General features: G+C 40.6%; 5 protein-coding genes and 1 long non-coding RNA gene across 8 annotated transcripts; 2 read left to right on the top strand and 4 right to left on the bottom strand.

The window, feature by feature from the left end:
* Window positions 1–15,504: 15,504 nt before the first annotated feature.
* camk1da (calcium/calmodulin-dependent protein kinase 1Da) lies at window positions 15,505–126,775 on the bottom strand. The gene is made up of 11 exons (XM_047389235.1): window positions 126,469–126,775; window positions 82,480–82,611; window positions 60,274–60,348; window positions 38,940–39,078; window positions 37,728–37,854; window positions 33,239–33,314; window positions 25,920–26,032; window positions 23,986–24,064; window positions 23,786–23,873; window positions 23,177–23,432; window positions 15,505–21,535 (listed from the first exon to the last, which is right to left on the bottom strand). The coding sequence occupies exons 1-11, from the start codon at window positions 126,564–126,566 to the stop codon at window positions 21,411–21,413; spliced, it is 1,308 nt and encodes a 435-aa protein (XP_047245191.1). The 5' UTR covers window positions 126,567–126,775; the 3' UTR covers window positions 15,505–21,410.
* LOC124882723 lies at window positions 51,159–51,866 on the bottom strand. Its single transcript, XR_007041975.1, has 3 exons — window positions 51,731–51,866; window positions 51,500–51,565; window positions 51,159–51,299 (listed from the first exon to the last, which is right to left on the bottom strand). It is a non-coding gene; the product is annotated as an uncharacterized LOC124882723 (long non-coding RNA).
* A 5,792-nt stretch (window positions 126,776–132,567) lies between the features above and the next one.
* On the bottom strand, window positions 132,568–144,806 carry cdc123 (cell division cycle 123 homolog (S. cerevisiae)). Its single transcript, XM_047390323.1, has 13 exons — window positions 144,648–144,806; window positions 144,351–144,422; window positions 141,237–141,288; window positions 140,553–140,585; window positions 139,294–139,389; window positions 139,064–139,170; window positions 138,699–138,750; window positions 137,253–137,328; window positions 136,840–136,962; window positions 136,542–136,570; window positions 135,623–135,730; window positions 135,402–135,539; window positions 132,568–134,097 (listed from the first exon to the last, which is right to left on the bottom strand). Exons 1-13 carry the CDS (start codon window positions 144,719–144,721, stop codon window positions 134,047–134,049), a joined length of 1,011 nt encoding a protein of 336 aa, XP_047246279.1. The 5' UTR covers window positions 144,722–144,806; the 3' UTR covers window positions 132,568–134,046.
* A 1,538-nt stretch (window positions 144,807–146,344) lies between these two features.
* Window positions 146,345–154,618, top strand: nudt5 (nudix (nucleoside diphosphate linked moiety X)-type motif 5). Its single transcript, XM_047389186.1, has 10 exons — window positions 146,345–146,417; window positions 146,718–146,819; window positions 151,671–151,738; window positions 151,826–151,878; window positions 151,946–152,053; window positions 152,232–152,327; window positions 152,489–152,590; window positions 153,110–153,118; window positions 153,206–153,259; window positions 153,849–154,618. Exons 2-10 carry the CDS (start codon window positions 146,763–146,765, stop codon window positions 153,956–153,958), a joined length of 657 nt encoding a protein of 218 aa, XP_047245142.1. The 5' UTR covers window positions 146,345–146,417; window positions 146,718–146,762; the 3' UTR covers window positions 153,959–154,618.
* Window positions 154,619–167,376: 12,758 nt separating this feature from the next.
* On the bottom strand, window positions 167,377–181,965 carry il15ra (interleukin 15 receptor subunit alpha). The gene is made up of 8 exons (XM_047389667.1): window positions 181,737–181,965; window positions 178,871–179,062; window positions 177,578–177,616; window positions 174,175–174,204; window positions 172,039–172,119; window positions 170,302–170,406; window positions 167,848–167,935; window positions 167,377–167,753 (listed from the first exon to the last, which is right to left on the bottom strand). The coding sequence occupies exons 1-8, from the start codon at window positions 181,816–181,818 to the stop codon at window positions 167,690–167,692; spliced, it is 681 nt and encodes a 226-aa protein (XP_047245623.1). The 5' UTR covers window positions 181,819–181,965; the 3' UTR covers window positions 167,377–167,689.
* An 857-nt stretch (window positions 181,966–182,822) lies between these two features.
* rbm17 (RNA binding motif protein 17) lies at window positions 182,823–195,794 on the top strand. 3 transcript variants are annotated; one of them, XM_047389665.1, is made up of 13 exons: window positions 182,823–182,914; window positions 183,294–183,440; window positions 185,726–185,842; window positions 185,991–186,157; window positions 186,331–186,443; window positions 187,887–187,937; window positions 189,019–189,166; window positions 189,257–189,408; window positions 189,723–189,773; window positions 191,821–191,897; window positions 192,015–192,113; window positions 192,191–192,263; window positions 195,581–195,794. In XM_047389665.1, exons 2-13 carry the CDS (start codon window positions 183,318–183,320, stop codon window positions 195,682–195,684), a joined length of 1,275 nt encoding a protein of 424 aa, XP_047245621.1. In that variant the 5' UTR covers window positions 182,823–182,914; window positions 183,294–183,317; the 3' UTR covers window positions 195,685–195,794. The 3 variants fall into 3 exon arrangements, with proteins under 3 accessions (XP_047245621.1, XP_047245620.1, XP_047245622.1); XM_047389664.1 differs by having other exon boundaries at window positions 187,887–187,961; XM_047389666.1 differs by lacking the exon at window positions 189,723–189,773 and having other exon boundaries at window positions 187,887–187,961.
* The last annotated feature ends 16,763 nt before the right edge of the window (window positions 195,795–212,557 follow it).

Here is a 212,557-nt window from a genome sequence, read left to right as displayed (position 1 = left end):
AAAAACAAGGAAATTACATATTCCTACAAAAGAGAATAATTCTCCAGGAGCTTTCAGGGACAGTAAGCGCATTGAAACTGATATCTAAAGGGGAACATGTCATTTTTTGTACCCTAAAATATGGAGAAAAGACACATCTCCAGCCATATTTAGATGTTGGCATTCTGATCTGCCAGTTCAGCTGACAAAGTTCATCTCTGAACACACCAAACTCCAAAACATGTCACAATCCTTCTGACTGCTGCAAGGCTGCGTGTTATCTCACCGCTTCAGATATCTGCTTGTAATTAGTGTTTTTCTGGAGCTGCAGTAGATGTGTTACTTTGGAACGAATAAAAGAAAACCCGAGGAGGGCCTGCAGCGACAGGACGGCTGAAATCGAAAAGGATGGGTTTCAGATAAGTAGGACAAAATTGGCTGAACTACTCAATTAAAAATGCGGATTGAAAAAAAAAATAGCTTAACAAGTAGAGCGATCACTGGCTTCCAACATTCACAGCAATTACAGAGCTGTAAGCTTGACATCAGCATTGAAAAGCAGTGCTGTATATGTGTGTGGATGGGATTCAGCAAATATTTAGCTCTGCTGGTTTGCCTTGTCTTCAACATTATCTATTTTTTTTATAAATAAAAATGCATAAACGCCTTTGAAGCACTTTGCTTTACTAATCTCATTTTTCTCTGGTTTTAATCTCATTGCTTTATTGTGTTTGTTTGTGTGTTCATTCCTCTGGTTTCTGAGATGAGATGGTGCGATAGCAGGGAGAATAATCTCCAGCTGAGACAGAGGAAGCAGCAGAGGCGTAGAGAGTCGAACTGCAGGAAGCTCAAACAGGCCAAATTGATCTAATGAAGGGCCCCTATTAATGGAGCCTATCTGGAATGAACAAAGGCAGGCCCTCAGGCAAACACAGCTTGGTGAGAAAAAGTCAAATTTAACTAAACTCTCTGTGATTTCTCTTAAATAAAAAAAGTTTTCCAAAATAAATATGCATTTAACATTAGTGTTAAATCTTAACTATACACTAACTGAGATTGTATATTTCAGTGTTTCAGTTCATAGCTGACATGTATGTTTGTTGTCGACATTTGTGACAGGTCTCTCTTGTAAATGAGACCATGATTCTCAAGAGACTTTCCTGTATAAATAAATAAAAAATGTTCCCTTTACCTATTGTTCTTTTCTTATGCCGTGCTTTCTAATACACTATAGTGCATAGTTGTGAATACAAAGTGTTGATTGCAGTTTGCCACAAGCCTTGTAGGAGATACATCAAGAAGGATGTGGAAGAAGGTGCTCTGGTCAGATCAGGCCAAAGTTGAACTTTTTGGTCTGCATGCAAAATGCTACAGTGCCTTGTAACCACCACCTGTTATGAAGCCCATAAAACTTTCTGGTGCATGCAATTAACTTCAAAAGTCACATAATTAGTGAAATGAAAGCCCCCTGTGTGCTATGATGTGCCACGTCATCTGTCATTATAAAACACACCTTTTCTGAAATGCCTTAGAGGCTGCAACACCACTAAGCAAGAGACATCACACCATGAAGGCCAAGGAGCTCTCCAAACAAGTCAGGGATGAGTTGTTGAGAAGCACAAGTTAGGATAGGGTTATAAAAAATATCCAAATCTGTGTTCCACCAGAGCACCATCAGATCCATTATTTTCCAATGGAAAGCACATGGTACCACTACAAACCTGCCAAGAGAGGTCCGCCCACCAAAACTGACAGACCGGGCAAGGAGGGCATTCGTCAGAGAGGCAGCAGAGAGACCAAAGGTAACCCTAAAGGGGTCCAGACTTCCACAGAAGAGACTGGAGGATCTGTACATAGGACCACAATAAGCCATACACTCCATGGAGCTGGGCTTTATGGAAGGGTGGCCAGAAAAAATCAATAACTTAGCGTTAAGAATAGAAAGGCATGTTTTGAGTTTGTCAAAAGGCATGTGGGTGACTCCCCAAATGTATGGAGACTAAAATGTTACCTTTTAGCCATAAAGGAAAACGCTGTGCTGGTGCAAACCCAACAAATCCCATCACCCCAAGATCACCATTCCCACAGTGAAACATGGTCTTGGCAGCATTATGCTGTGGGGATGTTTTTCAGCAGCAGGGACTGGGAAACTTGTTCGAGTTGAGGTAAAGATGGATGTTGCTAAATACAGGGATATTCTTGAACAAAACCTTTGTCAGTGTGCCTGTGATTTGAGACTGGGACAGGTGTTCACCTTCCAGCAGGATAGTGACCAGAGATATACTGGTAAAGCAACACTCGAGTGATTTAAGGGGAAACATTTATATGTGTTGGAATGACCCAAGCATGTTCTGTAAATAATATGACGCAATTCTCAATCCATCTTGTTTAATTCCAGGTAACAAAACATGACAAATGCAAAGGAGAGGGTGAAGACCTTTGCAAGACACTATATTTGTCACATGATGTGTGAGCTGGGTGATTTTAGGCAGTTCTTACTCCTTTCCTTCTAATTCTACTGCTAAATGGCAGCCGGCTGAGGACTTAACTCTATTGTGCTTTTTTTTTTTTTTTACCATTTTCCAATAAATACCTAATCAAATAAATCAGTTCTGGTGGTGTGATGCTGTGAAATGTCAGAGACATTTGTGAAAGGATGACATAAAGCATGAAAGCACAGATAATGGGAGAAAGAAAACCTGAAGATACCCAGCCCAAGTCAAACGTTCTTTTTTACAAGCAAGCAACATCTGTCTGCAGAATGTTTTGAACAATTTTAACGCTACAAATTATTTTCACTATGGGGTAGTGTGGAGAAGGTAACGTGGACCTGAAGTTTTTGCAACATCTGTCTTGTGTCTGTCAAATATTTGCGATATGGCTAAACATTGGTGAGTATAGTCTGCAGGATTCTTTAGAATAACAGTGGATCAGGGAGTTTTCAAGTGTTGAAGTGGTCAGAACCAACACACAGGAGACTTAGAAATGCACAGTGTCTTGCAAAAGTATTCATTCCCCCTTGACCTTTTCCACATTATGTCAAGTTACAGAGGTCAATGTGTCATATTGGATTTTTATGTGACAAATTACAACAATGTAGCAAGACATACAAGGGAAATCCAACATGGTATTTAACCTAACTAAAAGGTAAGGCCTATGTTTTATTTAGTTTTTCTTCTTAAATTAAGATCATACATTTAAAAAAATAGCTGGACATTTTAGGTTTGATTTTACTATAAACACCTTTATCATGCTTTATTAACCTGTCTTTTTAGATTTTAGACTATTTGGAGTTCACACATTTAGTTACTTTTATTTGTCAGCTATACTTTATTTAAGGAGCGATATGCAACAAAAGAATATGCCTTTTTTTGGGTTAACAGTTACCTTGGAGTTGCTGTTGGAGTGACACATCAGTGAAAGAAAACATTCCCAGCTGCATCCGCTCTCCTGAAATAGCAGAACAACTTAAATGGGTCATACCACTGTCTCATTGTAGGCGGAGGGGAAATTTGGTGTTTGTTACTTGTTCGGTTTTTCTTCTACTTTGGGCAGATAGTCTTGACCAATATTGTTTTTTATAGGTTACTAATTAGTACTATACTGACCATTTTTTGTCAGATTAGGTAGTTAGTTGGTATTTCCCCTTTGTGTCAGCAGCGGTCTGATCAGCCACTATTTAAGTTTCCCTCATGTTTTGCTTGTGAGGTCAGTTTGTGCTCGAGTTCCCTGTATTACTACCTGAGTTGAAGTCTGTTATGCTGCTCTGTTTTGGACCCAACTAGAGACGTCATTTTCTGCCCCTTCTTTGTAAAAGAACTCAAGCTCAGTCAGAATGAATGAAGAGAGTCTGTGAACTTCAACTTTAAAGTTATGCCACTAGATTTAGATCTGTGTGACAAAGGTCATGTGGTGTAATTACCCCTGCATGAATGTAAGAATATAAAACACATTGTTGGACTGAGCAGCACTAAAAAAACTAAACATCGAGTATCAATTTGTATGTATTTACCCGATTTGAAATCTGTATGATTCAGTTGAATTGATTTTGTAACGTTCCTTGAGACGACGTGTTGTGAATTGGCACTATATAAATTGTGGAGATATATTCTGTGTGTGCATCATTATCATTACTATGTTCATAACCAGTGTGGGAAATAAAATGTGTAACATGTGTTAGTATAAAGACATTGTGTATTGTGTGGTCTGCAAAAGTATTTCTCACAGGAGAGGTGAAGTGGAAAATTACTGAAGAACTGCAGGAGTGTGAAAAGTAGAGATAGTACAACTGACTGACTTACTCCCTTCTCATATCAGTAGAAAACAGGGTGCAGGTGCAGGACAATAACTGTCTCAATATGGTAAGCCGGAAAAGTGTGTACGTGACTACATGTGTAGAGAAATATTGTAAACAAGGGCGCTGCCCATTTTTCGTGTGTGTTTTAATAAAAGAAATGAGCCCAGTGAGAGAGCCTCAGAAGAAGTCTCAGTGTGAGCTCTTCCCCTGGTCCAGGTATTTTTGAATAACATACAGCTGTCTCCGTGTCATTTATTCTAATGTGTTGTGAATTCCTCCAGGTTACGGTGAATAAACGAACGCGCAGAAGGCCTCTTTAAAAAGGTTCTTCAAAAATGTGGTGACCCCGACGTGGACGAAAAGAGTGTGACAGACTGAACCTTCTAACACCAGGGCGCCCATTAATCTTCTAAAAGGTGAGGCAGAGCCTATTTTATTAAAATCTCCGATTGAATTTATATATAAGCTAAATTAACCAGGTGTCAGTTGGTTCTGAATGTCATTTTACTCTGCAAAACTGTGAGGAATGTGCGTTAACTGGACGTGTTCAAATGGAGTCAGATAAGAATTAAGCTTCTGAAGGTTAGAGGCCTCATTTCAAGCTGAAAAAAAGGTGATATTGCTGGGTGTGGCGTCCCAACTTATTGATTGACGAATCAATAACATACAGCTGGGTTTAAGTCCCGTGTTTTGGCAAAACACAAAGGATTAAAAGAGAACTTCATCTGAATTTTTTAAACAGGTGACTGATTCATTCAGAAATGTTACGAAGGGTTAGAGTCCCATCTAGTGGACACACGGAGGAATTACACAAGTGACTGGTAATGTAGTCCATGATAAATTATTGAACACTCATTCTGAATTAAAAATGCGGTTGGATTTTTGATTATTTGAGGGAAAATAAAATGCATTTATTGAATATAGGGTGAAGTGGCTTGTAGTGGATTATTTCTGCATATTTGTGCATATTTCCTGTGTGCGAGTGTCTGTCACAGACAGTTGTGTTGAATTGAGGAAGAACGAGCTGGAATGTGTTTGTGCAAAAGACCTGGATGATTATTTGGGGTAAATTAAAAGACTAAGTACTAGATATAAGTATCTGTGGTGCGGAATGTAGAAGAAATGTGAATGTTAAGTGTTTTTGCTGATATTAAACGGGAGCGACTGTCACAAGCGCTGACTGTGTGTGTGTGTGTGTGAGACTGGGTGAAGCAGCAGAGAGCGCCACACCATAGCTGTTTATTAAATACACTGTATTGTCTGGTCAACCTTGCAGTGTTAACAAAGGACAATACAGTGATAAGCGGATTTTATATGCATATTGTGAAACGTTGATTGAACATTAATTTCACAGGATTTTAAACAACATGGAATGAGAATTTCCAGAGGCCACAGTATGGGTAGATTTAGAAACACAACTAAATAACATGCAAGCACTGGTTCTCCAAACAAGAGGTAAGGAGGAAGGTCAAAAAATTAAAAAGAAGATAAAAAAAAAGGTAAGACAAACAATGAAGGTGGATGGCATTAATTTGACGGACAAGTGGAATTTAGGTGATTGGTTTAGAAAGAAACTGAACACAGCGAAGAAAAACAAACAGGAAGCACAAAGTAAGTTGAATGAAGCTACTGTTTGGTCCAAAGGTAAGTATAAGACAAACAAAGATAAATTTGAAAAGGAAGAACGCTTCAGGGGAGACATGATTTTGATATTCCAAAGAGGACTTCACACAATGACGCGGAAAAAACTCAGAGGAGGAGACAAGAAGGAGGGGTCAAAATCAGCTCAGGGGACGACCCCAGAGGAACAGCCCCCATATAGACCCTCCTCCCCATGCAGCTACCTCACTGGTGCACCCACACCGCCCCCGGGTGGATTGTACCCCATATTGGAAGTACAGAATGGAACACTTGTACTGCATGGCTTAGAGATTCCAGTAGGGGGGACTGGATCTGTCAATGGAACATCCGGATTATGTATGTCAGCATCTGATGGATCATTTCTGGATATGGAAAAAGCAGCCTTTCAGGACAGAGAGGTAAGAGAAAGACAAGAACAACATCAAAGAAGCCTGAGCAAAACAAATCCCTTTCGCTCACCCCCACAACAATCCTCCCAACCTGCTTCTCTAATTTCAGAGGCTGGGGCACGGGGGCCACCCGGGACACCCGGCCCAGGCCCTGGCTTACAAGTAGCAGGGACTGATCCGGTGGGATCAGTGGGTTTACTGTTAAGTGGATCCTGGAGGCCAGATAGACGTTTGTGTCCCAATCCTTTTCTCACACCCACACCTTGTTACACCTCTACCCCAGCTGTAGAGCTGCAGAAAAACAGCCACAGCATACCACAGGAAGATGGAGAAGACACAGCTGATCCGCAGCACAACCATCCTGAGGACAGATCCCCAATACGCAGTCATACAGTTGGACAGTTAAGGGAACATTTAACCCGCAAAGCTGCAGCTAAACCAGAAGGCTTTAGTTATGCCCCAAAAACCAATTATCCCCTTTTAGAGCAACACGGCTCTGGAGCCCCCTGTAGGTATAAACCTTTCTCTCTGGGCGACATTACGGCTCTCTGTGACAAGTTGCCCCCCATAACTGAAGGAGCAGCAGTGTGGCTCCAGACTTTAGACACCCTGACGACAGGCACCACGCTAGCATTGGGAGATTATAGAGCAGTGGCAGGACGGTGCATGCCACGCCACACATGTAGAGAGATTGAGACTGCTGCTTACACCTCAGGAGCCCCGGATTCTGACCTCTTCACCCAGCATGTCCACTGTCTAGGTGATGCATTGAGAACAGCATACCCTGTAACCAGGGGACGCACCATTCCTAACACATTACAGTGTTACCTTTAGCTTTGATGTCAGTAAGAAGCTCAGTGAGCCAGAGACATGGGTTGATGCCCCATGAACTGCAGACTGGAAGACCTTTTCCAGGCCCAAAAACAAGGTTACCTTTTCTAACTGAATGTGAACAATCTATGTCTCACCGTGATTACTATAGATCTCTCCACAGCTTGGTTGCAGCATTCTCAAAACCGGTGGCCGCCCAACCATCCGAGACTCGAGCCACCACCTCAGACGCGGAGTGGATCCTTCTGAAAGTCATCAAACGGAAGTGGTCAGAGCCCAGGTGGACGGGTCCATTCCAGGTCACAGAGAGAACCTCACATGCGGTGAGGGTCAAGGGCAAAGGAGACACGTGGTATCTTTGGAGCCAGTGTGCAGCAGCAGAGGCACCACAGAGATTGCTGTCAGAGGTCCAGCAGAACCTGAGGGACAACACCAGCACACCAGAAGATCTTTCTCACCCAATTCAAGGGGCAGAATAATCCCCTAGGGTGAGAAAGCGTTCATTTACACCTAAAGGTTAGTCTACACCTTAGGTGCACCGTCAGATCAGTGGTCCTACCAATAGGGGCAGAATAATCCCCTGGTGAGACCACTTAGCTCCAGGTCAGTCTACACCTGTGAGTGAAGACCAGGACATCACACAGAAGAGGCGGATGTGATTGAGCTTTCCTCTCTCTCACTGGTGGTTGTAGCTGCTCTCCCACCGAAGAACTGAACTGAACACTCTGAACTTTTCAAAAAAAAAAAAAAGGTCTTTTGTGTTTCACCATATTGTTAATCCTTATCTTTCTTTGCAGGTACTTTTAAGAGTATGGGAGGTCAAAATAGAGGATCCAGTCCCCTTAAGGGTTGGATCATGGTAGCTATAGGTGTGTTATCATTTTTTATTGTTACATTAATACTAGGGTTGTATTGTGAACTACCTTTCCAAACATGTGCCAGCCATCCAGACAATAAAGTATCAAAACACAGCGTTCCACCCGCTCCAACTGATCCATGTCTCAAGTTTTATGGAGGACTTGAATTAAATTACACTCTGGGCGCAACCACAACCTTCCAATTTGACCTTTGTGATGTAATACCGTGTGGGACCCATCAAGTTGCCTGGAGAGGATATGACGTCTATTTATGCGGTGACGGGGGTTTCTCCTCGCATTGTGCAGAGGGTGACCCTCGGAGGGCGTTTGGCGGTGTGCCATTATGCGCGAATTGGTTTTATGCCATCAGTTGCACAGGAAGGTGGGTCCCCTCCCTACCAAAAAAGGAGCCATATAAGAGCAGAGTCCGAAAAATCAGCCTGGTACGGAATGCCTTGACCCAAGACAACAGAGGAGGGGTGAACCCTCTGTTACTGTCTATAAAAGCACTTCAGGAAGGCCTGTTTATACACTTACACAGAGACAAACAGGGAAATAAGAAATCTTTCTTTCTAGTAGTGGGGGCAGAAGTGACAGGTGCCGATACCATGGGCTTAATTAAAGTTAACCTTTTGAAACACGTCCATCAAAAGAAGGTCACCAGCAGCAGCTTTCTTGCGACTCCCCAACCGCCACTTGATTTCTCATCTGATAACCCTGCAGTACTTAAAATCGACTATTCAGCCCTTAAACCTTTAGACATTATTCACATGGCCACCGGATATTCTGATGATAACTTATGGCTTAACTGGCTAGCTCAAACAGCTAAAGAACAATCTCAATCTGACTGTCTGGCCTGTGCATCAGCCAGACCACATTTGACAACTGATCCTGCTCCTCTGTATCCAGAGGACCAGTGGGGTTATAACTGTATGCTACAGCTGACTAAAGTGGCTACTCCCACAAACTGTACCACTTTGGCCAGTTTGTTCCCACAATAACACCAGAGCAGGCCTTTTCACCCCTCAACGAAGAAATGGCACCTACACTTGCTTTAACTTCACTTCCACAACACCACAGGCAAATGTAGGACAAATTCCTCGTGATTGGTGTAACATCACGGTGCCAGGCTTAGTGATAGGTCCCTGGGCAAGATCAGGACTCTACTATTATTGTGGAGGACATCGGCTATTAACTAGGATTCAAAATAATACTATTGGAATGTGTGCCATGGTTAGGTTGCAGGCACCTCTCCTTCTGTTAGGGAAAGACTTTAAGTATCTTCCTTCGAAACATGCACAAAGCACGGCTCTCACTAGGCGACGGCGTAGACATGTCATAAAGCGGAGCACAAAGGCATTTGACCTGACCGAAGGCTCGCCCACCTATATTGACGCAATTGGAGTCCCCCGAGGCGTACCCAATGAATATAAATTGGCGGACGAAGTCTCAGCAGGCTTTGAAAACATTCCCATTATAGCAGCTTTGTTCCCAGTAACTCCCAATAAAAATGTGCACCGCATTAATTACATGCATTACAATGTTCTTCGAATGGCCAACCTCACTAGAGATGCTGTGGAGGGCCAAGCTGAACAAACTGGCCCCACATCCCTTATGGCAGTACAAAATAGGATGGCCCTGGACATGGTCCTAGCGGAAAAAGGGGGTGTATGTGCTATGTTTGGAGACATGTGCTGCACATTCATACCCAATAACACAGCACCTGATGGATCAGTTTCCAAAGCTTTGGAAGGGCTTAAAACATTGTCAGCAACCATGCATGAGCACTCAGAAATAGACAATCCGTTAGAAGACTGGATGACGGGCATGTTTGGACACTGGAAAGGGTTGATTATGTCATTGTCTATATCCATTGCTGTTTTTGTAGCTATTATGGTTACCTGTGGATGTTGCTGTGTACCATGTATAAGATCTTTGATTGTTCGCTTTATTACTACAACCATTGAAGGGAAAACTGCACCTCCTCCTCCTTCACATATGATGCCTTTGCTTGCGGTGGATGCTAACGAGGAGGAGGACGAAGATTAATCCGTAAGACTAATTGACAGGGCATCTGATATGTATTACTGTCCAGGGAACAGAAGGATGGTAGAATATTACATTGGCATATTTGGACAGACTATGGAATAAAGCACGGATGGACACCCTCCAGTTAGAGGGATCAATACTCCCTGTCAAGACTTAGAAGGTTGTAAGCATCCTTGGGACTACAAAGGCCGGACAGGCAATAGTCCCTGGGCACATGGCATGGCATTAGAGGCAGGGTCAAAGGCATTAGAGGCAGGGTCAAAAAGCATGATGACAAACATTTCCTTCTGCTCCACAGGTTGTAATGACTGTTCAAATCTTTTATGAAGCATCTTCAAGTAGTGGTGAAGTCTTAGGAGACTTCAAAAGGGGGAAATTGTGGAGATATATTCTGTGTGTGCATCATTATTATTATTATGTTCATAACCAGTGTGGGAAATAAAATGTGTAACATGTGTTAGTATAAAGACATTGTGTATTGTGTGGTCTGCAAAAGTATTTCTCACAGGAGAGGTGAAGTGGAAAATTACTGAAGAACTGCAGGGGTGTGTGAAAAGTAGAGATAGTACAACTGACTGACTTACTCCCTTCTCATATCAGTAGAAAACAGGGTGCAGGTGCAGGACAATAACTGTCTCAATATGGTAAGCCGGAAAAGTGTGTACGTGACTACATGTGTAGAGAAATATTGTAAACAAGGGCGCTGCCCATTTTTCATGTGTGTTTTAATAAAAGAAATGAGCCCAGTGAGAGAGCCTCAGAAGAAGTCTCGGTGTGAGCTCTTCCCCTGGTCCAGGTATTTTTGAATAACATACAGCTGTCTCCGTGTCATTTATTCTAATGTGTTGTGAATTCCTCCAGGTTACGGTGAATAAACGAACGCGCAGAAGGCCCCTTGAAAGGGGTACTTCAACAAAATAAAACTGAATTGAAATGAATTGGATTTATTTGCTCTTACATGCATTCATACAAATACAGACAAGAGTCAGGATACGGTCATTCAGGTTTTATTCCAGAAAAACAAACAGAATCAGTCGCTCCAGCCTGTGTCATCATAGTAGGTCTGATATGTGAACATGATTGTCGAAGGCATCTCATGTACAAGCCCCATCAACAGAAAATCATCATCATCACCGTTGTCATTATCACACCACAATAAATGCGGCAAGCAGTTCCCGCTCTGAGACACGAGGGTGTCATCAACGCGACAATGGTGCACAGGATGGGAGTTTGTTGTGGTCACATGCAGAGAGTAAATACAGCCATCTAGCTTAGCTGGCTTTGAACGAGGACACCAACAGAGGGACACAGGGTCCCAGCAAACAGCACAGAGAAAGTTTCAGCCCTAACAACAGTTCAGTTCTCAAAGACAGAGCTTCTATAGTCTGGAGAGGTCTCATCACATTTTGTACGACAAAATGACAGAAAAAAGCAAACTATTTTAGCTAAAGCTAACGGCTAATGGTTTATGCTAACACTATTTTCTGAACCTTTCAATAGTTCTGATGTTTGCATTAGACAGTTACTTCCACAGAAGCCGATCCGATGATTATTTACATGGGAAATGGAAGTAAAAGACAACAGTGACCTTCCTGTGTGAAACAAAAACTAAGAGCAGAACATTTGTGTCCAGTCAGAGTAAGTGCCAGGTACAAACATCAGGTAGTGAAAAAATCCACCAGATAGAGGTCCCTCAAGCTGCTCTCATTTCGTGTTTCATACGGGAAAATTATTGAATACGCACCACTTCCAATATCCATTTCCACTGTAAATCAGAACAGCAGCTTCTGTGTAACCACCCGATGTAAACAGCAAGGCAGATTAAACCCTTGGGTTTTTTTTAGAAAGGGAGCTGTTTTAAGCTTGTTGGTTTTGGTTCCTTACAGACTAGACGTCAGCTTTAGCTTCATGGACCAACTATTCTGGATATACAGTACTGTAAATAAGGACACCAAGAGAGAGCAGGGAACATGCTAACTACTTACAACCTTTAAACAGCATCTCTTTTTAGAAATTCTGAACTATCTCTTTCAACAGTAATAGTTCAAAGTAGGGAACAAGGTTAGTCCTACTGTTTTTTTACATCTCCTTTGGCATACACCCAGTGTGTTTTGACTTCTGAACATTTTGTTCAACTATCTTGACGAGAATATCAGTAACTTCAGTGTATGCTAATTAGTATGCTAATTAGGGACTCAAATACAATAACACGGCAAATATATTTGAAATTCTGTCTTGCACCCTTTCAATGCCTAGTACGCTTGTAAACTACTAAGATGTGCTAAGAAGTTCCAATGTTAGCCTACTAAGTTAGCTGAATGACTGAAAACATGTGTTTTTTAGCCATCTCTGACAAACAAAAGGTTGGTGGAAATGAAACATTTAGGGTGTCTGTCGGGTGAGAGACCCTCTTAGGCCTGAATACAAGAGCTGACATTGGAGTAGGGGAAGAATAGAGCTATCTGTCGATGGGTGGTCAGGGTTTTGTCTTAGTAGGGGTACCACATAGAGGCACAGATTGTCACAGATATATTTCATGGTGTTCTTTAATGCTAGGCACACAATATGAATTTGTCTTGGGTAACAGGAACATGTGGTACTGCAACATCTGTCTGTTGACTCATGGTTTTCACTGACTGTTGGATGCTTGAGTAACTGCCTGATAACACCATAATTTTGCTAGCGAAGCTACCACTTCTTCCCTCTGGTCCCCATTCTAGACATCTTAGCATGTTTCAATGAATCATTTACAGTGGCTTACAAAAGTACCACCTTGACCATTTACAGATTACAACCAGTTTTCATTGTATGTTATCGGGATTTTATGTAACTGAACACAAAACCCTGCAGAATTCTGAAGCGGAAGAAAAATCATACATAAACAAATTTATTACATGGGCATATTTACTAATTGGGTGTCAAGTGAGAGAATACAATTGCATACCATTATTTTCAAGTTTTTAAAACACTGAAAGCCATGCCTCATTTTCTTTCCACTTCATAGTCATGCACTACTTTCTGTTAGCCTATGACATAAAACCCCAATAAGATTTATGGAATTTATGGAAATTGTAATGCAACAAAATATGGAAAAGTTCAAGGGGTATGAATATTTTTGCAGTTGCGAATAGTCGTTGGTCTGTTGGTAGACCAAAGTGAGTCCAAATCAAACCAGTGCTTCCAAGCACCTAACCTTTTCTTAAAATTAATTTTTAATTTCCAATGTTTTAGTGGAATTGCTATTTACACAGACTACCTGATATACTATCTTGTCAGTTAATAAGTGAAAAAGTGAACACTGCCTGTTTATAGGACTGAAACTCTTCTCACACTGCTATTCGAAGGCTCATGCATATCAAACATAATACAGAGATAGTAACACTGTACACAGGCATATAAGATAATGCAAACACTCAATGAGAAATTGAATTCTAGAAGCACTTTTCCAACATGCTTGTGGTTTTTGTTGTGTTTTGTTTTTTGTCGTGGTGCACTTCTGCGGCATCTACGTAAAAAAAAAAACAAAGTCAAAGGAGAGTGAGCTCAAAGTGAAAACATCTTAACATCCCTAACAATGTGTCTCTGAGTCAAACACAGTTTTGGATTTCTTCTCTTAGAATGGCAAAAAAAAAAAAACCCATTAGCCTGAGTTTGGTAAATGGTGCTGTTTCCATTCGGTTGCATGGACACCGATTGTGTTAACCTTCTCTGCAGCAGTGAGGAAGTAAAGGGGAGTTTAGCTTTTTTTTCTCCTTATTTTGTTTTTACATTAAGCATTCCATAGATAATACAATCAACTTCCCTCAGCACATACTGACTCATCAATTCGCACATTCCTGAATGACAAAAACCATAAATATCTTGAAAAAGACCATTCATATTCACAATATATTTACAGTAGCATGATTATTATGAAAAAGACTCATTCAGATGTTCCCCAAAACAAAAACAGCAGACATAAAACCGCCGAGGAGCATAAGATGGATCCCCTTGCCTACCTCGCAGCACAGGCCACTGACACAGTCTATGGCCTAGACTGAGGTGAAAAACATCACATCTAATGCCAAATAAACACAAAACATGAAATGATGGCTTCATGAACATCCCCATGTGAGGGAAATACCTTTTATACTATACAAAACCTACCTTATTCAGCAATAAGTATGATTAGTAGGTAAGTGTTTTGAATGATCGAAAATGTAACAGGGAATCTATTTTTTACGTTCTACTAGAGCAGCTAATCTGTTCTTTATCTGGTCCTGCATTTAAGAAAAAGTAATCAAAATGTATTAGAGTAAAAAAAATGCATAGCAATCAACTGCAACTTATATGGTCACAGCAGTTAATCAGATTAAGATGTTAATTTGACGAAAGCCCTTATATGTCTAAGGTTCCCCTCAGTTGTATTTATTTAAAAGAAGCAGATTTTGGGTTTCTCTTTAGAAAAATGTAACACAAAACATCACTGGAGAAAAAAGCATAAATAATTTTGGGGCTTTTTGTTTCAGAACACACCCAGCTCCACTATGTTTAATTACCTTATACGTTTTAGAGTAAGGATTTGTTGTATTGGAAACAGATCCACCAGTGTGTTAAAACATTAACGGCCTGATCTTGCTATCTTCAACTTCTCCTGTAAGTTATGTAAACATGACGCTCTGCTCCCTCCCTTCCCTGAGGACATCTGTGGACCTGCTCAGAACTTTGTGGCCGGTTGATGAACATTCCAACGAACCATCAAGGACAATGGCCTCTGGGACAGTGCTTCATGGACTCACTTGCACACACACACATGCTCAAGATAAACATATGCACCCCTCACACCACCTTCACCGATCCCAGCATGATGTTGTTTTGTCAACTTGTTGCTTCTTTGTTCTGAGGTTTTTTACAATCTCAAACTGTATCCTGCTAAGGATAAAGTGCGAAATATGATTTTTTCCCTCTACTTATCTAATGTGGCCTCTTTTCTCATCTAGCAAGGGCAGCGCCTGTGAGTGGGCAGCAAAGTCTCGGTGACCCGTCCCCCCCTTGTCTTGTGTCATGATGTATGTTTGGATGGGTTGCACTGGAATTCTAATTTCCCCTCGGGGATCAATAAAGTATCTTTGAATTGAATTGAATTGAATCTTCAAATGGTTTGCGTGTACAAAACCGCACGCAAACCTCTTTGCGTCAAGATCTTTGTGTTAAAAGATCAAGGGAGACAAATTAATTAACAGACATATTTGTCTTTTATATTGTTAATATTGATTGGTCAATTTGTTGCGAGTTACGTTGAGCAAGATAAGAGAAATAATCTCGTTAGGGCAGATGACAAACCTGCTGTGAGTAGCACAACAAAAGTTAACTATCTGTAACAGTCCAGAAAAGCAAGGGCCAAATGGAACAGAAAGAAAAAATCAGCAACTGCAGCGTAACAATCCCTGCATATTTCTAGCAACACAGCAGAGGAGCTGTTTGCTCTTCCTCTTGTTCCAGCCAGTAGCACATGCAATTTCCTCATTTAAATAGGGCTGTCGGCATCTGTTTTGCACCTGTTATTCATTGCACTTGCAATCTTTGAAAATTGCTCACAACACCATTAGCACCCGCTAATTGGGATCTTTGAAGATCAGGGCCTAAGTCTTATATTATTGAAGGTATGTTATAAAATTGTTATAATTACACAGTATTGAGCATGAGGTATATTTTAAATGTCATAGGCCAATTTGGTGTAAAGTAAAAGGAAAGTAATCAATATTTATAATAACATTATTTTTACAGCCTCTTAAATATCATTGGGAATTGCTCCAGAATTACTTTAATATAATTGTGGGCGCTTAAAGGGATAGTTCAGGATTTTTTTGAAGTGAGGTCTGGTGAAAATGTTATAAGTAGTTAATATTTTAAGTGCAAAAGAAAACTTTCTTAGGGTCTTTGTGTTGTATACCAGTGGTACGTGAGCACATTGCAGGGTGTACGTAGAAACATTTAATATTTTATTTCCAAGATGAGGGGTAAATATCATCAGTTAGTAAGGATAATGTGTAATGTTTTATTAGGACCCAGGTGCAAAATACATCAAGCTCTTATCAACCAAAAGAGCAAAAAAGGCACAATTAAACAACTACAGGTAGGAAAGACTAGAGCAGGGGTGTCATTGTTGTTCATCTGTATGACGCTCCGCTACCGGGAGTGGGAAAGAGAAAAGTAACAGCTGTTTGCACTCTGCCTCCAGATCTATCAAAGCTTATTGAAGATAATCAAGCTCAGGTGTCTCAATACAGCTCAGTTAAATGATGAAAACAAAGTAGAACTTATATAGTGAGCCTAAATATTATTTTTTTATAGGTGTTCTGTTTCTTTTTTTTTTTTTAGTTTAAATGTTGGTTTTTTTGGGGTCTTATTCAAAAGAGCTCCAGTTTTTGTTACAATTTGAGCTAAAAAGAATAAAAAACCTAAGAACTAAATGTTCAAGTTATGAGATGAAATAAGAAGATTTCGATTTAATAATCAGTTGTTGTGCATTCTACTTTTGCTAACACATTTGACTGACGGGGTACCTGTGGTATAACTAAATGGCTCAGGGGGTACACAAGTCAAAAAGTTGGTTGGGAACCACTGTAGTATACAACAAAGCTAACTACTCTGAGATGGGCAATGACCAAAGCATAGTTCAACCATCATAAAACGATTCCAATGTCAAAAACCTAAAAGCGAATTATGAAAATAATATTTCATGAAATTTTAAACTGTTCTTGTCTGTGCATTGGGCAGTTATTTAGAAGCCAATGAATATTTAAAAAGGAAATGAAGGTAGGAGGAACTGCGCCACCAATGATCTTCCTGCATAAAACATGTACTGAGAGCAGAACATGTAAAGTGTTTCCCGTCCAAGTATCTGTTTGATTTAAAAGTACAGTGATATATAACAACAGTTTAAATAAAACAGTTTTTTTTTTTTATTTGTAGATGGCCTTATGTTTCTATCAGACACATATATTTCAGGGAGATATGTTTCACACAGAACAATCATTGGTGACGTACCACTTCCTACTACTATTTCCTGTGTAAATAATTATTGGCTTTTATGTAAGTAACCATCTGAGGCAAACATAAGAGTTTAAATATTCATAAAATATCGTTTTTCAGATTAAAGTTGTTTTAAGATGGCAGGAGTCCGCTTTGGCCCCCCTGGGACTAGTAGTGAGCTTTAGCTTCCAGGACCAACTAATCAAGATTTATACTAAATAAAGATCCCAACAGAGTTATCTATCGCAGGTAAAATATTAGCTGCTCGCAACCCTTAAACAGAATTTCACATCAAAAATCCTGAACTGTTCCTTTTAATTAGCATGAAATGAGATGTTAAAGCAGGACAGATTATGCATACTAATGTATGCAGATTCACCACTTTGCTGCTTAATGGGAAATTATTCAGCTTTTCTAGCAATACTATTCCTGATTACATGCAGCTCTACTTAAGATATTGATGAAACAGAGATTAGCTTTCTAGCTAACAGCTAATCATCGCAAGGTCAAAACAAATGCAAACTTCTGGCATGTTAAAATAATTCGAAAATGTCACCTCAATTCATATAAACACATTTTTAGGAACCTTTAAGTCACAATCATGTTAGCATTAGATTTATTATTAACACAGAAGTCAGTGGTTAGGAAGTTGGTGGTAGGCTCTTGTCCAGAGCAAAGACCATCCCAACTGAAACAAAATTAAATGTTAACTGTGTCCAGCCAAACAAACAGGTGTAAATATTATAATGTTTTACAGTGAACTCTAGCATTACAAGTTGTATTTTAAGAGTAGTGAGTAAATATATTTTTTCATATGCAAAAGGGGCAGGAAATGTTGTTTATGGACTGTTTCTGTGAAGAAAATTGGCAAAGGTCTTTCCTTTGAAAAGATCTGCAAAAAGGGTTTGAATGTGGCTTCTTGAAAGTGGTGTGACAAATTAATGAATATTAATTTGTTCTTTATGGTCCTTCAGCTATATAGATCTGACAGGCCAGTAGTAGGTGTTTCAAATAGGATGGTCACTGTCATGTGCCGTGACAACCAGCTTCTCTGAAAATAATAGTCTACATCAAACCCGATGATGGCTTAAAGGTTCCTACTTCTAAGATGGGAGTCCTAATCACACAGCAGAACATTACGTTTGTCTTGGCCTCAACTTTGACTAACCTTAAGTTGGAAAATAAATGAAAGTAAAGCAAATAAAAAATTAAAGGTCGTAACCTCTTAACAAAACCTTTCTAAAAATAAACATAACTGTGCATTTAAAGATTGGTTTTTACACTTAGGGGTAATGATTCATATTTGCAAAATAACCACTACAAGTCTGCTGACCATCACCTTTTTCTTATTTGGAAATAAAACAATTGTTTTATTTCCCTTCAGCCAATATTCTCTGTGAACTCACAACCAAACAATAATTCTCTGTTTTGAAGAATGCAGCATAAAAACTAGCAAAACACGAATTACCAACCTGACAAAAGGGACCATAAGCTTTGGTCAACAGAGAATTACGATGAAGAATCTTAAATATTCCAGAATAAAACATTTAAACGAGAAAAGAGTTTTGGCAGTTATAAAAAACCTTAACAGAGCAGTAAAAATAAAAAAATGCTGACTTCTGTAACCAAAGTTATATTTGGACTGAGAAATGTCTCATTGTTGTCCGTTTAAATCAATTTCAGGGTGTGGCAGGTGATTCCTAACACACAGAACAATGCGGTGGGCTTACTGTCAACCCTGCTTCAACTGAGACCCCCTTTTTCTCTCTTCGTTTAGCAGTACAACTGTGTAGATAATAACAAAGGTATATGGCAAAAGGAGGGATCAAAGGCCCATGCGTTCCTAGATTAGTTTTCAGATGGAGTTCAGCCCTTAGTTTTAGCTTGTGTTCTGAACTATTTCACCCCAGAATAACTTTGCTGTAACTAGTCAACCACTTTAACATGAATCAGTTTGTCTCAAAAGCAAACACAAGTCTTTGGCTACAATTCACAATAAAGGGATCATAACATTTACATCTAATAAGGATGTGACAATCTGATATGTGTGTGAGATTGAGCACCCGGCAGTGAACAGTTCGGTTTTTGAATTATGTCTGAAAAATTAATACTACCAGTTGGGTTGTTTAAATCAGGACCATTCAAAACAAGAAGAAAAGGTGGAAAAAACAATTAAACAGAACTTACAGGAAAAGAAGCTAAGCTAATAAATCCATTGGAAAAAATCAGACAAGCTAATAAACTGATTTCAAAACCTAGCCTGTATCTAATCAAGTAATAGTTTCAAGAAGTCCACAACTGAAAAGGACTACTTTTGTCTTTTTCAAATCCTCAAAGTTCATGTGACACATCACTAATACAATGGGATAGGAGCTGAGCTCAGATCTTGACCCTTGGATCATTAACAGTAACCTCTCCCAGAACTTCTTTACTGTGATCGACCGTGAATACAACAAAACAAAAACCCAACAGGAAACTGGTGTTCACAGTGCAGCCACAGATTTCCCTGAGGACTTCTGAACTGGGTGCAGCTTAAAGTAGAAGAAGGTGAGATCATGGCTTCATTAGAGGGGGAAGGAACGGCAGCTAAAACAGCTTCCTGATACTCTGAGATGGTTTCCTACCCATCCTGCATTTATTCGCCTTCTTGGGACCACAGTACATCCAACAAGCATTCACAGCCCTTGATCTTTTTCACACTTTGCTATATTAACACCATAAACTTCACTGTAAATTGGGGTTAGTATATTTGATAGACCAACCCAAAGTAGACTATAATTGAGAATTGGAATGTAAAGGGTACATGTATTTCCTTATTTTCTTTACAAGCCGAAATGTGAAAAGTATGCTCACATTCAGCATCCTTTACTCTCATACAACAAAATGTCCAGTACAACTAGTTGCTTCCAGATGTCACCTACTAAGTAACTACAGTCCAGCCATGTGCACTGAATATCTGGAGACTGAATGAATAGGCATGCCACACTTCTCAGATGGATGTTTGTGAAAACTTTGTTAAAATGCGTTGTAAATGCGGCAAAATGTGAAAAAGCTCAAGGGGTATGAGTACTTTGCACTGCTTATGGGTCACTCTAATCCAATGGGAAACTCAAATGGTCATTTATATTGATTACCATTCTGATGTGGAGGCAGTTTTCTCATAAACACAGATCTATGTCATTTCTCTTCCATTTGCTGCATGGTTCATAGTAACCTGTATGCTTCTCTCTTAAAGGGTGATTGTTACAAAAAAATAATTAAACAAATTAGATGACTTTACACAGTTAACAACCTTTACAAGACATCCATTTGTTTTCATAGGTGTACAATCTCTTTTTTTCTGTCTGATAAATCCATGTGCATGGCAGCTAATTTGTCAGAGGCAACCGGTCTGACCTTCCTTGTGCACAAAAGATAAAGCGTATATTCATGCCGTCCACATCTCAACAGTTACATGGTACCTTTAAAGCACTTCTGCAAGCATGAACATTGAAAACAAGCCTGTAAGGACACATACAAAGATGTTAAGTGTAGGATTCTCACCTAACTGTGTCGTCGCCAAATCACTCTGTGTCTTTAGTCAAATCCGGGTATACGCAGAGAGCTCATTGTACAGAAGACAGTCTGCCTGTTTTTTGCATTAATACTCAAAACACAGAATGTAGTGATGGTGAAATGAGACAATAGAATTCTGGGAAACGAGCAATTATTTAGAGAAATACCTACTTACAATGAAGTAACTGACTCCTTGTCAATTATCTCACCTATGGCTTATTTACAGTAATTATACCAAAATGGCAATATTCATTTGACAATGCTCTGTCTACTGAAAGTTGCACATGCCACCTTTTAAATTAACCGGAAGAATAAAGAATGAAACAATCCAGTTGCCAACAGTCAAAGTTGAAACAAGCTGAATAAACTGAAACAGAAAAGCCCAGATTCCAGAGGGTAGTTGACTGAATATTAATGATGCTATCAGATGCACCATGAGTCCCCAGTTGCTGCGTAAGCACAGAGCAGCCGACCATGCAGACCTCCTTTAGTGAGAGTCTGTGGATGCTTTGTTGCTACAAGAAGAATCCTGTAAGCTATCCTGGTCGGGCATAAAGTATGGCAATGTTGGCTTGAATCGTAGGGGTTGGGCGTTATAAAGTCCTCTGCTCTCCTTTGAGCAGGGCAGGGAACTAGTTGGGTGCCACATCCAAGAGAAAATGCATCCAAGAGTGGGAAGGACAACGAAGAGTATGATCGCCCTCTTCTCTGGTCGTCCAATTTTTTTATTTTTTATTTTGGACTCTCTTGGTCTCACAGCGCTGTGGCCTCCCAGCTGGTGCCCCGCGGTACCTGGCGTCACTTGGTCTCCGTCATCATCGGGGCGGGCACCGCTGAGGGGTGGGTCCGGGTCAGCTCCGTCCCTGCAGCGGGAGACGAGGCTGCGGATGCCAGGCTGCAGGGGGTGACGGGTGCAGGGACACCTAACAAACAGGAGACAAAGCAAGCAACGACTTCTTCACATTTGGCTGTCAGACATGCATTTTATGTGAATACGAACAGATTTACGGCTCAATAATCACTGAAGCTCAGATCTGACCAGTTTTAGTCACTTAGCTCATTAGGCAGGCAATAACTAAACCTCGCATGACTATTTTCAGCCGTTGTGCTGTAGATTTGATGCTGGGTTTTAGATCATTGTTCTGATAGAGGACCAGGCCAGTCCATGCTTCAGGTGTCAGACAGATGGCCCCAAATTTGACTCCTTGGCAGAAAGAGCTCTTCATGGATGACTCAATGGGCTGTTTCACAAATCAAATATGCAAAGATAATCCCTACTCTGAGCTGTCTCTGGCTCTTTGTAAATCCCTAATCAGCCTGGAGATACCCTGCAGAAATGTGAGCTTTAACAAATCAAGCTGGCATTGAAGAACCAAAGTAGGCATGGAGTGGAACTCAGCAGGTTCAATACACAAAAACATCTACTGTTATAACAAGTTAAACCCATCGGTGGCGTGAAGCAGTTTAATTTAATTTTCTATCCTAAAAGCTACTGTACATATTTCCCTTCACTGGAGTTCAAGGACCTAACCCTGATCCGTCTCGAGGCACTTCAGCCCGACCTTTAACAGATGCGTGAAGCACTGATCTGGTCCGATTTTGTTGTAACTGGCAGTCAGCCGGTAGCACAAGTCCTCTATAATTGGTTCATCACAACCTTGATCATGCTGATAGCTGATAGCCATCTGTGACTAACTTCCTTGGTGATTTAGAAGCACTGACAGTTCCCGGTGCCGTCTTGGTCCGTTCAGGCAACACACAGACACTTAAACAGGTGTCTTAATCCCAGATTAAAGTTTTCTGGGAAGGAAGCTGTGGACTGCAAGATACTTAATGACTTTTACAAAATAGGCCCAAATCATCACACCCCCACCACTGTGTTTGAGCGTTGGCATAACATCTTTCTGCTTATATACTGTGCTTGGTTTTCTAAAAACCATGATGCTGTGTGTTGTGACCAAACAACACAAATTGGAGTCATTTGTCCAAAAGATAATGTTCCAAAAGTCTTCTGGTTGAATCTGAAAAAGCTTTACAGAAGTTATATCGCTTTAAAGGGAAGAGGCTTTCTCTGAGCAACTCTCCCAAATAAGCCACACCGATCTTCTTTCTAACTGATAACTGAGGCTTGTGCAGAAATGAAGCTATTTTGTAATATTTCTAAACAGTGCACACTCTGACCTTGGGGTGAACTCTTGAGAGGTTTTTTAACCATCTTAAATCGTTTCCACTTGTAAATAATAATTTTCACTTTAGAAATTACACTTCAGATTATTTAGAACTTCCCCTATAATCCTCATAAGGTCATTGCTGATGTCTATCTTGTCATTGTTCTCCAAATCAGAAAATTGAAAGAAATCCTGCTTTTATAGAGGCTTGATGATAATTTGATTACCAGTACTTCTGTATGATTTACCCTCCTAAATCTTATGGAAGGAGCAAGGGTGGATGTTAAAGTGAACATCTTGTAGCCAATATATGTATCAGTTTTAGTTTAAAGTTCTTTTTCACCCGTCACATAAACAGTTTTAAATGTTTTAGTTCGACTGGCATGCCTGACTCACATTCTTTGCGCGGAGCGGCTACGTTGTTATCTGCGGAGGAGTTCTTGCTGGCGTTGCTGCTGGTGCCTTGGCTTTGTGCTGCCTGGCCGCTGTTTTGGCCCTGAGCGGTTTGGTTCTGCCCCGCTTGGCTCTGGCTTTGGACCGGCCTCTGCGTCTGGCTCGGCCTGGGGTTGGAGGCGTCCATGCTGCTGCCCATGCTGCTGCCAAGTTGTAGTCGCCTCATATGCCGCACCACAGCGGTGGCGTTGAACGCTTGCTGGGGAGAAGAATGATAGAAAGAAGACGGAACTAACGCTGAAATTGTAACATTCATACATTATCATATCATGCATCATGTTCATGGGGCAGTTTAAATGTACTGGAAAGCATTATAGAAGGGGGTATAACGGAGCACAGCTTTTAAAAAGGTGATTGATTTTGTTGCTTGATAGCTTTACATCTAACTGATGGTTTGGTATGATGAAGAAAGACTGTTTTTTTACATGTCAATGAAAATACCACAGAGCAGCTTTCTAACTGGTGCTAGATGACCATCTAAAAACTGCAGACAATCATTTTGCAGGATGGAGATAGAATAACAGATAATAAACAGCAGTGAACAAAACGTACCCTCCATTTGCTCTTGGCAAAGTTCTTTCTGATCTGCCGGCTGACTGATTCATGGATGTTCTTGCAGAGCGCCGTGTCCCCAGCAATCCTGAAACATACATTTATATTTTCACTCAAACATGCAGTTGTTGCCTGTAAGCATCCCGATGGTCCATCCGTATCTACATTGATCCGATGCCCTTTTGGTGTGCTTCCCTCACCAGGGATGTCTGAGGGCCTGTTCGCAGGTGAATCTCTTGGCCGGATCTTTCTCCATCAGACAGCTGATAAAGTCCTTGGCTGGGAAAAGGCAATAAAAATTTTAAATAAAGAAAAAATAAAATATGTCGAAATAATTTGCATTTACTGCAGTTTTATAATACAAAGTATACTAAACATAGAGAATATTAATTTAAGCACCCTTAACCATCATAGAGATCCCTGGCAAGCCTGTGTAACAAGCCAAGAAATAATAAGAAAAAAATCTGTCATTATAAAATGACTGTTTTGAATAGAATTACTGGAGAAATAATTATTGGAAACCTCTTCGATTTTCTGTTTGTAACCTGCAAAGGTATACATAAACCTTAAGACTGAGCTTCTCCATAGCTTCCTTGGACCAAAGCAAAGGATTAATAGGCCCGCTGTTAAGTACGGTAGAAGATCTGTGATGTTGTGGGCCTGTTTTTTCTCTAAAGGTGCTGGGAACCTTGTTAAAGGATAAAGCATCATAAACTGTTTGAAATACTAGGATATTTTAAATCAAAATCTGGTGGGGCCTATTAGAAAATTGATGTAAGTAATTACTGGGTCTTTCAGCAGGATAAATGATCAAAAACAGATCAAATCAACACAGAAAGGATTCACCAGACACAAAATCAACCTTGTTCCATAGCTATCTCAGTCCAAAGAACTTAAATTCTGTAGAAAACCTTCGAGGAAGCTGACGAGAAGAGAGCATAAGACATTTTGGATGATCTATAGAAGATTGTATGAAGCATTATCAGAATGAGTACCCATTATTGTGGTACATATGATTTCATGTAAAACTATATCTCTTGGTCTTGTTCACGGGTGAGGGAAGAATGGAGCGGGAGATCGACAGACAGATCGGTGCGGCTGCCGCCGTAATGGGGGCGCTGTGCCGGTCCGTTGTGGTGAAGAGAGAGCTGAGCCGAAAAGCGAAGCTCTCAATTTACCGGTCGGTCTACGTTCCTACCCTCACCTATGGCCATGAACTTTGAGTCATGACCAAAAGAACGAGATCCCGGATGCAAGAGGCTGAAATGAGCTTCCTCCGTAGGGTGGCCGGGCAATCCCTTAGAGATAGGGTGAGGAGCTCGGCCATCTGGGAGGGGCTCTTAGTAGAGCCGCTGCTCCTCCACATCGAGAGGAGCCAGTTGAGGTGGCTCGGGCATTTTTACCGGATGCCTCCTGGACGCCTTCCTTGGGAGGTGTTCCAGGCACGTCCGACAGGGAGGAGGCCCAGGGGACGGCCCAGGACACGCTGGAGGGACTATGTCTCTCGGCTGGCCTGGGAACGCCTTGGGCTCCCCCTGGAGGAACTGGAGGAGGTGTCTGGAGAGAGGGACGTCTGGGCGTCTCTGCTGAGTCTGCTGCCCCCGCGACCCGGTCCCAGATAAAGCGGAAGACGACGAGTACGAGTATGAGTACTATATTTCTTATCGTTAAATTTATGTTTTTAAATTAAAGGCCAGATTTCTTCCAATTTTTCAGGGTCAGTTTATGTTACGGCAACAAAACATGAATTTATTTTAAGCCTTTTTACACAGAAGGCCGTGCAACAGAGCAAATTAAGGTTTGGCTAAGAGCTCTAAGAGGTGAATGGTTGGCTTTAAATTGAGCTAAATGTAGCTATTTCTTTAACTGCTCTAAGCAGACAATGCTACTTAATCATCAAGAGATGCAGACACCAACACAGTCCATGGGTTTCCAGCCAATACATAGCTGGCGCTGATGCCAGGCTTTCCATGTAACCATAGCAGTGACCTATGACCCAAGACACAAACATTTTCATTCCTGGAAAATGAGCTCAGGCACCGTGATGCAGCTGTGGTGCGTGGCCAGTGGCCAGTGGCAGAAAGGAAAAGGTCGGGTAAACTGTCAAGGAAGGAAGTGGAAGAGGGAGGCTCACCTGAATCCGATATGTCATCCCAGTATGGTGCGTCAAACTCGTAGTCGGCTTTAAGGATCTGCTCGAACAGCTTGGAGTCGTTTTCATCATAAAATGGAGGATAACCACACAGCCTGCGGGAAACCAGCCATTTATTCAATCAAAAAAACAATAGGATGCATGTTAAACTATTTAATATTCACTGTTATTGATAACATGATTCATATCAACGTAGGACAGGAGACAAACAGAACCTTGAATTCAAACTCAGAAACCTTTCCACATTTTCTCAGGTGGAAACAATGTGTTCATTTATTTTTTTATTTTTTGCATAATTGTGAAGTGACTGTGATGAGCCGCTTTACTCAGATACCCCTAAAGAAAATCCACCTGTGTGGAACGTGATCTCACTATAAATGCGGCTGTTCTGTGAAGACCTCAGAGGTCTGCTGGAGTTGTGGTGCAGCATCAAGTTGTGGACAAACAGCATGATGTATGTATGTCATCAGCATACATCATGCTAGTTAACCTTCTGCAAGGTTAACTATTAGAAGTGCACTTTACAAATCTGGCCAATGGGCAAGAATACAGCCATTGTTGAAAGAGAGCTTGGAGAAGTTTAGTTTAAACTTTGACACAGCAAACATGTTAAAGAAGGTGCTCTGGTCAATTTAGACCAAAGTTGAACTTTTTGGCCTTTTTAACTTTTAAAGCCTGCGTGTGGTGGAAAAAAAAACCCTGCACATCCAGCCTAACCCGTCCCCACAGTGAAACAGGGAGGTGGCGGCATAATGCTGTGGAGATGCTTTTCTAAAGCAGGGACAGGTAAGGTGGTCATAGCTGATGGGAAGATGGATGGAGGTAAATACAGGTCAATCCTGGAAGAAGACCTATTAGAGGCTGCAAAAGACTTGAGACTGAGACAGAGGTTCACCTTTTAGCAGAACAACAAGCCTAAACTTGCAGCCAGAGCTACAATGGAACGGATTAGATCGAAGTATATTCATATGCTAGAATGGCCTAGTCAGAGTCCAGACATAAATCCAATTAATAATCTGGGGAATTACTTTAAAGTTGATGTTCACAGACTCTCAATCCAATCTGACTGAGTCTGAGCTAGTTTGCAAAAAGAAACAGGCAAAAATGTCAGTCTCTAAATGTTTAAAGCTGGTGAGAGACTTACCCCAAAAGACCTGCAGCTGGAACTCCAGCACATGGTGGTTCTACAAAGTACCGACTCAGAGAAGCTACATACAAATGCATGCCATACCTTTCAGATGTTCAATTTGAAAATACATTAAAGTTTGTGTTTATAGCATGACCAAATATGGAAATGTTTCTCAAGCTCTGTATATATTTACTTTTACTCTGAATCTGAGGTAGCAGAATGAATCACCTCAATCCCAATAACAACACATTACTGGTTTCCAGACTAGATTAACACAGTTTATCAGATATTCCAGTCTGGTTGTTCAAAATAAGCCAAATAAACACAACAGCAGAGCTGCTGTTCAACAAAAAACATCATCTGCTCTTCAGGACGCACTGAGAGAGTTTCATAAAAACTCATTAAAATACCGTTCTCCATCGATACACATCGATAAACAGGAATAAACACACCAGGAAGAAAGAGACCAGTATTGTCCCTGCAGCGAGGACAGAAAACCCTTCTGTCATGTTCCTGTTTCTCATTTGAAAAAAGACGTACCTGTCACTCTGCTGACTCTCCACTCCATCTGGCACACATGCTAACATGAACACACACACACCAGGAAGAAAGAGAGTCCAAATTCATCTCCTGAACACATGTGTCCATGAACACGCACTGAGAATCCTGGCTGATTATCATGGTTGATTACTTGATGTGATCTTTCCACCTGAGCAGCAGCAAAAAGCTAACAAGGTCCCAGGACTAATTGTGCTAATTACCAGCAGGGAGCTGCTTGTTCTCTGCATTCACTTACACACACACACACACATCCGTGTTTTACTATCTTTATGAGGACTTTTCAGTTACTTCCATTGACTTCCATTCATTTTCCTTGATTTTTAGTGCCTAACCCTGACCCTAACACTAAACCTAACCCTAACCAGTTAATACCTAACCCTAACCCTAACAATAACTCAATTCATACCCTAGTCCTAAACCTAACCCCTGTCCCAAGAACAGAATTTGAAAAAGTGAGGACCAGGAAAATGTCCTCACTTTGTCAAAATGTCCTCACTTTGCGATAAAAATACAAAAATTGGTTCTCACTCAGCAACAAGTACAAGTACACACACACACACACACACACAGTCAGTGACTTGATGTAATTGGCATGGCTTCCTTGTATTGATTATTTTGAACCAGTTTGCATTATGAACTGAATTAGACCATCTTGTATTACGTTTAGAATCAGACTGGACTTTTGTCAGTAAATTTGTTCTGTATAACTAAAGGGATGGAATAGGTATACATTTGATTTATTGTGTATTTGTGTAAAGTTAATAATGATTTGGATCTGTATTTATTGTAAACTGCTATCAGATGATATTTGTTGTCAACTAGCAATATATAAATAAACTGAATGTCATATCCACGGTGGTTGTGTGCAGGCTGGTTGCAGTCTGTGTTTCTCTCCTCCTACTCAGGGTGTGACTTGCAGGTGCTTCTGCGCAGCTGTACTCATCAGGGAGCAATCAACCTGGGCTTTAAGATGAGTGGAGAACCAGAGGGAGGCGTCAGCTCGTTGTCTCACATAGTGTGGTAAACAGCTAGACCTCTGCTGCGCTGCATTTATTTCAACTGATCACTGACTTTTTGTGGTTTCTCCTCTGCCTCTTAGGAAGATGTTTTTGCCGGAGATTCTGTGGATCTTTTGTGCCTCTGGTTATTCTTGCCATGTTCTAAGGATCAAGGTAATTCAAGCCTCAATGTCTCAGCTGTGAGCCTCCACTCTGCCTCCTTCCTGCACCCAGGTTTCTAGAGCTTTGATTCATCTGCTTCTGAGAACCAGCCACCTGCCTGTCCACCCTCCCACAGAAATACCCCCTTTTATGGAAAGGATCAAAAACAAAGAAACACTGAGTGTGTGTGCGTGTGTGTGTGTGTGTGTGTGTGTGTGTGTTGGCCATCTTATGCAGGACTTCTCTAAGCCTCTCTTCTCGCCCTCAGTGAGATCCCAATCCTGCCACTGATGCAGTCCTGGTTCCAGATTACATTTATTCCTGTAAAACCTAATAAATTGTTTAAACGTTGCTGTGGTTCACTCGTGGTTGTATTATTCAGAGTCTGGTAGAGCCCATTATGACACTGAACTGACCTGAAATTAATATTTGACTGCCCTTTTCAGGCATTTAATACTGTCAATCATGCAAGTTTTTTTTTTTTTAATTAAAAAAGCATAACTGAAAAAACCAAGTTGGTTGAATTAATCCCCCTCCTTGAACCGCCACCTTAACGTGGTGGAGGGGTTTGAGTGCTCAAATGATCCTAGAGGCTATGTTGTCTGGGGCCTAAATGCCCCTGGTAGGGTCTCCCATGGCAAACAGGCTCTAGGTGATGGGTCAGACAAAGAATGGTTCAAGAACCCCTCATGAAGAACAAAATATCGAGGCACGTGACGTCGCCCGGTACGGCGGAGCCGGGGTCCCACCCTGGAGCCAGGCCTGCGGTCGGGACTCGTCGGAGAGCGCCTGGTGGCCGGGTTGCTCCTCGCGGGACCTGGCCGGCCCAAGCCCGAACGAGAGACGCGAGGCCATCCCCCAGTGGGCCCACCGCCTGCAGGGGGAACCGTGAGGGACCGGTGCAAAGAGGATTGGGTGGCGGACGAAGGTGGAGACCTCAGCGGCCCGATCCCCGGATGCTTAGGCTGGCTCTAGGGACGTGGAATGTCACCTCACTGGGGGGGAAGGAGCCTGAGATTGTGCGGGAGGTCGAGAGATATCGACTAGAAATAGTCGGGCTCGCCTCCACGCACAGCGTGGGCTCTGGAACCCATCTCCTTGAGAGGGGTTGGACTCTGTTCTACTCTGGAGTGGCTCACGGGGAGAGGCGGCGGGCTGGTGTGGGTTTGCCTGTTGCCCCCCAGCTCAGCCGTCTTGTGTTGGGGTTTACCCCAGTGGATGAGAGGGTCGTATCCCTGCGCCTTCGGGTTGGGGAGAGGTCTCTGACTATCATTTCACCCTACGGGCCGAGTGGCAGTGGAGAGTACCCGGCCTTCTTGGCGTCCCTGTCGGGGGTGCTGGATAGTGCCCCTCCCGGGGACTCCATTATTCTGCTGGGGGACTTCAACGCCCACGTGGGGAACGACAGAGACACCTGGAGAGGCATGATCGGGAGGAATCGCCTCCCCGATTTGAATCCGAGCGGTGTTTTGTTATTGGACTTCTGTGCTAGTCACGGATTGTCCATAACGAACACCATGTTCAAACATAAGGGCGTCCATCAGTGGACTTGGCACCAGGACACCCTAGGCAGGAGGTCGATGATCGACTTTGTTGTCGTATCATCTGGTCTGACCTTCGGCCGCATGTTTTGGACACTCGGGTGAAGAGAGGGGCTGAGCTGTACACTGATCATCACCTGGTGGTGAGTTGGATCCGCTGGAGGAGGAGAAAGCCGGACAGACTTGGCAGGCCCAAGCGCATAGTGAGGGTCTGCTGGGAACGCCTGGCAGAGCCCTCGGCCAGGGATGTATTCAACTCCCACCTCCGGGAGAGCTTCGACCAGATCCCAGGGGATGTTGGAGACATAGAGTCTGAGTGGACCATGTTCTCCGCATCTATTGTCGATGGTGCTGCCCGTAGCTGTGGTCGTAAGGTCTGCGGTGCCTGTCGCGGCGGCAATCCCAGAACCCGCTGGTGGACACCGGCAGTAAGGGATGCTGTTAAGCTGAAGGAGTAGTCCTATCGGCTGTGGTTGGCTTGTGGGACTCCTGAGGCAGCTGACGGGTACCGTGAGGCCAAGCGTGCTGCGGCCCGGGCTCTGGCAGAGGCAAAAACTCGGGCCTGGGAGGAGTTCGGTGAGGTCATGGAGAAGGACTACCGGTTGGCCTCGAAGCGATTCTGGCAAACCGTCCGGCGCCTCAGGAGGGTGAAGCAGTGCTTCGCCAACACTGTTTATAGTGGGGGTGGGAGGCTGCTGACCTCGACTGAGGACATTATTGGGCGGTGGAAGGAGTACTTCGAGGATCTCCTCAATCCTGCCATCACGCATTCCCTGGTGGAAACAGAGGCTGGGGACTCGGTGTTGGACTCTTTCATCACCCAGGCTGAAGTCACCGAGGTGGTTAAAAAGCTCCGCGGTGGCAAGGCTTCAGGGGTGGATGAGATCCGCCCTGAGTACCTCAAATCTCTGGATGTTGTGGGGCTGTCATGGTTGACACGCCTCTTCAACAATGCGTGGCGGTCGGGGACAGTGCCTCTGGACTGGCAGACTGCAGTGGTGGTCCCCCTTCATAAGAAGGGGGACCGGAGGGTGTGTTCCAACTACAGGGGGATCACACTCCTGAGCCTCCCTGGTAAGGCCTACACCAGGGTATTAGAAAGGAGAGTCCGGCCGATAGTCAAACCTCGGCTTCAGGAGGAGCAGTGTGGTTTTCGTCCCGGCCGTGGAACACTGGACCAGCTCTATACCCTCTACAGGGTACTCGAGGGTTCCTGGGAGTTTGCCCAACCGGTTCACATGTGTTTTGTGGACCTGGAGAAGGCATTCGACTGGGTTGCTCCGGGAGTATGGAATCGGGGGCACTTTATTAGGGGCCATCCGGTCCCTGTACGAGCGGAGCAGGAGTTTGGTCCGCATTGCCGGCACTAAGTCGGACCTGTTCCCAGTGCATATTGGACTCTGGCAGGGCTGCCCTTTGTCACCGGTCCTGTTCATAACTTTTATGGACAGGATTTCTAGACGCAGCCAAGGGCCGGAGGGGGTCGGGTTTGGGGACCAGTGGATTTCGTCTCTTCTTTTTGCAGATGACGTGGTCCTGCTGGCCCCCTCTAGCCAAGACCTACAGCATGCACTGTGGCGGTTCGCAGCCGAGTGTGAAGCGGCTGGGATGAGGATCAGCTCCTCCAAGTCCGAGGCCATGGTACTCGACCGGAAAAGGGTGTCTTGTCCTCTTCAGGTTGGAGGGGAGTTCCTGCCTCAAGTGGAGGAGTTTAAGTATCTCGGGGTCTTGTTCACGAGTGAGGGAAGAATGGAGCGGGAGATCGACAGACGGATCGGTGCGGCTGCCACAGTAATGGGGGCGCTGTGCCGGTCCGTTGTGGTGAAGAGAAAGCTGAGCCGAAAAGCAAAGCTCTCAATTTACTGGTCGGTCTACGTTCCTACCCTCACCTATGGCCATGAACTTTGGGTCATGACCGAAACAACGAGATCCCGGATACAAGCGGCTGAAATGAGCTTCCTCCGTAGGGTGGCCGGGCACTCCCTTAGAGATAGGGTGAGGAGCTCGGCCATCCGGGAGGGGCTCGGAGTAGAGCCACTGCTCCTCCACATCGAGAGGAGCCAGTTGAGGTGGCTCGGGCATCTATGCCGGATGCCTCCTGGACGTCTTCCTCGGGAGGTGTTCCAGGCACGTCCCACCAGGAGGAGGCCCAGGGGACGGCCCAGGACATGCTGGAGGGACTATGTCTCTCGGCTGGCCTGGGAACGCCTTGGGCTCCCCTTGGAGGAACTGGAGGAGGTGTCTGGAGAGAGGGACGTCTGGGTTTCTCTGCTGAGTCTGTTGCCCCCGCGACCCGGTCACGGATAAGCGAAAGACGACGAGTACGAGTACGAGGTTAAATTAATCCTTAAACATTTAGATAACAGTATAGGGAATAAAGTTCATATAAATCATTTCTATACTCATATATATATATATATATATATATATATAAAAAATTTTTTCATGTCTAGAGCCAGACAAACTTAAAAGTTCATTCTTTTTCTGGTAATCTTGGAACCCTGTGACTTTATTAACTGGGATTTATAGTATAATTAGCCTCCTTCACTTTGAGTAGTACATCAACAGACATTTCAATGGCTTGTCCGTAGAATGCAGAACAAGCATGAGTCCTTCTCTGCTGCTTACACCAAAATGGCTGTAAATGAGTTTGCTAAGAACTGTCAAGCAGCTCAAGTTTACTGTTGGTTGGCCAATAAGGGTTATATTAGGACAAATGTACCACAATAGCAAGAGGTCAAACTTTAACCACAAACCAAATCAAATTAAGTAGGAGAACTTAAAGGGCAGTCTGAGGAACAGTCCGTCACCACAAGCGGTCTAATCAGCCTTACTGAAACAAACTATAAGCATATATCGGCAGTATGGATATGTATACAACTTGGACTTTAAGTTAGACCTGGTACTTACAGAATGTAGGCAATCACTCCAATGGACCAGCAGTCTACTGCCTTGCTGTACGGCTTCTGTGCAAGAACCTCTGGAGCTGGGAAAGATAATTAATCAGGCAAAAATTCAGTAATGGACCTCATCTACTTACTGTGGCATGTGACTTTTACATAAAACCCTAGCAGTTTAATGAGCTTGGCACACGGGGAAACATGCAGACACAACATGCCTATCCAAATTAAAATCACATGGCATTTGGTTTTATGGTGGGAAAGTTGCTGCTTGAGCTACAGGTTCTCACGGCTTCAGAAGGTTCTACCTGACAGGAAAAAAGCAAGTTGTTAGTCCAGTTTAGTTCTAGGCCTGCGCATTCCTTGCAGGTGATCAAAATACGAGCTCATCTCATACAGACACAAACACACCTGCATGAAAATAAACGAGGCACGCTTGCTTACATGCAAGACATGAAGGGAAAGCAAAAATATGTGGGGTGAAATCTAAACTTTGGATACTCCTGCTAATTTACTGGTCTAGTCTGACTCACTGTGTAGGCTGAGGTCACTTTTCCTGGTGGGATCTCTGCTAAAACTGACTTCTGCATCAACTACAGTATGTTGCTTAGTGCTGGTGTAGAACAATGCAATACAATATGATGATGAGGTCACATATTTCTTTAACATTAGAACATGAAAATTCACTGTATTTTGTTTGGATTCTATGGGATAGAACAATACTAAGCAGCACATAACTGTGAAATGTAGGGGAAAGGAAAGGATACCCCTAAATAAAATCCAGTGCAACCTTCAGAAGTTACCTGATTAGTAAACAGAGTCCATCTGATTGCATTTCGATTTCCCTATGGATTTAGCTGTTCTGTGATGGCCGAAGATGTATTATATTTGTGGTTGCAGCATCATGCTGTGGGATTAGCATGAACAGGGAAGCTAAACAAATACTACACTACAAAATGTGGAGAACGAGATTAGCAGTATTTAGCTCAACGTCTAGTCACGAGGTTATGTCTTCTGTGCTCACATAGTGCACCTAGATTATAATTATTATCAAACCATTGAATTAAGTATATTTCACAGTTCATTACCTTAGATCTATGGGTAGCCATGTTAAGGTTCCAAAGGAGTTTAGACCTCTTGTAAAGAGGCCAAATCCTGATGACTAAATAATAAGCAACTACAGGCTCATATCTACCCAAGGATTTTGGTAAAGATCATAGAAAAAGCAGTTTACAATCACATTTACTCCTTTCTGGTAAAATAAAAAAACTATCTTTTTAATTGTTTTTCCAGGCCACAACACAGCACTAAATACTTTGGTAAAAGATGAATGACATAATGTATTTGCCTTTTTCCATTAGTACCTACTCTACTCGACTTGGCTCGGGTCGGTTCTACTCTGGCCATTTCCAGGTGGGCGGAATTGTAACGTTATGTGATTTCTAGTGACACAAACACAACAACAATGGAGGACCTGCTGCTCAATCTATGGCTGTTGTCAGACCGAGAGTGAAAGATGAGAGCCAGAGAAGGCAGCGGGTGGCAAGAAGAAGCAGTCTGGATAAGTACAGGAGAGAGAGGGAAGCCATGGAGCAGCATTGAACTGAAGGGTACGAGCTAGAGGATTTGTAGACTAAGTTAATGCTACGTAATGCTAGCTTGCTATAGTTGTCATATACACAATATTCCCATCATACAATGATTTAACGGTTGAAGATAGTAGTTATTAAAATATGCTGTGACTAGTGACGCTGCCCCCTACCCAATCAGTGACCGACAGTCTTCTGATGTTACGTTTTCTCTGCATGGTTGGAACTGCATCCAACCAGGTACTGAAAATAGTAACGGTGTCATGTAACAGTTACTAATGGAAAAGCCTAAAAAGCAACTAGAGCCGAGCTGAGTAAGGACTAGTAGAATAAGGGCCACACATCTCAATAACAATGCATCTTGGTTTTACTGGATTGCAGGGCAACGTTCAACCTGGTAATAATAACGTCCTGATTGACAGACTGGAGAAGTGGTTGGCATTGTCTAGGACTGTGCTAAAATGGTTCAGATCTTTTTTGTGTCATTTAGCAAATCTGATCCATCCCACACATAGGGTTCCTCAAGGCTCCATTCTCTGGTCACTTTCTTTTGAGATCTACTTGATCCCCTAGCTTTAAGCACATTGATTTGTTAGAATGGCACAATCAAAGACCAGGCCTAGTTCCAACTGAGAGCCTATAGCAGGACATATACAACAATGTCCAAAAACACTATTCGGCCAATCTGACTGAGCTTGAGCTATTTTGCAAAGAAAAATAGGTTTAAGGGTTAATACCTTTGCAAGGAGTTGGAGTACATGCAATGTTTGTGTGTTGTTGCTGGTACTGACAAATCAGGGATAACAAATCCCCAATTTTGAGTTTTTATTCCTTTTGCAGCAACACTTTTACAGCCACTATATTTTACTTCTGCTGGAGACTGCTACAAGCTGACCAAAGCAAATTGTGAATGAAAGTTTTGTGGAAATATGGTAAAACAAAGAAGGAGGTAGTTGCAGTCATCATTCAGATCTGGTTTTCATTTGGTGCCTCCTCTGGTTATTTATACCTTATTTATAAATAGACACAAAATGTCTGCAGTAAAAATGGCCCTCAGCCCAACAACACTCTGCAGGAGACCGAGAAAAGGTAGGGGTCAGGGGTGAAGCAGTGAAGGGGTTGGCTGAGAGAGTTGAACGCAGACATATGTAGACAGAGAAAAGGTAGAAAAAGCGATTGACAGATAAGAGGATGAAGCCATTTAAAGGGAAACTGTGTAAGATGTGATGATTTTTTGAGAGAATATGTTGGTCTGTGTGTGCGTATTTAAATGATTAGAACAATAACAATTGTATTTGTAAGAAAATGGGTCAGATGGTGATGAATCTATAAACATTTTGTGCTTGTAAACAAGTGAAGCCATGCTGGGTTCCAGTAAATTTGGCCTGATGGTCTGCTACAAAAATCAGTTTCAACATCACTGTGGCCGTATTTTTGTCACATACCTGTTTATGTTTTTTCTGTAAAATCTTTATGTAAAACAGAGAGCTATTTTTTGGGGGTTCCAACAACTTCAGTGTGGTATGCGGGCCTTAATTGAACCCGTTTCTCCTTTCTGAAGTGTATAAATAGAAGGCAACTGGACTTATTCTTTTGTTTCTGGAAGATGCTTCATCTTGCATCTTAAGGAGTTCTTCAGTTCTGAACATGAGAGATTGTATCAGGGTTATCAGTTGTAGTCAGGACAATCACAGTAACAGGGCCTTTAAGGTCACTGACCTTACCCAACATCAGGTTCAGTGTTTGGGTTGTTGTCATTTAGTGACCCAAACATATCACCAAACGATGGCAACTTGTAAGTTGCTTCACTCACATGTCTCAAGGTGTGAATGGCAGAAACCGCCTGGGGAGGCGAGTCAAGGCTGCACTGTTGCTGTTAGAAAGATGGAGGCGGAGGCCACCTTCTCTGCTTAATTTCTGCTTCTCATGCTTAGTGTGAACAGGTTGGTATCATATCTGTTTGGGTTGTTCACTGACAATGGCCCAAACATTGAACCGGATGGAGGGTAAAGTCAGTAGCTGATCTGACCTTAACAGCCCTATGAGAGAAGCCTTTTGGATAAGAAGTGAAATGCCTTCAAGAAACAAAAGATGAAGTCCAGTTGCCTTCTTTTCAAGCATTTAGGATTAAAATGTCTGGGATGACTAAGAATCTACTTGAATGCATAATCTCTTCTTCAGCAACACATGCACACAAACACAGATATGAATGGGCGGGTAAATGAAGACATTTAACGCCACATTAACATGGGAAGAAAACCATGCTACAATGACATAAATCAGAACAAAAAACTGTGAAAATATGTCTATGCTGGATCTTGGTGAGCTATTCTGGTGCGCACAGTGGGCTCTAAAAAGAGTTCCACAACTGTTTTGAACTTCCTATAGGGTATTATGGTGGTTTATTAACCTTGTAGCATTAACTCGAGCACCCGGTAGGAGCATGAACTGGCCACGATGACCTCATGTCTGGTCTTTGACCCATCACTCTCACACAATGCTGGTAGTGCTAAGTCATTACAACTGTCTTATAGCATGGATGCTACCGTATTTGTTCCCCATTTTGGCTGTAGCCACAACTAGAAATATTTCCTCAGTGTTCACACAATAAAGCTGCAATAAGCGGTCCTTTATCTCCATTAGGCGACAATCTCAGTCAAGCTAGCACAGTACTTGCTGTGGGAGTAGGGCTTGGATTCATTGAAAAGGCCTAAAAACCTCCAATCTACTGTATGGAGAGGTAGTTAGATCATGGAAACTAAGTACTGCAGATGTGATACTGTGACCTTAATATCTTTTCTCTTTGTGAGTGTGAACAGGAATACTGATTAAGTAGAGAACAAAGGGGTGAAAATAAAAATGGGGGATAAGAACAGACTGTTACAAATGTGGAAAGTCCGACTGACTTACCCACGTATCCTGGCGTCCCACAGGCTGTGGACATGACATCACCACTGCCCTCCATCTTTGACAGACCGAAGTCACTTATCATGATCTTGGATTCGTCTTGTGGATTAAAATACAACAAGTTCTCAGGCTGAAAGAAAGAAAGAAAGAAAGAAAGAAAGAAAGACAGAAAGAAAGAAAGAAAGACAGAAACAAAGACAGAAAGAAAGAAAGAAAGAGAGAGAATTGTTTTACATTTTTTATATTCATTGTTTTTTAATGAGTGTTTTTTTTTTGCCAGTACAGGAAATAGAGGCTAATTATTTTCCTTAAACCTGTACGTTATTTTCCTCGGATCTACAGTATAAAAGCCTCAGAGGTCTGATAGATTCGTGGTGGCAGCATTATGCAGTGGGGATGCCTTTTCTCTGTGCAAATGAAAGGAAAGGTAAAAAAATTCTTGCAAATACAAATCTGAAGTGTGGTGTGCATTCTGAATTAAGTTGCCGTACACAGCTCAACTCTTAACATAAATTCTGACCTGCTTCCTTGTCCTTGCTGAAGAAAATATTCCCAACAGCATGATGCTGGCACCACCTGTTTTACTGTGGAAGTGGTGTATTGAAGGTGTTGTGCACTATTAGTTTTCTCCCACACAAAGTGTTTTGCAATTTGGCCAAAATATTCAATTTTGATCCTATCTGACCAGAGCACCTTCTAGCACATGTAATCTGAGTCCACTATATGGCTTGTGGCAAACTTCAAATGTCACTTCTCATGGCATACTTTTAGGAATGGCTTGTTTCTTGCCACAAGCATACCATAATCCTTCCAATTCATCAATTTGCTACTTTATGGTAAAGATCCAATGAAACACATTGAAGTTTATGGTTGTAGTGTGAAGAAAATATGGGGAAGTTCAAGGGATATGAATAGTTTTGTGGGGCACTGTAGTTTATTGTTAATTTGGCATATATTTATCAAAGTGAAACAAAAAGACAAGCTGCATAGAATAAACTCTTTTTCTCAAATTGAACTGTTTTGTTATACTGGCAGTTGCTTTCAACAGCTGGCAGATTACATGTTGACCCCTAATTTGCTGCTTGTGTCAAAGTGCTATTAGTCACTAGCTGTCAAGTGAGATCAAACCACTCTAATAGATATCTAGCATAGGAGGTGAATGCATGTGTGTGTGTGTATATGTGTGTTTGTGTGTGTACACTGTACGTGTCTGACCTTCAGGTCTCGGTGCACGATCCCCATCTTGTGCAGGTAGTTCACAGCATCCAGGACTTGTCGGATCAGTGTGCTCGCATCCTTTTCTGTGTAAAATCCTTTTTCAACAATTCGGTCAAACAGCTCTCCGCCAGACACCCTGCAGCAAGGGAGATGATATGTGAGTGTAAACAACAGTAAAAAAAATGGAAAGCAAAGGAAGGCATGTATGACTGTTCTTTTAACAAGAAAATATAAGGTGAGAAGCCGGGGGGTTTATGGGTTAAGACTTCCGGTGATTCATGAGGTGTAAAGGTTTCCAGTCAGAAGTGTGTGGAGCCTGTGAGTCATGTGCAACATGCACACACACACTCACACTAACAGAGCTGAAGCATGCACCTTATTTCCAAACATATCGATACTCTTTTCAAAAATGTGATAAAAAGCTGCTAACCCACTACGTGGCGCAGAGGACTGAGAACACACTTGGTTTCATTTGTTATTTTAGCACAAGCAGCAACAAACCAAATGCTTGCAGCGCAGGTTTGCGTCTGTAGACAGAACAAAACTGAGAAATCTCACATCTGATCCAAGAAAAACAGACGTTAATTTGAAAATTCCTCCCCTCTGGCAGATTTTTTGTAAAAGCTACTTTTATGTTTTATGACTCTTTGCCGCATGAAATTACTTGTCCAGGTATACATGACACAGTTTATACAGGTGAGCAGTGGTTCATCTCATAATAGACAAACATATGGCTCCCCCTGGTGGAGGACAACCTCTCCATCAGTCTGTGTATTAAACTACAACAGTGTTTGGCCACCTTTTATTTCTTTACATCTCTTATTCTGTTAAAGTGGTTTAAATTAATAAGTTTCAAGCTTTTTAGCATTTAGTCTAACCGGCAAATAAATTCAGCTTTAAAGGATTCTTAAACTGAATGTATGACCACATGTACAAGCAGTCTGTTGCAAAGATGGCAGTTTCAACTTGTTTTACCTCCACAATTTTGCAAAGGTATTTAAAAATGGTTCCAAAAATACAAATCTGAAAAGTGTGGCAGGCATTTATGTTCAGTCCACCTCTACTCAAATCAACTCTCCACAAATCAACTCTGACAAATTTCTTGTCGCTGTAAAAGAAATGGATCTCTACAGCGTAATGCGGCCACCACCATGTTTTACCATGGGAATGTTGCGTTCAAGGTGACAGTATTAATCAGAGAAGCAACCAAGAGTTCTAGGGTAACTCTGCACAGATCCACAAATCAGGCAGAAAAACTTAAATGTTGTGCACTCCATCAATCCAGCCTTTAAGGAAGTATGGCAAGAAGAAAGTCATTGTTTGCAGTTTGCCACAAGTCATGTAGGGGAAACACCAAACATGAAAAAAGGTGCCCTGGACAGATGAGATCAAAATGAACCTTTTTGCCCTACATGCTAAATGCTATGTGTGGCAGAAAACGTAGATCTCATGTCACCCTCAGCACACTAACCCCAAGGTGAAACATGGTGTGGCAGTATCATGCTGAGGGGAGGTTTTTCTTCAGCAGGGACAGGGAAGCTGGTCAAAGTTGTGAGAAGAATACCTGTTAGAGGCTGCAAAAGACATAAAACTGGGGCAGATTTTCACCTTCCAGCAGGACAACAGCCCTAAACACGTAGCCAGAGCTACTATTGTCAGGGTGGCCCAGTTAAAGTCCAGACCTAAATGCAATCGACAATCAGTGGCAAGATCTGTGGCAAAACATATCTTTACAGAGGTTCTTAATCCAATCCAACTAAGCGATTTTGGAAAGAAAACATTTTTCAGTCTCTAGGTAAACAGCTTTAGCAGAGAAACCATAAAGAACCTGCTGCTGTAATTATAGTAAAAAGGTGGTTCTATAAAATATTGACTCCTGATGGCTTAATGCAAATCACACTTTTCAGATTTTTATTAGTAAAAATAATTGACAATGATAAATTATTTTACTTCCATTTTGCAATTTTGCTAAACATTGTCCTGGTCTGTCACATGAAATCCCAATAAAACGTGGAAAGGTTCAAGGGGTATACATACTTTTCCAATGCACTGCACATCAACATAAAAATACAAAGATCATTTACAAGAAAAAAAACAGTAATACTGCAACAGGGACAGTCTTAAGAAATAATTTTTTAAGCACTGCCTCTACAGGTCCTTCTCAAAATATTAGCATATTGTGATAAAGTTCGTTATTTTCCATAATGTAATGATGAAAATTTAACATATATTTTAGATTCATTGCACACTAACTGAAATATTTCAGGTCTTTTATTGTCTTAATGCGGATGATTTTGGCATACAGCTCATGAAAACCCAAAATTCCTATCTCACAAAATTAGCATATTATTAAAAGGGTCTCTAAACGAGCTATGAACCTAATCATCTGAATCAACGAGTTAACTCTAAACACCTGCAAAAGATTCCTGAGGCCTTTAAAACTCCCAGCCTGGTTCATCACTCAAAACCCCAATCATGGGTAAGACTGCCGACCTGACTGCTGTCCAGAAGGCCACTATTGAAGCCCTCAATCAAGAGGGTAAGACACAGAAAGAAATTTCTGAACGAATAGGCTGTTCCCAGAGTGCTGTATCAAGGCACCTCAGTGGGAAGTCTGTGGGAAGGAAAAAGTGTGGCAGAAAACGCTGCACAACGAGAAGAGGTGACCGGACCTTGAGGAAGATTGTGGAGAAGGGCCGATTCCAGACCTTGGGGGACCTGCGGAAGCAGTGGACTGAGTCTGGAGTAGAAACATCCAGAGCCACCGTGCAGGAAATGGGCTACCGGTGCCGCATTCCCCAGGTCAAGCCACTTTTGAACCAGAAACAGCGGCAGAAGCGCCTGACCTGGGCTACAGAGAAGCAGCACTGGACTGTTGCTCAGTGGTCCAAAGTACTTTTTTCGGATGAAAGCAAATTCTGCATGTCATTCGGAAATCAAGGTGCCAGAGTCTGGAGGAAGACTGGGGAGACGGAAATGCCAAAATGTCAGAAGTCCAGTGTCAAGTACCCACAGTCAGTGATGGTCTGGGGTGCCGTGTCAGCTGCTGGTGTTGGTCCACTGTGTTTTATCAAGGGCAGGGTCAATGCAGCTAGCTATCAGGAGATTTTGGAGCACTTCATGCTTCCATCTGCTGAAAAGCTTTATGGAGATGAAGATTTCATTTTTCAGCACGACCTGGCACCTGCTCACAGTGCCAAAACCACTGGTAAATGGTTTACTGACCATGGTATCACTGTGCTCAATTGGCCTGCCAACTCTCCTGACCTGAACCCCATAGAGAATCTGTTGGATATTGTGAAGAGAACGTTGAGAGACTCAAGACCCAACACTCTGGATGAGCTAAAGGCCGCTATCGAAGCATCCTGGGCCTCCATAAGACCTCAGCAGTGCCACAGGCTGATTGCCTCCATGCCACGCCGCATTGAAGCAGTCATTTCTGCCAAAGGATTCCCGACCAAGTATTGAGTGCATAACTGTACATGATTATTTGAAGGTTGACGTTTTTTGTATTAAAAACACTTTTCTTTTATTGGTCGGATGAAATATGCTAATTTTGTGAGATAGGAATTTTGGGTTTTCATGAGCTGTATGCCAAAATCATCTGTATTAAGACAATAAAAGACCTGAAATATTTCAGTTAGTGTGCAATGAATCTAAAATATATGAATGTTAAATTTTCATCATTACATTATGGAAAATAATGAACTTTATCACAATATGCTAATATTTTGAGAAGGACCTGTATATTCAGCATGCTTTAAAATTAAGCCACAAACACAAATAAGTGCATGTAAACACAGAAGAAAGCATTAGCAAGGGCAAACCCAGTCGCTTTACTCATCCGTCGGGCGTTGTCACAGCGACAGATCAGATTAGAGCTTATTGAAGTCAAACTAATGAAGTTTCTGGAAAAGGGGAGATCAGAATTAACTGCTAATCCTCTCTGCCTCTCTTCAAAGAGGACAGCGACTAGGTCGTTTTCACAAGAAGTCTTGTCTGGAGATGACAGGAAACAGACACACACACATGTACACACAAACCGTGAAGGGGAGATCAGCCAGCAGGCTGCATGGTTGCATAAGCGTTTGCGTAAGGAGACCATGGCAATAAGACAGGAACTCCCACACAAGCCCACACACACACACACACACAAAGACAAAACCATATTATTGAAGCTAACACGTATGACAAAAGACAATGATGAAAACTAACAGAGCCACACTCACAGAAAAATACACATCAAAGAAAAAATGATCCAGAACAAATTCAACACACTGTTACAATGGTTTGCCATTAATGTCTCTATTGTCAGTATTCAAAATGTATCAATAATATATTGGGCAGTCAGTTTAAAATGTAAACTTTGTTCCAATCCACTCCACCCCTCACCATTGTTAGATCATCCTGATCTGATTAACGGTCCAATATTAAGGTTGACAGATTGGCATTGTCGTTAGATGTGCATCAGTACTTTTAGCCAAGGATAACTGTAGGTGATGAGGAGGAAACTTTGGAGCCAATGACGTGGGAGCGATCCACCGCTGAACCATAGTCTTCTTGGTAGCAGTAAGGCCTGTTTACCATGAATTGTAAGATTAAGATTGGAGTCAATACTCAGATGATGGTTTAGATGAATTTAAATAACAATCATAAATCCATGGACAGTCCCATACAACATGGATAAATAAACCCATGGTCCTTGGATGCTAAATGAGCAGAATGGGTCTGGAACTAGACCAGCGAGATGCGTAATTCTTGGTGCAAGATAATTTTTATAAGCAAATTTTAAGTTTATAAGTTGGTGATTTGGATTTTCTGACCAACCATTACTGTCGGATTACCGTTATTCATTTAAAAGTTGGAAGGAGTACAGTTGGGCTCAAGACATGTTTTTAGGTTTTTTTTGTCAGCAACTATTAAGCTGCTGCAAAGTTATGACATAGACATGGCTTTTTGCTGTTCTCTTAGATTAAATGTTGGAACTGTCCTTCCTCCTTCCTCTTCACTGACCCTCCATTTCCCCTCTTCTAGCTGATTTGGTAACAGGCACATGGTCTTAATGCTCTCATGAGAAGATGGTTGTGCATCACGGCTGACAGCGAGCCCTCATTTGTGTGTCAGTGCATGTGTGTGTGTGAGCAGTGTTGGTGGCAAAGATGGGCCATAATCACACCAGCAGAGCCATGTCTCTGGCTGGATCTATTGAGCTGCAGCAGTTCAGAGGGAAAAATAAGCCACTGCTGCACTTACATCGTTCCCCTTTGCTTTCCTTGATCAAGGTTAGAGCAGTACAATGGAAGCTGTTATTTACACACATTAGTTGTTTTAACAGTATTACACTTATAATCTACACAAATATAACCTAATAAATCAGCTAGAGGGATATTAAGCAAAGCTTTCAATAACTTGGCTTCATTTAGGCTTTTACTGCTTGGACTTTGGATAACTGAGCTAACAGATGGGAATAAAATATTTTCCAGTAAGCGATTATGATGTTTTGAAAGATTAGAATAGAAAAGAATAGTGTTTTACATGGCCATTATTCAGTCTGTCTTGTATTCGTCCATCACTGTGTGGCTTGACTCGGCCACAAAACATGACAGGGTCAAACTGCTACGAACAATCGGGTCTACAGAGAAGACTGAAAGACTGACCTTCCCTCCATCCAGGGCCTGTACATGTCTAGGGTTAGGAAAAGGACACCTAACATTTCTACAGACCCCACACATCTACAGAGCACTATTCCCAGAAACCAGCTGCCACAGAGACAGTTTCTTCCTCCAGACTACCTCTCCGATGGACAAAATGAACACCTTACAGCGTGAGAAGTCACTTACTCTACAGTAAAACTAAATAAGCATATTTGCACAGTCACAACCTGCCTGAATGGATCAGAATCAGAATCAGAATCAGCTTTATTGCCAAGTTCGTGCTTACAAACAAGGAATTTGACTCCGGTACACTTTATTCTTTTGTTCTGTTTTTGCATTACAGAATATACAAATTTACAATGTACAATATACACATATCTAATAAAAAGGTGCATTTGCAACATCTGTATGCTGTTGTTCTGTACTCTATTGAATGTTCATCAGAGAAACAGCCTGGGGGAAGAAACTGTCTTTGTGGTGGCTGGTTTTAGTGAACAGTGCTCTGTAGCGCCACCTGAAGGTAAAACTCTAAACAGTTTATGTGCAGGGTGTGTGGGGTCTACAGAGATTTTGGCAGCTCTTTTCTTGACCCTAGACCTGTATAAGTCCTGGATGGAGGGAAGGTCAGCCCTGATTATTCTCTCTGTAGTCCTGATTATTCGTTGCAGTCTGGACCTGTCCTGTTTGGTGGATGAGCCAAACCACACTGAGATGGATGAAGACAGGACAGATTGAATGATGGCAGTGTAGAAGATGACCAGCAGCTCTTGTGGAAGGTTGAACTTCTTGAGTTGCCTCAGGAAGTACAGTCTCTGCTGGGCCTTCTTTCAAACAGTGTCTATGTGTGAAGACCATCTCAGGTCCTCAGAGATGGTGGTTCCTAAGAACCTGAAGTGGTCCACGGCCGATACAGTGTTGTTGAGGATGGTGAGGGGGGTGTATAGGGGTGGTGTTCTCCGAAAGTCCACCACCATTTCCACAGTCTTGAATGGGTTCAGTTCAAGGTAGTTCTGATCGCACCAGTGTACCAGCCGATCCATCTGCTGTCTGTATGCAGACTCATCACCGTCCTGGATCAGTCCAATGACAGTGGTGTCATCTGCAAACTTAAGGAGTTTCACGGACGAGTTCGATGAGGTGCAGTCATTTGTGTACAGAGAGAAGAAGAGTGGGGATAGAACACACCCCTGGGGGGCACCAGTACTTATTGATCTGGATCGGGAGAAGATGCTCCCCAGTCTCACCTGCTGCTGTCGGTCTGTCAGGAAGCTGTTGATCCACTGACAGGTGGAGGCTGGGACGTTGAGCTGTGTGAGCTTCTGGTGGAGGATGTCTGGTATGATGGTGTTGAAGGCCGAGCTGAAGTCTACAAACAGGATCCTGGCGTACGTCCCTGGGTGGTCGAGGTGTCACAGGATGAAGTGTAGACCTAAGTTAACAGCATCATCTGCCGACCTGTTTGCTCGGTAAGCAAATTGCAGGAGGTCCAGCAGGGGGCCTGTGATGTCTTTCAGGTGCTTCAACACCAGCCGCTCAAAGGACTTCATGACCACAGACGTCAGGGCTACAAGCCTGTAGTCATTTAATCCTACAATGGTGGGTTTCTTGGGAACCGGGATGATGGTGGATCGTTTGAGGATGTACATTCACATATATGTGATATTGTTTAATATATTTTTTTCCCTTTAAAATCTGTATATTTATATTTAATGTCTGTATGCTGTGAGCGTGTATATCCAAGTCAAATTTTCTTCTTTGTGCAAACAATTCTGGCCAACAAAGCTGAATCTGATACTGGCACGTAACGTTCATCTAAATACAGTACTTTTTTTCTATGTCACAAAATCTTGGACCTATAGTTTAATCTATTGAAAATCATTATATTTATATTGTAACATAATTTACAAAGAATGGGCAATGATTAATAGTAGAATAGGGGAATTTCATTCCTTTCACTTATGCCAAAATTAGCAAAGAAAAGATGGGGGGGCAGGAGGGGGCTTTCTATTAGTTGGCAATAAGAAATATGACATATTGATAACTAATTTGTTATTGACCAAATCTAGTTGTTCTTTGAGATTTTCCCTCTTTAAGTTATCTTTAAGTTATCTTTAAGTTAGCTTTAAATGAAACGATCTGTCTCTGAAGGAATGACTTTATAGCTTAAGCTATACTTACAGCTTAGTTTTGCAACAAACATGCAAATGAATAATTTCTTATACCCAAACAGCAGACAAAGATGCTGTGTAACTAGAAAAACTTTTTTTCTGGATTTTTTTGAAAGCCAGACTCCCCCTCTCCCCATTAATTTAAAGTCTGAGTTGCAACGGGTTGCATTGATTTCCATAGGAGCACGGACTGATTGCCTCCCTGAGCTCAGGGTTACATAAGACAGGCCGTGTTGAAGGCCGGCAGAGGAAAGTCTGCATTGATCTGCCGTCCTGCAATTACACAGAACACATTCGACAATCCTTGTTTCTAAATGAGATTTCTGGAGGTTGAAAATAGACAGTCTGACATTTCTGCAAATGCACATAATTATAACAAATGAGGATACTTATTACTTAGAGATCAGAACCGATGCAGTAATTACAGAAGCTTAGGGACACGGTTTTGCTGCCATCTTTTATTAGAGAAGATAGACAATGCCTCATGATTGAACTGCTGTATAGCAATGAAACTACAATACAGTGTAATGATTAAAGTAAAAGCCCACTGCAGCACTGACACCAGCTGAATCCTGCTACTTTCCTCTGATTCTTTCACTCTGTCTTCTACATTTCAGCATATCTGTCTATGCATACAGCATGAGGGTGCTTGAACATGACTGGAGTAAAATAAAATGAACATGTAATGGAATAAAATAAGCTGTGCAACTCTTTCTGCATGGAGTTTGCATGTTCTCCCTGTGCATGCGTGGGTTCTCACCGGGTACTCCTGTTTCCTCCCACAGTCCAAAGACATGCCTGTTAGGTTAATTGGTCTCTAAATTGCCCTTATGTTTATGAATGAGTGTGTGCATGGTTGTTTGTGTGTTGCCCTGCGATGGACTGGTGACCTGTCCAGGGTGAACCCTGCCTCCTGCCCATAGACTGCTGGAGATAGGCACCAGCTTCCCCGCGACCCACTATGGAATAAGCGGTAGAAAATGACTGACTACAAGAATTAATCAACAAGTCAAGATGCACAAAGAGTCTCTCAGATGATGCTCCATAAAGAGAGAAAACTTCACTGTGCCGAACGTTCTTTGGTATCTTATTAAGGGAACTTTTAACCATGGGAACAATGACAGAAAATTGTTGTGAGTTTGAAATCATAACCCTTTGAGACCTGTATCCAGCCCATGCTTACTAACTTTCATACTTGCACTCCAGACAAATTGTTATCGTCTTCAATTTTTCACCCAAATAATACTACAGACTCAGTACTCTAGTGAATTTATTGCTCCACTGTTTGATATTACAAAATGCAGAGAAATTCATGGATTAGCTGGTATTGCTAACGGCACCCTGGTCACTGAGCATCTCAATTGGCAAATCCCAGATAAGTACCCTGCAGAAATTCCTTCACTTTTTTGAGTGCCCTGAAGATTTCTTCACAACAGCTGAACATCTCTCCTGGAAGTTCTTGATGATTTGATAAAAGGTTGCTTTTGGTGAAATCCTATGAAAGGATCCTAAGAGGTGATGACAGCACATGCTTCGTTAAAGGTAACCATGGTTGACAAAAGAAGAATGATTTTACCAACTATTTTAAAGCAATCATTCTGCCCTTTTAACTTCATCAGAATGACAGAGCGATACGAGATGCCTGGTCTTCATTAACAGTTCCCCATTAGTTTACTGTCAATTAGTGGCGGGACTTAAACACAGTTACAAAAAAGTTTTCATGATTAAAGTATTTTTCATTTCATTTTATTACCGTTGCAGTTAATTGCATTTTAGTTAAGGACTCTTCATAGCAATCTGTACTTTATACAAATTGCCACCATAAAAACTGAAGCAACAAAGTTAGCCAACAACAAGATTCTCAGTCTCAAAAATTTTAGTTACAACTGGAAGAATAAAGAATAGTGATACATATACCAATTCGTGATACTAATTAGTGGATTACTAATAAAACAAGATTCAAAGCTAAATCATTTTGTCTTTGCTTAAATAAAATAGGAAAATTCTATCTGTCTAACTGCCACAGTAACTACTCTAAGTTAAACAGGTGGGTAACATTGCCTCTGTTAATGGTATATATAATTAATGATTGATTACATCAAGAAGGCTCCTTAAATTAAAATGTGTAGCTAGAACGAAATAAATAATTTAACCATCTAACACATGTGACAGAAAATTTAGAGCTTTTTCATTAAAAAATATTGAATTACACAAAGCTTTAATTAATTTAAGAAAAGTCTGAAAAGAAAGAAACTCTTGTGACATGGTGCATTTTTATCTTTTGAGATGTCCAAAAAGAGATAAAAACACTGTCACACTGTTTCTTTTCATGCCGGGCATGTTGCCTATCTAAACTCCAGTTTTATGTTGGTCTCAACATTAAGGATCTAGGCATATTTCATGAAACATCAAGTGCTGTAAGGTCTATAAAATATATGTCACGTATGATGAGGCACCATCGATTACAGTTTGTGTAATGGGATGAATGGGGTAAAATGTTCAATGTGCTACAGCAGCAGGTCAGACATAGTAAGTTATTTTTGCTGTAATGTCTAAGTCCCATTTTGTTTTTTTTTTATATTTCGCTATACTTAATGGTTGCCTGACCATCTGGGGCTATGATCTATAAGCAGTCTATAGGTGCCCCCTAGTGGTTTCATAATGAAACCGGAAGTAGGTTTTGCCAACCTTCTGTTGGATATCAAGCATTCAGAATCCCGTGCTGAATCTTCATCAGTGTAGAGAGAGCATATGCATAGGATAGCATTATATTAAGCAATGATATCATTGGGTCATTGCTGTGACATTTCAGGAGCACTTCCATCAACATCACTCCAGTGGCATCGTTGTGCAGTATATATGGTGTCTCGGAGTTGCAACTTCCATTCTATGGAATGTTTGTCCAAAACAAAATGGAACAGCCACGTTTAGCTACAGGTTATAATTTATATGCTACAGCATCTGGTGCAATGAAATGCTGGAGAGCTGTTTAGTTAAAGCCATTTAAACGCAAAGCAGGGATGCAACAGAGTGACAGTTTCAGGATCTATGCTAGTTTACAAAGGTGAGTGTTTTTCAGTTGGATATTTTGAGTACAAATACCCTTTAAGTAGCTTTTGAGGGCATGTTATAAATGTTTAATTATTAAGAGTGCAATTTTTTATTTTTAGTCAGCAGTTAAAAAAGAAATAAATGCCTTTTTTACTTAATGTTAATTGTAGGTCTTAAAAAGAAACCACAAGAGGCCAGATGTGGTACTGCCAGGTCAGGTCGTTACAAAATAATGGAATTGGCTTAGAAAATGTGTAAGGGATGGATCTCAAATTTGCATATTGACCGTAAACTAATATATCAATTTAATCGTCTGGCAGCAGCACCAACACAAGCCCATCACAATAAAAATATTACATTATAGAATTTATATGAAGAGTTTTTTAACAGGTCAACATAAAATATGTATTTAGAGGGAATTAACTCTTAACTTCACATTTCTGTGAAACACCCTCTGTAAAAACATCTGAGAAAAATGTGCCTTAATTTCAAAAGGGGCTATAAGAGTCACATCTTTGAATTTGCTCATATTGTCATATTTAATTTCATTGCATTGCTGCAGTGTAAATTTCATTCATATCTGGAGAGTACAAAACATCTTTGCAGCATTCATCCATTTCCCTGTTTCCCCCTTGTGGCCTGAAATGGTGCCTGTTCACATTTAAAGCAAAAAATAAAATTCCAGCAGATGCAGGTTTCAAAGCTATTCTGCAGCGTCAATAAGCACTGCTTACCTTTGGCCCTGTAACTATGGAAACTAACCTGTGTTCCATTAACAGATGGTAACTGGGGACAAAAATGAACATGGAAAGTAATAAAGAAATGGAAGTGAGCCAGAGGAAAGAAAGAGTTGATAGCAATGGAAATAAGGTGTGAGAAAAAAAGGAAAGAGAGAAGCAATGAAGTGAAAGAAGCAGATGGTGGGAGAGGAGAGAGGAAAGAAGATGCAGAAATGGAGAAGAGTGTGAGGGGCAAATGAGCAAGCAGGAAGGGGTCTTCACAGATCCGCTCTCTGTCTCCAACTGTCAAACTACAGTACTTTAAAACTTGTTAGCAGAAGCATCCGGATCAGAACATGTACCACCCTGATTCTCTCTCTGATACTGGGATGTGTTTCCTGTTAGTGCTATGTGACAAACATTTATTGATGTCTCAGGTTTCAATGCAGCAACATCAGCACAAATATGTGATCCACCTTTTTGGATGATGGTTTTCAGCAGCGTTTGTGGAAATAAGTAGTCCTGTTGTTAAATCTGCACCCATTTAGAAGAATTGTTAAGAAGAATGCTTCAGTCAACGCTAGTTATTAAAAAAAGACGGAGTAGGGATTGACCCAAGAGAATCAGTCATTCATTAACAGCTGACAGAGAAACAATAATGATCAACTAACAATCCAGAATGTCCTGTTGTCCAGCCATACGTCACTTGATGTTCTGATGGAAACTGCATGGGCCCCGTTGCGCTCTATCACAAGCCAAGAGGTGCTGGAAAGAGGAACAGGTGGAAGTCCCCGCATTAGAAACGGAAATACTCAGTTAACTGGTTTTAACATTGAAGCTAAACAGCTTAACTAAAGTCACAACCTTTGGAGACTCGTCAAGTGAAGGATTTCAGGTGATGTAACAGTATGCTGCAGGAGCTCTACAAAACGCTTGATTTGCACCTTAATCTAAGTCTCACAAACCTCTGTCATCCTTAGTCTTTGTTTGAAAGACGCAGCTGGTATTTTAGCGGAAATTATCCGATGAAACTGTGAGGGAAAAATTTTGAATTTAATCAGCAGCAAACCAATCTCAAAAAAGCCACACTTGAGGTTATTTGAAAAGAGAGAAAATAGATGCTGTCTTCTATCTAAGCAACAGGAAACTGTTGTGAAAAGTGAAATGGCATCTCTGTAAACCATGTTTATTCATACAAAACTCAAGCTGTGTCCAAATTCAGGAGATGTATCCACTCCAGTCAATGTAGACCGGGTCCTTCGGAGGCCATGAATACCGTGAAAGCCAGAAGTTAGCGGCTGTGAAATTGGACTAGCCTTCATCAGGTGTTCCCACCCTTACCTCAACGTTAACTTCTGTCACTTAGCAACCATGGCAGTGTGAGGAGCAGAGCCGTGAAGCTGTAAAAATGGATCTAGAATATTTGTTCTGTTTTGTTTTGTGTGTTTAATGTTTTGTTTCTTTGATCCTTGAGGAACTCCTACAGTTATACCAGTTTATAATTTTGTTTTGTTAAAAATGTTCTTGTTTTATTAACTTTCATTTTAATCTAGTTCCTTAATCAGCCATTAAAAATGTTAAAAATAACTGTGTTCATTATGTTCATAGATATAAAACATATAACACTGAAAATAAAATACACTGATATGAAATACCATAGAAGGATGCGGCCCCTGAATTTGGACACCGTATTGGTCACTATCTACAAAGGAAAATCGGGTTAGGAAGTGGTGCATCACTAATAATGTTCTTGTGAGAACCCCAAAATGAATTAAGAGTAAGCTCCTTAATTTACTTTAACATCAGAGAAACTCTGACTGGAAACACTTAACATGTTTTTACTTCTGTGTGTTATATAGGAAGAGCACTCCATTTGCTGTGTAAACGATCGGTTCACATAGAATACTAAGATTTGGGGATTTTTGAGAATGGGGTTCTAGACAATAACCATCATCGTTGGTCTCAGCTTCTCTCAAGCTTTTACTTTAAGCTCCAGCATTCACAATCTGGATTTTTTAAAGGAATGAAAGATATTTTTAAACAACCTGAATACTCCTAAGCAACACCCTCAAAACAATGAGCATCTTTTTTAAATTTTTTTTTAAGGTTGGCCAGTCCGTGTTACCGTATTACAATAGGTTCAGCCTTCCTATTATCTCCTTAAGTTTTACTCTTTCCTATGTTGTATTCTCCGATATCTAGCTAATACTGGACATAGCTACCTTTTAGTCTTTTTTCCATTGTAACAAGTTCCCCACTGAAGGGGAGCTTGGGGTAAAAGTCAAAGCTGTCCTCTCCAAAGCTGTATCTTAACCACATCCTAACCACAGTGACTTCTGACCTGCAAATGTCTTAGTTGCCTACTGGGCTTTGAGTTGCACACATTATCAGGGTTGCCGTAGGTGTCATGCATTCTAACCTACACCAAGCTGGACAAAACACTGTCTGTTAGTGAAATAAATTACAACTGATTATTAATGTAAGTTAAACCTTAAAACATTTGTTAAACATCTATGTGTACTTTGGATCCTAATGTTGACAATGTGATATGATTTTATCCTGAAGAAGAGCTACCAAATCCACCTATTCGGTGGCAAATAGATGCACCAATCAGACATTTCTGAGAAAATATTGATTTCTGGTTTTCTGATCTGATGATTCCAATTTTGATCAGTTCTGTGTTTTGTTTTCTAAGGACTACAACACCTCAAAAAGAAACAAGTGCTGCAGGTTCCTTTATTGAAGTAGAAGTTTTGATCCAATAGCAAATAAAGGAATTACAATTTATTTCCATTTATGCATTACAGAATATGTTACTAACCTTCATCTGATTTTTTACTAAAGTCAAAAGAGTGCCTCACAGTACATGCCATTGGTTGATTTATTTATAGAAAGAAAAATGGTGACAGTTCATTATATAAATGAAATTATTAGTAACAAATTCAGACTTTGTTTTTGTGTTCGATCAGCTGATTACAGATCAGAGCTGTTAAAGGGGGGAAATGAGGGATTCCCTTCTGTGGCCAATTAAAGGAGCAAGTTTTAAATCAAAGATCATTTGAACGATGTAAGAAATAAAAAATGTTCATTTATAGTGTTAGCTAATAAAAATTCACTTATGGTCACACCTATTACATGCAATAACCTGTCACTCACTCTGAGATGATTTAAGACACACTGGGCCTAATCTTCAAAGATCCCAAATGGCGGTTGGTAATTTGCCTGTACTATAAATACATTTCATGTGCAATAAGTGGGTGTGTTGTGTGCGATTTTCAAAGATTGTGCATGCAATGTATAGCATAACAGGTGCATACCGCCCTATTAAAATGAGGAAATTGTGCGTGCCATAGGCTGGAACTAAAGGAAAAGCAAAGAAATCCTCTGCTGTGTTGCTAGAAATATGCAGGGATTGTTACGCTGCATAAATGATCCAGTCGCTGATTTTTTCCTTCCATACTGTTTGGCCCTTGCATTTCTGGACTATTAAAGTTAGTTAACTTTTGTTTTGCTACTCACAACAGGTTTGTCATCTGCAATGACAAGATTACTTCTCTTATCTTGCTCAATGTAACTCACAACAAATTGGCAAATCAATATTAATAATATAAAAGATAAAAATGTCTGTTAATTAATTTGTCTCCCTTGATATTTTATTTCTTTTCAGAGACTCACCGGGTTCAGTTGTTTATTTGAGACAATATTTAAGCCTGAACATAATATTAGCAACATAAATATAGATTGTTGTGGCAGTTGGCAATCTGTATGTTATAGCTTTGCTAATTTTAAAACATAGCGTCACATAACTGTTCTGCAAAAAATCGAATATTTATGTACATAAAAATAAATTATTTTTCAATGATTTTACTAATTTACTTTTTTTTGTTTTGCCAATATTTTAACGATATACAACGTGTTTGACTGTTTAAATAGTTTTTTGGTGACACAAAATCATTTTTTACTGCATAAACAAAACCCTCGCCTGGCATATTTTAACACTTAAACAATGTAATCAAACTGATCCAGCTCCGATTGCCCTGCAAGGACATGAGATTACTGTCAATAATGCAATGTCTTTCTCACCACATGGAAAGGCTGCCTTAAAATGATAATTTTTCACCTGCTAAGAAGTGATATTACCATCCAGTTTGCAAATGAAGACTTTAATCTGCCTTATAATGTCTTTAGTTCTTTCCTATTAATTATATTATCAACATCAAAGCACAGTGGGTCTTTTGCATGATATGCAATTACAGGCTGTGCGCGCTTGATCAGTTATGTGCGCATTTTGCCATGATCAGGTTTTTGCTCGTTCAGCAGATGATCACTGACAGCGATGTTACGCTGGAATGATGTTGAATGAAGTGTTGCAAGGAGTTTTACCGTGGGAGAAATACCATGGATTTTGTTTGGGATTGGCTCTAAATCAGAGCATAGATAGTCCTACATAAAACCCTTTATTCTCATACTCGTCATCTTCCGCTTCATCCAGGACCGGGTCACAGGGGCGGCAGACACTTTCTCCAGCTCGTCCGGGGGGAGCCCAAGGCGTTCCCAGGCCAGCCGAGAGACATAGTCCCTCCAGCTCGCCTGGGTCGTCCCCTGGGCCTCCTCCCGGTGGGACGTGCCTGGAACACCTCCCGAGGAAGGCATCCAGATGGCATCTGGTATAGATGCCCGAGCCACCTTAACTGGCTCCTCTCGATGCGGAGGAGCAGCGGCTCTACTCCGAGCCCCTCCCGGATGGCCAAGCTCCTAACCCTATCTCTAAGGGAGTGCCCGGCAACCCTACGGAGGAAGCTCACCTCAGCCGCTTATATTCGGGATCTCGTTCTATCGGTCATGACTCAAAGTTCATGGCCATAGGTGAGGGTAGGAACGTAGACCGACTGGTAAGTGGAGAGCTTTGCTTTTCGGCTCAGCTCTCTCTTCACCACAACGGACCGGCACAGTGCCCCCATTACTGCAGCAGCCGCACTGATCCATCAGTCGATCTCCCACTCCATTCTCCCCTCATTTATGAACAAGACCCCAAGACACTTGAACTCCTCCACTTGAGGCAGGAACTCCTCTCCAACCTGAAGAGGACAAGCCACCCTTTCCCGGTCGAGTACCATGGCCTCGGACTTGGAGGAGCTGATTTTCATCGCAGCTGCTTCACACTCAGCTGCGAACCGCCCCAGCGCATGCTGTAGGTCTTGGCTAGAGGGGGCCAGCAGTACCACATCATCTGCAAAAAGAAGAGACGAAATCCACTGGTCCCCAAACCAGACCACCTCCGGCACCTGGCTGCGCCTAAAAATCATAAAAGTTATGGACAGGACCGGTGACAAAGGACAGGCCTGCCGGAGTCCAACATGCACCGGGAACAGATCCGACAGTGCCGGCAATGCAGACCAAACTCCTGCTCTGCTTGTACACAGACCGGATAGCCCCTAACAAAGGGCCCCTGACTCCATACTCCTGGAGCACCCCCCATAGGGCACCACGAGGGACACAGTCGAATGCCTTCTCCAGGTCTACAAAACACATGTGGACTGGTTGGGCAATCTGCCATTACCCCCGAGTACCCTGCAGAAGGTATAGAGCTGGTCCAGTGTTCCACGGCCGGTACGAAAACCACACTGCTCCTCCTGAAGTCGAGGTTTGACTATCTCCTCTCCAATACCCTGGCGTAGGCCTTACCAGGGAGGCTGAGGAGTGTGATCCCCTTATAGTTGGAACACACCCTCCGGTCACCCTTCTTATGAATGGGGACCACCACCCCAGTCTGCCAGTCCAGAGGCACTGTCCCCGACCATGCAATGTTGAAGAGGCGCGTCAACCATGACAGCCCCACAACATCCAAAAACATGAGGTACTCAGGGAGGATCTCATCCACCCCTGAACCCCTGCCACCATGGAGCTTTTTAACCACCTCTGTGACTTCAGCCTGGGTGATGAAAGAGTCCAACCCTGAGTCCCCACCTCTGCTTCCACCATGGAATGCGTGACGATAGGATTGAGGAGATCCTCGAAGTACTCCTGACTGTCGTTTTGGCGTATATGCCGAGCGGTAGTGCGGAGTACCCGGCCTTCTTGGCATCCCTGTCGAGGATGCTGGATAGTGCCCCTCCGGGGACTCCATTGTTCTGCTGGGGGACTTCAACGCCCACTTGGGAAACGACAGTGACACCTGGAGAGGCGTGATCGGGAGGAATGCCCTCCCCGACATATATCCAAAGTGATGTTTTGTTATTGCACTTCTGTGCTAGTCACAGATTGTCCATAACGAACACCATGTTCAAGCATAAGGGTGTTCATCAGTGCACTTGACCCTCTATTCTCATCTATTTTTAATATTTTTATTTTTGACAACCCATATCTGTTGACACATGTACAGAAGATTCTCTCTCCCTGTCTTCTGTCATTCTATCTATGCCTCCTTCTGGCCAAAATGACAACAGACAGTTTTGTGGCTCAGTTAGCACCTGCATTTCAACCTCGCTAAATCCACATGCAAAAATTGGACCTGCAAACAGTTTCAGGCTTTGAAAATCGCGTTGCAGTTGGTAAGCGATCACATTTGCATAGCCTTCTCCCATGAAGGTTGGATCATTATAATATGTTTTGCATATTAATGAAGGCAGACACGCTAAAAAGATTGCGCCCGCAGTTCCACTGATTTTGCACATGCAATCCGATTACCACCTTGTTTGTAGATCAACTTTGCTGACGCAAACAGTCTTACAGGCGTACGGTTTTGAAGATCAGGCCCAATGTATTTCACAATACAGATTATGATGTCTTTTTCTGAGTAAACACTTTACAGTCACTCACTCGTCACTCGTCGTCTTCCGCTTTATCTGGGACCGGGTCGCAGGGGCAGCAGACTCAGCAGAGATGCCCAGACGTCCCTCTCCCCAGACACCTCCTCCAGCGGGAGCCCAAGGCGTTCCCACAGCCGAGAGACATAGTCCCTCCAGCGTGTCCTGGGCAGTCCCCTGGGCCTCCTCCCGGTGGGACGTGCCAGTAACACCTCCCGAGGAAGGCGTCTGGTATAGATGCCCGAGCCACCTCAACTGGCTCCTCTCGAGTGCCCGGCCACCTTGTGGAGGAAGCTCATTTCAGCCGCTTGTATCCGGGATCTCGTTCTTTTGGTCATGACCCAAAGTTTATGGCCATAGGTGAGGTTAGGAACGTAGACCACAATGGACTGGCACATCGCCCCCATTACTGTGGCAGCCTTACTGCTGGTGTCCACCACCGGGTTCGGGGAATGCCGCCGTGACAGGCATCGTAGACCTTATGGCCGCAGCTACGGACGGCAGCATCGACAATAGATGCGGAGAACATGGTCCACTCGGACTCTATGTCTCCAACATTCCTCAGAATCTGGTCAAAGCTCTCCCGGAGGTGAGAGTTGAACACATCCCTGGCCAAGGGGTCCGCCAAATGTTCCCAGCAGACCCTCACTATGCGCTTGGGCCTGCCAAGTCTGTCTGGCTTTCCCCTCCCCCAGCGGATCCAACTCACCACCAGGTGGTGATCAGTGGATAGCTCAGCCCCTCTCTTCACCCGAGTGTCCAAAACATGTGGCCGAAGGTCTGATGATACGACAACAAAGCCGATCATTGACCTCCTGCCTAGGGTGTCCTGGTGCCAAGTGCACTGATGGACACCCTTATGTTTGAACATGGTGTTCATTATGGACAATCCGTGACTAGCACAGAAGTCCAATAACAAAACATCGTTCGGATTCAGATCGGGGAGGCCATTCCTCCCGATCACCCCTCTCCAGGTGTCACTATCGTTTCCCACGTGGGCGTTGAAGTCCCCCAGCAGAATAATGGAGTCCCCGGGAGGGGCACTATCTAGCTACCCCGACAGGGACGCCAAGAAGGCTGGGTACTCCGCACTACCACTCGGCCTGTAGGGTGAAATGATAGTCAGAGACCTCTCCCCAACCCGAAGGCGCAGCGACCCTCTCATCCACTGGGGTAAACCCCAACACTAGACGGCTGAGCTGGGGGGCGACAAGCAAACCCACCCCAGCCCGCCACCTCTCCCTGTGGGCCACTCCAGAGTAGAAGAGAGTCCAGCCCCTCTCGAGGAGATTGGTCCCAGAGCCCACGCAGTGCGTGGAGGCAAGCCCGACTATTTCTATTTGATATCTCTTGTCCTCCCGCACAAGCTCAGGCTCCTTCCCCCCCCAGCGAAGTGACATTCCACGTCCCTAGAGCCAGCCTAAGCATCAAGGGATCGGGCCGCCAAGGTTTCCACCTTTGTCCGCCGCCGAATCCTCTTTGCACCGGTCTCTCACGGTTCCCCCTGCAGGTGGTGGGCCCACTGGGGGATGGTCTCGCGTCTCTCGTTCGGGCTTGGCCCGGCCGGTGCCGCGAGGAGCAACACAGCCACCAGGCACTCTCCAACGAGTCCCGACCCAAGGCCTGGCTCCAGGGTGGGACCCCGGCTCTGCCATACCGGGCGACGTCACGTGCCTCGATTTCGTAGTTCTCATGAGGGGTTCTTGAACCGCTTTTTGTCTGACTCGTCACCTAGAGCCTGTTTGCCATGGGAGACCCTACCAGAGGCATTTAAGCCCCAGACAACAAAGCCTCTAGAATCATTCGAGCACTCAAACCCCTCCACCACGTTATGGTGGCGGTTCAAGTATGCTACAGTATTGAAGCGTGGTATGATCGGTGTCCATTATTGTAAGTACGGACTTCTCAGTTTTCTGTAGTTTGATCAAAGATGGAGTAAGCATAACACAACCCAAAAATGTTGTGGCAGTACAGATAATCCGCTGACAATGACTGTTGCATAATCCACAGCTGTGACTTTCACCTAAACTCAACGGGACTGTTCCCAGCATCAATGCCAAACCTCCAAAGTAATTCCTACTTTTAAGTAAGCAGCTCAAACCTTGCAAAGAAGGGTGGGAGAGCTTACCAGAACCAAATTTGATCTTCTAGTGTTGATGAGCGTCAAAGCAGGCCTTGTGGTTAAAATAACACATTTCTAAATATCTAACATTCACAGTACATCACAACTGGGACAAGCTTGCAACCAAAATGATGTTCCTCATCATAAATGCAAAAGGAAAAAAGCATGGAAGGCTAAGAAGCTTCAATCATGACAGAAACAACAAGACTGTCAGAGACTGCCTACCTCCACTGTCTAACGTAAGGTCACTGACACAATAGAAAAAAAAAATCTTCCTTGGGCCACACACACACACACACACTCTTGTTTTGCTATATGTAGTGAGGACCATCTGTTGACTCCCATTGACTTCCATTGATTTTCAGTCATTTTCAACCCTTCCTATGCCCTAACCCTGACAATAACCCTAAACCTAACCATTACCAGTTCATGCCTCACCCTAACCTTAACCTAAACTCAATTCACACCTTAGTCCTAAACCTAACTGTTAGCAAAATAGGTCGTGAGGACCAGCAAAATGTCCTCACTTTGGTACAAACGGTCCTCAATTTGATGGTGAAATCAGGAAAATGGTTCTCAATGTGATGCCAAGACAGGAACACACACACACACACACACACACACACACACACACACACACACACACACACACACAAACAGACAGACTCAACTGAAAACATAACCTCCTTGGCGGAGGGAATAATGAATAGTGGTGGAATAACCCTTTAGTAGAGTTCCACCACTACAGATCAACTGATTACATGGTCTCCCATGAATACACACACCAAAATAAGGATGAAGATTAACTCACAGCTGCATGATCAGGTAGAGGTGGTCCGGACTCTCATGGATGTCCTCCAAAGCCACGATGTTTTCATGCTTGATTCTGCAAAGCAAAGACAACCCAATAGTAAAGCTTTTCATTTCTTATGTTTCATTCCTTGACTTGTACTCCTTATGGTTGTTGCTGAGCAGTTTAAATGTTGCTTTCGAATTAAGTCACGTTTTAGGTCATCTCAAAAAGAAAAACACAACCTCTTTCCATTCTAAAGTTTTACAAACATAAGCATCATAAAAATGATTGGGTCTTTACCAGGTTTATAAAACTAAGTGTACAAAAAAAACTAAAACAACGGAGACTGATGGAATGTACACCCATGCCAAACCCCCCACCCTCCTTTCCCCCCAAAATTAAACCCCCTATTCTGTTGGTTGAGAGGAATAAAGAACGTGTAGATCATTAAACTAAATGATGAACTGAAAGCCTTGATGAGATAGTGGTAACTCAAGTAGAACCAATCTCACCAATGTTTTTTTTATTTTAGAAAAGCAGACTTAAAAGGTAAATAATCTTGTATCAAGCTGAAATCATTTTTCACCTGCTTTCACGTACTTTCAAATTTGAATAAAAAATCTTTTCATCCCAGATTAATTCCCTTAAACCTCCCTGTTTTCTCCCATCACTCCTTCCATTCATCTCTTTTGCTTCTCCTCTTACCTCTCCATGGTTACAGCAGCATGATGAGGGTGTTTCAAACAACTGTGTATGTGTGGTGTGTGTTTGTGTGTGCGTGTAGGTGCACGCTCACTACCCTTACAGCTTAAGGCTTGTAAAATCAGAATTGAATTGATGTGGGCGTGCAGTTGATCATCTTCTGCATTGTAAATAGAGGTAATTCCCCCAGGTATGACACGCAAACACAGAAATACAGAGCAGATGCTCAGGTGAGGTATCTAATACTCATTACAGGGTGTATGATCTCTGTGACGGCAACCGAGCGATGAGCCACGGCGCTAAAACATGACTCACACACAAACACACACACACACGCATGCACACACACGGACACGAGTGCAAGTTGAAAAGGGATAATGTGGGTTTAAGCCCTGCCTGGGATAATGAGGAGCTGGCAGACAACAGTCTGGGTGTAATGGCAGACCCAGAGTCAGGGTGCATTCACAAAAAGCATCTCGTACATTTCAGGGTTTGCGCTGCAGTGAGCTGCTCTCATTCATGGATTTCTGCAACAGCTATGGCAGCACATCGAGGGGTTTTTACCTGGTTTCTATTTCTACTGAGTTAAGAAAGTTAAGAAGTTTGCATGGAAAGACTTCCAAAAATAGCTTCTACAAATGTTTAACTATTTTGTTCCAATTGGGTAGTTGCAGCCTTTTAAGGCTTTTCACTTCCTTTCTTCTCAGGATATCTCAGATGGGTGTGGAAATCCCACATCCTGATTCTAGCTTAACAAGAAACCCACTGACAATTGAATCAGACCAACACACGACCATGAAATCTCCTTAGAAATCCACTTAAACTCTACCTCTAAACGATTTGTTTGATTCCAGTAACCTCGCTCTATTTCCCTCATTAGGATGGATCATTTAGGCTGTTCTGAGATCTCATTCTCTACATCCTCAGCACAAATGACTAAAGTGCATCATGACCTCTGAATGATTACCACATCCAAATGCACAGGGATCGTCTTAGTTTGAATGAACTCAAACTCATAATTTTGGATCAACTAAACCCCTGGTATTCATCCAATAAAGGACTCATTGGTTTCAAAGTCCAATCCCCTGGCGGCAAATCTCTGACAGATATTTTGGGAAATTTCCCACCAGGAATTAGATACTATAACATGTGTCATTTTGGTACATGCTGGACAAATGTAGATAACACATTTTCCTCACACAATACATCCATCCATTGTCCTCCACTTAGCTACAATCAAGTCCTGGAGGTAATAATAATAATAATAATACATTTTATTTAAAAGGCACCTTTCTGGCACTCAGGGTCACCTTACAATGAATACAAATCAACATTAAAAAAAAGAACAAATAAAAATAAAATAAAAACACAGCAATTAGGCATTTAAAATGTAACAGTGCGAAATAATCAAATGCAGAAGGCAGTCCTAAGCAAGTGAGTCTTTAGTGAAAATTAGAATTGTGAAAGTGAATTTATGTTCCAGAACCGAGGAGCAGAGTGGCTGAAAGCTCTACCCCCCATGGTGGCGAGACGGGCAGAGGGAGCAATCAGGTGAATAGAGGAGGACGATCTGAGAGTGCGAGAGGGAGTAGCAACGTTGAGAAGATGGGAGGATAGATAAGGTGGAGCGGGATTATGGACAACCTTGAAAGTGAGAAGAATGATTTCAAAGTCTATACGGAACTTGATGGGGAGCCAGTGGAGCTCTGACAGAACAGGAGTGATATGATGGAAGGAAGGGGTTCTGGAGATGATACGGGCAGCTGAGTTTGGAACTACAGGTCCTTCTCAAAATATTAGCATATTGTGATAAAGTTAATTATTTTCCATAATGTAATGATGAAAATTTAACATTCATATATTTTAGATTCATTGCACACTAACTGAAATATTTCAGGTCTTTTATTGTCTTAATACGGATGATTGTGGCATACAGCTCATGAAAACCCATATCATAGCATATCATTAAAAGGGTCTCTAAACGAGCTATGAACCTAATCATCTGAATCAACGAGTTAACTCTAAACACCTGCAAATGATTCCTGAGGCCTTTAAAACTCCCAGCCTGGTTCATCACTCAAAACCCCAATCATGGGTAAGACTGCCGACCTGACTGCTGTCCAGAAGACCACTATTGACACCCTCAAGCAAGAGGGTAAGACACAGAAAGACATTTCTGAACAAATAGGCTGTTCCCAGAGTGCTGTATCAAGGCACCTCAGTGGGAAGTCTGTGGGAAGGAAAAAGTGTGGCAGAAAACGCTGCACAACGAGAAGAGGTGACCGGACCCTGAGGAAGATTGTGGAGAAGGGCCGATTCCAGACCTTGGGGGACCTGCGGAAGCAGTGGACTGAGTCTGGAGTAGAAACATCCAGAGCCACCGTGCACAGGCGTGTGCAGGAAATGGGCTACAGGTGCCGCATTCCCCAGGTCAAGCCACTTTTGAACCAGAAACAGCGGCAGAAGCGCCTGACCTGGGCTACAGAGAAGCAGCACTGGACTGTTGCTCAGTGGTCCAAAGTACTTTTTTCGGATGAAAGCAAATTCTGCATGTCATTCGGAAATCAAGGTGCCAGAGTCTGGAGGAAGACTGGGGAGAAGGAAATGCCAAAATGCCAGAAGTCCAGTGTCAAGTACCCACAGTCAGTGATGGTCTGGGGTGCCGTGTCAGCTGCTGGTGTTGGTCCACTGTGTTTTATCAAGGGCAGGGTCAATGCAGCTAGCTATCAGGAGATTTTGGAGCACTTCATGCTTCCATCTGCTGAAAAGCTTTATGGAGATGAAGATTTCCTTTTTCAGCACGACCTGGCACCTGCTCACAGTGCCAAAACCACTGGTAAATGGTTTACTGACCATGGTATCACTGTGCTCAATTGGCCTGCCAACTCTCCTGACCTGAACCCCATAGAGAATCTGTGGGATATTGTGAAGAGAACGTTGAGAGACTCAAGACCCAACACTCTGGATGAGCTAAAGGCCGCTATCGAAGCATCCTGGGCCTCCATAAGACCTCAGCAGTGCCACAGGCTGATTGCCTCCATGCCACGCCGCATTGAAGCAGTCATGTCTGCAAAAGGATTCCTGACCAAGTATTGAGTGCATAACTGTACATGATTATTTGAAGGTTGACGTTTTTTGTATTAAAAACACTTTTCTTTTATTGGTCGGATGAAATATGCTAATTTTGTGAGATAGGAATTTTGGGTTTTCATGAGCTGTATGCCAAAATCATCCGTATTAAGACAATAAAAGACCTGAAATATTTCAGTTAGTGTGCAATGAATCTAAAATATAGGAATGTTAAATTTTCATCATGACATTATGGAAAATAATGAACTTTATCACAATATGCTAATATTTTGAGAAGGACCTGTAGTTGAAGCTTATGACGAGATTTGTGTGGAAGACCGAAAAGGAGGGAATTGCAGTAATCAGAATCAGAATCAGAAACGCAGGCTCAGCAGAGGAATGGAGGTCTCTACTGAGCCGAAGTCAACTAACTGCCTCCTCCTTCTTGTTTCCTGCTCGTTTTCAAACCTCTTCCATGTCTCTCCCGGGGCCCGAGTTTATTGATTCAGGAGCAGATACTGAATTCATGGACGAAACATTCGCAAATAAGAACGGCATAAACCTTATTCCGTCAGCTGACACAAGAAACGTGCTAGCTTTGGATGGTCACAGCATGAACAATTCACACCTCAGGACGGAGGAGATTACCTTAACAGTTGGAGGTAATCATCAAGAGAATGTAACCTTCATGATCATAAATTCACCTGAACTTCCTGTAGTCCTAGGGGCCTCCTGGTTGCAGAAACACAACCCTCACATTGACTGGAAGAAAAAAGAAGTTCTGGGTTGGTCTGAGTCATGTTCCGTTGACTGTCTTTTGTCCGCTGCTACGGAGGTCAGTGTGGAGAATGAGGTTGATGAGACCTATCCAGATTTATCCAAGGTACCGCAAGAATACCATGATTTAAAGGAAGTATTTAATAAAATTAAGAGTTATGAAGAGTTATGTTGATGAGGCATTAAAGGCAGGGCACATTCCACCCTCTTCCTCTCCTGCATGTGCTGGTTTCTTTTTTGTTGGGAAGAAGGATGGTTCATTGAGACCATGCATTGATTATAGAGGCCTTAATGAGATAACAGTTAAAAATAGATACCCCTTACCACTCATGAACACAGCTTTTGATCAGATCCAGGGAGCCAAGATGTTTTCTAAGCTGGATCTAAGGAATGCTTATCATCTGGTCCGAATCAGAGAAGGAGATGAGTGGAAAACGGCTTTCAACACGCCTACGGGCCATTATGAATACAAGGTCATGCCATTTGGACTTACTAATGCTCCTGCAGTTTTTCAGTCATTGGTCAATGATGTTCTAAGAGACATGGTGGGTCAATTCGTATTTGTTTATCTTGATGACATACTGATTTATTCTCAAGATCTGGAAACCCACAGAAAACATGCCAGAGCTGTTTTCCTGCGTCTTCTCCAAAACCAGTTGTTCGTCAAGGCAGAGAAATGTGAGTTTCACATCACTACCACTTCCTTTTTAGGCTTCATCATTTCCCCAGATCAAGTGATTGTCGATCCCTCTAAAGTAGAGGCCGTTTTGGAATGGCCTGTTCCAACTGATTGCAAGATTTCTGGGCTTCGCAAACTTCTATAGAAGGTTTATTAGAAATTACAGTCTGGTTGCTACTCCCTTAAACGCTCTTACCTCTTCCAAGGTGAAATTTGTGTGGAATAAGGATGCAGAGAAGGCCTTCAATAAGTTGAAGGAGCTCTTCACGTCAGCTCCAGTGTTACAGTCTCCTGACCCAGAGAGACAGTTTATCGTGGAGGTGGATGCCTCAAGCACTGGGGTCGGAGCCGTATTAAGCCAAAGAGGTGAGGATGATCGTGTTCACCCATGTGCCTTTTTCTCAAGGACTCTGTCTCAGGCTGAGCGGAATTACGACGTGGGAAACAGAGAGTTACTAGCCGTCAAGTTGGCATTGACAGAGTGGAGACATTGGCTGGAAGGGACTAAGGAGCCGTTTATGGTGTGGACTGACCATAAAAACTTGGAGTACCTGAAATCAGCAAAACGGCTGAACCCCAGGCAGGCAAGATGGGCTCTATTTTTTGGTTGTTTTAATTTCTCCCTGTCTTACAGGCCAGGGAGTAAAAATGACAAACCTGACGCCCTATCCCAGATTCAAGAGCCTGCAGAATCTCAGTCTGCGGGTGAAGAGGAGTTTATCCTTCCTGAAACCGTCAGGTTGTCTGTATCCCGAGTTGAGGTGGAAAGAGAGGTCCATGAGGCCATTAGGGATCTGCCTATCCCACCATCATGTACACCGGACCGCTTTTTTGTTCCTGAACGCCTTGTACCAAAGGTATTGGAGTTTTGTCATTGCTCTCGCCTCGTTTGTCATCCTGGAATTAGCAGAACGATTCAGACAGTTCAGTCTCAGTTTTGGTGGCCATCGCTGGTCAAGGATGTCAAAGACTTTGTTTCTGAATGCACTCAATGTTGTCAAGCCAAGCCTTTTTGTCGCCCCCCTGCGGGGTTGTTGCACCCATTGCCCATTCGCCCTCGCCCATGGTCGCACATTGCGATGGATTTTGTGAAAGGTCTACCGGTTTCTAATGGTCACTCTGTACTGCTAACCATAATTGACAGATTTTCAAAAATGGTTCATCTGGTGCCCTTGGAGAAGCTTCCATCTGCAAAGAAGATGGGTGAGATATTGACCCGAGACGTTTTCAGGCTCCATAGAATCCCTAATGACATTGTTTCCGATAGAGGACCCCAGTTTGTGTCACGTTTTTGGAAGGAGTTTTGTTCTTTGTTGGGAATTTCTGTTAGTCTCTCTTCAGGGTTTCATCCTCAGTCTGATGGCCAAACTGAGAGAGCCAACCAAGAAGTAGAAACCAAACTTCGTATCTTATGTGAGTCTGACCCGACCAAGTGGTCACAAAATTTGCCCTGGGTTGAATACGCCATGAACTCTATGCAATCAAGTGCCACTGGTTTGTCCCCTTTTCATGTTGTGTTTGGTTTCCAGCCACCCGTGTTTTCGGTTCAGGAGAGAGAGGCTAATGTTCCGTCCGCCCAAGCGGCTGCTGTAAGGTGCCAAAGAATATGGAGAAAGGCCAGGAGATCGATGATCAGAATGTCACTGGTTCAGTCAAGAACGGCCAACCGGAGACGGATCCCTGCCCTTAAGTACCAGGTGGGGCAGAAAGTTTGGCTCTCCGCCAAAAACCTTCCATTAAGGGTAGAATCCCGGAAATTGGCACCCCGATTTGTTGGACCTTTCCCAATCTCCAAGATCATCAACCTTGTTGCTGTACGGTTGAGATTACCCAACTCTATGAGGATTTACCCCACGTTCCATGTTTCCCAGGTCAAGCCCTTCGTGGAGCACCGACTTGGCAGGTTGAATTTCTTCATCTGCTGCAGGAAGAACATCCTCTGCTGGGCTTTCTTGATGAGGGAGCTGATGTTTGGCTCCCACTTGAGATCCTGGGAGATGATGGTTCCCAGGAAGCGGAAAGATTCCACAGTGTCAATTGTGGAGTCACAGAGGGTAATGGGGGCAGGTGGGGCTGGGTTCTGCCTGAAGTTCACAACCATCTCCACTGTCTTTAGAGCGTTGAGCACAAGGTTGTTCTGGCTGCACCAGTCCAACAGATGGTCCACCTCCCATCTGTACGCGGACTCGTCACCATCAGAGATGAGTCCGATCAGAGTGGTGTTGTCCGCAAACTTCAGAAGCTTGACAGACTGGTGACTGGAGGTGCAGCTGTTGGTGTACAGGGAGAAGAGCAGAGGAGAGAGAACACAACCTTGGGGGGAACCGGTGCTGATGGTCAGGGAGTCAGAGACGTGCTTCCCCAGCCTCACGCGCTGCTTCCTGTCAGACAGGAAGTCAGTGATCCACCTGCAGGTGGAGTCGGGCACACTCATTTGGGAGAGCTTCTCCTGGAGCAGAGCTGGGACGATGGTGTTGAAGGCAGAGCTGAAATCCACAAACAGGATCCTGGCGTAGGTTCCTGTGGAGTCCAGGTTCCGGAGGATGAAGTGAAGGGCTATGTTGACTGCATCATCTACAGACCTGTTGGCTCTGTAGGCAAACTGCAGGGGGTCCAGAAGGGGGTCGGTGATGTCTTTTAGGTGTGAGAGCACAAGGCGCTCAAAGGACTTCATCACCACAGAGGTCAGGGCAACGGGTCTGAAGTCATTAAGCCCTGTGGTCCTCGGCTTCTTGGGAACAGGGACGATGGTGGAGGACTTGAAGCAGGCTGGCACATGACATGTCTTCAGTGAGGTGTTAAAAATGTCTGTGAAGTCCTGAACACATCCCAGTCTGTACAGCCTAAACATGCCTGGAGATTCTCCACAGCCTCACTGCTCCACTTCCTTGTCGTCCTCACAACAGGTTTGCAGAGCTTTAGTTTCTGCCTGTATGCAGGAATCAGGTGGACCATGATGTGGTCGGGTTGGCCCAGTGCAGCACGTGGGACGGCGTGATAAGCGTCTCTGATGGTGGTGTAACAGTGACCCAGAATGTTGTCCTCTCTGGTCAGACATTTTATAAACTGTCTATATTTGGGGAATTCGTGGGTGAGATTACCTTTGTTAAAGTCACCAACGACAATAACTAAAGAGTCCGGGTTGGTCCGCTCCACACTCAGTATCTGGTCGGCGAGCATGCGCTGTGCGACCTGCACGTTAGCTTGCAGCGGGATGTAAACACCGACCAGGATGAACGAAGCGAACTCACGGGGGGAATAGAAAGGCTTAGAGTTTATGATTAAGGATTCCAGGTCTGGAGAGCAGTGCTGCTGAATCACTGTCACGTCGTTGCACCAACCACTGTTGAGGTAGAAACAGATTCCTCCACCTTTTGCTTTGCCGGAGAGTTCCGTGTCTCTGTCCGCTCTGTAGAGCTTGAATCCTGCCAGCTGCAGTGCAGAGTCCGGTATTAATCCACACAGCCACGTCTTCGTGAAGCACAAAACTGCCGATGAATAAAAGTCCCTGTTTTTCCCCAACAGCAGTTGTAGTTCCTCAATTTTGTTGGGAAGTGAGCGCACATTAGAGAGAAATATTCCAGGTAACGGTGTTTGTAGTCCATGCTGGTGAAGACGTACCAGCACCCCAGCCCGTTTCCCTCTCTTCCAGTGTTTCACCGCGTGAGCAAAGGTGAGCGCACCTTTGACCGGAATGCCCAAAAATTCCAGAGCAGTAGGCAGAAAAGTGGGAAATAACTCCTCTGGTGTAGTAGCCCTGATGTTCATGAGTTCTTCTCTGGTGAGAGAGCTCCAGGTACCATCACAGAAGACTGTTTTAAAGCAAAAAACAAAACAAAACAGTGTGCACCAACACGCCGAGGCGACCCTCTGCGGCGCCATCTTAACCTAACCGGTTTTGACGAGGCTATGAACAAGGATGGCAGTAGTATGTGAAGTGAGGGAGGGGTGAAGACGACTGATATTTCGGAGATGAAAATAGCCGGACCAGGTCATGTTATCAATGTGAGATTGGAAAGAGAGAGTACTGTCGAGGATGACACCCAAACTCTTTACCTGAGGCGAAGGGGAAACAGAGCAGTTGTCAATATCAATGGAGAAACTGTTTGTTTTGGATAATGTGGTTTTTGTGCCAATTTGGAGAATCTCAGTTTTTTCACTGTTTAATTTGAGTAGATTGGTGGAAAACCATGATTTTATTTCAGCCATACAGTCAGTAAGGGAGGTAGACGGAACGTTGGGAATGGGTTTGCAGGGAAAAATAGAGCTGGGTATCATCCGCGTAACAATGGAAACTAATATAGTGTTTCCGAAAGATATGGCCAAGGGGGAGGAGGTAGATTATGAAAAGAAGGGGCCCCAGGACAGTGCCTTGGGGCACACCGGAAATGACAGAAGAAGACAGAAGAAAATGTTTTTAGCTGAATAAATTGAGAGCGATGGGAGATATATGATTTAAACCAATTTAGAGGGGTCTGAGTAATACCAATGGAGGAAAGTCTATTGAGGAGGGTGGCATGACAAATGGTGTCAAATGCTGCACTTAGGTCAAGGAGGATAAGGATGGAAAGTAAGCCTGAATCATCTGCCATGAGGAGATCATTGGTGACTTTTATGAGAGCAGTTTCTGTACTATGGAGAGGGTGGAAACCAGATTGGAACTGTTCATACAGGTTGTTATGAGATAAGTATGTGTGAAGTTGAGTTACTACTACTTTTTCTAGAATTTTGGAGATGAAGGGTAAATTAGAAATTGGTCGAAGATTATTGAAGTTAGTGGGATCTGCACCAGGTTTTTTCAGAATAGGACTGATCACTGCAGTTTTGAATGAAGCAGGAACAGTTCCAGTGGAAAGAGAGGAATTTATAATAGTAGAAATGATAGAAAACAATGAAGGAAGACAGGCTTTAACTAGCACTGAGGGGAGAGGGTCTAACTGACAGGTGGATGGTTTAAGCTTCTGGATGATATCTGAGATTTCTGGGATGGAAGGGAGATGAAAGAAAGAAAATAAATAAGCGGGAGGAGAGAGTTCAGAGGGAACATTGGAAGTCGGTTGTAAACTAAGATGATGGTGAATTTTCTGAAATTTTTCATTAAAGAAAGACATGAGTGAGTTACAAAAGTTAGTTGAGTACAGATGAGGAGGAAAAAAGTCCGGGTCTTGAGTAATATTGTTATATAATAAGAATAGTGACTTTGAATTTCCTTCATTAGAGCAGATTATATCAGTGTAGTAATTGGATTTTGTTTGAGTAATACAGTCCTTGTAGTGCAGCATGTGGTTTTTGTACATGTCTTTATGAACAGAAAGTTGCCGTCCTTTGGCCTTCATGAGTCGAAGTTCAGACGTAAACCAGGGGGCAGAACGGGAGAATGAGACAGATTTAGTTTTTAGTGGAGCCAGGGAATCGAGTACAGAACGAAGACCAATATTGTAGTGTGATACCAGTTTGTCAAGGGTGGTTACATTATGAATGTCCATTTTGGAGTTGATATTAGCGGAGAGGGAATCCAAGTTGATGTCCTTAATTTTGCGGCAGGAAATGATACGGGGAAGTTTAGTGATGGACAAAGAGAGTCTGACATTAAATGAGAGGAGAAAATGGTCTGTTATAGGTAGTTCATCAGCAGTACGATCAAAAGGGAAGACACCAGAGCAGCAGATTAAATCCAAAATGTGACCCTTAGAGTGAGTGGGAATGTCAGTGTAATGCTGGGGTCCAAAGCCTTCAAGACAACACATGAGGTCTCTGGTGAGAGGGTTATTAATATTGTCCATATGAATATCAAAATCACCCAGCATAATGTTATTTGAAGAAATAGTGGACAAGTGAGTGAGCAGAGTAGCAAAATCATTAAAAAATTCGCTGTTTGGTTTTGGAGGGTGATAGATAACTGTAATGATGGTGGGAGAAGGTAGGAACAGTCAATGACAAGACTTTCCACTTCTCGTTATGAATTATGGCAAGACCTCCTCCCCAGCTGGTAACCCATGGTTGGCAGATGTAAACAAACCCAGGAGGGGTAGAATCATTGAGTTGAGAGAAGTCACTGGGTTGTTGCCAGGTTTCAGTTAAGCAGAAAAAGTCAAACTTACGGTCCGCGATGAGCTCCTAAATGAGCTGTCCCTTATTTGTGAGTGAACGGATGTTGAGCAGACCGAAGTTGACGGTGGAGTTGTCGCAGGTGTTAGCCAACCTAGCTAAGCCGGCAAGAAGTGGACCAGATGGATTTTATTGCCTTCGAGGAGTCTTCCTGGACATCCCGACGAGACCCACGATGAATATATCTCCGGCGTGGCAGAAATGTTGTATCCGATTGATGTAGTAGTGAAGCCGGCGGAGGTGCAGACAGGTGGAAACGCAACCGAAGGAGCTCAGCAGCAGAGTACTGGAGCAGACCCATCACAGGTTGGTGAATGAATGCCAGAGAAGCCCAGAGAAACACCGACCAGGTATGTATCTTTCCGGTGAGCATTGTAGATAAAAACCACATGGCAGTTTGGACAGGTAAGCAGAGGTTGACGCTGTGAAATCCATGAGGCTAACACGCCAGTCTTGACAGTACAGATTAAGTATTTCTTTGTCCAGATGAAAGCAATTGCTTAGACCAAAGTCTAAGAATGCTTTAAAGCTTCAAAAAGTTGAGTTTAATCGAAGGTTATCGGCGTCAAAAATGTATTTGATTTACCGGCGAGCAGCAAGGAGCGGCAGCCAGTCACGCCAGCGTTCACCCGCTTTGCTTTTTCTAACAGGTCTAGGAGGGAAATGTAAACACCCCGAACCCCCTCCAGTCTCTCCAGCGAGTTTTGGGTTTAGCCTGGAGTCTCTTCCTCTTTGGACATACACAGAAGACATCATGATCACATGCCCAAACCACCTCTGCTGATTTATTACGATGTGTGGCTCTAATCATAGTCTAGCCTCCCCACAGAGGAATCTCATTGCCGTTCAGGATCTCATTCTTTTGGTCTTGATCCATATTTCATGATCATGGATTATGGTTAGAATACAGACAGATTGGTAAATCAAGAGCTTTGCACGTTGGCTCAGCTCTTACTTAGTCACGTCTGTCAGTGCAGCACCCACATATTGGCAGCCAAGGCCCAAATCTGTCTATCAATCTTCCACTCCATCATACTATCACCTGTGAGCAAAAGACTAAGATACATGAACTCAGAGGTGGGATCAAGTCATTTAATGCAAGTCACAACTAAGTCTTTCCACCAAAGTCTTTAGTCAGGTCCCAAGCAAAGACATTTGACCAAATATTTAATTTAATCAGAGTAAAAGTTTGTAATTACAAGATTTATTAATCATTTTAAAAAGGTGTTTTTCTTTGCCAGAACAGTCAGCAAGATGAACTGGACTTCAGACAAACATTAGATCAGTGCTGATGTTACTTTTTACAGGAAATATAAACTAGAACAGACAAAACAGCCAGTAAATTGAGAAAAGAATGAGCAAGCTGATCCTTAGTACATATAAATGATCTCAATGTTAATTAACTTCAACAGCACAAGTCAGCTTTTACAATAAGTTAAATACTTGCAATGTTACCTAGTGCTATTAGTATTCTAAGGTTAGTGGATCACAGCGCAGAGGGGGAAATATTGGCACATTTCTCTATGGTTATAAATTGATTACATTAACCATACGATCAGATACTTTTGCTTTGTAATAATGGAGTTATAAAATATGGAAATAGAATTTGTAAAAAAATAAAATTTAAATAATTTAAATAATACAACTTTTATATATAGGTTAAGGAACCCAATTGAAGGTAGACAGTGTCATTTTCCACACTGAACTACTCCTTCATATCTGTAGGTTTTGCCTCAGTTATTTCGATGTTATGGTGTCTAACTGCACTTTAAGTTCACTTCACGTGTTGTATATTTTTCTGCGTAAAGTAAGGTAACTGTATTTGTTGAAGCATGACAAGTAATGAAGTTGGTGAAGTTTAAGTTCAAATGTCTTATAGAGTGCCCATTGCATTTTAATATCAGAAATCAGAGCAGCTTTGAGTCCCAGTTAAATGGTTCTAGGCATAAAGCGGCATTTGATTTGCTTGTAAATTTTAAGAAATGAGATTTGCATGTATATCTTTGTTCCAGGCCTTCAAATATAACCAGAAATCAGACCATTAAATATAAAGTTCAAGAACCCCTGCTATGGAGAACTACCCTAGAAGGCTTGAGGCTGTGTTTGCCACCTAAAGTTCTTCAAGAAAATATTAAGCCATTACTGTGAATACTGATATTATTTTTAAATGTTTACATGTTTAATAAATTACCAAAAATGCCTAAAAGCCTGTTGTCACTTTGTCAATACGGGCTATTTTGTGTAGATTTTTAAAAAAAGAGAATTTTAGTCAGGTCAGTTTTAGAATAAGTTTGTAACATAACGAAATGTGGAAAAAGTGAAGGGGTGTAAATACCCTCTGGATGCATTGTGTGACAGAACATTTTAGTGAAAGGGGCAACCCTCAATATAGGTCTCCCTTGTTAGGTTTGTACCTCTACCTATAATTTAATTTTGGTTGTGTTTGACCCACAGGTAGTTAGTGTGTCCCAACAAGATGCTCACAAAACTCTGAGCTACCAAAACGGAGACACGGAAAACATTTAATGATAGATGTAAATGATTAAATCTACCTTACAGAGCAGGATTGTTGATCCAAAAACTATACAGTATTCATGTTTGTCTGGTCTGTTTCCATTGTTTAAAATTAGCCTTTAATCCAGAAGTACAATCCACTTGTAGACTCATAAATCCGCTTTGTGTTCCTTAGGGAAATTTAATAATGGGAAACAAGAATAAAAAGGCCAACAACCAACAAGATGTCACTAGGCTTCATATCATGATATACATTCTGGAACAAATTTACAGTAATTTCAACAATCTGCGACCACAACCCTTTGAAATACAGCATACACAAGTTGGGTGGGCTCATTATTATTCATATAACTTTATAGTGTATAATCATGTGATTTTGTGCTGCTCTATAATAAGGACACTGTAATTTACACTGTATGTAAAATGGAAATAAATGTGTCTATGATTGGATTGTATGAGAATTAAAAGGATTCATCTGAACTGAAATTGGACCATCTTGTATTCTTTATAATTAGACATTTGGATCTGTTTGTCTTGTATAATTGTTTTGAGATGACATCAATGCTATATAAATGCACTGAATTTAATTCAATTTAAAAAGCCAAGCTTTGTCTTTTGCAGAATAAAAATTATATCTGCCTGTTTGAGCTGTAAGAAATCCATTAGGTTAGTAAACCCAGTGTCTTAGACTGCATATAGACTGTTAGGGATGCTTTAAACTGTTTGCAGTAATAATATCCATTTATCGAAATGAATGTCAGAATCGCTCTCTCTCTCTCTTATTACTGGTGGCATTTACAATTTTCTCTAATGTTCCACTGTAGAGACAAATTAGTAAACTCATCTCATGTAATTGCATCATACGTCTCTATTGTCGCACCATACACAAGTGCATCACTTTAATACTTATCTGTTATTGTATGTTAACAGGCTTGTGTGCTTTCTATCTATATTTTTCATTCACTTTGTATTTCAGCTGGACTAATAAGGAACATGTTGCAACACTTAACCTTCATTACCGTCTTTATCTTCTTAGAGTGTATCTTCTGAGCAACATTTTACTGCACATTAATGTCTGTTTTCACATCTCAAGAGGGATCTTTAATCTTTACTTTCCTCCATAGATTTTCCAAGTCAAGATAGAGTTAGGATGCTGTATAAAAAGTGATACATGATTAAAATATTTCTTTTTTTTGTGTTGTCAGTGAGGGGCAAGACACATGGTTTACTGGGATTGGTGTGACCATGTTGCGGGCTTGAACTGGTGGAGTAATGAACAGGTGTTGGGTAGAAAGAAGCACTCATTTAGCTCCAGTAACACCAGGTGCCAATAACGGTTTTGCAATAAATCCGTTTTACAAATGGACTGGACACATAACTAGAGAAAAGAGAGACCGCACTGATGATGATTGGCCTCTTTTCTCATCTAGCAAGGGCAGCGCCTGTGAGTGGGCAGCAAAGCCTCGGTGACCCGTCCCCCCCTTGTCTTGTGTCATGATGTATGTTTGGATGGGTTTTACTGGAATTCTAATTGCCCCTCTGGGATCAATAAAGTATCTTTGAATTGAATTGAATTAAATTGAATGGAACGATGTCTGAGCAGAAAATAGAGTGTTGGATCATCCTTTTAAAGCCAGTCCCCGTGGTCACTACCTGACATGTGCCCTGTCATCGCAGGCATGACTACCATTTAAAAAAAAGATTGCTACTTGTATCAGGGAAGATTTAATTTACAAAAAGAGGATTTCGAGATAGTCCCCATGTTTACATAATTAACATTATAAAATATACCCCAGGTAGAAGGACTGCAGGCACACCCACAGGATAGGCCCGACACAAAGAGGCCCCCAAGGCAATGCAGAGGAACAGCAGCCACCAGAGGTGCAGGACGCAGGTCATCTAGCCCCCCAACCCGGCACTGCAGCCACTCTCCAGTGCAGGTAAAGCCTGGTGCCAGGTGACCTCACCAAACAGAGGCAGTGGCAATAGCAGTGGATGTGCACAGTACAGTACCCCTCACTATGCCTGCAAGGCCCATCATCCCACCCCCAAGACTCCAGTGTTGTTTAATATTGCCTGTGTTAGGGAGGAGGGGATATCCATCCCTCCAGGGGGGAGCAGTTGAGGAGAGTCTAGATCAGCTGAATGTGGCGTGCAGCCCGCCAATGGCCCAGGACCCAGAAATTCACCAGGCACACATAGATTCTGAGAACCAGCGGACCAGGTAGGTGCACCAAATCCCCCTGCCGTCCATACAGAGGCAGGATAGACCCACTTCCATTTCAATCTGTAACAGCACTGTAAAACCTCCACAGATGGATGTTAGCTGTGCCCACTGCTGGATTCATAGATTGTACGATTGGATTGAATAAAATTTTTTGTAAAGTGCCTGGAGACGACATTTGTTGTGAATTGGCGCTATATAAATAAACTGAATTGAACTGAATAGACATTGCTAGGAAGCCAGTCAAAAACAAAAACACAGCACTCTCAGAACTGCAAGTACACATGCTGAATGTATAGTTCCAGCTGCAAATAATCTATTCTGCTACCCAGGGGGAGGAATATTAGCATGACAACGCAGTGCTGTAGTTGTTTTAGTCAGGTCAATTCTAAGTTATTCTTGGCTAATGGCTCTGTTGCCTCGGTTTAAGAGGGTCATTGGTGTTTATGTCATAGATGAGGGTTTATGTGGACCAAAATGCAGAGACAGGGGAGGAGACGGCATGGCGAGCATAACGATGATTTATTTAATAATCCAAACTTTGGCAAAACAGAAGGCAGGTGGGCAGGCAGGTTGTAACGAGAGCATACAGGTGTCCAGGTCTGACAGAGTATGGAAAAACAAAGGGAACTAGACGCAGGGAAGGTGATGCAACAAACCAGCGAGGAACAAGGAAAACACACCAACTAATATACAGAGGGAAATCAATGAGGAACAATAGACAGGTCATCAACAGAACTAGGGACACAAGTTACATGGAAAGCAGGGAGGCTGAAGGACAGGTGAAACTAATACAAAACTAAATCATGGGAGAAGGGACTAATTAACAAACTCAGAGAAACAGATCCTAAGAAAACTATAACAACCTAAGATATAAGAACCTTGTAAATAAGAATGAACAAAAGAAACCATAAAGGAAACCCTAACTAAAAAGTAAACAAACCCAAACAAACACTGACTGAAACTAACTGGGAAGGGAGCAGAGAAAAACGGAGACTAGAATAAATGTAAACAATAAGTGGAACAAAGTATAGTGGCAAACAATAACTACAAGCTAACCTATAGAAGGAACTAAAACAATAGAAACCAACACAGGGAACTAAACTAGGGATAAGGCTGAGAAGAACTACAAACATAAAGGGAAAGGAACACTGAGTAAATAATAACTGAAGGGGAATTAATGACAAGAGGAGGAACAGGGAAAAGAAGCTAATAAACTAGAAGAGTGCAGCAAGAACAAATAACCAGCAATAAACAAACACAGAGACACTAAACGGGAACTAGACTAGAGAACCCAAGGAAGCAAGAGAACTGTAACAATAATAATAATAATAATGAGAAAACCATCCTAAGTAATAAATAAATGAGAAAGCAACCACCAAGGGAACTATGAGCAAGGGGAGAGAACAAAACTATCAGGAAACAGAAGGAAATAAACAAACATGACTACAAAACCCAAAGAAATAGAAACATCTAGCTGAAAAGTAAACAAACACAAAACCACGACAAAGTCCAAAATGGCAGATCCTAACAGCTTAAGGTTTTGTCCTATCGTTGCTCTGAATTTTTCACTTTCACATTCAGAGTACAGGCCAAACTTATATTTGTGTTGCTCCCATAAGGCTCAGTGGCTTCATAAGGCTCAAACCAGAGAAACCAAAGTCCTGCGACACGGCAGGAACTAAACGAGGATAAGCAACACCAGACCATTGGGAATTTCAAGCAGGACCATGCTGAACCAAGCACCTCGTTACAGCAAGGTAGTAGCTGAATGTGGTATCCAAGACTTTAACTAGTGGTGGAGTGAATTGCTTTTCCATCCCTGCATATTGCAAAGGGTTGCAGTATTTATCAAAGACAAAACCATTTCAAGGCGACTAGTCACACCACAACCCAGGTGTTACACCCTTCAGTTCATAACAAAGCAAACCGAATTTCTTGCGTCTTCACTAGGTCAGCTCTGTCAGGTGGCTGACTAAGAAACAGTTGGTCATGCAACCTCTCCTCTATAACAAGCTATATGTCATATGTTGAGGTTTTTGTTGCGGACCAAAGTGGCAATGCCGGCGAGGAGACGGCATGCTGAGCAAAACGATGATTTATTTAAGTCCTAACTCTGGCAAAACAGAAGGCAGGCAGGCAGGGTGTATCAGAGAGTTAACAGAAGTCCAGGTCTAACTGAGCACGAGAAACGAAGGGAACTTGGTGCAGGGATGGTGACACAACAAACCATCACTGAACAAAGGAACTAAACTAACTAATATACAGAGGGTAACAAAGGGCAAGTAATCAAAAGAACTAAGAACAGGTGTGACACGGGGGCAGGGAGGCTGAAGGAACAGGTGAAACTAATACAGAGACTGAAGCATGAGGAAAGGAACTAATTAACACGACAGTAAGCAGAACCAAACAAAACCACAGATCAAGATAAAATAACCAAAGAAGCATAAGAAATCCAGAATAACCATGAACAGAGAAACTAGAGGAAACATGGAAACATTACCAAGCAAAACTATAAACAAGATAAATAATCACATGAAGCACAAGGAAACTAGAATAATCATGAACTAAAGTAAACAGAGAAACTAGAGGGAACATAGGAACTACAATGATAACCTAAGAACAAACAAAGAACCCATAAAGAAAACCTGAATACAAAAGTAAACCAACCTAACCACACTGACTGAATACACTAGAAAGGAAACTAGTAAACAAGAAGAGTGCAAAGCAACAATTGCCAAGATATAAATAAATACGAAGATACTAAAAGAGAAATTAAACTAGAGAATACAAGGAAGACAATGAATTATAATAATTACAATAACAATACTAATAATAAACCATACTAAGTAATAAGAGAACACCCATAAGAAAAACAGGGCTGCACGGTGGCGCAGTTGGTAGCAGCAAGAAGGTCTTGGGTTCAATTCCCGGCCGGGGGTCTTTCTGCATGGAGTTTGCATGTTCTCCCTGTGCATGCGTGGGTTTTCACCGGGTACTCCGGCTTCCTCCCACAGTCCAAAGACATGCCTGTTAGGTTATTGGTCAGTCTAAATTTCCCTTAGGTGTATGAATGAGTGTGTGCATGGTTGTTTGTGTGTTGCCCTGCGATGGATTAGCGACCTGTCCAGGGTGTACCCCGCCTCTCGCCCATAGACTGCTGGAGATAGGCACCAGCTCCCCCGCGACCCACTATGGAATAAGCGGTAGAAAATGACTGACTGACCATAAGGAAACCTAAGAGGGAAAACACTAGGAGGTGGTAGAGGGAGCAAAGGAACTAGAGGACATGATACCAAAACCCAAAATAGAAACAACTAAGCAAAGAGTAAACAACTAAGTCCAAAAATGTCACACTCTGACACTATCAACTATCTTCTAGACATCTCTGAGTGTTATATTAATCTCCATCAGAAAACTTCATGGTAGCATATGAAGCCAAAAATAACATATTAGTGGAACAAGAGAGGAGGCTGTGAACTTGTGTGCAGTCATTCTCAAAGGACCAATGTGGTAAGCGGGGTTGACTGTCCAAGCAAGGAAGTCACAGCCCTGGCTCAGCTGACTTTTGTAAGTGCAAGTCGGCTTCAGAAGTGGAAGGAGGGTTTGTGTGAGCAGCCAGTTCTAAGATTTAAAGCAGAAACAGGTCTAAGAAATCATTTTTAATAAGTAGAGTGAGAAGGCGAGATATATAATTCAAAGTTGAAGCATTTGCTCAGAAGACAACAGTACCACAACAGGGAGTTCTTCCACTATTATTGCTTTAAAAAGAATAGTATGAGGAGAACTCTGACAAATTTTAGTTTAGCACTGACGTTAATGCTGCACCGCCTCTCCCGTCACCCCACACTGCCGGCTTAATTTCTAAATGCTCATAGCTGTGTGGGATATCACCCTCTCAGTTTGCAATATATAAACAGTAAGAGGCAGCTCAGAGGCAGCCTGTCTTTGTTGGTTTTTGATGGAAATGGTTTGTAAAAGAGGTTAGATTGTAGTGCCTTCAGATCTGTAACAAGCTCCTCTTGTCTAGTTGTGGGCTGATCCCCTTACCTTTGGTCATGATCATCCTCTCCCCATAAGGCAACAACTTGCATGACGCTCAAGGCCAAAAGGGATTGATGCTAATTTTATATTTCTTCTATTTTTGTACAGCAGCACCAACAGTCACCTTTTTACCAAGCTTCAGGATGATAGTCGTATAGCCCATCCCAGCTTCATTCAGTTTTACTATCCTTTCACTGCAGTCCTATAACAGTTCATTGCTCTATCTATGGTGTTTGTGAGCTTGGAATGAAAGAAATATATTCCTATGGAAAGATGTATTTTTAATACACATACTGAGGTTGTTCAGGAGTACCAGCAATTGACTGACTGATTGATCTGTGTGCCACATGGAGAGATAATCAATCTGTGGGAGCCAGAACTCTGGCTCATTTCCCCTCAGTGACACGCACATTAACTTAACTTTTATATGATGCATTTTTAGTTGATATGCTGTCTCTCAACATTAAAATAAAACTACAATAAAATTAGACACATCTCATTTCTTTAGTCCATCACAAGACAACACAGAGACACAAAGGAAAAAAAATAAATGAATGTACGCACACACTCACACCTAAGGGCAAATTAGAGGGACCACTTAACCGAACCGTCATGATTTTGGTCTGTGGGAAGAAGGGCAGAGTACTCGGAGAGAACCCAGTCATGCAGGGGTAGAACATGCAAACTCCATGCAGAAAGACCCTGGGATTCGAACCCAGGAAGTCCTTGCTGCAAGGCAACAGCCCTACCAACCGTGCACAGTGCAACCTTTTACAAAATCAGCAAGGAATCAAATAAAAACTTCCCCCGATGTTATCAGGTAAATCAGCGTAATGCAGACTAACAAACTCATGCACACGCGGGAGAGAGGTTTGTTTGGTTCCCTGTAAATGCAGTTGATTCAATTTGTTTTTTTTTATATATCACTAAATTATAAAAAATATGATCTAAAATCATTTTACAAGGCAAACAGGTCAAATTCATGTGCAGTTATATATGTTCAACTGAAACTCAAATCAATCCAATTAATTTCAATCCAATCCAATCATATGCGACCTATGAGATTGTTAATTTTATTCCTCTGAAGTTTTCTTCAGGCAATATTTGTTACTCTTAATAAATGTTACTGATCCCAGTAAAATAAATTTTTCATCGACTCTTCTCACCTGAAAAAAATAAAGCATAAAAAACATTTTTTCTCACAGACTAGAATCTTAAAACAAGGGTTTTAATGACTTTTTTTTTCAATTTATATTTGATGCTTGGGGCTATGAGTGAAAAATAAACTGCACAGCTGAAGGCCAACATACACTGGCAGCATATGATATGTGTCAAAACATAAGCCCCTCTGTATGGTTTTATATGTAAACACACACGCACACACTGCATTCAGACATGCATGATCACCGTGGGATTTGTGTTGCTGCTTCACTTTACCGTCCGCAGCTTCTTCGTTTCCCATCATCAGCCCCATAAGCTGAAATTACACATCGCATTGGTGTTGCCTTCGGGACCACTTTCTGATGCTAAACATAGACATCATCTGTCATTACGGTGCCTCCAGGATGTGCAACAGGCAGCGGCTGATGTGACACTATGCACGGTAGGACTGGTGGGGAGAGTCTGCAAAATGCTCAGAGCAGTAAACAGGGAAGTCTGCAGCTGGCTTTGTCTGTAACGCTCACAGTGTTCAGATCCACCATTGTTCTCACAGCTGGATCATGAGAAATGTGGCCCTAATTGGACGTTAGACAGGCGCTGATGTTCTGTCCATTCACAACTAAACGCTGATTTTTGACAATCAGGCATTAATTATTCCCAGAGCTATTTAGGGTTATTGTGCAAAAATATATCTTACAAAAAATACAATAAAAAAAATATGGTCCTGTTATGCAGCTGCTCAGCCATTATGTGTGCGTGATGTATATTTGTACACATCCCTGCGTGCTGTAAGTGGGCTGTGGATCGTGACCTGGGGGTGGGGGTTGACAGGGGGAGGGATGGATAGATGGGGGTATTTTGCGTAGAAGTAACAGAGAAAATGCACAGTTGCCCCGGTAACCAGGAATTAGTTGGGCTGTGTGTGTGGTTGTGTGACTGCACTCACTTCCTCAGCACAGCAATCTCGTTCTCAATGCTGCTCTCCTTCCCCTTCAGAGCCTTCTTGGGGATGCATTTCACGGCAAACATGCGGCCGGTCAGCTTCTCTTGGGCCAGAACCACCTCTGAAAACGCCCCACTAAAGGAACAACGGAAATAGAATGACAGAGAATATAGTCAGTCTCTAAAACTTTTAATTTTATGCTTCGTGATTTCAATAATGTTCTCTTAAAGATGCATTTTGCAACAAGTATGAGAATGTGGAAAGTATATCATTACAAAGCTGAAATCACTTTCAAATTTCCTTTCTTATAACATAATACATTAGCATGAGGACAAATCTCTGGTTGTGTTTTTCATCTCCTGAATCCGTGTGTGTGTGTGTGTTTTTGAATGTGTGTATGTGTGCCATGTAGACAAGCAGGGTGATGAATGAAGATGAGCCCATTGCAAGTTAATCTGCCTGAAGCGAGTGCTGGCTCCTTTGTTGATCTACCCTCAGACTCACTGGCATATTAGAGTAAACATGATGCATGTGCCCTTATCTCTGCTCAGCCGTCATTGTTCTTACGTCTGTTCGGCATATTGGCAACCCACAGCGGGGGCAGATCCAGACTGTATGAATTCTGCTAAGAATCTAACTGTGGCCCCTGCCTTTCACTCCTTTTTTGACTAAATTTGTGTTTACAAAGTCTGTGGGATTCCGACAAAACATGCTGTTATACCGATGTCATGCCAATAGGTAACGAAAGTGAGGAAGAAGATTATTGTCATGGCTAACGCTGTGTTTGAGTCATCCTGACAGTCAAAATGACAACACACCCGAGTAAGGCACAATCTTGGGAGGTCAGAAAACAGCGGGATTTTAGCTAATACAAGCTGATGAAAATATAGCTCTTTCTTTGTTATATGTTAAAAAAAAAACTTGTTCTTAAGTACCGTATATATTTGACATCACTATCTGTGCGACTGGTTTAATACACTATAAACCATCAGAAGTGCTTAGTTTACAGTTTAAACCTGCAAAATGTTCTACGTGTGGCCATATTGAATTCTGAACTCAGGGTTCCTCTGCAAGCTCAAACATTCCCAGTCTTAATTCCAACTTCAGGGGGCATTTTTGGAAACTTGGAAAATCGGACAAGTACAAAGTGAACACATCATAAAACAATACTAGACTAAAGGTTTTCCAGAAACAACTGTAGCCTGAGTTTTCTTAGACAATGCTCAATCTCTCAGTCATTAACTTCCTTGGCTTACATTTGTTTACCTGAAACAAGCAAGGACAAAGCAGGACAGATGAAGTGAAAAATAAATATAAACAGCTCAAGTATTAATGTGGCTTGCAGATGACATTGTGGTAGCGGGAAATTATATTCAGCTTTGTCACTCTGATCCTTCTAAATAAAATCTAGAGCAACACACTGTCTTCAGAAGTCCCCTAATTAGTGAATGGACCCCACCTGTGTGTAATTTAATCTGACCATGAATCCAGCTGTTCAATGAGGTTTGTTACAGAACGTTGGTGAAGAAACACCATCTCAACAGTGAAAAATAGTGGTGGCAACATCATACACCATCCATCCATCCATCCATCCATCCATCCTCTACATCTTTACAGTACCGTGTCCTGGGGGTGATTGAGACACTGCCCATAATTTAGAGAGATAAATTAATTAACCTATTATGCATATTTTTGAACTGTAAGCTGGAGTACCCAGAGATAACGCATGCACCCACAAAGAGAACATAGAAAAACCACAGGCTGGGGTTTGAACCTAAGACCTTCTTACTGCCAAGGTAACAGTCCCAACAAGTGTACCACCATACAGCCCACGGGTTAAACACAATATCAGTTGTGATACACCCACATTTTCCTCCAGTCCTCTCTTTTCATCACTCTCTGAACCTTTATCTTTATCTTGTGGACTGTAAGCTACATCAGGTATTGGCATCTACTGCAAGAGAACGTGTAAACTCATGACTTTTATATCCATTAGCCTGCAGTTACTGCATTTCAATCAGTCTTTTGCTCTATTAATACTGCACACACTAAAACTGTACTCGTACTCGTCCTCTTCCGCTTCATCCGGGACTGGACTCAGCAGAGACACCCAGACGTCCCTCTCCTTAGACACCTCCTCCAGCTCCTCCGGGGGGAGGAGGTGTCTAGGGCATTCCCAGGCCAGCCAAGAGACATAGTCCCTCCAGCGTGTCCTGGGCCGTCCCCTGGGCCTCCTCCCGGTGAGACGTGCCTGGAACACCTCCCGAGAAAGGCGTCCAGGAGGCATTCGGTATAGATGCCTGAGCCACCTCCACTGAAACTCCTCCACCTGAGGCAGGAACTCCCCTCCAACCTGAAGAGGACAAGCCACCCTTTTCCGGTCGAGAACCATGGGCTCGGACTTGGAGGAGCTGATCTTCATACTAAAACTGCAATGATGATATATTTGAATATACAGTATATTGTGCGGTCTTACGAATGGTATAACCAAAATCACAATGAATTAGATGAAAGCAACTCATGTTTTAAAATGGCCCAGTCAAAGTAAAAGCAGGGGGAAAGAATTTAATTCACACATGTTCTTCATGCGTAAAAGTTCCACAGATAGAAATACTGCACGCCACTGTTCTTGGAAAATAAGTTTAACTTGTGCTTGCCGTCGTTAGGCACTAAAATCCGCAGTGAGTGTGCCTGTGCTGCGAGTTTGTTTTAGGCTTTTCCTTCAAGGGGTGTGAAAGAGCTCTGTATTGCATCAATATGTGAGAGCTGCCTCGCAGAAAGCCCTGGAGCCACTCAGAGCGAAGCACATTTTACGAGCCGTCCATCAGCCTGGAGGCAAAGCTGTCTTCATAACACCAGCATGCCAACACAGACGCGTACACACACAGACTCCCTGTCTGTCTCTGCCCCTGCTGCAGTCATTGCATTTTCATTTTTTTAAGCAATGACTCTAAGCAAGAATCTTGTTTCCCCTTTCTTCCCGCCTCCACTTCCTCTCCTGCCAATCTCTCCTACTCTCTCACAAATCTTTCAGAGTGACAAGTGATTATACTGCCTGTTGCCCCGGGTGATTGAGGTGGACTGTCTGCTAACCGATAAGATTACCTCAATTGACTCATGCACACCAACATTTGCCTCCACTGATAAAGGCTGTTGGGGTTCTGGTGACGTCAAAGACCGACAAAACAAGTGGTCCGTTCAGTTTGTATTGTTGACTTATTCAGGCTCATGTGCAAAGGTGCACACACTCAGAAAAACACACAAAGCTCGGAGCATTTCATTCATCAGCACCAGACTGTAAGATGCATGAATAGGTGCCCTTGGTGACACGGAGGCATTCAAGCTGTGGCATTAATTATCACAAGAGGCAACATTGCAACCTGTTTACCTTTGTGCTATGTGGTGAGATCATTATTATCTTTCTACGATATTTGTGTCCTACGTTAAAGGAGACACTTATGTGTGATGACAAAGTAGAATTACAACAAAGCTCTGCATAGATTTCTGTTTTGGTTCTGGAAGCTGGAATTTCCCAGTCTTATTTTTGACATCAGAAATGTTTTTGAGGTGAAACAACCTTATTGAACATAAAGTGTGATCACCTCTATAAAAACAGGAGTCTTGGCAGCTTACTGGTCTGGAGCATACAGGTGTGTGTTAACAAAATGCCAAGCAGGAAAGGCAACAGCAATGGCTTTATATGAGCAATTGTTGCTGCCCATTAATCAGTAAAGGGTTATAAGGCCATTTTCAAACAATGTGAATTTCATTGTGCCACAGTGGGAACAATTAACTATCCCTTGGAAGTGGAAAACATTAAACAGAGATGCCACTCATCCCAGAAATCCAAGAAAATACAGCCTGAGTTCAACTATGCTCAGAAAAATTGCAAAAAGTCAGGAGCTCCAACTCAGACTCTACAGGCCTCAGTTTGCATGTTAAAGTACATGAGAGTATAATTAGGGACACACTGAATAAGTGTTTCTTATTAGGAAGAATAGGCAAGAGAAAGCATCTTCTCTCTGAAAACAAAATAGATATACACAGTACTGTGCAAACATTTTAGGCGTGAAAAAATGCTGTAAACAAAGAATGCTTTCAGAAATAGAAATAATTGTTTATTTTTATCAATTTACAAAATGCTAAGCGAGCAAAAACAAATATACAGACAAAGTCCTTAGGAACTATCTTCAGGGTAAAGAAGAACAAGACTTACTGGAGGTGATGGTATGGTCCTACAGAGCCCTGATTTCAACATCATCAGTGTGTCTGGGATTACATGAAGAGACAGAAGGATGTGAGGAAGCCTCCATCCACAGAAGATCTGTGGTTAGTTCTTCAAGATATCTGGAACAACCTACCAGCCGAGTTCCTTCAAAAACTGTGTGCAAGTGTACCTAGAAGAATTGATGCTGTTTTGAAGGCAAACGGTCACACCAAATATTGATTTAATTTAGATTTCTCTTTTGTTCATTCACTGCATTTTGTTGATTGATGAAAATAAATTAACACTTTCACCTTTTAAAGGATTCTTTGTGTACAGCATTTTTTCACACCTGCCTAAAACTTTTGCACAGTACTGTATATATATCTAAGACAGCATTGAACATTGATTTCACAAATTTGTATCTGAACAAACCTCAAAAGAATAGATACAGTCTATTTCATAAGGCAGGTCCCTGCAAAGTAAATGCACCATGTCTGGGTGGACACTGCTACTGAGTAAGGAAAACTCAAAATTAGCTATTTGGTATCACGGCTGTATTTTAAAAATAAACTCAGAAAAAAACAGGAGTGTAAGATGTTATTTAAGAGGATATTTTATTTTCTATCAGACTGCAAAAGCGCGAGAAAGAGTGACACTTTTTAATCTGATAACATGAAGGCTGAATGGAGTATAGCATAGCTGCTCAACGTTATCCGTTACAACTTTTAACATCAGCCTTTCATGGAACAAGCTGGATTAGTAAATGTTAGCAGCCATAAGCAAACTGAGTTAAGCATTTACATTCTTTACAGAAGTTATGTATTGTTTAAGCAAAGGACAACCCTTTTTACAGCAACTGCACTCAGTCACACATTGTAAAACTGCCTCTGTTCCTAACATAAGTAATTAATAACAGCTAAAATTGGTTTTGGCAGATCAAAGTTTGACAAAACAAATGCAGAAATTGGCCAGAAAATCTGATCGTTGCATCTCTGCTAAAAAACTCCTGAAAATTAAAAAAATGACTTGAGTTTAGACTTCAATCTGAAAGAAATGCTGTGGAGGTATACACATGTCCATTGATATCATTTTGAATATGATACTTGCAAGGATTATGATTATTTCTTAATTAATATTAATCAATATATATCAAAAATCATAATAATTCAGAAAAATAATTTCTTAACCAAAAACATAATTACTTAGGAATAGAAATCATAGTCTCTGGTGTTGTGATTATGGGCTCAAAGCTCTTAATAATTACTATTAGTCATTTATCATTAATAATTGATAATGTCACTGTTTATTCAACGGCTTCACCGAAGGTAAGGTAAGTTTATTTATATAGCGCTTTTCAGCAACGAGACACTCAAAGCACTGTACATACAATTACAATATAATTACAAAGCAAATAAACACAGATACAGACACAGAAAAACAAATCAAATGATAAAATCAAGCAACAGAGGTAATTTGAAAAAGTAAAATAAAATAAAATAAAGAGAATAGAATGATGGACAAGAAAATGAAAGGAAAATTAGACTGAAAACGCAACTAATCATGCCTAGATGGCCCAGTCAAAGGCCACTCTAAACAAATAAGTTTTTAATCTTGATTTAAAGCAACTTAGGCTTTCGGCGCTTTTACAGATTTCTGGGAGTTTATTCCAGATTAGTGGAGCATAAGAACTAAAAGCTGCTTCTCCATGTTTGGTTCTGGTTCTTGGTTCTGCAGAGTAGATTTGAGCCAGAAGACCTGAGAGGTCTGGGTGGTTGTTACAATGACAACAAGTCTGTAATGTATTTTGGTGCTAAGCCATTCAGTGATTTATAGACTAACAGAAGTATTTTAAAATCTATTCTCTGAGCTACAGGGAACCAGTGTAGGGACTTTAGAACCGGGCCGATGTGCTCCACTTTCTTAGTTCTAGTGAGGACGCGGGCAGCAGCGTTCTGGATCAACTGCAGCTGTCTGATCCACTTTTTGGCAGACCTGTGAAGACATCGTTGCAGTAATCAGTTCTACTAAAGATGAACACATGAATTAGTTTTTCAAGGTCCTGCTGAGACATTAGTCCTTTAATCCTGGAGATGTTCTTTAGGTGATAGAAGGCCGACCTTGTTACTGTCTTTATGTTCCTCTGAAGGTTCAGGTCTGAGTCCATCACTACATCCAGGTTTCCAGCCTGACTGGTGGTTTCTAGCTGTATTAACTGAAGCTGTGTGCTAACTGTTAAACGCTCGTCCTTTGGTCCAAAGATTATTACTTCAGTTTTGTTTTAATTCAGCTGAAGCAAATTTAGGCCCATCCATGCATTGATTTCTTCTAAGCATTTACCCAGCGCTTGAATGGGTTCATAGTCACCTGGTGACATCGTAATGTATAGCTGTGTGTCGTCTGCATAGTTATGATAACTTACGTTGTTGTTTATTAAAATCTGAGTTAGGGGGAGCATGTAGATATTGAATAGAAGGGGCCCTAAGATGGATCCTTGGGGAACACCACATGTGATTTTTGTGTCTCTGATGTAAAGTTACCTACTGACACAAAGAAGTCCCTGTCCTTCAAGTAGGATTTAAACCAGTTGAGTGCTGTACCAGAAAGGCCGACCCAGTTTTCCAGGCGCTCTAATAAAATGATCAACAGTGTCGAATGCTGCACTAAGGTCCAATAATACCAGTACTGTGGTTCTTCCACAGTCTGCATTTATACGGATGTCATTGAACACCTTGACAAGAGCAGTCTCTGTACTCTGGTGAGCAGGAAGCCTGACTGGAAGACATCGAAGCGGTTGGTCGTTGTTAGGAAGTTGTTTAACTGTTGAAACACAGCTTTTTCAATAATCTTACTGATGAAGGGGAGGTTTGATATAGGCCTGTAGTTCTGTAGTAGCAGCTTGTCCAAGTTGCTCTTTTTCAATAGAGGTTTGATAATTGCTGTTTTTAGGGCCTGGAGGAAAACACCTGACAAAAGGGACGTGTTTATTATTTGAGTTAAATCAGATGTTATTACAGGCAAAGCTTTCTTAAGGAAAGATGTGGGTAAAAGATCGAGACAGCTGGAAGAAGAGCTTAGTTGCTGTACGATTTCTTCTAAGATTTTGCAGTTTATTTGGTGAAATTGGGAAATTTTGTCAAAATCAGTTCTAGTTGGAGACAACATTGGTACTGGAGTTGATGTGGATGTGCTGACTGCCTCTCTGATCTTATGGGTTTTTTCAGTGAAGAATTTAGCAAATTCATTGCAGGTCCTGGTAGAGAGGAGTTCAGATGCTACAGTTACAGGAGGGTTTGTTAACCTGTCAACCGTGGCAAATAATGCACCAGCATTGTTAATGTTTTTACTGATGATCTCAGAAAAGAAAGATTCTCTTGCATTTTTCAGTTGTAGGTTATATCTGTATAGTCTCTCTTTATAAATAATATAGTGAACCTGGAGTCCAGTCTTTCTCCACCTGCGTTCAGCTTTTCGACACTCCTTTTTTTCACTTCTGACTGGTGGAGCATTCTCCATGGAGACATTTTCTTCCCAGAAACGACTTTCACTTTAATTGGAGCAATTGAATCAATTATGTCTGAGATTTTAGAATTAAAGTTATCTACCAGCTCATCTACAGTGTTATAGGGCAAAGTGGAGGTAGAAGAGTAAATCTGGTTAAAGGTTTCAGCAGCACCGTCCTTAAAGATGTGTTTTCTTATCATGTCTCTTTGACAAACTGAGTCATTGCAGATGATGCTTTCAAAAATAACAGAAAAGTGGTCAGATAGAGCAACATCAGTTACAGACACCTTGGAAATGTTTAGACCCTTAGTGATGATCAAGTCCAAAATATGTACCTGTTTGTGCGTTTGCTGTTTAACATGTTGAGTCAAACCAACATTTCTAAGAGTGTCACATAAATCTATTGGACTTCTGTCTTCAGGATTGTCCATGTGAATGTTGAAGTCTCCCACAATAATTAAACAGTCATAATCAACACATATCACAGATAAAAGCTCATTAAAATCACTGATAAAGTTTGTTTTGGACTTAGGAGGCCTGTAAATATTCAAGAACATGGTTCGGACCGGGCTCTTTACCTGGAGAGCCAAATATTCAAAAGATTCAAATTTGCCCCAGAAATACTTTTTTACACTCTAATAAATCTTTAAACAAAATGGCCACCCCTCCACCTAGGGGAACTTTGACCTTATTTTGACAGATAAATCACTCTTGCATGAAATAAACACAAACGCTTCTCTTAATTATGTATGTGAAGATTTATTGAAGCCATATAATTCTTATATACCACCGTTCTGGTCAAAAAACGTTCACCAAACTAACAAACACTATTCTACACAAAGGGGGTAAAACAACTACTTAACAATAATAATAAAAGAAAATATATACGCATGGAGTGTCTATGAAGATCAAACCAGCAGTTTTATGGACAAAATGTGCAATTTGGGTTATTTTGGAAAGAGAAGCCCTCCTGGTGTGCTGATGTCTTGATTGCAGCAATCAGCTGGTAGAACGGTGGGCTGCACCCTTAGCCACTAGCAGCTGATTGCCCCAAATCTCGAACAAAGGGTCATAAAACTCTGAGGTGGGAACTCAGTGGAAAAAACTCCAGTAATAAAACTGGGACAAAGAAGTGGTCAGACCATGAGGCCCAGACCTCAGCTGCTTTGAATGAAAACTTTAACGTCCAACTTCTAACTCCAGGCTGATTTGGGATCATCCGGACAAAACACACACACCTTGCTGATTGCATCCGCACTCCGCGATTCAGCACACTTGCACAGCAAATCAAACACTCAGCATAAAACATTTCAATCAGTATTACATGCAACAAGTTGATACCTTGGATTAACTACTGGTGATTCTAAATCACCTTAACTGTGCCTCATCCTGCCCAGACGCGTCCGTGATCAACTCAAAAAAAATGTTTAACTTCTCATCCGTCCAAAACGGGAAAAAATTAACAACCCCTTGTGACTGAATCACAAGGGGCAACTCATCCCCTTGGAAATAAAACCTCTGTGGGTTTTCACCTGCTCCAGGTGTCGGCGTAGTCTTAGATCGGTCTATAAATCTTCTGACCTTCTTGTATCAGACAGATTTTTAGCTTGCAAGCTCTTCTGGGAATGGCCATGTGGCGGAATGGTCCGCCTGCAAGCTTTTGTCGCTCCAGATGTGCCTCCGTTGCGTCATCCTGTGAGACACGCTGGAAATGGCAAAGAAAGTTTATTTTACGCGAATTTTACAATCCCAGGTGACATCAGAGCTGTGACGTCTGTTGAGCTGCGCATTTTGAACTGTGCAGCCTGGTCGGTCTGTCCGACCAAAATGGATGACCCCAACATACTTAAAAACGTCAGCCTTTCTGTGTATGGGGTTGGGCGGTTACTGGTACCAAAGTCCACCAAGCTTGGAAAAAGTTACAGTTTAAAACAACTACAATTTTCCACCATTCTATTCCCTCGATTAGAAGTACTTACAATGGGATGCCAGAGAAAGTAACGGACTGAGCTTAACGTTCTCCCGGTAGAGCATAGAGTAATGCAGAGTTCCACCTCCCCCACCTGCTGCTGTGCACTGCCGTTTAGCTGGCCGAAAGCAAGTTGCTACACTTGCTCTCTTAATTACAAGAAAGATAAATTTATGGTCCAAACTAAAGAAAATCCACCCACAACTTTTATTAGGGTAACTATGCTTCAAAACTACACCTAACAAGAGGTCAGGCTGCCAGAGCAGATAGCCTGACTAATTAACCAGCTAATACCAGCTTGTCAGACTTCTGTTACTCCATAATGTGCAGAAAGTCAAAAAGTTACAAAATGTTGCCCAATAAACATGTGAAAACAACAGAATTTAGCAGATGTTTATATTTTTGCTTAAATGTATATATCAATATCAAAACAACCATAAATGCACGAGATACTTATCTGAGGAAGACTTAAAGGATTTTGTAAAAGGACCCACTGCTGGGTCATTTTGGTCAGTGGTGTCCAAACGTTTCGCTATGTGGGCCAACATCACCAAGGTGAAAATACATGTGAGCCACATAAAATCATTCCTAGGGCCAGAAACAGCCCGCGGACCAAACTTTGGACGTCCCTGCTTTTGGTAATTTACCCAGGCCAAACAGAGCTGGCTCTGTGGTGCATCAGTGTGTGCATACAAATAACAACAGTCTCATAGAATAAGTGGAGGAAAAACAATGCCAGTAGTCACTGTTGTTTGATGCATGCACTGCACTCACTTTAAACATATGTGCCAAGTCAGCATTTTTGCCGGAAGAGTTCAGTCAACACTGTATCACCTAACACATGTCAGCGTTCACACATCATGCAGATGAAGTTGCTTCAGCTCTTTTCTGATGTAGCTTCTATCTTTTGGCTTATTTTATTAATTAATAAAAGCAGCCATAAATTATGACACCACTGAATGCAACTTATTTCCTTACATGATATAAAATAGAATATTTGTTTAATTATGTCCTGCAAACCTTGAATTTTAGAAAGTTTTTGTATAGTAGAAATTTGTATATAGAAATTTTACTTCTTGGTAAAACTCTATGTTCAGATTGAAAAAGTGCACAGGGTGCATTATCTCAATCTTATCAAAATAAAAAAAAGTATAAAATATTTGGGTTCAAAACAACAACTGCAGAAGTATATTGTGCTTAAGCTGAGCTGTGACGGGCACAATTTCTAAAGTGAGTTAATGAAAACTATATCCCGTTCCAGGCCAAAATCGCAGCTAATTATGGGGAAAGCAATAGTATTCAGTGAACAATAAGCACTGATGTGGTAGAGAACAAAGTGCAAACAAGAACTAAGAGTTATACATAAAAGAACACACCCCAGGCAAAGCCTGATTAGTCTGAGACAAGCATCAAATGCACAATAACTAACCTTCTCTTCTGACTTATTATTAACTTCATCACATCCAGCTTAACATAAGCAAAAATATGAATGAAGGGAAAACTGCACATAGCAACACACCAGAAACACAACCAGAACAGAGGGCCAGCGCAGCATGGTCCAATTTACTTAATTTCAACCCGAAAGTCATTTGCTTGCAACTCAAACGCACCGGCTGAAGGACCAGCAGGGTTCAACTGATTGGAAGAAAGAATCTGTGTGCTACATCTGGCAGCCGATTTTAACACTTGTATGTTTTGACTGGCTGGAAGTCCTGCCTTTGCTGCTGTTACCCACAGCAAGGATGATTGAATTTTCTCTTCTATGAACCTGTGTAATTGTGTCCAGCTCTGCTGCCTTGAAAAAAAACCCAGTATTGGCAGCGACAGCGTGTGCTAGAATGTTTCACGATGGAGCACATATCCAACAGGGAAACAGTCTGTCTCCAAAAGTGTACACATGCTCGCACAGGCAGCAGAGGACAGATGGAGGGAGAGAGAGACTAGAATAGGCTGACAAGGTGGAAGTGACACATTTAAAGTGGAGGACTGACAGCAGCCATCAGCATCAAGCTGGAAATCCATTCACCCAAAAAAGTTTTGAAATCATCTAATTCTTAGGATCTGTTTGATTTCCTACATTTTTATGATGTGTCCTGTGTTTGTGACTCAATAGAGGGAGCTATTCCTTGTCTAGATCAGTGGGGGACATCAGGTCTCGGTGTTAATGAGGTGTTCTTCCGAGGAGCCACAGTGAAATGATAATCCAGTCATAAATCCATGGTAGGTTGAAAAGGGCGCAGATCAAAACGCACCAACCTAACATCTGGTGTCACATCAAGTGTTTTCAGACAGATTATTATGGTACAGTTCACATGCAAAGCCTTTCCATGTTCATCTCTATAGTTAGTTAGAGATAATGCCATTTGTTTAACATACATACAAACAGCAGCATTGCAAGGAAAAGGTCAGAGTCAGTAGAGCTGTTTTAACTTTTCAACTTAATAATATATATAATTTATATGAAGACATCAATAGCAATTGGATTTGTCAGCAAACCAGGAACTTATATAGGCACTGTATAGTTAGTACAGTGCTGGGAAAAGTGTTTGCCCCCTAACAGATTTCTTTTTTTTTTTCTTCAACCTTAAATATTACAAAACAAGAAAACAATTTTTAAAGTCTGAGAAAGATGACCTGAACAATTACAGAAAGCAATTATTAGATGATGATTTCATTTATTAAGGAAAAAAGCTATCCAAACTAGACCTGGCCTCATGTGAAAAACTAACAGTCCCCTAAACCTCATAATAGGTTGTGACACACATGGAGGCAACTGCCATCCTGCGTTAATAACTGGCAATAGGTCTTTTACACTTCTATGGAGGAATTCTGGCCTACTATTCTTAGCAGAATTGTTTTAATTTAACAGCTTTGAAAGTTTTTGAAGCATAAAGGGCTTGTTTACAGATCATTCATAGGAGAACCTGCTGATATGCTTTGGATCAATGTCCTGTGCATAACCCAAGTGTACTTGGGGTTAAGGTCACAAACTGATGGCCAGACATTCTCCTTTAGTATTTTCTGGCAGAGAGCATAATTCATGGTTCCATCAATTACACCATGTTTTCCAGGTCCAGAAACAGCAAAGCAGTCCCAGACCATCACCATCACTACCACCACCTTGTTAGACTGTTAGTGTGAGGTTCTTTTCTGATATGCTGAACTAATTTAGTTCCAGATGTAACCGGATACACAGCTTCAAAAAGTTCCTTTGGTTTCTTTTGGGTCAGCAATGGTTTTGGCCTTGGAACTCTTCCATGGATGCCATTTTTGCCCAGTCTCTCTTTTATATTGTTAAATCATGAACACTGACCTTAACTGAAGCAGATCTGCATAGTGCTCTGGCTTCTTTTGTGACCTCCTGGACGTCCTCAGAATCAGCTTTATTGCCAAGTTCGTACATACAAACAAGGAATTTGACTCCGGTACACTTTGCTCTTTGGTTTTGTTTTTGTATTACAGATTATACATATTTACAATTTACAATGTACACATATATAATAAAAAGGTGCATTTGCAACATCTGTATGCTGTTGTTTTGTACTCTATTGAATGTTCAACAGAGAAACAGCCTGGGGGAAGAAGCTGTCTCTGTGGCGGCTGGTCCTGGATGGCTTGTTGATTTGTTCTGGGAGTAATTTTGTTAGGCCGGCTACTTCTGGGAAGGTTCCCTACTGTTCCTTGTTTTCATAATTTGTGAATAATGGTTCTCTCTTACCACTTTTCCGCCAATGTGCTTCGGAGTCGGTTTTGCTTCCCAAACGTGATTTCAAACCGGTATTGCCTATTTCCACTGAAAGACAGAAGTCCCAGGGCACGAACTATGGTTCAGGCATCACAGAATACTTGGTTTATCTGCACAAACCATGATGTCACCTGTGGGAAGGTCAAAGCTGAAGACAATTGAAACAAGTATGGCGGCGAAGACGAAGAATGTACCATGCTAGTACACTTTCCTTTTGCCTTGTGTAACGCCCACTGTTGATGAACAAAACTGGTGAAAACCTGTATCGGTTCTCAACAGGTTGGTTTGATTAACTTTTCCACTTAATGAATGAAATTACCATAAAACTGCTATTTGTATACTTTTTTACATCACTGTATATAACTTGCCTGTAATTTCTATATTATATTATATTATTTGTAATTCTATCTCTTAAAGTCTAAACACAACTTTAAACCTTCCCAGAAAAAAACTTCTTGTACAAATATTAAGGCCTGAAGGACAGAAGGTGTTACCCAAAGACAACTGTGAAAGAATCTGTTAATGTGGCTCGCTCGCGCACATGCATGCGTAGGGAGGCCGCTCAGCAGGTCTGCTCCTGCCCCATCAATAATTAGCAGTTTAATCAAAGTAGAAGTGGGAGCCACTGAATAGACTCATGCACGCACACATCCCCACAGCAAAAGGCTCGATAATGACAGAGTGAGGACAAGGACAATTATACAGCTCATGGGTAACGTCATCAGCGGGCAGACTCCGTATTCACCATTAAAACACACGCATTGTGATCTTCTTGTGCTCGGAATACTAAATGATCTGGTGGAATTGTGCCATTGTTGTGGCAATAAGGTACAGATTTACTGTTTTCAAAGATGTGCATGAAAGAGGGAAAAGTAAGCGGGAAAACCCAAGGCGGATTAGAAAAAGGAGTTACAGAGAACAATTTAAGTTTTGTGCAGTAGACCAGGGAGAAAATGTGACTATGACAGATTAAATACTTCAGCTGGCGCCAACTGGAGGAGGTAGGCTAGTTAAGACAGATGAGTAGAAGTCCTGGGAAGTAACAGAAATATTAAAATGTAACAAAACACAAAAATGAACTGAGAACCTAATCTACAATGAATGAACTATAATGGCAGCAGCTGGTGAACATAAACAACAGGGAAATGAAGAGGAACAGACAAGAAGGACTCTAAAAAAAGCTCAATCTTAGTATCGTCTGAACAATGCACTAAGTTCAGTCTCTGAAGAACTATGCATTGGTAATAGCAAGAGAGAAAAGCATTTTTTTCTGGCATTGTCCCCCAAACAACTGGTTGGCATATTGAATGGTTGCTATGAAGACTTTTTGACCTCAAGATGCCACTGTTCGCTTCAGTTAGCTTTGGATATTTGTTTTATCTCCCTTCGTATCCAGCTAACTGTGTGTTGGGGCAAAATAAATGTGGGTTTTCATTCAGCCTGGTGGGTAAAAGGAATGTGTCTCTGTGCCATCTCATATTTTGACCTCAGGGAAACTAGTACTGTTGAGGATGCTATAAATGTTAGTGGACATGAGATAAAATACAAGTATAAAAAACACACAAGAAAGAAACACACTTTTTGTACATAGAAACTGTAAATCATTGGTTTTAAGACTCTGTCATTGCATTTAGCAACTATAAATATTTTTAATCTCATTACATACTTAGAAAAAACATAAATGAAGATGGAGGCTCCAACATATAGTTTATATGTCAGATGATCAGAGGTACTGATGTTATTTAAAGATGAAGACTCTTGGACTATCCATGCTATTAGTCTGGCTGTGTGCTCGAAACATCACGCTTGCTGAAGTATTGCTATGGGAGCTCTATTTAGTGTGTGGATCTACTTTTATGATTTCTATGTTCAAGACTGAAGTTCTTCTTACAACATTTTCAAATTATACCAACATTGTAAAAGCATGTTTCACCACCCCACACCCTGAGCTCATTTAGTGGAAGGGGAATTCAGTGCATGGCTTTGACACTATTCGAACCCAGGCAAACACAAATTAATCATGAGCAAGAGAACCAAGAAGGTGTGAGAACTAGGTGTGACACCTGGTCTTTGACAGAGTGGCAACGCTACCCTCACTGCATTTTCTGTGAAATATTAAATGTTACTGTGACTGTACAGCTAAACCTTGGAAAAGAAATCTGTTTTTATTTAGATTTATTTAAAAAATGGCATATCAAAAGTATTTATTCCCTTCTCAACAATCAGAGGACAAATCTTTTTTGGTATTACAGGAATCAAGCCCTTCTTAAAATGCCTGAGCAGCTTTTTGCAGGTTTCCACTGGAATGCTGATGATTTATCTTTTGTGAAGAGGCTTTACCATCACCCAACTCTTTAGCTCCTTCCACTGATTCTCTATCAGAATCAAATTAGGACTCTGGCTGGGCTTCTCTAAAATGTTAATATTACATCCAGTAAGAAGAAACATGTTGGTAAACTTAAAAGATTACTCTGCCAGGGGTATGAATGATTTTGGGCTTGTACCACATATGTCTTTCTAGCTTTCCTGCCATGCCTTAATTAAAACAGAGGTGATGTCACATGGTGTTGACATGTTTGGAGCAATTAGCCATTTATTGATTGTGGTAAAACTTCAAGATTAATGGGGCTGTTTAATGAAATTTGAACTTAACACAATGACTCATAAAACCTACATCTAGGCACATTTTATTTCTACATAGAACTTCTAATGGTTCCTAAACTATTAATATCTGCTCTACTGGTTAGAAAAGAGATAGTCTTTTATAATAGGGGGAATATTGAAAATGCGACTTAGCTTTTAAATTTATTGGACTTTAAATGTTTTAAAATGACTTTCAGATAATTATTAGTGTTCCAAACTGCAGGTAGGAAGCTGCTGATCTGAATCACTATGGCAACAGGAGGTAAGGCGTGATAGATGAGGATTTATTACGGCTGGTGTGTAAAAGCACTGGAGCAGAAAAAATGGGTCGGGCAAAATACAAACACATATGTCACAGGCAGAAAGGAGTGTGAGCGCACACAAAATGACGTGATTAGGAGGAAAACTTTCCCACCGTAACTATTTTCCCAGCATCAAATACATAAGCCGGGTGAAATGAGGGATGGAAAATATGTGTGCGCTATATTCGTTTTGTTGCAGAGCTTGTAGGCTCAAAAAACAATGTTGCCACGGCAGCAATTAAGCGGCAATTATAGTCTGTATTTAAACTGGGGCTCCGATAGCACAAAATGAAGACAAGATTGAGCAAGCAATGAAATAAAAGGTCTAAGGAGTCTTTTCCACCATTAAGATGACAAACCTCAGAACAGACACTTGAAAAAGAATTTGCTCTGAAATTCCTGACAGTGTAATCCATCCCACAGTACACAGAGGAGTTAAGAATGAGCTCTGCTGCACCGCTGCTACCACAACAGATTCAACATACAGTCAGAGCTCAAATTGAACAGAATACAAATCAGTGAACAATGCCTCTACCAACTGGAAATTAGCTAAACAAATAAAATTGTCTCCAATTTGTAGACAAAGCAAATCTCTACCTGGTTTATGAGATATCAGATGCCAGTGTTTAGTGTTGTACCTACACTTCTGCGTTAAAAATGATGTACTCTCTTACAGATTTATTCTGTTTTTGCTTTTTTGTTACACTTAAATTTTTCAGATGATCAAACAAGTTTTAATACACAACCTGAGTCAATACAAAAAGCTGTTTTTAAATAATTATTTCATTCTTAAAGGAAATCATTATTGTCTTGGGCTGGAGGACATGATGACCATATTTCCACACTCTGCTACATTCTCTTACTACTCTCCAATTTTGCATTGGTTGCTGTTATTTCAACTTTTAACTTTATGTACTCCCTCTGTTTTTTATCTTAATAGAAGCTACATCTGGCCAGGTGTGCTGTTTAGCTGTGTTATTTTTCTGGAGGGTGGATCAGGCTGGACTACTGTTGCCAATGATGTCATCCGAAATCCGTCTGAGGGATAGGGTTGAATTGACTTTTTTTAAAGTGCATTGAGACAACATGTGTTGAGAATTGGAGCTATATGAATAAATTAATTTGAATTTAACAGTTTTCTCTACTTGTTGATGATGGCTCTCACTAAGGTTCACTGGAGTCCCAAAATCTCAGAAATTACTTTGATAGATGTCAATGACTGTTTCTCAACTGTTCTTGAATTTATTTAGACTGGTACATAATGTGTTGCTTTTTGATATATATTAGCCTACTTCATCATGTCAAACAGGTTTTAGTTTAGTTATTTGTTGATTCCACAGGTCTTGCAGTAATCAAATCTGGGTGTGTCAAGTGAAACTAAACAAAAATGAAACAGTAGAATCAGCCTGCCTTGGACAGTTTTTCCCTTAATAACTGAAATCGTCATTTGTAAACTGCTTTTCATATCCACTCACTTTGATATTAAAATAAATATGTAAAGGATGTGTCAGAGTCTGGGAGGATTACTTGGCCTGCTGCTGCCTTTTAACACCACTAGGTGCCGCTGGAACTGCAGGGCCGAGAGCGTGACAGGTGTGATTCGTTCCATCATCAGCAGGAGACCTATAAGAGGGTGGATTGCCAGCACTTCTACGCCTGAGTGTTTTGCCTACTTAATATTTTGGAACCAAGCCACGTTACTTACAAGAGGATCCCAGACAACCCCTTTGACATAACCAATTCCGGATCAGTTGTCAGCTGGCAGTCCGCTCTCTTGCGCTCTGGAGAACTGAGCAAACCCCCAGTCACGCAGCACCTTCCTCACAGCCGTGACGTCACTTCCCCGTGTCCTGAAACATTTTCCGGGGAAGTAAGGAGCTGTCTGGGTTTTTTGTTAAAATGCACCTTAGTTTTCAATGGGTCACCACAGTCATTTCCCCATGACAATGCCAAGATATCTTATGTGTTGGGCTTGTTCACTGGCAGGGTTCTCCGTTAAGTCGAAGCAAAATTCACAAATTATAACCGCTGTGGGTGCTCATATGAGGAGTTCCTTAAGGATTTTAGATTAACCTTTGATATTGATATGGACCAGTCAACCCACTCAAGACTGTGGAGATGATGGTGGACTTTCGGAGAATACCACCCCAACACACCCCTCTCACCATCCTCAAAAACACTAAGTCTGCTGTGGACCACTTCCAGTCCCTAGGAACCACCATTTCTCGAAACCTGAGATGGTCCTCAAACATAGACAATGTGCGGAAGAAGGCCCAGCAGAGACTGTACTTCCTGAGGCAACTGAAGAAGTACAACTTTCTACAGGAGCTACACTGCCATAATTCAGTGTGTCCTGTCTTCATTCATCTCAGTGTGGTTTGGCTCATCAAGAAAACAGGACAGGTCCAGACTGCAACAAACAATCAGGTCTGCAGAGAGAATTATCAGGGCTGACCTTCCCTCTATGCAGGATTTATACAGGTATAGGGTCAGAAAAAGAGCTGCAAAAATCTCTGCAGACCCCACACACCCTGCACACAAACTGTTTAGAATTTTATCTTCTGGTCAGCACTACAGATCGCTGCCTGCTAAAACCAGCAGCCACAGAGACAGTTTCTTCCCCAAAGGCTGTTTCTCTGATGAACACTTGACAGTCAGAGTTCCAGAACAACACCGTGCATACTTGGACTGATCTCACATTATACTCTATTGTAAAGTCAACTGTGTGTACAGTTAAAAAGAGATTCTTTATTATTGAGAGCGTAAGTGTACCGGAGCCAAAATCCTTGTTTGTCTGAACAAACTTGGCGATAAAGCTGATTCTGATTCTTCTCTTTTTCTTGTGGTTATTTAAGGTTTTTTGGTTCTTTCCGATGTTTACTAATCTCCACTAACAAACCACTGAGGACTTTATGGAAGAGCAGGATTTAGACTTAGATTAAATTTGTGTCAGCCTGACGCATACTGTTAAAGCCCTGCTTCTTGTACTTGTTTCTAGCTCACCTGTTTTATTCACCTACTAGACACAAACCCTGATGAAATATACTCCCTGAGCGCAGTAAAACCTGAGAGCTGCACAAGATGAGGCGTCGCCTCTGCTTTTTTATGTTGACTTAGATCAACACAACACAGATTTACCAGTACATGCCAACTGAGCTACTTAGGGATTGGTTCTGCCATGGCAACAATGCAAACTACTACTGGGATTTCATGAAACTTTCCATTTTTACATTCGTCACCATGGAATCACATCTTTATTGTTTTAGAGGACTGACATCAATTATGATCAATAAAAGAAAAATAAAATCAAATAAATAAAAAAGAGGTTAAATTTTCTTCCAAGAGCCAGAAATATTTGCTCATCTTCAGCAATTTGATTCCAGTTGTGATTTTTTAATATGGTTACACGTATACTGTTTTTTTTCTCTGTGCTTAGAACCATAACTTTGGTTTTTGAGTTTGCCCTTTTTAAATGTATGTAAATTGATCATTTTGATCTGGTTGCAAGACTGCATCCACAAATGCAAAGGCATAAATGCAGCAAAAGATAACAGGCAGTGCAGGTTCAGACCCTCAAAGTCATGCTGAGAGAGAGCCATATGGAGCAACTGAAAGAGAGGTAGGGGGTGCGGTGAGAAAGGAAGGATAGCATTGGGTTGGAAGCAGAAGAAGAAAGAGGCAGCTAGTGGCTGAAAACAAAATGATTTGACCTGACATATTACAGGGCACGTTGGAGGTTGTCTGGTCTAATAGCTGGAGCTAAGATGATGACGGTGATATGAAATTAAATATTCCTTACATGCTATCAGAGCTAATAGGAGAAACAGAGGTGTAAAACCTGGCTAGTTTGGCTTTAAATATCCTCAAAGACCCCTGGGCATGCCACTCTAGGGCTCCTAGTCAATGACAAACCCAGTTTTATTTAAATAAACATAAAATGCCATTATGCAAAGCCATTACAAATGAAAACTAGAAAAATTAGCATTTCCTGCGAAAATGCAGTGTGAATGCTGTAAGCTGAATTTTTTTAGCTGAAAGCTGGCAGAAACAAGCTGAAATTGACTGCTGAAATCTGATAAATTAGTAGAAATAGCAGAAACAGCAAAGACAAACTGTCATCTGATCTCTTTGAGCAGGAAGACTATTAGCTATAAAACAGCTTAACAATGTAAAGTTACCTCAAAACTACTTGTTGAAAGAGTTGTTGAAATGCAAGAACTGACAAAAACTTTAAAAAAGCAGGAAAGAGCTGCCATAGATGAGCTGAAAAAGCATAGACTGAAGCAAAAATATAGCCTAAGAAGTTGAAGTCAGTGGTAAAAAACATGAAAAATTGCAGAAATTTCAGAAAAAAAGGATCTAACAACAAATACTCTGAAGAAACACAAAAACAAACAAGAAATTGCCTAAAAAACACAAGTGTTCTTCAGCTAAGAGACAAGAGAGGAGAAAGAGAAGCTAAAATGATAACATTAGCATATTGGCTATTACTAGCATGGAGGCTGATATTAATTTAAACCACCTACCATGCAAAAAGCAATGTATAAGCTAAAATGAGCTAAAATGCTAATACTTACTACAGCATATATTCAAAAGTCTATGAAATTGCCGTTTAAAATTATTCACTGCATTGCTTCGGCAGTCGCCTATAAATAAAGAGTCCAGTTTAGAGATGTGTAGTAATAGGTGCCACCAGGCAATGGCATGGGAGTCAGGCTACTCACTGTTCTCTCTTCATTGCTATGGCAGGCCCCAACTAAGGAATGTTGAGACTTTTATTTTGGAAATATCAGTGAGTTTATTTTGAAAGGATAAAGTAGATCCATTTCCATCACAGAGTCCCAGCAATAGTGTTAAGACCAATGCTGCAATTATCGCTGTGTGAAATATGAAGACGTTTATTTTGTAGGGTATGTCTAGGTGTTGTTTTGAAAGTCCAGTATAGTTGTCCTTTTAGGTCTGGCGTACTTCCACTAGATATAAAGAATCTGCTTGCTATTCTAAAATCGTTGTGTATGCTATCATCAGCTTAAAAAATCAATACAAACTATGGAACGCTGAGGCTTTTATTTTGAAAGTGTCAGTAAGACTTATTTCAAAGGACTAGCATAGTCCCATTTCCAACAGTGGGGGAACTCCAACAGTAGTGTAATGCCCAATCATGCAATGATATATAGTTTAAAACGTAAAGGCTTTTATTTTGTAGAACATGTTTTGTCTTATTTTGAAAATCCAGCATGGTTGTCCTTTCAGGTCTGGGTTACTTTCATTAGTTACATAGAACCTGCTTTCTATTCTAAAATCATTAAGTATGCTATTATCAGCTTTAATAATCACTAGTAACTATTAAAGATTGAGGCTTTTATTTTGAAAATTTCAGTAATCCTTATTTCAAAGGGCTCATCTGGTCCTATTTCCTACACTGGATGAGCTCCAACATTGGTCTGAAGCCTAATGCTGCAATTTTCTATATTTTAAAATGTAAAGGCTTTTATTTTGTAGAGCATTTTTGTCTTATTTTGAAAATCTAGCAGGGTTGTACTTTCAAGTCTGGGTTATTTCCATCAGTCATATACAACCTACTTGCTCGGCTGAAATCATTGTGTATGCTATTATCAGCTTTAAAAAATCATTTGTACATATGGAAGGTTGATGTTCAGTGTAAAAAAAGGCTTTTATTTTGTAAACTATGTGTAGGTCTTATTTTGAAAATCTATTGTGGTTGTCAGCTATGACTGACTTCTTGTGATCACTTATGGAAGCTTCTGCCCTGAGCTCAGCCTCAGAGCCAGTCTCTGTCAGAGGTTACTTAAGTTCACTGGCAGCTATGTTCTGTTGCTATGGTAACTAATGAGTGCCCAACAACTGCTGTTGCTATGGTAATTAATGAGCGCCCAACAGCTGCTGTTTCTCACTCACGCAGCACCTCACTTTGTGTCTCATCATGGCCTGGCTTTATAACATGGTGGGACATGCTCCCGAACTACTGCCCATAACTCGGAAACCGTAAGGGCTATCAACGTCATTCTTGGACCGTTTTTCTCGGAACGGAGAGGGGAACAAGAATATTAACACATTTTTATTGAAAATATAATAATAAAGGCAAAACACTAGGTGAAAAAAAGGGAAAAATGGAGAAAAACACAAAAATGCCTGAACATGCTCTCGAACAACGTCTAATACCTCGGAAACTATAAGGGCTATCAATGTGATTCATGCACTGTATTAATCAGCAGGCCCTGGTGAAAAATCATGGAGCTTCTCAATTTTCTACAAAAATCTGGCTGGGAGGTGTGACCCTGTGAAAAAGTGGATAATTTTGACCATTTTTAACCAGAGTGAAGGTGAATTTTTCTCTCTCAAACAAACCTACTTCACGAGAAAATGATAAAAGGTATCTAAATAATTTGTGGACCATAGGTATCAGCAGGGACGGGTGAACAATCCTGGATATTTTAATGTGTCTACATAAATCAGTGTAGGAGATGTGACAGTGTAGAAAAGTGGATCATTTTGATATTTTGAAATTTCATGCGATTTTGGGAAGGACAGTTTTGGTACTCCTAAACAAACCTTTTTTATGACAAAATGATAAAATGTATCAAAATAATTCACTGTGAGTGCCAGCAAGGTCTGAAGATTAATTGGTGCAAAGCTCATGTCTCTAACTTGAACGGTTTAGGAGCGGCGACGATTCAAAAACATGTGAGTTTAAGGATTTTTTGCTCAGATTTTTTCTGAAATTCCTATAGGTTTTCCATTCAGGCTGTGTTGACTTTGCGTTGCTCCCGGGCGTCGTGCATGAAATCTGTTAGTCCCACATTAATGAGGGTGACATTTTCTGAATCGCAAAAGAGCATCCTACATGTTGATACCTAATTTGTGCCAGTAGAGTGAAAATTGAGCGAGTGAGGAGAGTTTGTTTGTTCTTTTTCAGGTTATTCAAAAACCTAGAGCGTGTACACTACCAACTGACGAATTCCGCCATAGGATTACATTATAAAATGAAAAACGGCAAAAATCTTGCCTAAAATTTGAATCGCAATTGTAGAAGAACCGTAATAGATATCAAAAAGCTGAATCATTTGAAGATAGCTTAATGTCTTGTGAACATTTTAAAAGTTGAATGGTGTTTCTAGCTGAAAGTATGCAGAAGTAGTAAGCTGTGAAAAAGCACAACGTTTTAGCTGAATTTTGCGGAATGTTTATGATTTTTCATTCATTTCAATGGGCCACAAATTGGCACAAAAAGCTGAATATTTTAAAAAGTATAAAAAGTATTAATACCAAAAGTCATAGCCGTAATGTCCTAAATGAGCTGAACATTTTAAAAGTTTAATGGCTGAAATAGCACACAGTATGAAGGAGGAGATAGGTGCCAAAAAAAGTGTCAGATATAGATAATAATAAAGAGAAACAGGATCTCTATACTGTGAATGCCTTCAGCATTCACACAACTAACAGATGATAAATACTAGTGTTGTGACAATACAACAAGCCCTCGTGACAAGATCATACAAGATACTGGGTTCACTAGACAATAGAATACTAGATATTGGATTCACAAAAATGTGACGTTATTGCGTACTAGGGAATGAGATGAGATGATGCACAATCCTGGGGTCACACGATTTAGACGATTGTGTTATGTTCATGAGACTAAGACAATGCATGATATTAAGTTCACAAAACAAGACAAAACACAATATTAAGTGCATGAAAATAAGAAAAAACAACATGATTTTGGATTCATAAGACAAGATGAAACATTGGGTTATCAAGAAAGAAACGATATAGGGACTGGGTCCAAGAAAGCAAAAATAAATGATTCTAGGTACAGGAGAACAAGACCAGTATGATACTGGGTTCACAAGATGAGAGGGTTCAAGATATTCGTTTCACAAGAACGAGATTAGATGAGATTTCAGCAATATCTTTAAGAAAACTAAGATTCATAGCAACGTTTTCACAAATAAACAGTGTATTAAAGAATTTATGTATAAATATGTAATCCCTGTTTGATGTAGTGTTTTTACGCAAAAATCTTTGCTGTGTGGAATTATCCAGTCCAGGTTTGATCAGTCTACAGTAAGTATTTCAGATTTTTTACTGAGATGTTTAAATGCAGTCCAGACTTATCAGAAAACAGTGATGCTACAGTTAGCATTCAAGTTAGGGGATACATAACGTTGCCACAGAAATAACTTAAAACTGCTGGGGTCTTCTTGATGCTTATGTCATGTTTTCAGCTAGCCAGACATGTAGTTTGTAAGCAGATGCTGTCAACACAACATAGCGAGTGATGAGCAACTTCCTTTCTTACTTCAAAATAAAAGTCACAAACATTGGCTACATTTTCCTTCCTCTTCTGTCCTCTTTTCATCCTCCTCATTACATTCAACCCTCCCTTTCTTCTTATACACTTTCCTTCTCATCTTCTATCCCTATTTCTCTGCTACTAGGGGTACGGACCTCATACAAGAGAAGTAAGATTAACCTGCTAATAGCTAAACATAAAAAAGCTACCTAACTGAAGTGTTACTTAGATCCTTACAGTGCAATTAGAAACAGATGATTGCCTGTTAAGGGAATATTTTATCCCCCTACATGATTTCATCCTGTCTTACATCCTCAGTGCTATCATCTGGCCATGATGAGAGACCCGCTGCTGCTGTGTCTGAAACTGAGGGCCATGTGCTTTATGATGATAAGCTTTGCTGCTAGTGATATATTACAATGCTACAGTGGCACTGAAAGGTTAAATACAGTATATGTTTGCTATAAAATAAACCACTTGCTAGACAATGCCTATAAATAGCACACGAGTCATGGTTTGCATTGTAGCTCCTTTCATAATACAAACTTATTCTACATTGTATCTTATAATCCCATGAAGACTAGGCACCTTTCTAATGCACGGTTCTCCCTGAGAGACTTTTAAAGGAATGCATTTTTTAGTTGTTGCATTAAATTCTGTAATTGTTAATTATAGGACAACCCTTGTTTAAAATAAAATCTGATTTAAATGCACTAATAGTTGTTCATATAATAATTAGTCCGTGTCTTATTAATTATTCATTATGGACGTAAAGCTGGAATAATTATCTCTGTTGTTTCATTTGACCAATTTTAAGCCACTGTAAAATGAAAGGTAGATCATTTAGAAATACCATTCCTGAACCAGTCCCGAGGTTACAGGAAAACCACTTATACTAAATACTAATATAAAATAAATTACTAGGAAAGGGTTCAAATATTAATACAAAGCTAAACTCAATGCAAGGTCCTCAACATCTCAGTCGAATGATTGGTGGTAATAACTTTAATGCGAATGAATTATGACAGTAATTAAGCTATGTTGTCAAAACAAAGTGCTATAAACTATAAAAAAGAAATAAAGTGACTTTAGCTGCATTTCCATTGACCATCAAATTGCGCAAATTGTAAATACGAAAACAAATTACTTAATGGAAACACAGCAATTACTCCAGCTTTTCAATACAACGTTTTTGCGCTAGGATGAGGTGGTTTTCTGGCCGTATCGAAATTGGTGTATTTCGCAAAACTGCAATGGAAACACTTTTTTTGCATCAACAACCGGATGGTACTACTGGCGAAAACGACAGGAGGTTGTAGGAGGATGATGGCGCATTATGTTTGGATTCACCAGGAGACTGAGTATTTTTTTTTATTTAGTTTGCTACAGCGGCATTACCAGCATTTTAGATTCCAAAAAGCAAAGAAATGCGAGCATTTACCAAGATCTTGAAGCGGCCATCCGTTGCCGCCATGTTTTAGCTAAATCCATGGGTTGGGTTGCTCACCTCTCTTCTCAAAGAAATGAAAATGTTTTCACCCTATCCTTTCTTTTGTTTTGTTTTTGTTATTGTGACATATCTATCATGATTTTCTTTAGCCTCCTATGCCTCCGGGTGGTTCACTCTGTGCGTAACTTAGTTAAATCGACTAGTTGCAGATGTTAATTAAACCGTTTAAACTTTTTGAAACAGATGCGGGGCCCTCAGAGATCATCCACCATCATTGTCAGTGCAAAATTCCCTCTCTAAATCACTTGACTAAGCATGGGTGGATTTCATAATAACATAATTAGAAAAAAAAGATTTGAATACTGAAATAGTTCTTCATTCCAGGCTTTTTGAGGGGCCCTCTCTGCAGTTGGACCTGGGTAAACAGATCCTTTCACCCTAGCTTTTTAAATCAATATGTTACTTTCCCTCAGTTTCTTCTACCTGTGTTATGGCACCTGTTCCGTCACCGTTGTTTTACTCTCCCCGCCAAAACAACACCACAGTCTTCGCAGTCCGTGGCGGTTCTTGCATCAGTTGCACTAAGGGCGAGACCCATCTTCTTCTGCAGCCCTCCAATCAATCAAAAACTTTCATAAATGATCTAAGTTTTGGGGTGGAATAGTTTCCCTATGTCTGTCTGCAAGCAGGAGCCGCCAACTGCCTTTTGACTGCAGATGAATAATAGCAGCCGAAAATTAGTTTGAGGGTTAACTTACGGCTAATTCTTTTCTTAAATTTTTTGTATTATTTGATCCCTTTTCTAATGCCGCCCAGGGCAACTACCTATGTGGCCTATAATAAAAATCTACCACTGTTCTCGGTGTTACCTTTCCAAAGGTTATGTTCTCTTTTGTCTTAACAGAGAACACCCTGGTTCAGTGGCAGATATTTCACACCAATAGCTTTCTCTGTTTTCTAGCAAATCAAGAGAGAATCTGCCATCAAACAAAATGTTCTTGCATTTTAAAAGAAGATGGCAATAAAAACCTGGAGAACTCAGACCTTTAAAATCTTAATTTCAGTAAAAATGAACCCATTAACAAATAGCAGCGCCGATTCTCTGTTTAAATAAGTATACAGCAAAAATCCAAAGCTGTGTTTGCAGTTAAATACAGTTTCCACTGAGCCTTGCAGTCATAGCTGTGCATGTGTTTCCTTCGGCGTAAAGTAGGCGTGCTTTAATTTTTGCCCCAGCTGAGTTGCTGCATCTGTTTAATAGGAACTCAACATTTCCCAGTAAGCCATGGTCACACCCCAACACAGTCACACATGGGAGAGCAGGTGTTAACAAGACAACAGTACAGTTACTCAGAAACCTTTTGACTAAGCTCAGTCTCATGAATACAAATTCACTGAATCCCCCTCTAACGTCACAAGTGCACAATTTAAACACACACGAACATAACTAGAAGGGAGTGTAAACAGTGGCAGAAGGCTGCTCTGTGAAATTTACCCAGCAGCAGCCCATCTTATTAGAAGTGACTCAAGGCTTTATTAGTACTCTAGCGGGTAATGACGTGACTATCCACCCCCAAAATGATACAAACGTCATTAGTCAATTAGAACCTAAAAAAACAGAACACTATTCCATTGGAGTGTTTTGGCCAATCAAGGCACCTGGCTGAGAACACAAGAGCTAAAAATGTTAATTTTGTACTTTGTATTTTACAGACATTTAAACAATATGATGTAACACCCTATACTCGTTAGATATGGATTCATTACACACACTGGTTTATTTCTAAAGGTTATTTCTGTTCATTATGATGATAATGGGTTGCAGAGTTGTCTCCAAGCAGATTAATGGAAAGTCGAGTGGAAGGAAAAACTGTGGTTGAATAAGGTGCAAAAGCAGCAGAGATAACTGAAGCCGTGAAAGGATAGTGAAGCAAATTACATTCAAGAGTTTAGGGGAGATGGAGTCAGACGTTCAAGAGCTACCACCCATGGAAGAATCCAGGATCTGGGTTATGACTGTTGCATTCCTTGTGTTTAACCCACTCCTAAAAGAGAGACAACATCAGAAATGTCTCACCTCGGCTAAGGAAAAAAAAAAAAGGATTGATTGACTACTGTTCAGGGGTCCAAAGTCCTCATTTCAGTTTCTGAAATACTCAGACGAGTCTGTCAAGCACCACAACACTCATAGTCACTTAAATAACCTGTATTTCCAATCATGATGCTCAGTTTGAACATCACCACATCTAGATGGCTAAATGCATGTAGGCCCTGCTATGTGATTGGCTGATTTGGTATTTGTGTTAAGCAACTAAACCTTGTTAAGTGAGTGCATATCATGCGGTAAAGAAACTTAAAAGTTTTCCAAACAGGCATCTAGCTTCCTCTAAATGTACATTTCTACTGCTAGAGCAAAGCAAATATGCGCAAATTTTCCAAAACTCTGTGAAATCTGAGCCTATGTTCAAAATATGGATCATGTAGACAAGCTGCAAGATTAAACGTTGAGTTTATAACGCTTCTCTCTATTAAAGACAATTCAAACTTTTTCAACTGAACTGACCTGAGTGATTTTATTTCTGAGATGTAAAGGACAAATGATGTTTCTCACTATATACCATAAGATATATAAGACTATTTACACCTCTTCTTTTGCTTTTTTGTCACGTTTAAATGTTTGAGATCGGATAAAGCTAACCTGCGTAAATGCAAGAGTTTTCTAATGATCATTTTATTTATTAATGGAAAATAGCTATAAAGGTAACTGCAATTAACTGCAATTAACCACATCATTTTATAAATCTGTGTTCAATTTCACTAGCCACACCCAGGTTTGATTACTGTCAGACCTATACATTCAAGAAATGACTTATATAGGAACCATCTGACAACATAAAGTAGGCAAAGAGATCTCAAAAAGCAACACAACATATGCCAATTAAAAGAAATTCAAGAATTCCAGACATCTATCAGCCTGGAAAAGGTAACAACGTCACTTCTAAGATTTTGTTCAATGAACCACTATGAGAGACATTATCCACAAACGGAGAATAAACGGAACAGTGCCGAACCTTCCCAGAAGTGGCTGGCCTTCAGGACATGGACGACTTGTCAAATTTGATGGAACCATGACAAAAAACAGAAGGTGGGAAAACATTTTTCACAGCTCTGTCACAGTACAGAGAAAGCTTGATAAGGCACAAAGCAGCCAGTACACCGTCCAGACTAGTGACGCACTGACATCTGTCTCACACACACTACCACGCATCATCAAACTGTGAAGCCATTTCAGGACACAGATCCCACTTCAACTGCCACCAAGTACTGCCACCAAGAGGCCACTGTGGCTCGGTAGGAAGAGTAGTCGTCTTGCAATCAGAAGGTAGTGGGTTTGATTCCAACTTCCTCCTGCCATATGCCGATGTGCCCCTGGGCAAGGCACTTAACCTGAAGTTGACTACTGATCTGCATATCGTGTATGAATGTGTGAGCATTAGAGAGTGCGATTGGGGTGAATGTGGCTCTAGTGTAAAGCGCTTTGAGCGGTATGTATGACTGGAAAGGTGCTATTTAAGTTCAAATCATTTATCTCCTGAGTTCGAAACATTGTAAAACTTTGGTTCTGTCGGGGTTGTACTTGTATGCATGGGTGCATGCAACGGTGTCTCGCTGTGTTCGGCTCAAGGACAAGTTGTGTAAGTGGGCCAAGATGGGTCTGATAAACAACAACACACACATACCCATCTCTGAGTACAGTAATGGGAATGAGTAAAAGTAGGTCTGTTATAATACAGAAAAAGCCTCCAGGGTGCAGCTGTGTGTTACTCGTATAAAGCTGTATGAGTAACACACATCATTTCAGAGCACTATAAGGCGCATGTCATAGCTCCACAAAGTTTTCTTGCAGCTCGAGTCGTGTATACATGGGCGAGTGGGTCTTGTCTCTTGTGTTTGCTCTCTTGCGGGTCCTCTCCTTGTGTTTGTGTATTAAGTGTGGTCTGCCCTAAATTACCTGTCGAGAAGACAGAGTGTACACCGGTCAGCAGTGTCGCTGCTGTAGTGTTGCTTCCATTAACGGCAGCAATCGTTCACAATCTGATGGGCAACAGCTAAGGGTTACCACGGTGACCCTGCCTCATGCCAGCCAAATATTGTTTGGGTACACGCTGTTAGACTTTGACTACCCTAAGTGCTTTAAGATAAGAGGTTGTGACGACATTTTTGCTCAGTGAACACAACAGAAAAATAATTGTTGGGAAATTAGTGTTTGACCTTATTAGGAGCTCTTCATATTTTTAATTTGTTTCAGTGATATGTACAATGTAGTGAATATCATAAACATACAATATGAGATTTGTTTGTATAAAGTGGGAGTAGAATCAGGCAACAAAAAACATTCCACTAACAGGACGGGTCGCATACCTAGCTAACATTCACAATTTGACCAAAGAATTGGTCTTAAAGTCAGTATGGACCCATTCCATGTTTATATGTACTTTTTGAATATCCATGCATGTGCACTGCACTGATTGGCAGAAATTAGGAGAGGATTGCCATATTGCACAAGGTGGCTTGGGGGGACACAAGGTGGCTAAGGTTTGGCGCTTACAGATGTTACTTAATGTCAGTAAAGAGCCTCTACCAATCTAGTTTGACTTTTTTCACAATCAATCTCAATAGATTGATGTTGCTGTCTTCTTTTTTGTAGACTGACCCCACAAAAAAAAAGTTATTCTGCTCGGTCACCTTTTCATTAAATCAAGTCAGCTCATTAGAAGCTCCAAAGAAAGTACCACACAAGAAGTGGATTTTTCATTGACTTCATGAACTTCCTGTATTAAAGACAAATTAATCTAAACTTCACATTTGAATATTTCCTTTCATCTTATGGCAAGACCACTTCGCTTCCAAGCATGTTAACTTCCTCTTTCCTCCATTTTAGTGTTTCTGGTGTGTTTCTGCTTCTTAGTTTGGCACAGAGTTTGTTTGTGCTATGACGAAAACACAAGAGGAACTGGTTTAGGAGCTACATACTGTGTTGACATTACAACTGTTTATTTTTCAAAGACAGACGGCTTCACTTTTTAGCCACCAGAACATCCAGAGATGATGTGATTGCACCTTCTGAGAATTAGCATACAATACATCATACATTAAAGTTAACTGATATAAAGTTCATTTAAATACCACGAGAACACTGGCCATTTTCATTCATTCCCATCCGTTCTGTGCAATCATGAAAGGAAATGATGAGCAGGAAAGCTCAGATCTCCTTGTTCATGCCATGGATTAATCGTTCCAGAAGGAGCAAGGATTGGGCTGGACTCTTAACAAAGACGGTCTGACGGATGATTCATTCTGGACTCTGAGCAGAGCTCCACATTCTCTCCGTTGGTTCTGAGCTCAGCCTCCATCATGGCTGCGGCTGCTTACAATTAGTTCATTACTTCTAACAGATTCAAAATCATTCATGTGAAGATGCTATTAGCCTCTGTTCTGAAATTTACATAATGAGACACCACTTAGGATCTTAAATGCTTTGCTGCACTAAGCAGAGATTGGGGGGGGGGAGTCAACATTTGTCAGAACAAAAGCTTTTCTTGGCTTCAACAACAGCAGATGGTGAAAGGAGAGATGGAGTAGCAGAAACTAAACCACTTCCAACATATTTATCCTTCAGCAGTGGAACATGAATGCCAAAAGGCCCCTGAAGCATCCCCCCTTAGGCTTATGTGTGCTCCTGCTTCCATCACTGGTTGTCGCTCAATTACAATTCCTCATTTCCGTACCATTATCTCTTTTTCTTTGTCCTCCTTCTCCACTCCATGATTTTGTTACAGTTTTTTTACTGCCTCTATCACAAGCAGCAGAGTCTAAAGGGAAAATATGCTAAGCTGCTTTCTGATCTGCTCCTCCGTTCAAGTGAGTGCGGATACGCTGATCAGGGTCTGCTGCTAATGTCTCCTGCAATTACAAAATACTGATCTAGCACATTTTCATAGGAAAAAAACAGTAAATAGTCACTGCTTTGGCTTTCTACATCAGACGGAAGTTATTGATCACTCTCAAGAGAGGATTTTATGGTTTGAGAAGATCTAAACAACAAACAATACAGTCTGGAAGCATTTCCCAGAGTATACGGAGTCTGAATCTAGCAGATAACAGGGTTTGCACCGTTACACTATCAGTCAGTTTCAGTGGCGATTGCTCTAAGACTGCAAGGGAAGCTCAGCTTCCCCTAAAATGTAAAAAAATAAGTAATTAAATATATATTGTTGTGTGTTCATGTCATTGACTAAATATGCACTACAACGCTGTCAACCTTTGTTCAGAATCAGCTTCTTATCACTGGTAACAGCGCAGCTTTCCTCTCACTCATTCCTGCAGCTTCACAGTGCTTTAAACAGTGAGTTCAATAGTGAAGTAAAAATGCTGGGCTTTGTCCCGCCCATCGGACGCTCAGCGTCTCTGGGGGTCTATGGGGCAGTGGGCTGGCCTCGGCTGGCCCGGACGCTCAGCTTCTGCATGATGATTGGATGATCTGTCTGAGGCTGAATCCCTTTTTGATTGACAGTGAAATGAGCGAATCAGCGATCTTGAAATTGCCCCTCCTTGAAAGACCAGCATCCGCCACGGGTCAGTTTATAACCCTATCAAAGGCTGAGGAGATGCTGTTTTACTGCTTTGCTCAAGAGAGACCTTGTTCTTTATCACTGCAAACATTCCTAAATAGCGTGGATCCTTGAAAAATATGCACTCAGTATTTCTAAGCATAATAAATAATAAATAAAATCTGTTTTGCAAAGTATCTACAATCTATTTTTAAGGCTCCTATGTTGAAGTACCAAAGGAAGTAGTTCTTGAGTTGCCCTGTTATGTTGACAGAGATGACTAATAAAAACTCTTCGGGCTAGCCAACTGGTCTCAGGTACATTAGCAAGTTTTAAATTGTTCTTGTTTTTTGCAAGAGTTTTTGTGTGTTTCTAGAGAGACAGAAAAGAGTTGATTTGTATGTAAAATATGGCGACTGGCTAACCGTTAGCCGCTAACGATGCTGAAGTTGACATCTACATTGTAGCTTAAAGTCGGCACTCAAATGGAGGGCTTTTTTATAGAGTCTGAAATGCATTTGACCAACTCTGGTCCAAAATCTAAAAATAAAAAATGAGTCTGATTAAACCTGATCTGGATGAACACAGTACCCATAGAGCAGTGGTATTTAAAGTGCACCCTGGAGGCCTTCCAGGGGATAAAAGGGGGGCCTCAGAAGGGTTGGGGGGTTGATAAAAAAAAGGTTTTATTCTCAACAGTTTGTTGAATGTTATTCAGTGGGATTATAATTGTGTTAACATATTTTAATAATATTCTTACATTAAAGAAATGTATTGATTATTGAATAGTTAATAAAAGACATTTTAAAAAGTTGATGTCTTTTAACAGAATTTTTAGCATCGTCTGTGGGTTTGCTAAAGGGGGTCCCCACCCAGACGCTAATGCTGTTTGGGGGGGCATGGTATGGAAACCCCTGCCCCAGAGAACCACAATGATAGCCATTATCCACAAAATGAGAAAACATGGAACAATGGTGACAATCATGTGGTTGGCCTACCAAAATTACTCCAAGAGTGCAGTGACAATTCAACCCGTCACAGAGGAATCCAGGACACCTAAAACCCTGCGAGCCTCACTTGCCTCAGTTAGGGTCAGTGTTCATGGTTCAACAATGGGAAAGAGTGACGTTTTCAAAATGACATGTATTTCCTATTCGTCTAAAATAAAAATTAGTTGATGAACATTAACATCTAAAGTCGCCAAAAAAAACAAAACAAAAAGTGAAGAAATCTGTGAGCAGAAAACATTTTATTGTCACGGTATGCACCTATAGTTCTGTGATCACGGACAGAAGCTGCCTTTTCATAAAAACAAAATAAACTATAGATCCTAATCATAAGACAACATTTTACTAATACAGTGCACCTCCTTTCTTGAATAGAGAGGTGGTCGAAATTCATGCTGACACAAGTTACAGCCCAGTGTCCTATGCTGACTCCTAATGCTGTTGTGAAACAAGTCGATAGCCTGTAGGAGAACAGTTAGGTATCGCCACGGCTCTGCTAACCTCCAGCACCCCTTGTTGTCCTTGATCACGAAAAACACCGTCTCCCACCAGCTGCTAAATTCATCATAACAAGCGTTTGTGTCCCAGTAGGTTGTATTCCCTTATTTCCCTCTCAGAGAGCAGATGTTGTTGTCGAGAGCTTTTAGGATTGCACAAGAGCGCTGAAACCGAATCTTCCGATCAGGACAAACAACCTGCAGCACTATTATTGAGTGTCGCCGCACCGGCTGAATTAGTTTGGTGTGTTTGGGAAGTTTTCTGCAGATCATAACGGAGACCGTGGAAAGCTTTGTCCAAGTATGCACAATTCAACACATTGTTTGTTGAAAATCCCTTAATTTGCTATTTATTAAATTATGAACATTAATTTCTAACATTTCCCCATTTGAGCTTGCAACTGCATTTATAAATCTGAACAGCTGTCAAACGGTGGCAGCAGCAGCAGCGGAGACAACAGGCTGTCACATCGGGGCCATTATAAGCTGGATGTGATCACGGAGAGGCTTAAAATAGAGCCTTGATCCGATAATGGACTAACGTTTATGATCATTAATGCTCTGGACCCACGTGTCAGTTTGGGGTGAAAGATGCATGCCCCCCACCTATCCACTTCTCTTCATATAACAAATTTCACATTTAATGCAGAAGTACTTTGAACTCTACCACATTTTGTCATATTACAACCACAACCTTTAATGTATTTTATCAAAACTTTATGTTAGACCTACAGATAGTAGAATATCTGTTAAAAGAAAGAAAAATGACAATATGACTATTTCTCACTAAACAGCTCAAGCTCAGTCAGACTGGATTGAGAGAATATGTAAACATCAATTTTTCAAGTCCTGCCCCAGATTCTGAACTGGATTTAGATCTTGGACTTTGACTGGGCCATTCAAGCATACATATAAGCTTTGATCTATACCATTCCATTGTAGCTCTCGCTGTATGTCTTGGGTCGTTACACCGGAAGCTGAACCTCCGAACCAATCTGAAGTCTTCTGCAGCCTATGACAGGATTTCTTGCAAGATAGGCAATCTCTGCTAAAGACAAGCATCCCCTAAGCATAATACTTCCACCAACCTGTTTTATGGAGGGGATTGTAAGTTCCGGGTTGATGATCAGCCTTCGCTTCTTGCCACACATAGTGTTTTACATGCATCTCATTTAACCAGAGCACCTTTATCCATTGTGTTTTACTGTGTCCCCTTAGGGGCTTGTGACAAACCTCAAGTGAGACTTCTTGTTTTAAATACCTGGGCGGGCCCCTCTTTCTTCTGCTCACTAAACATTTAAAACACAGGATGCCTTCAGGATTCTGGGACAGGATGAAATGCAGGCAGTCCAGCACAAAACAGAGTTATATAGTCTCTATGTTCTCATCAACAAACAAGAGCACCAGCTCTCCACTGACTACACATCCATAAAAGAAATCCACACTTGTTCAAGGCACAGGTGCTTGCATGCTTCCCTTATCTAATGATGCCCTGGGCAACTGCCCATATGGCCCATATGAAAAGCCATCACTGCAGTTACGTGTGCATTTGTGTTGGTAAAATCCACAATGAAATGAAAAATGTGAAAAAGATTCCGTCACTTCATGGCCCGGGCAGTGTTGCTCCAAAGGTTCATCCACTGTATATACTTTGCTGCATTTCCACACACTGCTTTGCCATTTTGCCAGTTTCCTTAAAGTATTTACCGCCACAGTTTAGAGACAAAGCATCTGTCTAAGGTGTCTATGGGTGCAAGCATCTCTAGAGAAGCACATAGAATCTTTTTGAAGCCTCAAGCCAAATAAACAACACCCATATTGTGTTTTCAGCCTTTTTGTGTGGCACTGAGCCAGTATTTAATGGCCACAGCTAACAAATGACCACAACTGCTGCACAGTCATTTGGCATATGGCTGAAAGTGAATTAATCACTCTCTCACTGCACTCAAAGATCTGATGTTTCCTTTGTCTCATTTTGAAAAATTTACTCGAGAACAAAACTAGTAGCTAACCCTGGGGATGTTACATATATTAACAAAATGTAAAGGAAAATGCTTGCAAATGTGCAGAGATATGCATGAAAACTGTCCATATGCTGTTTTGCACTTGGCAAGGCGTATGCTGGCAGTCCACTGATGAAGTTGGCTTTGTTACAAAGCCAACAATCATCTTTTGTTCTATTTTTAATATCCTATTTATAGCATGAGTGAAAGAAACTTTGAAAAGTCCACAATGCATGCTGGTATTGCAACCCTTTACAGTCGAGAAAAACAAAGCGTAGACGCGGACACTAAGATAGGTGGGGGCTGTTTGGTGTAGGACAGAGTTGTAGTTATAAAGAGGAGATAAAGAGAGACAAAATGACTAGGGAGGGATGTGGATTGTGGAGTCCCAAAAACGGTGAACGGAGAACAGTGCCGGCACCCTGGAAGTAGAGCATCAATTAAGGGCAGCGTGTCCTGGATGGCACAGTGACGTTCCCACAATGCATTAGCATCAAGGCTGCTGCTTTACTTTCTCTTAATGTCTTATCCTCACACCCTCTCACACACACACACTTCCTCCTTTTGAAAGGTCTTCCGCAGTGGCATCCAACCTGAACCAAGTGCTGAACCTGCCAGGCTAATGTAGGCTGTGGTAGGCTTGTAGGCTTCTTGCTGAACAGCAACGTTCATGGCCTCTAGTTTGAAGCAGACAGAATGAAACAATAGAGGGTATGCTGGTCACCGTCCCTCTCCAGGTCGTTCACATTGAACAGGTTTGGGTGTTTAAAGCATCTGCTAACCTGTGACAGAGAAGAAGCCAACATGAAAAGCAGTGATCCATTCCAGAACTGAGTCGCCTTTGACATTTTGATCAATCTAATGGTGGATCTGGAAGAATCTTAACATCTCTCTGACAGTCATGATTTGTCTCAGCAGCACACTGATATCACATATCTTTCTCTACAGATCTGTAATCTGGAACTTTCTCAAAGACTGAAATGAACTCGAGGTTTGGAAGCTGATCAGTGTTCATAGGAAGATGGATGAAGTTAAATACAGTGTTGTTCACTAATGTTCTCTAACAAACCCCTGAGGCCTTCACAGAACTGAACTGAAAATGAATTCATATTTACCATCTAAAGAAATAGTTAATACTGCATTCTGTCTCATCCATTCTCCTCCCATATTCTCCCTTCTATATTCTTCATGCTACTGTATATTCATGGATGTTTGAGTTTTCCTCCTTAGAACAGACTCTAGATGATATTCCTGATCCAAAATCGGAAATAGATGTGAAATAAATAAATAAATAATTAAATCCATCTTTGTGTAGTAAAGGCCTCAATTTATTATTTAATAAAAGTATTACACTGTATTTGGACATATCACAAATAAATATATAAGATTTTTTACAATTACTTTTTATTACATGTACTACAGTACATCATATAATATGTTAAAATGCTTATGTGTTTCACCAAATAAACCTTAACATCTCATTGGTTAAGCTGCACAGTGACTCAGCTGCAGACCAATCACCTTTACTACAATAATGGTACCCTTGCTATACAGTACAGACCAAAAGTTTGGACACACCTTCTCATTCAAAGAGTTTTCTTTATTTTTATTTTTATGACTATGAATATTGTAGCTTCACAATGAAGGCATCAAAACTATGAATTAACACGTGGAATTATATACTGAACAAAAAAATGTGAAACAACTGAAAATATGTCTTATATTCTAGGTTCTTCAAAGTAGCCACCTTTTGCTTTGATTACTGCTCCGCACACTCTTGGTATTCTGTTGATGAGCTTCAAGAGGTAGTCACCTGAAATGGTCTTCACTTCACAGGTGTGCCCTGTCAGGTTTAATAAGTGGGATTTCAAGCCCTATAAATGGGGTTGGGACCATCAGTTGTGTTGTACAGGAGGTGGACACAGTACACAACTGATAGTCCTACTGATCAGACTGTTAGAATTTGTATTATGGCAAGAAAAAAGCAGCTAAGTAAAGAAAAACGAGTGGCCATCATTACTTTAAGAAATGAAGGTCAGTCAATCCGAACAATTGGGAAAACTTTGAAAGTGTCCCCAAGTGCAGTCGCAAAAACCATCAAGTGCTACAAAGAAACTGGCTCACATGAGGACTGCCCAGGAAAGGAAGACCAAGAGTCACCTCTGCTGCGGACGATAAGTTCATCCGAGTCACCAGCCTCAGAAATCGCAGGTTAACAGCAGCTCAGATTAGAGAACAGGTCAATGCCACACAGAGTTCTAGCAGCAGACACATCTCTAGAACAACTGTTAAGAGGAGACTGTGTGAATCAGACCTTCATGGTAAAATAGCTGCTAGGAAACCACTGCTGAGGACAGGCAACAAGCAGAAGAGACTTGTTTGGGCTAAAGAACACAAGGAATGGACATTAGGCCAGTGGAAATCTGTGCTTTGGTCTGATGAGTCCAAGTTTGAGATCTTTGGTTCCAACCACCGTGTCTTTGTGAGGCGCAGAAGAGGTGAACGGATGGACTCTACATGCCTGGTTCCCACCGTGAAGCATGGAGGAGGAGGTGTGATGGTGTGGGGGTGCTTTGCTGGTGACACTGTTGGGGATTTACTCAAAATTGAAGACATACTGAACCAGCATGGCTACCACAGCATCTTGCAGCGGCATGCTATTCCATCCGGTTTGCGTTTAGTTGGACCATCATTTATTTTTCAACAGGACAATGACCCCAAACACACCTCCAGGCTGTGTAAGGGCTATTTGACCAAGAAGGAGAGTGATGGGGTGCTGCGCCAGATGACCTGGCCTCCACAGTCACTGGACCTGAACCCAATCGAGATGGTTTGGGGTGAGCTGGACCGCAGAGTGAAGGCAAAAGGGCCAACAAGTGCTAAGCATCTCTGAGAACTCCTTCAAGACTGTTGGAAAACCATTTCAGGTGACTACCTCTTGAAGCTCATCAACAGAATGCCAAGAGTGTGCGGAGCAGTAATCAAAGCAAAAGGTGGCTACTTTGAAGAACCTAGAATATAAGACATATTTTCAATTGTTTCACACTTTTTTGTTCAGTATATAATTCCATGTTAATTCATAGTTTTGATGCCTTCAGTGTGAAGCTACAATATTCATAGTCATAAAAATAAAGAAAACTCTTTGAATGTGTCCAAACTATTGGTCTGTTCTGTAGATCAAATAAATTCAGGACGTGGTGCAGCACACGACCATGAAATTAAATATTGATGAAATAATTACTAATATTTCAAAATGTTAAAATAAAAAAATAATTTCCATACTTATTTATGTAAAATTAATAAGGATACATTTATTTGATGCATGCTTCTCCAGTTTAGTTGAAATTTTCACTTTTTTTGCGGCTTTTTACTGTATTGAATGATTGTACTTTTGGCCATGCTGGATGGATGAAATGGTTCGTATTAAGCCTGACACATCCTTAAGCATACAGAGCAGTTTACATGTTACTGTAGTGGCCAAGGTGGCCAAACAACCAGGCAGTCCCCCCAAATCCTTCAACAAATAATGCAGTTTCGACAAATAACAAGTTTTCTTTTTCTTTGTTTTACCAAACTACCGACAATAACAACACTCTCCTGATCAGGGCAGAAAGAACTCTTTCCTTGCTACCTTCTCAGTTTACCATGACCTCTCCTGCTGAGATCTGCAGCCTACCTGCAGATCACAACCACGTGCAACAAACACCACCCTCCTGTTCCTTTTGAATAATTGAGCAGTGAGGGACAGGGGCCCACACAGCATACACACTGGGGGAGGTAATCAGACACTAGGGAGAGGCTCGTATACATCACTGCACGCACAGCTGCGATTGTATTAGAATCCCTATGAGGTTAATGAACTACTTGGAGACAAAGTAGAGGTGAGGCAGGGATGACTCCGTGTCAGGTCACTAACATCGCATCCTGGGGTCAAAACCATTGAAGTGAAGAATACTTGATGCTGCTACACTCGAAGACAGGCCTCCTGCTGCAAGAAGGGATGTGCAGTTCCTCGTCGTTCATTGGTCGATCTGGAAACCAGCTGACTCACCTTAGGCAACAACAATTATCTGATTGGTTCCAGGATTCAGGGCGAAAGCAAAGTCTGTTTGGGATTCAGTCACTGCAGCCACCTCTCCTCTGCCACACACACACACACACACACACACCACACTTTCAGACGCACCCTGCTTCCCTCTTTCTGCTGATGCATCAGTTTCAAACATCCATCAGCAGCGCTGGTTAACAGGGCCGACTCGGATCACTGCCACTCTGCCCCTGAGTGTGCAGGTGTCTGTGTAAACCCCATCCGCTCCAACTTTCAGGTGCACTGGAGCAAAGTGCCGGCATTAATCTTAAGCTTCCGTCATTTCTGCCCATCATATGTCTGAATTTATCGCTGTTCAGTAGACGTTTTCCCAAATTCTGCATTCAACATCAATCCCAATCTACGCCCATCTCTAGGGCCACGGTCCAAACAGTAGGTGGATACGTAGCTGAAGAGAGCATGGGTGTCAGTAAAAATGGCTACCTGATCGAGAAAGAAAAACAAAGGACTAAGAAATAGATTAGACAAGATCTCCTTCCGTGGAGCTTCCTTTGCCTAAAGGGTCTAATTCCCAATGTCAGTGATACCGCTGCAGCTCAGACTGTAAGTCGTGCTGTCTGCTAAAGCCTTGATGTCATCAACAAGAAATCCCCTCCACCCCCACCACTGCTGCCTAAGCCCCCTTAAAGTCATCCCAAGTCACACAGTTCACCCAGCTATATGAACAGCATATACAGCAACACACTGATAGCTCACACATAAGCACTAAAACCATGGAGAAGCATCGCAACAGTAACACCACTGCAATGAAGCTTGAGGACAAACCAAACAAATTGTGTGTGTGTGTGTGTGTGTGTGTGTGTTCCTGTCTTGGCATCACAGTGAGAACCAATTTCCCGATTTCACCATCAAATTGAGGACCATTTGTACCAAAGTGAGGACATTTTGCTGGTCCTCATGACCTATTTTGCTAACGGTTAGGTTTAGGACTAAGGTGTGAATTGAGTTTAGGTTAAGGTTAGGGTTAGGTAAGCACTGGTAATAGTTAGGTTTAGGGTTATTGTCAGGGTTAGGGCATAGAAAGGGTTGAAAATGACTGAAAATCAATGGAAGTCAATGGGAGTCAACACATGGTCCTCACTACATATAGTAAAACAAGAGTGTGTGTGTGTGTGTGTGTGTGGGGTCAAATAAACAACAGGAGATTTGTAAAGACAGTCAGTAAATTCACAACAGAGCTTGCTTTAACAGTAATTATCACAGATGATGACTGTGGAAAAGTGGCTTTGGAAATCAAAACAGTGGAAAATCTCTAGGGAGTTAAAAGTAAAGGTTTCTGCAGTTGATTACATAATTTTGAATGTTTGGAGTCAGTTTTGTCATATACAAAATAATCACACCTTTATGTTTGATTTCATTCCAATTCAACATTAGCTTTCACTGTAATCCAGGGGTCTAAAGTACCAGTGTTTTTTGTTCGTATAACTGAAAATCTTTTATTCAAAACTACATACCTATGAAATTGGCTTAGAATGCTCGGAAGATTTTTGGTTTTGTGTTTATAATAAGACATGCACTGAGGAACCATCAGGAAATTGGACTGACCGACCCAGACCGGCGACAGGCCGATTGGAAACGCAAACATCTGATCTTTTTACAGTCTGTGAACGCAGACTGTAAAAACCCTCTAAGTTGTGGATGCTGTTAGAAGACTAAAAGTTACCTATTTTCATTATCAGTATGTTGTTTAAAAAGGAAGACGGGGGATGCACAGAGATGTTTGGAGGAGATATAATGATGAGATGGATATAATGAGATCTCGCAATAATACAATGGCAAAACATCTGTTTACTATAAAGTTTCTGCCAACATATGACTTTATGTGGTGGATTAAATGTGAGCGACCCCTATGATATTAAGGTAGGCACATTAAGAATAAAAAATATGTATTTATTTTGAAGAAAAAAAGGAAGTAGCTCCTGAGTGGGTTTGTTGATGAAATCGACTAATGAAAAGATCGCATCAGATCAGTTCAAAAATCTTGGAAGTTGTTTGTCTAGCAGCATTTCAGGGACCTGGTAGAAAAAGAAACCATGATGTGTCAGGAAATCTCCATGGTTCATTCAGGCTGCGAAACAGCAAGAGAGAGAAACAGACTTTTTAAGAAGATAACAGCAAGGCTGAAAGGAGTACAGCACAGTTGCTCTGCTTTATCCTTTTGAGGTTTCATCTTGGATTTGGAAATCTTGACAGTTTTTTATAAATCTCAGCACAACGGGTCTGCAATCTCCAGGGAATGCAATGGAGACTGCTGTAGTAGCAACGCTAGCTACGCTAACCAGGATTATTACTTGTACAAGATGCTTAAAAACAGCTAAAAATGTGAACTCTGTAATCTTTTAATTTCTTTGTTTTAAATGTGTTTTTGTTTTTGATTCAACATAGAAGTTTTTCTGTTTCACTAGTGGGCAGGCAGCGAACATCCTTCCTATCAAAAGGCTGGGTCAGCTGGAGAATATCCTCATGCTGAGGAAAGTGTTTGATTTGACTTGGATGCAGTAATGAAAATCCTGGAGGATACCACCACTCATCAGCCAGTACAACAGCAGGTTATGGTGTGCTCAGGGTGATTATCAGAGGTCAATTTCCAGCCAAACATAATATTTTCCATGTTGGCCAAAAAAACTACCACTTCTGACTCATCTGACTAGAGAACCTTTTTCCATATGTCCACTGTCTCCCCAACATTTGACAAACTGCAAATGGGACTTCCTAAATTTCAATAATGGCTTTCTTCTTGCCACTGATCCAAGGAGACCAGATTTGTGGAGTGGATGCTTGTCCTCCTGCTCCACCATAACCTGACCTGTTGGTGTTTCATGATGCCATTTATTCTCTAATGTTCTCTAAAAACACCTGAGGCCTTCCCAGTACATCTGCAGTTATACTGGGGAAACATTAAACACAGGAAACTACTAAATAAGGAACTTCTGGTTGCACTGGCTTTATAGCTATAAAAGTAAAGGGGAATAAATAAAATACACAATACATTTCAATTGCTTTCCATTACACCACTTTCTGTTGGCCAATCAGATAAAATCTTAATAAAACTCATTGATGTTTGCAGCCGTAACATGACAAAATGTGCAAATGTTCTGCAAGGAACAGTTTAAACAAAGCACGTCACATTTTACCTCACTATTAAAAGTAGTAGCTCTATACCTTATAAACATGCTGACAGATTAGATTAAAATAGAGTGATTTGCAACCAGTGGGAAAACTGTGTTTTTGCCAGAGAGGAATAGAGAAACAGCTCAGCCTGATAACTGAATGGTTACAATAATTAACTCCATGTAATGGAGCATGGTGCATTAGGCTGCCCTACAAGCAATGTTGTTGTGATGTCCTTGTTAAATGCTAAAGAAAACCATTAAGAGGCTGAAATTATTCTCACAACTAAAGATTGCAGTGCATATGCATTTACAGCGATGGAGCTTGTAGAAGCTGAGCAACCAGACATAAATACTACACTGTTTACTAAAATATACACAGTCATCTTATTCTGATTCTGATTCTGATTCTGATTCTGATTCAACCAGCTCCAAAGTGCCACAATGAACTCCCTGAAAAATGTAAACAGACTCCAGGTGAGGATGTCACTGGAATAGAAAACAGCCTTCAAGTCTACTCACGTTCCGAGGACTTCCTTAAAGTCAAAGATCTTCTTGATGTCATCGACCTGTTTCTTCCACGTCTCTCCGCTGCCGGTGTCTCCGTTCTCCCGAGCCATGACGCTGTTTCACCGGCCCCAAGTCTGGTCGAGACCCCGGGCTGCGCGCAGGAGGGATGAAAGAAAAAAAAGAAGAAATTTCCTCAAAACAATAAGATGTTGAGGTGGTGAAATGTTTTAAAAAGAAGCTGTTGAGTGGTAGAGGTTTTAGAGAGTTCCGGTGGGGTATGATCCACTGCAGCAGGACCATGTGGGTCCAGGTTACCGTATCCCTGCTGACTCGACTCTCTGCTCGGAGTCCCTTCTTTCTCTCTCTCTCAGCTGTCAAGTTCACAATGACGTAAGAATACTTTTTGAAGATCTTTCAGAATAAAAGCTTGTTGTTGGCTCACCAACAACCACAAAGAAAAAGAGTTGAAAAGTATAAATAAATATGACTGACTGACTGATAACGTGAATAAATAAAAGTAACACACACCCAGGAATCTTCTGTCTGGTGTTGTGAGAGTCAGTGTTCCATCTGGAAGGTCAGACACAACTTCTTGAGGGAAAGGTACATTGGAGGTGCAGCACGTCAAAACAGGTCAGTGGATTTTAGTTAAATGCAGATATCCAATCCATTTAGTATAGCCTAGAGTGCCATGCATCCATCCATTGTTTATACCTGCTTATCCCTGCAGTGTGGCAGGGTGCCCTTGACAGGTCGCTGCTCCATCGCAGGGCAACACAGAGACACACAGGAGACACAACCATGCATGCACACACTCGTGCTTAAGGGCAATTTGGAAAGACCAATTAATAGTCATAATTTTGGACTGGGGAAGGAAGCTGGTGAGAACCCACGCATGCACAGAGAGAACATGCTATCTCCATGCAGTGCCTGGAATCTAATTCAATACCTTGTAGACAGCAGTGCAAATCACTGCACCACGGTGCAGCCATAACCTACCACAATAAAAATAAATACATTTCTTACTACAGCAAAATGTACTAAACCATAACATGCTTACAATGTAAATCTTTAAAACAGTTTCAGAATATTATCTTAACTTTAAGTAGACTTCCCACCAATTAAAGCCAATCTCTATAAACACTTCGTCCATATAGGGTCACAGGAGAGCTGGTGCCTACCGCCTTTGGGCAAGATGCGGGGTACATCCTGGACAGGTCGCCAGTCCATCGCAGGGCAACACAGAGACAAACAACCACGCACATCTAAGGGCAATGTAGAGACCAATTAACCCAACATTCATGTTTTTGGACTGTAGGGGGAAGCCGGAGTATCCGGAAGAATCCTCACATGCACGGGGACAACATGCAAACTCCATGCAGAAAGACCCCCGGCTGGTAGTCGAACCCAGGACCGTCTTGCTGCAAGGCAACACTGCTACCAACTGCACCACCGTGCAGCCCATCATTGTCCTTATAATGATTGCATTGTAAATATATATCTATAGATATATAGAGAGAGACATAGACATAAATCTAAAAAGTTAATCCAATTCTCAAATTCTTCATTAGAGAAAATGTGCGGTGTGCAAATGAACAGTAGAAACAAATGTAAACTCTTTATGTAAACAGGGCTTAAATTTGAAGGGGTTTGTTTTAATTGAAATAATACTCAATAAATAAAGTGTTATGATTTGGGGTTTTTGGTTTTTGGTTTTAGGTTTTTTCTTATGTTTTTCACAGTTAAGGTTTTGACTCGTTCTTTTGTTTATTATTATTTATTATTATTCATCTTAGATTTTGAATCATGCTTCTGTTTATTATTTTTCTGGTCAAGTTTGGTTTTGTTTGTATATCAGAGTCTCTGTTTTTGTCGCAGCCACGTTTTGTTCTGTCTGTCAATTAGTTTATTCGGTTCACCTGCTCCAAGTTAATCTGTCTCCTTGCTCCACCTGGTTTTCACTCCATATATACACACCTGTTCTGTTATTCATTGCGGAGACATTTTTCAAACCATGTCTTGTTTTTTGCTCATGCCATGCCTGTCTCGCCTGCCCGTTTGTTGTTGTGTTCCTGCCTCCTGCTGTGAGTGAGTTTTTGTTATTAAACCTTTTTCACTTTTACCATCCCGCTGCCTGCTCGTCTGCATTCTGGGGTCCTATATCTCGCAAGCCATAACAGAAAAATAATAAACAGAAGCATGATTCAAAATCTAAGATGAATAATAATAAATAATAATAATAAACGAAAGAACGATTCAAAACCTTAACTGTGAAAAACATAAGAAAAAATCCGAAACCAAAAACCAAACAACCCCAAATCATAACATAAAGCATCAATAGCTAAATCAAACTCGAATAGAATTTGATGTTTAAGGAAAAAGCTACTTTTGTCGTATTACACATCTTATTTTGAAGGCATCTCCTTAATATTTCCTACATAAAGCAGCTTCAGTGTGTCCCTTAACAGAATTTTTAGTGCCACCTGCAATTGTCTAAATGCTTTTAATTGATGCCAGTCTGACTGCTTGATGGGCTTCCTGACCCTCCAGCAAAGCTTTTCTGGGATTTCTATCATCTCCACTGAGAACTTTCACCCTCCAAATACATTAAACTGTGGTGTTATTACAGCAGTGCACGTTGTTATGACATTTAAAAGCAGCTGATGCGTCCTGTTTCACATTATGAGTGTGTGTGTAAGTGTGGGTGTGTATATGTGGCCTGCAAGCTGAAGCTGTAAATTCGCAATGCACCAATTTGCTGACAACAACCATCATGCATCTGTCACAGTTTCTGCCATCCCCAAAGGCATCTACGTGGTCCCGCCCCCCCAGAGATCAGCAGGGACCGCAGGTGCAACAGCAGCTGCATGTTCACCTGGATTACCGAAAACATGGTTTTGCAGAGAGGTATCTAGCCCCAGCTCTGCGACAGCTGCAAGGTGGAGAAAGAGAGTGGGGGTGAGCTCAGGCCACCTGAGGTCGTGTCAAGGCCAAAGCACTCAGCCTAGACCTGGCTTCTGGCCTCGTCATATCTCTCTGTGTGTGGAATGCTGTGGGAAAACACAAAAACAGAATCAGGGGGAGGGCAATGTGTTGCAACTCCTCATGAGTATTCTGGCTGCAAACTACTGTAGCTCTTCCTCAGCAGCAGCCATGAAAAAACTCCCCTCTCTCAACCCCCTCCCATCCATCCCTTTCTCATGCTCATCCTAATCCTTTACTCTGAGTCAGCAGCTTTCATCTCCCCCCGATGCAAGATGATTACCCAGCTGCAGAGGAAAGACGAGGAGAGAAGGGAATCAGGGATGGGTAGATCCAAGCTGAAGGTCAAGGAAATCCATGGGTTAAACAGAGGACTTCTTGCTTCCAGCTTATAGAAATACTTGACTGTGTTAACAGGAGGTGAAGCTATACTTACCCTGATGTACAGTATATTCTCAGTCAGCCAGGACAATCATTGTTAATCAACATAAAAATAACTCAAATTAAAATTTTCAGTGTGTACCAGCTATGCCAAAAATGTAGCTTGTTGTCTCCCTTGACAACGTGATGTTGCTGTCCATGGAGTTGATGTGATCAGGGAAAGCTTTGGAATAAAGTGAGGTGTCATCCACATAAAAAATCAATCTAGACCAGTGGCTTGGTGTTGTTGTATTATCAGAGTGAATTTTTCTGCTTTCTCTTCAAAATCAAATGGAGCTTCAAAATACAAAAAGAAGAAGGAGGAGACAAAGAATGTAGAGGGAAAACAAGTTTTAAACTCCACATCTGCTGGCTAAAACTTTAAAGCTGGCTTCAATGTGAAATCTATCATGATCCACTGATGGCGAATGCCTGAAGGCTTTCTGTCTTTCAGTGTAACAGGATTGTTACACAACTAAGGCCTCTCCCAACACTGTTGCTGCTGCGGTTGGATGCAGTAAGACAATTATTTTAAATGTCCTAGAAGATGTCCTAGAAAACAAACCAAAAAAAAGAAATCAAGTGGTAGACAAATATTTCAGTCAGTCATACCACTGCCATTCTTGACCAGATTGTTTTGGTGGTCATCTTTCAACATATAAGTGATGTCACCAACCTCTTGCTGGTCTACTCCAACCTGTTTCCAATTCCAAAAGGCTCTGCCCTCACATTGCTCTAAATTTGGTTACTGGTTTTCAAGTTTCTAAGGGAATGAGTGTCGTACTCACCATCAACAGACGTCACACTGAAAAGGTTCCAACCTTCCTTGGAGACATCTGCTGGTCAAACAGGTTATCAGCTCTACTGGATTCCCTGGATATACTCTTAGAGCGCGGTCCCCAGTTCATATAACAAGTCCTCAAGAAGTTTTGTTCCACACTTGGAGCTGAAGTAGAGCTAAAGGTTCTGGCTTTCATTCCTAGAGTAATGGCCAAACTGAAAGGATGAACCACAAACTCAAACCTGCTTTAGCTTGTGTTTCTGCCTCAAACCAATCTGAATTTAGCTTGACCGTCACTCTAGCTTTAAACTAGCACTGGATTAACCCTGTTCCACGGTATCCCCATGAGTTAAAGATCTGAATATTTGCTGTTTTTTCACCTAAATCAATATAAAAAATTCTCCTAACCAGATTCAAAGATCCTTATAAAATTAAAGCCAACATCAAGCCCACTCCCGTTGATCTGAAACGTCTTGAGAACTGTGAACAAAGTCAAAGTTTTTCCTTCCAACCAACTTTTCATTAATATGCTCTGTTACAGTGAAAGCCGATGCTGATGTCTTTCCACCTTGGCACCTGAGTGCTTCAGAGCTGCAAAAATGACAAACCGTCTGCCTTTACCGAGGTGATGATTTGTTGATAATCGGTTCACTAACTGGCTTTTATTAGTAGCACTTGGTTGGTAATTACACTATCTGTTCAAATAGAACACTATATTCTTGAATTTAGGCATGGTTATGGTTACATACACAACTTGTCGAAAGTTTTAGACACACTTTCTCATTTAATGGTTTTCTTTATGACTATTTACAGTGTATGGATCAAAACTGTGAATGAACACATATGGAATTATGTAGAAAACTAAACATTTTAAAAGAACTTTACTTATGTTTTATATTTTAGATTCCTTAAAGTAGCCGCCTTTTGCTGTGATGACTGAAATATTAACCTTTGGCCGTCTCTCAGTGAACCTCTGGGAAGTTCTTTCAAGACTCTTTGGAAAACCGTTCCAGGTGACCAGCTCATGAAGCTCATGGAGCGAACGCTAAGAGAGCAAAGCAGTCATCAGAGCAAATAGGGGCTATTTTGAAGAATCAAAAATATAAAATGTTTAAAGTTATTTCACATTTTTTGTTTACTATATTACTCCATGTGTATTCATTCGTAGTTTTGTTGGCTTTGGTGAGAATCTACAATTTAAATAGTCATGAAAATAAAGAGATCCATTGGGTGAGAAATTGTATCTAAAACCTTTGACCCAAAGTGTAAATAATAAAACAATGCAATTTAAAGTGTCATTGGATCATCGAAGTTGTATTTACCTAGCTCTTGTAAGGACCTCACTGTTTTTGATAAGTCCTGGTAGAAAAATGGATTGGCTTGTGCTCGGTTCTGTGTGATGTACTATGGTGTCCCAGTTAAACCAGAGAGATTCAAACATTATTGTGGGCCACATTAACTGGCAAATGTCATATTCTTCTAACAAGTATTAACACACACCTTACACATCGTTGCATGTCCCCAGCAGCTCGCCTTGGGTAGTGGAACTCTCAACTCACTTACTTCCTCCTTCGCCAAATGATTGCTCCATAAATCCAGTAAAGGCAGGGGACTGGGGGCCATAATTGGAGCCATGTCCCATACACGCACAGCTCATTTAGCTCCCAGCGTAATGAGAAGTGTTGCGTAAAAAGCACAATCAATTTCTTATGTGCTTGTTTACTGCACCAGCTGGAGTGACAGCTGGTCAATATATGACAAGAAGTTTAATGGGGTTTTTTCAGCACTCCTGTCCACAGCAATGCATGATGGGAAGAAACAGGACTCAAAAAGGGCACCCGAGGTAGCTAGGAGCAATGAGTGTGTCAAAAGCCCTAAGCGGGAATTAGCAGAAAGAAGTGCAGGAGCAGAAATAAATGAAATAGGACTGAAGTGATTAAGGGGTTTAATGGTAAACAGAGAAGTTCATCAGTCTCAAAACCCACAAACAACACAGTGAGCATGCTCCAGTTTAAAGGCTGGGGTGTCTTTCGAACATAATTGAACATATTATAAATTCTACTGATACTGAGAAATTCAAAAAGAAAAACAAATCAAATGACCTTTAAATTTTATGCATACATAATAATGCAGTATCCAATCAGGAATACATTTTGGACACCCCTGTTTTAATTCCCACTAAAAATGGCTAAAATCACACACAGGCAAATCACATAAGGTAGTTTAGCCTAATGAAACCTTAGACATTTAGTTAGTCACTTCTGACTATTGGAGGGAGGGAAAACACCATGGTGCTATCCAAAGAGCTGTTTGAGATCTTACCAGAGAAGATTTTAGCAGATTATTAATCTCAAGTATTTAGGTCAGCCGTTTCTATTTAAAGAAAACTACATGAGGAGGACATTCAAACCAGTTACCAACATCATCAGGTCTAAATGTCCAAGTTCACCCTGATAGCAGGCTGCAAGATGCTAAAAGACACCTCCAAAACCGTCAAGGTGTCATTGCAGGACCAGCAGGATCTGTAAATTACTGCAGATCTAAAATATGAAGAGGGCTTTCCAAGTTTGCCTTATTAAAAGAAAAACATAAAGTGTAATAAAGAAAGTATTTTTTGGACTGTTTTATGTTTTCCTGGCCTAGTGAATATTTTTAGACTGGATTTTTTGTCAATTTGTAGCAAAACAAACAAGATATGGGACACTCGTTCCTCAATAATGCTTTCTGTATTTAGCGAGGCCTTTCTTAAAACACAATAATGTGTTTTACGAGACAGTTTCCATTTTCAGAAGATTTAATTTAAATATTTTGACTTAAAAAAGTTACAAAGTGTCCAGAGGTGGGAGCTGAAGGTGAAGAGTGGGAGAAACGTTCCTCAGACCGATGTCAGAGATTGTAGATGTCTACAAGAAGCATCTCACTGAAATAATTTCAACCATGCCAGATAACCCTGTTTATTAGGGGTAGCGTATCCTAACTTTTTCCTCAGATAGAAAACATACATAATGAGTAAAACAAGGTTAATGTTTGTTGTTTAGGTGCAATTAAATCACTTTCAGAGAAAAAAAACCACCAGACAAATATTTGAAGAAGTCAATATTCGATAGAGTGTTCCATATTTTTCCACATAACAGTCTATAACTTATAAATGCACTCATGTCAATAATATACAATCAGGCCATCATTGTAACATCGTCCCATCAACTGTGCAGATGAATCTGTCATCAAACATGACAGAAAAATGGGATCTTCATGAGTCGGTAGGATGATTCACTAATTTAATAGGTTCCATTTCACAGCCAGGAACGTAGTGGACCTGGTACAGTCCGCAGTGGGAAAACAAAAACCAGTATAAAAATAAATGACAGCAGGGAAAAAATCTCTTCATACACACATTTCAGCTGACATCACTGTGTAGGGTTCTCCTCCTCTTCAGATTCCTCCTGCTGGCTTTTCTTCTGTGAACAGATAAAGGAGTGGGAAGTAGAACATTTGAACGAAACTTTATTAGACGTCGGGTAATATGACAAACATTTATACAGAACAGATATTTAGGAAACAACCAAACTCAGTGCTAAACTTCACACGTTGATCCTAAACCCATGTCTAATTAGTAGAGATCAGAGATCTGCGGCTGATTTCCGATCCAATTATACCGATTTTTGCTGATGGTTCTACTATTTTACAAGACACAAAAAATGGTTATAGACACGATATTTTAAACCACTTTAAGCATCAGCGATTGATTCTAAAGGACTCACTGATACAGGAAACAAAGACCTTAGAGTGTTTTCCCTCAGTAAGAGCATCTACACCAAAGAGTTTTGCTCTTACGGCGTCATGTTACAGGTTAGCTATGGTGTGTTCAATGGGATCAGATTTTTAAGTTTCTGAGTTTTACGTTTTTCGGAGCATCTTTAATAGTTAGCCTATTTTGTTTTTTCACGGGAAAAAAAAAAGAGTTATTAAAGAGTAATTAATATAGTAATAGTAATTTAATGGTAAATAAAATAGTTTGTAACAATTTTGAAAAATGTTTTTAAAAAGCTAAGATCAGCCCCGAAATTCAGCCTTGTTGTTTTTGTTCTGTTTTAGATCACCATCTAACCTTCCAGCAACTTTTTGTCTGGCCTTCGGGCATCTGTGTGCAGCAGAGATGAGCCAGTTTCTCCAGCTAGATGGATTTTTCTAATTGGTTACAATATCAGAGGCCAGACTCAGGAACGAGCCGTCCAGCCAATGCGAGGGTGACCTTCCTGGCTGAACGTTTATTACAGCTGCCAAACCCAATTGTCAGAAGTGCTCAGATTAATTGGAAAAAGCCAACAAGGGGATCCTGGAATAGGATGGAACAAGTATGATTTGTTTGGAAGAGGAAGAAGAAAGCCATTATTTTCTAAAAAAGAAGCACAAGTTTGCAAAGTTGCATCTTTAGGAAATGTTTCCAATTTCTGTAGTACATTTTGACATTGGGGTGATTTATTTCTAATAAGATTAGTCTTCAAGAAAAATCTTCCTCTCTGTATGATGGACTTCAAATAGTTTGAAAATGGCCTTCTAATCCTTCCCAGATTTTTGGCAACAGCTATTGCCAATCTATAGTCACTGTTGATGTCTTTCCATCCTGGCATTATGCTAACACACACCTGTATGCTCCAGACCTGTAAACATTAGGTTAGGTTTAAATGATTATCATTATTAGAACCCCCTCTTTTTACAATGACGGCACAGAGAATTGTTCTTTGCAGACATCAGTACTCACTAGTTTAAGAAAGTCAACAAGTTTGAAGGCATCCTCTCCAGTGGAAAGGTCCACAAAGTCCCTCGGGATTCTGTAGCTCAGACAAGGACTGGGCTGCACAGTCACCTCGCTTGTGGTGTAGCGGAACACCGGACCTTCCTGCACACACCAGATGACACTGATGGAGCTCCAGGTTGGAAAGGAGAGGAATGTGTTTGGATAAAGGCTCGGTGTTTGCTAACCTGCTGCTGATAGGCAGTCTCTTCACCAGACATCAGCTCATCCCAGCTGAAGAGCAGAGAGTCGGTCACTTCTCCGAATGGGTTCAGGTCTATGAGCCAAACCCTTCCCTGAAAAAATAAAACATTTTTCCAAAAAGTACCCTGCAAAAGTATTCACAGTTTGTCCCGTTACAATCATGAACATCCCTACTGGTATTTTATGTGCCAGATCAACACAAAGTAGGTTCCTAACTGTGAAGTGGAAGGTAAATGATAAATGGTTCTTTTCAAATTTTTAATCTGAGAAGTACCAGACAGCAGCAAGTCTTTTGGGCTGAGTCTCTACCAGCTTTTCATATCTACAGACTGAAATCTTTGGAAAATAACATAAACTATGTCAAATGGAGGCCATCTGTGAATGTTTCAGCAAGTTAATTGCATTTAGGTCTAGACCATTTAACATATGGGATATGCTTTTATCCAAACCATTCCATTGTAGCTCTGGCTGTATGTTTATCCTGCTGGAGGGAAGAAAAGTATACCCCCAGCATGACGTTGCCACCACCATGTTTAATATGTTAATAATAAATAACAGTATTAATAGTAGGAGCTAATAAAAAAAGAATAGTTCCAGCAATTAAGGAATGTTGCAAAATCTGCATCTAGGACAAGTTTTACAACAAGACATTTTCAGAAAAAAAGTTCATGAAGGTTTTATTTTACCTTATTGTAAAACATAAAAATAGAAATAAAGCAAAACTGCTCTTTGGAGTATAAAGGTTGCAACACCTCCACCATACAACTATTTGCTGCTTTCTGTAGATCTAACAGACAAAATCTCTATAAAACCCATTCAATTTTGCGGTTGTATCATGAAAAAATATGGAAAATCTCAAGAGGTATAAATAGCTTGCCACATAAAAAGAGATAAATGAGTTACCTGGCTATCTCTGTACACATCAAACACAACTGTAAAGGAGAAGAAACATCAGTGTGAGTGGACATTTCACATAAAATTCACTGTTTTCTCTACTTTCACATAAATCCACAACCTTAAGGAAGCTTTTAATGCCAAACAAAATGAAATATTAAAATTTCAATACAGCAAAACCCAGACTCATTCATCTTTCCCTCTCTTTGCTTCTGCATGATTAGCTCATTTCTATTGTAGTAAATAAATAATGACGTTGCTGCAGTGAAACGCCGTTAATACACAGACAGAAAAAGCTGCAGCTCACAGTCTTCGTCCAGGAAGTTGTACTGGACGTGCTGGCTGAAGAACTCCTGGATGGCCTGGGAGATCAGCTCCTCCTGCTTCAGGATGTGCTGGTAGTACTGTGTGTAGTCCCTCTGGGAGATCGCTGTGAGATCATGCAGACATGCAGGGAGAGCAGCTCAAATTGGATTTTATAATTGCTTCAAAAATTAGCCCGCTGAACACGGGGCACAGCTCAGACTTTGTCCTGTCACTGTTCACGCTTCATTTTGATCCAGCCTGTGTGGCTCACATCAAATGATGTTTGGATAAGAGATACCTCTAGCTTTTCTTTTTTACAGTTACTCATATTTTTTAATAAACGGGCATCTTCATAGATTGTGCCCGAAGGTCTTTTGGATGCAGCAGAATTTAATATGAGGGTGAGCTTCTCACCAATCAGCTTGTTTTCTTTGACGAAGCAGCGAAACTCTCCACCAGGGATCAGCTCACTCCACTTCCTCAACACCAGCTGAGGACACAAAGACAGCACCAACTGTTACTAAATGATGCATGGGGATGTTTATGTTTCTGCCTAATTGTATATAAAGTATATAAAGTAGGCTCCATCGGAGCATGCAGCATTTAAACTCGCTCCCTCTTCTTATTGCTTGTTACATTTAAGTTCCTTGGAAAAACGACTGCTTTAAAAATGGAAAACTCCAATTTTTGTACCAAAAAACGTTTTTATACTTTATTTGCTCTTATTTTCTAGATATTGTTGATTATGAATAATTTGCATGGGGTTATTTTTTATTTGGTTTTTTTAATAGATAGCGTAACTGCTGGAATAACTAAGTATTTTTCCCAAAAAATAAATAAAAAACTGTTTTTCTAAATGTATGTAAAAAATAAAACGGCTGTGAAAAGTATTGTTTTTTGCAACCTTGCATAAAATTAGCAGTTTAGTAAAATAAAAAATGTAATAAATAAAATCATACACATGACAGACGAAGTATCACAAAAGCCAAAAAGTATTTTCATATCAACACAACTTCAGCATCAGATGAGACCAACGTTGAGATGTTTGGCCATGAGGAACAGTGTCCTGTTTGATGACCAACAGTGAAGCAGAGCAAACACCCCATACCAAATACTGTGTGATGCATGGTAGTGGACGGGTTGTCTGGCAGCTACAGGACCTGGACACCTCGCGGCCATTGAGTTGACCATGACCTCCTCTGCATACCAAAGTGGGTCATCAACAACAAAGCAGCACATCTACAACAACATGGCTGAATAGAGAAGAATCAAGGTGTTGCTATGGTCCAGTCAAAGTCCTGACTTCAACCTGACAGAAAAGCTGCAATGGGACCTTAGAGCTGTGCATAACTTAATGTCTGCAAACATGAATAAACCGAAGCCAAACTTCCTCCACAATGATGTGAGTGGCAGATAGTTCTACGGAGAACCAATATTGAGAGATTTTGCTGATTAAGAAGGTTTTACAAGCCATTAAAACATGAAGTGCACTTTTTTTCTTTTTTAAACGCAAAGTCTTCATTCTTGGTAAAATCTTTGTTTAAAGAACAATGACCATCTTGAATCTCCTCTGTGTTTCTGTATTTAAGGAAGTTTAGGGATCCGTACTTTCTTTTTACCATGAAAAAAACAAACTGAACTGTGGTAGACAATTGCTTTCTTTTTAAAACATCAGTTTTTAAATTGTTAATATTTCTTCACTTTGCAAATGTTTTCTGTAAATAATCTAATATATGTTTGTGGCTCTACTTATAGACTGATTCTATGAAGAAAGCCCAGATTAATGCATGGTGGTTTAACATATTACATCCATTCTGAACCAGGAATATTTATACATTTTCCTGGAGAAGACCAAATTACCTCATAACTGATGACTGGATCTGGAGAGTCTTGGTCGCTACACTGGAGGAATCTGCAGAGCAAATCACACCAACGCCAGTTATATAAATGGATTTCATTTGCAGAGGTATGACTGAGGTATTCACTTTGCACTGATTTCCATAAGGATAGATCACATAGCCCTGCACTGCAATAAATCAGGGTTTTAACATTAATCAAGGTGCAGAGAACAACATATATTCATCTTCGAGCTCATTTCTTTAGCCGTCACTTATGCTTTACTGCTGTTTCCAGTCCCACCGCACAATCCACACACCTTCCTATTTTTTTTTCATACTGGTCGCCTAAGTAATTAGGCTTGGGTGGTGCTGCGTGTGAGAGCTTACGGCTGTGTGAGGTCGTGGGTGATAAAGTCGGAGCTTTTGAAGAGCAGGAAAATGTCGCTGAGGCTGCAGCACTGCAGCGAACTGTTCAGAGCGATCCAGTTGGCATCCTGTCAAAGAAGCAAGCTTGTTACCAACCTTTTAATGATGCCAGCGGTGATGGAAGACCTAAAGCTGAACTGCACCAGGTCTTCACCATGTGAACATTGTGCAGCTCAGTGCTGTGCTTTTACCCGCGGAGCGCTCCAGTTGAGTTTGGGGAAGACACGCCCACCCAGGGCGTTTATGGCCTCCAGCACTGCAGAAGTGAATTCTGGGAATTCAGGCGCCTGGCAGACACAAAACATGAAATCATTGCTTCTGTCCTTCTGCCCCAGGGCAGCTGTGGCTACAATGTAGCTTAACTGTCAGTGTGCGAATAGGTGAATGACTGATTGTAGTGTGAAGCACTTTGGGGTCTTTAGGGACTTGACAAAGCGCTATACAAGCGCAGGCCGCTTACCATTCACATCACAACTATATTGTCATAGTCAATATACATTCACTGGGCATTGTATTAGGTACACCATGGAGGTACTGGGTTGGAACCCCTTTTGCCTTCAGAACTACCATATTTTTGTGGCATAGGTTGAACAAGGTGTTGGATTCTCAGACATTTTGATCCATATTGACATGCTGGAGTGGCTGGAGATTTGACAGCAGCACATCTATGATGGAAACCTCTCGTTTCAATGCATCAGCACTGTTGGCCTGGGATCTGGTGACACAGTTTAAGATGATTTGAGCTTTTGACGTGGTGTTTTATCCTATTCTATTTTCACAAACGGACGGAAGGACGGGGGTCAGCAACAATAGTCAGGTGGGTAGTGGTGTTTAACTGATGCTCAGTTGGTCTGACTCGACCATCTGAATGTTGCAGCTGTAATCAAGACTCATCGGCAGCAGCAGTCTGGGCAAGCTGGAGAATCACTTTTCTGTTTTTAGCTGACCGGTGTGGCATATTGAGTGGTCTCCTGCTGCTGAAGACCATCTGCTTCATAGCTCAACGTGTTGTGCTTCCAGAGATGATATTCCGCATCCGTTGGTTGTCATAAGTGGTTATTTGGGCTAGTGTGGGTTTTCTATCATCTCCAACCCGGCATTTTCAGACGGCTTTGTGTGTGAAAATCTAAGTAGATCAGTTGCTTCTGAAACCCACTTACACCCGTCTGACTGGCACCAATAATGATGTTCAAAGTCCCCTTTCCTCTCTGTTCTGATGCTCTCTTTGAACTTCAGCAAGACCTCTTCACCACATCTAGATTCCTGAAGCCAATGAGCCGCTGTAAATGTGATTGGCAGGAGGTGTTAACAAGCCATAGAACGTGTGTACCTAATAAAATGGCCTGTGATTTCTATAGACGTTCAACTTAAAAACACTGGGAAATAAATCCATAAAAATCTCATGCTCCTTCCTCCTGATGAGAAATCTGCTTTTCACTGAGCTACTTACAGTGGCTGTGGCTGTTGTCTCATCATCTGACCACTAGAGGGGAGTACAGAAGCAAAGGAATTATAATGGAATGAAACATCAACTGTGAACAAAACAGATTTTAATAACAGGGTAGAGAAATGCTCTGAAAATAACTCTAATCAAGAAAAATGAAATATATTATTATTAAATAGAAAAGGTTTGACAAAAATCTGGCAACTGCTTCACATATAAGACTAAAGAAGCCATTTGTTCCCACCAACAGCATCTTGCTGTCATCTGTATAATCCATGAAATCTAAATTGAGACTTGGAATAAAGACACTTAAGATGAAAGACTGAAATGCTTTGGATTGGTGAAGTCAAAGCCCAGATTTGATTGCAGAACCAGCCCGGAGCTGTTTCCTAATGAGGACCGGCCAAATGTCTTAGTGGCTTGATGGTCCGAATTTAAGGAGGCAAAACATAATAAATTCAATAAATCAAACAAAAAATAAAACAGATTAGAAAAGTGTACACACGTATATTACAGTTTATTAAGATCAGAGTTGCTGTCATTAAGCAGAATATTGTCAATGTTGTAAGATCTTGGACTTTAGCTGTTCATTTCAGCCCATGGAAGAAAACAAGTATAACCATTAGGCCTTTTCATTCACACCAGCTGAAATGGTGGACATGATGTGTCTCCTAGCTCATTAAATGTTACCTGGATGTCTTCCTCAGCATCTGAGGTTTGTATCGGCTGAGAGTTGTGATCACTAGGGAGAAAAGAGAAGGAGAGCAAGTTTAAAATCTATGGTTTGCATAAAACTCCAATCCCTCCATGACTTCTTTAAGCTCTCTTCCACCTGCTACCTGCTCTTACTAGATATCACAAAGTCATCTGCAAACATCAAAATCCGTCAAGACTTCTGCCTGGTCTCATCTGTTATACTGTCAGTCATTGCTGCAAGCAAGAAAGGGACTTTCAGATAGATGAAAAAGCTATCTGTCACTCCTGCTGCACCCCTCACCACTGTCTCACTATCCTGGCACATGTTTACGGATAAACGCGCATCGAGAAACAGGCCGGAGACCAGAATCAGAGGAGCTTGATCAACCCTGAACAGGAACTAACTTATCAGAAACTCCAAACAATTTGATCTTTCTTCCAAATCAGTGAGCGCTCCATATATAACCAATATTAGGTGATGCTAACAACACTCTTCAGATTAGAAGTTGTAACTGAAGAAAGAAAAGTCAAAACAAGCTATTTTCAATAAAATAGAGCTTAGAGAAGCAGAAAAATGTAAAAAAATAAATTATTTAAAACAAAGCATTATTTTCTACATCACAGTTGATAAGAGTGAATAGCCAAAACGGGATCAGAAACAAAATAGGTTAAAATAGGTTGTAATAAAAATTTGGCAGAAAATGAATACAAACCGGAATTAAATTACAGTATACAAAATATGTGAGCATTTTTATGATGATGTATTTCCATTGTTCAGCAGAATATTGAACTATAAAGAAAAATATATGATATGCAATAGTTAGGTATGAATGAAACCATATTGAACAGCGATCAGTTCACATCCAACTCATAGATGTTTGCTTCCTATGAGGTTCATTTCTCTCTGCCCTCAATCAGACCACTTATTACAATAAAAACACACAACTTTTCATTTTAAAACTGATATACGACTCTATATTTATTTAAGATGTATGCTTCTTCATTTAAAACCAGGACAGAAATTTAGGTTATAAATTAGCTTTTTATTCTATTTTCAGAAATATTTATCTCCACAACTGAGACAGACCCTGGATAAACAGAAGTACACCCTATGGCAGGATTATTCAACTAAAACTGGAAAAGGTCCAGTCAGAGAAAATTTGTTTAAGCAGGGGTCTGGAAGATTATATAATTTAACTATTCAATGTAATATATATTTAAGTAGCCTTGTAGCCATCTCATCATCTGCATATGATCAATATCTTACACTCAATTCACTTCAACTCAGAACGTTTTCAGTATTTATTGTTGTTATATTGTGACATATCATAGAACTGAACATATGTATAACTGCCCATATGTGCAATTTTCTTTCATCTGCTAAATACATTTGAGCTACATTTGCAAATAAGACAATATTAATGAAATGATAACTTCATTTTAAGTGTTAAATTCAGAATATGAAAATAACTAAAACAAAGAGCTAGAATTTTCTCTTTTTGTGTTACATCAACCATCTCAACAGGTTTACAGATAAGAAATTTCAACAACTTTAGGACGGAGCTCATTTTCTTCATCTTTTGAGTTGAGTTTCCCCCTTTTTGCTCAGTGAGAAAACTGAGCTCGAGCTTCGTCTGCCAGAACTTTAAACCTAGGCTTGAATGGAGTCAAAGCCATTCTCATGCACATTTGGAGGTGTTCATTAGTGAGTCTTGAACGGCATTTAGTTTTGATAATGTTCATTGCAGAAAAAGCTGCTTCACAGTTGTGTGTGGAGCCAAACATGGTCAGGATGTATATGGCTACTTTCTTTAGACCTGAGAAGGTTGTTTCAGGGACCATTTGAACCCAGAAAGTGGGAGGGTCAGTTCTTTCAGGGGCACATCTGCTTGGAGATCAATCAACTGCATCTGGAGAGGCCCATGATCTACCCATTTAAGGAGCTGTGCCACTTCTTGACATCTGTCATAAGAAATGGGTTCTGAATGACCAAGTTGAGCTGCGGTCCAAAGTTGAAGCTGTCAAAACGGTTTCTGATGTTTAGAATCAACAAAGAAAGACACATCTTGCTCCCCCTGAACCTGTTCTTTCTTTGTCTCACTAGTCTCTTTCTCTACTTTCTATGACGCAGCTGTCTGTATCTCCTCAACTTTCTCCTTTGTTTTTTCTCGTCTTTTCGTGTGTGACTTTGCTTCCTTCTCGTCTGACTTCTCTGCACTTGCTGCAGTCACAATATTTACTGCCAGGAATGCACAGACTTGTTTGGCTGAGAGGTATCACGTAGTGTGGCTTAACTGCCATGCTATTGGTCTGTCGTTTTCCGTACACATTAAGATGCTACCGCGAAGCCTATAAAAGCGACGCAAGTTAAAATAAAAGCGCCCGTCAAGTTTTCAATATTACCCCTTTGATTTTCTGTAGGTATGGGTCCGGATGGGACAGCTTCTGTGTCCGGACCAGAACCGCGGTCCGCCAGTTAATGGTCTCTGCCCTATGGTAAGTGCAAGTAAAACTTGGTAAAGATGTCAGGATGAAACAGTGAACAAGCAGGACGAAATGGCGACCTGTTGATTCAAAATAGGTGTATGAACTGGTGAAGAGCAGAACTGACCCAGAGCAGCTAGTGGTGGTAACCATGCTTAATACAACATAAACTAGAGTAGATCTGCTGCTCCAGCGCAACTAAGGAGTCAACTGGGGTTATTAAGCTGTGTGATCTGAATGGGCACCTCCCTTCTAAGGTTTTCTGGGAATGTCCCTCTAGAAGGAGACCCTGGAGCAGATCCAGAACTTGATGAGGAGACTATATACATCCCTTCTAGTCTGGGAACGCTTCGGGATCCCCCAAAGTGACTGAAGATGAGCAGAAAGGAAAGAATAGAATAGATGGACTTACTGTGACCTGCACCTCACTTGTTAACCCAGCTTCGACATCTTTTTGCATATTTCCATATTATGACTGAATAATTGTATCTTTCTGCAGATCCAAGTAAAGCTCTGTACCGTCACTAATGAAAACCAGCACCAATCCACTTTCCCTTCCACTTTTGGTTGTAGATTATGTCTGTGTGTGTGTGTGTGTGTGTGTGTGTGTGTGTCATTTCATACCTTCCAGAAACTACCAGTGTCCCGTCGTCCAGTAAATAGTCTATTACATTCTGAGGCAGTGGGAGGACCAGACTGGAAAACAGGACATAAATCACTCATATATACTGATGATGAAAGCAGAGGGAGATTAGAAGAAGCTCAGCTGAACTGGACAAATGTTTGTTTCAGCAACACACAAACAACAAAACAGAGGATTCAGTTGTCTACGTCTGTCTTGTTGCTAACGTTAGCCATGTTTTAACGTAACAACAAACAATATCTCCTGGTCTTTCTCTCGACTAAACTATTGGTGTTTACCTTTTTATCGTGTGTTTCTTAAATATCGGATACCAAACCGAGAACTGACAGTGGACAACTTGCTCCTTCTTCATGCTGCAATATCCTGAGAAGGAAGCATGTCCGTCACTAAATGTCTTCCGAATCCACAGACGGTTCTCCGGGGACTCCAAATTTCGCGTACAGTCTCAAAATATCAGAAATCATTCCCACTCGTTTAAATATAACAGTTTACATTTATTTATTTTATGTATTGTGTAAATTTTAGCATGTATAGCTCTGGTATTTTTCCTGATTGTATTTGCCTTTTACATGGGGGATGCATTTTAAAGATGCATGATGGCGTAATAAAACGGCGTACAGACACATAGATCGTTTATTAGTGTGATCATGCCTTTTCAAATTTGTTAAACTGCAGTTTGAATTCCCTTTTCGCAACAATTAACCCAGCTGTAGCATAACTAACAAACCCTGATTGTATGATTGACTACTTCTCGTAAATATTTTATTGCATTTGTTTATTTGCTGATGTTGTCATCACAAATGGCACATACTCCTAACTAACCAACAGCAACTTCCCCCCCAGTGAAGCACAGTAGTGGCAGAAGCATGCTTGGTCTCTTTGTTGCCAGTGCTGCCTTAAATGAAACCTTAATTGAGTTTCTTTGTTCTGGTCATGACTTTAAAATATAGAAAATGTGGTTGGTTGAAATGGTGAATAAACAACCGAATTTTAGTTGAAGTGGTATCCAGTTTTTTTGGGACTAATTTCAAATCACAAACTTAAATAGAAATCTCATGAAAACATGCATCAAACAAAGAGAATAAAGCTGAGGAGACATTCATATTTTGTATTGTTATTTCTTATCAGAGTTTTTGTATAGAGGTTTGGGGTATCTATTACTAATGTTAAATCTTTGAAGGTTTTACAGAAGCAGCAGTCAGAGTCTTACACAACAAATGTGCAGGGCGACAAACAAGCTGTTTATTAGGTCATATAAGTAAAAGAAAATGTTTTTTAATCAAATCTGAAGACGTTATTAGTTGTGTTGAAAACACAAATGAAAATACTGTCAAATAATCTGAAGAAAGCTTTCACGTTTACAGCCATCTAAAATGTTACTACAAAAGAATAATTGATTAAAAAATTGTATTTGCACAAATTCAATTTCAAAAATATTTTCTATTTCAGAATCAGAATCAGAATCAGAAAAGCTTTATTGCCAAGTACGTTTTTGGACATACAAGGAATTTGTTTTGGCGTTTCAGTTTATGAAGTAAAAATATGTCATAATTTGTATATTGATGAAAAAATAGTATCTTCTATTTCAGAAAGAGTTTTAGCCTACTGTAATTAGAAATGTACTGATCAGGCTTTTCTTGGCCAAATCTGAAATATGGTTTAGTTTTAGGTCTGACCTGCTGATTCTGATTTTGACCAATTAAATTTTTTTTAAAGTAAATTTAACAAATAAAAGAAAAAGAAATGTCCTTTAGAGTTTTGATATAAGTAGTGTTTTTGAATGCAACAGAACATTTAGGGATTACATGATTATCCCTATTTATTCATCACAGCATGTGTCTCTACCCTTTGTCTGTTTTTTATTAAAATGAAAAAGTAAATGCTTAGTTGTCAAATAAAAACAACACAAAATCAATAACATAAACAGAAAACAGAAGAAAAAAAACCACGTCTGTGACGTTTTCTCTACAACAGGAAGAGGTGTCAGAGTGACTCATCTTTCCAACTTTAACCTCTCTGATGCTAGTTAAACACGGCTGGGACTTCACGTGAGTCAAGTTTAGTTTCTCTCAATTAAAGGGAAAATATAACGCTTAAAACAAGCACACTCTCATCTTTTGTGGCATTTTCAACTCCAGAGCTTATAGCTTCCGTTTAACAGGCAGAAAACGGGTCTAAACCAGATTAATGTTGAAATAATGGGAACAAATTAACATTTCTATGTTGTCTTGTTACAGCTAACTGAGTTACTAATTGATATCTTCGAATGCTAAAATATAACTAATGACTTTTAAACTAGCTTTTAAATTAGCTTACGGGAATGATAACGGTGGGTTCATTTTGTACAGGCTTTCTAACTGGACGTCTCAGCATTTTCATTAAAGAGTGGGAAAATGAGCAACCCAGAGGACCCTAAAGTGACAACAACACCACACATAATCAAAGAAGAGGTTTGTGTGGGTTTTCTATTACTGTGCGATAAACAACTAATGTTAAAAAAGGAAAATCAGTCGTAATTACAGAAAAAATGTTGTATATTAGTGCAGTAATATTTACTTGTGGTGGAAAACATAACATGACGTAAGGAAATTGAAGTAAAACACAATGCTTAAACCCAAAAAATCTGACGTATTATTTTAGAAACCTTTTAACAGAAATAGTTTTTGGGGCCATCGGCTTGATTTCTTAGTCGTCAGATACAGGTCCTTCTCAAAATATTAGCATATTGTGATAAAGTGCATTATTTTCTATAATGTAATGATGAAAATTTAACATTCATATATTTTAGATTCATTGCACACTAACTGAAATATTTCAGGTCTTTTATTGTCTTAATACGGATGATTTTGGCATACAGCTCATGAAAACCCAAAATTCCTATCTCACAAAATTAGCATATCATTAAAAGGGTCTCTAAACGAGCTATGAACCTAATCATCTGAATCAACGAGTTAACTCTAAACACCTGCAAAAGATTCCTGAGGCCTTTAAAACTCCCAGCCTGGTTCATCACTCAAAACCCCAATCATGGGTAAGACTGCCGACCTGACTGCTGTCCAGAAGGCCACTATTGACACCCTCAAGCAAGAGGGTAAGACACAGAAAGACATTTCTGAACGAATAGGCTGTTCCCAGAGTGCTGTATCAAGGCACCTCAGTGGGAAGTCTGTGGGAAGGAAAAAGTGTGGCAGAAAACGCTGCACAACGAGAAGAGGTGACCGGACCCTGAGGAAGATTGTGGAGAAGGGCCGATTCCAGACCTTGGGGGACCTGCGGAAGCAGTGGACTGAGTCTGGAGTAGAAACATCCAGAGCCACCGTGCACAGGCGTGTGCAGGAAATGGGCTACAGGTGCCGCATTCCCCAGGTCAAGCCACTTTTGAACCAGAAACAGCGGCAGAAGCGCCTGACCTGGGCTACAGAGAAGCAGCACTGGACTGTTGCTCAGTGGTCCAAAGTACTGTTTTCGAATGAAAGCAAATTCTGCATGTCATTCAGAAATCAAGGTGCCAGAGTCTGGAGGAAGACTGGGGAGAAGGAAATGCCAAAATGCCAGAAGTCCAGTGTCAAGTACCCACAGTCAGTGATGGTCTGGGGTGCCGTGTCAGCTGCTGGTGTTGGTCCACTGTGTTTTATCAAGGGCAGGGTCAATGCAGCTAGCTATCAGGAGATTTTGGAGCACTTCATGCTTCCATCTGCTGAAAAGCTTTATGGAGATGAAGATTTCATTTTTCAGCACGACCTGGCACCTGCTCACAGTGCCAAAACCACTGGTAAATGGTTTACTGACCATGGTATCACTGTGCTCAATTGGCCTGCCAACTCTCCTGACCTGAACCCCATAGAGAATCTGTGGGATATTGTGAAGAGAACGTTGAGAGACTCAAGACCCAACACTCTGGATGAGCTAAAGGCCGCTATCGAAGCATCCTGGGCCTCCATAAGACCTCAGCAGTGCCACAGGCTGATTGCCTCCATGCCACGCCGCATTGAAGCAGTCATTTCTGCAAAAGGATTCCCGACCAAGTATTGAGTGCATAACTGTACATGATTATTTGAAGGTTGACGTTTTTTGTATTAAAAACACTTTTCTTTTATTGGTCGGATGAAATATGCTAATTTTGTGAGATAGGAATTTTGGGTTTTCATGAGCTGTATGCCAAAATCATCCGTATTAAGACAATAAAAGACCTGAAATATTTCAGTTAGTGTGCAATGAATCTAAAATATATGAATGTAAAATTTTCATCATGACATTATGGAAAATAATGAACTTTATCACAATATGCTAATATTTTGAGAAGGACCTGTATATTCTAACATTAATACATGGCTGTCTTCAAACCTGGCCCAAGGCTGACTGAGCAGGATTTGATGTGTGGGACCTGCTTTCTGATTGGACCTTCGGCCACCACGACCCCATAGTGCACATTGTGCATAAAATACATGTTTTTGAGTTAACTAGTGGGCCAATTATGACTTCTTTAATTTGACCTCTTACCAATTATCCATGAGCTGGAATGAGATTTTCTCGAAATGAGCAAAACTACCACAGTGTTTGAACCAACGTTTTAAACATAAGTAAATAACAGGACGCAACTGTTCAGATGCTGTCTAAGTTGATTAACATAGATTAACAGATTCATGATTTTATCATAACACTTTTTGTTCCTTTTCTCTGATACATGAATTTAAGCAGAGATGCAGAATAATGTCATCTAGTGTTGGGCAATAAAACAATTCCAGTAATTTATTGTAAAAAAACAGAAAATATTAATAACTTTGGTATAAAAGTGGGCTTTAACTGTGGAACAGTTTATCACTGCAGCTTCGCTTTGTTGGCTCTGTAAAGATTTTTTGTTTTGTCCCTTCAGGGTTTCATGTCATAATTTTACGTTCTTTTATGTAAATCTTATTTCGATTTCCTTGTATTGTGTTTTGTGACTTTATGTCTGTAAAAGGCCCTTTATAAATCACCTTTACTTACTTACTAACATGTTATAAGACAGACAATACATGTGGCCTGACAGTCAGTGAATGGGACCCCCATTATTGAAGCATTTTTACAAGATGGAGAAGAGAGAGCAGGCAGTACTGTGAACTTGATATATGTTGTGTTTTTGGTTGTACTTTAACGTATTTGCACATTTAAACAGTCATATAAATAGGGTGCAGTGTGTGTACATCAATGTATGGGTAAGTGAAAAGTGTCATTAGTAATCTAATCAAAAACGGACTATTCTGCATGCCTGCATTTTCCACCTCTATATTTGAATTTCAAAAAGCTGTAATTCCTGAGTTTAATAGTATCATTAGATGCACAGAATGCTTTTAACCAGGTTAACTGAACATTTCTATTTGCTACCTTACATAAATTTGGATTTGGACAGATTTGTTTTTGTCATGGGTCAAATTCCTCTATAGCTCGCCAAATGCTTGTGTACAAACATGACTGGATTTCTCAGAGCTTTAGTCTTGAGAGGCACCAGACAGGGTTCTCCCCCTCACTGTTTGTTATATTTATTTAATTAGTGGCAGCTGCTTTTTGTCAAAGCCAAAAAATGTATTCATGAATATATGATTTCAATATAAATTCAAACTTCTAATAGAATCCACAAAATTTGGTTATATGCTGATGATGTGTTGCTCTTTCAGGTATATCAAACCCGTCTCTCAGAGACAATAACCCAAATAAATAAGTTCTTAACAACGGAACATTGAAGGAATAAATCATTTAGAGGACACCCTTTAATGTTTTAGAAGAACTATGTGGAATTGATAAAAGTACATTTGTTGAATATCACCAGCTAAAATCTATTATCCAGTCCAAATTTAAGATTAAATTTCAAGATTAAATGAAACTTCCTCTGTTAGAATGCCTGAAAATGCCAACATTTAGCTGATACAACACAAAATCCTTCATAGAATGCACTACACGGGAAAAAGGATGTTTCAAATCGGGTTCTCACTTACTAACATGTCCAAAACTGCATGGGAGATATACCTGACGACTATCTACATGCTCTCAGGCACTGCCCTGTGAAGACCAATGAACATGCCTAGAGTTCCAATCTGCCCCTCATTTATATGTTGGTATATTTGGAAACAAATAAACCAACATCATTCTTGCAGTTCTAAGCATTGCAAAAGAAAACGATACTTAAAAATAGGTAGAATAAAGGGGGTTTAAATACAATGCATTTTAAAAATGTATTAGAATTTGTTTCTATGTAGAAAATGTCTGCCTGTAAGAAAAAAATGACAGAATAACTTTGAATTAATAATTGGTCTCCCCCTTCGCCACCTAGTGGTGTATGGGGTATTGACATTGTCACCTTGGCATCGGGGGCCAAGGGGGTAAGGGGATGATGGTGCCATAATTATATGACTAATTACCCACAGGTTGTGTTTTTTTGAAGCCTGTTTCAGATTCTGCTCCACATGCCGTGCAATGTTTTAACGGAAATTACATGGGCCTATAGCGTCCCAGCTAGCAAGAAAAACTTGAATAATTTTTTTCGTCCACATCGCCCTGCTTTGACCACAGTCACTAATATTAGTTGTAGTTTTAAATTGCAAGTTGCACAAAATATCGCCTTTTAAAAAGTAAGACAAATATAATAGAAAGATAATAACTTGTTAAATAGTCCGACTACCGACTGGGAAAGAAGCTGTAGTCAGCTGCTTAACTTACATGTCTATCGTAGCGGTGTTACCTTAAGAAGTTTCATGGGTTGCTCTCCTTTAGTTTCCACAGGACAATGGTTTTTTTTTTTTAAATGTTCTTAAACCACCAGATTTGTTCTTGTTGGAAACAAAGAGAATAGTTGTAGGCTTCTTCCAGCCAAGTGACTGGCAGCGTGGTGACAGGTGGGAATCTGGGGGGGCTTTCTCTGGCATCTCAGTAAAGGATGTTCAAATAGTTGGAACGTTGTGACAGACAATGTTTGTGGTTTTGAAGTTCTAACTTTCTACAACCTTGATGTACCTTTTATGCTAGGTGTACCTTTAAACCAGTAGAGACTGAAAGACTGCGTATTTGTTTTTGCATTATGGCTCAACATGAGTCATATTGGATTGAGGGCATCTGTGAATGTCACATTTGAAGTCTTGTCCCAGATTCTCATTTGAAATTACATCTGTGAGACGTGAAAGGCTTGGGATGTTATTTTATAGCCTTTAAACTTTTCTACAACGTTCTCCCTGAGTTGTCTTTCTAGGTTAATGTAAGAAAACGCTGTTTAATGAGTGGGAATGCTTTTACAAGGCACCACACATTCTGTCTGTTATGTTTTGTTTCAGCTCTTGGCAGAAGGGAAGTGGGTGAAGCTGGAACAAACTACATACATTGATCCTGCAGGAAACACCCGGTACCACTCAAACCTTCTATCATATATACTTTAAGAAATAAATGAGTCGCTCTCTGTATTTCCTCTTATTTTGTTTTCAACTCCAAGAATCTGGGAGAGTGTGAAGCGGACAACCAGAAGGACCAATACAGAAGCAGATGGTGAATATTGGTTTATTTACTTGTTTGTTTCCTTACTGCTGCTCAGGGTGTAGCTTTTATTTTGCAGGTGTAGGAATCATCGCGCTGCTGAAACGGACGCTCCATAAAGACTGCGTAGTGATGGTGAAGCAGTTCCGTCCTCCTCTGGGATGCAGCACTCTGGAGTTTCCAGCAGGTCAGAAACTGTTTGCTTCTGCAGGAACTAAACTTTTCAAGCAACTAAATTCCTAATAAACCACTTTTATGGTACACTGGAAATCTTTTCAATAACTCTGTGCCTTTAAATATATCCCCAATGCATTAAAGTTTGGACTTTTGCAACATACTCATGTTTCCGGCCTTGCTGCATTTAGGACTGATCGATGAAGGAGAAACAGCAGAGGCGGCAGCACTGAGGGAGCTGAAGGAAGAAACGGGCTACAAAGGGGAAGTAGTGGGAGTCACTCCAGGTATCACAACACATTGTTGTTTCATTTGATTGCATTTGTTTCCTTATCTCATGTGAGGGACACAGAGGTCAGCTGTGGGAGTTAAAAAGCAAAGAACCTAAACCTGTGAGTAGTAAAATGTGTGTTCTGCCGTTAAACGTTTGATGGTGTTCTGGATGCAGTGACCTGCCTGGACCCTGGCCTGTCTAACTGCACCACCCAGATCATCCTGGTCAACATTAATGGAGACGATGTGGAGAATATCCATCCAACACAGCAGCTGGGTGAGAACACACTATTCATGTATAGGCTATAGTCATTTGTAGGCTTTCCATTAAAATATAACTGGAAACAAAATCTAATTATTTTCACCTAAATCCTACATTATTGGAGACATTAATGATGGAAATTGACCAGTAAGTTCTGCCACCTCTATGAAAACAGGAGTTTGGGCAGTTTGCTGGGTGATCAGCATAAACATGATTACAACCTCAGAAGCAAATCTACAGAAATATGACTGGAAAACAAAAGAATCCAGGTGTTGCTATGGCCCAATCAAAGCCCAACCCACAGTGTGAAAGACTGATAAAGAAAAATGACTGCTCTGAGTTACTGCTGCTAGGCCTTGCCTGTTTAAACATGTGACAGGTGTGGCTGATAAGTTGATCATCCGGCAGTTCAGGTCTATTTCAGACTGGGAAGTGCTGAGTTTTCTTATAAACCCTCATCCCATTCATGCAAAACACAACTCGATAATTATATGAAATATTGAGCTCATTTTCCTCTCTTCTGTTCTTTTATAGGTGACGGAGGTGAGCTACATCTTCTTTTTTTTTCATAAATACATTTTTCTTACAATGCAAGTCATCACACAGGCCTTGACCTTCATTTTCTTCCAGAGTTTGTTGAAGTTATCCTTTTACCTCTTGATGAGTTCCAGTCCAAAATTGACGGTAAGTTTTCGAAATAATTTTAACAAAAGCATGTGGATTTTCAGAAAAAAACCACATTTAAGAACATCTCTGAAACAATATACAGTGACTGAACAGTTTATTTTGGTACTGTAGTTCAAAAAGGGAAATGGATGTATGGATTTATTCCACACTGGGAGATATTTCGTTTTAATGGCTATGGCTTAGGGCTAATGAAAACACAAAATTCTGTTTCTTAGACAAGAATATTATTTTAAAAAATCCAATAAAAATAAATCCATTTTTAATATAGGAACGTTATTGTTCTGTATTTACAAGATCCCTGATTTCACTGTTGTCCACCAGACAGTAACTGACACCCTCCTGGCTGCTCAAAGAGTGCTCAATAAAAGCATATTAATAGAAAGTTCAGTGGAAGGAAAAAGTGTGGTAGAAAAAGGTGCACAAGCAACAACACAAATAAATGCTTGAAACTCATCACAGTGTATGATGAAGATAGATAATATAAGTTTCACTTTTTGAGTTAAACTACTAAAATAAAGTAACCCCGATGTTCCAATTTGTTGAGCTGTACCTGTGGTGATGACGCTCCTCTGGGTTTATTCCACAGACCTGTTGCAGAAGGAAAAGATCATAGTGGACTCCAAAGTTTATATCTTTGCTATGGGAATGGTTCAGGCCTTCTTCAAGCCAAGGGAGCTGCCCGTCCTAAAGCAGTGACGGAATCATGAATCACATCCACAGGAAGACATAGTCTTTGCTATTACAAGTGCCTGGGAAATTGATGATTTTCCAATTCTGACTGGAAAGTTTTTTTGGGAAAAGTTTTAAATCTAAAATAATCTGATATTCATTAAATATTGGGTTTGTTAGTTTGACCTAAGCTGTAAAGAAATAATGGAAGTCATTAAGTCTTTGGCTGAAAAATAGATTTACTAAAGGGGGTCTAAATGCATTATCTCTTTGATCTCAGTAGGAGATACGAACATCTCAAAGACCCTGAAGTGCTTTTCATTCTCAACATGAGATATGTTAAGACAGTTCTGCATTCCTTGAGTGATCACTAGTAACATTCTTTTATTGATATTAAACCATTTTTATGTAGTTTTCAGGAAACATTCCTTAATATTTACTGACATTAGGTTTAACCTTTTCAAAGAATCTTGTTGAAGAGGCACCTTTGTTGCTAGATTAGTTGTTAAGAGTGTAGATGCTGCGTTAACAATGTGAAAGAGTTTTTTACTCTTATAATGTATGGTTAAGGTACTGCTGTAATTAAAAGCCGACTGCTGCCATACCTCCAACCGAGCTACAGTACTGTGTAAAGAGCTGAACTCAGTTACTGACCAGTGAATAAAAGTGATTCTACCTTTGTCGTGACGAATGTTTGCTTATTGTTTTACCTTTTTCTTTAACTAACTGCGAACAGGTTCTTAAGATGTGTTTAAGCAGAATCAGTCAAAAGATCCAACAGTGGTGTGGTGGAAGTAATCAGAATGCATGTGTGTGAATGAGAGACGCACAGGTGGAGCAGTGAAGTATTCCAGTGTCAAATGTGAAGCCAATCTGTTCAGCCCTTGGTAAATCAAATTAAAACCCAGCCGTAAATGTGAAACAAAATAGCTGTAAAAACAGAATCAAAGTGTTGCAATGGCCCAGTCAAAGTCCTGATCTCAACCTAACTGAAATGCGGTAGGATATTAAGAGAAGAATACTATTGGATTTCATTTGACAGTTTCAGCATAAAAGTTTATGACTACTGAGTTAAAAGCTTCATTTGCTTCTATTCAAATCAAAGATACTTTATTGATCCCTGAGGGGAAATTAGAATTCCAGTAAAACCCATCCAAACATGACACAAGACAAGGGGGGGACGGGTCACCGAGACTTTGCTGCCCACTCACAGGTGCTGCCCTTGCTAGATGAGAAAAGAGACCACATTAGATAAGTAGAGGGAAAAAAACATATTTCACACTTTATCCTTAGCAGGATACAGTTTGAGATTGTAAAAAACCTCAGAACAAAGAAGCAACAAGTTGACAAAACAACATCATGCTGGGATCGGTGAAGGTGGTGTGAGGGGTGCATATGTTTATCTTGAGCATGTGTGTGTGTGTAAGTGAGTGTGTGTAAGTGAGTCCATGAAGCACTGTCCCAGAGGCCATTGTCCTTGATGGTACGTTGGAATGTTCATCAACCAGCCAGTTCTGAGCAGGTCCACAGATGTCCTCAGGGAAGGGAGGGGGTCAGAGGGAGCAGAGCGTCATGGTTACATAACTTCCAGGAGAAGTTGAAGATAACCAGCCATCAAGGCCATGCAGGGGAGCCAGATTCAGAAAAACAATAATTATTTGGGTTAGGCTGACTATTAATTTTCCGTCAACCTTGAGAGTCTCGCTGGTTCTTCTCAAAGGTGAATCCAAACAGCCAAATTCCTGGTCTTTCTGCCAGATCCAAGCAAACAACTTTCTCCAAGATTTAATCCATTTCACCCCTGAGTCCAGGAACCGCAACCTTCCTGCGATCATGTGTAAGGATCACATCCAGTCTGCGATTCAGCTCACGTAACATCTCAGTCTGAGTGTTGATTGCTCTGAAGATCCCATCATACATGCCAGGCAGCCTTACAATGGCCAGAACAGCTGCTGACATTCTCCGAATTTCTCGATATGCCAGGTAACCGCTGACTCCAAAAAGCAGAAATCCTGATATCAAACATCCAATTATATACATATCTTCCACATCCTCGACTGAGATTATCGACAAACACACAATCCTCCACTTCTGCCAGGAGTCCATCGTGTATCCGGAGAAAAATGTCCCGTCTGGGCAAGTGGGCTCTCCTTCACCCTGTCTTCTCGTTGAGAAAATTTGATCAATTGCATTGAGAGACCTGCTGACCAAATCCATATTTAGGAAGAATTTGGAAGATATGCAAAAAGAGGCTCCAAAAAAGACAGACACAGAGCTATGGGAAGGACTGTACATCCAACTGTTGCCCAGGTTATTCCCCAGGAACATGGCAAAGACAAAGCATAGTGAATTGGTTTTTACCAAGTCTTATTTGGTACTTTTGGGAACTTACTTTTCAAAGTAACTAATACATAGTCCTCCTCACTTACTGTCACTCCTGGAAAGGATGTGTAAAAAAAACCCTAAAGTAAATGTATCTTCCATTGCTATAGCATCATCTCCCTCTAAGAAAACTCAGTAAAATACAAAGCTTTTAATTTGAATATGTTTATGCATTTGTGAATGACCCATTATTGATCAATTTTCAGATTTCAGGTAGAGTCCACTCTACCTGAAATCTGAAAAATCAAATATCTGGTGATTTTAAACAAATCACCAGATATTTCCATGAGATTAAAAAAAAGCCATGCACTCTAGCAAGGCCCGCAGCATCATAGGTCCTCTACATCTGTACTTGAAAAGATAACTTTTTATTATGCCTCATCATTCAATGGCTCAGTACCGATAAATGACCTATATCTACTGGATTACAGTAGCCTTTTAGTGTATAAATCCGAATCAGCTTTTTTTTGGCCAAGTTTGTGCCACAAAAAAGGAATTTCACTTTGGTATCTAAGTGAATATTTATTTTTTAAATACAAATGGAAATAAAAAATGTCTTTTAAATGTACATATATACAGAACTGATCAATCCAAGTATGCATTGAGGTGTTCTTGAACTCTGACAAGTGCTCATCAGAGGAACAGCCTGGGGGAAGAAACTGTTTCTGTGGCAGCTGGTTCTAGCAAATACTTCAGTCAAAAGTAAAAACAAAACTGCTGCAAAATGATTCCCATACATAATAAAGTGCTCTATCTAGCAGTCCGACAGAGAGTCGTCCATAAAGATTAGTTTCCGTGAAATGTGAGGGTGTTGTGTATGTTTTTGTGAGTTTAGTTGGCTGCCTGATATTGACCTCATATAATAACAGCAGCAGATCCACAGCTACAACATCCAGGCCCACCAGTGGTCAAGGTCATGGCATTTATAGGTATTGTTTATCAGTGGTATAAATGATATTGTGCTTATTCTTTCAGTTTTTCAGTTTTCACTATACCAGGAGCAATCAGAAATGGTGAATCAGTAACTGACAGTATAAGATGCATGACACAGCAACGGTTTTGAACTGTCAGTGACTTGATTTTAGCGTTTGTTTTAAACTAATTTTCATGCAACAGGTCAGGTGTAGGAATCCTGGAGTAATAAATCTGTGATTCCTACACATTTTCATGAAAAAGGTCAACTTTTACATAGCGCACAAGGTTTAAATAAGTATTCTGCAAATACTGGAAGGAAAGAAAGAAAGAAGGTAAAATGAAAAAAATGAAGGACATACAGATGGAAGGGACAAAGGAAGAAAGGACAGACATAAGAAGGTAAGGAACCAATGAAGGACACAAGGAAACATACGAGGAAGATATGAAGGGAAGGACAGACAGCTTTATAAAATAAACTCAGGAACAGAATGTGAGTTTCAGGACTTCGGTTTAATTAGACATTGTTGACACAAGAGGGCGCCCTTTCTCCTTTGTTTAATCCCACTACTACGGTGGCCGGGGGGTGCAAAACACTTTTACAAGTTCCGAAACAAATTTACATTTCAGAAAACAAATTTACATTTCAGAAAATCAACCAGAAAGGGAATGTACCAACGCCAAGGCTGACCCAGAAGTCAGCCTCAGGGGCTGCAACCTTCGAGGCCGTATTTGTAAGCCGATGACGTTACAGCGCGGCGACGAAGGCAGACGGAGTTGCGGGCCCTCCAGATGGCAAACCTTGATCTAGACTCCCATCCTCCTCCAGCAGCGGCCAACCAGCAAATTTGCTCGCAAGTCAGCCAAGAAAACTCGCCAGTCCGCTTCAGCAGCATCATCAGCATCATCATGCTTTTACCATGTAAAGAATTGTTCACTCTGAGTAAATATGCAAGTTGAATACACTAGGGATAAGTTATTGGCGAGAGGAAAAGACTAATGAGCTTGTTAGTGCATTTCAGCCTGGAAATCTCATGACTGCAGGCAGCTCACTGTGATATTGGAATCCAGCATCAAGATAAACCAACCTGATCTTTTCCAGATGTTTGGCTGGACTTCTGTTCTCGGAACTGCAATTGAGAGTCAGTGTTATGAGTGCCAGAATGTGCGTTAGTGAAAGGCTACATCTGATTGGTCAAAAAGTCTCACATACACAACTATGACATGACTGTATATAAATCTCGACTCATGAAAGGGATATTTTGGGATTCTTTTGGATTTTGAATGAAGATGTATTCAGAGATGTTTTCTGAATAAAAGGTCCTCCGTGTCAGCTCTCGAGAGGAAACCAGTTGTCTCTTCATCATTTTTAAATTAGTAAACTTTCTTTTCCCACAGTAACATATTTCAGTGCAATGCAAAGTTCATCGTGTGGACAAGCACAGTTTGCTTTGTAAGTATAAAGTAGATTGTTACCAAACAAAAACTCAGTGATCAGTGACCTCTGGCCTTGTTTGAGAAACAGATTATCACTAATCTGTGAGTGAAAATAGACCCTTCCATGAAACTAAACAGTCATGTCAATCTTATTGTTAAATCCTGCTTTTTCCATTTGAGGCGACTGTTAAAATTAAAGCCCATACTGTCAACTAGAAACACTCAGACAGTAGTACATGCTTTCCAGGCTTCACTACTGCAGTGTGCTTCTTTATGTAATCAGTCAGATCGCCATTACAAGCTTGCAACTGGTTCAAAATGCCACAGCCTGATTTTTAACAGGAAGAGGAAAAAGAGAGCACATTTCTCCAGTTTTGGTATCCATTCACTGGCTTCCAGTTCAAATCCGAATGGATTCAAAAATCCTTTTGTATGTTTTAAATGTCTTAACAGTTCTGCTCCGTCTTCTGCAGCCATATGTCCCACAGCTCTCTGAGGTCAGCAGATCAGATATTTTTATTACTTTTATTGATTCCACACACACGAGACAAGCTCAAAGGTGACAGAACTTTCTCCGTTGCAGGTCCAAAACCTTGGAATGATCTACCATTACATTTTAGGCTGGCTCCCTCTCTCACTGTTTTTAAGTATTGTTTAAAAACACACTTTTATTCCCTGGCCTTTGACCCTGTGTGAGTTGCTCTTAACCCTTTAGTTATTTTAGTCATTGGGATTGTTTCTTTGTTTTACCTCTGTTGTGTCCTCTGCTTGTTCATTTTATTGAACAGCACTTTGGTTGGCCTTGTTGCTGTTTCAATGTGCTTTATCAATAAAGTGGTATAGTATGGTACCATTGGACATCTGTTTCTGGACATTTTGCTGAGACTTCAGGGTTTTATTTGCTTGGACATGCAACCATTTCCTACTAATGCACTTGGAGGGAAAACGTTAAAAAGTGTGGCAGGAATTTAACATATGTTTCCTTCTTCCTTCTTAACAGATTTAAGTCTTAAAATAATGGAATGCTTTGAATTGAGCAGAGGAGAAAATCAGACACTGATTGGACCTTATCCACAGCCTCTTCAAAGACTGTTTGGAAGAGGGGAAAATGTTCCCTGTGAACCACATGTGAACCAGAGAGGTTAGTGTTCATGTGGCTAGGACTGGACAAAGTGGACCAGAACTGCCCATGTTCTTGTAAACTGTCTCTGCGAAGGCTCAGCTGTGACAGGCTTCAGCTATACTACTCTAGGCAATTTTTTTAAACAGATATTCTTTACTGCATTGGTTAAAATATGTAAATCTACAGGTCAGTCTCTGGGGACAGTCACCTTCTCTGTTTCTGCATTAGCCCCGCCCTCTGACTTTGATCAATAAAATTGTTTAAACCATTACATTAAAACCATTTACATTCACTGTACAAATAAAGACATTTATATTTCCCCCACTGTCTAAATTTAACCAAAATTATTTTAAGGGCTAAATTCCACTCTAATAAGAGAACATTTTTAAGATTACTATGTGTTTTAAACAATTTGGGAAAGCCCAAATGGAGGCATATCTGTGACTGTATGGCAAAAAATATAATAATGATAATAATATCAGAAAAATCAGATATCTGAATTTGAAGAAAGTTAAAAAAAAGATTTCTCTTTTGTCATTGGTGAGGGTTTAAAGCAAACAGAAATAATTCTGATAATGCTAGCTGACCAGAAACCTGGATCTACAGGTCCAGTGGTGGATCTACTGATCTATGGTGACATTTGATAAAAGTGGACCACTACCTCATAAGTTCTAATAATATCTAGTCCAGTTTTTGAAAATCTCCACTCTGACATTTTTTATAGGCCCTCTCCATTCTAACATGGATATTATCCAAAAACAAGTTCCTTTATCACAACCAGAGAATCTTCGTCCACATGTTTGCAGCAAACAGGATTTCTTAAGGCCTTGTTTTTAGCAATGCTTTCCTTCTTGTTGCTTTTCCATAAAGGGCAGATCTCCATGTATTTGGCTTCATCAACTCTGACCCTCTTCTCTGTACCTGCTGCAGACAAGCATCCCCGACGCATGATGCTGCCACTCCCGTTTCATTGTGAGTTTTTTGGGGACTGAATACAAATGCACACCACACCTTTCAGATTTTTATTCAAAAAACAAAATTGAGAATGTTGCTGGTCTATCCCGTTAAATCCCAATAAAATCAATTTATTGTTTTCAAATAACAAAATAAAAAAGCTCAGATGTGAATTGTTTTACAAGAAACTGTGGCTTCTAATGACAGGCCAGAATTTCCATTTAACAGCCCTTGGCTCACACAGCACGATTTCCTGCTTCCAGTGAATTTAGCTTTAGCCAGCAGCTGTGAAATATCAAACTCAGGAGAAGGAACTTCTGAATCAGCATACCCCTTTTCTGTGGAAGTTAGTAAGGCACAAAGCAGTGGATTGGAACCACTTAATCCAGTCTTCAAACAATAGACTCATTCGAGTGCGAAATGTTCAGGCCTTACTTGGTTACACAAAAAGTGTTATAATGTTCCTCTGTTTTGTGAATGTTGAAGAGGAAACTAAACCATCTGCCTTTCTGTCGGTTTATTATGTTTCTTGAACTTTGAGGAATACTCCCTGAAGTCTGGGATGTCCGATCCTCTGGTGATGGTTGGCTTTTCTCCTTCCTGCTCCTCGCAAGAACATCTTTCTAACAATGAACGTGGCTCAAGATTCAACATGATGCAATCTGTAACAGCTCTTAAAAAGTAAATTAAAACATATGTTTTGGTGAAATAAACCTGGCTGCGTGGAGAACCAGTTGTTAGCGCAGTTGCCTTGCAGCAAGAAGGTCCTGGGTTTGAATCCCATCCCGGGTGCTTTCTGCATGATATTTGCATGTTCTCCCAGTGCATATGTGGGTTCTCTCCGGCTACTCTGGCTATCTCCCACAGTCTCTCCAAGGTTCTCTTGTGTGTGCATGAATGTCTGACCATCTATCTCCAACTTGATCAACCAGGACCTGAAATAAAAGCCAAGACTTATGTTTGGTCACTTGAGACATAGAGCTAACTGAAAGTTTTTACTGTTCAGAAAAAGTATAAAAATGTATAATTTAAAATTTGTGTATTTTTTCCTAGGAGATTTAAAGTGCCTTACATAATCCTGATAACCTGGCAGGATTTAGGATTATTGTATGACTTTTCTCCTGAACTCTGAGGTTTTGGCCTGTTCCGACACACTACTTCCCAATAAGTCGAGCAACACTACTCTTAGCTGAAACAGCTGCTTCCAATTATTCTCCACTTCTCCAAAATTCCACAGACTTCTTCCAGCATTAAGCTCATTATCTGCAAATGTGAACAACACAGACTGGCATTCTGAGACACAGAGGAGCATGAGAATCAGAATTTTACTGTGTAAGACTGTGCAAGATTTTTCTTTTTCTTAGCTGACCAAATGATGACGTCAGCCAGCTGTATTTTGGCTAATAACTGGTGAAAATGATTAAAGGGAGGATGAAGGTCTTTCTGAAAAACATTTGTTTCCCTTAAGGTTCCTCTGAAAAAAGACATCTCTACTTACTTTCATTGCGTCTTTTATACGGTTGGAAAGGCACTGGATGTAACGGTGTTCCTAAATTTAATAATTCCCTCTAATTCATGGGTCATGTAGAAAGTCTTTCTGTTGCAGGATGGGATGTGATGAAGAAGAAAACTGCCTAAAAGGGGAACCCCAATCTTACAGTGAACGCTGAGAAGTTGAATGTACAGCTGAAAACAGCAACAGCACATACAGGTGCATCTAAATAAATTAATTTATCACTGAAATGGTCTTTTTTTGTCATTTAATTCAAAAAGTGTTTTACAGCTTATGAAGATCTTCAGGCCATGGAAAGGGGAACTGAAGAAGTTCATAATATCAATGTTTTTGCAGCCATTTTGTTGTCAGTGTCATTCACATTCCTCATTTTGTCACACCATCATGGATTTAAAGCTTAGAGTTTTCATCCATTTCCTTTTGAAGTTCTGTTCTTGGAGCTGGGCTGAGATCACATCACGTTTCAATTAGAATTTCCTAACTTCAAAAGAACAGCTTTAATCAGTTCTTAATAATGTCTGCACACACGTTTAATTCAAACAAGGTTTTTACTGCAGCTTGTTAAAATTCCTTCAGATGCAGAGTTATAAAATAAGTTCGATACTCGTCACTGAACAGAAGTGCGACAATTAGAGGTGTACAAATACAAAAATGGAAGATATGTGCTTCTATTCACATTTCATTCAAACCCCAATCTTACAGGTTTTATACAGAACTCAAAGCATACCTGATCCTCATCAGCCTACATCTAAACAAAACACGTTAAACCACACTATATAATCTAGACAAAAACTGAAAAAAAAGATTATTCATCTAATTCTTGGTATCTTTGCAGTTGTGCCACAACTAATCCATCAGATGATGAATCGAATAGCGCTTTGTGAGATGGTCAAAGCTTGGATGTTTACCTATATGGTGGCTTCTAAAGGCTGATGATTGCACATTATTTTATGAAGGGGTATCAAAGTAAAGATGACTTTTCAGAAATTGCAAAATTGAGAACCATTTGAAAGTCCCTAGAAATCAAATGTCTCCAGTTAACTATTATGGACTTCTTTGCCATATTAATGTCAGGTAGATACAGGGTAGTTGACGAGGAAGATAACATGAGGAACTAGCAAGGAACAATGAAAACTAGAAAGCTTATAAGCTGAGGGAAGTGGAGTATGGACCAATGAGACAGGGAGGCAGGCAATCAGAGGAAACATGAATTAGGTGTGGACCAGGTTGCAGGGAACTGAGGGAATATGAATGGTTGCTATGGTGACTGGGAGACAAAGAGACACTGGAGAAACTGGACTAAGAAATAAAGCAAAGGGAAAAGGGGTCAAAAGATAAATAACACTAACTCACAGAGGGGTAGGGAGGCTGAGGAACAGGTGAACTGACTACAAAACTAAACTATGGGAAAGGGACTAAATAACAAACTCAGAGAAACAGATCTAAGAAAATATAACAACCTAAGATATAAGAACCTGGTAAATAAGAATTAACAAAATAAACCATAAAGGAAACCTTAACTGAAAAAGTTAACAAACCCAAACAAACACTGACTGAAACTAACAGGGAAGGACACAGAGAAAAAAAAAGACTAGAATAAATACAAAAAAAAAAAACGTAAAAGTGGAAAAGTATAGTGGCAAACAATAACTGAAAGTTAACCTATCAGAAGGAACTGGAACAATAGAGACTAACACGAGGAATTAAACTAGGAAAGAACTACAAATATAAAGGGAAACGAACACTGAGTAAATAACAACTGAAGGGGATCTAAAGACAAGAGGACAAGAGGAGGAAGAGAGAAAAGAAACTAATAAACTAGAAGAATGCAGCAAGAAACAAATAACCTAACAAGAAACAAGCACAGAGACACAGACCCCCTTGAACTTTTCAACCTCTTGCCACATTTCAGGCTTCAAACATAAAGATATAAAATTCTAATTTTTTGTGATAATCAACAACAAGTGGGACACAATCGTGAAGTGGAATGAAATTTATTGGACGTGTCAAACTTTTTTAACAAATAAAAAACTGAAAAGTGGGGTGTGTAATATTATTTGGCCCCCTTGTGTTAATACTTTGTAGCGCCACCCTTTGCTGCAATTACAGCTGCAAGTCTCTTGGGGTTTGTTTCTATCAGTTTTCACATCAAGAGACTGAAATTCTTCTCATTCTTCCTTGCAAAACAGCTGGAGCTCAGTGAGGTTGGATGGAGAGCGTTCATGAACAGCAGTCTTCAGCTCTTTCCACAGATTCTCGATTGGATTCAGGTCTGGACTTTGACTAGGCCATTCCAACACCTGGATAAGTTTATTTGTGAACCATTCCATTGTAGATTTGGCTTTATGTTTTGGATCATTGTCTTGTTGGAAGATAAATCTCCGTCCCAGTCTCAGGTCTCTTGCAGACTCCAACAGGTTTTCTTCCAGAATGGTCCTGTATTTGGCGCCATCCATCTTCCCATCCATTTTGACCATCTTCTCTGTCCCTGCTGATGAAAATCAGGCCCAAACCATGATGCTGCCACCACCATGTTTGACAGTGGGGATGGTGTGTTCAGGGTGATGAGCTGTGTTGCTTTTACACCAAACATATCGTTTTGCATTGTGACCAAACAGTTTGATTTTGGTTTCATCTGACCAGAGCACCTTCTTCCACATGTTTGGTGTGTCTCCCAGGTGGCTTGAGGCAAACTTTAAACAAGACTTTTTATGGATATCTTTGAGAAATGGCTTTCTTCTTGACACTCTTCCATAAAGACCAGATTTGTGCAGTGTACGACTGATTGTTGTCCTATGGACAGACTCTCCCACCTCAGCTGTAGATCTCTGCAGTTCATCCAGAGTGATCATGGGCCTCTTGGCTGCATCTCTGATCAGTCTTCTCTTTGTTCAAGATGAAAGTTTAGAGGGACGGCCGGGTCTTGGTAGATTTGCAGTGGTCTGATACTCCTTCCATTTCAATATGATTGCTTGCACGGTGCTCCTTGGGATGTTTAAAGCTTGGGAAATCTTTTTGTATCCAAATCCAGCTTTAAACTTCTCCACAACAGTATCTCGTACCTGCCTGGTGCGTTCCTTGGTCTTCATGATGCTCTCTGCGCTTTGAACAGAACCCTGAGACTATCACAGAGCAGGTGCATTTATACGGAGACTTGATTACACACAGGTGGATTCTATTTATCATCATCAGTCATTTGGGACAACATTGGATCATTCAGAGATCCTCACTGAACCTCTGGAGTGAGTTTGCTGCACTGAAAGTAAAGGGGTCGAATAATATTACACGCCCCACTTTTCAGTTTTTTATTTGTTAAAAAAGTTTGACACATCCAATAAATTTCATTCTACTTCACAATTGTGTCCCACTTGTTGTTGATTATCACAAAAAATTAGAATTTTATATCTTTATGTTTGAAGCTTGAAATGTGGCAAGAGGTTGACCAGTTTAAGGGGGCTGAATACTTTTGCAAGGCACCTCACAGGAGATTGGCATTAACTGCTATTGTGAAGGCCCTTCATATGTCAAAGGTCAAAAGTGCCACAATTCTACACATAAATAAGTTGCACAATAAATATTTTTATTTTATGTAATAATTAAAATAAAATAGCAAATCACTTATTTAATATATACAGTACAGACCAAAAATTGGGACCTTCTCATTCAAAGAGTGTTCTTTATTTTCATGACAATGAATAATGTAGCTTCACACTGAAGGCATCAAAACTATGAGTTAACACATGTGGAATTATATACTGAACAAAAACGTGTGAAATAACTGAAAATATGTCTTATATTCTAGGTTCTTCAAGGTAGCCACCTTTTGCTTTGATTACTGCTCCACACACTCTTGGTATTCTGTTGATGAGCTTCAAGAGGTAGTCACCTGAAATGGTTTTCACTTCACAGGTGTGCCCTGTCAGGTTTAATATGACTGGTAGGAGCTTTGTTCAGCACCATATTTCTCTTGTATTTTTCCATAACTGCCATAACTGCTTTCGCAAGGCACTGTACATGCACAGGTTTAATCCTCTTTCTGCAATAGTCCAAAGACAGAATACCAGATAAATAGGATGTGGATGTGTTTTTATTTTACTTGTCCAGCCTGTCCAATCATTTGACTTTTCTTATACCCTCCAGTCTATTTGGGAAACCGCCAGTCTGACAATACCCGCTTAAAATTTAATTAAATTCAAAACCCTAAAATTAAGCAGCTTATCTTTGAATTAAGGGCAGAAACTTAGAGAAATATGCCTGAGGGTTGATAAGATTTTAATGCTGTTTGGTTTGGGTGTTTACTATGAAAGTTAAGTGCAGCCATCCATCAATAAGAATATTTAATAAAGCTGGCAGATGAAGGCCATCCGTCACTGTTTGACAGGATACATTCCTTAACGTCCGCCAGCGGCCAAGCCAGAAAGAAGTAATAGGAGGAGATTAGCTCCTAATTGGAGAAAAGATTTAGAAAAATATTTGTAAAAATGCACCAAGGACCAGAGGCAGTCCCTCACAAAACAATGGTAATCAAATAAAGATGACATGACATTCTTTACTCAGTAAATGAACACATTTAAAAGCCAACTTTGAAACTTTCGCACAGTAAGGCTGTATGACTCCCATAATTTGGGTTTCTGACAGGAAGAAAAGCAGCCAGTATAGAACCTGGCAAAAATATACATAGACTAAATCAATGAATGGCAAATTTTCATGCATGCTTGCAAGTACAACTGACAGACCAAACGAGCTGTCTTCACAGCCATTTTCCTTCTGTCAGTGCAATAATAATGTGATGTGAAGAACCTGAGGGTCGAGTGCATCAAAATTTTAAACATAGTTTATCAATGGTGAGTTGGCTGTGGGTTGACAGGCTTAACTGGAAGTTGGTTTCAAATCAAATTCTTCTCAGGGGCCTGTTGGGCCTGGCTGGCCAGATGGATTACAAGTACAACATTTTTTTAAGCAGTTCTGTGAGTTAATAAACAACAAATATCACAAGCAGACAGCTAAAATTGGTTTGTGATCTTAAAAAAGAAAATCACATATAAGTTTCTCCTGTTTCTCACAAAAAAATCTAATTTAACATTTCTCTCATAAGAATAATAATACATTCCTAACAGGCAGCTATGGGTTTGATTTTTTTATTCAATGTTTCATTCTAAACGCCAGATATACCCTTTTACATATATAACAGTCACCAGAATCAAGCAGAAAATGTTTAATAAATCTTAAATGAAGATAACTTAGATTACAGAGAAGTTGTCCCTCCTTTTGTTTAAAGAAGTAGGCAAACTCCACACTTGGCTTCAAAACAGCATATAAAAATCATGTGGATGACATCACAATGGTTATATTCATAATGAAATGCAGGCTACCCGATCTTCCTTCCTCTATTAACGCCAGGTAGTTTCTCTTAAAAACTCAATTTCTACATCACAGTTTAAACGAAATTTTTCATAGGTTCCATTTCCTCCGCTTCTTGCGTGGGAATCGGCCTGTTTCTCCTAGAACATAAAAACAGAAAGGCACTTTCTGTCAGCACAGACATTAAATCTTTGAGATTTCTGTTGGATAACAGTGCTCTGTAGGCCCACTTACCTTCGATATAGTAAGAAAATGACACCACTAATGGCAAACAATAGGATCACCACAGATAAGCTGATGCCAACTGTTTTAGTATCTGCTTCTAATGGGAAAAATAAAATAACACACTTAGCTAAAATCTTTCCACCATCATCTTCCATAATTTCAGTTCTTTACTGTCAGAGATTATTCTGTAAACCTGTTGATTGTTGCAAAAGAATGGATTCTGCTGCACACTTTAAACCCACAGGGAGATTTTTTTACTTAAAATAAAGTTTTTAAAAGATGACATTGTTCTATTAGGCAAACTTTACAGACAGGACATTTTTTGGCACCCTTGTAAAGATGTGTTAAAACCCTTAAAGTAAACTGTAGTAGCATAAAGTCACTCTCAGTTTTTCTAAAAAAAAATGAAATGCATTTGAGTACATTTATTTTATGTGATAAAACTTTATTTTTAAGGTAGATTAGAGTATCTAGGAACTTCTAAGCAGCAATTCACGACTTTTTGTTTCCCTGGGGTACCAACATGACATAACATTTAGGTTCTATTTTCTTAGCCACTGGCCACCAAGCTGGACAAGAACCCATTTTGCATAGTTGGTAAGATGGTAAGGGAGGTGAAAACAATCTTCACAAGCTTACTGTTAGAAAGCCAGCAAAGATGGAGTCTTTGTCAAGTCTCCATGACAATTAGATGCTTTCTATATGCCAACTGGTTTTTTAGGAAGCATTGCAGAAAAAAGCCTTTTTTTTCCTACCATCCCTTATATAATGTCCCTTTTACACAAAGTTGGCCGGGTCCACTCCACTCAGCCTGTTTTGCGACCGCTTTTATTACTGGCTTTTCCAGCCCCATACCATCTTTCCTGGTAACTGCTCATTAGCAGTTACCAGGTGACGACGTGTCATGTATAGACATTATTGTTTTTTTATAAATTGTAATTTAATGGTTACTATATGAATTTTATCTTGAAGTGTGTAGTTATTACTTTGACTTTAAGCTTTTTATAGTTGCAGATGTACAGTGTCCTGCTGTCCTTTTTGAGATGAGTTGAAGAAATCGTTTTTGCCCTACATGGCCTGTAGATCAGTAGACCTGGGAGTGTGTCTTGTAAGGACGTACTTTTTATTTTGTTTTGTCTTTTATGGCCACCTCCCTATATTTACTACCGCCACAATCCCTTATGACTCTGATGATGTAATTCATGTTTGAAGATATTTGGGATCCTGAAGTTTGCTGTGTTAGCTGATGTGTGTTGCATGGTAACTTTGCTGTGATTATTTCACTGCTGTGCTTAATAACTCAGATTTGTTTCAGGGTCTTTCATGGCTTTGTGGAGTACATCAATAGTGCTGGCTGGAATGACTATAGCTTTTAATGCCACATTTATGTATCAATAATATTTCTATTTTAATTTAATTGGGTGACTTGACTTTTGTTGAACTTGCTCTGAAACAGTTTGGTGGTGTAGTTTTAATTGGGAGAGTGGCATTTATTTTAGTTTTATTGCAAGGAGATCAGGAGAAGTGCTTCTTCTGTGAGTTATTACCAAGTCTTCTAAAGAGGATGCTGAGAAGCTGGCGATGGATAAGCGTATAAAGGAACTGGAGAACGAATTGATTAAAGAGCCATGGAAAGTCCCTTAAGGTCAGCAAGAACCTTGGTGAGTAAAACTGGACCAACCATGAGAGACAGCTCTGCAGTGTATGTTCAGCAGGACAGGAAACTGCCAACATTTTCTGGGAGGTTGGACAATTCACATTCTATGACTCTGGGCGGCTGGTTTGATCAAATGAGAGACTATAGTCAAACAACAGGAAAACTGTAAAGGAACCTGCTAAGATTGTATTTGATCATTTGGAAGGTGCTGCAAGTACCAAGATGCAGTTTTTACCACCGGACCATAAAGAAAATGTTGAAAAAATCTTTCCTGATCTAAGCAGAAGTGTATGGTTGCTTTCATTCTCATGTCTCTTTGTAGCACCGACTTTGTAATTGTAAACAACCGGATGATTACTCGTTAATTGATTATTTAAATGCCTTGATTGATTTGATGGATCAGATTGTTTTAAAAAGATAGGCAGGCTGCTCTAAAAGATTTTGGTCTGGGGGCAAAATCCTTTTCTGGGATAAACAAGAGAGAAGATGGCACAAAAGAGGACCCAGAACTGTGGACAATCTAGAGAGATTCTTCTAAGAGGAATGGTCAAATATCTCTCAATGTCCTATTGACATTGACAAATTCAAGACATGGGATTCCCATGGGCTTTTATTCCTGACTTGATAAATGCACTTGGATTAAAGTTCATACTTTTCTAAAGATTTCAGTGAGAGAATAAGCTACTGCGATAAAAAGATTCATTTATTTTAAGGCTGTTTACAAATCTTTACCAGAGGTGCCAATAAAAGTGACCAGCACTATACACTGAATTAGATTTTTTCAGCAAGATAGAATATAGGATTACCTGTGAAGGAATCTGAAAATAAGATAGTTTTGTTGTTATGGTTACTTGGTGAGTATGTGGAGCTCTGAATCGTACTGGGCTGCACTGTGGTCGTGTTTCCGGTTCCTACACACAAAAAATTATGTTGTCATGATAATTATCAAATTTCACATCTGTAAATAAAAGAGAACATGAAACCAGCATATTCTGTGTCATGCAAAGAGAAGGCCATTATCCACAACTGGAAAAAAAACATGAAGCAGATTTGAACCTTCTCAGGGGTGGCCGGGATGCTAAAAGTACTCCAAAAGCGGATCAAAAATCTAGGAGGTCAGAAAAGAACCCAGAAAAAAATATAAAGCATTATCAAGGTCAGTGCTCATAGCTGAACAATAAAAAAGAGACTCTGCAAAAATTGCTCTCAAACATAGAGGTGGAACTATGATAGTTTGTGGATGCTTTGCTTCTTCACGACCTGGGCTATTTGCCATTATTGATGGAACCATGGTTTCTGGTTTTTACCAGAAAATCTTGAAGGTAAAATGTCCGGCCATCAGTTTAGGACAATAAGCTCCAGAACACTCGAGTTATAGAACAGGACAATTATCTCAAGCACACCAGTAGGCCCCCTCTGAATGGCTCAAAAAACCAATATGCACATTTTAAAGTAAACTCGTCAAAGTCGGGGCCTAAATCTGTTTAGGAGCCTGTTGAATGTTCTTAAACAGGGTGCTCATGCTCAAAAATCCTTGAATCTGACTGAATTAAAACAATTCTGCAAAGAGGAGTGAGACAACTTTCCTCCAGAGTAATGTAAAAGACTCGTGGCCTGTTACTGCAAGCAACTGGTGGCAGCTGATACTGCCAAGGGTGGCACAACTAGGTATTAGGATAAGGGGGCAAATACTTTTGTACACCAGGTACATCTTTCTAGCTGTGAGCTTCAATCAAAGCATTTGTTTCTTTCTCTCAGTAGTGAAAGAAAGAAAGCAATGAGATCAAATACTGTGGGGGAAGGTACAATAATAGGCACATGAGAAACTGAATGGAAACAGAGGATCTAACTAACCAACAGCTAAGGACTTGTAATGGATTGAGATTTTTGTGCTGAACCAAGGCACAGACTAAATCGTCCAATGAGTTCCTTACTGCCTCCTACTTCTGCTGCTGGATCCAAAAATCCAACCCAACAGAGTCTTTTGGCCGATTGTCTGCTTGGTCAACATAATGGCTGTATTGTTCTGTAATGGATTGAGGTTTGTGCTGGACCAAGGCGCAGACAAACTCTTCAAAGCAGCATGGTGGATTAGAAAATTAGACCATTCATGCTCCTTCCCTGAGCATTCATGCTCAGGGAAGGAGAGACAAATTAACACAGAGCTTAGCTGAGATTAAGGAAATTAGATAAATAGATATCTAACTGAAGACATAACATAACAAGAACATAACTTAATAATAAAACTAAGAAACTAACACAAAAAAATAACCTAAAGCAAGACCCTAATGGCAATAAATTACATGAACCCAGATAAAACCCTGAAAGAGATCATAAGAAAATAATCAATATATAAACAAACCAAAACATAAGAGTTTAAACCAAAATGCACAGAACATGACAACTACCAAGAAGATCAACACAAAGGAATTCACTAATATAGAGAAACCCCAATGGCAACACTAATATGACCTAAATACAAACACAAGTAAGAACAAAAACTGCTGGGCATCATGACACTGATTGGATTTCATGCTTCTTACCTGATGTGCTTGGCTTCATATTGTGTGATATTGTAGCTTCAGAAGTAGATGTTCTTACACTCTGAAGGCTGATGGAAGTTCCTGCAAGCAAGAAAGAAAGGTAACATCTAAAAATACTTTCGACAACACACATTCTCTCCCTGCTATTGTATCAGCATTTCAGTCACTGCACTTCTGCTTCTTTTATTATGAACAGCTAATTTTAGCAAAAACAAACAAACCCCCCCCAAAAAAAAGATCAGGATATCTGGACCATCTTGAGATGTTGTTTTAGCCCATTCATCAGCTTTTTGCATCTAATGTGCTGAATATTCCCCCTTTTCTGTCACATTGGAGATTTTCCAGCATGAATGACATAAGTGATGTCACACCACAGCATTTCATTCCAAATGGCTTTCATAACTGTTTCCAGACTGCTTGTTCCTCATCTGTTCTAAAATACCTTTAGATTGAGGCATGAAGTATTGCTTTCTTAGATTTTTTTTAGATGACTTCATGTTGTCCGACCGGTTCTGTTTCAATGATTTTTGACTCTACAGGTTTGGCAGTAATGAAACCTGGATGAGGCTAGAAAATAATTAAGCGAAAACACAACAAATGGGTAGTTCGCTGTTAATTCATGACTTAACAAGGGGAGCAACTGCTTCCCCCCCCCCCCCTGTAATAAATGAAATCGTCAATTAAAAACTGCATTCTTAATTCACTAATTTTATCTCTGCCTTATATTACTTTTTGTTTAATGATCTGTAATCTTTAAGTGTGACAAATAGAAAAAGCTGAAGAAAGGGGAACAATACTTTTTTCTGTCAATGTACATTGGTAATATTGGTTGGAGTACATGTAGATTTAACATGCCCAGTTGAAGAACATGGAAAATTTTATGTTAAGTTTATGCACAGGTAATCGAAATTACTTCTTGTGTTAGCTACCTGCACAAACTGTACATATAAATTCCAACAATTGAAGTTAACATTTCACTGCAGCGCTAGTCAATCAGAGGACTAAAGCTAAACTTGGGACGTTGTGTAAAATGTAAATAAAAACATGATTTGCTGATCCTGTACAACCTATATGCAATTGAATAGACTACAAAGACAGGACTCATTCTTTATGTGATGGTTGCAACGCATACTAAAAAAGCTGGGACAGGGGCATGTTTACCACTGTGTTACATCACTTTTCCTTTTAACACACAATAAGAATTAGGGAACTGAGGACACTATTTGTTGAAGTTTTGTAGGTGGAAATCTTTCCCATTCTTGCTTGATGTGCAACTTCAATTGCTCTATAGTTTGCCTTCTCCACTGTCGTACTGTCGTACATAATGTGCCACACAATTTGAGTTGGAGACAGGTCTGGACTGTAGGCAGGCCAGTCTAGTACCCACACTCATTTACTATGAAGCCACCCTGTTGGAACACGTGCAGAATGTGGCTTGGTATTGTCCACTGAAATAAGCAGGGACATCCCTGAAAAAGACACTTCATATGCTGCCATCCTGCTTGCTCCAAAACCTGTAAGTACCTTTCAGCATTAATGGTGCCTTCACAGATGTGCAAGTTACCGATGCCATGGGTACCAACACACCCCCATACCATCACAGATGTTGGTTTTTGAACTGTGCACTGATAACAATCCGGATAGTCCATGTCCATGATTTCCAAAAACAATTTGAAATGTGGACTCGTCAGACCACAGCATTCTTTCCACTTTGCGTCAATGCATCTCAAGTAAGCTCAGTCCCAGAGAAGTCAGTGGCATTTCTGGGTGTTGTTCATATATGGGTTTCGCTTTGCATGGTAGAGTTATAACTTGCACTTGTAGATGTAGCGACAAACTGTGTTAATGGTTGATTTTAGGCCTTGCCACTTTCATGCAGAGATTTCGCCAGATTCTCTGAATAGTTCCAAACTGGTGTTTTAGAGCATTCCTCAACTTTCCAGTCTTATGTCATCCCGGTCCCAAATTGTTGCATGCATCTAATTCAAAATGACTGAATATTTACAAAAAACAATATAGATTATCAATTCAAACATTAAATATCTTGTCTTTGTAATGTATTGCATATAAGTTAAGCGATAAGTGAAATGTGGAGATAATATTTTTGTTCTTTCGATTGTATAGGTTGATTCTTACCTGGCTGGTTTGGTGCCTGAGTTGTTATACCTGGACCACATGAAACACATTAGACAATCCATTCATCAACTTCGCAGCTTATTAAGAATAAAACAGGGCATAAAGAAAATCAGGAAACAAATCTGCAGGAAAAAAGCAAGATAAATCCCAACCACTTAATTTCACTATGCCGATGATATATTGGTATTCCTGCATAATGTCCAAATTTAAAACTGTTTTAACATAATTAATGCCAATCTAATTTATTTATTATGACACTAAAAGCGATTAGGCTTGAGTGGAAACAAAGCCACCCCTATCCCAAGCTGCATTTATGGAGAGGATAAAGTAGAAAATAAAATAGTTTTGCATAGTTTTGATTTCTTTACAGTGCAACTCTGGCTTCCTGGGCACTAAGAACACAGGTTACAATGTAAAAAGGACAATTTGCACAACTGTAATCCAGAGGGCTATTTTGTGAATATATTAAGTTAACACACTGTCTTTTAGATCGAAGTCTAAACGCCAAGTCAAAATTCAGTAGACCTTTAACTTTCTTGAAAAGCTCTGTAGATAGTAAGAATCAAACATTTTTGTATGATGGTGTATGACTGTTTTCAGTCTTATTGTTCTATATTGGATTTTTAAGAACTGAGCTGAGATTTTATCATGTTGTTGTGATGCATAAAGTCTCTAATGCTTACTAAAAACTTAATCATACCATTCGTCAGGCTGTTCGGTCCTTTGATCATACCAAGGCGAAAAAACAGGTTTTTGCAGAATTGTAACATATTTTCCATTTTAAAATTCCATATTTTTACAGACTTAAACTTCTACATTTTTCCAGCAGTTTCTAGAGCGTTCATGACAGTTGAGTTCAAAACATAAGCCTTGTTTGGATTAATTTTCTCTATGCTCCACATCTCATAAAACAACAAAATGCTTAAGTTGGCTTCTGATTTGGCAGTGTGTTAAAAGGCTCTTTCACTGATATTTTTGCCATCTGAACTGACTTAGTTCAGCTCTTTTTAAAATTCTATAACAGACTTGTGAGATTTGGATTCTTTTAAACAATTTGAGAAAAATAGTAATAGAAAAAGTAATAGTTCAATGAATCGCTTGCCACTTAACAAGGCAAATGATCTAAGGTGTTCATACCAACTGCCAAGAGACCTTAAAAGCGGTCACACAACCCTCTGATCCGTTTAATAAATAATCCATCTACATTCCACAGGCTTTTTGAGAATGCATAGGAACCCTGTAACACATTACCCTTTGAAATGAAAATATGCACTGCCCTCCACCAAATAAGCAGGCAACAGCATGCACACATGCTGCTTGCTGTTCAGTGACACATGACATGGAAGACTAAAGGTGCGACAAAGAGCAGGGTGGATGGGGAAGTTTACAGACCTTTTGGTCTGTTGTTTTGTGCTGCTCCTCTGCTTGGATATGCTTTATGGTTTGTTTGTTGTTTTAAACTTTGTTATAAGTTTAATATAGAAAACAGATGATTTAAGATGAGGATTATTAAGCAATGTGCATCATCAAGTATATACAGGTCCTTCTCAAAAAATTAACATATTGTGATAAAGTTAATTATTTTCCATATTGTCATGATGAAAATTTAACATTCATATATTTTAGATTCATTGCACACTAACTGAAATATTTCAGGTCTTTTATTGTCTTAATACGGATGATTTTGGCATACAGCTCATGAAAACCCAAAATTCCTATCTCACAAAATTAGCATATTTCATCCGACCAATAAAAGAAAAGTGTTTTTAATACAAAAAACGTCAACCTTCAAATAATCATGTACAGTTATGCACTCAATACTTGGTTGGGAATCCTTTTGCAGAAATGACTGCTTCAATGCGGCGTGGCATGGAGGCAATCAGCCTGTGGCACTGCTGAGGTCTTATGGAGGCCCAGGATGCTTCGATAGCGGCCTTTAGCTCATCCAGAGTGTTGGGTCTTGAGTCTCTCAACGTTCTCTTCACAATATCCCACAGATTCTCTATGGGGTTCAGGTCAGGAGAGTTGGCAGGCCAATTGAGCACAGTGATACCATGATCAGTAAACCATTTACCAGTGGTTTTGGCACTGTGAGCAGGTGCCAGGTCGTGCTGAAAAATGAAATCTTCATCTCCATAAAGCTTTTCAGCAGATGGAAGCATGAAGTGCTCCAAAATCTCCTGATAGCTAGCTGCATTGACCCTGCCCTTGATAAAACACAGTGGACCAACACCAGCAGCTGACACGGCACCCCAGACCATCACTGACTGTGGGTACTTGACACTGGACTTCTGGCATTTTGGCATTTCCTTCTCCCCAGTCTTCCTCCAGACTCTGGCACCTTGATTTCCGAATGACATGCAGAATTTGCTTTCATCCCAAAAAAGTACTTTGGACCACTGAGCAACAGTCCAGTGCTGCTTCTCTGTAGCCCTGGTCAGGCGCTTCTGCTGCTGTTTCTGGTTCAAAAGTGGCTTGACCTGGGGAATGCGGCACCTGTAGCCCATTTCCTGCACACGCCTGTGCACGGTGGCTCTGGATGTTTCTACTCCAGACTCAGTCCACTGCTTCCGCAGGTCCCCCAAGGTCTGGAATCGGCCCTTCTCCACAATCTTCCTCAGGGTCCGGTCACCTCTTCTCGTTGTGCAGCGTTTTCTGACACACTTTTTCCTTCCCACAGACTTCCCACTGAGGTGCCTTGATACAGCACCCTGGGAACAGCCTATTCATTCAGAAATTTCTTTCTGTGTCTTACCCTCTTGCTTGAGGGTGTCAATAGTGGCCTTCTGGACAGCAGTCAGGTCGGCAGTCTTACCCATGATTGGGGTTTTGAGTGATGAACCAGGCTGGGAGTTTTAAAGGCCTCAGGAATCTTTTGCAGGTGTTTAGAGTTAACTCGTTGATTCAGATGATTAGGTTCATAGCTCGTTTAGAGACCCTTTTAATGATATGCTAATTTTGTGAGATAGGAATTTTGGGTTTTCATGAGCTGTATGCCAAAATCATCCGTATTAAGACAATAAAAGACCTGAAATATTTCAGTTAGTGTGCAATGAATCTAAAATATATGAATGTTAAATTTTTATCATGACATTATGGAAAATAATGAACTTTATCACAATATGCTAATTTTTTTAGAAGGACCTGTATGTGACAGTAGGCTGGGGATAGATCAAGAATACTGTCAATAAATAAAATTCATAAAATTGCCTTGACAGAAGAGTCTCTTCATTTAAAATAAATTAGCAGAAATATTATCAGAAATAGGCTGCCTAAGGGAATCCGTGCACATGTTGAACACGCCTGCATATTCAACTTAAAAAAGAAAAATGCTCATTTTAATTGAAATAATGCACGTTGTTCCTTTAATATTAAAAACCCACAAAACAAAACAGTTTTGTACCTGTGGTGTTTGGTGGCTGGGGTGTAAATTTGGGGTCAGCTGAAACACAAGGAAAGAAGACAGTGTGTTCATCAACTTAAAATGTAGAAGGAACAGTTCAGAATTTTTGATGTGAGATTCGGTTCAACGTTTAGAAGTAGTAAATATCTTACTTGCGGTAGATATTTCAGATAAAGTGAAGCTAACGGCTGATCTTAGAGAGCCCACGACAAGAGCAAAATTTAAAAACATCAGTGTTTTATGCCATGTTTACACAGGAAACAGAGGTAGAAGGTGGTGCGCCACCTATAATCTTCCTATATTAAACGTATTAAAAAGAGTACATATGAAATGTTTCCTCTAGAAAAAACTTTAAGATCTAATAGCAAATTGCTGCAAAATGCAACAATATTAAAGTGGTTTATGTGAACTGCTCCCTCTCCTGGATCAGCTTCCTCCCCGCCACACCGCCTGCCGGTGGTTGGTGCCTCTCCCGCCGGTGTACTTGTGGTTCTCGGTATCCGGGGCTGGGTGCTTTGTTGTGTGCTGGCTCACTCTCGATGGCTGCTTGCCGGGGCCTGGACCCCTGGGCTCTGTCGAGCCTCTGCTTGGGGAGTGATATGTCCCTGGGTCTCGGGTCTCTGGGTCCATGTCTGGATCTGCTTGAGCGTAGACGGCTGCCGGCGGGGCCTGTGAGCTCGTCGCTGCAGCTCCTTGGGGCTTCTGCACTGTGGCTGCTGGGTGGTTTCCATGGGATTCTCCCCTGCTTCTCTCTGGGGGGTTAAGGTAGTCCCGGCGGTGCTTCTCCTGGGGTTCCTGTGCTCTGGGTGGCCTTTGGATGTCTGTGGCTCGGATCTCCTCTGTATCTGTCCCAGGTCCAAAAGGGCAGGTCTGTGGCTCCTCACACTCACTACTGCATAGTTTTATGGAGAAACCTTGTATACACAAGCGCGCTCACCCTCAGACCCACAGGTGTTTAGATTCAGGTGTTAACAGATGCACAAATGTTCTATATTGAGCCGCATTTACCACTAAATACATCTTGCATTCATAAGTACCGTGCACCTTTAGGTATAAAGGCTGTTAATATGAACATTTCTGCAGGTGTAGAAGCAAGCAGGTGTTATCTTGTATTCTCTTCATCCTTCTTTCTTTTCTCCATTCTTTTCTCCTTCTCTCCTTTTTGCCCACCTTTCTCTCTTTCGTGCTTCTTTTTTTCCCCTTTTCAATTCTGTCTCCGTGTCCGTAACAATTGAAATAATCCGGTAACTAGATAAAGTTTATTTTTAAACAATAAAAAGACAAAGATCTTACGTATACAAGTGAGATGAGATATGGTCCACTGTAAAACATCGCTTTTCTTCTCGCACTTGATGAGATTCGACGTTCCAGCCTTTCTTACATAACCTTTAATACACTGGTAGCGATATCTCTCATTAATCTGAAAGATGTGCTCTTCTGGTAAAGTAAATTTTATTTTGGGAATTTTTGGGCAGGTGCCATTGCCTGAAAGAAAAATACAAACATGCAAATATTATAGCATTACAATATTGTTCCAAGCAAATTATATCAAGACTAAACTCAAGAGATGGTTTGATTTTCCTATCCTCTTTTGAGTTCTTTATATAGTTATGGTAAAAAGAAACTATGTGCTCTGTTAATTCTAGTTTTAAATATCATGAGACAGTAAAATTATTCAGGTTTTTAACAGGTTCTAAATTTATATAAAATCTAACCATAGCTCAAGTAAGCAAAACACACCCTTTTTAATTTTAATTGATTCCCTAGGATGTGTGACCACCTTTTAAAAAATCAGGAGCTTTGATAGTTTGTGACTCTCCAGCATACATGATTGTGTTAACACAATGCCAGGAAGGAAAGATATCAGCAATGACCGAAGAAAAGTAAGGGGAAGGGTTTTAGGCATTATTTCTAAATATGTATATTATATTGAAAAGAAACTCGTAGCACATTATTAAGAGGTTTTCTTCATGTAACCGAGAACAGATCAGTGTGAGTGTGTCAGGTAACAGGGTGGGTCATTATAAGTTCATACGTCTCCCCACAAAATTTTACCATTTTTCTTTTCGTCTTCTTTTAACATTGTGTATATGCTACGACATACACAAAAATAATATATAAAAATTAAAATGTAAAAAATATGTATTAATATCTGATATTAATATTACTTCCATGGCCGACAATCATTATTTTCTGATGTTATATATACAGGGGTTGGACAATGAAACTGTAACACCTGTCATTTTAGTGTGGGAGGTTTCATGGCTAAATTGGACCAGCCTGGTAGCCAGTCTTCATTGATTGCACATTGCACCTGTAAGAGCAGAGTGTGAAGGTTCAATTAGCAGGGTAAGAGCACAGTTTTGCTCAAAATATTGAAATGCACACAACATTATGGGTGACATACCAGAGTTCAAAAGAGGACAAATTGTTGGTGCACGTCTTGCTGGCACATCTGTGACCAAGACAGCAAGTCTTTGTGATATATCAAGAGCCACGATATCCAGGGTAATGTCAGCATACCACCAAGAAGGACGAACCACATCCAACAGGATTAACTGTGGACACAAGAGGAAGCTGTCTGAAAGGGATGTTCGGGTGCTAACCCGGATTGTATCCAAAAAACATAAAACCACGGCTGCCCAAATTACAGCAGAATTAAATGTGCACCTCAACTCTCCTGTTTCCACCAGAACTGTCCGTCGGGAGCTCCACAGGGTCAATATACACGGCCGGGCTGCTATAGCCACACCTTTGGTCACTCATGCCAATGCCAAACGTCGGTTTCAATGGTGCAAGGAGCGCAAATCTTGGGCTGTGGACAATGTGAAACATGTATTGTTCTCTGATGAGTCCACCTTTACTGTTTTCCCCACATCCAGGAGAGTTACGGTGTGGAGAAGCCCCAAAGAAGCGTACCACCCAGACTGTTGCATGCCCAGAGTGAAGCATGGGGGTGGATCAGTGATGGTTTGGGCTGCCATATCATGGCATTCCCTTGGCCCAATACTTGTGCTAGATGGGCGCATCACTGCCAAGGACTACCGAACCATTCTTGAGGACCATGTGCATCCAATGGTTCAAACATTGTATCCTGAAGGCGGTGCCGTGTATCAGGATGACAATGCACCAATACACACAGCAAGACTGGTGAAAGATTGGTTTGATGAACATGAAAGTGAAGTTGAACATCTCCCATGGCCTGCACAGTCACCAGATCTAAATATTATTGAGCCACTTTGGGGTGTTTTGGAGGAGCGAGTCAGGAAACGTTTTCCTCCACCAGTATCACGTAGTGACCTGGACACTATCCTGCAAGAAGAATGGCTTAAAATCCCTCTGACCACTGTGCAGGACTTGTATATGTCATTCCCAAGACAAATTGACGCTGTATTGGCCGCAAAAGGAGGCCCTACACCATACTAATAAATTATTGTTGTCTAAAACCAGGTGTTTCACTTTCATTGTCCAACCCCTGTATATATATATTTCCCTACACATTAGACATCTTAAAAACAACTGCATCGCCAAAATTATAAAATGGATTATTATAATAGTGTAATTAAACAAATACATTTCAGTATTTGTTCTGTGCAAACATTTGTATGCAATTATATATCTTTTTAAACTCTCTGTTGGGTCAAATTCAGTCAAGTTCAGCATATTTAATTTTTTTACTACAATACTATGTTAAAGCCAAGTTATTAAATTAAAATTATCAAGTTATTATACCAATATTAAAAGTGTTATATCTAAACAATGCTATTAAGGGGAGACATGTAGCCGTGAGGCGAAATCTCACCATCATTGCACCTTGTTTATGACTTTATAGCTTTAAAAACTTTTTTTATAGGATCTAAAATCAGAGAAATTAGGCTACTTCCCCCCCCCAGGGAGGCATTTATACAAGAACGCTCACTGAGAGTTTAAAAAAAAACCGTAGTTATGCCAAGTGTATTGTTATTTTACGCTGACTGTTGTAAACATGACTATACGTAAGGAGTAAGCATAAAAATCTACCTTTAACTACTCAACATAATTAAAAATGTACTTTAGAATACGCTGGATTTAAATATATATTTATTCTGCGTGGGTTTATGATGTTTGTTTTGTAAAGATAAAAGGAAAACAGATTTCTAGGTGAGATATGTGTCCCTACCAGCGCTGGATTGAGGCGTGGTTCCAGTTAGACGACACACCATTATGACGCAAATAAATATAGATAATCGCTCTGAATCCATCTGCCAGCTCTGTGCTGCTTCACATGTTCCCCGTGGAAATCCAGACCGGTAAAGACCATCATCAGAGAGCGAACTCCTGGCACTACGATGGGCTTCTTTGTCTCTCTTTCTCACACACACTTTCACTTTCACTCGCACTGTGTTTGAGCGCACTATGCGATTACTTTAAATTACGTCATATGTGTAGTTTAATGGCGAACCACGTTAGGCGAAGCCACGGTCAAAGTATATCTCAATAATTAATCGAAAAGTTATTTCAGTAATTTAATTACAAAATTAAATAGTTTAGTTTTTCTTAGTTTATGGATGTGTTTTGGCATACATCTTCATGGAGAACTTCCCAGTTGTTTTGACACCCTAAGATGTGTCACAATATTTCACAAGTTATCTCTTGAGGACCACTTTGTTCACAGAGGGCTCTATCCCAGCATAATAATAAGTTGAGTGGAAGGAAAAAAGGTGATTAAAAAAGGTGTACAAGCAGCAGCCATAACCACAGTGTGTGCTTTAAGAGCCACTGTAGATGTCTCCGGGTCATCTCAGTTACAAGTAGATTTGAAAGTTTTATCTGGTAATCGAAGAGATAAGGCCACATTTTCTGAGCTTCACTGTAAGGTTTCCAGAGTTAGAATGATGTTTTGGAGCAGGCGTTGTTAAAACTTTATATATTGCTTTTTAAATTCGTGGCAGATGTTGTAAACATTACCCAGTTTTTTGTACAACTAAGGAGCAGTATATCACCCTAGGCAGGACAAACAAAAATAAATAAATAAATAAGGAAAATTGCCTTAAAATTAAAGATAAAATGTACCATCGGGAAGCATGAAGTTGCTCAAATCGCGTACTGTCTATGTAATCATACAATGGTTGGACTTTTAAACATTGCATTTGAGTAAAAGGTATTTAGTCAAAACACTTTAAAACAGGTGTAGTTTTGAGAAATATACTTGCTTGAATCCGTAACTTCACATTGAAAAATAATGCATGAAAATCGATGAAGTCCTCCCGTCGGAAGGTGGCGGTAAATAATATTTTTGTCTCCTCCCTTGTTTTTCTTCCGCTGCTTTCATCGGGAAAGCTACTGCGAGCGGAGGAGGTAAAGCAAATGTGCTGCTAAAATCTATTAAACATGTTTTATGTGTCCGTATTGTTTTAGTATTAAAACTTTTAAAATAAATGATAATAATTGAAATCGTATATTTGACCGTATTCTCTTTAGGAGAGGAACGGCCAGTAGCGATGTTAGCTTTAGCTTATGGTAGCTAACTATAACGATCATTCAGTCAGCTTTGCTTTCTGCAGAGCTTTAAACATATGATACAAAATAAACTGCTACAGATTAGGATGTGAGGTAGCTTTGCTATATTCATGCTACCTTGGTTAAAGCCTCAGCCTCTAACTAAGCACCCAACAGCAGACTGAAGCTCCTGAACCCGAATTAAAGCTCATTTCTGTCGGGTTGTGTGTGTTTGCAGGAGACAGCATCTCTGGTCGGCAGCATGTCGCTGTACGATGATCTCGGTGTCGGTGCTAGTGACACCAAGACCGAAGGCTGGTCCAAGAACTTCAAGCTGCTCCAGTCTCAGCTGAAAGTGAAGAAGGCGGCCCTGACTCAGGCTAAGGTACACCACTAATAATGGTGAAGAGCAGAAATTGGTAACAGATCGGATGTTTTATTCATGAGGAGGAAAGGTGAAAGCATTTCCCAGCATGTATGTTTTGAGATATATTTTGGATGCTTGTTCAAAACCTTCAGAAAGCAAAGAAAAGTAGACACAAATATATAAAAGGCCCTGAATGTCCCTGTATTTCAAGCTGAAAGCAAAGTTCACAAGGAAGCTATCAACGTTTGCCACCAGATTCCTGATAAGACAGACGGTCAGAAACCTTCAACTTGCTGCAAAAAGACCAGCAGTGAGACGTGGTGGCAGCCACTGAGGTTTGAATTTGCTCACAACTTTATAAATAAATCATGTCTTTGGGTCCTTTTCAGGACTAATGAGTCAAAACTAGAACTTTCCAGCCCTATGGATCAGCCTTGTGAAGGAACAATGAAGCACACACTGAAGCATGGCGTTGGCTGAAAGGCCTCTGGGACTGCTTTGAAGATTTCCAGTGTCAAAGAAGCAGAGTGTGGAGGGCAGGATTGAATAGATCAAGTGTCAGAAATGTCTTGCTGTATGTGAGGAAGCTGATTGATGGGCCTCATTGGACCTTCAAACAGGACAATTATCTTAAGCATGTCTCAAAGTCCACCTGGTCTTGGTGTCAGAAGAAGTACTGGAAGGTACTAGATTCTCCATCATAGTTGTCTGATTTAAACTTTATTAAATATCTTGAAATTTGAAAAAGGCGGTTGTAGCACAAAAACCCAAGAATATGAGGAGTGGGCTAAGATTCCTAAGGAACGCTGACAGCTGCTGGTGTTTTAATCTACTTTCCAGCCGGTCATAGCTGTACTCTTAGTCGAATAATTCTAAGATTGCAGTAGTCATCAGAAATTGTGTTTTGTGCTTCATTTGGAAAAAATTAACAGATACAAACTTATAAATTCTATGTATAACATTAACCTATACACTCACCGGCCACTTTATTAGGTACACATTGCTAGTACCGGGTTGGACCCTCTTTTGCCTTCAGAACTGCCTTAATCCTTGGTGGCATAGATTCAACAAGGTTCTGGAAACATTTCTCAGAGAGTTTGGTCCATATTGACATGACAGCATCACACAGATGCTGCAGATTTGTCGGCTGCATCCATGATGAGAATCTCCCGTTCCACCACATCCCAAAGGTGCTCTATTGGATTGAGATCTGGTGACTGTGGAGACTATTTGAGTCCAGTGAACTCATTGTCATGTTCAGGAAACCAGTCTGAGATGATTTGTGCTTTATGACATGGCGCGTTATCCTGCTGGAAGTAACCATCAGAAGATGGGTCCACTGTGGTCATAAAGGGATGGACATGGTCAGCAACAATACTCAAGTAGGCTGTGGCGTTGACATGATGCTCAGTTGGTATTAAGGGGCCCAAAGTGTGCCAAGAAAATATCCCCCACACCATTACACCACCACCACCAGCCTGAACCGTTGATACAAGGCAGGATGGATCCATGCTTTCATGATGTTGACACCAAATTCTGACCCTACCATCCAAATGTCGCAGCAGAAATCGAGACTCATCAGACCAGGCAACGTTTTTCCAATCTTCTATTGTCCAATTTTGGTGAGCCTTGTAGCCTCAGTTTCCTGTTCTTAGCTGACAGGAGTGGGACCCGGTGTGGTCATCTGCTGCTGTAGCCCATCTGCCTCAAGGTTCGATGTGTTGTGCGTTCAGAGATGCTCTTTTGCATGCCTTGGTCGTAACGAGTGGTTATTTGAGTTATTGTTGCCTTTCTATCAGCTCAAACCAGCCTGGCTATTCTCCTCTGACCTCTGGCATCAACAAGGCATTTATGCCCACAGAACTGCCGCTCACTGGATATTTTCTCTTTTTCGGACCATTCTCTGTAAACTAGAGATGGTAGTGCGTGAAAATCCGAGTGGATCAGCAGTTTCTGAAATACTCAGACCAGCCCGTCTGGCACCAACAACCATGCCACGTTCAAAGTCACTTAAATTACCTTTCTTCCCCGTTCTGATGCTCAGTTTGAACTGCAGCAGATCATCTTGACCATGTCTACATGCCTAAATGCATTGAGTTGCTGCCATGTGATTGGCTGATTAGAAAGTTGCATTAACGAGCAGTTGGACAGGTGTACCTAATAAAGTGGCCTGTGAGTGTATAATACCTTATTAAAAATAGTTATACCTATGAAAGTCTAAGTAATGGTCTAATTACCAAGAAACAAAAACGTATCATCAGGTGAACTCTGTCTTCCTGTGGTTCTCTCTGTGGGTTTTCTAGACTCAGCGGGTGAAGCAGACCACCGTTTTAGCGCCTGTTATTGATCTGAAGAGAGGAGGTTCTAGTGATGACCGACTGAACACAGACACTCCTCCACATATTGCTGTTGGACTCAAGGTCAGCCTCACTCACCACTACAGTCATCTCGAATCTCTTTTTTTCAGGAGACTGACTAGATTCATTTTTATTTGATTCGATTGGATTGTATCCGGTCCTGCAAACATTCACACCTTATCGGTGTTTCATGATGTTGGGCCTCCTTCAGGATGCGGTTCCTAGCGGTTTCTCCTCCGGGGACGTGCTGATCCCGCTGGCAGACGAGTACGACCCGATGTTCCCCAACGACTATGAGAAGGTGGTGAAGCGTCACAGAGAGGAACAGCAGCGTAAGAGGGAGCAGGAGCGGCAGAAGGAGATCGAAGAGAGAGAAAAGTAAAAATGTTTTCTTTATTTTAACTTCACACACTCGAAAAAGTAAAAAAGATTTGCTGAATAAATTTTTTCACTTAGGTATTCCAGTGGTACCCGTTAGACTTATGCAGCTAAACCAGAGTCATTAAAGAACAACATGAATGTGACAAAATCCTAAAGCTGGTGTGTTTTAGGAGGAGGAAAGAGAGACATGAAGGTGGCGCTCCAAGTGGTTTCTCTCGTTTTCCAGCAACAGAGGAAGACTCAGATGAGGAGGAGGAGTATGAGAAAGAATGGAGGAAAAGAAGTGAGTATATCACCATGAGGATATGTAGCTTATTAAAAAATAAAGCACTGGCTTTAGAGAGGACCTTTTGTGTTAACAGCTGCATCTCAATAAATTTAGTATTATAGAAAAAATGGTTTATTTCACTTATTTAATTCAGAATGTGAAAGTCATACATTTTCATTACACAAAGAAGCATATATATTACAAGCATTTATTTTTGTAAATGTTTATCGTTATGGTTTACAGCTAATGGAAACCCAAAGTGTGGTTTCTCCAAATGAAAATATTATAAGGGACAATTAAAATGCATTTTAATTTTAGAAATGTAATGGTTTGCTCATGTGATTGTCTATACAATCATGGGGCTGACTAATGGCTTGTTCTTCAGACAGTCACTGACATCCACAGAGAGGGTAAGCCAGTAAAGGTCCTTGATGAAGAAGCTGTGTGATATGCAATTTTTTTTATAGAAATTGAGTGGAAGGAAAACATTTAATAGAAAAATATGGACATGCAGCAGAGAAATCTGCATTCTGGAGATAATTGTGAAGCGAAGTCCATAATAGAGTTTGGGGGAGATTAACAAGGTGTGGACTACAGCTGGAGTTAAAGCTTCAAGAACCACTACACACAGATGTATGCATGACATGGGCTACAAATGTCACATTTCTTGTGTGTGTTAGCCACTCCTGAACAACACCCACCAGAAGCGTTAAAGGAGAAAAGAACTGGACTCTTGCTTATTCAGATCAAAGTACATTTTGCATTTAATTTGGAAATCAAGGTCCCAGAGTCTGGAGGGAGAGTGGAAGAAGCACAGCCCACATTGCTTGAAGTCCAGTGGGAAGTTTCCCCAGTCAGTGATGGTTTGGGGTGCCATGTCATCTGCTGGTGTCGGTGTTTTCTGAAGTCCCCTGTCAATGCAACCAGGACATTATAGAGCACTTCATGCTTTCTTCTGCTGACAAGCTGTATGGAGACGCTGATTTTATTTTCCAGCAGGACTTGGTGCCGCCTTACACTGCCAGAGGTACCACAGGCTTGTTCAATGACCATGGTGTTCCTGTTCTTGATTGGCCGGCAAACTGGCTATTTTTTGTTGTAATGTAATATTTAAACTTTCTGAGAAGCTAATATTTGGGTTTTCATTAGCTGTAAGACATAATTATGTAAACCAACAGGATCAATGCGTCAAATATATCACTTTGTGCAACCAAATTCATTCAGATGCACCCCTATAAATCTTCTTTGTTTTCAGGCTAAGTTTACATACGAGCCACTAGATGTCACTACAACCTAGACGCTGAACCTTTAAGCCACTGTTTAATAATGACTGTCTTGGAGTGACTGGTTCACTTAATGTTTAATAAGTATGACAAAACGGCACGGTTGATGTTTTTTTTAAAATTTTTATTAGGTGAGAACAAAAACTAACTTTTTGGTTCTTTCCTTGGTTTCCAGGTATGGGCGGAGCAGCTATTGCCCCTCCTTCATCACTTGTGGACAGAGATGGTAAATGTGATGACGACCCATCAGGTGGACTATTAACTAAAGGAGTACAGTGCCTTGCAAAATTATTTATACCCCTTGAACGTTTCCCAAACTGTAATTTATTTCATTGGCGTTTACTCTGGTTGTGGACCAACACAAAGTGTAATTGTGAAGCAAACGGAGAACGATGCACTGTTAAAAAAACACACACACACTAAAAACCTGCAGTTGTGGTGAAAATGGGTTTTAGCAGCTGTTGACTTTCAGGATCTTATTTTAAAGATGTTTAAAAGTTTCCTTCCACTTCACAAATAACAGGTTACTCTGTGTTGGCCTATGCCATACAATTCCAATACAATACACTGAAGTTTGTGATTGTAAAGTTCAGGGTTCCTCTGCAGTCTGGAAAAGTATGACGTTTCAGTATTTTCCTGGTATGCATTAGTATGGCAAAAGAAAACAAGAGTATGGAAAAAAATCTTTGTATTTCCACTCTTTATGTCCTATCCATTTTCTCTAAATGTTCTTTCCTTTCTTCCTTTGCTTCCTTCCCTGTTTCCTTCATTCTGCTTTTTCTTTTTTTCCTTGTGCCTTTTCTTATTTCTTGCCCCCATTGTCTCCTTCATTCCTTATATTCTTCTTTTCTTAAGCTGTTTCTTTTCTTGTGTCCGGTCTTTTTTATCCATCCATCCAAACATCCATCCTGTCTCTGGTTTTTGCAGGTACCATATACAAAGTTTGACCACTGTAGAAATAGATGCCTCTAATTTGATTTGTGAAGCTTATTCTGGAGATCTTTACTAGAAAAATGTGCAGGAATCCTAAAAGTAACATAATTAATCAAAGTTAATAGGGGATGAATATTTAGCAAGGCACTGCATTATTTTACTGCTGTAGAAAGTGAAGAGTTTGATGCAGCAAATAAATGCATGAGAATATAAATCTTGATAGTAAATAATTTAAACTGTGGGAAAGAGACTTGGACATTAAAGCGGTTTGAATTAAATGAATCTAATATTCCAGCAGAGGGCAGTATTGTTCCTGTAATCCTTGTCCAGTTCCTATTTCCACCAGCAGTTATTGTCTTGTTTTTTTCTTTTAGGCTCTTTAGGCTCCTCTTCACACTCCTACGAAGATGAAGGTCGTCCTGCCAGAGGAGCAAAGGCCGCCATCCCTCCTCCGATTTATGAGGACTCAGACCGTCCACGTTCGCCGCCAGGGCCAACCAGCTCATTCCTAGCCAACATGGGGTGAGTCTTCCAGGCATTTCCCTTAGGCTTTCTGTCGTTTTGTTTTTGGTGGAAAAAGAAGCCACTTCATGATGAACGTTCTTCCAACAGGGGTACGGTGGCCCATAAGATTATGCAGAAATACGGCTTCAAAGAAGGCCAGGGGCTCGGTAAGCACGAGCAAGGCCTGAGCACGGCGCTGTCTGTGGAGAAGACCAGCAAGAGGGGTGGGAAGATCATCATTGGGGATGCTGCAGAAAAACGTATGCTTTTTTTTTTCTGTTAAAGTTACTCTTTTACATCTTTACACTTTTCACATTGTCATGCTTCAAGTCATTTTTATCTGTCGGCCGCATGAACAGCTTAGTTTTGCTCATTTTTCCCAAGCTTGTCTCTGCCTTCTCCCATCTGCTTTTTGATATTAAAAGTCTTCATTCTTCTTGCACATTTTAGCTGCTACAGTGAGTAAGACTGTTATTTCTGCATCAGGTGAATGTTTTACAGTGACTCTGTGTGCATGTTTTATATTGTGTGTGTGTGTGTGTGTGTGTCTGTGTGTGTTGGTGCGATTGAGCAGCAGGGTCGAGCCAGTCAGGGGCAGCTGATACTTCAAGCGGAGGCTCTGCAGGTTGGCCTTCACTCCCATTTTCTTCCTCTTGTGTGCAGAATGTGTCCATTATTGTGTTTAGTGTGAGTCTGCATGTTTGTTAGCTCTCCCAGTTCTACTTCAAAAACAGTGATTTTTATGTTCTTTTGCAAACCTTGGAGTTAAGTATTAAGGCATGACTGATTTAAATGCAGAAGATCTGTTGTAGGGATGCATGTTTTCTAACATCTATCGAACTGCAGTTGCTTTTACTCATTTTGTCTTATTTTTCATCTTTTCAGTTTGCTAACCACACACTGACAGCTCCAGCCTGTATGGCATGTTAATTTTTGCACTTCCTCTCTGCGCTACAAGTGTTTTTCATCTTATTCAAATCATTTTACACCAAATTGTCAAGTCGCAGGCAAATGTTCTGAGGCACTAGCAGTCAGCACCAGCTGTGTGTGAGCTTTTCATAAGCATAAGGTCTCAGCTCTGACAAGATGCTAGGAACTCATCAAATAAAAAGCACATTAGTATGCCTACGTGTGAGAGGAGTTGGTGTTAAGGGGCCGTGCTGATAAAGAGTTGGCGCCTCCTGCATCACAGCTACTGAGGGTTTTTCCCTATAAAAATGGAGTGCACACCCAGAATGTTGCTATGTTGTCTTAAACAGTTTCCAATATGAAGCCATATCAAAGTTTTAAGAGCAACAACTACAACACAACCTTCAGTTATTCATTCCAGTTTAATAGGTTTAAAAGCAGCTCTACATGCTGATTGGGTCTTGGGTTTCATGTTGGTCAGCTGATGTCATATGTGGCTGGATGCAAAGTTATTCCTGTATTCTCATCTGAACGTGTACTTACATAAACTTCATCCACGGGGGTACAGAATGAAGAAGAGTTGGGTGTTAGAAATATTCTCTTCTGATCTGAAATCAGTCAGGACTTCAAGCAATCTCTTAAGAACAACATATTAGCTCCAAGCTAAAGTTTAGCTGTTAAACCTCAAATGCGACTATCTGCTGGATCGGTACCTCCTTTTTTATAAGTTGGTTTGCATGGTGCCAAAAAAAGAAAGGTAAAACACAACTCCCATCATTCTTTGTAAAATCTTCTCTTCTCGCCCTATAAATAAGCGTGTCAGAGTAGATGCAGTTCACTCTTCTGCTAAACAATAAGATTGTACAAAACAACTGACTTTTAGTTCAGTCTTTGTTGTCCAAAAATCATAATCAACAAGGAGTTGAAACAGAGATGCCCATTATATCCAATCACAGTCGTATCACTTTGCTGTGATAGGATCGGTGTCTGGTGTGAGTTCAGCCGACACCGTGAGCAGGAATTGACCCCAAGATGAGCGCAGACTGACATCCTCTGGTGTGCAGCTCAACGAACTCAGAAACAAACCAACAGAAACTCTCTTGTGGCGTCTTGAATACAAGCAAACATACCTTTGGAGAAAATACGGTTTGGTTTCTAATAGCTTTGCTTTTCCCTCTGACGTCATTTATAAACACCCTGCTGTTGGTGAAAACAGCTGCCTTTAAGGCCTCTTCCTTCAGTAACAACTCCCACATGGAAGAGTGTTGTGGTTAGATGGTCCCTCTTGGTTATGATGCATTTATTGATAAGAGAAAGATTATATCAGTTTCCATTTTATGTAAGTATTCCTGGAGCTATTATTATGTAAAGCAATAAAAGACCTCTAGGTAACCTGAAACTGGACAAACCTTATCCAGAATTTTCTGCATGAACTTTTGCCTTGAAACGTTTCTGTTGATAGATCCAATCTCTGGCTCTGTTTGTTTTCTGCTGTTGAATGTTTTAGTCAGACATCCATCTGTTTCCTGCTTTCACACTTTTCCTGGAATACCAACAGTGACATAACAGACCGACCCATTAAGGATCTTTTCTCTGTCGTGCTGCGAGACAATAAAATCAGCCCAGTTATTCCAGCCAACATGATGGCAGAAAAGTTCACCTAACGTCGCTGAACATTGGCTGAATAGTTAAATCTACCCACATGTCTTGAGTAAATATCTCTATCGGCCTGTAAATGTTGTTATGTATTTCCGGCCAATCAGCGGACTCTTCCAAGAAGTCGGAGGCCAATCCGCTGACAGAGATCCTGAAAAACCCGACCAAAGTGGTTCTGCTGAGGGTATGTGTGTGTCACCCTGTATCATTTTTTTCCACTACGTATTTCAGAAAGTAAAAGGCAGATTTGTTAAGAAACCAAGCAGAAACTTAAAATCCCAAATTCCTGGTTGTTTTGCAGAACATGGTGGGCCGAGGAGAAGTGGACGAAGACTTGGAGGGGGAGACGAAAGAAGAGTGCGAGAAATACGGCAAAGTGGTTAAATGTGTCATTTTTGAGGTGCGGATAATAAGGCTCGACAGAATTAAACCAAAATGATGGAAAAAGGCAATAAACAAAGATATTTTGCTTCGCAGATCGCTGTAGTGCCTGATGATGAAGCCGTCAGGATATTCCTAGAGTTTGAGCGGGTCGAGTCCGCCATCAAAGGTCAGTATTTACCTGTTGTCACAACGGTATTGCTTTTTCTTTTCATTCCCTAACAGGAGATGAACTTTACGTAATCGCCTCCCTTTCTTTTTGCCATTGTGTAACCGCTCTAATAATGCGGGTGAAAGTGTGTCCCATTCTAAATGAGTTGGCCCAGATCCGAATCAAGGTGAGTCTCAGCTCCCTGCGGTGTTATATCACATGCGGCCCAGCAACCCAGCCGCCTCCCTGCGGAACCGGCAGAACCACGCTTACATCACACCTCTGAGAAAGCGGGACACGCTCTCAAAGAATGGGTCACACTGGGAAAACAATGGAGAGTAGTTTGAGCCAGGCGGAGAAACCACTACGGTTGTTGTGAATTCATGGGGTGTGATTTATCTAGAAGGGGTCCTTTAGAGTTCAGCTCATGTTTTTATGCAGAACAAATTGATAATAAATCTCATCTGGAGACACTTTACAAGAAAAACAGGTCAAATCAGTACCAGTAGAGTCAGATTCACAATCAATTACAGAGAGTCCAGTACAGTCTTAATTAAAATACATATAATCATATAATACAAACTGGTGAAAACTAACTCGTTTGTATTTTAATGTGAGTATAAATCCAGCTGTTCTGTTTGTGGCCTCAGAGGCTTTGTAGAGAACAACCAAGGAACACAGCAGGCAGGTCAGAGAGAAACATGTGGAGTTCAAAGCAGTGTTAGGTACAACTGCAAACCTGCTGAGACAAAGAGCATTACTCAGAGAAGAAACCTTGGGGCCTAGAGTACCTTCGGGGTAGCTGCAGAGGTCCACAGCTCAGGTGGGAGATTCTGTTGACAGTACAACTATTAGTCGGGCACGCCACAAATCTGGCAATTATGGTAGAGTGGCAAAAAAATCTGTTCTTGATATAAAGCAGCAAGAAGTCTCTTAAGTTTGCCACAAACTTAAGAGGAGCCACAACAAACATCTGCTCAGATGAGACCAAAACAGAACTTTTTGGCCTAAATGCTAAACTCTAGAAGTTGGTGAAAACTGATCCCACCAGTCATCCGGATTGGATGCTGGTAATTTCGCCCTCTTGCCATTTCCTACCTTTTCTTGTTTTGGTCGTTTTCTACCTGACCTAACTTTTTAGGTAGATGATGATGCACTTTTTCCTGACCTGCTTAGTGGGCATTTTGTACCCACATTCAGTACATCATGTGGTTCCCTTCTGACTTACTGCACAAGGATTTTTCAAAATAACAGTAAAATTGCTACCATAGACTTACAAAAACATACAGTGATAGTAATTACAAGTAAAACATGGGATGAAGTGAAACAGTTGGCACATAATTGGGTTGTTTACGGGTATGAAAGAGTAGTAGGAAGGTAAGGTAGTCAGAAGAAACAAGTTGGTCAAATGAAAAGGTTTCTTTTAAACCTAAATCTGCCAGGAGTATGATTCATTTTCAGCTTGTCTGTAGCTGCTGAACTCTTTGTCAGCATCAGCCAAGCTATTGCAAATAGGAAAATATTTACTTATTTCTAGCTGGAAATAAACTTCTTCAGACTGCATGGAGCCCCTAGAAGTCTGTAGAAGTATGAACCTGATTACGTTTTGGCAGATTGACTAGTTTAACTTACAGAGAGACGATTTCATGGGAACACCCTGAGTCACATGACATGGCTGTTTCTCCAGGCTTCATACACGTCCTCACACAAACATTATCAAAAATGATTTGTTTTCCCAATACTATATCTTCCTTTTAAGTAGTTTGAGCTGTTTGATTGGATAAATCAGGCGTGAGAGCAACAATAAAATCTGAGAACCTGCTATGACCTGTTATATTCACCTTAGAGATTCTCGTTATTTCATTACGCTCAATAAATTGCTGCCATATCATTCTGAAGCCTTCTATGAAGTGTTTTCCTAATTCAGCATGTTTCCTGCCCTCTTCTTCCTTATGCATCATATGTGGGGGTTAGGACTCATCCCAGCTCTTAGAAGAAATCAAATCATCATACTTAGAAGATGAGTGCAGATGCACAGTAGCACTTTTAAATTCTGTTTTCCTGCTTCCAAGCAAGTCAGGGTGTGACAACAGTTACAGCTAAACACAGCCTGCTGGTTCAAAGGAAGTCTAATAGTGTGACCAGTGTCTTCACACTGCAGAGGAGGAGCAGTTGCTATGAGGGCTCTGGGCCAGGGGATGCTGCTGTATGAGTCTTTCCAAGAAAATGGACCAAACCCATCTGTGGGAAATATTACAAGGACCTTTGTCGAAAAGGTTAACAATGTCTGAGAGAACAGCAAGGCTGCTCTGTGTCTCATTTATCCTTTAGCAGAGGAGTGTTGCCTTGTCTCCGGGACAGCGTGTGTGTTTTGGTGATAAACAAACATTTATTCCAGGATGGAGCCAATTTCTTCCAATGGGTTAATTTGTGACAAACTGTTTTAAATAGTTCGTCATTTAAGTCTGATGTGCTGATGTGTTTTAAGATACCAGGACTCTGAAGTGTGATGCAAGTTAATTCATGCCCACAAAAACTGTAATGCATCTAATTGGGATTCTATGTAGACCCACACAACCTAGTGCATGGTGCAAAATAAAAACCAACTGAGGCAGACAGTTAGTTAGTTAGTTAGTTAGTTAGTTAGTTAGTTAGTTTGCCACAGGCCATGTAAAATATGGTCTGGTCAGATGAGACCAACATGAAAGTTTTTGACTGGCATGAAAATCTAACACTGCACATCTTCCCTAATACACGATACACACATGGTGGTGGAAGCCTCATGCTTTGGGGATGCGACAAGATAGCTGGTCAGAATTAATGCAAAAATTGATGGAGCTAAACACAAGATAATCCTGGAAAAAAGAGGCTACAAAGCACTGGAGACTGGAGCAGAGGTTCATCTTCCAATCGGACAACAGCCCTAAACATAAAGCCAGAGTTAGAATTCATGAGTCAAAGTTGTGACCTTAATCTAAGAAAATGTAACAAGGCTTGAAAATTTAGAAGAATTGTCAAAAACTTCTCTCTCTAGATGTGCAGAGCTGGTAGGGAAATACCTCAGAAGAAAATGAAAAGGGTTATCAAAGAGGTTTCCTCACAAATGCACACCACACTTTTCTGGTTGCCATTTCAAAGAATTCATTTTCTGTCCACTTTGTAATGCGCTGTTTGCACTACATTGTGTTGCATAACATCCTGAGGGAATTCACTGACGTTTGTGGTTGTAACATGACAATAATGTGATGTTAAAGGAGGACAGAAGTTTTAATGAATAATAATTCATTTAAATAGCACAGATCCAGTATAACGTTGAATCTCCTCTTTCTCTGCAGCCGTGGTGGATCTAAATGGACGTTATTTTGGAGGTCGAGTCGTCAAGGCCTGCTTCTACAATCTGGACAAGTTTCGGGTTTTGAATCTCGGGGAACAGGTGTGACGTCTCCTTGAGAAACTTATTGAACACCAACAGACCCTGTGAGGCTGTCAACTCTTCACTTGTACATAATTTGTTTTTTTTAATAAACAGCAGTTTATATGTAGTAATGATTTAATCGTCTAGTGTTTTTTGTGATTAAATACCTTTATGTCAAGACAAAATTAAAGCTGTGGATTCCTTCATCAGTGTTTTCATCCTATAAGGGCAAAGGTCTTGCTTTCTAATAAGCCTAGTTTCCCTGCATGACCTTCCTGACATAATACTGCTTTCCTCAGTTGTCAGCTTGCCTCTGGGGTCCAGGAGTTCTAACTTAGCCTCGCTGGATTATAGGGAGGGTACCAGGACAGTGAACGCAGCCCCAGCCTCATTCAGAACTTATGTAAGTGAACCAGAGGGGCCCTGGAGGTTCTGGTTGACGGCATCAGAAGGCATCCCTCTGGAACAGGTTTAATTCCAATCAGGGAAAAGGGTTGAATGTTGGAACAGAAATGAGAAGAGACCCATTTACAAGATTTTATCTTAGCATTTATAATGCATGGTTGAAAGGTCAAGGCAGTATGGATAAAAAAAAAGATTTATTGTGCAACAATAGGTTTGGTTGGATAATTATTAACATAGATGATAAATTTAATCAAAATTACCAAGTTGGACACCACCTGAGTTTTAGGAATTAATAACCAAACAGTTCTCAGTTTCTGTCAGTTATTGTTCTGTGAATACGTACCTGGAGAGGTGTGGTATTACAGATGAATAGATAGGAGAGAGTTCACGCTCTGGTGTTCTCCATCAGCAAGTCCTACACACCTGCAGAATGAACATAACTTCTCTCCACAGCAGGACACTTTAAGTTAAAAAACTCTGTATCTGGGCTACTAACCGTCAACCAAACTAAGCAAATTGAAAGGATTAAGGAAAACTAATAAATTACAAAAATAAATAAAAAGCATCAGTTGCTCAGTGGTCAAAAGTTGTATTTTCAGGTCAAAGTTTGCATTTCATTTGGAAATCAATGTCCCAGAGTCTGGTGAAAGAGTGGAGAGGCACATATTCCATGTTGTTTTAGGTCAATTGTGACGTTTCCACAGTCAGTGATGATTTGGGATACCATGTCATCTGCTGGTGTTGGTCCACTGTGTTTTCTGAGGTCTACAGTCAACGCAGCCATTAACCAGGAAATTGTAGAGCACTTCATGCTTTCTTCTGCTGACTAGCTGTATGGAGACGCTGATTTCCTTTTCTAGGAGGACTTGTTACCGGCCCACACTGCCAGGTACCAAAAGCTGGTCCAGTGACCATAGTGTTACTGTGCTTAATTGACCAGCAACCTGACCTGACCTGAACCCCTTAGAGAATCTATGGAGTATTGTCAAGAGGAACATGAGAAACACCAGAACCAACAATGCAGATGACCTGAAGGCCGCTACCAAAGCAACCCGAGCTTTCTGAACACCTCAGCAGAACGATTGGGTGATCACTTCCATTCCAAGCTGCACTGATGCAGTAATTCATGCAAAAGACCCAACTAAGTATTACGTGCATAGTAATGATCATACTTTTCAGAAGCCTGAAATATTCTTTCTTTATTGGTCTGTAATATTGAGTTTTGGGTTATCATCTGTACGCCATAATCATCAAAATTACAAGAAATCGAGGCTTAGAATATTTCACTCTATGTCAAATGAATCTATATAATATATGAGTATCGCTTTCTGAAATGAATGAAAAATAAACTTTGTCACTATATTCAATTTGTTGTTATTTTTGTAATTTACTTGTAGTTGGTTGTTAATCATTGTTTGGCCAAAGGTATTAAGAGCCATTGTGGAAGTTTCAAAAAGGCCATTTTCAAGTTGCAGACCCCTGGCCTAATCCAATTCTTCATGCTTGAAAACCCTCCAATGTGGCAAAATTAAAGAAATCTTAGAAGACACTGCCAGGTTTGTTAAACGCTTGATACCAGTTGTTGCTGCCAAGGGTGGAACAACCAGTTAACCGGTGCAGGGGGTAATTACTTTTTCACATAGGTTGGTTTAGATTGGGGTTTTTTCCCTCACAAATAAAATCATCCTTTAAAGACTGCATTTGTATTTATTCAGATCATCAGGGAAAGATCTTAAAATGTGTTTGTTGCTCTGAAACATTTAAACATGTTGAAAAAGCAGAAAAACAATTTAAAGTGGAGCAAATACTTTCCTAATAGTGTTGCACAACAGACATTCAGATGGAAATGTTCTGGAAGCACCAAAGGTTTCTCTAATAATAATAAAACATTAGGCTGTTTCTGCCATATCAATAAAATCATGCCTTTGGAAGCCATGATAATACTTCTGTATCTATGTATTTTGAAGACGTTTGTTTCAGGTTGATGTCGTTTCAAACTTTCCCACTTAGTTTTTCTGTTATTCTCGAAATTATTGATTGTAACTCCAACATTTGCTTTCCTCGTCGCTGACCTGGACTAGAAAATGTTCTACCTCTATCAGTCTGCTCCTTGCTTTGTTTGACTTGAAGGTCGTTTTGCCTTCCAATTAACCAGTGATGTCGTCTGCAGACCTACAGGTGTTTTTAAATGACAGAGCTTACTGCTATCTATGCCTATGCACCTGCAAAGACGGATTCTAGAAAAGGGAACCTGACCTACATACCAGCACATATCATTTCCAGTTAGTTTGAAGGATGAAAATAGATTTGTTTTCATGTGTCAATGGAATTAGTCAGCATATGTTTGTCAGCAGAAGGTGCATTTACCTCTTGCTAAGGTGTCTTGGGAATCTGCTTGCTGAAACATTTCATTAATCTGCTGTTCTTTGTGGCCTTTGACTTGATCTTGACCATTTTTCATATAGACATAACCATATCCATGTTTTCTTTTGTCCACTATTTAGCCCAATCTTTGGAAGAATAACCAAGAGTACAGATAAGCTTTATTTTATATTAAAGAAAAACCTCTGGTTCAGCATCAGCTTTGTTACAAATGTCATATTTGTCTATCTTACGTCATTCTTTTCTAAGACATAAAACTGAACTTAATTGATGGAAGCATGGTTCCTAAAAGAGCAAAAAAATCTCAGAACCATGACATCGCCTTACAGTTTGTATGGGATTTCAAACAGGTCTTCAGCTGTGGTGAATACTCACTGTATAAACTTATTACACCAGTATTTGTCTTCATTAACTTTGTACATTATGCAGCACAGTCAAACTTTTAATAACTGTGCAAGTACAGTTACAGTATATATCTATATCTATATCTCTCTCTCTCTCTATATATATATATAGAGAGAGAGAGAGAGAGATAATGATCATATGGTCGTTTATGGACCTTGAAAGAAGAAATTCAGTCTTAGATAAACAACTTATACTGTGACCTCATACCCTCTTTAAACAAGTGGTATAGGAGTTATGATTTCAGCTCCTAGCCAGATTTGGCAGACTGCAGTCGCTGCTTCAACCATGAACTGCTTATATATCTGAAGAGTCAAACAGTCTGACTGCTAAAGCTTGGGCCAAACTGTGTCGTGCATCAGAATGGAGGTCACAAACACAACAACAAATCCACAACAGAAGAATCACCCATCTTTCTTCAGACCTCAGCTTGATTCACATCCTGTAATAACACTTGGCAAGGCCTTTGCACAAATAAAGGAGAGCAAAATGTTACAGAGTTAATCAACGTTGGCAAGAAATTGGTCCAGAAATTCTTCAGGGTCCAGATGGAAAAGTAAAATCTATTACAGACCAAAACCTTAATCAAGTGTTTTCCTGGTAAATACTTTAATTACTTCATCCCTGCTTCAGCCCCACATGAGTTAACATCAGACAAGCAGTTTATCCCCTTAGACAAACTGCAGTCTTCATCACTATCACTCTCCCTGTGTACCAGTGCCTGAAAAGCAGTTCCTTTTTCCATTTAAGAGACTTTTAACCTAAGATATTTAGGTTAAAAGAGGTTAAAAGATATTTAGGAATATGTGTTAGATGTCAGCACAGATGCTGACTTTGGGGCTTGTGGCTGACAACAGTGGACACCGCCTTTGCTCTTTTGTCTTCTTCAAGAGATCTGGAATAATAATTTATCCAATCCACATTTTTCATTATTCAATGGTTTTTCAAAGATGTTTTGAGGGCCAGAAGAACTGACGCCACCTCTGGACAAAGTTGTCTTTTATTTCTGTTTGCATTACAGACTTTTGTGGTTGTAACTGTAAAGAATTAACTGTAAAACAAAAATTGTAGCAGCTGGGGAAAATCAAATAATTGATTACTACCTGAACTGATACACTGTTATATTAAAAATAAATCAAATATTTAATTTTAAAATGGATTTTTCCTGTTCGATTGTAAATAAAGTAGAGACATGCTAATATACATTAGATCTATTTTTCTATATAGTATTCAAATGAACAAAATTAGGCATAATTAGACATATCTCTGACCACTAAATGGCAGCAAAGTGTATCCAATTTGAACCTTGGTATGTTTTAATCATGCATCAACAGGCATTAAGGGTAAGCAACATGCACCACATTGGCTGCATGGTGGTTTGAGGCAAATTGACGACAACAGTCTCCAAGGGTTAACACTGAAGTTCAATATCTTTAACCAGTTTATAATAAAAAAAGACTAAAAACATGCGTGTTGTACTACAGGTCCTTCTCAAAATATTAGCATATTGTGATAAAGTTCATTATTTTCTATAATGTAATGATGAACATCTAACATTCATATATTTTAGATTCATTGCACACTGACTGAAATATTTCAGGTCTTTTATTGTCTTAATACGGATGATTTTGGCATACAGCTCATGAAAACCCAAAATTCCTATCTCACAAAATTAGCATATTTCATCCGACCAATAAAAGAAAAGTGTTTTTAATACAAAAAACGTCAACCTTCAAATAATCATGTACAGTTATGCACTCAATACTTGGTCGGGAATCCTTTGGCAGAAATGACTGCTTCAATGCGGCGTGGCATGGAGGCAATCAGCCTGTGGCACTGCTGAGGTCTTATGGAGGCCCAGGATGCTTCGATAGCGGCCTTTAGCTCATCCAGAGTGTTGGGTCTTGAGTCTCTCAACGTTCTCTTCACAATATCCCACAGATTCTCTATGGGGTTCAGGTCAGGAGAGTTGGCAGGCCAATTGAGCACAGTGATACCATGGTCAGTAAACCATTTACCAGTGGTTTTGGCACTGTGAGCAGGTGCCAGGTCGTGCTGAAAAATGAAATCTTCATCTCCATAAAGCTTTTCAGCAGATGGAAGCATGAAGTGCTCCAAAATCTCCTGATAGCTAGCTGCATTGACCCTGCCCTTGATAAAACACAGTGGACCAACACCAGCAGCTGACACGGCACCCCAGACCATCACTGACTGTGGGTACTTGACACTGGACTTCTGGCATTTTGGCATTTCCTTCTCCCCAGTCTTCCTCCACACTCTGGCACCTTGATTTCCGAATGACATGCAGAATTTGCTTTCATCCGAAAAAAGTACTTTGGACCACTGAGCAACAGTCCAGTGCTGCTTCTCTGTAGCCCAGGTCAGGCGCTTCTGCTGCTGTTTCTGGTTCAAAAGTGGCTTGACCTGGGGAATGCGGCACCTGTAGCCCATTTCCTGCACACACCTGTGCACGGTGGCTCTGGATGTTTCTACTCCAGACTCAGTCCACTGCTTCCGCAGGTCCCCCAAGGTCTGGAATCGGCCCTTCTCCACAATCTTCCTCAGGGTCCGGTCACCTCTTCTCGTTGTGCAGCGTTTTCTGCCACACTTTTTCCTTCCCACAGACTTCCCACTGAGGTGCCTTGATACAGCACTCTGGAAACAGCCTATTCGTTCAGAAATGTCTTTCTGTGTCTTACCCTCTTGCTTGAGGGTGTCAATAGTGGCCTTCTGGACAGCAGTCAGGTCGGCAGTCTTACCCATGATTGGGGTTTTGAGTGATGAACCAGGCTGGGAGTTTTAAAGGCCTCAGGAATCTTTTGCAGGTGTTTAGAGTTAACTTGTTGATTCAGATGATTAGGTTCATAGCTCGTTTAGAGACCCTTTTAATGATATGCTAATTTTGTGAGATAGGAATTTTGGGTTTTCATGAGCTGTATGCCAAAATCATCTGTATTAAGACAATAAAAGACCTGAAATATTTCAGTTAGTGTGCAATGAATCTAAAATATATGAATGTTAAATTTTCATCATGACATTATGGAAAATAATGAACTTTATCACAATATGCTAATTTTTTGAGAAGGACCTGTATGTATCCAGCCCATGCAAACACTTAAGGCGTAGTAGAAATGATTTAAACATCTTTATGATTTCAAAATGTTCCAAATAGAAGGAAAGTTACAAAAAGAACCTTTAGTAGAATGAGGGGTTGCTAAACAAATAGGAGCCTCTCAAGAAATTAGAACATAATGAAAAAGATAACATATTATATTTATTTTACTCAAAATACTCAATACCTATCAAATGAAATTGAATTAACTCAAATATCATACAGACTGTGACACAAAGGACTATATTTCAACTGTTTATTTCTGCTCATTTAGATGATACCAATTTACAGCTAATAAAAACCCAAAATAAAAAAATACAATATTATATAAATACATTAAAAATGACACAAAGTGTGGGCCTACTCAAAAGTGTGTCCATGTACTGTATGCACATGAAGTCAGTACTTGGTCAGGGTTCCTTCTGGTAAAACACTAGTTTTACTTTTTTAATAAATACTGACAGAATTTAAGCAATTTATTGAGATACTGTACGTCTTTACAAATTCTGTGCATGGGAATTATTTATTAAACAGATTTAATAATTCACCTACCTTTGGACTGCATCCTGGTGAGTTATTGAACAATTTTGCATGTGCTAATTAAGTGTTTGAATTTTTTCCTAACATGCCTGACTTACTCAATCTGTACAGCTTCCCGTTTGTTCAGGTGGTCAAAGGGAAAGAGAGTGTAACCCATGAACTCAGTGGACAGGAGATGACTAACGTCATGAATCATTTTTTAGAAGGCACTGAGGAGAATTCAGGAGGTTTCAAAGTCCAAACTGAGGCAATGGTGGAATTTTGGTAGACTGTCAAAGACTAAAGACGTGAAGAAAGTCAAGAAGTTGTTTTTATAAAATGGGTCTACCTGTCAAGCTCCTTCAGATTTTATTTGAAATCCAGTGGCACTTTTTATATAACTCTCTACCCAGGGCAGCATGGCCTGAGGGGTGCCCGATGTAAATAAAAAAAAACAAAAAAATCCATGTTGCATGTCTGTTCAATGGGAGGTGGCACCTTCCCGTGGTGTGCACAGTGTTAAAATCTATTGCTGTACATTCTGGGTCGCTGATGATGTTGAAGCTGGTAATAGATTTGTTCTATCGTTGGTTTTTGATATGGACAATATAGCTAATCGCCCATTTATGGCCCTAACATGCTATTATTACTTATTTGCATATCCAATGACTGGAAAGTGAGCACCTCCTTGTGTTATAAATAATTTAAGAACTGTGGAAAAATGTTGCCATACACTGCAGCTTCTAATGACTTTGGTATCTGATTTGAAATTCCTTTTTGCCAATAAATAAAAAATATAATAAAGGGTTATTGCACAGCTTGTTTAGGACTGTGTTTGACCATCTCTACTTTTACATGTAGACTAGCGAAACCTTAACTGGATTAATCTACTCAGTACAGACATTCTGCAGTCTGCCATTTAAGACACGTGTTTTTCTGTTTGTAAAAACACAAATAATTAAAGCTGCAAGCAGCATTGAAGGCCCTCGCACCTCAGCGCAACTTGGCCTGGCATCGCCGCCTCCGCATGACCGACGAGTCTGCCATTCAATTCCACACATCGCCACTAGGAGGCACTGTGAGCGACATGTCATATCATCTTCGGTCATGCAGAGTTCTCATCTGGCGAGAAGCATTTAAAATATGGGGGAAATCCGACCTTCCAGATGGAAGCTGCGCTGAGTTTTTTATCAGTGGGCGGAGCTGAAATGATGTCATAAACTGACTGTGGCAACATGTTCAGCATTGATCTCTGATGTTGTATACTACATTTTTAGTGGATCCGATGATGTATGAGGGAGATAGAGCACTTGAAATGTCCTAGGGGGCGCTGTTGATCCAAATTGAAATGTAATCCAATAGAGCTGTTTGGGGTCTGACAAAGATCAAGCATATTCATTTTGGAGTGAATCGGACCATCCATGTGTAATTTAGAGCCAAACGTATGGCCGTGGCGTGACATCAGAATTCGCCACGCCATCATAGCCACACCCTCCTGCCAAACCAGTCAGTACTGGCGACTGTCTAAGACCATCATGTTATCTGTTACTTGGGACAGCTTCACATTGATCAGGTGAAGAACATCAAAAATTGACTCTCTAAAGTAAAACATGACACTTCCTGTTCTGAGGGGGCGGGGCTTCGATGATGTCAGCATCTGGATCAGTGAATATTGTTCAGGGCCAGAGGCAGATCAATCCCAGAAGGTTTCAGGTCTCTATGACTTTCCTTGTAGGAGCTGGGTGATTATTTATTGGCAGCAACATTTTGTGTCCGCATATTTCACTTATGCAGATTTTGTATTGAATGTGCTGACTATTTACAACAAAGTACTTTGATTATGCACTTAAGTGTTCTCAATTACTTGAACATAAATAAAATGCATTCATAATGTTTATTTGTATTTTACACACCTTTTTGGTGACACACACGCTCAATTTTATCGTGTCCACAGTGCAAAGTACTAAACCTCATTAAATTTAGGCCATATGATTCCAAAACTTTTTTTTTTTTTTTAAATAACTTGATACACTCAACTTTATCTCATTATGCAATTTCAATTCAATTCAATTCAATTCAAAAATACTTTATTAATCCCAAAGGGAAATTAAATGTTGTTGTAGCTCATATTATGAAGTTTTCTTCAAAGAGTCGTTGTAGATGCTGATGGCTGTGGGCAGGAAGGATCTCCTGTAGCGCTCCGTCTTACAGCAGATCTGAAGAAGCCTCTGACTGAAGACACTCTGTTGTTGTAGGACAGTCTCATGAAGAGGATGCTCAGGGTTCTCCATAATGTTCTTCATTTTATGAAGAATCCTTCTTTCCACAATGATCTCCAGAGGTTCCAGAGGAGTCCCCAGAACAGAACCAGCCTTCTTTATCAGCTTGTTGAGCTTTTTTAAGTCCCTGGTTCTGATGCTGCTTCCCCAGCAGATGATGGCAGAAGAGATCAGACTCTCCACAACAGACTTATAGAAGATATGCAGCATCTTGCTGCAAACACCAAAGGATCTAAGCTTCCTCAAGAAGTACAGTCTGCTCTGTCCCTTCTTGTAGATGGCTTCACAGTTGCATCTCCACTCTAGTCTGTTGTCCAGGTGAACACCGAGGTATTTATACTCCTCCACTACCTCCACTTCTTCTCCCATGATGGAAATAGTTTTTGACTTATTCCTGCTTCTCTTAAAATCTACAATCATCTCCTTTGATTTAGTCACGTTCTAGATGAGATTAAATTGATCTCATTATGCAAATTTGTTAATCATTATTTTCTGTTTGCTATTTCATCCATTTTCTACACGTCCCTGTAGTGATTTTCCACCGTTAGAATGTGTGCAATTGTCTTCAAAAAAGGACCACAATTCTAGAAAAGCCATTTACAGGAAGTGACATCATTTGATTTTTGAGGGATTCAACTGTGGAACAGGAGGGAAGCCTCAATTGTGATTTTCTCCCTACTTGTTTTAATCTTAAACATGTTACACCTGTATGAGTCAACCTTAAAATTCCACTCTGTTATGTCAAATTATGGGTTATGTTTATTCACTTGAAAAAAAATAAAAACATATTAGAATAAATTATTAAAGGTGTATTATTCTGTTGAAGGTTAGCTAGCTAAATATTGATCAGTTTAATAGCTTCCACCGTGTTGGGTTCCACCCTGTTAGGTCTCTGAACCCAACAGGGTGGAATGGGGACCTAACAGGGGGGAAATATGAGTAAAGAGTAATAATTTGAATTATTATAATACTTTTTTATGTATGGGCTGCACGGTGAAGCTTACAGTTCTTCTGGCAAAACAAAAACCAAAACAGAAAAATACAGAAAGAGGTGGCAACAGTCAGGCCAAGACCCATCACCAATCACCTCGAGCAAACCTTGTACAAAAGTTTTTGTACACAGCTTCTCACAGTTATTCATGGTGTATTTTCACTATAACGTGGGTACTTACTTGAAATCATACCAAATGGTGTGGTGATTTCAGGTGACGGAATACTGCCAGCGTTATGATGTATACTCCCTAAGAAACATCTTTGTCATTTGTCTTTTTTCTTTTTACACACAGTAGGTTCCCCCGTTGAATGTGGTGAAGGGAACAATGAGGATCCACCAGGTGATCAGTAGCTGTAAAGGCAAAATCCACTACAGGGACATCACCTGTGTGTGCCAGAGAGAGGAAGGGCTGATTAACTGCCCATGTTTTGATGTAAAAGAGGCAATCTTGCAACCTGATGAGGAAACTCACAGGAAAGGAGCCATAATGGCATGGCAGCCAGAAGTCATCACAGGTGACCATCTTGGTTGATGGTGTGTGGTCAAATATGACCATGACTATTATCCTGGCATCATCACCAAAGTGGAAGATGGGAACATTGAAGTGAACTGTCTCCATAAAAAAGGAATCAACAAATACTACTGGCCCAGCCCAAGGAAAGACATCAGTTGGTATGATGACAGCCAGGTACTTTGCCTGACAGAGGAGCCAAATGCTGTCAATAAAATATATCTGCAGCTCAGTCCTACCACATGGAGGTTAATTGAAGAGCAGATGTAGTCTAGATGCCCATCAACCTCATGCCATTCATGAGATGGTTTGTTTGTCAATGTTAATTACCAGTTCATGTTTGATGTTAACTTGTAACAATCTTGTGTTGTTGTTACCAACTGCTTATTTTCCACTGATTTTTCATGTTTAGGAAATGTGCTAAAGTGTTTCATTGTTTTTATATGAATCACAAAATAGCCAAAATAAAATATTTCTTATTTAAGTCTCCTCTATTATTCTGAACTGAAGTATGCTTTGTCTCTTCTCATTATGCTCTACATCTCATGTTCCATGTAACATGGAACCTCGTGCACACATTTAATGTAATGTTTTGTTTCCTTCAGTTTTCACAATTCACGGAAATCAAGGAGGGCATACAGCTGACATCCAATTTCTGTAATACCCCATTATTTGGAGTTCCAGTCATTCTAAGTAGCAAAAAAAGATGGAAATTATCAGATTGTAGAATTGGAAACAAAGATTTTCCACCCTGTTAAGTTCTGTTCCACCCTGTTATGGTCCCCTCCACCCTGTTAGTAAAGATTTTTATTTAAATAATTTTTAAAAAGCATTAACTAATCTTTGTGCCATATCGGGAAGTAATGAACATTAAATATATAGATCCATAAAGGTTTTTAAAACTATCAATATTTTCCATGCTGTCAGTAAAAATGGGTAAAGATTATAGTGTACATTTTATATTACAGATATATACTATTTGTAAGCAAGTGATCTGTTACATATTATATATTATGATAACAAAAGGGACATAATCTTTCTAAGAAAAAGTCATTTTTATCAATATTTACATGTATAACTATTTTTGGTCTATATGTTAATGTCCCTAACAGGGTGGAACACGTTCAATGACAATGTTTAAAAAAAACACTTGTAATTATTATTTTATCCATCCCTGAGCTTGACTATCATGAATTTCCCATTGTTAAACATGTCAGTGTTGTAACAAAATATAAAGAAAATAAAACTTAAACATTTTTTTTCCAAAAGTTATGAAGCTAAAATGTTGCTGCAAAAAAAGAATCACCCAGCTACATCTATTTCGTCTTTTATGGGGAGAAGTCATATTTTGAGGCGTGGCCACGCCCACACGCTTTCATGTATCAAAAAGCTTTTGATAACTTTTGATCCCCCATCCCTTAAGAGTAAACTGAGTGATTTTCAAGTCTCTACGTCAAAAGCTGTAGGAGGGATTTGCTCAGATATCTGGGCTAGAAAGGGCAAAACCGGGGTCAAAATGGCAAATTCAATCCAAAATGGCCGACTTCCTGTGGGGTTTGGACCAACGCTCTAAGATACTTTTTTGTAGGTCCTGAGAAGTTACATATGTGTACCAAATTTCAGATTCCTCGGTCAAAACATGGCTCGGGGCTGATTTGTTTAAATTTTCTAGGGGGCGTTGTGGAGGAATTAGGCCTTGCCCACCGAATATGTGATCAGATCTCTGTTGGGGACTGGACTAGGATCAATCACATTGAATTTGGTGCAGATCAGATGATCTATGTGGAAATTAAAGCCAAACGTATGGCCATGGCGTGACGTTCAACTTCGCCGCGCCACCACCGCCACGCCCTTTTATGAAAAGTCACTGTGCTTGAAATGAAGTTAGACCCACTAGTTATCTGTCACCTGACACAATTTCAAGTTGACTGAGTGCAGACCTCCAGATAGCGACCTTTCCCAGTAAAAAAAGTGACTTCCTGTTCTCAGGGGGCGTGGCTTTGATGATGTCAGCATATGACCCCATAGAATTGTCGGGAACCGGAAGGTCCTCCTTCATTCCAACTTTGTTGTGATGTGGCGTTTCTTTGGGAAAGTTATTGCATTTTTTCACTTTGGGCGTGAACGCCGTTTTCATGCCCCGGCCACGCCTCCTAAACATGGCCAAAAACTCACGATTTAGATAACTTTTAATCCCCTATGCCTTATCTGCATATTGACCAAATATGAAGCCGATAGCTCAAAATTCCTAGGAGGAGTTCGTTAAAGTTTGAGGTGATTAAAAGTGAAAAACGACCAAAAATTGGCCTTTGACCCAAAATGGCCGACTTCCTGTGCGTTTTAGGGCATACCCCCAGGATACTTTTTTTCTTGGTTTGAGGAGCTCTACCTGTGTACCAAATTTCATATCTCTACGACTTACGGTCCGACTTATCTCACGTTTGTGAAATAGGCCGAACCACATAGCCACGCCCACTGATGACGACTTTAAGGAACGAAAATTTTCATCGGGGGACAACTTTGGGTAAAATCGTGTGAGTTTTGGTGCATGGCAAAGTCCCCATATTGCCCCGCAAAGACGCAACGAAAGAAAGAAAGAAAGAAAGAAAGAAAGAAAGAAAAGTTCGTCATAATTTAAAATGAACAAAGTACCTTCACAATCCCAAATATTTTTTAAAACATCTAACTCATCCATTTTGAAATAGTATTTATATTCTAACATCACCCTTGCTCTAACCATACTCTTGAAAAGCTTTACACAATTAGCATTTTGCTCATTAAGCTTAAATTTCCTACTCAACAAAATTGCCAACTTTGGTTGACCAAGGAAAAAATTCAACAGCCTTCCTTTTTTCTTCTTTCTTTAGTTATATGAAAAACCAAAAATAAAAGACTGCTCTGTAAAACTTTCCCCAAACAATTTCCAAATGTCACTAAGAAGTATGAATAAATCCAGTATTCGAAAACATTGTACAAAACAATGAAAAGTAGTTTCTCTTAACAAACAAATAGGACATTTATCTGAAACAACAGGATTAATAATGGAAACAAAAGCATTAACTGCAACAATACCATGTAAAATTCTCCACTGTAAATCACCAGCATTTTTAGTCAATGGTGGCTTATAAAGTAACCCCCAAACTGGTTTCACATCAGGATCAACTTTAAAATAATCTCTCCAAGGAGTATGTTGGGACCATACAGCCATGGATTTTGACACCAAAACTCCGGTACATACTTTTCTGGAACTTTTCAAAATAAAGTGCATTAACCTTCTTCCGGCCCAGCCAGAAAAGGGGATAACTGTGGACTTCCTGTGGCACCATTACCCAAATAAAAGCACAATTCCAAAGGGGCAGAGGACTGCCCGCATATAAGCCTCCACCTTTCCACAAGTCGCCCTCTTCCACAAGGCCTTCCAGAGGTACCGGTTAGGAGGGAAACACAGCGCGCTGAGGTCTTTTGCTGGCAAAAAGACATAAATTCTACTGGATCCAAGGAAGCATACGATCACCGATCATATGCAAAGTTAAGTAGAATGAAATACTGTCTGTGTATCCGGTATTTTCATTCATGAACGGGGAAATTAAGGTGTAAGAGTTGCTTACATTTTCTCTTCGAGGCCCCACGGAAGCAAAACTGTTCGAGAGAAGCCCCGAAGACGGCAGAGACCGCAGCGGACAACGTTCGTTCTTCATCCACAGCTGGAGGTTAGCGGGAAGCTAACCTTTGTTCACCGAACGAACGCACCTTCTGATCGGAAGAAATTGAGGAAGTTAGCGGGAAGCTAACCTTTGTTCACGACGGATATCTTCTTCAAACTTCGTTCTTGGACAACATTCCCTCAACAGGTTCAGAGGTTGGGGTTTGGGCAGATTAACAGATAGGTTTAGGATGAAATGATCTAAACGTTTTCATGTTATGAAGTTTGTTTTGTGGAACTCGGCTATCTTGGTGCTAGCATGCTACCTGTAGCACACAGGCCAGTTCGGGTTCTTTGTATGTTTTAAAGCTAAGATAAACTTTATTTAAAGGGTGGTTTTAACCAGAACATTGCTCATAACGCGCCGTCAGCACTTATGCATTTTAACCCTGGTATTTTAAAGGTATGTTGATTCTGGTGCTAAGCTATCTTCTAGCTTAGCACTTTAGCTAGCTTCTTTGTTAGCCCAACGGCCAGCCGGTAAGAACACGTGTGCTAGCATTAAGGCTAGTCAACAGAAAGGTTGTTAGTTTTCAAGCTAGTGAATAATAGTCCCTGAACATCATTTACTAAAGTTGATAACTAAGTAAACACCATTAAGCCCCATTTCTCCAGAAAGATTTGGGTCTCTTCCAAAATACTCAATAATATTTATTCAAATATTATTTTAATAAATAATGGCAGTTAATTAGACACCGTTGAGAATTAGTCATCCAGGAGGTTGGTTTTATTCAGCAGATCATTATTTAAAACATTATTTTATTAAAATAATATTTAATCTGATCTTGCATTGTGAATGGTTGTCTAAACGTTTGCTGATTATTTCCCAAGTTAGTTCCAAAACTAACTTAACTTCATTTCCAGATTCTTCAAGATAATCCTTGGTTCTCAAACATAAACATTGCATGGTAATGTTGCATCACTCTTTTTGGTCATAATTTCTAATCATCTTTAATCAACTTGTTTATATTGTACATAGTCCATTAGTCTTCATTATTCTTTAATTCTGCTTGGTAGTTTAGTTGGATTGTTTTAGCATAGTAAAGAGTTTGTTGATTGAAATATGTTTGACTTTGAGTTGACTTATTTTTGTTCATAAATTCTTGTATTTTAAGAAATTGTGTGAATTTATTCCATATATGTGCAGAGTTTATGCTGTTCAATAATGTCAGAGCTCGTCTCACACCTTTCTATTCTGTCCTAATACCATCGCCTTACTGGGCTGGTATTCACAGGACAATCTTTAACAGACCGGAATATTATTTGGTGAAACATTAATATTAAATATTAAATAATATTCTCAGATTTATATTTCCAATAAGTATCTCTTTTATCTTTTAACAAAGAAGTAGATGTCCCAAGTCTCTTTGTTTCCATCAGCCTCCAGGTTTTCAAGACACTAACATAAAAAGGTGACAAACACTTTACACTATACCTTGAGAAATCAAAAATAAACACATTTTTTCCAAAACCCAAATTACCAACTTTTGAGAAAAAACATTCTGTAACCCTCCTCCACAAAACATTTTCATCCCCATACAAAAAACTCTGTAAAAACTGTAACCTGAATGCTGCTTTTCTACTTTCTAAATGAATTAAACCTTGTCCTCCTTCCTTTGCCAAAAACAAAGCACTGTGAGGGCCCCATTGCAATCTGTAAAGTAATAGCCTGTAATTCCGCTAATAGGTTTGGAGGAGGTTCCAAAACAGCTAAACGATGCCATAAAGATGAAGCAACAAGATTGTTAATAAGTGTATGACCTCTATAAGACATTCGTGGTAAAAGCCAATGCCATTTCTTCAACCTACCCTCCATAAGTTCAATAAAACCTTCCCAATTTTTCATAAGCTCCATGTGATCTCCCAAGTAAACACCCAAATATTTAAAACCATTTTTAACCCGCTTTAACCATTTTTCCGCTTCCTGGGAACCATCATCTCCCAGGATCTCAAGTGGGAGCCAAACATCAGCTCCCTCATCAAGAAAGCCCAGCAGAGGATGTTCTTCCTGCGGCAGCTGAAGAAATTCAACCTGCCAAAGACTATGATGGTGCACTTCTACACAGCCATCATTGAGTCCATCCTCACCTCCTCCATCACCATCTGGTACGCCGCTGCTACAGCCAAGGATAAGGGCAGGCTGCAGCGTGTCATTCGGTCTGCTGAGAAGGTGATTGGCTGCAGTCTACTGTCGCTCCAGGAACTGTACACCTCCAGGACCCTGAAGCGGGCAGGGAAGATTCTGGCTGATCCCTCCCACCCTGGTCACAGACTCTTTGAGACTCTCCCCTCTGGCAGGAGGCTGCGGTCCATCCGGACCAAAACCTCACGCCACAAGAACAGTTTTTTCCCATCTGCCACCAGCCTGGTTAACAAAGCCCGGAAACCACCCTGACACTCTCCCTTTCCCCCACACCCCCCCTTTTTTTGCTGACAGGACACCTGTAACCTGTAACTCTATGAGTTACATTAACGCTCAGCTTGGACTCCTGCTTTACTTGCACAATGATCACCTGCACTGTTGTATTGCTCTTGCATCTTATACTGCTCTATATTTACTCTCACTCACTTAAAACGGTGCACATATATT

The sequence above is a fragment of the Girardinichthys multiradiatus genome, chromosome 17 (assembly GCF_021462225.1).
Source record: "Girardinichthys multiradiatus isolate DD_20200921_A chromosome 17, DD_fGirMul_XY1, whole genome shotgun sequence".
Lineage (NCBI taxonomy): Eukaryota > Metazoa > Chordata > Actinopteri > Cyprinodontiformes > Goodeidae > Girardinichthys > Girardinichthys multiradiatus.
The sequence above is the reverse complement of the archived record's forward strand: the minus strand, read 5'-3'. Positions and strand labels throughout refer to the sequence as shown.

What these genes read in the sequence shown, in the direction of transcription:
- camk1da (XM_047389235.1), bottom strand. Translation starts at nt 126,566, where the DNA reads ATGGCTCGGGAGAACGGAGACACCGGCAGCGGAGAGACGTGGAAGAAA. An exon ending in GAGATTGCTGTGCTGAGGAA is followed by an intron (nt 60,349 to 82,479) that starts GTGAGTGCAGTC and finishes TTTGCTTTGCAG; the next exon opens with AATCAAGCATGAAAACATCG. An exon ending in CAGGCCCTCAGACATCCCTG is followed by an intron (nt 23,874 to 23,985) that starts GTGAGGGAAGCA and finishes TGTATGTTTCAG; the next exon opens with GATTGCTGGGGACACGGCGC.
- cdc123 (XM_047390323.1), bottom strand. Translation starts at nt 144,721, where the DNA reads ATGAAGAAGGAGCAAGTTGTCCACTGTCAGTTCTCGGTTTGGTATCCG. An exon ending in TCAACTGGAGCGCTCCGCGG is followed by an intron (nt 139,171 to 139,293) that starts GTAAAAGCACAG and finishes CTTCTTTGACAG; the next exon opens with GATGCCAACTGGATCGCTCT. An exon ending in ACCCACGACCTCACACAGCC is followed by an intron (nt 138,751 to 139,063) that starts GTAAGCTCTCAC and finishes TTTGCTCTGCAG; the next exon opens with ATTCCTCCAGTGTAGCGACC.
- nudt5 (XM_047389186.1), top strand. Translation starts at nt 146,763, where the DNA reads ATGAGCAACCCAGAGGACCCTAAAGTGACAACAACACCACACATAATC. An exon ending in GACCAATACAGAAGCAGATG is followed by an intron (nt 151,879 to 151,945) that starts GTGAATATTGGT and finishes TTTATTTTGCAG; the next exon opens with GTGTAGGAATCATCGCGCTG. An exon ending in AGTAGTGGGAGTCACTCCAG is followed by an intron (nt 152,328 to 152,488) that starts GTATCACAACAC and finishes TTCTGGATGCAG; the next exon opens with TGACCTGCCTGGACCCTGGC.
- il15ra (XM_047389667.1), bottom strand. Translation starts at nt 181,818, where the DNA reads ATGGATTCAGAGCGATTATCTATATTTATTTGCGTCATAATGGTGTGT. An exon ending in CACGCCTCAATCCAGCGCTG is followed by an intron (nt 179,063 to 181,736) that starts GTAGGGACACAT and finishes TTTTTCTTTCAG; the next exon opens with GCAATGGCACCTGCCCAAAA. An exon ending in TATGAAGCCAAGCACATCAG is followed by an intron (nt 170,407 to 172,038) that starts GTAAGAAGCATG and finishes TTTTGTGTGTAG; the next exon opens with GAACCGGAAACACGACCACA.
- rbm17 (XM_047389664.1), top strand. Translation starts at nt 183,318, where the DNA reads ATGTCGCTGTACGATGATCTCGGTGTCGGTGCTAGTGACACCAAGACC. An exon ending in GAGATCGAAGAGAGAGAAAA is followed by an intron (nt 186,158 to 186,330) that starts GTAAAAATGTTT and finishes GGTGTGTTTTAG; the next exon opens with GAGGAGGAAAGAGAGACATG. An exon ending in GAAAGAATGGAGGAAAAGAA is followed by an intron (nt 186,444 to 187,886) that starts GTGAGTATATCA and finishes CTTGGTTTCCAG; the next exon opens with GTATGGGCGGAGCAGCTATT.